At 50.1% G+C, this 243,294-nt stretch overlaps 4 protein-coding genes and 1 long non-coding RNA gene across 17 annotated transcripts; 2 read left to right on the top strand and 3 right to left on the bottom strand.

Moving 5' to 3' along the window:
• Positions 1 to 26,320: 26,320 nt before the first annotated feature.
• Positions 26,321 to 38,232, bottom strand: GFI1B (growth factor independent 1B transcriptional repressor). 3 transcript variants are annotated; one of them, XM_033426872.2, is made up of 7 exons: positions 38,115 to 38,232; positions 31,278 to 31,397; positions 30,564 to 30,704; positions 29,869 to 30,140; positions 29,159 to 29,296; positions 28,049 to 28,313; positions 26,321 to 27,013 (listed from the first exon to the last, which is right to left on the bottom strand). In XM_033426872.2, exons 2-7 carry the CDS (start codon positions 31,375 to 31,377, stop codon positions 26,835 to 26,837), a joined length of 1,095 nt encoding a protein of 364 aa, XP_033282763.1. In that variant the 5' UTR covers positions 31,378 to 31,397; positions 38,115 to 38,232; the 3' UTR covers positions 26,321 to 26,834. The 3 variants fall into 3 exon arrangements, with proteins under 3 accessions (XP_033282763.1, XP_004269111.1, XP_033282764.1); XM_004269063.4 differs by having other exon boundaries at positions 28,049 to 28,214; XM_033426873.2 differs by lacking the exon at positions 38,115 to 38,232 and adding an exon at positions 35,485 to 36,343.
• A 12,431-nt stretch (positions 38,233 to 50,663) lies between these two features.
• On the bottom strand, positions 50,664 to 55,440 carry LOC117201043 (uncharacterized). 2 transcript variants are annotated; one of them, XR_004482929.2, is made up of 2 exons: positions 52,906 to 55,440; positions 50,664 to 51,531 (listed from the first exon to the last, which is right to left on the bottom strand). It is a non-coding gene; the product is annotated as an uncharacterized LOC117201043 (long non-coding RNA). The 2 variants fall into 2 exon arrangements; XR_004482928.2 differs by having other exon boundaries at positions 54,697 to 55,440.
• Positions 55,441 to 55,733: 293 nt separating this feature from the next.
• Positions 55,734 to 104,627, top strand: TSC1 (TSC complex subunit 1). Of its 5 annotated transcripts, XM_033426874.2 has the most exons (23): positions 55,734 to 55,804; positions 64,939 to 65,001; positions 72,309 to 72,494; positions 73,945 to 74,048; positions 75,149 to 75,301; positions 77,239 to 77,383; positions 78,915 to 79,069; positions 79,458 to 79,531; positions 85,242 to 85,417; positions 86,034 to 86,149; positions 86,485 to 86,596; positions 86,908 to 87,026; positions 88,804 to 88,873; positions 89,282 to 89,386; positions 89,674 to 90,232; positions 91,312 to 91,355; positions 91,988 to 92,154; positions 92,951 to 93,133; positions 94,026 to 94,136; positions 95,254 to 95,376; positions 98,296 to 98,483; positions 98,565 to 98,726; positions 99,135 to 104,627. In XM_033426874.2, exons 3-23 carry the CDS (start codon positions 72,389 to 72,391, stop codon positions 99,673 to 99,675), a joined length of 3,513 nt encoding a protein of 1,170 aa, XP_033282765.1. In that variant the 5' UTR covers positions 55,734 to 55,804; positions 64,939 to 65,001; positions 72,309 to 72,388; the 3' UTR covers positions 99,676 to 104,627. The 5 variants fall into 5 exon arrangements, with proteins under 5 accessions (XP_033282765.1, XP_033282767.1, XP_033282768.1 ...); XM_033426876.2 differs by lacking the exon at positions 75,149 to 75,301; XM_033426877.2 differs by lacking the exons at positions 86,034 to 86,149; positions 86,485 to 86,596.
• Positions 104,621 to 112,399, bottom strand: SPACA9 (sperm acrosome associated 9). 4 transcript variants are annotated; one of them, XM_049710863.1, is made up of 4 exons: positions 110,929 to 111,067; positions 107,639 to 107,816; positions 106,516 to 106,663; positions 104,621 to 105,682 (listed from the first exon to the last, which is right to left on the bottom strand). In XM_049710863.1, the coding sequence occupies exons 2-4, from the start codon at positions 107,783 to 107,785 to the stop codon at positions 105,312 to 105,314; spliced, it is 666 nt and encodes a 221-aa protein (XP_049566820.1). In that variant the 5' UTR covers positions 107,786 to 107,816; positions 110,929 to 111,067; the 3' UTR covers positions 104,621 to 105,311. The 4 variants fall into 4 exon arrangements, with proteins under 4 accessions (XP_049566820.1, XP_049566819.1, XP_049566821.1 ...); XM_049710864.1 differs by lacking the exon at positions 107,639 to 107,816 and adding an exon at positions 112,275 to 112,399 and having other exon boundaries at positions 105,408 to 105,648; positions 110,929 to 111,121; XM_049710862.1 differs by lacking the exon at positions 110,929 to 111,067 and having other exon boundaries at positions 107,639 to 110,862.
• A 522-nt stretch (positions 112,400 to 112,921) lies between these two features.
• Positions 112,922 to 241,345, top strand: AK8 (adenylate kinase 8). Of its 3 annotated transcripts, XM_004269067.2 has the most exons (13): positions 112,927 to 113,104; positions 116,126 to 116,210; positions 122,787 to 122,836; positions 125,055 to 125,168; positions 134,830 to 134,898; positions 154,815 to 154,896; positions 155,398 to 155,469; positions 155,964 to 156,164; positions 159,610 to 159,741; positions 166,806 to 166,895; positions 187,856 to 187,997; positions 239,812 to 239,892; positions 241,013 to 241,345. In XM_004269067.2, the coding sequence occupies exons 1-13, from the start codon at positions 112,964 to 112,966 to the stop codon at positions 241,248 to 241,250; spliced, it is 1,497 nt and encodes a 498-aa protein (XP_004269115.1). In that variant the 5' UTR covers positions 112,927 to 112,963; the 3' UTR covers positions 241,251 to 241,345. The 3 variants fall into 3 exon arrangements, with proteins under 3 accessions (XP_033282769.2, XP_004269115.1, XP_033282770.1); XM_033426878.2 differs by lacking the exons at positions 122,787 to 122,836; positions 125,055 to 125,168 and having other exon boundaries at positions 112,922 to 113,104; positions 134,830 to 135,017; XM_033426879.2 differs by lacking the exons at positions 122,787 to 122,836; positions 125,055 to 125,168 and having other exon boundaries at positions 113,088 to 113,104.
• Positions 241,346 to 243,294: the final 1,949 nt, after the last annotated feature.

Here is a 243,294-nt window from a genome sequence, read left to right as displayed (position 1 = left end):
AATGACGGGAGGCAAAACTGTTAACAGCAGGCAGGTAGGTAGGTATGAGAAGAGAAAGAAGGGCAGGGGCCAGGTGGCAGGGGGTCCATGGGCAGACAAAGAAAAACAGGAACCTCCAGACTGACAGGAAACCACACATTCTGAGTGATAAGTGTCCTGGAAGCATACAAAGAAGGATGAGGAAAGGCGGGAATCTCTTGCGTCCAAATGTAACCTGTTGCTCATTATGCCCTCATTACAATAAAATTAGCCTCACAGAAGTACCCATCATGCATCGACCCCATGACAATTCTCATCTAAGCTAAATAAGGACAAAAATCCCTCCTACCCTCGGGAAGATGGAGCTGGGATGAAAATCAGGGAATACGAACCCCGAACTCCTCCTTCCCCAGTGAATATTCCGCCCCTTCCTTTGTATGCCCCTCATAACTGGCTTGCCAAAGAAACCCCGGGCAGCAGCTCTTCACGTGTCTGCTCGCTCTCCCTCTGAGACGGTATTCTTGCTTAAATAAATTCTTTTTTTTTTTTATATCTCAGCTTCTTTATTATCAATGCATGAAATGTCTTACCTGTAAATAAATATGAATTTCTTTTTCACATTCTCTTTTCATTTTTTTTTTAACATCTTTATTGGGGTATAATTGCTTTACAATGGTGTGTTAGTTTCTGCTTTATAACAAAGTGAATCAGTCATACATAAACATATGTTCCCATATGTCTTCCCTCTTGCGTCTCCCTCCCACCCTCCCTATCCCACCCTTAAATAAATTCTTAAATAAAGAATTAAATAAATTCACTTTACTTTCTTAACCTCCCTGCTTCGTCTCTGAATTCTTTCGCGATGAAAAAAGAACCTTAAATTCACCAGGAACAAAACTATAGGGAGTGAAGTAAGGGGGAGATGAAGGGTCAGAGGTCGACATAGGCCAGACCTAAAAAGGATGTACCTAACGGATGGGCTTTTTCTGAGTGTGATGGAGAGGCTTTGAAGTGTTTTATGCAGGGAGTGCCAGAATCTGATTTATGCATTTAAAAGACTCTATGTGGCTGTTGTGTAGAGAAGAGACCAGAAAAGGCAAAAGTGGATTCAGATAAACCAACAGAGAGGCTGCATAATACACGTAAGAGATGCTGCCTGGGGTCAGGGAAGTGGCAGTGAGGATGGAAAGAAGGGACTGGGAACTTCCCTGGTGGTCCAGCGGTTAAGACTCCGCACTCCCAATGCGGGGGGCCTGGGTTCGAGCCCTGGTTGGGGAAGTAGATCCTGCATGCATGCCACAACTAAAAAAAAAAAAAAAAAAAAGTTCCCGTACTCGGCAACTAAGATCCCGCATGCCACAACTAAGACCCGGTGCGGCCAAATAAATACTTTAAAAAAAAAAAAAAAAAGGAAAGAAGGGATTGGATTTGAGGATGTCATGGGATAAAAATCAGTAAGAGCAAACGTAGTAAGGTAGATAGCTAGTGGGAAGCAGCCGCAGCACAGGGATATTGGCTCGGTGCTTTGTGACAGCCTGGAGGGGTGGGATAGGGAGGGTGGGAGGGAGGGAGACGCAAGAGGGAAGAGATATGGGAACATATGTATATGTATAACTGATTCACTTTGTTATAAAGCAGAAACTAACACACCATTGTAAAGTAATTATACCCCAATAAAGATGTTAAAAAAAAAATCAGTAAGAGCAAGGGACCCCTTGGATATGGGTACCCCAAGTTTCCGAAGTGATTTCTGAATCGAGATTACCTCATTATTCTAGATGGATTTAAGAAGGCCAAATAAACGGCTGCAAAGACCACAAAATATATTTTTAAAAGAAAAGTGTGTAATCTGAGTGTGAGATATATGTCATCGGCTGGGAGCCCCGAGACTTTGAAAAGAAGGCCCCTCTGAGAGCACGTGGAGGACGGTCCAGAGGAGGCTGGACATGAAGGCTTAGCAGTCCCTGACCGGCCTTCTCCTGTGGGAACTTGCATATTCTACCATCAAAGAAGATTCTATGCTGTGAGGCCAGGATAATTCTCCAGGCTTTTCCATGCCTTGAGATGAAATGTCCTTTTAAACTTCTCATGTCCTGTGCTGTCATTCCATGCTCACCAAACAGTATTCTGGGTTGGTTTAATTTTCCAGAAAGGAGAATCTGAATAATAGATGTATATTTTTACCCCTGCCCACAATTGTAAATTAATAAATCGGTGTGTTTATATCATCCCCCTCTGAGTGTGGTACACATGAGTCAGTCCTGAGGGCTGTCACTGTCGGTAGAGTGACTGATGAAATATTGGATACACAGTTAAGTTAGATTGGATACATACATAATGTTGGCGACATACTTATAGTAATTATTTGGTCGTTATTTATCTGAAATTCCAACCTAGCTAGGTATATTTTTATTTGCTAAATATGACGCTCTTACCTCTGGGTATGGAAGGAATTGCGTTTCTGAACCTGCAAAGCTGATTCTAAACTACTCACAGCCTTAGGGTGTCCACTGAGGTCCTGACCAACCTCTAGCCCCCAATCCAATGATCCTTTTTAGTTTTGACTGCTCTAATCTGTTCTCCTTATGGAAGCAAGAGTGATCTCTCTAGGATGAAATCTCACTCTGGCTTTGTCTCCAGTGACTCCCCCACCCATTCCCCATCCCACCACTTGGCTGACCCCTCAGCATCCTTCAGGGTTCCATGTAGAGGTCACCTTGCGTGGAGAGTTTGGTGTCACCCTCTGAACCCCTGACATCCAAACTCATCCTGTCACACAATCTGCAGTGCTGTTTTATTTCTTTTTTATTTCTCTTCCACCAGAGCTGCAGTTTCCTGAGGGCAAAGACTTTGTCCTACCTGGGATCCAAGGTGGTGAGGTCAGAGACAGGAGTAGGACGGTGAGGCCGGGCTGGGAGGAAAGGGAGGCCAGGAAGGTTCAGGAACCCAGTTAAAGAAGCAGCTGGGACTTTCCCCAAACATCACAGCATTGGGAGCAGGTAACAATGACACTTAATATTTGCACACTGAGGGGGTCTTTCCCTGCCCGGTATCCGGGCATCCTTCCCCACCCTCGTCCTCCTGCAGTGGGAGTTTTCATCCCTTTGGACAGAAGGGCTTGGGGTCTCTGCAGCTCTCGCCACCTCCTGTGGTCTGGGTTGGGGTGGGGGCCAGGGGCGGCTGGGGCATGCCACTCCCACCCAGGAGAGATGCAGCCGCCAAAAGAGACCTGGGTGTTGGTGACCAGTGTTTGCTGCTCAGGAGAAGGTGGGGACCCCGGCACGAGACACTGAAGGGTGCGCCTTCCACTGCCCACTGTGGTGGCTAAGCTGCCCTTCCCTGGCTCAGAGACCCTCCGCCGAGACAGGCAGAGGCGCCGGCTCTCTCCTCTTGGGTCTCAGGCTGAATCTCGGCATCCGTCTAAGCCTTGCGGGAGCATCTCGAAGCTTTGAGTCTGGCCACCCCAAGTGGAGTTTCTGCCTTGCCCTCGGGGGGGACGGCCTGCTTCACCCACTGGTCCTCACTGGGGTGTCTGGAGACTGGCCCACATGGTTTGAAATGTTATGCCTGCTTCAATGTTTTATTTCACATGGCATGCGTGAGTGCTGGGGAGGAATGCGGGGGTAGGAGGTATTAGATATATAAAGCTCTCATCATCAAGGCGAAACAGGTTATTTCCATCTTGGGAGTGTAAGACAGGACTCAGTGTAGTCAAATACGAAGCCAAACGTTAGTTCCATTCATCAATCATTCAACAAAAACCTTCTGAGTCTCCGCCGTGCACCAGGCAGTAGGTCCCTCCGCAAGAAGGGAGACAGGTAATAAACACGTACGTAATTCTCACACCTGGCATGCTGTGTATTATATGTGCTAAGAAAAAAGGCAGCCTAAGGGGGTGTCGTGTGCTGAATGGGGGTCCCTAGGACACGCCCTCATCTTAATCCCTGAGATCTGCGAATGTGACCTTATTTGGAAAAAGGGTCTTTGCAGAGTGATTAAGCTATAAGGATTTTGAGATAATGGGATCTTCCTGGATTACCCAGCTGGGCCCTAAACCCAATGACAAACGTCCTTAGGAGAGAAAGGCAGAGGAGATTGGACACACAGAGAAGAGGAGGCCTTGTGATCACAGAGGCAGAGATTGAAGTCATGTGGTCACTAGTCAAGGGTTGCTGGCAGCCACCAGGTGCACTGGACAAGGCAGGAGGGACCCTCCCCTCCAGCCTTCAGAGGGAGCCCGGCCCTGCCGACACCTGGATTTCGGACTTCTGCCCTCCAGAGCTGTGGGAATATATTTCTCTTGGGTTTTAAGCCACCTAGCTTGTGGTCATTTATCACGGCAGCCACAGGAAACTCGTACAGGGGGACAGAGTCATTGGGTTTTAAAGCATTTTCAAGATTCATTTTTGAGTTGTGATACTTTCTGTCACGAGTGGGGCAGTTTTTCTGCTGTTGACTTTAAAAATATATATGCACAATGTGAGAGTTGCAAGTTAAGTTTTATTTGGGGCAAAATGAGGACTGCAGCCCGGGAGACAGCGTTTCAGATGGCTCTGAGAAACTGCTCCGAGGAGGCCAGGGGAAGGGCCGGGATATACTGGAGTTTTGCAACAAAGGGCAGGTAGTGGGGAACTGTCAAAGGATTATTGTTAATTAAAGAAAACCAGATACCTCAAGTTAAGGAAGTTAGCGCTTTTCTATATATGGGAAGATGCAAGAGTCTGGGCTCACTGAAATCATTCCTTGATTGACGTGCACCTTAGCTTTCTGGAGCCTGTGTTTTCACATCCTGAGTTTCCTCAGCGCTCACTGCACGGAGTGGCTGCAGTCTGACGGCTGCCAGATGGCAGGTATTCTTTTCAGCCCTGCGTTTCCTCAGGGCTCACCAGCTCACGTCGGAGGGCTGCCATCATTGGTGACTGTGACCTCCTTTGTTTATTGATATGGCAGGAAATATTCCATTTATAAATATTCCATTTATCACTGCTCTCTCGAGTTACTGGAAGTCATTCACTGCATGGCAGACCTCCCCGTCATCCCTCACCCCTTTCATGAAATCAGAGACCCCCCCTGTTCACTGCAACACTATTTACAATAGCCAGGACATGGATGCAACCTCAATGTCCATTGACAGATGAATGGATAAAGATGTGGTACAAATATACAATGGAATATTACTCAGCCATAAAAAAGAATGAAATAACGCCATTTGCAGTGACATGGATGGACCTAGAGATTATCATACTAAGTGAAGTAAGTCAGACAGAGAAGGACAAATATCATATGATATCACTTATATGCAGAATCTAAAAAAATGGCACAAATGAACTTATTTACAAAACAGAAATTAGAGTCACAGATGCAGAAAACAAACTTATGGCTACCAGGGGGGAACGTGGCGGAGAGATAAACTGGGAGATTGGGATTGACATATACACACTACTATATATGAAATAGATAACTAATAAGAACCTACTGTATAGCATTCTGAACTCTACTCAATACCCTGTAATGACCTGTATGGGAAAAGAATCTAAAAAAGAGTGGATATATGCAGATGTATAACTGATTCACTTTGCCGTACAGCAGAAACTAACACAACACTGTAAATCAACTATACTCCAATAAAAATTAATTTAAAAAAAGAGAGAGAGAGAGAAAGAGACCCCCATTCCCAGGCTGGAGGCTCTCTCTAAGGTGGCACAGAGTGGTGAATGCCCCATGCACGACCTAGGTGGTTGAATGGCAGGAAGAGGTGTTTCACAAAGGCTCGCTGGGCAACCTCCGTGTGCGGGACCCTGTGCCAGGCACTGATGACCAGCGGGGGAGACCGTGAGATGGGCAGAGACCACGTCTGATCAGCTGAGACAGACAGCAAGAAAGGAAGTAAATCAATATGTAATACAATACCACGCAATGAGACTGCAGGGGAGAAACAAAGTCCAGTTTATGTTGTCTTTTCCTGCAATGGGTCCTGCAGCGTGTTTCCCCAGCACACCCCACCCCACTCCACCAGACCCCAGAGAGTCACAAGGTGAGCTCTCCACCAGGTCTGCACAGGCTCAGATCCTCCCTGGGTATCTGGGGACCCCGGTTCGGGAGTGGTGGGTGCAGTGGCCGGCACCCTCGACATCTTCCTATCCTCTGTTCCCGCCCCTGGGCCGTCCCAGCGTCCCAGTCCCCGCTCCCTGATTGAGGACACATAGCTGTCCTATCTGCAGAGGTACCCCAGGGCGTTGGAAAGGGGCTGCTGGCTGATTGGTAAGGCCGAATCCCATGGAGCGGGGTGGGGAAGCAGCCTGACACCCCTCTAACCCACAACTCCCGCATCTGACTCCGGTCCAGGGTCTGAATACTGAATCCTGGAAGGCGAGCCCATTCTTTGTGTGTGTGTGTGTGTGGGGAATGGTACCTGGGATGGAGGGGGGTATTGATCCTCTATTAACCGAGGGTTTTGGAAAATGTTTCCTTTGGGCCCCAGAATCTGAATATTTCTTCCTGGGCCGCTGGGTTAGTCCATGGAGCACACAGTGAGGGTTTAACACTCCCCAGCCGGAACTGGGTTCTCACTGCACCCCTAGGACGGGACAGAAGGCGTAGTGTTCACTTTAGGCCACGAGGTGGCGACAGAGAGTCCACGTAGGCAAACACCGCCACCTGGTGGTCACGCTACGCCCATGACACCCTGGAAGAAAGGGCAAAGTGGTCGCAGAGGAAGGGAAACGGACCAGGGACCTCCTAAGAAGTCTGTGCTGGGGTCAGCAGCCAGCTCCCTCTCAAGTCCGACCGCGGGGGAGCGTGGCCACCCCTCTCCCCGGCTGCACAGGTACCAGCCCGCCCAGGCCCAGTCATCGTCTCACACAGCCCCGCCGCTGCGATGCAAATGATGGGAACGTGGAGGATGGGGTTTACATAGAGGTTTCCGTTTGCTTTTTACTTCCAAGTGGGACACACTGTTCCAGAGGACATTCGTCTTCCTAGTCAACTGGCTCCAAAGCAAAATTAAACTAAACATCTACAAGACTGAACGTCAAAGACTGTTCGTAAATAGAGTTTTTGTTGCCTAGTTAAATATTTTCAAAAATGTGAGAGGCAGAGGCAAATTTCCACGCAGCTAATAAAATTTACGCATCAGGCTTCCTCAGTTGCAGGTACCTTCCTTCAAGGCCCCTTGGCGTCGTGTTCACACGGGCAGATGTCTTTATAAAAAGGGAAAAGGTAAGATATTTTAACTGTCGTTGGTTAAGACTGCTGTCTCTTTCCATCTAACCTGCCCTCCTGTCACACTTCCCCTTGCGTTGGGAGGCATTGAAGTGGTCACCGGTATTTCTGGGAGGCTTGATTCGGGGAAGTCACATTGGGAGTACATTCCGTTTCGACTGAGTGGAATATATGTGCCTGATCTGTAGTCACTTTTGAGGGTGGGGTCTTAGAACAATAGAAATTTATTCTCCTACAGTTTAGGGGCTAGAAGTCCGAGATCAAGATATTGGCAGGGCCGGGCTTTCTCTGAAGCCTCTGGGGGAGAACCTGTTCCACGCCTTTCTTTCGGCTTCTGGAGCGGCCAGCAGTCTTTGACATTCCTTGGTTGTATTAGATACATCACTCCAGTCGCTGCCTGCATGGGCCCGGGGCTATCTTCCCTCTGTGTATCTGTATCTTCGAAGGATTCTCCCCTCTGTGTCTGTGTCTCTCTCCTCTTCTGTTTTTTTATTATATATATTATTTTATTGAAGTATAGTTGATATAAAATCTTATGTAAGTTACAGGTGTACAATATAGTGATTCACAATTTTTAAAGGTTATACTTCATTTATAGTTATTATAAAATATTGGCTATAGTCCCCATGTTGTACAATATATCCTTGTGGCTTTTTTTTTTTTTTTTTTGCGGTACGCGGGCCTCTCACTGTTGCGGCCTCTCCCGTTGTGGAGCACAGACTCAGCGGCCATGGCTCACGGGCCCAGCCGCTCCGCAGCACGTGGGATCCTCCCGGACCGGGGCACGAACCCGTGTCCCCTGCATCGGCAGGCGGACTCTCAACCTTACTTATTTTACATAGAGTAGTTTGTACTTCCTAATCCCGTACCTCTACGTTGCCCCTCCCTCTTTCCCTCTCCCCACTGGTAACCACTAGTTTGTTCTCTACATCTGTGAGTCTGCTTCTTTTTTGTTATATTCTTTAGTCTGATGGGGCTTTTTAGTTCCACATATAAGTGATATCATACAGTATTTGTCTTTCTCTGTCTGACGTATTTCACTTAGCACAATGCCCTCCAAATCCATCCATGTTGTTGCAAATGGCAAAATTTCATTCTTTTTTATGGCTGAGTAGTATTCCATTGTGTATATATATATATATATATATGTATATCTATATCTATATATATATATTTGTTTGTTGATGGACACTTAGTTTACTTCCATATCTTGGCAATTGTAAATAATGATTCTATGTACATTGGTGTGTATGTATCTTTTTGAATTAGTGTTCTTGTTTTTTTCAGATATATACCCAGGAGTGGAATTGTTGGGTCATAGTTCTGTTTTTAGTTTGAGAATGTAGTCACTTCTGTGATAGGTAAGTTATTGGTGGCCAACCCACGTAAGAATGGCTTCCAGAAATACCCTCTTACCGCCTTCTGTGACGGTTTGCTGGTGGTGTGATATGAAGGTCCACGGCCAAAGGCAGTATAGCAGCCAGAGCCAGAGGCCTGTCTATGGAAAATCCCTCCATCCTGCAGACGTGTAAAGCTGTAAGCAGAGGAATGTAAAATGGTGCAGCCACTGTGGAAGACAGTATGGCAGTTCCTCAAAAATTAAAAATAGGATGGCCATATGGTCCAGCAATTCCACTGCTGGGTACACATCCAACATAAGTAAAAGCAGGGTCTCAAAGACACATTTGTACACCCACGTTCATAGCAGCATTATTCACAATAGCCAAATGGCAGAAGCAACCCAAGTGTCCTTCAACAGATGAATGGATAAACAAATACAGTCCGTTCATACAATGGAATATGATTCAGCCTTAAAAAAGAAGAAAATTATGGGACTTCCCTGGTGGTGCAGTGGTTAAGAATCTGCCTGCCAATGCAGGGGACACGGCTTCAAGCCCTGGTCCAGGAAGATCCCACATGCCATGGAGCAGCTGAGCCCGTGCGCCACAGCTACTGAAGCCTACGTTCTAGAGCCCGTGAGCCACAACTACTGAGCCTGCGTGCCCCAACTACTGAAGCCCGCGTGCCTACAGCCTATGCTCTGCAACAAGAGAAGCCACCGCAATGAGCCCACGCACCGTGGCGAAGAGTAGCCCCCGCTCGCTGCAACTAGAGAAAGCCCGTGCTCAGCAATGTAGACCCAGTGCAGCCAAAAATAAATGAATTAATTAATTTTAAAGAAAGAAGAAGAAAATTCTGACGTATGCTACAACATGGATGAACCTTGAGGATATGCTGCTAAGTGAAATAAACCAGTCGCAAAAAGACAAATACTGTATAATCCCACTTATATGAGGGACCTAGAGAAATCAAATCCATAGAGACAAAAAGTAGAAGGTTGGTTGTCAGGGGCTGGGGAAGGGGGAATAGGGAGTTAGTGTTTAATGGATGTAGAGTTTCAGTTTGCAAGATGGAAAGGTTCCGGAGATGGATGGTGGTGATGGTTCCACGGGAACGTGAATGTACTTAAGACTATCAAACTATGCGCTAAAAAATGGTGAAGATGGTAAATTTTATGTTTTTTTCACCACAATTTTTGTAAAAAATTGTAAGCAGAAGATTCGGTTCTCATCAACAGTGAAAATGGAAGTTCTCTCCCATCAGGAATAGATGTGATAATGCAAAGTATAAAGGTATAAATGCAGCATACATTTTTGTTTTTGATGACGTTCACACAAAATAGGATTTATCAGAGCTCTGTGCAGGGCCCAGCTCTGTAGCAGCACCTCAGATAGCCGCACATCTGGGGGCAAAGTGGCATATTTCATGCTCCCTAAACATATTTGACCAAATCTTACCTCAGGATCCTCAATCATAGGTTATGAAGCTGAAAAAACAGTTCTTAACTAGCGGTAACAAAAGCCACTTTAAAAAAATAAATTTATTTATTTTATTATCTATTTTTTGGCTGCATTGGGTCTTCGTTGCTGCACGCGGGCTTTCTCTAGGTGCAGTGAATGGGGGCTACTCTTTGTTGCGGTGCGCGGGCTTCTCATCGCGGTGGCTTCTCTTTTTGCGGAGCACGGGCTCTAGGCACGCGTGCTTCAGTAGTTGTGGCACACAGGCTCAGTAGTTGTGGCTCACGGGCTCTAGAGCACAGGCTCAGTAGTTGTGGTGAACGGGCTTTGTTACTCTGCAGCACGTGGGATCTTCCTGGACCAGGGCTCGAACTCGTGTCCCCTGCATTGGCAGGCGGATTCTTAACCACTGCGCCACCAGGGAAGCCCCCAAAAGCTACATTTTGATCAACCATGCTAAAGAATTTCCATTCTCTCTGTAGAAAATATTACAACATCATTGTTGTAAGAGGAGGCAAGCAAAGAGTGTGGACCCAAAAAAATGTAGGGAAAAGGTACGTAAAGAGAGGTCCAACAGTTAATTCACATACATAGTTTTCTGGATTTTAAAATTTTTCTTTCTTTTTTTCTTCCTTTTAAATTTCTTTTTTACTTTTTTTCGGTTTGTTTTTGTTTTGTTTGTTTGTTTTGGGTTCTTTTTTATTTTTTTAAATATTTATCATTTGTTAGGATTTCTTCTCTCGTCCCACATAGCTATTTGCTTGGATACCTATTTTTTACTCTTAATTTTGTTTTCTTTGGCCTAAAGAACGACCCTAAGCTTGTGTAAGCATCAAGTCCCCCAAATCTTGGAACTGTCCGCAATTTTTTCATTGTTACGGTGGAGGCAATTGTCCTTCACAACTTTCTACATCCTAACTGAAATTGAAACTTCTCTTAGGGTCTTTTCAATGCCTGTAGCACCTATACCAAGGGTTATTTATTTATTTATTTATTTATTTGTTATTTTTGACTGTGTTGGGTCCTCGTTGCTGCACGCAGACTTTCTCTAGTTGTGGCGAGCGCGCGCTACTCTTCGTTGCGGTGCACAGGCTTCTCATTGCGGTGCCTTCTCTTGTTGTGGAGCACAGACTCTAGGCGCGCTGGCTTCAGTAGTTGTGGCGTGTGAGCTCAGTAGCTGTGGCTCGTGGGCTCTAGAGCACAGGCTCAGTAGTTGTGGTGCACGGGCTTAGTTGCTCCGTGGCATGTGGGATCTTCCCGGACCAGGGATCGAACCCATGTCCCCTGTGTCGACGGGCGGATTCTTAACCACTGCATCACCAGGGAAGCCCCCAAGGGTTATTTAGAAGTGTATTGCTTGATATCCCCAAACTGGGGAATTTAAAAATTGTCTTTTCTGTTATTGACTTCTAGCTTAATTCCACCATAGTCAGAGAACATATTTTGTATGATTTCACCCTTTTGAAATTTGGGGGGACTTGCTTTATGTTAGGATTCTGTGTTCCCACTACAGGGGGCACAGGTTCGATCCCTTGTCGGGAAACTAAGATCCCGCAAGCCATACAGTGCGGCCAAGAAAAAAAAAGTCAACTCTAAATGAATTGCCGACAAATGATAGCTTACTATACACTCCCTTCCATACCCGCCTTTTTCGCGTGACGATATGTCATGGAAATTAGTCCGTATCAGTTCACATGGTACTTCCTCATTTCTTTGAACAGATGCACAGTGTTCCACTATATGGTTGGACCATGATTTATTTAACCAGTCCTCTTTGAGGGATACTTAGGTTGTTTCCAACCTTTTGCAAATACAAGGTAGCAATGAATCACTGTTGTGTGTCACTTAACACATGGGCAGATATCTGTAAGATATTGTTGGCTCAAAGGGCATGTACATCTGTGATTTTGTCAGGAGGCACCAAAGGTCCTCCCATTGGGGCCACAACCCTATATGATCTCTCCTTCCCCACCCCCCACGAGGCCAGGCTGTGTGAGGGTCACAGGGACCTGTGGGGGCCTCAGGCCATCCTCCAGCCCTGACCGCCTTGGGCACCTCCACCTCCCCGTTTCCCCGGCTTCACCGCCTTCGCAGGGCTTGGTGCCAGCCTTGCCGCCCCGCAGAAGCCAGGGGGCGCTTCTCGCTCAATAAGCCTTGGTGCTCATTGCTGGGGTTGAGGGAGGCGGGGACGCCAAAACCTTTAACAGAGATTCTTGGGGTCCTGCTCCCCCAGACTCTCCAAACCACATCCATTTTGCCTCCTACCCCCCCGCCCCCAATTCCTAACCCTGCGGCTCCAGGGGCCCCCCCCCAGAGCCTCCGTGCTTTTGCCCCCGCCCTCCTCTTCTTCTCAGGGCGACCTCTGAGAACAGGTGTCCGTCTCCCACTTTGGAGAGGCCCCTGTACACGGCACACGTGGTGCCCACTACCCCGAACCCCCCACCCCCGCCCGATTGCTTGTGGTTGGTGGGGTCTCTTTGGCCCGTTTCCTGGCGCCTTTCACAGACAGACAGAGGGCGGCTAATGAATGAGATCGTCAGGGAGCGAAAGCGGAACCACGCCGGGAGTCCCGCGCGCTCCCGCCCTGCGCCGCCCCCTGCGGGCGCGGCCACCAGGGGGCGCCTTGCCCTCCCGACTCCGCAAGGATCCCGCCCGGGTCCCCGCGGGAAAGGGATGAACGACCCTAATAATTCAGCATTTCCGGCCTCAGGACTAGCCAGGGCTACCGCCCCACCTGACGCTTGGAAGAGGGGGAGGGAGATGGGGAGGGAGAAGAGGTGGGCGAGAAAGGGGGGGAGGAGGGAGTGGGGAGGAGGAGGGGGAGAAGAGGGAGGGGAAGAGGGAGGGAAGGGGCGCTGCGGTCCTGGATGCTACCGCCAGCGTTCCGGGCTCGACCCCTCGCGGTCTGCCCAACGCAGGGATGCCACCTCGGTACCCAGGACTAGAGGTGTGGGTGTCGGGAGGAGAGCGGGCCACGGAGCCGGGACTGAATCCCCGATCCTTGGGGCAGGGCTTACCTTCAGATTAAAAAGCCTTTGGGCAGAGGTCCCTTAAAATTCAGCCAAGCTATGGACAAGCCTACGCCTCAGTTTCCACGGTTGTAAAACAGGGATACACAGCGGCAGCTATTTACACGGGAAGTCCTCCGTGTGCATGCAGGGTCCCCTTTGGGATGGGTCTTCCAAGACGATCGGATCACATTGAGGGCTGGTCCTCCCGATGGGTAGTGGGGCTCTCTCCCTGCGGTAGGGTCTCACATCCGTTCTCTAATGGCCGGGAAGTCCATGCAGCTCAGGTAGGACTGACCGGGGCTTCCGGACCCCAAGTCACAGCCCGCCACCCCAGCCCTGGGACCTCACCATGCACCAGCTCCTTGGGGTGTGGGGGGGACAGGCCCATTATTTTGTTTGCCCATCCATTCACCCATCCATCCGTTGAAAAATATTTACTTGCTAGATGCAGGGGAAGCAGGGGAGACCTTCACGGGTTGTGTTCAGACAATGGCACAAATGGTTGTTTGATGACAATTATGATCAGTGTCAGAGGGGAGAATCACTGAGGGCGGTGAGAGTCTGTCCCGTGCGAAGCCAGGCCTCCTCGGAAGGTGCATGTGGGTTGAAACTAGAATGAACAAGGAATGAACCTGGTGAAGTATTGAGGGAACCAGCTTTCAGGCAGAGGGGACAGCTTTCTGGGAGACCCTCAGGCCAGCAAATCCCCTCTGGGAGGAAGAGGAGGACCCTGGGATTCTGGCACAGCTGCATTGTGGGTGCTCACTTGCTTGGTCCTGGAGGGAAGCGGCCTCTCCCCGAGCTCTCCCGCAGCCCCCAGGTCCCTTCCTGCTCCATTCAGAGCGTGCCTGGCCTGGCTGGCCTCGGTGGTGGAGGACGTTGCTGCCCGTCTCTTCACCTGCACCACGAGCTGTTTGCTGCTGGGCTCTGGTTCCAAAGGCTTTGTTCAACAAACACTAAGACTACACTCTACCCACTGGCTTTTTTTAAATTTTTTTTTTATGGTGCTAAAAGATACATGACATACCATTTTCCATTTCCACCATTTTTAGGTGCACAGTTCAGTGTATTAATTCCATTTGCATTGCTGTGCAACCGTCACCACCATCGATCCCCACAGCTCTTTTCATCTTGTAAAACTGCAACTCTGTCCTCATTAAACCCTCACTCCCATGCCGCCTCGCCCCCAGCCCCTGGCACCCACGATTCTACTTCCGTTTCTATGAATTTGACCATTCTAGGTCCCTCATAGAAATGAGATTTGTCCTTTTGTGTCTGTCTTGTTCCACGTAGCGTAAGGTCCGCACGGCTCATCCATGTTGCAGCATGTGTCAGAACTTCCTTCCTTTTTAAGGCTGAAAGGTACTCCACTGTATGGACAGATCACACTTTGTTTATCCACCGTCTCTCGATGGACACGGGCTGCTTGCGTTTTGGCTGCTGTGACCCCGCTGGCTTTCCTTGCTTCTTGTTCAGCACCTTGGGCCAAGCACACACCCCGTGAGCAGTTGATATTTTGCGAACTTGTGGCATGTAGGGATGGTAGACCCCTCGTGAACAGCTCTCTCCCTTTTGCATCTTGGGAAACTGAGGCCCAGAGGAAGAAGAGGACTCCCTCAAAGTCACAGCAAAGGCTTGAGGAGCTCCAAGTCGGCTCGGAGGACTTAAAGGGGCGTAAGGCCCTTGGACCCAAGCCTGTGCCTGGGGGTCCCCTCCAGTACCAGTTCCACTCCAGCCATCTCACCCTTTCCCGAGAAATGGCCTCAGAAAGCTGCCAGGTAGTCGGACCCTCGGCCCCGTGTGGCTGCCGAGCACGGTGTGGGCATTTGTCCCCAGGTCAGATGCTGACCTCTACCCCCAGCCTCGGAGACGGAGGTCAGAGCTGGGGTTGCTCCTGTCTGGCATGTGCACCTTCACTCCCCAGGACAGCCCTGCCACAGGTTTTGTGATCGCTTTTACAGACGGGCAGTTGGGCCCAAAATAGAGAAATGACTTGCCTAGGATGGCAGAGCCCCACACAAGCCCTAACTTCAAACCCATCATCGGTCCATCTGTCCAATCCCACTGGTAGAGGAAGCCAGTGGCCTCAGTCCCCCGCCCCCTCCCATGTCCAGAGGCCTCCTGAGAGGGAGTCAGAGACCCAGGGTGGGGCTCCAGGTCTGGCCCGACTTTGGCCTGGAAGCCTGGACTCCCGCTGGAGAGGTCTCCAGGGCTGACGTGGCTGAGGTGACCTCGGCCTCCCCCCGCCCTCCTCGGAGGATGCTCCCAGCCCTGCAGTGGCCCGCCGCTCCCTCCACCAGGCCTGCAGAGGACGGGCACCCTCACCTCCTCGTGTGGCTGGGCGTGCACGGAGCAGGGTCTGCAGGCCGGGCTGCAGAGGGCCACCCAGGGTGGAGGGCGTCCGTGGGTATCCTCCAACTGAACTTTCTGTGAAGGCCCCCACCCTTCTCTTTCTCCCTCCCCGGTGTGGTGGCACGGCAGCACCAAGTCCAGCTGCTGCTGTGGCGGGGTGCTTCCTCTTTGCCCGGCTAGCTCTGCGGTGGCCCTGGGCCCTCTGGCCACCCGACGGCATGCCTCCGCGACTTCCTCTAGGCCAGGCCTCCACATCCCACACCTGCGGCAGCCTTTGCCGCTTTAGAAACTTTATCTGCCAGAGGGGGCTTTGAGGGCGAGTGGGACCCTTATCTCCCCACCAGGGGCCTGTCCTACAGTTGGGGCTTTGTAATCTGACATTGTGATTTTTTTTTACCCTTGTTTTTCCCCCCAGGGAGGGAAGATTTGCTGAATCATCCAGGGGAGGTGGTTGGAGGGGGCCGTGGGGTGAGGCAGCTGGAGGGCCGTGATAAGTCTGAGGCTGGGCTGAGGGGCGCGGGGCGCCGGGCAGGGAGGAAACCCCGAGCTGCGACGGTTTCCAGCTGAGACTGTTAGCTTCTGCAGAGCTGCCCTGGGGGCGCTCGCTCAGCTCAGGGGCCTGAACCTTCCTCCCAGAGGAGGGCCGGCCACAGGTGGGCATCCTTGAGCCAGCAGGGACTGGCTGGCTGGGACCGTGAGAGCCGAGAGCAAGCCGTGGTGAATGTGGCTGGGCACCGGGAGTCCCAGGATGGCTCCTGTGACCCCTCTAGGTCACCCTCGTCTACACTTGGGCCTCTGTGGCCCCAACAGGGCACTGGCTGACGCCAAAGCCCCCAGCAGGTTGGGCATGGAGCTGGGAGCAGATGGAGACCTTATGTTTCCCCAGGGCCTTTGCACCTGCCATTCCTTGGCTTGGGGCAACCCTCTCCACTTTTTTTTTTTTTTTTTTTTTGCGGTACGCGGGCATCTCACTGTTGTGGCCTCTCCCGCTGCGGAGCACAGGCTCCGGACGCGCAGGCTCAGCGGCCATGGCTCACGCGCTCCGCAGCATGTGGGATCTTCCCGGACCGGGGCACGAACCCGTGTCCCCTGCATTGGCAGGCGGATTCTCAACCACTGCTCCACCAGGGAAGCCCCAACCCTCTCCACTTTTGACAGATCAAATTCTTTTCATCATGGGACTTCCCTGGCAGTCCAGTGGTTAAGACTCCTTGCTCCCAGTGCAGGGGGCAGGGGTTCGACCTCTGGCTGGGAAACTAAGATCCCACATGCCCTGTGGCCTAAAAAAAAAAAAAAAAAATTCTTTTCATCTTTCAGATGTCTGCTTCCTCCAGGAAGACTTCCCTGACCCAGTGTTGGGCTTGGTGACCTCTCAGCCTCCTAGAGTCCCCTAGATGTCCCCTTTTTGGGTCTTGCTTCATCAGGGCCCAGCCCTGAGTGGATGCCCAGGTTGTTGTACAGAACCTTGAGGTTATCTCCTCGGAAACACTGAGAGGAGCTGCCTTCTCTTGGGACTAAAATCCTGGGGCCTGCAAGGTGGGAAGGAATCCCCAGAGTGGATGGGCTGGCCCCTGGGCCACTCTCTGCTGCAGAGCGGACCCCCTGGCAGGGGGAGGTGGGCCCCACCTGGGCCCTGGATGCCACAGCCTCTGCCTCCTCGGCCCTCACGCTCCCTGCAGGCTGGCCTGACCTCTAGGAGCGGGTGTCCCAGCCTCTGCTAGAGTTGGTGATCTAGTGGAGACTGACGTCCCACCAGCTTTGCAGGGCAGGGCGTGGGCCACATACAGAGACAGGGTCGTGCTGGGTGCAGTGGGAGGCCCAGGGCAGAGGCTGGGCTGGACGAGCTGAAGGCTTCCCCAGAACGCTCTCTGCCCCCCTGATTTCTGATCCCCCCCGGAGTCCGGTGGGCAACCGCAGCCCCGGGGAAGAGGGGTGATTGACGCCCCTGAGTCAGTGGCCACATCCCCTGCTGCTCCCAAAAGGGGCTTCTGGGGCAGGAAGAGCTGGCCGCGGTTGTCGCTTCTCTCCCTTCCTGCTGCCCGACTGAGCCCAGAGATAAGTCCTCGCTGGGCTGAGGGAGGCTCGGGGGGTGCAGTTCTTCCCCAGAAATCATGTCAGGGTTCCTCACGTGGAGGAAAGAGCCTGAGGACCACGATAACCCCTTTATTTTTAAGAGATCCGAGAGGAAGTCCCAAATCACCCTTTGCAGAAATAGCTCTGAACGTCAGCCTGGCCCCAGCTGTCAGCAGGGACAGCCCACGAGTGTGGCCTGGGTCAGTTCATCACACAGTGGCCGGGAGGGTGCTGGACCCGGGGATCCAGCCCGGGGCCTGTGCTCCAAGGTCAGAGCCACTGGCTAAGATGACAACAACAGCCACGTTTATTTGTGCGTAATGTGGACAAAGGGCAGAGGCTCAGAGTCAAGGTGTTACCAGGCGCGAGCAGCAGAGGTCTAAGCTGCAGAAAGGGGTGTCAGTCACCCCTTTTCTATCTTCCCGAATTTCAAACCGTGCTCCATGTCTGGACGCTGGCCTGAAGCCACGTGTGCTGCCGGCCCATGAATATGCAAGCTCCAGTGTCTGTCTCCGACACTTGTCACCTGCGCCCTCCATTCCCTTGTTCAAGAGTCCACGAGGGGAAGGCGGGAAGGGATACATTAGGAGTATGGGATTAACAGATACACGTTGCTATGGATAAAATAGATAAACCACGCAGGCTTACCGCATCGCCAGGGAACTACGTTCAACATCGTGTAATAACCTATAAAGGAAAAGAATCTGAAAAATCCTATGTTTTTACAGCCGAATCACTTTGCTGTACATCTTTGCGGCTCGTAGATGTGGAGACCAGGTTTTAACTTACTTTTCTTTCATAAAATACTTTGTTTTCCTAAAAAAAAAAATTGTGTATACCTGAAACTAACACAATATTGTAAATCAACTATGCTTCAATAAAAGAGAGAGAGAGAAAGAGAGAGGAGATCTTAAAAGTTCTCGTCCCAAGAAAAAACATTTTTTACTCTGTGTGGTGACGGACGTTAATTTGACTTATTGGGGCGACCAGTTCACCATATACACAAACATCGAATCATTATGGGCTACACGTACAACGTACAGAATGTTATATGTCAACTCGATCTCAATATTAATTAATCCATTCATTAAAATGCAAAAGACTGCAGAAAAAAAAAAGAAAAGTCGACGAAAGGAAATCTTGAGACCTGGAGGGTGAGGGCCAAATCTTGAGATTTCTGAAGACCACGGGTTTCATCGTACAGATGAGAGAAACCGAAGACTAGAAGGAAGTGCCCGAAAGACTCCCGGCCAGGCAGGGGCCACAGCGACATCCCAGCCTCCCGACACCCCGTCTGGGATCTCTCCTTCCCCACCTCTCACAAGGCCGGCTCCAGGCTGAGGCCGCCCCAGTACCATGCACTGCGATCCCCACGCCGGCACCCTGCGCCCGTTCCTCCTGGCTTCGTGTGTTTTTCCTCTGTGTCCCCGCTCGGTGCCGTGAGCATGGGCACTGTGAGCTTCTCCCACTGCCCTCTCCTCAGCCACTTAGAAAGGAGCCTCGCTCACGGCAGGTGCTCGGTGAATAGGAGCTGATGGATGAGCGCTTTCCGACCCATTAGGGCAGGCTTTGCGCCTCTGGAAGGTCCTGGACCCGGGCTGTCATATGGGACTCTGGGGGACTCGGCTGTCGGCTCTGCAGACAGTGGCAGGCCTGGCCCTATGCCTGTGCCCCAGGATGGGCAGAGGCGTGGTGCTCCTGAGCTGGAAGGCCCAGCATTCCTGGCTCACCAGGGACGCTTGCCCTCTCTCCTTCTCTCCCTCTTAAAGTAAACCACCTTTCTTCCCCCAGGCACCCAACATTCCCACATTCTTATCATAGAAATCATGGAAAAGTCAGGAAAAGTCTAGAAAAGGGAATTGTAAAAATCCACCGTGATGCTGCCCCCCAAGATAGCCCTGCAGACCTGGGGATCTGCCCCTCCCTCGGATGGCCATCGCCGAGGACGGGGGCCTGGGGGCATGGGGCCAGCGCCACGTCTGCAGCGGCTGCCCCTGCAGAGCACAGGCTCTCTGTGCGGTAGCTCCAGCCCCGGGGCGCGGGGGCAGGGTCCCAGGCCTCAGCCTCTCACCCCTCCTCCTTCTGTCTTCCCGCTCCTGGCCTCCTCGTCTACACTCACTCTGAGACTCAGTTTCCTCATTCGTAAGGCAGGGATGACCACGACCCGACTCCCTGAGGGGCTGGTCCCTAATGTGAACGGAGACTGACTTTCACCCCGAGACCACAGGGGCTGCGAGAGGAAAGGCTGGAGTGGGAAAGAATGGTGGAGAGGTACCCTCCTATTCCCTTGTGCCTTTCGGGGCATGGAACTTTCCAGAAAAGGGGACTTTTTCTTTAAGCCTTGCTGAGGAGCAGGGCCGCATCAGGCCCGTTCTGTGGCCTGGAAGGCCGTGCCCAGGGAGACATGGAGGCTCCCACCCGCGCCTCTGTGGTACTGATTCCCAGCTGCCTCTGCCCGTGCGGCCGGGATGCCAAGGCCCCGCCAGGAACCTCAGAGGCCTCGTTTCCCTGGCTCTTGTCATTTGGGCGAAGTGGTTGGAAGGCTCCCTCCCTCTCTTTCTCTCTCATTCTCTCTCTCTGCTTCTCCCTTTCTCCCGCTCTCTGGCCCACCAGGCCCCTGATAACACTTGGAAAGTCCTATCGGCTTGGGAGCACCCTCCCGCCGAAGCCCGCTGGCCTGCTCCTCGCTGACGGTTGGCAGGCGGCACCGTCTGATAAACTTATCAGGCCAAACCTGGGCACGGGCCGCTCAGCACGAGCCTCTGTCTTAGATTTCCCTCCTCCTGCCTTCCTGCAGCCCCCTGGCCCCCGTCATTGGAACCCCAGGCCCTGCCCAATCCCAGCCGGACCCCAGGGAGGTGGGAGGGGACAGCCCTCCACAGAGACCAGGAGGAAGAGCTGGGGGTCCAGTGTCTGGCCCGCTGCTCCCAAGCCAGGGGCTCCACCTTAGGGGTCCCACCCCACCTGCCACGAAGGAGCCAGGGGCCCTGATGGGCTTACACATCCTTCTCAGAATTACTGGGGACCTCCTAGGTGCTGGGTCCTAAGCTGAGTGCTAGGACTGGCCGCAGTGTCTGCCGGGAGATGGCTCTCGGGTTTGGGGGTTGGGTTCAAGAGAGCCAGCCCTGATGAAGGAGAAAGGACACCGACCCGAGGAGCTGTGGAGGGCCAGCAGCTTGGAGGGAGGAGTGGGGAGGCAAACCTCAAAGCAGGGAAATAATATTTGAGCCGAAGGAGTCTTTTTGTAATGCCAGTGATAATGTTATCATGCATGCCCATGACGGAAAAACACAGCATACACGCTGAGAAGGAAGAAGCAAACACACAGCCCCCTCTGTGCAGCCCTTGTTGATACGCTTCTCTTTATCCTTGCAACCTTCCTTCTGGGTGTGTAATTAACAAAATGGAATCATATGGTGTATACTGATTTTAAACCACTTTTTCACTTAAGATATCATGAACAGCTTCCTATGTTGATGCATTTATTCTGCAAAATCTATTTTCTGTTCAATTTTTTTTTAGTAAAAGTACACACACACACACACAAATCCAAGTCTCTTTTATAGATAGCATTGAGGGTGAAATCAACCCTCTTTCCCAGCCCCCAGAAGCAACGGCTATCAATGGTTTGATGGACCTTCTTCGGGTTTGGTTCTCTAAGCATCTGCAAATGTACGTTGTGCTGTTTTTACAGAACCAGCACGCAATCGTGAAGCAAACGTTTCTCACTCCACACCAGCACCCAGGCTCCTTCTGGGTCAGTCCTTATAAAGCACACTGGATCCAGGGACTTCCCTGGTGGCACAGTGGTTAAGAATCCGCCTGCCAATGTAGGGGACACGGGTTCGAGGCCCGGTCTGGGAAGATCCCACATGCCGCGGAGCAACTAAGCCCGTGTGCCACAACTACTGAGCCCGCGTGCTGCAGCTACTGAAGCCCACGCGCCTAGAGCCCGTGTTCTGCAACAAGAGAAGCCACCGCAGTGAGAAGCCCACGCACCTCAACAAAGAGTAGCCCCTGCTCGCTGCGACTAGAGAAAGCCTGAGCACAGCAACGAAGACCCAATGCAGGCAAAAAAATAAATAAATAAAGCACACCAGCTCCTTTCAATGGCTGCTTGGATGACCATTGCCTGGGTGCACCATCGGTCACTTAGCCAATCTCCTCTCCTGGGAGGTTAGGACGGTTGCAATTTGTTTTTTCCATTTTCAACAGGCTTCAGAAGATGATCTTGTAGCTGATCTGTGGCCCATTCATGACTACTTTTCTTTCACACAAATTCCTAAGAGTGGAACGGAGGGTCAGTGGGGTGAACAAGTGTTGAAAAATCTATGCACTTGTGGGACTTCCCTGGTGGTCCAGGGGTTAAGACTCCTTGCTTCCAATGCAGGGGGCGCAGGTTCAATCCCTGGTCGGGGAACTAAGATCGCGCACGCTTCGCGGCCAAGAACAAAGAAAAGAAAAATCTATGCAGTTGAGCTGCGTTTCAAGGGTTCAGGGGAGGGGAGAGGGGATTTTAGAGGAGGGAACACCGTGGGCAAAGGGTGGGAAATGGCATCGGGAATTCCCTAAAGGTCTTTGGGGGAATAACAGGAAAGACTTGGCTTCCTGTCCAGAATCCCAGGGAAGTGGGATGGTGCGGCTGCGACGGTCTCCTGTGCATCCTCCCTCCATCCCGGGGGGCTCCCCTCTCTGACCTGCCTCAGCAGGGAGCCAGGAGGAGCTCAGGGCAGCTGGTGCCGCTATCATCCCCAATATACTGACTCAGAACCTGACTTGGAACCGCTTCCAGTCCCCAGTGCTCCCGCTGGGCTCCCCAGACCACACCGTGTGTCCACCATGGGTTGTCTTTCTGAAGCTCAGCTTCCTTGTCTCCTGGGTTCCTCCCTTGGTCCAAAACAATCAATGGCTCGGGTGCCTTGGGAAGATTCTTCTGGGTCCTGGGAAGATTCTTCTGGGTCTTGGGTCTCTCCTGCTGCCCCTGACCCGTGCCAGCCTCTGCCCCAAGGTGTGTGGCCCTCCCAGCTTTGGATGCTCCTGGCCGGCCCAGCTTCTTCATCATTCTCTGGTCGTGTCTCTTCTATCCCCTGTCCTCCACCCTCACCCTTTTATTCATCCTGCTCCTCCCCTATGGAGTAGCCTGTGCCAGCCTCAGGGGGAGCCCATCCAGGGCTGGGAAGGTTAGGTCATGGCCAGGGTCTGGACTCGATTCTGCAGGTGATGGACGGAGGCACACTTGGTGAACTTTCAGAACAAGTCCTATTCTTCTAGATGATCCAGAACCCTACATCCTTCCACTCCCCCCACTGCCCCAGCGCCCAGGCTCTGCCACCTCCATTCCCGCATCCATCCACGCCTTCCGGGCCAGTGCAGTCAGCTCTGGGCGGTCACGCTTGGGGACAGGCTGGGGTCAGCTCAGCCACCCGTGTGAACTCCTGGGCTGACCCTGGGAGGTGCCTTTCCATCCTTACCAGTGATTTCCTTGGAGGGCTGCCGGGCACCTCCCAGAATGTCCCTCAGGGGCTGGCAGGGCCCGGAGATGTTGCCTGAAGCTGACACCGCTGGCGGGACATTTCATCGGAAAATGAATTCCGGTGTTGGTTTCTGCGCCTTAAGGTGACTGCTTTGTTTTAATATTAAAATTCTGGTTTTGTTACTTCCCGTGGAGAATGTCGATCCTACGGGGTTGAGTCTCTGGCGCCACCCTGAAGCCTCACTTGCTCCGCCCACGCCCTCCCAGCCCTCAGCAGCGGCAGCCCCTCATCTCCCCGTGCAGCCTCAGAGGCCGCCACTGGCTCCGCGGTCCGTGTAAGTAGAGCCCCCTGGAGGTGTGCAGTCAACCCCACAGTTCTGGCGGAGAGGCCCCTAGGCTGGGCGGTCAGGAAACCTGGATTCTGTGTGACGTCACTGCCGACCGCCCATGTGACTGGGGCCACCGTTGCCCCCTCCCTGGGCCCGTGCCCTCGTGCAGCAAAGGGAAGCCACGGGCAGTCTTCACGGGGCTGGACGGGGCTGGACGGGGCCTCCCGGTTCACACGCTGTGACTCTGATGCTGGGAATCTCAGACGGGGGGTGGGGAGTGGAAGCGGAGTGAAGGCTGAGGACGGCTGACTGCACTCCCTCCACTCACAGACGGCAGCTGGGGGCCCCGCCGCACCCACTGAGTTGGGCCCCCGACCCCAGCATGATGAGCGCAGCCCTCGCGTCCCGCAGGAGACAGGATTTTGACGGGACCTCTGCTCCCACTGGCGGGAACGTTGCCGGTGGCTTGTGGCTGGTGCCAACCTGCAGGCCTTCTCCAGGGCCGCAGCTCTGCGTGCGCAGGGCAGCCCATCCTTCCTGTGACCGCCCTGCGGTTCCTGCAGCTGGCTGAAGGGTGGGCGTGGAGAAGGGACAGCAGCCCGGCTCTCCCCCTCCACGCGGTGCGGATTCTCCCCGGGGAAGCAGGTTTCGCCGCCCCCCCCATACCTGCCCACCTACTGGCCCCCTTTCTCTGTAATGTGTGTACAAATGGGGGTCCAGACCCCTTGCTCTGAGGCTGCAGGGCCCTCCCACCATTGTGGGCACTCAGTGGAGGAGTCGACACACTAAATCCCCAGCTCCCGACCTCAGCAGGTGAAGAAAGACACACTGTCCAGCTGCTCTTCCTTGACCCGCCCTGCTGCAGAAGTTAGCAAACAAGGAACATGCAAAGTAGCTCCTCTGTGCATGTGTGTGTGTGTGTGTGTGTGTGTGTGTGTGTGTGTGTGTCCGTCCTCTGGGAAGTTCAGGCTCACTCCGGGTTCAGAAGCCCGGGTGAGCCTGGCCCTGCTGTGTGGCTTTGGGCAAGTCCCTTCCCCTCTCTGGGCTACACGGTCCTCATGGGCAAGAGGAGGAGGGGGGAGCAGGTGTTCTCCAAGGCTCTGGTGGCTCTGGTGGGTTGGCTGCCAGAGGCTGTCTTCCTTTGACCTCAAGAGTGAGGCTTGCAGGACAGGATCTGAAAGCCTGCTGAGGAGACCAGACCACCCTCGTATGCAAATCCCGAACCTCCACCCCACCCTCTGCACACCTGACAGGTCTGTGTAGGGGAATTCTTGCTAAAGTAAACAGGAAGAGCCTTTGCAATGAACTACACCATGGGGTCCTGCCCAGCCATACCCAGAGCCTGGGAGTCAAGGGATTTACCATTCCTTAAAGAGCCTCAGAATCCTCTATTCACAGCGGAAGAGAGGAAACATCTGCAGGTGTCATTGGGAGGAAGGGTAGACAGAGACTCAAAGAAGAAGACTTGGATCAGATATCCTGATCCCAGCTCTGCACTTGCTTGCTGGGTGACCTTGGGCAAGACGGCCAACCTCCCTGAGCCTCAGTTGCCTGCTCTGTAAAATGGGGTAATGACAGCTCCTTTGCAGAGGGCTACGTGGGTTAGAGACAATGTATGGAAACCCTGAGCCCAGCTTGTTACCCGGAAGGGACTCATTCAGAAGTGTTCATTGTGGTGGGCCAGGGACAGGCTTAGTGCTGAAAGTTAGAGCCCAGAGGGAATTCCTTCTAGCAGAGCGGAAACTTACCCACAGATAACCGCCAGTCCAGGTTCAGTGCGTCCTGAGCTGTAAGCAAAGAGCCCGAAGAGCTCAGTTTAGAAGCAAGAGAAGACTTCTGGCTGGAATGACCAAGGGAGGCTTCCTGGAGGAGGTGGCATTTGAGCAGGCCTGTAGGATGGGCAGGATTTCAAGAGGGCACATTCATGGCCTACCAACACTAATCCTGTGTTAGGCCCTCCTCACTGCTGTATACTCGTGGCCTCAGGGGATCCTCCCAGCAACCCACAGGAAAGGATTGCTACGTTTACCACTTTACAGGGGAGGGGGCTCAGCCTGGAGTCACCCAGCTAGTGAGGGACAGCACCAGGCTTAACTTAATCACACCTGCAAAGTCCCTTCTGCCTTATAACATTCACAGGTTCCAGGGGTTAGGACGTGGATATCATCTTTGGGGGCCATTCTTCTGCCTACCACGGTGATTCCATTAAGGACCTTGAGATGGGAAGGTTACCCTGGATGAGCCAGGTGGGCCTGATGTGATCACCAGGGTCCTTGCAAGAGGGGGGCAGGAAGGTCAAAAGCAGAGGAAGGAGGTGGGCTGGTGGGAGGTCCAGGTGACACACTTTGAAGATGGAGGAAGGGGCCACAAGCTGAGGGATGCAGGCGGCCTCTAAAAGCTGGGGAAGATGAGGAAACAGAACCTCCCCTGGGGCCTCCAGAGGGAACCAGCCCTGCCGATACCTTGACTTTTAGCCCCATGAGACTCATTTTGGATTTCTGACCTCCACAACTGTAAAAGAATACCTGTGTGTGTGTGTGTGTGTGTGTGTGTGTGTGTGTGTGTGTGTGTGTGTTTAATGTTCTGGCTGTGCCCCTTGGCATGTGGGATCCTAGTGCCCCGACCAGGGATCAAACCCACGCCCCTTGCGTTGGAAGCACGGAGTCTGAGTAAGTGGACCCCAGGGAAGTCCCCCTTTGTGTTGTTCGAAGCCACCGAGTTTGCGGTGACCTGTTAGAGCAGCCACAGGAAGCTGCTACAGCCCCAGCTGCATCCACCTTGCCCTCGCCTGGGGTCTCGTCACGCGGGTCTCTCACGCCTCTGTTTCAGCACTTTATCAGTTTGGTCCCCCGATGTGTCTGTGAGCGACTCCGGAGCTTTCTATGCCTTTCAAGCCTTCCCACCATCCCTCCCCAGAGCCTCCGGCACTAGCTCGCACCCGGTACGCGTTTAAAAAATGGTGGCGATAGGTAAGTAAATCTGTGTCTTTTATTTACAGCTGTTGAGAGGAACAGGCTTTTGACAGCAGTAACTGCTGGTTTCCCCGTGGTCTGACCGCAGAACTAGAACCCCCGTGGCCTGATCGCCCGTCAGGAGTGGGGAACAGCCAGCACACTGGCTGAAGCAGAGGGGTTCTAGGTCTCCCACTGGGGCAGGAGACAGCTCTGACCACCCATGGCAGCCAGAAAGGGGCCTGCTGAAAACCGAGCTGACCAGATCCCGGTGAGCAGCAGGCAGGGGGAGGATTTCTCTGTGGGTCCCAGCTCTGGTCTGTTCTTGGCATCGCAGTGCACCTGGGGCTACTCTGGCCTCCTGGGCTCTGCCCCGGGGGGAAGGCACCAAGCCCTTAGACCTGTAGACAACATCAGCTCAGAAAAGATCCAGCTGCCACACTTTGCAGCAGGAGAATTGTTGGTCCAGAGAGGGAAAGTGACTTGCCCGAGGTCACACAGCAATTTCGTGAATCTCAAAACAAGCTTGACGAGTCCGGTCCAGTGCTGCCTCCAGGAGACTGGGGATCTGGGTGTGTGAGGCTGGCCTCCCTCCAGGTGACATGATCTTGGGGCAGGCCGGTCAGGAGCTGGGAGCGGGGACAGCCTCACTTGAGGTTGTGCTGGCTCTCGCGGTGCCGCCGCAGGTCCACTTTACGCTGGAAGCCTTTGGTGCACAGCTCACAGCTGAAGGGCTTGAAGCCCGTGTGCTTCCGGCTGTGAGTGATGAGGTTGGAGCTCTGGCTGAAAGCCTTCCCACACACCTGGCACTTGTGTGGCTTCTCACCTGCGGGGCGGCAAGGACAGGGTCAGGGCCGTTTGGACCAGACCTGCTGCCCCAATGCCCTGCAGTTGTTCTCTGGAATTTTATTATGTTTTATTGCACGTTCACTTTAGAAAATAATTAGAAAAGGGAGACAAGAAAAATACAACTCTGACCACCCAACCCCTCGGCCAATTGTACCCCAGTTTTAAGGCAGGGACTGGGTCCACCTTGTTTATCAATGAAGCCCAGCACCTGGTACAGGACCCTGCACAAAAGAGGCACTGGCTAACAGCTGAGGAATGAATGAATGGGGAATGAATGAATGAATGAATGGAGGGATGAATGAATGGTTGGAAGAATGAGTGAATGGATGACCGAATGGGGAAAGAATGAATGGGGAAATGGATAAATGAATGGCTGGAAGGACGAACGAAAAAGTGACCAAATGGGGGAATAAATGAATGGATGGAGGAATGAATGACTGAATGACAGAGTGGGGAATGAATGAATGGAGGAATGAAGGAATGGAGGAATGAATGAGGATGAATGAATGGTTGGAGGGATGATGAATGAGTGACCAAATGAGGAATGGGTGAATGAGTGGGGGACCAAAAGGGTGAGTAGCAGCATGACTGAATGAATGACCAAATGGGAAATGAATGAATGTGGGAATGAAGGAATGAATGGCTGGAGGAATGAGCGAATGAAGGAATGATGAACGAAGGAGAAATTCACCTGCTGGTCTCACTTCTACACACAGATTATCAGTGTCGACATTTTGCTATTTCCTTCCAGTACTTTTTCTACGCAGTAAGTAACACAGCGTACCCCGCCCTCCTGTTGGAGCGGGGTGGCCTCCCCTGTGTAACCTGACACCCCCATCCCTCCCCACCCGGGGCCTAAAGCCCGCACCTTTTAACAGTGAAAGGTTGGGTGCCCGCAGGCTCTGTCTGGGCCCTGGGGTGGGGGGCTTAGTGGGGGCGGGGTGGGGGGAGGGTCGGCGGACCCAGGCCGGGGAGGACCTCTGCTGGGGCAGAGCGCGGGCCGCGGCCTCACCGGTGTGGATGTAGGTATGCTTCTTCATGTCCGACTTCTGGTGGAAGCGTTTGCCGCAGAACTGGCAGGGGTAGGGCCGCGTGTCCGAGTGGATGAGCAGGTGGGTGGACAGGGTGGACGAGCGCTTGAAGGCCTTGCCGCACATCCGGCACTCGAAGCTGCGCCCCTGCCGGAGGAAACGAGGCCCCGGGGGGTCAGGCGCAGGTGGGGCCTCGCGACCCGGGACTGCCAGGCTGGGCGCGGGACTGGACCCGGCCGGGATCCCCTGAGGAACAGGACACTCCATTGGGGTGGCCTCGAGGATGGGGCCTGGAGGAGCAGGAACCAGGGACCCCCATTCCTGCCTCCTAGGAGGGGCCGAGGCCTGGCCCCTGAGTGGCCTCCTATTAGGGGATTTCCCCTTGTGGTTTGTTTAAGCGGCTGAATTATTGGGGCCCAATTCTGGCTTCTGCCTCTTACTCGCCACGTGACCTTTGGCAAGTCATTTAACCTCCCTGGGACTCAGTTTCCCCATCTGTACATTGGATCGTTATGGGTAGTGACCTCAAAGGATCGTCGGGAGGATTGGAGGTCGGGAACTGAGCTGGCAACTGGCACGTGGCACATTCTAACCATCTTTTCCTGCGTTTCCCACCTGAGCTTTTATATCTACCCAGGTGTTAGCAACTCAGGTCAGTGTCAGGTGCTTTCCCTGGAATGGGATTCTGAGGAAGGGATTTCGGCATCAGGTAGGGCTAAGTGGGATGAGATGAACATTTAAGCCTGATTTCAAGATTCTAAGAGTCAAGGGTCTCAGAGGTGAGAAACCTGTCCTGACCACCCAGGAGGTGGGGTCATTCCTCAGCATCCCAGACATCTCACTGCCCCCGAAATCCCACCTGAGCTCCTAGCCTCTTCCAACTGTACATGAAGCCAGCTTGGTCCATCAGGGACTCAAATGTGTTAAGGGCGGGTGACGGAGACCCAGATCAGGGCGGCAGATAATGAGGGCCCCCCGATCTGTCACCTTCAGGGGCACAGAGAGAGACCCACCGAAGCCCCCTAGGCTTCCTGGGGGGAGCACAGAGCAGGGGTGGGAAGTGAGGGTGCTGTGCTCAGCCAGCTGCCCACCTGGGAGTGGACGTGCGTGTGCTGCTCCAGGCTCACTGCATGGCCGAAGGTTTTGCCGCAGACGTTGCAGGCGAAGGGCCGGGTCCCACTGTGGGAGCGGCGGACGTGCACCTCGAGCCCATGTGGGGTGGAGAACACCTGCAGGAGGGGCAGAGCATGAGGCTCCGGGGGTGCAGAGAGGGAGAGGGCCGGGGTCCCACCTCTGCACCCAGCTAAGCCACAGGTGGGTGTACAGGAAAAGGAACACTGGATTGCCGATTCTGCTGCCATGTGCTGTGTGTCCTGGGAAGGTCCCTTTCCCTCTCTGCGGCTGGCTTTCCTGTCTATAGAATGGAGTCTGGGAGGGGGGATCTGGAAGGCCCCTCCTGGCCCTATCTGGAGGCTGAATGGCGGTTAAAAAGTGGGAGTTGGGCAGAGCCAGGTTTGAATGCTGGTTGTGATATCTACTTGCTGTGTGCTATTGGGCAAGTGACTCAACGTCTCTGAACCTTAGCCCTTCGTCCACCTCCCGGGGCTTAGCACAGGGATGAGCACATGGTCAGGGCTCAATGAATGGTGATGAGGGCAAATGTTGCGAGTCCTTGATCCCACCAGAGGACCCAAGAGTCACATCACAGGGGGCACCCAGCTCTGAACACTCGCAGCTGCCAGGGTGCTGGAGAGGCGATGCAAGCAGGACCCGAGAGCCCACCCGCATCCCGGCCACCCACCTTGCTGCACTTGATGCAGTGGTATGCGTCCAAGCCCGGAGAGTAGTGGAGGCTAAAGTCCAAGGGCGGCTCAGTGCTGGGCACCAGAGGGCTGCCATACAGGCTGACGGAGCGCTCCAGGAAGGCAGACTGCATGGTGGAGGGGGCCTGCTGGTAGCTGTGCCCGTAGGATGAAGCCAGGGCATCCCAGGAGAATCTGGGCTTGTAGAACGGGGGTGAGTCGGAGGATGGCGAGCCCTCATCCTGGGGTCGGGACGTCACAGCAGGCCCCTCTGTGGAGAGTGGGACATATACCTAGTGGTGACGTTAAAAGCAGGGCACCCACTCCCCGCCACCCTCCACTGTGACCTCATGCTGAGGCTTCGGTGTGTAGCCCCAATTATTTACTGGGGGGTGGTCTGGGTCCTCACTGTGGCTCCTTGACTTTTCAGTCCAGAAATGGGCCCCAAGCCCTGCAGAGTGCCCACCTCACCCCCTACGTGGGCCTGTCCAGCTGCTTCCTCTGCCCCACCACACAGAAGCTCTCATGTGGGAATGAACTCCCCGTCCTGGAGGGATTCAAGCAGAAGCCTGAGAGCCTGGACTGTCGATCCTCCCTGACTCCACAACTCCGAGGGGCCCCACTTCCACAGGCCCATCCATCCTCCGTTCCCCTTGCACCCGCTGGGGAGTGGCGGGGGTCCCCTGCTGGGTACCTGGGGCAGAGGCCATCCTGGTCATCAAGCTCTGGTCCAGCTCCAGCTCCGGCTCCCGTTTGAGGTCAGTCCAGTCCAGGCACTGGTTTGGGAACAGGGTGCTGAGGACAGGGTTGGTGCTCAGGACCTGGTCCCTGGCCACTGTGGGGAGACAAGACCGTCAGACTTCAGCTCTGGGAAGTCCGGAGGGACTGGGGGAAGGAGGGGCACGAGAGAGACCACTGCTGCCGCCCCTGGTTCTTCCCAGGATGGTGGGAGCAGCGTGGAGGCCAGGAGGAGACCCCTGCCCTCCCCCTCCCCCCTCCCCTCCCCCTCCCCTCCCCCTCCCCTCCCCTCCCCCTCCCCTCCCCCTCCCCTCCCCTCCCCTCCCTCCCCTCTCCCTTCCCCTCCCCCTCCCCCCTCCCCCCCACCGAGGAGAGCTCTCGGACCAGTCTCCATCTTTCTGAGCACCCACCCTCAGCCCTAGATCAGCCTTCTGATTACGAGTCACACGTCAGTTGCTGAGGACAGCGCCAATCAGGATGCTCTTATCACCCCCATGGGGTCAGAAGAGATAGGTGCATTTATTCATTCATTCAACCCACATTTACTGAACTCCTCCTGTTTCCAGACTTGGAAGAACGGCTACTTCCGGTGGGATGCTGCTGCACCCCCATCACATGGGCAGGGAGTCCTGGTGGGTACAGCAGAAGGCCAGCCCGGGCTGTGACTCACCAGGACCAAGGGCAGGAGGCCAGAGGAGCCCATCCTCCTGGGCACGAGGCTGGTGGTAGGTGTGAGCCTTCTTACTCTTCACCAGGAAGGAGCGTGGCATCGTCACCGGGTGCCCCACACCTATAGGGGGAGAAGACGAGAAAGTTTAGGAAGGACGAGAGGACGATACTCCTCTATATTTTAGGACCTCCTCCTAAAATCAAAATCCACTGTCCTGGTTTGAATACTGTCCCCCAAAGTTCACATCCACCCAGAATCTGTGAATGTGACCTTATTTGAAAATAGGGTCTTTGCAGATGTAATCAAGTTAAGGTGATGTCACCCTAGGTGCAGAGAAACCCTAAATCCAATGTGACAAGTGTCTTTATAAGAAGAAGGAAACTTGGACACACAGACACAGACACGTGCAGGAAGAAGGGCCACGTGGAGATGGGGGCAGAGATTTGGAGGGATGCAGCTTCAAGACAAGGATTGCTGGCAAACCAGAAGCTCGGAGACAAGCCTGAAACAGATGCTCCCTCAGAAACTCCAGAGGAGCTGACTTTGCCGACACCTTGAATTTGGATTTCTAGTCTCCAGAACCCTGAATGAATACATTCCTGTTGTGTCAAGCCACCCAGTTTATGTTTTTTTTTTTACAGCAGCTACAAAGCCTAGCGTCCCTCACTCCTCTCTTGCTGGAAAACCAATACACCCACTTCTAGAAAAGCCCAGGTCAGCCTGCCCCTGCTGCATGCCCTGAGTTACACTGGGAGCAGAGAAGGAAGGGCAGGGGTACCTCCATTTGTGAAACACTCTGCACCCTGCACCCAGAAAACTGCATCTGCATCCCGGTGGGGTCTGCATTCAGAGGCCGTGGAAAGTTGTGGTCTGAGCACAGGTTTTGGAGTCAGATGCTCACGGGTTAGAATCCCAGCTCACCCACTGTGCAATTTGGGGCAGACGCTTAACCTCTCTGGGCCTATTACCTTTTCTGTAAGATGATAATCCAGGTTGATGGTGCTGGTGAGTGCCTAGTACGTGCTCAGCGCCTATCAGAGAGGAACCTGGCAGGTGGGCTGCAACGAGGGGGGCCACCTCAATCGCAAATCCACGTTATTGTGCAAGTTGGGTGCTGACGTAGCCAGAGCGGGGCTGCACCTTGTCCACAGCTCCGGCCCAGAATCTGGCCCACAGAGAGGGAGGGGCTTTTCCTCTCTCCTCGGGGGTGGAGGACATGGTTGAGCTTCTATGTGGAGCTCGAGGCCTGAGAGGACCCCACTGGAGGCCTGAGGTCGTTTTGTGCACAGGGAGGAAGAGGCCAAGGTCCACCAACTCTAGGGACTGAGCACAGGGCAGCCCAGCCCAGGCCCATCACTGAACCCACGGGTCAGCGGGTCGGGGAGTGCAGAGCTGGACCAGCCTGACTACCCGGTACTCCTGGCTTCTGGTGCAGAGCCCTCTGGGGCAGAGAGCATATCCTGCCCGCTGCCCCAACCCCCCAAAATGTTTCACATCCCTGCGCCCAGCCAGGAGGCTCTCCTGAGGGCTCCCAGGAGACAGAGCATCTCCTGGTGGTCCTCTGTCCCCGCCATCCCCCACGCCACCCCCCAGGCAGAAGCTCAGAGGAAATATCCAGCCGATGCCGGTGCTGATGGCAGCTCAGCTGGGCCCATTCCCCAGGCCTCAGAGGAGGAGCCCCCCACTCCCGGGCCAGCCCAGGCACCAGGCAAGGCTGCAGGCGTGATAGGGCCAAGCGCGGGGAAACAGATCGCGGGAAAAAGCTCTGAACAACAGCGAGGGCCTGGTTGATAAGGCCGTGGCCAAGGAGCCGGCTGGGAGCAGGCAGATTAGAGAGGGAGCTTGGAGCTCTGCCTCGGGAGAGGCCCTGGGAGCCACCCCTTCCCCAAGGGGATGACCCAGAGCAGGCAGAAGAGGTACCCACACCCGTGCCCAGACCTGCCCGCCCCTCTGGGGGCAGCAGGAGTTTGGGCCATGCCGCTTTGCCAGGGGCCACCCCAGGCCCAGCCTTCCTGAATGGAGGCCTCAGTGTCCGGATCTGCTAAATGGCGATCTCAAACCAACTTCCTGGGACTGCTGGGGACAGAAGGGAACTTTATTTATTACAAACAATTGTGTAGAGGGCCCAGTGCAGTGCCTGGGCCGCTGGGGGGACGGAGGTGCTCAGCCCACAGAGGAGAGGCTTTGGGAGGGCAGGCTTGGGTCCTGTCTGCTCTGGTGGCATCCCCAGCGCCTGACCCAAAGCCGGCACGCTCTATGGATGGGGTCAAGCCCTGACCAGGAGCCGGGACATGCTCCAGGCCCCTCCCCCTGGGCCCTGAAATGAGGGCGTGGGACCTGATGGCCTCTGGGGTCCGGTCCAGCTGTCAGATTTTGACCACATGAGGCTCAGCCAGCCTGCTGTCCTCCCCAGGCTTGTGGGGCAGCTCTTATCTCCCAGGGACAGTGTTCTTCCTCATGCCTCCCCCTCTCCCCCCGCCCGGGGCTCCACACACTGCCCCTTCCTGCCCCCTTCTAACTCTTGGCTTCAGGAGCCCCCTGAAGAGGCCAGAGCCTGGGCAGAGCGAGAGGAGACCCTCACGTTCTGGGGGAGGGCCGTGGGGCTGGGTTCCCCTCGCCTTTTATTCTGGGAGGACCTCCGTAGCCATGATTTTTTAAAAACATAGTATTTTATTAGTCAATCAACTAGAACCAAAAGTAGGCTTTAAGCCGCTGAGCTAGAACACCAGGAAATACTTCCTGCAGCCTGGATCTGCAGAGCCTCAGCTCTGATAATCCTGGCTTGTGAGCTGTGTGGCTATTACCCCACTTTACAGAGGAGGAACTGAGGCTTAGAGACCGGCTCCCAATCCCAGGGCAGAGTGAGGCGGAGCTGGACTTGGTCATCTGCCTCCCAGGCCTCCGTGCTCTTGGCTGTCAGACCACGGGGTGGGCTCTTGTTCGGGGCGGTGGCCACTGAGCTGACAAGCTAAGGAGGAAACAAGGACAGCGCGTGAAGCTCCCCAGCGTGTACTGCGTCACTGAATCTGACACCCACCGGGGCAAGGGAAACAGTGATTGTCTTCCCGGGTCACGGGGGGAACCGGAGGCTGAGAGAGGCAAGTGGCTTGTCCAGGGCCTCACAGCAGAGCCAGACCCAGAGCCCCTGCTTGCTAGGACTTGACTCCTGGCCCCAAGCTCTGCCCATCTGCACCTGTGGTCCTTTCAACACCGGATGAAGACAGCCTGCCTGGAGAAGGGAGGAGAAGTCTCATTGGTGGGGCGAGATGGGGGACAAATCAAATTCCCCTGATCTTTGGACTCTTCCAGGATCCAGCAGGCCCCATCTAGGCTCGTGAGGAGTTTGGGGTGGAGAGGCAGGCGAGAGAACAGGCTTCTTTTAGGAAGCTTCAGTGATCCCTTTGGCTCAGAACCCAAGGAGACCCTAGAGGTCAGCTCATTGGAACCTGGCATGACAACACAATGGCTCTCTGGGGTTCAGAAGCACGTACACAGGGGAGCAAGGGGGTCCCAGGAAGGTGATTCTCGGGGCCCACTCTAGTGATCCCCCCGGGGCCCCCAATCTCTTCCCCTTCCCTCCCTAGAACATTCTCTCTGCTCAGCCTGGCAAAGTGACAGTGGCAAAGCCATGAAGCTCACCGAAGCCATCAAGCCAAATGCACCCAGAGAACTTCCTTTTGACCCCTGTGAGCTGAGTTAAAAAAAAAAAAAAAAAAGGAACCAATCACCTATACTGTAGTTAATTAACAACCACACGGTTTGATTCACACTAACCTGTCCTGAGAAAGAGCTACGAGCAGAGATTGTGTAAGAAGCCCAAGATTTCTTCATAACAGAGGCCTTGATGGTATCGGGCCTCCGGAAAGAGCCTCGCTGTTAATATCTCTTCAAAAACCCCCAATCCCAATAGAGGGTTCCCCGACCCTGAGTCAGAATCTCGGCCAGTACTTCTGAAGAGGGGCAGCCCCGCACCCTGACTTCCAGACGGAGCCAGAGCAGCAGGCCTGTGATTTCCGTGCAACGAGGCGCCTCCCGTGGGGCTGAATCGGATTCTGTGACCTTGAGCCTAACCACGTCAGCCGTCAACCTGGGGCTTGGTTTTCCTATCTCTCAGAAGGGACGGTTGGACTAAGAGATTTCTAAACTTCCCTTTTACTCTAAAATCCCATGCTGGGGTTCGTTGACTTTTAGCACGGGACCGACCTACCTTGACTAAGAAACTCATCACTCGGGTTCCCTTTTTGGGAGGATTGAGTAAGACACTCCGTTGTTTCTCAGAGTCTGCTACAGAGGACGCTTTGGACTTCCTTTATGCTTAAAGATGCGACTCAAGGGGAAACACAAACAAACAAACAAAAAATCACCCTTTCCATGTAGGAGTCAGGGGACGTGAGCCCAGGTCCTTTTTGGGGCCCCAGCAGAGCGCAGTCATTACTTTTATTCAAAATTTGGAAGGAGTTCTCAAATGTCTCTTCCTAAGTTCAGAGGATGCAATGTCAAAAAGAGGTGACTCCACCTCTGGGTATATAAAAGTATCGAAAGCAGGGACTTGAACAGATATTTGTACACCCAGGTTCATAGCAGTGTTATTCACAATAGCCAAAAGGTGGAAACAACCGATGTGTCCATTAATGGATGACTGCATAAACAAAATATAGTAGAGACATCACGATGGAATATTGTTCAGTCTTCAAAAGGAAAGTGATCCTGACACACGCTACAACACGGAGGAACAATGAGGTCATTATGCCTCTTGAAATTAAGCCAGACACCAAAGGATGAATACTGTAGGATTCTACCTATGTGAGTTACCTAGCGTAGCCCAATGCAGAGACAGAAAGTAGGATGGTGGGGGCCAGGGGCTGGGGGGATGGGAGGACTGGGGAGTTATTGCTTACTGGGGACAGAGTTTCAGTTTTTTGCAAAATGAAAGAAGTTCTATCAATGGATGGTGGTGACGGTAGCACAGCAATGTGAATGTGCTTAATGCCACTGAACTGGCCACTTAAAAAATGATTAAAATGGTCCATTTCATGTTATGTGTATTTTACCTCAATAAAAACAAAAAGGAGTGTAGAGCAACTATACGCCAATAAAAATTAATTTCAAAAACAAAAACAAAACAAAAAGGAGTGAACAAAACATTTCCTGAGCATCTCTGAATTAGAGCTAAAGCAGTTCCCATTGGTTTGAATTCCTGGAAACAAAGGAACAAAAACCACCCTCTAGACTGAGGAAGGGTAAAGTTTTCTGTTGTTTCTGAAAAGGGTTGAGAGGTTGTGTCACAGTGAAGCATCATACGTGATCATGTTAGTTTTCCCGGAGGGGGGGATATGGCCCCAAAGGCTTCGGGAGCCCTTGTACTCTCCGGTAGGACACCACCACCCAGTCTCCTGAAAGCCTTGAGAAAATGCTCTGCACTGGTTTTGAGTGACTCCATCAATCAAACCTAACCCAAGTGTAACTCCCTGGTGGTCCCCAAGAACTTTCTGCTGGGAAACTGACATACCAACCCACAAATCTTTTTTTTTTTTTTTTTTTGGCCGAGTGGCTTGCAGGATCTTAGCTCCCCGACAAGGGATCGAACCCGTGCCCCCTGCAATGGAAGCACATAGCCCTAACCACTGGATCACCAGGGAATTCCCTCCGATCCCGAAATCTGAGTTGGAAGAAACCTCACACACCTTCTTATCCAAAGAACCCCTTCTGCACCACCTCTGAGGACAAGAAACTTGCCCCTTCTCTAAGACTGAAGTCTTCTACCCGTTGCCCACTAAGAAATGTGCAGAGGAGTGAGCCCGTGTGGGCAGGTGCAGCTCAGCTGGCTCCCACCAGATCCACGTCCAGAGACCGAAAATTATTTTGCACCTCCCACCATAGTATCTCATGAAAGCTGCGGACTTTCTTCCCAGCAAAACGTACACAGGCACATACCCACGGTGATTCAGTGGACTGCCCCCCTTAACAAGCCCTACGTTAGAGCAAGCACCTCTCCCCAGACGCCCAGGCTCTAACTTGGCTTTTTCTTCAAAATTAGGTAGAAGCGGCTGAGGCACCACCTCCCCATCTCTTGTTCCTGGAGGCTGGGTGGGACGGTGCTGTGGAGATGTCAGTCCCCTGCTCCCCTTAGGAGGCTCTGCATGTGAAATGCCTCCCTCTCAAAGTGTCCCAGGAACTTTGGGGAAGGTCGCCTGGGATTGTGGGTGCTGAAGCTAAGACTTCCTTCAGAGCCCTCAATCCCACTCTGTTATTTCACGGCCAAAGAAAGGCTCAGAGTGCCCTGGGGACAGGGCCAGTCTGTCCCCGAAGATGGACACCAACTCGGGCACTTCCACCTGTGTCCTGCCTCGCCTGCCCAGGTCCCTGGGAGAGCTGGGGTGTGGGTATGACATCGTGCAGGTAGGTGATCTCCGTCAGCCTAAAATCAAATCTTCAAAGGGCGTTCATGGGACCTCCCTGGCGGTCCAGTGGTTAAGACTCCGCGCTTCCACTGCAGGGGGCACGGGTTCCATCCCTGGTCAGGGAACTAAGATCCCGCATGCCATACGGCCAAAAAACAAAAGCAAAAATAACAACAACAACGGGTATACATGCACAATTGGCGGAAGGTAATTCCTCCACAGGTACACGGGGGGCTCGCAGCATCTCAGAGGAGACGGTCTCCTTGCCACCTCTTCTCTGGGTTCAAGGACTAAAAGCCACCTCTCATAAAAGAGATTTTCCAGCCCACCTTAGTATTCCTAGGACTGCCAAAGGGACTAGGTAAACTGCTTGGAAACGATCTAAGTCGGATATGCAAATTTCAAAAGAAGAGGCAGGGGCGTTTTACTCACTCACCTGTCCGGAGCTCCTGGTCCACGATGGGAAGCTCGCTGCTCCCTATGGGGACGGTGCCACCCGGTCAATTTGTGACTCTCTGCTCAAGTAGATACTTCTCCTTTCCCCCCCCCTTCTCTCCGTGTGTGTGTGTGTGTGTGTGTGTGTGTGTGTGTGTGTGTGTGTGTGTGTGCCTCTTCTGTTTCCCTACCTGATTTTCAATCTGATTATTTGTGTCAAAATCTGGCGGTGAAGGAACAGCCAATAGAGAGCGCGCCAGAGCTCTGGGCTGTATTTGCTTATCAAAGGTTTCCAGGAGCCAAGACTCTCCATTCTCTTCTCTAACCTGCCACTCCTGGAGCAGCACGCACTCTCCGGAAATTTTTAATAACATGTGGATTTAAAAAGTAATGGCTAAATTATTAAATTTTAAAAATTGAAGTTAAAATAAAACATTTACTTATAAACCTGATTTTGTGTAGAGAACTCATAAGTTAGTCTCTTTCTTCCTTCCTCCCTTCCTTCTTTTTTTCTTTCTCTCTTTCTTCTTTCTTTCTCTCTTCTTTCTTTCTTTCTTTCTCTCTTTCTTTCCCTCTTTCCTCTCTCCCTCCCTCCTTCCTTTCTCCCTTTCCTTCTTCTCCTTCCTTCCCTCCCTCACTCCAGGAGCCCAGCACTCAGCATCCCCAGCCTGGAGCACTCCCTTACAAAGCCCTTGGCTTGTGCTGCTGCAAACTGCTTTTAGAGGGGCCCCTCTTGTCCTTGCAGAGGTCGCCGTTGAGAAAAAAGTCAAATCCACGCTTCCCCAGACTTGACGCTAGAGCGAGTGGGGAGCAGCAGGTGTGATATTGAACGTGGGTGATTCCCGCATGTGCGGGACCCTCAGCCGCTCAGGCCCACGGGCAGGCTGCTTTCGGGTCCCAAGGCCCGCGTGTGCTGCCATCTGGTGGCCGCTGTGGAGTACTGGGAGGGCCGGGCGATGGGGGCTGCCTCCAGGTGTCCGTCACCAGCGGGAAGGCTGGGATGGCCAGTCTCGGACATTTCAGCCCACTGGGCACAGAAGCCACCTCCTTCTTCCTCCTCTGCCCCTCAAGCCTCCCCCAGCTTACGGGATGGCTGATTTATTTCAGGAGGTTTTGCATATGAGAACTCACAAAATAGAGCAGTGTTAGGCTGATTTGCATATGCACTGCCAGCCCAGAGCTGGAGAGATTATGTTTCCCTCCTAAAGAAAACGAGTTTGGCAACAGGAAGCCCCGACATAACTGAAGTCCAAGGTCCGACATGGAGAGAAAGGCGGGGTTTCGGGCAGGGTCTCACTGCTGCTGGGCCAGGCCATCGAGGGAGCGCCAGCCTGTGGGTCACCCTGGTCTGTGCGGTGCTGGTACTCTCTGGACCACAGGCCAAACACAGGAGACGACTGGTCTCTCTTCTTGGTGGACAGAGAGATTAGTGGAAACTCCTGGAATATTCTTTGGATGCCGCAGTTTGCCCATAGTCAACTGGAACTCTTTGTCATTATGCAAAGAATTCAAGGACGTTCAGGAAAATAAAAAAATAATTAGAAAAATGATTATAGTAGAAATAAAAAGAAAAATAAAAATTAATTCAAGGACTTGTCCCTTAATTCACTTTGGTATACACACATGTCCACAGTTTGCTATTGTCAACCAGCAGGTCTTTTTTTCTTTTCACTGAATGTTATTTTGTTTCAGGACCTCCTAAATTCTCTTGTGGCTTTCATTAACATGTTTAATGATTTCACAGCTTTTCATGGCTTACCTTACCAATCACCTTCTCCATTCAGGGCATTTAGTTTGTGGGGTATTTTCTAGTGTAAGGCTGCTGTATCCGGCATGTACAGTTCAGCTGTTGTTCTAAGATGTAGTCCCACTTAGGGTCCTTCTCTTCCCCCTTGAGTAACCAACTCAGGGACTCTTTTCCTGGACCAGGATCCCAGCCTGCAAGTAAAGGCAGGCCTTCCCTGGAGCCACCTGGGAGCCCCTCTATGGGAGAGCACTGGCCAGGCCCCATGAGCACATCAGTTGAAGCCAGGAGGCCCCAGGCAGCCTCTCATAGGCTCTTGCAGACTGAGACCTCCCAGCCTCTGGATCCCTTCCAGGGCTGCCTGCAGAGCCAACACCACCCCTCTTGGTAGGCAGTCCTGGAAATTAAATGCCTTCATTTAGACTCTTCCAAGGGCTAGGTCACATCAGCATCCTTGTGCCCATTCATTCATTCATTCGAGTTCTGTTGGTACCTTTCACGTGCCAGGTCCCTCCTTCTTCCCCCTTCCCTCCTCCCAGCTCGGGCTGCCAGAACAAGACACCACATACTGGGTGACTTAAACAGCATTTATTTCTCACAGAGGCTGGGAAGTCCAAGGTCAAGTTGCCAGCAGATTGAGTCTCCGGTGAGGACAAGCTTCCAGGCTTGTAGACAGCCGCCATCTTGCTGAGGCCTCACATGGCAGAGAGAGGACAAGCTCTGGTTTCTCTTCCTCTTCTTAAGAGGACACTAATCCCCTCATGGGGGTCCCAACCTCATGACCTCATCTAAACCTATCTCCCATCCAAAGGCCCCACCTCCAAATACCATCACATTCATTCATCAACATATGAATTTTGGGGAGACACAGACATTTGGTCCATTACATTCCCTTAGCTAATACATGTTTACTGAGTACCTACTAGGTACCAGATGCTAGGGTTTCAAACAAGAACCAGACAGGAGCCCTAGTGAGCTTCTTCTTTGTCTAGCAGGTGGGACAGAATACCCAGACATTTACAATTTGGGCTAATAAGTGCTGTGATGTGAACGTGGTTTGCATGTAAACAAGGAGCTTGGGGCATCGGGAAATGGACCCAGACTTGGAGAGTTAGTGAAGGAAGTGGCATCTAAGTTGACGCCAGGCTGAGTTGGTTGGGAGAAGGAAAGTAGGGAAGGATGTGCAAAGGGCTGGAGGCCAGGACCTTCAGGGAAGTGACAGCAGCCAAGTTCAGTCTGAGTGGAGGGTGGCAACTGAAGGAAGGGGAGGGAAGGATAGGACACTCGAGAGATGAGCCTAGAGAGGAAAGAAGGAGCACGATCAGGAAGATTCCTGCCTGGCTTAGAACCTTTAATGAGAGGCTTCCTTGGTGGTGCAGTGGTTGGGAGTCCGCCTGCCAATGCTAGGGGACACGGGTTCGTGCCCCGGTCCGGGAAGATCCCACATGCCGCGGAGCGGCTAGGCCCATGAGCCATGGCCGCTGAGCCTGCGCGTCCAGAACCTGTGCTCTGCAACGGGAGAGGCTGCAACAGTGAGAGGCCCGCGTACCGCAAAAAAAAAAAAAAAACCTTTAAGGAGTTCCCTTTGCCCACAGGACAGAAATCTCAGCTTCAGAGATTAGCGCTCAGTGTTTTCATGGTGTCAGAACTCTTTCAAATGACAGAACTTTTTCAGATGCAACTTGCAGAAACCCGATTTAAACTTGTTTAAGAACAACAAGGGACTTCCCTGGTGGTCCAGTGGTTAAGAATCCGCCTTCCAGTGCAGGGGACGATCCCTGGGCAGGGAATTAAGATCCCACATGCTACGGGGCAATTAAGCCCACATGCCGCAACTACTGAGCCTGTGTGCTCTGGAGCCTGTGGGCCACAACTAGAGAGAAGCCCGCGTGCCGCAATGAAGAGCCCGTGCACCTCGATGAAAGATCCCGCATGCCACAACTAAGACCCAATGCAGCCAAAAAATAAATAATAAATAAATAAATAAATATTTAAAAAGAAAATGGTTCCCTGTGGTCAGGGGCCACACAGTTGTCAAAAAAAAAAAAAAAAGAACAAAACAATTACTTCATGTCACTGAAAAGAGTCTACTTCAGGTATGGCTGGATCCAGATGCTCACATGATATTGCCTGGATCTCATTCGTTCCAGCCTCAGGACATTTGCATTCGTTGTCCCCTCTGCTGGATGGCCCAACCCCAGATCTTTCCATGGCTGACCCCTTGTCATCCAGGTCTCAGCTGAAATGTCACCGCTGTAGCGAGACCTCCTTTGCCATTAACTAAAGCCTGACTTTCCCACCCCAGACACTTTCTGTTTCATCAGCCTTACTCTTCTTAGCATTCATAATTAACTGAAAATATCTTCTGGATTTATTTCCTCTTTATTTATTTATTTTTGGGGCCTCACTGCCCACAAGGAATGTGGGCACTACAAGAGCAGGGGTCTCATTTCCCTGGCTTACAGCTGAATCTCAGTGTATGGTAGATACTGATGATGTAGTTACAGAATGAATGGATCAATCAATCAATGCATGAATATCTCACTTTCCATCTCTCAGCTTTGCTTTATCCTGCGGCTGAGATCCTCAGCATTACCAGTTTGAGTCTATAAGCTTAGAAACTCCAGTGGAAAGAAAGCTGCTCTCTCAATAGTTTCAGTTAGAGGCCAGGGAGTGACTCTGATTGGCTCATCTCTGCACCATTCACTGTAGCGGGGAGAGGGATATGGGCCTCTCATTGGCCCGGGCTGGCCGACCTGCTAAAACCACGGGAGAGTGGAAAAAGGGTTTGGGCAAGGACACAGAATAAAGCCAGAAAAGTGTTTAGGGGTGTAGCTGCCACCTTCTAACCATCTTCTCATTGTCACCTGAATATGCTGTGTCCTTCCTGCTGGAGACTGTCGATTAAAAAAAAAAGCACAGCCTGAAAGCTGAGAATTATATTTTATTGGGGGCATTACTGAGGACTTAAGCCCAGGAGACAGCCTTGCAGGTAGCTCTGAGGGACTGTTCTAAAGAGGTAAGGGAGGAGCCAGGATATATAGGAGTTTTTGCAAAAACAAAACAAAACAAAACAAAACAAAAAGCAGGTAGTTGAACATCAAAAGATGATTGCTAATTAAAGAAAAACCGGGGAACTTCCCTGGCGATCCAGTGGTTAAGACTCCGCGCATCCACTGCAGAAGGCGTGGGTTTGCCCCTGGTCGGGGAAATAAGATCCCTCATGCCGCACAGCACAGCCAAAACACCCAGGCACCTCAAGTTAATGAATTTAGGGTTTTTCTATGAATGGGAAAATGCAAGAGTCTGGGCTTAATGAAATTATTCCTTTGATGTGCATCTTAACTATCTAGGGTCAGTATCCTGTTTTTCTCCATCCTGAATCCCCTGGGGTGCACCCTTGTGTGTGGTTGCAGTGGCTGAGGGCTTGGTGGTCACAACATCCTTTGTTTACTGATATGGCAGGTGAGTTCTTTATCCACCAGACCAAATTCCAACTCCTGCCTTTGCCCTTCCTGTTCCCCCTCCCTGGAATGTCCTTTTTCTTCAGTCTACTCCTCCAGGAAGCCTTCCAGACTTCCCACAATCTCTGGGTCACCTGTAGTATAAAGGATTTGGCCCACCACGACAACCCTTGGATTCTTGTCTCTGTCCATTGTCATGGGCACTCAGCTGCTTCTTAATAAGACCAGCAGCTATCTGAGGGGAAGGATCCTGTGGAATCCTGTCTCAGCAGACGACAGGCACAGACTGACCCCAGTAAGGCTGGCCTGTGCTGTGCTGGGTGTGCTGCAGGGTTCAGCCTCTGGTCCCAGCATCAGCTGGCATCGGCTCTGTGACCTTGGGTACATTTATGGCCTTGGCTTAGAATGGCCACAGAATGCAGCAAGCGGGAGCTGAGCTGAGCCCACCCGTCCTGGGGACGAGAGGATGGACCAGGTGGTTTTTGCCCTGGGGGTGAGCCCAACGGTGACCCTCCTACCACCACCACCAATCCTCCTCTGTCTCCTGGCGCCGGAAAGGCACCCATCGCGGTCCTGCTGCGACTCAGTCATTCAGGGAGACTGGGGAGCTCTGTCCAAGCCCAGGAGCTGCAGGCAGCTGAGGTGGAGGGAGCCCCGCCCTGCCTGCCCCTCGCGGACGGCACTCCGTGCGGGCCGACCCCACCTCCCAGGCGCCCGGGCTCCGCGGGAGGCAGCAATTCGCCACACGGTGGCGCTCCTGCCTACTTTTCCTTTAGCAAAAACCAGCCTGAAAACTCTATCCATCTATCTACCCATCCATCCATCCATCCATCATCCATTTATCTAATTACTGCTTAAATTACAAGAATGAAATACGATCAGAGTAGAAAGAAGAAAATAAAATATGCTCCTCCATCCTGACGTGTATCCTTTTAATTTCCCTCCCTCTCTCCCTGCCTCTTCCCCCCTCCCTTTCTCTCCCTCTCCTTCCTCTCCCCCTCTCTCCAGTCTCCCTCTCCCCACACATACATATGTGTGTATAATGTTTTCGATTCAAACAAATCTTTATTGGCCCTTTGCTCTTGGGTACCACACAGGCATTATCTCCCTCGGTCTGTGAGCTCAACCCTCCCATCCTCCTGCCTCCAGGAGTCTCGAGATGGGGACGGGCAGCTTCCTGGTGGAAGACCACGGCGTGAGGTTCTGGGGTGCCTTCACTTCACAAGATGGTTGGTTCGCCTAGAGGAGCACGACAGGAAAGAGGGGCTTCGAGAAATCAGGGAAGGCAGGGAAGCAGGGGGTACAAGAGAGGAGCCTTCAAGGGCCAGCGTTCCTGCTTGATGCCTCCCAGCATCCCCGGGAGGGGCATCAGACAGAGCGCTGGGACCCTGTCAAGTAGCTCATCTGCTCTTTCTATCCCACAGCGACTTCATGAAACCCTCTGGCAGGAGGCAGCCCTTCATAATGGAGACTGGTGTTTTATTGCCTCCCATCTAGATGATTCATATATGTTTTGTTTTGTTGTTGTTGTTGCTGTTTTTGCGGTACGTGGGCCTCTCACTGTTGTGGCCTCTCACTGTTGCGGCCTCTCCCGTTGCGGAGCACAGGCTCCGGACGCGCAGGCTCAGCGGCCGTGGCTCACGGGCCCAGCCGCTCCGCGGCATGTGGGATCTTCCCGGACCGGGGCACGAACCCGCGTCCCCTGCATCGGCAGGCGCACTCTCAACCACTGCGCCACCAGGGAATCCCTCATATATGTTTTATAAAACATAAATCCCCGGTGGCAGTTAACAGAGAGGATAACGTCGGATTCTCCAGAGTCACTTGGGGGCAATGGGTGCATCGTGCCTGTACTCAGACCTGGGCTTGCTCCTGGCCTTGACACACACCCGCTGCAGACCACAGGCAGACATTAGTCTCCCCGAGCCTCAGACTTGCCGCCTCTAAAACAGGGCTAAGATAAAGCTTCCCTTGGAGCTGTAGGTAGCAAATGAGATAATACATGCAAAACATTTTATAAATGCTAAAATGCTTTAAATGTGTAAGTTATCACATCTCACCAGAAATATTCAGCTGTGGAACTCTGCCCTCTCTTTCATGGGCTAGTCCAGAAGCCTTAGCTGCTGAGGGCAAACAAGCAAACAGGGCGCGTCAGCCTGATTCCTACCAGGTGGGCTGTGCTAATTTACATGGCAGGCTGGTTATTAATGAAACACACGGCATCTGGTTACTGCGCCATAAACTCCCGGTGACTTCCGCGCTTGTGTTCTCTGGATACTCACAGGAAGCCCTCGCGAGGCTGCAGGCACAGAGGAAGGAATGAGAGTCTCGTGAACATTCACCCATGCCAGAGAGGGTGCAGGGCCGTCACAAGCCTCGCCTCTTTTAGTCCCAGGTAGCATTTTGTCACTTGGAAGTATTGACCAAATGATGGGAAACCAAGCACCACCCCCCAGGTGCAGCTGGTACCACAGCCAAGTCCACACAGTGATAAGTGGGGGCATCTGCCTGACCGGCCAGGGCAAGGACCCCACCTCCTATTCCCCAGGGTTTCTCCAGCACCATGCCTGGCACATCCCAGGATCAGTGAGCTTGTGACGCATGGATGCTAGTTTGTATTCTTCCCAACAAGCACTGCGTGTGTGTGTGTGGGGGGGGCGGTTCATTAGCCAGCCTGAGGAGGGTGAAAATCCCCCAGTGGGTCCTCACCCCCTCGGTCAAGCCCCAGCAAGTAGCCCCAGGGAGTGGTGGCCTTGGTGCCTGCACAGTTTCAGCCATCAGAGGAGTTTTCTGTGGCTGTTGAGCGGGGAGAGGCCCTCTCTCCCCCGATATCCTACGTGGGTCAGGGGGCTTTGGGCCTGGGGCATGGCTTCAGTCTCCAGACCGAGGAAGCAAAGCCTCAAAGGAACCCATAAAGAAGTGAGAGCCGAGGAAAGACATTCAGGACGACATACACCTCTCTGCAGAGAACTCGAAATACAAACCCATCTGGGAAAGAGCAGTCTATCTCAAGGCTGATCAGCATTAGAAGTGACCTGCAGGGGGCGCTGCCTTCCAGCTTCTAGGATTTGCACTCAATTTACATTTATTTTGCCTGTACCTTCAGAGGTTTTCAAATTACCATTTTATCATTGTCCCCTGAAGGGTGAGCATTTTTCTCTTCCGGTTGTTTCTTATCTACCCAAGAGCATGTAGGGAGGTCTCCTTCTCTGAAGAAAAGAATGTAGAAGCTGGGGAGAGGGTGAGGACATAGCAGTCTTGTGACTACAGTTGGTACATCCTTGAAAGGTGGTCTGTCCACGCATTTCTGCAAGATGAGTGGTTTGCGGTTTAAAAGGACACATGTCATAAGCTCATTTGGAAAGCAGGAAAGAATCCTTTACAAATCACCCCACCCAGATCCAGCCATTCCTCTCCTGGGTGTGCACCTGAAGCATCGAAGTGGGGACTCAAAGAGATACCCGTATGCCCGTCTTCCCAGCAGCGGTATTCACAACAGCCAAGCGGGGGAGGCTACCCAGGGTCTATCGACAAATGAATAAGCGAACAAAATAGAGTATATCTGTGCAATGAATATTCAGCCTTAAAAAGGAAGCGAATTCTGACACGTGCTACAACACAGATGAACCTTGAAGACATTCTGTTAAGTACAATAAGCCAATCACAGAAAGATAAATACTTTATTCCACTTACACGAGGTATCTGGAGAAGTCAACATCACAGAGACAGAAAGTAGAATAGTGGCTGCTAGAAGCTGTGGGTGAGGGATGGGTTATTTAATAGGTACGGCGTTTCTGTTTCGCAAGATGAAAACGTCCTGGAGATGGATGGGGGTGATGGCTGCACAGCAATGGGAATGTGCTTAATGCCCCTGAACTGTACACTTAAACATGGTTAAGATGGCAAATGTTATGTGATGCGCAGTTTACCAAAGTTAAAAACAAACCGTCTGCCCAATCCTTCATTTTCACAGACACAGAGAGTGAGAGTGAAGCCCGGAGTATCTCACCATCTCGTGATGAGGATCTCAGATTTCCCTTCGCTGCGCAGTCCAATTATTATTTTCTGATCTTCACGTATTTTTGCAAGTTTTTATTATGAAAAATTTCCAAAAAGAAAGCAAGTGAAACATGTCTGATGAACACCTATATATCCCTCACTGTTATTCAACAAGTTATCATTTGCCAACTGTGCTTTACGTCTCTATATGCATATATATGTACATATAAATGTGTTTCGTTTTGATAAAACATTTTGAAGATGTATTGCAGACATCATGACACTTCACCCATAAATACTTGAGCATGTGTCTCCTAAAAACAGATATTCTTATATCATCATGTAACTGTCATTATCACACCTAAGAAAACTGTCAATAATTTCCTAGTATCATTGCATATTCATTTCAGACTCACATTTTTTTTCTTTTTTTGCAATCTCCCCCCATTTTCTCATAGAGTGGCTCTTTTAGAATCAGGATCATGCCAAGTTTCAAGCATTGCGTTTGCCTGTTTCTTTAGCCTCCTTTATGATAGAACAGCACCCCCTACCCCTTTCTTTTGACATTGATCCCTCCCCCCCAACCCCCGAACCCCCACCCCCTCAAAAGAGCTCAGGCCAGCCTGGTAGAAGGGTCTGCTTTCCGGATTTGTCTGATTGTTTCCTTGAGGTGCCGTCTAACCTGTTCCTCCATCCCATGTATACTGGACGTTAGGGCCAAGGCTTGATGCAGTTCAGCTGAGATGTCTTGGGCAAGGATATTTCTCAGGTGATGCTGTGTGCGCCACAGCATTGGCGGTACCTAATGTCAGGTTGTCCCACCTTAGTGATGCTAAGTTTGGTCACTGGGTTAAAGAGGTGACAGCCAGCTCTCTCCATCATAAAGGTGAGGTGAGAAGCAGGCTGTCGAGTAGGACTTTGTCGTCATGCAAGCATCCTGTTCCCCACAGCTTCTCCTAATGGGTTCAGCTTCCACCGCTGAATCAACTGTTTCATTGATGGTTGCAAAATGGTGATCCTTCTAATTCTATCACTCCTTCCACATTTATTAACTGCTTTGTTTTGTTTTTTCTGTAAAGATGAGCTTTCCCTCATTAACTGTGGATGAGCCAGAGTTCTTCCAAATATCAGGGTGTAAATGATTCATCTTTTCTTTTTAATTGCTGATTTCCATAATAAGGTGTTGGCATAATTGGATTTTTAAAATTTTCTCTCTCCTTTTCCCCCCTTAATTCTGAGTATCACTATGAACTCATGGATTTGTATTTTTTCAATGATTTACATTACATTCCAAAGATTCCTTTTTATGGTCAGGGTATTAGCTTCTGAGGGCTGCTTTAGCAAACGACCACAACTGGGTGGCTTATGCAGCAGAAGTGTATTCTCTCTCAGTTCTGGAGGCCGGAAGTCTGAAATCAATTACATCTCTTGTTCTGTGAACTGTTCATGTCTTTTGCCCTCTTTTTCTAGGAAATAAGTGAGTTTAAAAAAAGACGTTAAGGAATTCTCTCTACATTAGGAGGCTTATTTGTGAAATAAGTTGCAAATATTTTGTCTCAGCTTATTTGTTTTGTCTTTGCTTGTTTTCTTCTTGCCTTACAAAAGGAGTTTTGTTTTGTTTTGTTTTTTACTTTGTTTTGGAGGTCGTCTGATTCATCAGCCATTTCTTCTTTTGCTTCTGACTTTTCAGCCATTTTTGGAAAGGTTTCCTTCACTCTTTTTTTTTTTTTTAACGTTTCTATCGGAGTATAATTGCTTTACAATGGTGTGTTAGTTTCTGCTTTATAACAAAGTGAGTCAGTTATACATATACATCTATCCCCATATCTCTTCCCTCTTGCGTCTCCCTCCCTCCCACCCTCCCTATCCCACCCTTTCACTCTTGATTACAGAAAATTCACCTGTGTTGTTTTCTTCTAGCACTTTTATGGTTCCACTTTTGACACCTAAGAGCTCTGATCCCTTTGGAGTTTTTTCCTGATTACAGGGTGTGAAGTAGGGATCCAGATTTATCTTTTCCAAATAGTCCCTGCATATTCTTCAAGGGGGGCCCAGCTAAAATAAAACCCCTGGTTGTGAATGCTTCTGCTTTGGGGAAGGGGACGGTCTCATGATGGCCAGGAAACTCTTTTTTCTCTCTTTTTTTTTTTTTTTGCGGTACGCGGGCCTCTCACTGTTGTGGCCTCTCCTGTTGCGGAGCACAGGCTCCGGACACGCAGGCTCAGTGGCCATGGCTCACGGGCCCAGCCGCTCCGCGGCACGTGGGATCTTCCCGGACCAGGGCACGAACTCACGTTCCCTGCATCGGCAGACGGACTGTCAACCACTGCGCCACCAGGGAAGCCCCAGGAAACTCTTAAACATGGAGAACACTGCGTACTGTGGTCCTACACATCATACTGCAAGGGGTGTACAGAGATGTGCTTGGGGATTTGGGTGAGGAAGTGGCCTGCCAAGGAGACAGATAGCCCAGGATTTCAAAGTTACATTGGTAAGCATGAAAGTCAAGATTGAGCCTTTGTCAATATTCAACAGACAACTTCCGCCTCTTCTCTCCTCAACTCTCAAACCTTCAGAGGATCCTCCTTGCCTCCAGATACAGTTCAGGCTTATTTCCTTTTTTATTTCACATTTTTATTGGAGTATAATTGCTTTACAATGGTGTGTTAGTTTCTGCTGTATAACAAAGTGAATCAGCTATATGTATACATATATCCTCATATCTCCTCCCTCTCACGCCTCCCTCCCACCCTCCCTATCCCACCCCTCTAGGTGGTCACAGAGCACCGAGCTGATCTCCCTGTGCTATGCGGCTGCTTCCCACTAGCTGTCTATTTTACATTTGGTAGCGTATCTATATCCATCAGTCTTCGTTATTTTTTTCAGCTCGGGACCCTCCATGCCTTGCCTTTCTTATCTCCTGTTTCATGTATATCTTAAATCTGACAATTTATCAGCCAATGAGCCTTACGTGGTCTTACGTCCATGCCTTTATTCAAGCTGGGTCTTCCTCCTGAAAAGCCCACCTGCCTCAACACCATTTATCAGACTTCTGATTAAACTGGAAGCAAAGTTCAAACATCATCCCCACCAATAAGTTGCCCTCATCGTTCCAAGTGCAGCCACTTTGCAAAGTGGTTCTGGGCTGGACCTGACTCTGAGTCACACTGCGGTGGGTCCCCCTTCCATCTCATCTGCTGGACTCCATGCACCTTAAAAGCAGGTGTAGGGGATTGACAAGTGTTCTCTCCCCACCCCCAATTCACATCCACCGAGAACCTCAGAATGTGACCTTATTTGGAAATAGGGTCTTTGCAGATGTAATTCAGTTCAGATGAAGTCATACTGAATTGATGTGGGCCCTAAACCCAATGACTGGTGTTCTTTCTTTCTTTGTTTCTTTCTTTGCTGTGTCACGTGGCTTGTGGGATCTTAGTTCCCTGACCAGGGACTGACCCTGGGGCCGCGACAGTGAAACCGCCAAGTCCTAACCACTGAGCCACCAGGGAATTCCCCATGACTGGTGTTCTTATAAAAAGAGAGGACACGCAGTGACACATACAGAGAAGTGTGTCGCCTCTCTGCTGTCACCTCTTTAACCCAGTGACCAAATTTAGGCCATGTGAAAACACACAGGGAGAGAGACGGCCACGCACAGAGTGAAGCAGAGAGTAGAGGGACGCAGTTGCAAGCCAAGAACATCAAAGACGGCTGGCAACCCCCAGAAGGTAGGAGAGGGCACGGGACATTCCCCATCACAGACCCCAGAAGGGACCAGCCCGGCTGACCCTTTGATTGCAGACTTTTGGCGTCCAGAACTTAGAGAGAACGCACTTCTGTGGTTTAAAGCCACGCAGTCTGTGTACTTTGTCACAGCAGCCTGAGAACACTCACGCATCAGGGAACAGTAATGACGATACTCATAGGTGCCCACACTTTGGCATGCGCTCTGATAGGCATTTACATGAGTCTCTCACTGGACCGTCCTAGTGACGCTCTGAGTTGGGTATTTAAGGTTATTGGTGGCATCCCCACATCCAGGTATAGAAACTGAAGTTTGGTTACTCACCCAGGGCACACTGCCAAGTTGTAGAACCAGGATCCCAACTCAGCCTTACTCCCTCTGTCCTCCCCAGATGCTGGTTCGCGCACTGCACACCTGTGGCCGCCATGCCAACTGTCCTTTATGAGTAAGGGCTGGAAAAGGCATTCTTGAACAAAACCACAGAAACCCAAACTATAAGTCAAAAAAGGAGGAGTTGATTACATCAAAATTAATGTCTCTTTTCCAGCAAAGTACAATATAGTTAATAGGAAGATAACAGGTGGGGGAAGACACTTGAAATATCTATAGTCAGCGAAGGACACATTTCCGTGTGTTGCAATCCTGCAAAGCAACAAGGAAAAGATAGTAACTCCTGAGAGAAAAATGGTCAAAAGATAAGAACTGACCATTTATGGAGGATGAAACCCACAAGACTGACAAGAATATTAAAAAATGCTCCATCTCATTAAGAGAGAGGTAAGTTAAAACAAGAATGGGTCACTATAGCCCTATTATAATTTACAATTAAGAGTGTTGGCAGGGATGTGGGCATTTTTGTAGACTTCTAGTGAGACTGTAGCCTGGGGCAGCTGTCCTGGAGAACAGTTGGGTGGTGTTTCTTAAAAGTAAGTCTGTGTAAAAATTTTGGAGGTGATGGATATGTTTAGTACCTGGGCTGTGGTGATGGTACCACAGGTGCATGCCATGTCCAAAGTCATCAAGATATAACATTAATCTTTTGTGTATCAATTATACCCCTGTAAAGCTAATTTTTTTTTCTCTAAAAACAACAGAGTAAGTCCATGCATAGTCTATGATCCACCAGTTTTAGTCCTAGTTACGTATCCCAAAGAAATTCTCAGCTGGACGCGTACGGGAACAAGTAGTGAAGTTTATCACAGTGTTGTTTCTGGTGGCACTATGGGTGTTGCTCCCTGGGAGAGTGGAGAGCAGATCAGGGCAGATCCACATCATTGAATCATCGTCAGCAGTTAGAAGCTATTGGCTGCACATATACAGGGCAAGGAACATGAAGCTTCAAGACATAAAGTTGAGTGGGGAAAAAAGTAAGAAGCAGATCGCCATTTATGACATAATCCATTCAACTAAGTTAAAAATATATGCATATATTTATATACATATGTGTCCATTCGGACACAGTGCTAGACAGCAAGAGGACAATGACAGGACTGGAGAGGCCAGGGCTGCTGAGAGTCTCAGGGGCTACTGCCAGGAGCTTGGAGTCCACCCTCCAGTAAATGTGTGACCCCTGAAAGCAAGGGGCTGCCACACAGAAAGCTGAAGCAAGAGAACTACTCAAATGGATGAACTTATGACATAGAAAAGGACATATTTTTGACTAGTGGTGTCCTTCCAAAGGCCTTCAAATCTCATTGCATCTGGAAGGTCTTTTGTTTGTGAGGGACAGAAACCCAACTGAAACTAACATCAGCAGAAATAGTTTTTGCCTCATGGAACTCGGAGGACCAGGGTGAAGCTGGCATCAGGGACTCCGGAGTTTGAGGGGGTAGCAACCTACATTTCTCTTTCCATCTCCGTCTCTCTTTGTCTCTGTTTCTCTGTGTCTTTTCCATCTTTTGGCTGGACTCCTCACAGCGTTTGGTGTAGGTGAGGGAGAGGGGGAGGGTCACAGCTTTCTCATCCCAGTTTAGTGACCCCAGAGGAAAGACAACATCTCTTTCAGCATCCATGTATAAAGACTCAGGGAAGCACCCTGATTGGCCCAACTTGGGTCACATGTCCAACTGTACCAAGCCCTTTGGCTGGATGCCCAGGACCTTGGATTGGCTAGACCTGGTCCAGGTGCCTGTGGCCTGAGGGTGATGCTGTGGTTGTCCCCAGGAAGGGGAGGGGGAGCTGCTGCACAGATGAATGCCTCACACACATCAAGTGGGTGCCACCTGCCTCCAAGGGCTCACCCCTTCTGTCTTCTGTCACACTCATACAGGCTGGACATGATGGTTGGAGAAAGCCCGGTCAGGAAGCCCCTGCCATGGGGAGGCTCCAGGGTGGTACGTGGAAGGTAGTGGTCTGATTAACGTCTATTTAGCCAATGACAAAAATCAACTCCAGAAAAGCAGAAAATAGCAAGGCAGCCCCTGCGGAGTGGACGGAGACAGTGGCAGGGCTGCCTCTGCCTTTCTTCCCAGCTTCTTCTCACAGCCCCTGGTGGTCCATATTGAGAGAATTACCATTCTTCTTCCAGACACTGTATAAACAGTAACAGCGTGGTTATGGCCCCCTTGAGGTCCAGGAGCTGATGAGGCTCCTGTATCATTGCTCCCTTCCATGGAGGAGAGCATTCCAGCAGGATGAGATCACGGAGCCCAGGAAGATTGTGGGTGGGGAAGGGGGGCTCCTGGGCTGGAGCTCTGGAGCAGTGCCCATCCCCCGACTCCATCCCTTAACCTAACTCTCCCACTCACTGGTGGTCTCAGAATGTCCCTGAGTTCCTGCCATGGTGCTAACGCAAAGGCAGTAATCTGTTCCTGAACCCAGACCACCCCACCCCTTCTCCCCCAAACTTTCCATCTCTGGGCCCCGAGCCGACTATGTTGGGTAACTACACGGAAGTCAGCACTGGGTGGCCTGACTCCAGGCAGTGGCTGCATGCTGACTGTGAGTGCAGTTAACAAATTAACAAAACTAACATTTATTGACATAGGTTCTATGCTGGTTACATCTTAACGTCTCATTGAATCCACCCCATTAGGTAGGCATTATTATTACCCCTATGCTGCAGATGAGGAAACTAAGGCTCACCCAGTCCGCACGATGGCAGAAACCTGCCTTCACGCTCGTCTGTTTGAATCACGACCTCTTGGCTTCCCCCAGCTGCCTCCATGGTGTGTTAGGCTGGTGGAATTTCCAGGTCAATGCTCACCTCCCCCAGAAGCCAGAATGATTATACAGGATGTGCACGGCTCAAGGGTCCCCAGGAGGAGTGTGGGTGCGGGTAGGTGGGTAGAGGCCAAAATACAGCCCGGGCTCTGCTCACGTGGGCTATGGGCCCAGAAGGAGTGCCTTTTTTTTTTTAATTCTCACAAAGGCAACCCACGGACTAACAGTAGCCGACCCCCCTGGGCCTCTTGGAATTCTGACAGCACCCAACGTGCTAGCGACTCACACAGCAGGCCCCTTAAGCCATATGCCGCCTTGCCTCGTGACCCAACTAGTTCCCATGACCAAACGTGTTATTTCCATAACTCTCCCGGCCCGGCAGGCCCTTGCTTCTTTTAGTTCTTTTCTTTCCAAACTTTAGTTCTTTTCTTCCCAAACGCCTCTCCCATTCCTATTTCATGAAACCTACCTTTCTTTTAAAACCCGGCGGGATGCTCACTCTTTCAGAAAGCCTTTCAGACACCACAGCTCAACTGCGGCCTCTCTCAGGCTGCTTTGCACCAGTCACAGCGTCTGCTATCCCCTGCCTCTGATAAGGGCCATCATCCTTCAAGCATTCACTCGGCGCGGGTCGCCGTGCTAAACACTCTCCATACTTTTTCTCCCTGAATCCTCACTTCACTCCTGTTCTTATGCCCATTTCACAGAGGAAGAAACTGAGGCTCAAGGGCCTTCAAGACTTGCCCAGGTTTACACTGCTAGGAAGCAGCGGAGCAGGAACTGAACTGAGGGGTTCTGCTTTTAAAGCTGCCTGCTCTGATCAGGGTGGTTTTCCATAGACGTCGCGACCAGGTCTGAAACGCCAGCAATCTGAGGGTAGAAGCCACCGTGGGTCTCCGTAGGCCCAGAAGTGGGCTTCTGTAAATACTCCGCGAAGGAAAGAAGGCTGCCCTGGTGCAGCTTTTCTCTTTCCGCAGATGAGCTGCCACTCCTCCAAGGCTCCACAGCAGACCCTTCGCCCACAGGGGCCCTACGGGCTCTTCGGGAAACATGAACGCAGCTCTGCGGCCGGGCACACGGAGACCCTGGAAGGGGCACCCGGGTCTGCGAGCGGAGAAGGAACCTCCGGAAGGCGTGTGGCACTCCAACCACACCCAGCCGGGCCAACTTGTTTACGCCTCTTGCCCGGCCCGGCCCGGCCCGCCGCCCCGCCCCTCGCTCTCTCGCGTAGCTCCGCCCGCCGCGCCGGCCCTTCTTTTTGCCTCCTTCGCAGTCACAAGACCGCTCAGCGGCTCCCTTTCGGAATCCTTCCGCCCGTCCCCGCCCCCCTACCTTACAAACTCTCCTTGGTTCTTTCTCGACTGGTTAGCATCATCAGTAATGAGCAGAACTTCCCCTTCCTTCCAAAGGTGCTGCCGACCGCGGTCATCTGTCGTCGGGTTCGACGGGGTGGGGGGCGAGACCCTGCTGGGACTCTTTTTCGTGGCGGAGGCTGCAGCGGCCGCGGACATTTCACGACGGGGGGAGGTGCTGTACGTCCAAGATGGCGGCGCCCTGTAGGCTGGAGGAGCTGTGAGGTAAACAGCTGAGGAGGAGGAGACGGTGTGTGAGGATGAGGGTGTCGCCCCCTCCCTTTCATGGGGGCTTCTCAGGGCAGTCCTGGCACCATGGCCTCAGTCTGGGAAGCCCTGTGGGGCTGGGGCAAGGGGCTCTCTTGCCGGAGAAGGGACTCCGGGAAGGGGGGTTCGGAGAGCTTTCCCCTCCCTCTTATTACGCTCTATCTCCGGCGGGGCCCGGCCAGGCTGGCGGGTTTCTGGGGAGGAGAGGCGGCCCTGGCCGGCACGTCGCCCCTCTTCGGCGACGGAGGGGACGGCTGCACCCCCGCACCGCGGAGCCGAGGGCAGGGGTGAGGTGGGCCTGGTCGCCAGCCCCTCGCTGGGTGGGGTGACAGGTTCCCGCGGGGTGCGGAGAGCGGGGGAGAGACCCTCGGCTGGAGGGCGGTTGCGGGCGGTGGGGCTGGCCCCCGGGCTTGTTGAGAGGGGTCAGGGGTTGGGGGGGCGGGGGATGAATGGAGGCTGCCTGTGGGCATCGAGGACCCGCCTGGACTCGGTGTCTCCGCTGAAATTTGCATGACCGAGCGCGTCGCTCCGGGTGTGCTCGTGGGTATTTAATCGACGGTGAAAGACAGTTGCTTTCGAGTCAGCAGAGGTGATTCTTAAGAGACAGCTATTTGCAGAGCCACTCCTAGACGCTCATTCATTCATTTGAGGAACTGGAGGGTGAAGAGCCCGCAGTCAGAGAGCCCTTTGAGAATGAAAGCTGTTTCTTTGTGTTTCCTTTGCAAGAGTTTTGCTTCGTGTGCTTTGGATTTGGGGGTGTGGGGGGAGGCTTTGGAGGGGGCGCGGTCCTCTCAACAACAGCCGCTTGTTTATGGGGCACTCGCTGTGCAAGTGCTTTGCACTCATCCTCTCCTGTAGCTCTCGAGACAAAGGGGAAAGGCAGCCACTCTTAACGCCTCCATTTCTCAGATGAAGAAACTGAGGCCCCGAGAGATGAGGGTCCGTTGCCCAAGGTCACCCCTCTAGGATTATGTGAGCCAGGACTGGAACTGGGGTCTGACTGCCTCCCAGACTGTGCTCCTGTCTCTATTTGTACACCCATGACTCTCTCATTTATCTCTTATTTGATCAAAGCTGGCCCGTCATTCTAAGGAGGTGATTAGAATTAATCAGTTGGCCGAGGTCTGTGCATAAGTGCCTGTGTGTGTGTGTGTGTGTGTCTTTAATTTTGAGGAGGGACACCCTTGCTTATATACCTTAGCTTTTGTTGGGGGTGGCAGGGTTGTGCCTGTAAACATGTTAGTCTAAATTACGCCGGAAAGTATTTGATGTTTTCATAAAACTCACGCGTTTACTGCAGAAAGAAGTCGTGCTAAAATCCTTGCGGGGTTTTTTTTATAGAAAGCATGGAAATAGCCCTTCATTTTACATAGCATAAGCTGTAAAAGTACTAAAATAGAATAATACTCTTCTGAGGTCCATCGGTTTATAATTTGGGGATCAACTTGGAGTCGTCTGAATTCACACGTGCCGGCAAAGTGGAGCTGTAAATTTCGAGAAGCGTCATAAAACCAACCCTTGTGGGAGCCCTTGATTTACAGAGCAACCACCTGTGATTCTTAAGGTGCCCATTCCTGAGTAAACCTGGAACATGCACGTGTGAAAACTGATGTAGGGTCGAGTGGGGAAATGCACCTTTAACAGTCACGCATCGGGCCAATGAGGTGCCTCAGAAACACTGACAGATTCTTTGCTATTTCTCTGGGGAGTCACAGGTTCGCCCTCTAACCACCTGGTGTAAACGTAAGGGGTATTTATAGAGGGTGTCAATCCTCTTACCAAACTATATATCTTACCCAGACGCTCTTATGTCAAGTGCATAGAAGGGCGAACGATGTAAGCTTTCTTTGCTTCACGCATTTCCTGGTGTCATAAAGACTTTGGGATGTTCCTAATTGCCTAGCTAGACAGATTCCTAGGCAACTACATGCATTCTTACTTGTTTTCATGAAATTGGAGTGTCTCAAATCCTGTGACTCAGTTGTACTCTTCCTCACTGGTTTCTTGAGAGCAAAGATGTCCCATGCTGCTGCTGTCCGGGTGTAATAAAATGCCTTCTGTGCATACCTGTTTTCATTTGTGAGGTGAAACTGAACAGTCTTACTAGGACAAATCAAATACATGCCTGTCTATGGGATGTTTATAGAGTAATGAAATTACCGGAAACGAGAGATCTCTAACAGTAACGTCCATCAGAACCTTCATGCACAGGTATCTGGCCCCCTAGTAGGTAGATTTGCATGTTTGGTCTTTAAGTGTATTTTGGAAGAAGTCATAGGTGATTCTGATGTGCACCAGGGGTTGCGGACCAGTGGCTAAAGTAGCCACTTTGGCTATTTTTCTTTTAATTTATAATTTATTGCAGAGGCATTTCTTAAAATAGCTTCTAACCTCTGGTGTATATAGTGGTGGGTAAGTTTGGGACTCTGAATTACAGCTGACTTGATCGTACAGGTCTGTCTTCTTTCAGAGTTTGTTAAGGTACAGGTATGGTTCTTTTCCGGGTTTAGGGCCATGGTAGACTAAAGTTAACTTTTTCTGGAATTAACTGGATATTCTTGGCTGCAGATGAGCCAAATACAGCAATACGTCAACCATTTCAAGCTTTTCTAAAAGTCAGATAGCTCTCGACTTCTAACAAGCCACTAGGTTCTCCGAGCTTCAGTTTATTCATTTGCGAAATAAGAGACTTGGGTTGTGAGTGAGTTTTTCAAAGTCTGAATTTCTGAGATTTCTAGTCCTTCCGGGGCTTCAGTTAAAGATTCTACATTGATTGAACCAAAGTGTTAATGGCTTTATAATAACTGAGCAAATGGATGACCTTTAGCGCGACCTGTTTCTATCCTTTCCTTTATATCACATTTTTAAGAAGGTATTCCTTAAAAGTTCCTCATATTATAAATCTCTCTTCGAGAGATTAGTTTTATTTGTATTAGTTTTGTTTGTCATTTAAGTAGCTGCAAGCACGAAAGAAAAGTATACTCGATAGCATTTAAATCTCGAGCTTTTTGCTTTAAAAATACATATATATTTATAATTAGCATATACTCAAAAACTGAATTTTCCCCCCTCAGTGTTTAGTTTGCATGAAATACTGGTTTTTTCTATTGGACTGAAAAAGGTTTTAGACCAATTAAATTGGTTTGAAATTACCATCAGCAATTTTAGATTATTCTTTTTCTGATTTACTTATTAAGCGTGTAGTTCCTAGACATTAGTAATTTAATGTCTAGTGTCTATTTTTGGGAGGGGGAGAATTTAAAAAAATATGTATATATGAAACATATGTAATCCCAGGACCTTGCTAATTTCTTCTTGTCCATTCTCTTGTGCAGTTCTAACTTTTGTTCTATACAGGGAAGTAGCAAAAGGTTATAGAACACTTTTTAAGGTTGAGTGGATTCAGATTGTCATCTAATGAGTAAAGTGCCCTAAAAACCTAGCTTTGATACAGAGCAAGACATGGTAGTTACTGGCCTAGAATTCACAGGTCACTTTCTAGAGTAAAGATAATGGCAATAGAAGCCAAGAAGTGTTTGAGTAACAAGGGACAACTTTACCCTTTGGTCGGTGATAGAGGACACAATGGGCCATGGTAAGAAAAAACAGATGTGGTGGCCGTAATGTCTGCAGTTGTTAAGACCTGTGCTGCTCTGAGTAGTTCCACAGAGCACACGAGTACAGCAACAAACATGAAGTGTATCCATTTTAAGCTACAGGATGACTGTATCAGTGTTTCAAGTATAAGTTATTAAATGTAGACTTCTAAGGCTTATGTACCCATTTTGTTTAGTAGTAATATTGTTATAATAAAGTTTATATTTATTGGCACAGTGCCAAACAATGTGCTATGTTTTTTACATGCGTGATCCTGTTAGCTCTTCCCACAGCCTTAAGGGGAGGGAGAGAGAGATGAGCACGCTGAGACTTAAGGTCACTTATTTGGTGGCTGAGCTGGGATTTGAGCCCTGTTGGTTGACTCCAGAACACACACATTTAATCTTGCACTGTGATAAATTGTCTGAACTGCTGATCTCATAAACTAACTCAAAGGTCAATGGTTCTTAAGTTTTGGGGGGGCCTCCGTTACCCTCTGAGGATTTGTGGGAAGCTGTGGACCAAATATCGTTTTCTGTCCCATCAGCACCAAGAACAAAATTCATACAGATATGAAATTCTGGATATGGCTTCAGGAACTTCACAGACCCAGCCTAAAGCCCAGCTGATCATTCTAGATAGACTACTGCTCTTAAAAATGGACTTGGGCTTTAAAAAAGAAACAAACAACAAACAAAACAGTAGATAGGAAAGGCCCACGTCTTTTAAAGATGGACTATGTACTGTTTGTATTATAAATCATTTTCTTAAACTTTTATATTGAAAGGTTCTTTACGCTTCACTGGGAGATCAACCTTAGGTGCCACATTAAAAAAAAATTATAAGTGGAGAACTCAGGTGTGTAACTTGCTAAATGCTTGTCAAGCTTGGCATTCGGTCTGTGTGTACCTTTAGCACCTGGCAGAATTCCATTGGGCTTTTTTCCCCAGGGTTTATGCACTGTTTTTTTCCTTTAGAACCTCAAAAGTGTATATAAAATATATATAAAATATATATTTTTAATATTTCTTGCCTTCATCCTTCTTCCTAGACTAGTGGTTCTCAACCTCTTGTGGGCATCAGAATCGCCAGGAAGACCCACTCCCAGATTCAGAGGTCTCTGACCACCAAGGCTCAAGGCCCAAGAATTTGCATTTCTAGCAAATCCCCAGGTGATGCTGATGTTGCTGGTGTGAGGACCACATTTGAGAACCACATGTGTTAGTCCTAGACTATCAAACCCTGTGCCTTTATTCCCTAGGATATTTCTGTTTTAGTCTTGTGAACTTGAAACCTAAAGAAATCTTAACAGTTTTCCTCAGATTTCTTTTTTTTTCGGTACGTGGGCCTCTCACTGTTGTGGCCTCTCCCGTTGCGGAGCACAGGCTCTGGACGCGCAGGCTCAGCGGCCATGGCTCACGGGCCCAGCTGCTCCGCGGCACGTGGGATCCTCCCGGACCGGGGCACGAACCCGCGTCCCCTGCATCAGCAGGCGGACTCTCAACCACTGCGCCACCAGGGAAGCCCCTGTCAGATTTCTTTTAAGGGAAGCTCTGTTTTTGAAACATACATGATACTTGGTTTATTTTCTTGGTAAATAATTTTGTTCATGCTAATAGAAAGTTAAAACATAAGAAACATTATTTATAGAAGAGCTACACCTTACCAAAATCAAGCTCTGTCCCTGCAGGCAAGTTACTAGAGGATTTACCTCTGAAATAGGGTAGGTATACGCTTCAGCGAATTGTCCTTCCAGGTCCCTCATGGCAAAAGTTCTGAGTGGAGAATCTGGAGCTCCCCTGCCCCTGTTTATACAACCTTGAGAGAGACCACAACTGCTGAGACCATGTAAATCACACGTGACTACACATTTTGGCAGGTTTTGCTACCAGCTGTTTTACTTTCACACACTGAGTGGTATTTCCTACCCCTTTCTTTCCTTCTGTGCATTGGTAGGAAGAGTGAATTGGAGCTTGTAGCTTACCTTTTTTGGATGCATTTGTGCTGAAGGCAACTTTATTCACTTCATAGAATATTACTCTAAGAAATCACCTGAGCGTTGCTGAGCCAAACATAATTGTGTAGTAGTGTATTATTAATTTTAATAAATTTATTTGTTTATTTATTTTTGGCTGTGTTAGGTCTTCGTTGCTGTGCGTGGGCTTTCTCTAGTTGCTGCGAGCGGGGGCTACTCTTCGTTGTGGTGCATGGGCTTCTCATTGTGGTGGCTTCTCTTGTTGCAGAGCACGGGCTCTAGGCGTGTGGGCTTCAGTAGTTGTGGCACGTCGGCTCAGCAGTTGTGGCACACGGGCTTAGTTGCTCCACGGCATGTGGGATCTTCCCAGACCAGGACTCGGACCCATGTCCCCTGCGTTGGAAGGCGGATTCTTAACCACTGTGCCACGAGGGAAGCCCAGTAGTGTGTTACTGACATATTATTATTATCTGTATTATCTGTGTAATGTTTCTGTTCTACTTACACTGTACTTGATAATGAAATAGTCTATCTATGCCTGAACCTGTATCTGAATTGTCTTTGAACTTTTTTAGATAAAAACCTCAGTACAGAAAACAAGTTACAGTGAAGAGACATCTGCTTTCGTTTATACCTGTAGTTGTGTTTTTACATCATAGAAAAGTTGCACAAAATTATCTAGGCGATGTGATATGCAGTTACATATTTTATGTGATTTGGGGTTCTGAGGAGTCCTAGGGGATAGAAGGCCACACACAACACTGATTTTCCAAAAGTCTGAATATTCAGCTGATATTTTCAGATAAAATACTTCGTGAAGGCATTTAGGTACCTGCCAATAGTATTTCATAAAGGTATATTACAGCTCTCAGGTCTCTCATGCCTCGTAATGCATCTTGCCTAGGGCAGAGATGTGTGAAAAAATGTGTACAAGTCCTGCTAATGACATCTCTACATGGCTGTTGAGCTGGAGTTTGTGTGTACCCCACATATACACACCATCGCTCTGTAAACACCTACAGAATGAAATGAAGGTGAAATGTGAAAACAAGTTGACCTATGTTCCTTCTGCTTAATCTCAAAACACTAAAGCACAGAGCTGTCATCTTCCCCAGACCTACCCTTTATTTCTATTCAAAAAGACTTGTAGAAGTGCAATTACAGTTTCTGATGAGAATACAACTTTTGGGTCCAAGAGGAGGAGTCCGGATCTGAGGGCATGTTTCTTTTTTAATTTGGCTTTCGAAGATAAGAACATGGATTGGCCCTGTTATGCTCTGACAGGTGTTTCCATCTGTACCCCTCAAGGGTACACATTTTTGAAGAGGGTCTTCTCCGTTCCTCACTTCTGATCAGGAAGTTCACAGGTTGCATGATTTTACCTAGTAGTACCTCCATAGGGCAGGATTTAAATATAAATGAATAAGTAAACACTTAAAATATAAATAATGCCAGGTAGCCCCTGACTGGCCAACATTTATCACCATTACCATTTTTTAGCATAGCAATAAAGAAGGTAAGAAGTCTTAATGTCGAGCATTGGACAAAAACCATTCTGATTTCCTATGCCAGTTCCTTTATATAGGACAGTGATCCTGGCTAGGCAGCTATAAGATCTCATCTTGTATACATCCTAATTTTACCCTTGCCTTAGATATTCCTTTTCAGGTAAAAGATCCAACTGGGATTAATTGCAAGAGGAAGTCTACATGACTCAGTGGAGTAACAGCTGAAGTTAAGATTCTAAAGACTAGAGGCTCCAGTGTTTTAATTCTAGCTCTTGTGGTTGAGTGACTGTGGCTGGGCAAGCACCCCCTGTGTGAATGGTTTCGTTGGCCTTTTTGGAAAGCCAGCCCGCCTTCCAGCTCTGCACACACTTGCAGTATGCCACTGAGGACCACAGTTAACGGCGTTAGTGCCTAGAATGTGTTCTACAGGGAAGTATAATTACCGCGTCATCTGGAGCAAGAGGTTTTAATTGTTAGAGAGCTGCTCAACACACTAGTTCAACTTTGACCAGGACTGTATGTGGAACGTCTCGTTTCCTACCTCTTCCGTGTTCAGTGTAATTAGGCATATATAGTGTATGAGGTTCAGCTTTTCATATCTGTATTCAACCCCGGAATGGCTACCAAAGAAGCTGATGAAATCTTTGTTGACTTGAACGGGGTATATTTGCCCCTTGTGTGCCAGATGCTGCAATAGGCCCTGGGTCCCTGTCCCCATGGAGCTTACAATCTAGTGATCAGGCTGTACCTAAACGTAGTTTGAAGGGCCCACATTTTAAAAGCAAACTGGAATGTATTTACATATACTCATATTTAACAAGGATATTTAATATGAGGTAATTTAGGTAGAAAGCAGGGCAAAAAGGGAAAGAAAATAGAAATGATAGCTGTTCTCAAATATTTTATGCTTGTCATGTAGAAGGATTAGATTAAGGTTGTGTGGTTTCAAAGGCAGAATTCAACTTTGTACATTTATTTAAGAAATATTTTAACTCCTAATCGTTCAGTGAACAAGTCCCAGGCACTGTGGCAGCTGCAAGAGGCACAGTACTGGAGAGGCCCCTGTCTCTCCCGGGCTGGAACTGCTGTTCTGGTGAGGGGGACATACTCAGTGACTAATTACACTTGCTTAGTCGGTTGTGGTCCGTGACACCAAGAAATACAGACTGCTGAGAGTATGTGATGGGGCCTGACCTGGTCTGGTCCTGAGTGGAGGGAAGTGAAAGCTTCTCTGATGAAGCGCATGTTTAAGCTGAGGTTTTTCAGGGTGAAGACTGACCTTGGGAGGGGGCAGAGGTAGAGTCTCTTGGGCACAGGGACAACATGTACCTGGTCCTGAAGTGGGGACGTGTGTGGCTTGGCTGAGAGACTGTGCGGCTAGTGGGGCAGGGCCGTGGGGAGGGAGGGGGCGTGGTGGGTTTGAAGTGATGCGGACCCACCAAGTGCTTCGTGCCTGGCGCTGCTCTTCCTCTCGGACTCCTCGGGTGGTTTCTCTGTGCCACGTACCGTGCCGAGGGCTATGGGCGTTCCTCTCCTGGATTAGTGAGGCAGCCTGAGGAGGTAGACGCCACCGTTCTTCTCACTGTACAGTGACGTAATTTAAGGTTGGACATTAGAGACATAAGATAAATCACCCAAAGTTACACAGCTACTCAGTGGCAGAGCTTGGATTTCAACTCGGAGCTCTAATTCTGGAGCCCATCCTGCCCATGCATTTCCTGCCCATTCGTTTATAGCTCTAATAAAGACAGTTAACAAAAGGCAGAGTTTACAAGTTCAGCACAATATAAAGAATTTTCCAGCAACCAACTGTTCAGAAATGTAGACGGGGAGAGGCATGTGCACCCAGTGATTATAAGTGTTCATTCCAGCGGAAACCAGATGGCCACCTGTCAGGGATGTGCAGTAGGAAAGAGGTGGAAGCCAGTGAATCCTGAACTTCCTCTGATTGCTTCTGGGATCTCACTTCATTGTGAGATTGATATTGACGGATGCGTGTTTCTTCTCTTCAGTGACCATGAAAGACACCAGGTTGACAGCACTGGAAACTGAAGTACCAATTGTCCCCAGAACAGGTAAGGTGCAAACTCAATCCAGTGGTTGGGGGAAGGTGGAAGAGAATCATTTATCCTGTCTGTGGTTGTACTGGGGCAAAGATATTTCTTTGCGTTCAGGATTAACGTTGATGGTTTTAGCTACTTGCCAGGAACTAGACCTTCTGTGTCGTGAAGTAATTAGTCAAATTACCGGTAATTTTTTAACTGCTTATTCAGTGCCAGGCATGGTGTTAAGTGCATTCTGTGGTTATTTATTTTGTTCTTCACAGCCACACTTTTGGTGTGTGTATCTCCGTTTTACAGATGAGGAGTTGGGCTCTGAAATGTTACGTAATTTTCCTAAGGTTGTATAGTTAGTACCTGGTGTACCTGCGACTCAAATCGGTTCAATCTAGCAGCAGAATTTGGTTCTGACGCCTAGATAAAATTGAAGCCTGTGTGTCTGAGCAAGTCATTTAACTAGCACAGAGGTTCTCAACCCTGGCTGTGCCTTAACAATCCACACAGGCCTATAAAACAAGCCAGACGTCCTGTCTGGACCCCACCCCTTAACCTGCTCAGGATCGTGTGGACTCTCCAGGTGATTCTAATGTACGTCCTGGGCTGAGGACCCCTGAGCTAAGGAATTAGCATTTACATTGTAACGTGGCTTTATTTATTAATTGTCTTAATTAGTTTTTTGGGGATGAGTTGCATGCTATCGTGGTTTCTGGGAATTGGAGGATTCTCAGAGCCCTGGAATATATCCTTCCTAAATATTGAGGCTTTGGCATTTCTGTGGATACTAGTGTAGTCTGAGTGACCTGACTGATCCCTGAGCTCTAATTTTGAGTTTACTGGCAGGAGTGTGCAGTGCAACAGCTTTCCGTGTCTGCAGGAAGGGTGTAGGGGAGATAGGGAAGTGTTTGGTCTGCTGTCTTTATACACAGATGGCTAATGGGATTCATTTAATGCCTCACTGGTTGCTATTTGCTGTGTTCTGTCACTGTCTTCCTCACCTTACCTCCTAGGAATTGTGAAATAAGGTGGAGATTTTTGCCTTAAAGATTGGTGTCTGTTCGCAAACAGGGACTTAATACAGATTGTAGACTGTCTAACAAGAAGGTGGAAGTATTTTTCCCTCACGAGTAGGGGAAGCTTTCTAAGTTTAACTTTTTACTTTAAAATATTTTATGTGTACTTCACCCTGTCCTTTGTCGGAAATCTACTGCATATGAATTTGAACCCAGTGTCAGATGGTCATGATCAAATCATTGAGACCCAAGCAAACATCACACATCACAAATCTCAGATTTTTTTTTTAATTTTTATTCATTTATTTATTTATTTTTTGGCTGCATTAGGTCTTTGTTGCTGCGCACAGGCTCTCTCTAGTTGCGGCAAGCGGGGGCTTCTTCATTGCGGCGTGCAGGCTTCTCACTGCTGCGGCTTCTCTTGTTGCAGAGCATGGGCTCTAGGCGCGCGGGCTTCAGTAGCTGTGGCGCACGGGCTTAGTTGCTCCACGGCATGTGGGATCGTCCTGGACCAGGGATTGAACCCGTGTCCCCTGCATTGGCAGGCGGATTCTTAACCACTGCACCACCAGGGAAGTCCCACAAATCTCAGATTTTATTAAACATTTTTCAGTATTGCATTTGTATTCCGTTTTAGTAGTCAGATTGTTAAAATTTGAAATTTTAGCAAATTGGTCAGCTGTGTCAGCCGCTAGATTGCTCCTGGGTTAACACGTGTTTGATACCGGAAGGACATTTGTCTTCAGGTGCCGCGTTTAGTCCCATCACTAACCTTTTTAGACAAAGCAGAATGTAATTCGGGCGAGTTTCTGCTAAATTGTTTTCTGGAAGGAACCTGTACCTGGGATTCATAGCTTGGGCAAGCCTCAAGGATCCTTCATCTTCAGCTACTAAAAATTGTTGACAGTCTATACCAATCTTTTTTTTTTTTTTTTTTTTTTTGTGGTATGCGGGCCTCTCACTGTTGTGGCCTCTCCTGTTGCGGAGCACAGGCTCCGGACACGCAGACTCAGCGGCCATGGCTCACGGGCCCAGCCGCTCTGCGGCATGTGGGATCTTCCCGGACCGGGGCATGAACCCGTGTCCCCTGCAACGGCAGGCGGACACTTAACCACTGCGCCACCAGGGAAGCCCTATACCAATCATTTTGAAAAGCTTTTTGATTAAATTTTTAGCCTCTGTATACACACAACTACAAGAAATTGTCTTCTTAAAACAGTTTTGTAAAGTCTGTTTTGAAATTTTATTAGTGAGTACAAAATGTGTTTGAGTATTTCATTTTTTCTTGACATTGTTTTCTTCATACTCTATATATTCTTTGGGTTTTTTTTGTTTGTTTGTTTTGTTTTTTGTGGTACGCGGGCCTCTCCCGTTGCGGAGCACAGGCTCCGGACGCGCAGGCTCAGCGGCCATGGCTCACGGGCCCAGCTGCTCTGCGGCATGTGGGATCTTCCCGGACCGGGGCACGAACCCGTGTCCCCTGCATCGGCAGGCGGACTCTCAACCACTGCGCCACCTGGGAAGCCCCTCTATGTATTCTTTATGTTTGGCTTGAAGGTGATTTATCATGGATATTGTTGACTGTGATTTTGGGGTTTTTTCATGTCATAAAATTGAGGTGACAGGTTGGCATTTTATTTTTAATTCACCCTCACAAGATATGAGGTATTCCCAAATATGACTTTTTCTTGAAAGACTACAAATCAGGACTACAAATTAGGTGAAGTTCTTAAAGATTATTCTGTTCGTAATAAATGTTATAAAACAATTCTATAAAAGTTAGAATTAAAATATAGTTTAATTTCTGTTATTTAACCATGTGTTACTAAAATTTTTATAAACATTTGGCTCAAAGAATAATTACTGTTATTTGTAAAGCTATCTAGCGAATCTACCTTCTTAATACTCATAATATTAGTTAATATATTTAACTGTTTGAAAGTTCTTAATTGTTTTTGAACATAAAAATCACATCGTTAACTGAAGCTTTTATTTTTGTAATAATAAATGTATAAATAAGTATTGTATTGACAGAATTTCAACTTAATAAAACACAAAACTTAGATGTTACATCTAGAATGTTTTTACCTTTATTCAGATATTAATAGTACTTCTGTACGCATGCCTTGTCCGCATTACTGACATCATGTGGATTAGGTATGATGGTAACATTAACATATAGTTGTTGGTCACACATACACAGTCAGAGATGCCAGAAATGCTGCAGAAGTGGGCGATTGTTCAACTTTCAGTCCTAAAGACCAAGGCCGCAGCCAGATTTTGGCCAAGTATAGAGACTAAAATCGAACTTTGGTAAATCTCTATTTTCCAACCATAAATCTCAAATCTGGTTACCAGTGTAGAGTTTCAGTTTGGTTTATTCAAAGGTGGTGACTAAGAACCCCGCTGTTGCTTTAGATTGGGTGGTCGGGGAGGCCTCTCAGAGATGGTGTGACATTTTGAGCAGAGACTTGAAACAGCCACACGAGGATCTGGGAGAAGAGCAACAGCAAGTGCAGAGGCCTGAGCAAGAAGCTGTTTTCCTGAGTTTCAGGAGCCTGAGACTAGAGCAGAGAGACGAGGGGGTGGAGTGCTGTGAAACGGAGGCAGAGGGAGTGGGGACTTCACAACTGGCCCAATCTGGTGGAGCCTTGCAGCCCCTTGGGAGCTGGCGCTTATTAGCTCCATGGGAAGCAACTGGATGATTTTAAACAGGGGAGTGAAAGATTCTGATTTCCCTATTTCAGAGTCTTTTGTGGTTGTTTGGTGGCAGATAAGTTGTAGGGCGAGGGTAGTGAGGGAGCCTGCTGCTCCCTTGTCTCCAAGGGGGGATGATGGGGGCTTGGGCTGGGGTGACAACAAAAGGGATAAGTCAGTGGGTTTGCCAGCGGATTAGATGTGAGGGTACGAGTGGTGGAAGAGCACGGATGTCACCTAGACGTTTGCTAGAGACTGACGACCATGCCTTTTACTGAGGTCCAGGAGACTATCAGAGTGACAGGTCTTGGGGTGGGGGCGGGGCGGGCGTTGGAAGTCATGGCTCCCTAATGTAAATAGCATCATCGATAGCGCGGTACTGTGGCTTGTGGGCGCCAAAGATAATTTTTTTTTTTTTTTTTTTTGCGGTACGCGGGCCTCTCACTGTTGTGGCCTCTCCCGCTGCGGAGCACAGGCTCCGGACGCACAGGCTCAGCGACCATGGCTCACGGGCCCAGCCGCTCCGCGGCACGTGGGATCTTCCCAGACCGGGGCATGAACCGGTGTCCTCTGCATCGGCAGGCGGACTCCCAACCACTGCGCCACCAGGGAAGCCCCAAAGATAATATTAAGCTAAATGGAATGTTGCTTTGGCGTGTAGGGTACAGAAATGTATTAACTAAATATTGACTTTTGGCTTCTCCTGTCTATTTTCTATACTTGGTTACTTCCAAGATGCAAGAGAGACTTTCATGGCTGAAGTGGATGCTTCATGTGCCTGTGGTGCTAACCTCTCAAGGACTTTCCCCTTATCTTCTCTAGGCTGTAAAGTGTGTTTAACATGTGTGCAACTCACCCATTCCCACCACATCCAGGTGAAGCTGGTCCCTTCCCTCCTTTGTGTACTCACTAAATCATGTCCATTTCCTGCTCGTGTACATATAGTTCTTCATTGCACTTGCTAAGTCTGTCTTCCCTACTTAGCATCCTGCACTCAGTCCCTCAAGAAATATTTGAATAAGTTTAAAAGGGGAGATATTCCAATCATGGAACTAATTCCAAAAGCTTATGCTTGAACTCCCGTGAGGGCTTTTTAGAATGTCAAAAATCCTTGAACTTGAGGCACTTAAATGAAGAATCCCACACAAAGCCCATAATTTATATTTTTTCTGAGGTTTAAAAAATATGGTTAAAAGGTAGAATTTTAGAACTGGAGAGAAGAGCAACAAAAGCTTGTTGCCAAAAATAGATACTAATGTATGTTAGAATAAAACCTTATTTTTGCTTTCTGTAAAGCATCTGGAAAGAGTAGGCTCCAGAAATCAGACTTTTATACCTAAATTACATTTACAATCTGAAAAACGAGCTTGGTGACCCATGACGGTCAGCCCTGAGTATCGCCAAGGTGACTGGATGGGCGCCATCTTTGTTTAGATTTGAGCTCATGGCGCTCTGCTCTGGGCTGCCTGCATTTGGAGGGACAGCTCTGACATTACTGTCTTCTGAATATACAGAAGACAAACGCGGAGTCTCACTAGCCTGAGACTGGGTAAGTAGCAGTTTTATTGGAACAAAACGAAACTTAGGGGCAAATTACTTCTAAGCCTGAGAATCATTTGTGATTTACCTGAAGTAGAAATGAATGTGGAGGCTAGCTAGATAAATGTGCTATTCCAGTCATCTTGAAAGTGGTGGCCCAAAGATTTTTACCAGTATTCTTTCTGATAATGTGTGAGTACTACTCAGTGAGTGTTTATCTGTGCCGGGTGCTGTGCTAACTGTGTGATACACGTTGTGTCATTTAATCCTCTTGGTGAACAATAAACCCTGACAGGTTGGTATTATCTTCACTTGTAAATTTAATTTAATCCATCTCACAATAAGGTGAAATTTTATTGTTTTCAGCTTTGAACTTTTACAATAAAATCTTACCAGTTATGGTCTCACATTTCTGAGTCCTTTGAAATTGACTTCCTTTATGATTTACCTGTAAGATTTATATTTATGTAAATATAAATTTGTATTGTATTCCTACATCATACTTTCTACATCAGGATTTTCTATCAAAAATACATTTATACATTTTAATTGATTTTTGTGGCTAATGAATTTCTGATTCACCAAGAGCAAAATCAGTGAATATCACCAGGTTGTAATTAAACCAGAGCATAGATGATAGTAAGTTAATACTCGCCAGTTTCAGGGGTCATTGCTACTTTAAATTTGGCATCCTTGTAGGAGCTTAACTCTTTAGCGGAGTTTTTCCTTAGTGTGGTGTTTCTCAAGTGCGGCTTATTTATCACCCATATAAGAATTATTCTGGGGTGCTTATTAAAATGCATATTCCTAAGCCCACAATCCAGTTCTGGAATGGGCCCAGAAGTTAGATCCGAGGTGGTTTGGATACACACTGAAGCCTGAGAACTGCTACTTTAGCTTACCCAAGACAAGCAAATAGAAAATAAGAATATATTCTGATGTGACTGCAAGTGATGTATACAGTTGTTGGCCTGGGAGCTGAGGCATCTCAGTTCTGCTTTACTATGTGACCTTGGCAAAATTATTTATCCTTTTTGAGTATCCATATTCTCATCTGTAAAATAAGGATAATATCTGCTTACCTCACAGTTGCTGTGAGGATCAAAACCACAAGTTAGTTTAATGTCACAATTATGGGCTTAGTGCTTTGAGTGAAGCAGATTTCGGCTCAAATTTCAGTTCTCCCTGGCTTTGCCTTCTGCTAGCTTTCTGACCGTAAGCAAATGGGGTTGATCTTTGTTCCTCTCCCTGTAAAATGGGGACAAAAGAGCCAGTCATACTGTAGTTATATAAGGAGTGTATTTGATGATGTTTGTGAAAGGTGTGCAGTGCCTGTCTAATAAATGGTAGCTGTCTTTACTTGGTTTTGAAAATATAGCTTTAGGGACCATAGTGGGGAGAAATGAATAATTGTAAATGTGTATAGTGACACTGGAGAATGAGCTGCTTTTTCTCTATAAAGATAAGGTGACTGCTCCACTGCCATAAAGGACTGAGTTTTTGAAGGTGCAGGCTTCCCCCGTTCATGCCTACTTCCCTGTAACTAGCAGCATTTGAGTGTGTGGTAGATGTCTGGGGTGAGGCGCGTACACTAAAAATAGAGGAACCATCCCTGGTTCAAATGAGGTTTATGCACTTGTGACCTAACTGGCCATACTAACTTCTAGACTCTGATGGGGTTGTCAAGAAGAAGATAGCATGCTTTCAGCTCTCTTTCTGAAAATAGTTCATCTACTCTTTAGATCACTGATTTGAAACATAAACATAGTCTTAGCCAAAACCCAAGGTAGACTTAGAGTAGGAATAAAACTTAGATTTAGTCCCATTATTAAGTTGCTGTGATGATTCCAACTGGTATTGTTTTTTTTTTTAGGTTTCTCTCTGTTGCATTCCCTAGAACTCCTCTTCATAAATTTGTCAAGGACAGAATTATTTACACGCCCTAGCTTCTTTTATCAGCAAAGTTCTGGACAAACTTTTCACTGCTTCGAATATATGCTCAGTTTGTCTGGCAGGTAGTTTTTTGTGGGGAAAAATGGGGCCATTTTGTTACACCATTCCTCTTCTTCTTTTCAGTCTGGTAGTGGCACCAATGAAGAGCCTTCAAAGTCTTTAACACACATCCTGGACCCAGCACAGCGCATTCGTGTAAGATAATGGCCCAACAAGCAAATATTGGGGAGCTCCTCTCCATGTTGGATTCCCCCATGCTGAGTGTGCGTGATGATGTAACAGCTGTCTTTAAAGAGAACCTCAATTCTGGTAAGCAGAATCGAACCCTGGTTAGCTTATCTGCTAATCAGACGAGATTGACCTAGAGATGACTAGAATCCTACTGATAAATTTTGGTTTTCATCTTCTAAAGAGAGTCTTTAAAACCACCAAGGAAAAGCATACATCGGTGGATTCATTCTTCATTCTACATGTGTTTCAAGCTTTTAGTTATGGAAATACTCAAATATACACACAAACATAGAAGTAAGAGTCACATAATGAACTCCATATACCCAGCCTTTCCTGTTTCATCTTACCTCCCTGACTTCCCCCCACCCAGGTATTTTAAAGCAAATCCCAGGTATATCATTTCATCTGTAAATCACATGTAATTTTTAATATGAAACATGCTTAACCTCTCTTTTTATCAGAGAAATATAAATTTAAACAGTACCCTTTCCTCCTTACTGGGCTGGCAGGAATCAAATATTGGTCATAGAAATGGGCACTGTTAGCAGGTGAATACATGGGTGCTCTGCCCTTTTGGAGTATCTGTCATCAACTTAAAAGCGTGTGCCATTTGGCTTACAGACTTACAAGAATCTGTATTTCATTATAGCCTTGAATGAAATGTAGTGGAAACTTGGGAAAACCTAAGTATCCTTCAGCAGGTGAATGGTTAAATTAATTATGTAGAGCCGTGCAGTGGAGAACAAGGAGCTCAATAAAGAGAATGAAGTAAGTCATAGATGCTGTCATGGAAAGGTGTCTACAACACCTTGCTGAGTGGAAAAAACACACATACACAGACCATGGGTATATGGACACGGGGCCTAGGTGTGTGTGATTGTACAAGTGTGAAAAGTTTTGAAAGGACATGAACCAAACCCAAGGGTGTTTGTCTCTGGAGAGTGGGTTGGGAGGCAGGTGGTGAGGAAGATGTTCACTTGCATGTTATGTACTTTCATATAACTTGAATTGTTAACAATAGACATGAATTCTTTTTGTAATTAAAAAAGCAAGAAGAAAAGAAGATAGGGGACTTCCCTGGTGGTCCAGTGGTTAAGGATCCACCTTCCAGTGCAGGGGACGCGGGTTCGATCCCTGGTTGGGGAACTAAGATCCCACATGCCTCGGGGCAACTAAGCCTGTGCTCCGCAACTACTGAGCCTGCGCGCCACAACTAGAGAGCCCGTGCGCCACAGTGAAAGGTCCCACATGCCACAACTAAGACCCGATGCAGACAAATACATAAATAAATTAATATTAAAAAAAAAGAAGATAGTATTTCTTGTGCTCTTACGGCTATTTAGGCAAATAAACTTGGTATTATCCTATTGTTAAACCTAAATTCATTTAAGGAAGCAGAAATACAACACTTCATATAACTTTGGGTAGCATACAAAGAGACGTTTTCTGGATTTTGTGACAGGCAACTATTTGAGGTAAGTTTAGAAGTTAAAGGAAATTATTATAAACTGCCCTTTTCTTTCTTTAGACCGTGGTCCGATGCTTGTGAACACCTTGGTGGATTATTACCTGGAAACCAATTCTCAGCCTGTATTGCACATCCTGACTACCTTGCAAGAGCCACATGATAAGGTAACTGCTGGAACTGATGGTAGAGATTTGATACATTTTCTATGAGTGGTGTGACAGTGTCTGTGCAGCCCCAGTGCACAGTCTGTCCAGAGCTCACTCCTTCAACTTATGCGTGCCATTGATGATACTGCCCCCAGATTATAACTACATATAAAAACAATTGTCAGGACCTATGTTTCCTGAAAAGTTTTCAAAATACAACATATTCAAGAGGCTTTTAAGGCTCTTTCTGCTTAAAGAAATCCTGTAATCCTAAACTATAATTGTATAGTGACAGTTTGATCCATAAGGTACCCATCTTTAAACCCATGCTCTGAGTAGGATTTTCAGACTTTTAATCAATATGGCAGAATCTGTAAGTGTGGGCAACTAATGGGGCTAATTGACTAGTGCTGTTTCACAGCACCAGGCACTTGGAAGACTCCTTCATGTTTTGTTTTTATTTTTGTTGATGGTAAATAGCTAACAAAGCATTGCAATTACAGATTTTGGTACGTCTTGAGTTTGTATGTGTTAGTGATTTACTTTACTGGGATTTGAAGGCCTTGCCGTTGTCTGCCTTTTACAGTACATCTTGGGTGTTTTTTTTTTTTTTTTTAACTCTGGGCTGAATTTTAACTTCTACTACTACCTGATTTATATCTGGGGCCAAATCCACGTAGGCTGGGCTATGGGAGCAATAAGTAACTGCTTCCAGCAGGATCCCGTGAAGCTTCAACAACCTACCACAGGCTTATTATAACATTGGTTATTATAAGAAGTGGCCTATATGTATTACAGAAAGAGGGCCTATGAAGGAGTCTCCCCCCGGCTTATAGACCTGTATTGTGGGATCCTCTTTCAGAAGTTGCAAACTGGCTTCCCTCTCTCAGGCCAAAGGCAACAGTGTGTTGTTTGCTAGCATGGTTTTAAAAAATCTTGAATTTGATCTCTACCTGCATGAGCCTTTCTTTACCTCAAAGGGAAGACTTGAGAGACTGGGCTGTATCACTGCTGCCTCTCTGTGTGAACTTCATACATTCATATGTGCGTTTCCCTTGGTCCCTTGATTTTTCCCAGCTTTACTGAGATATATTTCTCTTGTTCTTGTGCATTTTCAGCACCTCTTGGACAAAATGAATGAATACGTGGGCAAAGCCACCTCTCGGTTATCCACCCTCTCGTTACTGGGCCACGTTGTGAGGCTGCAGCCGTCTTGGAAACATAAGCTCTCTCAAGCACCTCTTTTGCCTTCTTTACTAAAATGTCTCAAGGTACAGTGTTTGTAAGGATTTGAACGAAATAGCTTTGTGAATATAATTTCTGAAATTCTGAGTGCCTTAAAGCAAGCAAGCTAGATTTTAACTTTGAGAGTTTGAAAACTTCTGGACATTTGGTTTTTCTCGAATGTAACGTAGTCCAAAATTGGTACTTAGTAAGCTCTCAGTGCATCTCTGTGACTATTGCAATATGTTTGGTCCAAGCAAATGTGGTAACATTTCGGTCAGATCGGTTGACATTATGCTGTTGCAGCCCTTTTTGATTTCATCGTTGTCTAGCCTTTCCTCTGTTGAAAACATACTGGTTTGTCTTGAGGGAACCCCCATTTCTAAGTTCTCTTTTGGCTAATAGAAAAATGGCTGAAAGGCTCTTTCAGCTATTTAGGAGCATGTTCTGGTTGCAGCTGAGTTGCATTCTACGTTTTTGCACTAACCGTAGTGTGTTTTTCTACAGAGGGAGTCAAAACCTAAGTAGAACTTTGTGCTTTTAGTTTTGACCGTGGCTTGCTGAAATACTCAGCGTTATTTGCTTAGTCTGTTTTAGTTCCTGGACTTGTTTCCTATCTATAAAATAAGGAAATGTGGTTAATATGAACTATCTGTACCTCACAGAGATATGACATGAAAATATCCAGTAGTGTTTGTGCCAGAATGGCAGTGCCTTTGGAGTCATCTGACACAGCACGATGCAAATTGATTTTGTCTCTGCCAACAAGGGTAACAGTTTTAATCTCCCTAGAGGTGGATCTCAAGGAGTCATATTGGTAGGGTATCATAAAAATGTGCATTTAATGTTAAGGAAAAGCAGGAACAATTTTAACAATTTTTTTAAGTGAATGGATCGATGAGAATATAATCCTATTTTGAGGCACACTGTTTAGTTCAGATTGCAAAATACTTATCTTTTCCAAAAAGATAAACCTTGAAAATTACTTACGGACTGTTATTCAAACCTTCAGTAAGAATGTTTTGTTAACCAAAATTAGGATTAGTCCTTTTTATCCAAACTCATTATAGATTCTTGATTCTCCTACCAGTATTGTATGTTCTTCCTACTAGATATCCGCCACAACAAATGGCTTGGTGCTTGCTGTAAAAGCTAAATATATTTAAAACTTTATTTCCAGACTCGTAGATTCCTTTTTTAGTAGGAATAATGAATGTCTTAGCCTGCATGGTAGTCTTTTGATTAATATCTTGTTTCTTCAATCTGAATTCCAGTTACTTGGCAAACATTCATAATTTAATTATGGATCATGTGAGCTGCTGTAGCTAGTCTGAGTTGATTCATTATTCATTGGTTATTAAGTGTCTTCAATTAGTCTAAATTTATATGACTTGATATTTAAACTGTAGACATGGTCAGAGGTCACCATATCTTCTTTTATTTGCTGGTCTCTAAATATTGCTGTGAAGGTGAGCCATTAAGTAGACTTGTTAGTACTATACTAATTTCTTGTTAAATTATACTTCTGTTGTAATCCTTTGAAAATAGTGAACGACTTGTCAATGTATAAGGTTCTTTTTAATTGACTTTTAAAAAGTAAGTATTTTATGATTTGGTTGAATGAACAAGAATAGCAGCGTTCTTTTGTTCTGTTAAAAAGCAACTTCTTGTGCTTCCCTCCAAGGGCTAGAAATAGCACATCCTAAGTCTCTGGGTTTGGGTGTCCCCACGCCCCGCTCAGGCCCCTACCCCAGATGAGTTTGGTGCGTCAGCGTGGTCCCTGCAGACTTAGCATGGCCGGGCTGGTCCCCAGTGGCTTTTGGTGGCGTCTGTTTCAGTGTTGTGCCCCCACCCTTAGGGGTAGGAGGATGAGTCTGTGCTGGGCGTCTAACCTGTGACCCCTTGGTGTTAGAACCTCCAAGCGTGCGGATTCTAATGCTGCACCTGACAGGTGTTTCCTCTTTCTTGACCGTCCCTCCTGCAGGTGGACACCGACGCCATTGTCCTCACAACAGGGGCCTTAGTGTTGGTAACCGTGCTACCGATGATTCCACAGTCGGGGAAGCAGCACCTTCGTGATTTCTTTGATATTTTTGGCCGTCTTTCGTCATGGTGCCTGAAGAAACCAGGTAAAGATCTCCTTCTATACCTGTCATGCCCCACCAAGTGAGTGCTTTCATGATTGGTTAACAGATCATGTGCTGGAAGGGAAGGATTTGTAGCATTCTAAAGCTCAAATGGCTGGTTGTCACCAGCCAGATGAGGAAATACCTCAGGTACGTCCACCAGAGGCACAAATAAGAAGCATGACTGTTGGGACTTCACTGGTGGTCCAGTGGTTAAGACTCCATGCTTCCAGTGCAAGGGGTGCAGGTTCGATCCCTGGTCAGGGAACAAAGATCCCACATGCCATGTGGCACGGCCAACAAATTAAAAAAAAAAAAAAGAAGCAGCACGACTGTTGAGATACCTTCCTTATATTGTTGGCTTAGAAGGATTAGTTGTCAGAGAAACTGAGTGGTAGGTACAACTTCCTGATTTTCAATAAACTGAAAAACAACTTCAATCTGTGTCATAGCAGAATAGGACTAAGCTTGTGGTACATCTTTTGTCTTCCTCTGCTGGTCTATAGTGACAGAACACAAGCTTCAGATTCAGAGAACTTGTCCATCGTAAATGTGGAAGGAGCAGAGAGAATGCAGCACGTCCTAATTAGTGTTCTAGTTTCCAATACAGTGGGGTTTTGTTTCCATATCGACAGGTAGTACAGCTCTATCAAAATGATTCAGAAGCTATATAAACACGCAAAATTTGGAATCCTTTGGTCATCCCAGCATGAGATATTCGTGTTGAAAGAATGAAATGTGTCAGCCCTGGGAAATGGAATACTCTGGCTTCCTGTGCAGGATTAAGTGACAAGCCTGAGGCGCATGTGATGCCGGCTTGTCTCGTAGGCTTTTCCTGGGGATGTCCATTAATTTAGAGGAGCTTTATGTATACTGTGGACTTGGGGTTTTCCATAGGGTCTAGGTAACGCTAGATGAATTAAATTTTCTAATTCTCCCACTCTTAGCTCTTTAAGCTAATTTCTGGGTGGTAGTTTTTCACTCTATAGTTACAAATCTGCATAGCTAAGACTACAAACTGATTTTAAAACATTCTCACACATTCGTTCCACAAATATATGAACGCCTCTCACGCATCAAGCCCAGTGCGAGGCACTAAGGGTACAGAGGTGAGTGAGTCAGTGCTGTTCTCAAGAGACGTGTACTGAGGAGGGCCGTGGAGAAGTGTGATTACAGATTTCAGGGAGTACCGTTGTAAAGGCGGTTCAGTATTATGAGAATGTCTGGGGTCCTATTTTAGGGGTGACTGGAGAGGAGCGCAGAGATTAGATTGGTGTGAGCCTTTATGGGTCACTCTAAGTAGATAGGAGTTTATCCAGAGGCCATGGGGAGCCACTGATGGGTTTCAGACAGGGGTGTCTGGTGTGTTCAGATTTGGATTTTAGAAAACCGCTCTTACTTACTTAACTGTCTTTGGAGCAGGGTAGGAGCACACGTACACAGAGTCACGCTGGCAGCCCTGTTCTCATGTCTGTTTCACACACATCAGTCTTGTGTTCAGCTCGGTGACTCCTTTCAATGTTTTCTTTTTCAGGCCACGTAACGGAAATCTATCTCGTCCACCTCCATGCCAGCGTTTACGCTCTCTTCCATCGCCTGTATGGGATGTACCCTTGCAACTTTGTCTCCTTCCTACGTTCTCACTACAGTATGAAGGAGAACCTGGAGACTTTTGAAGAGGTGGTCAAGGTAAGTAGCAAAAACTCATTTATTTGCTACATAGCAACTGTGTAGATAGGCTGCATTTATAACTTTTGTATTAAATGATAGACAGGGAAATTTGAAAAGAAATTCAGCCTTCTCCCTGTGCTGCCCACTGCCCCCAGCCCTGGTAACCACTGATCTGTTTTTTGCCTTTATAGGACTTGCCTGTCCTGAACATTTCATTTATATGGAATGATATAATATGTGGTCTTTTGTTAATGGCTTCTTTCACTTAACATAATGTTTCGGGATTCATCCATGTTGTGGCATGTATCAGTACTTCATTCCTTTTTATTGTCAAATAATATTTCATTGTGTAGAAATACCATAGAAAGTTAAGCCTTTTATAACTTGTCAACCCAAACTCTTCCAGCCAATGATGGAGCATGTGCGAATTCACCCAGAATTAGTGACTGGATCCAAGGACCATGAACTGGACCCTCGAAGGTATAGAAACTGAACTAGTGACACAGAATTTTATAGGCTCACTTAAGAAATTGAAAATGTGACCTCGGAGATGTCCCTTCTGAGGTGTTGTTGGGGAAGCATGTTCTTCTGTTTATGGAATCATTCCATAAAAGTCCATATGGACTTTTACAGTAAAATAACTTTGTATGCGTGAGTCTAAAGCGTATTCCTCACAGACAGGATGGAGGAGGTTGCAGTGCAGGTACCCACGCCGCAGAACCCCAGAAAGGCTCGCAGCTCAGTGTGATTGTGCAAGGCGGGCGCTGAGGTGTGTGGTTGGAACCAAGTGCACTGTGGAGAGTCTGGACGTCGAGTGGCCGGGCTCCCCGGGTCCCTTTCTCTGTCCTGCTTAGCCAAGCGACTGCCATCCTCCACGGGGCTTGGCAGAAGTGCCCAGGTTCCTTCTCTGGGGAAGTGGAGCCTGCAAGGCTCCTGATTTGAGGACGCCAAGCATGATGGAGGGTGGAGCTGAGTCATGACTGGAAAGGGGGGACCAGGGTGAAATCCTACACACTGAGCTGTGAGAGGCTCAGCCCCTCCCCGCCGCTTCTCTCTGGCTGGCTGCCAGCCTCATGCTCCCCAGGCTGGGGATTGAAGCCTTCTGGGGGACAAGGGGTCCACGGGTATTGACATTGGAGGATCTCCCACTGGGAAAGGTGGCTCACGGCATGATCCCCCTTCAGCAAATTTCACTTCTCTACGAGCCCTCCTTCTGCCACACGAACCTCAGGTTAAAGCAACTTGCTGTGAGATATATGTAGAGAAACATAGCAAATGTGTAAGAAAAGTTTAGTAATAACACATGGATACTTGTGTAGCTACCACTTGGCTGCAAAAAATGGGACATTAACCTCCGCAATTGCAGCCATCTTTCTCCCTGTTCCATGTCTCACCTCAGAGGCACCTACTATTCTTGCTTTTATTTTAATCATTCTCTTTCTTTTCTTTATAGTTTGACCACATGTATCGTTTCATTTTGAAAAGCTAATTAGGAAGCAAAGTCTGGCCTTGGAAAAGGCCGTCTTGTCATCATGAGGTGAAGGTTCCCAGGAGGCGAGAGGAGGAACTGAGTGTCTGAGTCTTGGTTGGGTGTCCCCTTCCTTGAGAGTTTACAGGAGTCCCTTCCAGGGAAGTCGGTGGGCAAAGTCATGAACAAGTCCTGGGAAACATAAGGCTTCCCCTAGTCAGGGCATCTGGCGAGGCCAGATAGTGAGGGCCAGGGGCTGGATGTGCTGCCGAAATATGGCAGAGGGAGGGGACTGCTCTGTTTGTGCTCCTGAACTCACTGTGGCTGCTTCCAGGAATAGGTCAGAGCAGAATCATTCTGTGGGATGAAATGAATGTCCTCAGCTGATCCTGGCAGAGAAGGGAGAGTAGGAACTTCATTAGTGCATAACAAGACAAGCTCAGTACCAACAAGTTATTGTCACCTAGACACTCTGTCCCTCAGTTACAAAGAGGGTATGGTGGCAGCAGAAACCTTAGAGGTGGCCTGCAACACACTTGTCTCTTGGCATGTCTGTTCTGATCTGACCAGGTTGTCTTCTGTGCCTCGTACACAGCTATCATCTTGTTCTCCTGGGGCTTCTCTGTGCCTCTCTCCTGTGCAGCTTCTCCCATTTCCCGTATCTCATGCCTTCTTTTTTCGGTCACTCTTACATTCATGGAATATATCTTCTAGTAGCTTTTAGAGAAAGGATGTCATTTTCTATGTGGGTATAGATTTCTAGATTGGGAGTCATTCTCATTCAGCAATTTGAAGGCATTATTCCATTGCTGCCTTGCCTCCAATGCTGCTATTGAAATCAAAAGACATTTTGATTTCTGATCATCTGTGTTTACTGTCTTCTGGTTGTTCTTGTAATATTCTGAAATTTCCTAGTGATGTCCCTTGATATGAATGTGTTCTCATTGTCCAATCTGGAAGCTCCTATCTTTAAATTCTAGGAAATTTTCTTTAATTATTTGTGCTTGATTTCTTTTCCTTGACTGTCTCTGTCTTTCTTTCTGGAACTCTTAGTATTCTGCTTGGGACTTCCTGGAGCAGTTCTCTGCTTTTCTTTGCTCTCCTCTTCTCTTTAGGAAATATTCCTAAAGATTTCCTTGTCTTTAGCTCTTGATCTTTCTATTATAGTTCCATTTCTGCCACGTTTTCAGTACCTAAGAGCTCTTTTTAGTTCTCTGAATGCTCCTTTTTTATAGTAGCCTGTTTTTATTTCATGGATGGAGTCTCTCATGTCTTTGATAAGATTGATAGGCTTTTTTTTAAGGTTTTCTTTTCCCTACATAATCTGTTTCCTTTAAACTGCTCTTTTGTTATTCTTTTTAAAAATTTGAGGCTTTCTGCAGAGATTGGTTTATATCTGGGTGAGGAGACTAAAAAGCTTTGCTCACAGGGATGGGGCTTGTTCACTTGTAGGTCGATCTGAGCATCTGTTGGAGATGCTGATGTCAGTATTGGTTTCCATTTGAGCTGGTCGGACTTTTTCAGGAAAGGGTCTTCTGATGTCTAATCTGGCCAGGATTTGGCTACTCCTAGAGGGAAGAGGCTGCTTGGTGGGGAGAGGTTAGTAGTCTTGGCATTCAGAATGTACATGCTCACTTAATCCTCTTGTTTGAGTAGTACTCGTGCCCTCAGCCATTTCTGGAGTACCGCAGTCCCGATACTCTCTGTTTAACCTCCGCAGAGAATAATCTGGATTTCTGGTGAGAAAAGTGGGAGCGTAGAGTCAGAGTCTCAGGGCTCTAACTGCTCCTCGGTAGATTCTACCCTGTCTTACTGGTTTTGGCTGCCCTCACCTACCTGTCACTCATCTCCAGAAGTACAGGTGTACAGAAGTACTCGACGTATACCAATTCTTTAGCTTTTTAAGGGTTCCTCAGTATAAATCAGGTTGACGTTTAGCTTTGAAACATTGGCAGCTTAGGATTCTGCTTTCCTGGATTCACTGAGTCAGTCACCACTTGCCTATCTGCTTTCTAGTTTCAAAAACATGTGGTGCTGTTCTCTGTTTTCTCATTCTTCTCTTTCTTGTGGGTTTATATTTAAAAGGAAACAAATAAAGGAATCTTTACTCTAGGCTTGGTGCGGTTTGGGGAGAGTCTACAATTGGATGTGTATGTCCAATCTGTGTTAACTCGGAAGCCTCCTGGATCAACTTACAGAGCCTCCTTCACCTTGGATAGATGGGTCATCTGGCCTTTGAAGGAAGTTCTAACACCAAAGATAAGAGACCAATGTAAAGAGAAGAAAAAGGAGCTAGAAACAATGATAATACAGAGAGCAGAAGAAAACATCTACAGTAGCTACAGAGAGGAAGCATTTGTGCATAGATAAAGGTCAGGATGCCACAGAAGGGCACAGTCAGAGACTAAAGAAAGCACTGTTGAAAATGAAAAATGATAGCCAAAATGAACATTGCAGTAAAAGAATTGAAAGGTACAGTTGAGAATATCTCAGAAAGCAGAATCAAAGGCTAGAGATGAGTACAATGAAAGAAGAAATTTAAAATAATCAGTCCAGGAAGTCTAGTAAAGAAGTCTTTAAAGGGGAGGAGAAAACTTTGGTGGGGGAAGAAATTGTGAAAGAAATAACAGAAGAAAATTTCCAGTACAAGTACAAATGATACAAGAAAATACAAGAATTGAAGGACGTGAGTTTCCACATTGAAGGTGCTTATCTAGTTCCCAGCACAGTCAATGAAAAAGAATGCTACTAAGCCTCAATATTGTGAAATTTCAGTACACCAGGGATAAATCTTTCAGAGAGAAAAAACCAAAACTATAAAGATCAGAAATCAGAATGAGGTTAGCTTCTGAAACACCTTCAAAATTGAGAGAAAAAAGGTTATCAGCTTAGAATTCTATACCCAACCAAACTGCCTATCAAGTATGAGACATTTTTAGACATGCAAGGACTCAAATTTACCTCACATGTACCCTTCCTCAGTGAACCACTAGAGCATGTCTTCCACCAAAACGAGAGTAAAATCGAGGAAGACACAGAGTTCACGAAATGGAGGACCTGACTTAGGGTCTTGGTCAAGGGAAGTCTTGGTATAACACAGCAATGCTGAGAACAACCAGTGGGAGAGGGAGGGCTCCAGCAGGGAGCTCTTTAGGAGAGGGTGAATAATCCTGGTAGACTATTTGCATTTCATTATGAACAAATTATATTAGGCATTATTTCAGAACTGCTAGAGCCACATTAGGAAGGATTAGTAATAGACACATTAGAAGACTGAGGAAAAGGAGCAACAACATTCAAACTCCAGGAGAAACTAGATTGAGCAGCAAAGGAAATACTGTAGTATATTCTTTGGCTCAGCCATGAGTGGTGCTTACCTAGTCATTATAATGAATTGTTCAAAATCAATTTTGAAACAACAAAACAATGATACACTGTTTTGAGAGCACTGGGGAGAAGGGAAAAGGATATACGGAAGTGACCTAAATCCTCTCCTACCATAAGGACCTTAATAGTTGATGTCTTGGGACATCCCTAGTGGTGCAGTGGTTAAGAATCCACCTCCCAACACAGGGGACACGGGTTCGAGCCCTGGTCCGGAAAGATCCCACATGCTGCGGAGCAACTAAGCCCGTGTGCCACAACTACTGAGCCTGCTCTCTAGAGCCCGCGAGCCACAGCTGCTGAGCCCGCGTGCCACAACTACTGAAGCCTGCACGCCTAGAGCCCATGCTCCGCAACGAGAAGCCACCTCAATGAGCAGCCCTTGCACCGCAACGAAGAGTAACCCCAGCTCGCCACAACTAGAGAAAGCCTGCGTGCAGCAAGGAAGACCCAACACAGCCAAAAAATAAATTAATTAATTAATTTAAAAAAATAGTTGATGTCTAAAAATTCAGACATCAGGAAATTTGAAGCATAGAAATATGGAGGTAGGGTAACAATTCAGCTGGAAGCAGCTAAAATTGGAAGCTGCCCAAAAAGTTCCTTCATGCCCTTTGAGGGGTGTTCAGTCTCCTCTCTCACTCCTGGCAACCACTGATCTGCTGAAAGCATGCTTTTTCACGGTGGTGTAATAATTTTTCTTCTGTAGAATCTTCCTCTTTGTTTGGACCTTTCTTCTTTCTATTACAAGCTACGCTGAGTGTTGTCCATCTTGATGTGTGTCTATTTCCATAGGCTAAATTCTTAGAAGTGGAACTCTGGATCACATAACAGGACTCTTCAGACAATTCTTCAGATATCCTCATGGGCTTTCTCTCAGTTTGAGACTTGCTGCATTGTATTTCTGGTCTAGGGATGGATTAGAATCCTGAGGCTTTGATAGGAGACCTTAAGTCAGCCTCAGCTACCTGGCGGTTTCCAGGTCTCCCTCTTGTTTGATTACCTTTGTGCCAAAGGAGAGTTTCCCCTGGTGGCTGCTCTGTGTAGTTTGTGTTCTCTTCTGAGGCTATGCCTGGTCTTTTGTTGATGGAATTTTTGTTTCGGACTAGTTTCTGATAACTTGATATAACCATTTTAAATAGGGAGGGTATAGGTTTGTAAAATGAATGGCTAATTCTTTATATCATAGTGCTGATTAGTACTTGGGCTGGCGCGGTTCTGCCTGTTCTTTGCTAGCCATAGTTCAGTGGCTGGCACTGAGTTAGCACTCTTCAGTATTTGATGGTTTGAATAAATGGATTATAACGTGCACTTCTTGACTTTCGTTGCCTTTCACAGGTGGAAGAGATTAGAAACACATGATGTTGTCATAGAATGTGCCAAAATCTCTCTGGACCCTACAGAAGCCTCATATGAAGATGGCTATTCTGTGTCTCACCAAATCTCAGCCCGTTTTCCTCATCGTTCAGCCGATGTCACCGCCAGCTCTTATGTTGACACACAGAATAGCTATGGTAAAAAGTGACTTTGGTACTTATCTGCTTTACAACTTTGTCTCTAGAAAGCATTGTTTATTTTTGTTGAGTTTTTTTCCCTTTCCTAGAATAAGACTTAGGTCAGCTCCTAGGAACTGTTTCCCAAATATTTAAAATTTGAATTTGGCTCCATTTTCCCCTAAATTTAATTTACAGTCCCATGTCCTTGATCTCCTTCTTGATAGTATGTCAGCAGACTTGGGATGTGTCAACACTTAACAAAGAAAATGGATTAAAGGATTTGGCTTCTAGGCTCCAGCTCATAAAGGAATCTTAGATTTTTTCAGACACTTTTAGTGAGGCCCTCTGGGCTGTCACATTGACACAGTTTTGAATGAACCTGGACAATTCAGAACTGGATTCATGTAAAAGTCTAGGCTTATCTATAGGTAGCACCCAGCAAAGTTGTCATACAGGTTGTGCTTTTTCAAGTTATCCTAAAGCTTAACTAGACATCAAACCTTACTAAACTTTATTTCCAAAGGGTATTTAAAGAGGCTTTTAAATGATCAAATGGTCTCGAGGACCGTAATTCTTTATCAGGATAATCTGAAGCCACACGCTGACCCCCTGTGTTCTTTCCCTTCCATTGTAGGCAGTGCTACTTCTACCCCTCACTCCACTTCTCGGCTGATGTTGTTAAACACGCCAGGGCAGCTACCTCAGACTCTGAGTTCCCTGTCGACACGGCTGTTAACTGAGCCGCCACAAGTATGGTGTCAAATAGTGTGCCTGCTTTCTTCTCTGCTTGCTGGTGAAGCTGACCATTTGGGTCAAGATTTAGCCTATGGTTGGGAAAATCTCTCACTGCTCATTTCAGGAGTTAGTTTTTAAGGATGCATGACATTTGCAAGAAAAGTTACTGTTGCCACTTGGCTTTCTCTTGGAGTCTAGACTTACAAAATGCAATGTGTCTCTTGATAAGGCTTTAATAAGATGCCTTTTTCCAGTTGAAAGGCTAAGTTTAAGATCATTGATCGTGGACTTAAAACTCGGGAGGTGTAGCTATTCGTTCCTCATCGCTGACCTGCCTTATTAACTTCTAGGCTACTCTTTGGAGCCCATCTGTGGTTTGTGGGATGACCACTCCTCCAACTTCTCCTGGAAATGTCCCGCCTGATTTGTCACACCCTTACAGTAAAGTCTTTGGTACAGCGGGTATGTATGTCTTAGGTTAGATTTGACTGGTTGGTTGGGGCCGGCCTTTTATGATAAGGAACTATCTCTTAGATCTAATAGTGAGTTTGAGAGCCATTTGTAGTAGTAAACCTATTTTTGACAATACAAACCCCTGGAGCTTTCAGAACACATAAAGTGAATCTAAAAAAAAAAAAGACTGATCTAGATCCCCAGAAAGTTAACTCTAGCAGCTTTCTTTGCAGTAATAGTTAAGCGGAAACAAATTTGGCAGTTTTCCTAATTGTTTTACTTCCTCAAAGTGTGTATATTCTGCTCTTGTCTCTGAGCAGGTAGAAAAGGAACTCCTCTGGGAACCCCTGCAACCTCTCCTCCTCCAGCCCCACCCTGCCATTCGGATGACTACGTGCACACTTCACTCCCGCAGGCCATGGCCACAGCCCCCAAGAAGGTTTGCCTGGGCTCCTCTGCTGCCCTCCCCACCCCCCCGCCCGAGCACGGTGACGTGCTTCCAGCCTCACTTTGTGAAGCCTGTTATGCCAGATAGAAGTTTGACCTAAAATGTAATGGGTTTGAATCAGATCAATTCAAAATAGACTAACCCTATATGGCCTTTATTTTGTTGAGGTAGAAAAAATAGACTAACCAGCAGCTCTCAGAGTGTGATCTGCTCACTGCAGGGGTCTCAAAATGCTTTAAGGGCATCTGCCAGGTCAGAACTCCTTTCTTAGTAATACTAAGTGGTTATTCGCCCTTTTTACCACATTGGCACCTATACTCATGGCACAGAAACAATGGTGGGTAAAAGGGCTGCCCCTTAGTATAGATCACACTCTCCTAGTAGGCACTGCATTCCTCTTCCTCGATGTGTTCTTTCAGTTTAACAGAAGAAAAGAAACAACAACAAAACAAACCTTGAGTATTCCATAGAAAGAACGCATATGTTTAATATTGTTTTTGATGAAGTAGGAAATAGACATCAAGCACCTGAGTGCGTACCGGTGTGTGGTGGCCACCACAAGCACTTGTGCCGTTATTTGAGTTAAGAGCTGAACTAGTTGCTTTTTTTCATGGAGCAGCAGTTTTGTTTGAAAGAACAACTGGTGACAAACTATGGTTACTCATACCTGAGTGTCTGGCAGGCAGTTAGCTTCTTAGATGACAAACTGGGTCTGTCACTTCAAGATAAACAACTGACGGTATTTGTTGCCCGTGATAAAAAGGTGAAACTAGAATATTAAAAAACTGATATCTGGCACCAAGAGCTTAATAGTTTCCCCAAGTCTTTATGATGAGATTGAAAAGTCTTGGGAAGCTGGGTTAATAATTTGAGTTTTTGATATTGTATAATGAAATGTTGCCACACTTAGAAGATCTGCATAACTTGGTGACCCAGTATTCTACACGCCCAGTGTATATGTTATAGAATCACACGTAGGTAAAAGACGCATTTGGGGGACAAGGCAGACCAGTGGATCTCGACACAGTGTGAAGAGTGAATTGCCATGGTTTCAGATTCTGCACTGTAACTAACCTTGAAGAAACACCCCTTGTCAAGTTTTAGTGTAGTATCAAAGATGGCTATCCACAGTTATCTAAACAGTCTGTTTACTTTTTATAACTACTTATCTGTGGGCCCTAGAGTTTTCTTCATACACTTGAGCCAGAATAGCCTAGCAGCAGAGCAGAGGCAGATATAAGAACCCAGCTTTCTTCCCCTAAGCCAGATGTGAAAGGGATTGCAAAAATGTGAAGCAGCTTGACGCTTCTCACTAAACTTATTTTTATTTATCATAAAAATGTTATTTATGTTTACGTGTATTGGGTCGTTTTTTTCCGGCCGCGCCGCACATCTTGCGGGATCTTAGTTCCCTGACCAGGGATTGAACCTGCCCTCAGCAGTGGAAACCGGAGTCCTAGCCACTGGACCTCCAGGGAATTCCTGGGTTTGTTATTTTTAAGTGAATTAATAATTTTAAAATTCTGTTTTAGTTTGTAACATGATAACTATCAATAGGTATAACCACATAAACAAAGTCCTTGAGATTCTCAATCGTTATTAAGAATAGGAAGGCATCCTGAGACCAAACAGTTTGAGAACCATGGGGCTAAACTTTAAACTCCGCTACAATATGCTAAAATTGTAGGTGTTTAGGATATTTCTCTAATATTAGAGAACATGTACACAATTTTCTGCCTTGTGATATAAATGGTACCTGTCTTTTCAGGAAGAGAGAACAGATTCTGCAAGGCCCTGTCTACATAGACAGCACCATCTTCCGAATGACAGAGGATTAGGTAAAATCTCGGGTAACAGGAGACCTTGCTTGGTTCTTGACGGGCTATGTGTGGAGACAGGGACATTCTGGAGCACCGCAAATCACTGAAGCCCAGAGATAATGAAACATAATTAATTCGAAAAGCCAGCCTCATAACAACAGCCCCCAAAGCTCTTAAGTGCCTGTGTTTTGAGCTGGTCGAACTGTGGCTTTATCTGTTCTCTGAGATGTTAAGAACAGAGAGTTATATTTTCTGTGGGATTATTTTTTGGTGCCTTTAGTTAGATTATTGTCATATTTTGGCTTTCTGTGGTAGCTTTCTGTCTTCAGCAGAAGGAACCATAGTAGACCTATTCTGTTACAGTGGAAGCAGTTTTCACAGTGACGGGGGTGACCAGTGTGTTTCTTTGTCTTTGTTTCTCTTCAGAAGAGCTACCTGGGAGCAAAGGGTCTGTCACTCTCAGTGATCTTCCAGGGTTTTTAGGTGACCTGGCTTCTGAAGAAGACAGTATTGAAAAAGATAAAGAAGAAGGTAACACGTGCGGGACTCTGGCCTTGCGTGGGGTCGCTGCGAGCTGATAAAGCCCTCGTTGTGCCCTAGTACCAGGATTTAGCGCCAGCACACACAGGCTTGCTTGGTTTTTCTTCTCTTGGGGGAGGCGATGGGAGTTGTATTCTGAGTCCTGTGCCCAGTAAAGGGAGGCCACTGTTTATCTGTCCCTCTGGGGGGCCCAGGGCAGCATGCAACCCCACACTGCCTGACCTTACCCAGGTTGGCCTGTTGACTGTGCTGTCTCTTCTCTCCCTCCCTGCTCGCAGCGGCAATATCTAAAGAACTCTCTGAGATCACAACAGCCGACGCCGAGCCCCTAGCTCCTCGCGGAGGCTTTGACTCTCCCTTCTACCGGGACAGTCTCCCGGGCTGCCCGCGGAAGACCCACTCAGCCGTCTCCAGTGCCCAGGGCACCGGTGCGAACCCTGAGCCTCTGAACTCCGCCCTGGACAGGCTGGGGCCTGACACCCCAAAGCAAGCCTTTACCCCCATAGACCTGCCCTGCGGAGGCGCCGAGGAGAGCCCTGCCGGGGACAGAGAGCGCCAGGCCTCTCTGGAGAGCAGCATCCTCACTCCCAGCCCTTTTAAAATTCCACCTCAGAGGGGAGTGGGGTTTGGCGGTGGGCAACCTCCCCCATACGATCATCTTTTTGAGGTGGCACTGCCAAAGACTGCCCGTCATTTTGTCAGCAAGAAGACGGAGGGACTGCTAAAGAAAGCAAAAGGGAACACGGAGGAGGACTTCATGCCCTCTGCCTCCCCCATGGAAGTGCTGGACAGACTGATACAGCAAGGGGCAGACGCGCACAGCAAGGAGCTCAACAGGTGAGGCGCGGCAGCGCTGTTCTCTTTTCCTTTAAACGTTCCGTTTGATTATAAACTACAAGAAGCTGGTGGTTGGAAACAGGAATTATTCTTGTGCTCACCAGAGGCAGTTGGTTCGCTGTTTTGTCAGGCGTCCTTCTAGCCTGTTGCCTTTGACGTACATGAATGTGTGTATCCTCCACACAGGCGCGTTAAACTCAGGTAATTCCTTAGGTTACAGGCCATTTAAAAATGAGTCTTTTATATTGGGCTGTTTTGTGCCACTGTGCTGTGAAGCTCAAATGCTTTCATCTTTGCTCTCTGAAAATTTGAGGATGAGGTTATGGTGTTCAAATAATATAGAAATAGTGGTCACGAAGTCTCCTTCTCCAGCTGCAGATTTGTTGTTGTTTTGTTTTGGTAACATAGTCCATTAGATGGAAGGTAAACACCGTCAGCATTTCAATGCAAGTTCATGGCAGCCTGCCCCTGCTCACATGGGTTAAGAACCTGCCAGAGAGCACTGTTTTCACCCCTTCTTTATTACACTTTTAAAGGTGATCTAGAGAAAGAATAAGGGAATCACTAGTCCACAGTGATGCCATTTCTAAACAGGCTCTTGGGGAATGCTAGTTTTAATTTTTCTTCTGTAGAATAACCTAAGGTGGAATTTGACAGATAACTGTAATGTTTATGATCCCTTTTTGAATGAAGTTTAGTGTAATAGACTCGGGTAAATTACCTGCTTTTTCCTTAACCTTGGGTGACAGTAGCTTCTCAACAGAGAGGGTTGAAAACAGCTCTCAGTGTGTTTGATCACTCAGTTGCCTTGGAGAGCTGACCAAAGTTCAGAGGCTACAGTATGAGCTCCGAGTTAGGGCCTTTCCACTCTGGAAACTTGGTGGTGCTTAATGGGGGCCCCTTCCATCAGCTATAAGGCCCCTCCTCTTACCCCAGGTGGGCTTTGTGTTTGAAACTTTCTCATGCCTGTGCACTTGTGACCACAAGGAAGTGACTTAATGTTGCTGCAATTAAAAGTCCAGTTAAATTTTTCTAGGTAAGATCTGTAACTTTGTCACTCAAAAACTTTTTTTTCCTAGGTTGTCTTTACCCAGCAAGTCTGTCGACTGGACCCACTTCGGAGGTAAAGTTGTTACTTTAGCTCCAAATCCAGCCCATAGAGATCCTGCTTTGTTGCCTTTTCTGTCCTTGAAGGAGGTGCCCTATAGGAAACATCTCCCCTTCCCTACTGCTCCAGCTGGGTTATCTGCTTGGGTACAGAGTCTCTCACGTGTTGCAAAGTCAGCATTTCCTATTTTTGAAAAGTGGCAAGTACCACGTGCTTGAGAACAGAAGTGCAAAGAGGCAGGCCTCATGCCAGCCTTCCCTAGAAAAGATCCAAGTGAAGTGAGTGGTGCTGGGACAGTTCTTGAGCGATAACCTACCAAGAAGCAAGAAATGGAGTCATAGATAGATAGATAGATAGATAGATAGATGATAGATAGCAGATTTGTGGGGAAAAACACTTGGAGCTCTCAAAGAGCCATCCTACATTGTACCCCTGTGCGTTCCTTTAAAAGGAAGATGGGTAGTAGGTACTGCCCCTCCCCCTTCCCCATTGAGTGACTGTGGCTGGAAACCAGGTGGTCGTTTGCAAAGTGAGTGACTTTGTTTCTTCAAGAATCGTGTTTCTTAAGCTAACAAACCGCTGGCTGGGGCTTGACTGAATGCTGTGTAAAAGGCGTCTCTGCCACCCTCCCTCTGCTTTACAATCAGGCTCCGCTCCCTCAGATGAGACCCGCTCCCTCCGTAACCAGTTGCTTTTACTGCACAACCAGTTACTCTATGAGCGTTTTAAGAGGCAGCAGCACGCGCTTCGGAACAGGCGGCTCCTGCGCAAGGTGACCAGGGCAGCCGCTCTGGAGGAGCACAACGCTGCCATGGTGAGCACCTCGGGGCCCGGGCGGGGGTCGAGGCCAGAGCTCTCCATCCTGGCTCTGCCCGCTGGTGCGGCTTGGGGCAGGTCACTTCGTCTCTGAGGTTAATACGTGAACGGCCACATCCCTGAATTCCCTTGCAGCTCTTCTAATCCACGGGGACAAGTGATTTTTTTGTGTCTGTTGGTCTGTAATTGGCTATGATGATAACAGAGGCAAAGGTGATTTTGTTTCTCCAAATGTAAAACCGGCTCTCCTGAAGCAGTTTTATGGCAGAAACTTGGAGGGCAGTTAAGCCAGTCAGACCTGGAGAGTGACCTTGGCTCTAACACTCATTACCTTAGGAAAGTCATTTAGCCTCTGGAGGCCTCTGTTACCCATTCTGTAAAATGAGAATAATAATAGCAGCATCTACTTTCTAACTGTGGTGGTTAAAAAAACCGTGTCAGTAAGCATTTGCGCATTGCTGGTGCAAGGTAAGCGTTCAGTCAGTGTTCCTCACTTGAGCGACCTTGGCCAGTACCAGCACTTACTTCATTGCTGGTGCTTAGGACTTTTGAAAGTATCAGGAGCAAGTTGATCGCTGAGAAAAGTCCTTTAAGCAACTTTTGATCCATTTGCTAATGTGGAATTTGGAAACCCTTGCCCAAAAGCCAGGTTAGACAGCAGTGAGCTGTCAGATTCTGGGCCTGTGGTTAGCTCGTGCCTGTTCAGATGAAGTGTCTGCAGCATGCATTGAACTTGAGGGTCACTGCCCGTGCTGGAAGGCAGCTAAAATGATGGCCTCTTTGGTCTCTGCTAGAAAGACCAGTTGAAGTTACAAGAGAAGGACATCCAGATATGGAAGGTTAGTCTGCAGAAAGAACAAGCCAGATACAGTCAGCTTCAGGAGCAGCGAGACACGGTGGTCACCCAGCTCCACAGCCAGATCAGACAGCTTCAGCATGACCGGGAGGAGTTCTACAACCAGAGCCAGGAGTTACAGGTACGCGCTGCGGCGCCCGGCAGAGGCCGCCAGGAAAGGGCGGGAAGGCACCTGATTCAGCTCTGAAATCGTGGCACGTAGATTTCACGTCAGGTACATTTTATTTAGGGCAGAGGGTCCCCAGCTTTCTGGGTTCACGGTTCTGTCGGCATTTCATTAATTTTTTCCTGGTACTCCACAGCCAAAAGAAACATCTAACAGTTCTGCCTAGTAAGTAGATCCAGACAACTTAGGATTTAGGTCCTAATGACTTAGTAGCTGTTAGAAAATAATACACATACTTTTTTTTCAATTTTCAGTCTCATTTTTGAGTGACCATGGTCACTTACAAATGCGGTGTGTGTACCTGTTGGGCACTGCCGAGTCTCAGACCTTGGAATCAGATGAGACACTGACGCCCTCAATTCCTGTTTCACATTGGTTTTCTCATGGTGATGTTTATCACAGCAACCATGTACAAGCCCAGCTTTGCAAAGATAATACGTGTTCCACAGGCACGTAGAGCACCTGATAACTGAAACGCTGAGCTCCCTCTAGCTAGTAGTTCACATCATGACCAGTAGATGTCGCTGTGTTTCCCTCGAAATTTAAAACTAGCCCCACAGCGCCTCTGTGAGCCTGCTGTGTAGCCCCAGGGCTCTTTGGTGCACAGTTTGGGAACTGCAGATTTAATAAGCGCTTTTTTGTTTTTCCTTTTGATAATCAGTCAGAAACTCAGAAATTAACTATAACTTACTTTTTAAAGCTAAGTTAGTTTTAAGCCTGATGGCCCAAGAATAGTAGAGCAACAGAGGCACGAGGCTTTCCCGGTTCTCTGTGGGCCGATGGCCAGGTGCACCCGTGGCCTGGCCTGCTGGCACCCTGTAACTTCCTGGCACGTCTCCTTGGGCAGACGAAGCTGGAGGACTGCAGGAACATGATCGCGGAGCTGCGCATAGAGCTGAAGAAGGCCAACAGCAAGGTGTGCCACACCGAGCTGCTGCTCAGCCAGGTGTCTCAGAAGGTAAGAGGCGAGCAAGCTGGGCCATGCTCACACCACTGCTGATGTCCTTCCTCCAGACAGGACACGTGTAGTACTCGTGTGTCTGTGTCAGGGCTTCCCAACAGGGAGTGATTCTGCTCCCCTCCCCCCAGGGGACATTGGGCAATATCTGGAGACATTTTTGGCTGACGTTTTTTGTTTTGTTTTGTGTTTTATTTATTTTTGGCTGCATTAGGTCTTCATTGCTATGCGTGGGCCCCCTTTAGCTGCAGTGAGCTGGGGCTACTCTTCGCTGTGGTGCGCGGGCTTCTCATTGCGGTGGCTTCTCTTGTGGCAGAGCACGGGCTCTAGGCATGCGGGCTTCAGTAGTTGTGGCACGCAGACTCAGTAGTTGTGGCTCACAGGCCCTAGAGCGCAGGCTCAGTAGTTGTGGCACATGGGCTTAGTTGCTCTGCGGCATGTGGGATCTTCCTGGACCAGGGCTCAAACCCATGTCCCCTTCATTGGCCGGCGGATTCTTAACCACTGCACCACCACTGGTTGACGTTTTTGATGCTACTGACATTGAGTGGGAGGGGCCGAGGTGCTCCTAAACATCAGACAGTGCATGGACGGCCCTGCAGCAGGGAACTACCTAGCCTGAGCCCTGGTCTGTGTGTATCCTGGGAACTTGTTCTTAATACTTCGTTCACATAAATGTGAAGAGTTCGTTCAGGCTTTTGAGCTATGATCTTTCCCTCTTTGGAAGTCATTGCACTCATATGTAAATCACTTACTCAAGAACCTGTGGGTTTACTCCAGGGCTTTATCCCACTGGACCTAACGTCCCTGCTGTGGTGGTTGTGTACATACCCATCTCCTCGAGGTGCCCTGTGGGTGGCCAGTTTTGATGTGGAGCATTTGCTCCTCTTCCCCTTTGCATAGGGACAATTTTGAAGTACGTTTCTGTCCATTTTTGTTGCCCTTGTATCCCTTCCTCCCCACCAGCCGTTTTGGTGTGGCCTTTGAAACCATGGGGCTTGTTTACACTGACTCAGCCCTGAAATAGTGTGCTCCTAGCTGGTTCCCTGTTGAATGTCCATTTGCTAGCTTTGTGTCGTCAGATCTTTCACTTTGCTTGTTTCTGTGTTTTTGTTAGCTCTCAAATAGTGAGTCGGTCCAACAGCAGATGGAGTTCTTGAACAGGCAGCTGTTGGTTCTCGGGGAAGTCAACGAGCTGTATTTGGAACAACTGCAGAACAAGCATTCAGACACCACAAAGGTATGTGGGCTTGAGGAACCAGACCCTACCTGGGACGCTGTTAGGACCCAGGCAATATGTCTATGGCACAGCACAGAGAATGGCTTATGAATTGTTTCCTGAAAGATGGCGTGGCAGACCTAATGTCATTTCCACCTCTCCCTGGTCTGGCAACACAGGCACTTTTCAGCTGTCACACAAACTTGTTTCCCTTAGTTGGGTTGCTTTGAAATTAAATCAGTTATATGTGACAGCACATAATGGTAATTGGTACAGACTAGGTGATAAAAGTGTTTTTCTTCTTTTTTTTTCTTTTTCTTTCTTTTTTTTTTTTGGCCATACCGCGTGGCATACGGGATCTTAGTTCCCTGTCCAGGAATCAGACCTGTGCCCCCTGCAGTGGAAGCGTGGAGTCTTAACCACTGGACCACCAGGGAAGTCCCAAAAGTGTTTTCCTTCTCTTACCCATGCCCCCGTCTTTAAAGAGAGAGAGACAGGCTAACAGATAAAGAAAAAGGATGGGGAGCCAATTCTGTTTAGCATATAACTCTCTGGGCTGTGGGTTTATACTGCTAGAAATATTTTTTTTCTTCGTAATGTTGAATTTGATTTCAGCAGATGGTGGTTCAGGCCTGGCAACAAGGCCAGTGTCGGGATGATCTTACGTTAATTAGTGCCTTACCAGTGGTGTCGAGGCAGAAGTTTCATGTCACTTTATAAATAGCCTCGGGTAATGTTGGTGAATGAGTTGGGAATGGAATTTTAAGAATAAATGCTTAGATGCTTCCTGTCACTAACTTCTTCATCACACACAGGCTTTCTTTTTAGGATTTCTTGGGCTTTTGCTTTGTAAAGCTTTGTTTTCTTTTCCGTTGGCCAAATGTAGGGAGTAGTCTTAGAATCAGAGAGATGGAATTTTCATAATAGTTATTCTTATTTCTCAGCTTCTCTCAACTCTCAGATTCAGATTCCCTTTAGAAGGATGTTAAATGTGGAACTTTCTCTAGAAACCAGCTCTCATTAATTTTGGAAGTATAATGGCCTCAGAAAAAGAAAGAAGGGAAAAGAGACCTGAGGGACTAGAGAACCTCTGAAAAAGCTTACTTAAACACACTCCTAACTCTCCCGAGAGAAATGTGGATGGGTGCCACGGTGCTGTCTTTTGGTTGGAACACTTACCCCCTTGGGACCTCAAGCAAGCCACCTGACCTCTTTGGGCCTGGCTTCACAGTTCATAAAATGCGCATGGTGATACTGACTTGCAACCTTCAGCTGTAAGCAGCAACAAAAAAAGACTTCACCGGCTTAGCCATAAAGAGTTTCATTATATCTCTTGACAAGAAGTCCCGAGGCAGGTGAGTTCCAGGTTGGTCAAGTCAGCAGCTGAGGGACAGCAGCAAGGAGCCTCGTTCTTTCCCCTCTTCTGCACCACTCGACCTATCCTCTCAACCTTGTCTTTGGGCAGTCTGTGCTCCTGGTTGCAAAGTGTGTGCCACAGTTAACACTGTCACAGGTAGATGTCATGATGTCCCCTGGAGGAGGAGAGCATCGCCTCCTGCAGGTCTCTCTCATTAAGGAAACCTTTCCCAGGAACTCTCCACCAGACCTCCCACCCTTGTTATTGGCCACGATTATGTCATGTGTCCATCCCTAGCTAGCCATGGCTTTGAACCTGTGTTTGGACCTGGAGCTGGGCTTCCTCTTGTTCAGTCAAGTAGGGGACGAGGAATGGGTATCTGAGCGTCAGGTGGGGAATGGCTGGTAGGTACTGGGTGTAGCCCCTCTTACATGGCTGTGAGAGTTAGTGATAGTGCATAGATGTTCCTAGTTCAGTGCTTTGTTTGATTCTCCATAAGTACTTACTGTCGTTTCCGACAAGAGTTCAGTTTGTTTACCTAACCTATGCCGAAGCCTGGAGCCATCAGGCATAGCTGGAGCGGCCGCATTATCTGGTCCCAGTCCTGAGCTTAACTCGATCCCGTTCTGACCGAGGAAGCGTTGGGCTTGCTGGCCATCTTCAAGGTGGGGTGCCTTCAGGGAAGCTCATCTCCTTGCTCCGTATGGTTTATTATCTTTTTTAAAAAGACAAATGTATGGTAATTTCAAGTTTATGCATATTTTACCACAATAAAAAAGCCACACAACACAAACGTAGCATATACTTGTTAGAAGAGCATCCTTTCCACCTCTCTCTGAGCATAGCGCACACTTGCTGTTTCCATCGGTCAGCAGGCAGGTTGTCTTCCTGGCGTGATTGACAAACCTTGTCAGGGTACCTGGTCTGCAGATGTTCATTCCTGTTGCGTCTCTAGCTTTATCTTAGTTGGTATTAGGGGAGGGAGAAGAGTATAAAAGAAAACAAACAACCCATACTGCCACTGCGCCGGCCTACACCGCCACCACTCTGAACTGCACCTCCACTGCACTGAACTGCACCACCACTGTGCCGGCCCACGCCTCCACTGTGTTGAAATCATAACTGAATATTGGCGTGTTTTCAGAATGTGTGTGTTAACATAGTTGATCACACTATTCACGTGGCTTTATAATCTGCTTTTTTATCTTTTACTGATACAAATAATTTTAAAAATCTTATTAAATAGAAGATGTACTTTAATTTACTTTCTTGACGTTAGACTTCATAGTTTCTAGTTTTTTGCTCTTCTGAATATGCTGTGCTGATTATTTTTGTGCCCAAATGTCTATTCATGTTTCAAATGATTTCCTAAGGGATAGATTTCAGGGAAGGATTAGTAGGTACTTACTGCCAGCCTACTTTCCAGAAAGTTGTACTAGTTTCTATTTCCACTAGCAATATACTAATAAAGTACCTTCTCAGTGTTTGTTACATTGATGTTTCAAAGTGGATATGGCATGTTCATTTTTTAAAAGTACTAACTCCAATTCCTTTTTTGTTTGTTTGTTTTGTTTTGTTATCAGGAAGTAGAAATGATGAAAACTGCATATCGGAAAGAACTAGAAAAAAACAGAAGCCATGTTCTCCAGCAGAATCAGAGGCTGGATACTGCTCAAAAACGGATTTTGGAACTGGAATCTCATCTAGCCAAGAAAGACCACCTTCTTTTGGAACAGAAAAAATATTTAGAGGATGTCAAACTCCAGGCAAGGTAACTTTCAGGGGGAAAGGTTTTTGCTGTGATGTATTTAAGTAGAACTTCCCACATTCTGGGGTGGTCTGCATCTTTCAGAGGACAGCTGCAGGCCGCAGAGAGCAGGTATGAAGCTCAGAAGAGGATCACCCAAGTGTTTGAATTGGAGATCTTAGATTTATACGGCAGGTTGGAGAAGGATGGCCTCCTGAAAAAACTTGAAGAAGAAAAAACAGAAGCAGCCGAAGCGGCGGAAGAAAGGTAGGAGCAAAGAGTCGGCAGCCATGGCCTCATCGTGAGGCTGCCGCTGACAGAGCAGGGAGGCATCGCGTGGTGTTAGCAGCGGTCCCAGCCTGACAGGCGAGCCTGCAGCTCTCAGCTGCATCCCTCAGAGCACCCAGCCACCCTTCTGAGTTCCTTGTCCTGGGGCCCGAGGCACCTGATAATGGTCCTGGGAGGCGTTCCTGTTTAAGATCGCCATCTGATGTCCCTGGTTGTGGCTTAGGTTTCTCTTCATGAGCTCTCAACACGGGAGTCCTCTCTTCTAGAACACAGAGGGGGCCGGCAGAGTTCAGCGTCGGGGCGAGCGCGCGTCCGGGTAATTCCATGCTTCCCAAACACGGGCACTGCAACCACCGGCTCCCTTTCTCGTCCTCGGATTTCTTACAGGCTCGACTGTTGTCGTGACGGCTGCTCGGATTCTGTGACAGGGCACAACAATGAAGAGGCATCTGGCCCTAACGGGGAGACCAAGCCCCCCAGGCCCGGCGGCGCCCGGGGCGGTAGCGGAAGTAGAGGAGGCGGAGGCGGCAGCAGCAGCAGCAGCAGCAGCGGCGGCAGTGAGCTTTCTACCCCAGAGAAACCCCCAAACCCGAGGGTGGGCCCATGCAGCAGTCGGTGGGAGACTGCCGTGGGAGAGCCCACTACGGGCATCCCTATGACTGTCGGCTCACTTCCTAGTTCAAAAAGCTTCCTGGGCATGAAGGCTCGAGAGCTATTTCGTAATAAGAGTGAGAGCCAGTGCGATGAGGACAGCCTGACCAGCAGTAGCCTTTCTGAGACCCTAAAGACAGAGCTGGGCAAAGACTCGGGTGTGGAAGCCAAGCCACCCCTGAACCTAGACGGCCCGCAGCCACCTCCCCCAAAGCCAGACAGCGTGGGACAGCTCCGTATCATGGACTACAATGAGGCGCAGCACGAGCACAGCTAGGGACGGTGTCAATCAGTGTTAACTTGTGTATCGCCGGCCTGGAACGGGAGGCGCGAGTGCCCGTTTCAGAGCTTTCCTGTTTCCAGGCGTTGAGGGGCTATAGCTCCCGCAGAGGAAATGGGATGGGGGTCCTTTGACGGTTGACTGAATGCAGAACGGTTTTTGCATCTGGCATTGAAATGCCTCTTCGGTTTCCCTTCGGCCACCCTCTCTTTCATTTACCTGGCAGCGTGTACTAACCCGAGGGCCAGGGTGCGTTCCTCACTAGCTTTATTTTCTTCCTTTTCCCCCCAAATCGTTGTGTCCTTTGAACCTGTGCAATATGAGGCCAAATGTAATCCTGGAGTCTAACACACCACCCGCTCCTTTCCTGAAGCTCAGTTAGCTGGGCGGGCTCTCTGTGAGCCCAGGTCATTGTTGGCATCACAGGTAAGTCTGGTTTTGTCCCTTTCCAGGAGGATGTGACATGCAAAGTTGATCATCTTCACATGAGAGCTTTTACATGAGATGTTGTCACTGCTTTTGGTTCTAACATCCATCATCTAAAGCCGCAGATCCAGAAAAACGATGGTTTATTCTCTCTTAAGTTCTTTTGGCGGTTCTGATAAGCTTCCTAGAAAGTTCCATGTGAACAAAGGTCTGTTGTTGGAAAAGTCTGGAGCTGGCACTGTGGAGACCATGCTCCCCTTCGGGAACGCTCTGTCCCCCTGCCCCACTACCTCTTGCCTATGTGGCGTTTGCTTGAAAGCTGGTACTGTTCTGATTACAGGCTGGGGTGTGGGTGGTCAGGCGTGCTCTCTGCAGGAGGGAGGATGGTGGCTGGAGCAGCTCCCTGAAAAGGAAAGTGCGGGGATGAGGACCTGCCCCTGCAGGCGGGGCGGTGCTAGCTGTTTGCCTCTCTTCCCTGTCCCATGTGCCTCCTGTTTACGTCAGCTTCTCTGGGATGCTGCAGCAGAAAGGCTCTGAAGGTCCAAAGAGTTTCTTCAAAGTTTTACGACCATCGTGTCTCAGGCTGTGAGAGTTGCCTCGCTATAGTAGATTCTAGGCCACCAAAAAGGTAACAGCTTTTTCACACCAATGCTGACTTTCAGGGGCCGACCCTGCAGGGGGCTTGATGCTGCTGCCCTTGCACATGTTGGTCATGGCAGAGCATTAAAGCAGAGTCCTGGAGAGGGTTGACAGAGCTGGCTGCCTGGACCCAGTGGGCTGCCTGCACATGCTCGGGAGAGGTGACGCAAGTCAGAACATGGGTCGTGGCAGAGAATCTGAACTCAGCAGGTGCTCCTGAAGTGAATGCTAGAAGCCTAAGAATTGTTGCCTGGTGATCCAGCCGAGGCTGAGGCAGGGGGAGACTGGTAGGAAAGAGCCAGTGAACTTGGCTTTTTTCTTTCTCATCTTTCAGTTAAAAGTGTAGAAGGGTTCATCCATGAAGAGGGAAACGGCAAACTGAAATGGTACGAAACTTTAGTGCGTATGGAAGCTTCCAGCACATGAGGGTTAAAGTCTGTTTTTTAAAGTGTGGCAATAAATATTCTAGCCTCCTAAATAACCAAAGGGAGCTAGAGAATGAGGCTCCACGTCACCATGGCTGTACTGGCAGACCACCTCCTTGGGACAGGATTTCTGGGTGTGACTGATGGATCCCTGCTTGAGGAAGGGTGTGTGCCCGACTGCTCCAGCCCAGCGCGGGGCCAGCAATTGCCGCTGGATGCCTGATGTGGAGTATTAATGACACCATGGATGTTTAATTCAGCTTTTTCCAAAGGAAAGCTTAAAATCCAATACGTTCTGGTTTCCTATTACAGTTTTATTTAGAAAAGGAAAACGTGAACAAATCCAGGAAAAGAAAAGTTACAAGGTAACTATTAAAACTGTTTCTAAATGCTTATCCCCTCCCCAAGCCCAGGAGATCTGTGCCACAGAACAAAGGTACCAGGCACTTAAATCAAAGCCTTTACCCTAACTGCAAAAGCAAGGAGGCCAATGTAAAGAAAGGAGAACATTTTTTTAATGGACAGATTGTAAAAATACAGGGAAGAAGGAGGCAGCGTGGTAAAGTGGACTGGGGCCCCGGGCTGGAGGCCCTTGGCATACTCCTCCTGCCAGGGCATGCGTTTGCTCAGCTTCATAACCGTGGCCGACCCCAGCAGCTGCACGCAGCTTCCTCTGGGCTCTAGGAGGCCATGAATTTTATTCAGCCACGGCTGGGGGATGGAGGCCTGGAGTCATGCTGAAGTTACCCAGCCTGAACATTTAGGCTTCTATATTGCAGAGGACTTGAGTCAATAGTAAATCGATAGTAAAGTTTGGTTTGGTTTTGAAAATGATAGACTTGCCAAGAGTCAGCGGGTCAGTCGATTATGCTGCAGTGAGTATTTTTAAGGATGGAAAGGTGATAGTGGTAGAGGAACTCCCGAGAGAGAATTCAGGCCTGGGAACAGGCAGGGCAAAGGCAGTAGAACAGTCACATTCAAGGCAGAGCCTGTATTCACAGACGTTAGGGTTAACCTCCACCGGAGTCGCTTGGAGCAGGCTTGCCTCCGCTTCAGAGCTGTTTGGCCAAAAGTGTCCATAACCTGTTCCGCTCAGCACTTGACACTAACCAGGGTCAGCGTAGACCCTGAGAGAAGATTGGAGTCTGCTTCTTGGGAGTCTTGGGAGCGTGAACCCTTGTTTTAAAAGGGAGCACTGCAGCATCGTTGCGGAGGGCGGGAGGGGAGATGATAGCATGGTCTCCATAGAGAGAATGGGCTCCTGAATCTACTACAGGTAGGTAAGTACATGAATCTCTATCAGACAGAGCTTTCACGGATTTTAAAAGCTTTTGACAAGGTTCTGTCACAAGTCTATGAAATTTGTCACTGTGGAATTGGAAGAAATATCTGGTCATGAATAAGAAAACTAACTGAAATCCAAAGGTAGGAGATGAAGACCATTTCTTGGGTCAGAGGTTTCCTTGGAGATGAGTGCTGGGACCAACCATATAAGGTGGATGGGTAGATGTGACCTCCCTAGGCTTGTCAGCAGGGTTTTTCAGGAGGGAGAACTGCCCAACCTTTGGGAATAAGCTGCTGAAGGTTCCTATTAGGCTCTGTGAGTGGAGAGAGAAGTGATAGATAAGCTGCTTTGTGAGCCAGAATATATGTCATGTGTTTAGGTGGAAATAGTCCAAACTCTTCTTAAAAGGTAAACTGTTACAATCCAGGGAAGTGTCCTGGAAGCCACTGACAGTTGGAAAGATTAGCCCACCGTGCCACCATGGCCACAGAGGCCGGCTTCCCACTGGGCAAAACCAGGACAGTGGGAAACAAAACTCCAGACCTGGGCCGTCCCCATTTGCAACAGCACATGTAGTTTCCAGTGTTTTTGTTGAGAAAGATAAAACTCTAGTAGTTTTGTAAAGAGGATAAATAAGATGATCATGATGATGAGAGAGGGTCCGTGGAGACCACAGATGTTCAGACTCACGGTTAAGAGTAAAAAATTGGTGTTTCTGTGTAGAGAATATAACAAAAGTGCTATGACCAGTCAATGTGAATTTTCACCAAATACTAGAACATACCACTTGAAGCCAGAAAGAAATAACTGAAGAACAAGTGAAAGACAGTACTACGTGGAGATGCGGTTTTTCTAACCAAAAGCAGTAAGAGGTGTTAGAAAGTGTGGACAGGTCTAAGGAGGGTTTGGGCAGAGTGAAGACTCAGTCCAGAGCTGCTCTCGAGGTGGAGTGCCACCCACCTTGTGCGGATGCTCTGAGAGGCCGCCGTCTCCTCAGAGTGGCTCCGGGAGCAGCCCGAGCCCACCCAGAAGTGTGCGTCTCGCGTGGGGAAGAAAGCTGTCTTTCGTGGAATGACCCAAATCGGCACGTCTCACTCTGGGCATTTTCACTGTTCGAGGTACGTGCGTTAAAATTGACCAGCCACGAGTATGCGAAGATGTTTGCGTATCTGTTTACATCCAGAGTTCTCTGACATGTGCCCTTGCCCTCCCCCAGACCACAACAGAGGAATTGATTGCACTTGATTAAGCTTTTCTTTATAGATGAAAGAACACATTGAGGTTGGGGCCTGGCCCCCGGGCTGCTGCTGTGACCCTTGTCCCCACGTGGCTCATTTCCCCGTCCGTGACTCTGATGTGCCCGGGGGAGTGGTGTTTCCGTCTTCTCCACTCCGTCCTGCAGTCTGTATGTGCCGCCCTGAGAGAAGATGGTTGTAGCTACAAGGGGAACCTGCCTGCGATAGTCGAGCACCTGGGCCCACGACGGCTTCTGGCCTTGAAACGAGTTAACGAAGGCAGAGGAGCTTTCTCTCCCCCTTCCCGTCCCGGTGCCACAAAATTGTCCATCCTCGGGGATAAGTAGACTAGTTGAACCATTGGAGTAGACCTTTTAGAGGAGACCCTTCCCCCCCAGGCCAACCCCTCCTCCCTCTCCCCACCTTGATACAGTGTTTGGACAGGAGGGTACGGCGCTGCTCTTGGCGGCAGAAACTTTGGCTTATTGAAGAGGCAGCCAGGCATTTTGCACTAGGAAGAATCAGTGATCACTTTTCAGAAGACGTCTATGGACCATAAATACATTATGGAGGAACAGATTTTGCTAAGACATAATCTAGTTTTGTAACTCAATCATGGATCAACCATATGTGGCTGACTTGCAGTTTAAAGGGGTCCCATCACTGAAAAACAGATTTTTTTTGGCTGACTGCTTTTAGCTAAATTTAAGGAAGTCATCTCTTGTCAAAAGGTTTACACCTTCCCGTCTTGATCTTAAAAGCATGTCAAACAATCCACATCAGATGCCATAAATGCGAACTGCAAGAGGAAATGGTACAATCTTAGTGAATGGGAATTGGAATCAAAAGGGTTTGCTGTCCTTCTTAGAATGTTCTAAAATGTCAAGGCAGTTGCTTGTGTTTAACTGTGAACAAATAAAAATTTATTGTTTTGCACTACTTTGCTGTATTGACATGAAGTGACTCACGTTGGCCTCTGAGGGGCTTATAGGCAAAGTAGGAACTTGTCCAAAGATGGAAAGCCTCAGGGTCTGGATTGGTTGGTGACCTTGGGTGGCTGGAGCGGGTGCTGACAAGTGGAATCTGGCTTTAGTCCCTGTAAGATCCTTTTGTTCTGGCAAAGAGCCACAAATCCTACCTGTATCTGCCTCAAATTCACGCTCTTCCCACAAAGTGTCATGGTGGTGTGGGGGGAGGTGACTGGAGCCATCTCTACCAGCAGCTCTCAAAACCAGGTGGCGGGCCGGGTCTGCACAGCCATCCAGCCTTGCTTTTGGTGTGTGCTTGCCTTCCTGGGGGTTGGCCGGCACATCGGGTTTAATACAGCCCTTTTGGAGGAGCGCAGGTGGCACCGAAGTTGTCAAACGCTTACAGACCCTGAGCCTTGCCGATTGTGTCTTACGAGTGTGCTGAAGAGGGAGTGCAGCTCGCGTCCACCACCTTCCCTACGCCATCAGGTGTTTGGAGGAAGGAGGGAAACTACCTTCAAACGACTGCAAGATCCACCCTGGCCTTACTGGGAAAGGACCAGTGGTGAAGAGCTACGTCTGCAGTGTGGTTTTCCACTGCTCGCTTGCCCAGCTGCCCTGGAAATTGGTCAGCTCTGCCCATTTAACAGCGGGATCAGCTCCTTCGGGACAGGACATCGAGGTGGCAGTTGTAAGTTTTGTCTGGAAAATTCAGATGTTCTTGTCTGAGTAGGTCTCTAACTATACAAGGAGTTACTGGGCTGGCCTTCTGTGGGCCTTTGGCAGAAACCTCTTCACAGCAGACCCTCTTTGGAGCTGGGTGTGTTCTCCTCCACAGTGGTAGCGCTTTGCTAGTGGTTTTGCTCGTGGGGCTACTGCCCAGCATCTTCTGGGGTCTTAGGGTGAATGTCGTTTTCTTTAAGGGATAAATCCCAGGAAACCAGGCCAGGCAAAGAGGTGGCAGAACGCTTTTTATTCTTGACTGTCGCCTCCTAGGAAGCAAGAATACAGAAGCTAAGTCGCCCCCTGTGAAGAGGCAAAAACCAACAGTCAGACAGTACTTCTGGCAAGCTCGGAAGCCAGTGACGCATTTTACAATGTCTGGGCCTCAATTATGTTGTGAAAACCAGGTAACTGTCCTCGGACGGGAACCACAAAATCAATTCTTCCGGCTTCTCTCAGTCTCTCCCAAGTAAAGGAGAGGCAAGGTGGGTTCGTTCCCCTTTGGGCTTTGGTCCAGAGACCTGATCACACTGAGCAGTTCAGCATGCTGCCCTCAGCATCCCGGGAGGCGGGAGCAGCCCTGTCTTGCAGAGAGTGGCGTCTCGCCTATGGCTGCCGCTGCGGCGGGAAGGGAGCTGAGTGGCCTCCTCCAGCTGCACGGCTCAGCTGGGAAAGCTGGGCCTGGGCGGGACAGTCGGTGCCCTAGCCCTTTCCCGGCCTCCCCGGGACACCCTCTACAGGCAACACTAAGTGAGGGTCCTCTTCATCAGTACGGAGCCTGACGCTCAGAGGTGAGGAAAAGTTAGAAGTCACAGCACAAGAGGAAAAGAGGTTCTCAGTCATACGTGGGGCGGTCCCCTTGGGGGTTAATAAGTGGCAAAGACTGTGGGCACCAGTGAAAATGGATCAACTAGTGGAAACCAAGCTTAGTAGCAAAGTGCCCCACGGGACGGGATGGGACAGGATGGGATTGGGATCAAGCAGGTCACCAGCTGAGTTACAGTTTCCCACCAGCTGGTCTCCAGGGCGGTTTTGAACACTGTTTTGCCCCTATAGGTTTGAGGCTGTCTTGTGTCGGTTGCCCACTTGTCTTTTCTTAGCCGAGGCTGGGTACCTGTGGCCTGGGGCTCACTCACGTGCTGCAGCACTTTGCGGGGCGGCTTCTCCGAGTGGGCGACCCATTCTTTCATCATGTCTAGGACGATGGGGATGAGGCTGACCACGCCTCCACAGTGGTTCCTGGCCTCGTGACAGCTGAGGTAGTTCGCCATGTCGGGAGGCCACCTGCAGGGCGGCAAGAGGGGCCGGCTGAGCCCTGCCCCAGGGACTCCCGTGCCGCGGCCCAGACCTCGGGCAGGGGTTTCTAAAGCTGCCCCCGCTGCAGAACCCCCCTGGGAGGTTTTAGAGCTGTGCGCCCACCAGGCCAGGCTCTCGGTGCCAGACATGGTGGTTGAGCGGGTTTAGGGCCCAGGAGCCCCCAGGAGATCCTGGTGTGAAAGGCGTGGGTCACGAGCTGTGGAAGCCTGCTCTGATCACTCCCAAGTACACCGTTTAGCCCCTCTGACTCTTTTTACCCTAGTATCTAAACAGCTTCCTCCAGAATTTGGTAGTGTTGCGGATTCCCCAGGGCTCAGAATTAGGGAACCACGCTAGTGGTGCTGACGCCCATGGGACCGGGCTCCAGACATCCCACTTCTTCCTGGGCTTCTGGGAACAACTGGTCTGTGATCCCCTTCTCCTGGCCTGTCTGCAACGTCTGCAAATGTGACTAGCAATGTGCGTGACAGGTCGCAGTTTCTAAACCGCAGTGGAACCCAGTGGCTGGGACCGTGTGCATCTGTTCCCCATACATCCCTGTCCTGAGCCCAGGCCGACACCACCAGGTGCCGACAGAGTGGGTTCTGCTGATGATCTCATTAAATCCGCATAAGAGCCCTAGGAGGTGTGCGCTGCTCTTTATACATTTCCCAGATGAAATGTATAAAGAGAGATGAATCACTGGCCCGAAGTCACAGAGGTGGCGTGTGGTAGAGCCGGGACCTAAACCCTGGCCGGCTGAGTCTTGAGCCCACTTCTCAACCACTTTGCCATTCACTCACATATTTGGTGAGGGAACGAGTGAACGGCTCATTCCACCAGTTAGGATCTGAGCCTGATTCTGGCACACATGCACTGGCCCTCTCTGGGCCTTGGGTTTTTTTTCAGCGTTCAAGTGAGGGGATGAGGCCCGGCCCCACTCGTGAGCCCGCGAGCCTCCACCTGCCCGATGCTGGAGATGGGCCGGATCTTGTCGCTGGCATTCTCCCTGCAGTGCTCCAGGGCAGCAATGAAGGTGAACTGCTGCTGCTGGAAGAGCTGGTACTTCTGCTCCACACTTCGAAGGGATTCCTTCACCTCATTCATCATCCTGTCTGCTCATTCACAGGCGAGGAGGAGTCTGTGCAAGGAAGAGGAGAGTCGAGCTCCCAGGGCCAGACCCGCGGATCCAGCTCGGGGGTTGTGAGATGCCCACGGCCCCTCTCAGCAGCGCACAGGGCTCAGCAGCTCCCCACAACGCTGGGGAGCAGGGACTGTTTTCATCCCCATTTTGCAGAGAAGGAAACAAGGCCCTAGGAGGCTGTGCACTTGCTCAAGAACCCGGCAGGCTGTCCGCAACGGAGCCAAGCCCAACCCAAAGCCCTTTTACCCTCCAGGGGCACGTTCTTTGCCGTGAAACAAGACTTCCTTCCCTCAGCTGTAGACGTGAGTTTCTCTGGGCCTCAGTTGGCCGCTGGTGCCCCCTCCCTGCCTCCTGTGGAGTTTGCAGGGATGACCCTGGTTGGAAACATTGACGCTGCGGGGAGTACTGTCTCTTGGTGCCTCACAAACTGTCCCAGTGTCATCCAGGAGGTCCACGACGTGCCCAGAATCTCCTCTGAGCAGAGAAAGGCAGTGGCTTCTGCCCTCCATGACATCACAGTTTTGCTGGGCATGTGCAAAATGCTCCAGGTCACGGATTTATGGAACGTTTAGGCTGGAAGGAAGCTCAGTAGATCAACTCCCCTTAACTTCCGGGGGAAACTGAGGCCCAGGGGGTCACAGCAAGCTTGTGCCAGAGACACACTAGGTCCTGGGTTTCCTGGTGTCTAACCAGCATCCTTGAAGGTGCCACAGCCGGCTGTCCCTGCACCACAAGGCCCTGGCACACATGGAGCCCAGGCTTGGACATGCCCCGCGTCAGTCAGAGGAGGCTGCGCTGAGGTGGGGCCCCAGTGGGATGCTGCAAGTGGAAGGGGCCGGAACACTGGGGTGGGGGTGCGGAGAACACAGCCAGGCTTCCTGCCAGCTCCCAGCTGGAGAGGCGGCTTGTTTCTAATGGGTCTCCCTCAGCGTCCTCACACAGCAGGACCGGAATGAGGGAGTCTCTGTGGTAAGAGGAGACGGCATCAGGGGGATGAAAGGCGAACAGACCACCAGGTGGCCTCCACGACACGACAGGAGGGAGGGCTGGGGAGCTGGAGCTGGGAGCCGCAGTCCTGGGCTGGGAGCTAAACGCAGCCCCGCTGCCATAAAGGAGCCGCGCCAGGGAATTCCCTGGCGGTCTGAGCTTTCACCACTGAGGGCGCGGGTTCAATCCCTGGTCGGGGAGCTAAGGTCCCGCAAGCTGTGAGGCACGGCCGAAAAAAAAAAGGAACCATGCCAGGAGGGGGCCCGACAATCGTGCCCCACCCGCCCAGGTGGGTCTACTGCAAACTGAATGGAGCAGCTCTAGCGGCAGCGTCCTGAGGCCACCCCTGGGAGCCGTAGCCTGTGTTTGCCAACAGAGCAGCGCAGCTCCACTGGGGACAGGCCTGGTCCAGGGCCACGCAGGGCAGTGGCCTCCTTCTACTTAACCTCCGCCCCATTCAGCACAAGCTGAGAGGGGAGCCGGGCTGTGGGGACGCTGTGGGACCCGCTGTTTGTTGAACACGTGCCACAGCCAGCCAAGGCCCCCCAGCCCCATCCTGGAGGCAGAAATGAGTCGACCTGGGGTGCAGTGGTTTTCTGTTACCTCGCATGGAGGCAGGCTTACCAGGACCTGGCCTAGGGCAAGGAGAGCGAGGCCCACACCTTGCTGCAAAAGGTAAGCGGGTACCAGAAACACAGCAATCAAGACAGGTAAAAGCAGGCGTGATGTGCACCCTGAAAAGCCAAGGCTGCTGAGGGCTCGACCTCCTGGGGGAGGGGAGGTTTGAAAAGAAGGCCGGGGGCTTCCCTGGTGGCGCAGTGGTTAAGAATGCAGGGGACGCGGGTTCGAGCCCTGGTCCCGGAAGATCCCATATGCTGCGGAGCAACTGAGCCCGTGCGCCACAACTACTCTAGAGCCCGCGAACCACAACGACTGAGCCCACACGCCGCAACTACTGAGCCTGCGCGCCTAGAGCCCGTGCTCTGCAACAAGAGAAGCCACTGCGATGAGAAGTCCACGCACCGCAACGAACAGTAGCCCCCGGCTCGCCGCAACTAGAGAAAGCCCATGTGCAGCAACGAAGACCCAACGCAGACAAAAATAAATAAATACATAAGTAAATTTATAGAAAAGAAAAGAAGGCCGGCTTTGGAGAGGAGGAGGGCAGGGGGGCGGAGGGGTGGGACCCTGGGCAGAGGGTGGGAAGAGGGAATGTCGTGAGCAGGTGCGGGGGCGGTGGGCAGGGCGAGGCTGAGGGCCCACTGTCGGGCAGAGCTGTGGGAGCGAACACAGAAGCTTCTAGCCAAGGAGGTGCAGAGCACTCCAGGCGTTCATTCATTCGTTCATTCATTTATGCCGCAGTGCCTACCAGGTGCCAGACACCTGCAGGGTGCTGGGCTGGATACACAGCATTGAACAAAATAGACAAACTCCCTACCCTGGAGGGACTTTAAGAGTGGGAGGCAGACAATGAGGATAAATGAAGTGAACGGTCGTTTAGAGAAGGAGAAAAGCAAGCAGGGAAGCCAGATGGGAATGGCCAGAAGGGCTACACAGTCTGCAAGAGGGGCATTTGCAGGAGGTGGGTGGGTGCAGGGCAGGGTGAACTGGAGCTGAGATCCCAGATGGCTCGGCCCAATCCTCCTAATACCAGCTGGTTCGATGGGGCTCTGGGTAAACCCTGGACAGGCATCACCTCAGATCCTTGCTACAGCCCTTTCAGCGGGTACCACGATCACCCCCACATGACAGACGACAGATGACAGAGCCGAAGTCAGGCAGCTAGGACGGGAGCAAGCCAGCTCCCCCACTCAGTTCTGCCCGACTTTAGCCTGGGATCTTGGATACCTCCCTTCCTTCCCCCGCCCCCCAGCCCCCAGTGATGGCCCATTGAGAGAAACACGCCAGATACCAGATGGACTGTGGCTGGGGGTGGGGGGGGGAGTGGATACCAAGGGCCTGCACTACCTAGACCCTTGGGCCTCACTTCGCTCGAGTGAGACTGTTCTTTGTTCCCCATCGCAGAGCAACGAGGACTAGCGTTCAGGGGGCTGCCCTGTGTGCCCAGCTCCCTGCCACCCTCCTGGAACTGCCAAGTTCTCTAGGGATACAGCAGCCCTACCTTGACTGGTGGCCCCAAGAGCCCCTGAGAGCAAAACCGACTTGGTTCTTGATCCTATCGACTTGTGACATGCGCACCAGGAGTATTGTGAGAGGAGCTGTAATAAGCTATCCAAAGTGATCGTCCCTTGAACAAGAGTCACTGCAGCCAGATTAGTCTGGATGAAAGGCGCAGGGTGCAGGCACTTCTTGATCTGTGGGAGGAGGAAGGAAAAAACTGATTATCCGATAGGTTTTAGGCTTTAATTGATTTGTATTTTTTCAGGCTGCTAAAGAAGATTAAATCGTGGTATGAAAAGCGCCTAGGGCTTAAAATAAATGAGGAGGAAGGCAAGTCATTTCAGAAATGTCCAGGAAGCAAACTGAACCTCTCCAGTGCAAATTGCAGGCTTGGTGGTTGTGTTCTTTGTTCAGGGTGAGGCAGCTTCCTTTTCTTCCCCAGCTGTCTTTGCAGTTGAATTTGACAAGCCTACCAAAGTGTGTATGTGCTCTGAGAAGGCAGTTCTGAGAGGCAGTGAGCCTCTTCCCCTTGGAGGGCATGTCTCCAGGCTGGTAGCTGCTGGAAAAGGCTTTGGCTAAGAGTCAGGACGCGTAGTTCCAGCCTGGCTCTACCTTTAACAAGTGACCTTGGCCTAGAATTTCCCCCTTTCCAGGCCTCAGTTTATCCATCTGTAAAATGAGGGAGTTTGGATTAGAGGCTTTTCAAGGGCTCTTCTGATTCTAACGCTCCATGATCAACAGCTGATGAGGAAAGAGGTCCAGAAAAGGGAAATGGCTCAGCTAACAAATTTTTACCGTTCTGAGCCTCCAATTTCTCACCCGTAAAATGGGAATGAAGGTACCTATTTCTCAGGGTTGGCGCAAAGATTAAATGAGATATATTACTAATAGTAGCCCCTATGCATTGTGCACTTACTACACACCAGTTACTAATACTTCTGACATATTAGTTCATGGAAACCTTCCATAATCCCCACTTAATAGGGGAGGAAAGTGAGGCACAGAGCAGGCTGGCACAGCTAGTAAGGGCGGAGCCAGGATTTGAACTCTGGGCAATCTGTATTGACTATGCCATACTCCCGCTCCATAATGCTCACATTACGGTAGCTCCTCCTAAGAATAGCAACGGACAAGAGCTAGAGCTCCCGATTCAGTGCCGCGTCAGCTACCAGGCTGCCCACCGGGGATTAACACAATTCGCAGACCTCCTTCCCCCCTCCGCGTCCCACCCCAACTCTCTCTCTCAGGGCAGCGGCAGCAGCGGCGGCCCCCTCCATTCTCCACCCCCCTCACCCTCCAGTTTCCAAATCCAGGGCTTGTGTGGGCCCTCCCCGGGCCTGCTTTAACCTTGCTTGTCCTAGAGCGGCCTTCACTCACAGAGCGCCCTGAAGCTGGAGAGTCTCCGTGTGTGTCTGGGGCCCCGGAGGGGCGGGGAGGCCCTTCCCAGGGCTTGGGAGAAGGGGTGGGTGGGGTGGGAAGATCTGAGGTGAGAAGGGGCGGGGCCGTGGGCCAGACTGTTACCGCCGGTGCCATAGCAATGGGGTCACGGGGCAGCCCCGCCCCGCCCCGGGAGCAAGTGGCGGGGTCTCGGGGGCTCAGAAGGTGCAAGCTGGGCTGAGGGTTTCCGACGGGACCCTCGACCCTCCCGCCCCTCCTTTTTCAAGCACCCTGTCCCACATCTACTCAGCGTCTTCATTTTAAAGATGGGGAAACTGAAGCCCTGAGAGCATAGCCGGGGTGGCTCAAGGAGCTCCTAACTGGGGTCTCTCAGCACAGGGGGGCCCTATCAGGGCACACCTCTGACCCCAGAAGGCCACAGCTGGAGGAGACTTGAGGTGCCCCGCTGGGGGCGCGCAGAGGGGCGCGGACGAGGCCAGGGCAGGGAAGCACTTGCCCCAGGAGGCTGAGCGCGCCGGAGGACAAGCGGGTGCCCGGGCCAGGCTCCAGCCTCGCCGGTGGGCGGGCACGACGCGTGCTGATGACGCAACGGCGCGGCACCCCTGGCGACGACGGTCACCAGGGAGCGGCGCGCGCTGATGACACGAGGCCTTAGCGACAGCGGTCACCAGGGAGCGGACGCGTTATACGGCGATATGGACGCGACCACGGCCCCGCACCGCATACCCCCGGAAATGCCCCAGTATGGGGAGGCGAACCACGTCTTCGAGTTGATGCAGGTGACCTGGGCAGCCCTGCCCTGTCGCGACACCAGGCGGTGGCCGGGGAACCTTTTGCTGCGGTCCGGCTGCGCGCCGGCGACGCCGCATCAGGGAGGGGTCACGTCTGTTACCCAAGAGGACGCCCAAATTGGGTTGTTCGACTCCTGTGCCATCGTATCCCAAGGGACCGCTCGACCAAAAGATGCTCCCTGACCCTCCCTGGAGGGAGGAAAGGGGGCAGGCCATGCTGGCCATGATTTGGTCCTGGCCCCGCCCCAGTGAAGTCCATGATCTGGAAGAGGTCCCTTCCTTTTCTCAGTTCCCCCATCAGTGAGACGCCAGGTTGCAAGAGGTGGTTTCCAAGGGGCTCATCTGGTGCTGACAATTCCCAGGCCGTCTGCAGTGTTGGTTTCTGAGCTGGGGAGTGTCTGCGTTGAAGGTGGCCCTCTCCGTCCTCTGAGAGGGCCACCTCCTGGGACAGCAGCCCTGTGGTTTGGACAGCAGCATTTCATACCTGGCCCTTCCTCCTCAGGGCCAAGAGTTCAGGGCACCTCCCAAGCCCTCATCCTGAGTTCCTGACCTGACCTACCTACTCCCTGTGTGACCTTAGGCAAAGCCGTGCCCCTGCATGTGCTCCAGGTTTCCCTTCTGCATCTCGTGGAAGTAAAGGCTTTCAGGAGCCGGACTGGAGGAACTGTCAGCCACTCCGAGGTTCTGAGGGCCAAAGGGAAGCTGGAGCGTTTGTCTGCTCCTCCGGGTATACCCCGTCCCCAGAGGCACCTCCTTAGTGATGCCAGTGGCCATTTGAGCCTCTGACAGCTCTGAGAGAAGAACTCAGACTAAGAAACCTGAGTCTCCATCTCTCCAGCAAACACAGGCTTCCTTTGGAAAGTGTTAACTGATAGAGGGCACACGAGAGATTTCTAAAACTGAGTGGCCAATTAACTAAAGAAGATGGCTAGCTGAGTCCTAAGTCACCGGGTGGTGGGCAGGATGGGGCAACTCCTGGGAGCACTGTGCTGCGCTCTAGAGAATCTGGTGTATCTCATAGCAATTGTTGGAAGGAGCAGCCTGAGGAAGCTTTTGGTCCAGTAGTTCCAGTCCTTAGTCATTTGTGTGCTCCCTCCATGGTTTTTACCATTTCCATTTTCTGGCTTTTTTTTTTTTTTTTTTTTTTTTTTTGCTGTGCAGCGAGGCTGTGGGATCTTAGTTCCCTGACCAGGGATTGAACCTGGGCAACAGCAGTGAAAGCACTGAGTCCTAACCACCGGACTGCCAGGGAATTCCCAATGTTTTTATTTTAAAATAATTTTAGACCCACAGGAAGTTACAAAAATCGTACAGAGTTCTGGTGTACCCTTGATCCCGCTTCCCCTAGCAGTAACATCTAAGGTAGCTGTAGTACATTGTCAAAATCAGGAAATTGACATTGGTACAATACTATTAACTAGAGTACAGACCTTATTTGGATTTCATCCATTTTTACCAGCACTCATTTTTTGGGTATGAGTCTATGAAATATTATCACAGGTATAGATTCATATAACCAAAACCAGATTTCCATTTTAACTTAATCATTTCTTTAAATCAACCCACTTTAAAAATATTAACTAATTTCACCTCATCCTAAGCAATGTTCTTGAAATCATAGGTTTGACATACTGATTTTTAAAGTTACTCTTCAGAGTGTATTGCCATCAAGTTGAATTTTTTTTTTTTAAGTATAAACCAGATTATTTATTTATTTTATTATTTATTTATTTTTGGCTGCGTTGGGTCTTCGTTTCTGTGTGAGGGCTTTCTCCAGTTGCGGCGAGCGGGGGCTACTCTTCATCGCGGTGCGCGGGCCTCTCACTGTCACGGCCTCTCCCGTTAAGAAGCACAAGCTCAGTAGTTGTGGCTCACGGGCTTAGCTGCTCCGCGGCATCTGGGATCCTCCCAGACCAGGGCCTGAACCCGTGTCCCCTGCATTGGCAGGCAGACTCCCAACCACTGCGCCACCAGGGAAGCCCAACATACTGATTTTTCTAATGCACATTAGATATGCAACTGTGTCCGAGTGAAATTTAAAATATTCATCTGAGAACCATCTAAAATCATCTCACACCGTCTCACCAGTGATACATGACTAGGGATCTCGTCCAACTGTGCCTTTTAATGGGCAGGGAACCTGAGGCCCAGAGAAAGGAAGGGTGTTGATGGTGAGAAGCGGAGTGGGGCTAGGACTTCTCATGGTTCATGCTGTTTTTTACTGCCCTGCTCTCCCTCTGCCCACAAAGGGCTACAGCCCCTCCCTGCTTGTCCCTAGGGCATAAGGCTGCTCCTCAGTGCACCAGCCCGGCTGCCGTCAGCCACCTGGTTCATTTCTGAGCCTTTTGTTCTGGAACCGTGGAAGCTGCTTTCCCTTAGAGTTAAATAACCAGACAATCCCAGGACTCTTTTAGATATCTGTTCCACTCTGGAGGGACACAGGTAGCAGCGATGGCCACGTCCCCCAGCAGACGTCCGCGTGGGGCACCTACTGGGATTGTGCCGGGCACTGGCACAAGGGGGAGGCGATAAAGGGGATGCACGGGGGCTGCAGGGACATAGGACAGGATTGACCTAGTGAGTATCATCGGGAAGGTATGTTTCCATTGAGGCCTGAGGAAAAGTGTTCCAAGCTGAAGGAACAGCATTTGCTAGGGCTCTGAGGGGTGAACGGGTGCAGCGCGGGAGAGAAACCGAGAGGAGGCTGGTCTGGGAGTCACCAAGGAAGTGAGGGGCAAGGGCCCCGAGACTGCCTGCTCTGAGTCAGGCGCTCCATCCCTCCAGCTCCGCCTCCGTCCGGGTGCCTCCCCAGCAAAGCCCACACGGCCCCTCCCTCACACCTCTGCTCACAGGGACCCAAACAGATGCCAGCTAGGGTGGGGGGCAGGGGGGAGATCAGGCCCCGTAACTGGTGTCCACTGCGATACCAGGGTGCTGGGCCACCTGAGCCTGGGGCCTTGGGTGCTCATGCAGGTGCTAACCACCTGGGTGTCTGCCCTGTGCCCACAGAACATGCTGGAGCAGCTCCTGATCCAGCAGCCCAAGGACCCCATCACATTCATGATTGAGCATTTGCAACGAGACAATGATTACGGTGAGCACTGGAGTGGGCCTCCTCCCCCCTCCCCCTCTGTCTCCCTCCCCTCCCCTTCCTGGGAACCTCTGGGAACCACTCTGTCCTCCCCATGTCTAAAGGGAGGTCAGAACAGGGTGGGGAAAGGTTTTGCCAACTTGGGGAGGTGGTTAATTGAAAAATGCCTTAATTTCTTTTGGAGCACAACTCATACAAATTCTCCTGCCAAGTGATTAAAATGAAAACCTCAGAATGGCCCGCAGAATTAATTATTAATGCCTTGGCACGCCCCAGCTGATGTCGCCTGTTGGGTTTAAGCTCTGTGATCACTCCACTTGTCAGGTGTAAATGTGGTTTCTGGTCTACCCAGACAGGCAACACTCGGGTTTTCCTGATGGTCTTGTTGTCGGCGCCCGTTAATGAGTTCCAGAGCTCCCTAAACCTGGCCCAAGCGAGCGCAGGCCGACCAGACCCAAGGCCGGAGCCCCTGACAGGGAGGTGGGAGAGGAGGCGCTTCGGCCCACGTGGAGGCTCGTTGCCGTCCTGTGTGAGCTGTCAGGGAGGCCAGTGTCTCGGAGCTGTGATGTTTCTTTCACTGGAGCGTTAGCCGCTTTGAAGGGGCTACCAGCGCACCAGTGAAGTGAGGGCTTGGTGCAGTCGAGAGGGATGGAGGCCCGAGGTGCCCCGTGATGGGGTTCAGAGGCCTAAGATGAGAGGGGATGCTAAGTAGTTTAAAAAAGAAACGGGGAGAGAGGAGACTCCAAGCCTGCAGGTTGCCAGGGACACCTGGCCTCTTCCCCGTGGCCTGGGCAGGGTCAGGGCATCGGAGTGAGGGGCCGTTTCAGAGGCCTAAGCAGGGCGGTTCAGTGTGGTGCGAGAGCCCCAGGAGTGCCATTTTCTGAGCCTCCAGGGAGGCGTATTCAAGAACGGACGCTGAGTGTGAGCGCGTGTGCCCCAGGCGGAGACCGAGCTGGGGGGGTGACGGAGGTGGGGGCTGCAGTCTGCCCCGCGGAGAGTCTTCTAAGGGGCCTCCGTTCCCTGGTGCTCTGGTCGGGGCGGGAGGGAGGCTCATGTGCTCTGTGGGGTGAGAAGCCCCCTTGCTTCCTGGTGGTCCCTGCTCCGGACCCCAGCTTGCTGCCCTGGCCTCACCAAGTGGCGTCCGTTGGCCGGAGGAAGACGTTTCTGCAGCCCCCTGCCCCCCGGCTGTTCGCGGGGCCCGGTGTTGCTAAGTTCTGTTACTTGAGGGCTGCTGGGAGCACTTCTGCCCGTGTTCCCCTCTCGTACTGCCCCCTCCCAATCAATACAGCAAAGCAAAGTCAAAAGAAGTAAAAGTTGAAGGCCAGATAAAGGTAAAGTAACAGTGAAGTAAACTCAAAGTGAAGAGTGAAGCAAAAGCAGGGAAGTGCAGGGAAGTGCAGTTCGGGGAGGTGTCCCTTCCCGCCATCCCCCCCACCAGGGAGCCTCCAGCACATCTGTGCTCACATCTCCTAGTTAAGTGCGACGAAACGGCGAGAAATCATTGCTCTCTCTCGGCCTCAGTTTCCTCCTCTGTAAAATGGGCACGTCTGGTAACAGAGATGGAGGCGGCAAAGCTCCGGCCTCATCCATGGCAACTGGTCAGTGACACCGTGGGAAGGGATGACAAGGCCCTGATGCTGCCGCCGGGCTTCAGGTGGTGCCACGCAAGTGTCCACTTGTGAAAAAGCTTAATGAGGATTTTCTAAATGAAAACCACACTTGATAATAATACAACCATTTGAACCCTGAGTTGGGTTGTGGTGGCCCTTGCTACTTATGGTTTGAAAAATTCTGTTTAGGGGCGTGTGTGCCACGCTGTGTGTTCTACCACAGACCTGAAGGCTTCGTTAGTCTCCCTGCTAGAAATTCAAGAGCCTGAAATTTGAGGCACAGTCCATCTTTATGCTTTAATCTTGCTCCTCTGTGTGCAGAAATGATTTTCAGTGTCAAACTATCTACTTGACCAGAATTCTTAAGTTCAAATGTCATCTGATGCAGTGCAGTCGGCATCGGTGGGACCGTCCTCTCGGGTGCTGGCCTTGCAGCCACCTGTAAGAACCTGCTCCTCTGCCCTTTCCCACCTCCCTCCACCCTCCTCAGCACCCCTTTCCATTCTTGCCAGGGCCTCCTTTCCAAGGCTGCCCTCCACAGAGCCCTGCCTCCTTTCTCCACGTCACACCTGCTCTGTTGCTCTCCAGTAGGGGTGGAGAGTTCAGACCCTCCCCGTTCAGCTGGAGCTGGAGGGCCTCCTGGCTGTCCTCCCCCATGGCTGGAGTCCAGGCTTTTGGTCCAGGTGCTCTCTCAGGGAATCGAGTCACTGGATCCCAGTAACCACTGTTATGAGGGGTTGATTTGTTCCCAGAGCCCTCCATCCCCACTCCCAGGCCTTGGGCCGGCAGCTCTGAGGGGCGCTGGGACATCTTTGCCCCTTGGCTCAACCACTTAAATGAAGAGAGGGGCATCTCTGAGTTCCCCTTCCGTGCCCAGGCCTCCACCTGCAAGTGAAGAAAAATGTGGGAGAAAGAGGGGGGCCGGAGGAGGAGGGGAGAAGACCATGCTTCCGGAATTTCTCTAGGAGAGGGCGAAGGTGAAAAGAGTTTCACCCAACCCTCGTGGTTCTAGAAGAGCACAGGAGGCCTGGAGAGGTCCCCTGATGTCCAGCGAGCACTTCTGCAGCCCCGGGCTAGTGGGTTGGTCGGTCCTGCCTTCTCCCGGCCATGCAGTGGCCCGTGTTAACTGCAGCCGGGCGCTCAACCCTCTCCCTCCTGGATGTGGGCATCGGGTGCGTAGGGGTTCGCTGTGACGCACAGTGGCATGGCCAATGGCTAGTGTAGAGGGACAGAAGACTCTGGACTCTTGGCGGTGAGCGTGCATGTGAGGGAATGAGGGGAGCCGCCGGCACAGGGGCTGGCAGCCCCTTCGCTGCGAGAAAACCAGATTTAGTACAAAGTGAGCATTTACAGTAGCCCTGGGCAATATGAAAGAAGGCGATGGTGTGTATAATGGTATGTTTCGTTTTTTATCAAACGTTTGTCCAAGAAAGCTGTGTATTAGAGCTCCAATACCTAAGGGTTTTCTTGTGAATTTTAAATCATGCTCCTAGTTAAACCTCAAAAGGCTCTGTGGATGGAAAGGGTTTTTGATTTCCTTTGAAGTGGGTTGAAGAAGTTGATTACTCTTGGCAGTCAAGCAGCCTTTTATGACACTGTTTATAAATAATTACTCATGAGCAGGCCTGGAGTTTCAAGGTGTTAGATTTTAAGAAACTGAAATTAATCACATAAATGTGTGCAAGAAATTAGGTGGGGAGAAAGGCCGTGGATGTTCCCCTTTTAAAGCATTTTCATAGATGTGTACAATTTGGGTGCCACTTACAGAGCCAGGAAGGGGAGGGCTTCCCCAGCAGCCATGGAGCCTCATAACTTTTGTCAAAATGAACGTGCAACCTGGGAGTCAGCTCGTTCCCAAAATGCTCTTGTCAAGGTGCAGCCAGCCCCTTCTGCCCGGTCCCTCAGGCCCTGGGCCTTGTTGCGTCTGGCCCAAGTTCTAGGGAGCTTCAGCAGAGGCCTGGGGTTAGAGCCCTGCAGAGGCAGCAGGGCGTCGGGCACCTGAGCCAGACCCCCATCCTCCCCCCACCGCCCCACCGCCCTGTCTTTCTCTGGCTTCGGCAAGCAGGCGTTCTCCCCGCGGTCCGAGCGAGCTCTTTGCGTCAGCGCACCAGTCCCCTCCGCCCTCGACCTCCCTCCCTGCTGCCCTGATCCTGCCCCTCCCCGCCAGGCTTCCGTGGCATCCCAGCTCTGACCTCCCCTGACCAAGTGTTCCCCAAGCCACCTGGTTTCCAGGCTCATCCCATAAGCAGTGTTTTCCACTTGCTGTGGCTTCTCCCCTCAGGTTGCAGGGCCCCGGCAGGCCTTGCCCCAGGTTACAAGGCCAGAGCAGAGAATGGGCTGTGAAGTCCCGCCCTGGCTCCCACCCCCGCAGCCGAAAGTGCCTTGCCTGCCCTGGGCCTGTGCCCTGAGCTGGTCCACTCAGTGGAGCCCCGACTGTGGACACGGTCTGGGAGGTGCTGTCCCTGGCGGCCCTGCAGAGCCCGGCTCCCGGTGGCCGTGGCCGTGCGTGAGCGGCGTTCTGGACGCAGGCTGCAGTGTCAGGGGCCCAGTGTGTGCAGCAGTGTGTGCTGCTCCGCCCACACCCCTTGGTGGCCTCACGTGGGGCATTGTTCCTGGTGGGTGGCCCCGGGCCTGCCTCCCGCCTGGGCAGGATTCTCTGAGCCACGCTGGCCTTTGAATAAACCCCTCTCTACCCGACTCAGCCTCATCTGGTTCCTGCAGCTTGCAACCCAGAATGCCAGCTGGCAGAAGATGCCTTTGTGAGGAGGTAGTGATGGTGGAGACAAAGGTAACCAAACACTCAGTGGCCACAGAGAGGGTGGCAGCCGAGGAGGAGGCCACCAAAGGTCCTGCTGCGTGTGTGGCTCCTCGCAACGCCGGCTGCAGGAAAGGAGGAGGAGACTTGGTTGCTGCCCCCTGGGGACCTGCTCAGCTGCTCAGCAGGGCTCAGAACTCACCAAGACTGCAGCAGCCCCTTAATCAGGAGTGGGGTGAGGATCTCAGAAGAGGAAGCCAGTGGGGCTGGGGGGGTTGGGGTGAGGAGGACATTCCTGATGGGGAGGTGACGGGTGACAAGGTAGGGACATGGGAAGAACATCATCAGAACAGCGAGGAAGTCCAAGGTCAAGGGAGAGGATTGCTCGGGGCTCCTGGGCGACCTTCAGGGTCCCCAGCTAGGCGAGGCTGTTAGGGCGCCAGGACACATCCCAGCCTCCTGGTGAGGGTCAGGCCCCTCAACAAGGGTCCAAGGGGACTTAAAGGAACACAGAGCCCCTTGGCCAGAAGGACACTGGCAGCTGAGTCCACCCTGCTGAGGAGGCCCGGAGGATCCCTTGCCGAGCGTGACCTGGAGAGAAAGGGTATATGCAGGGTTTGCTGAGCTGGAGCCTGGCCGCGCCTCCTGGCAGCAGGCCAGGTGCTGCCCCAACGAGGGCCTTCCTGTCCCACAGCCCTGATTCACATCACCAGCCCCAGGAAAGGCTTTGGGCTTCCGAGAAGCAAGTTGCTTACATTTCACAGCAGTGGGGCCAGTGGACCAGAGTTAGAAACATGGACAGCGACAGCGTTTGCTCTGAGGCCGTCAGCTGGAGGCACACAGACATCAGGCAGCAGCAGAAAGCTGTGACGTGTGTCTGACATCCTTCGTGGGCTTGAGGAGAGGCAGTTCCTCGCGGAGACGGGGCAGAGGCCGGCCCTGCCTCTCAGGTCTGGCCTAACGCGATCACCTCGCGGACCCGGTGCGGGCCTCAGGCCACCTTGCTTTCCTCGGCGGCATCCAGCCCAGTGCGAGCTTGGATGAGGCGCTCGATGGGTGTTTGTGGAGTGAAGCAGTGAATTATTCTGAACTTGCCCTCTGTGTTTCCCCTGCAAATGAGAAGGTGCTGTGAACTGGGGCACAAGTCTGTTTAGACCCAAGCAGCCTGGCCAGGTGTAGGTCTGCTGATGATCATGAACTCGGGGGCAGACCCTCTAGTTCCTTCTCTGTGTCCACTCCCAAACCAGGAGGTCCTCCACCTGGATGAGGCTCCCTCTCGGAGGCCTGGCAGGAACGGGACCCGTGAGTTGCTGTGCACACCTGTTCATCCTTCCCCGTGGGCTGGGGCCAGGCTGACAGGCAGAGGCAGAGGCCTGGTTCCCCAACCTGGGTGCTGCACCCCTCGCTTCCCACAGCTGGGGTAGGGATGACATCATCAAGGTGGCACTCAGGGAGGAACCAGCGTGGGTTCACCTGTCCAGACACCACATTACGTTTCCTTCGTTTTGACCCAAGCACACGCCTTCCAGCACTTTTCTTAAGATGCTGGGTTTTTTGTTTTTCTTTTCCAATGGCCAGTACCTACTCGCTAGTCTGGTAGTGTCTTCGGGAATTCTGCAGGGTCGGGAGCCTTCCAGACCCAGGAGTATCACACCGAAGCCATTGGTTTCCATCCTCATAGAAATGCCCGTATTTGAAAACAAAGCCTTTTCTATCTGGGGTTTTATAAATCTGGCCCATACACTCCAGGCTTTTCCCCATTATTTCCCTCTGTAAAATGATGGGGAATACAATTTGCTAAATAAAAAGGCATAGATATTAAAAAAAAAAAAAAACCACTTTTGAAGGTCGATTTACATAAAATACAGCTTTATTTGAGAGCATGTCCCTGAGACAAAGTCCCTGTTTAAAATGCTTTATGGTGTTTGAAATCCCAATTTTTCTTCATATTTATTAGTTTGGCAAACAAGTTACCCTGTCCACATCCCCTTGGAGACAGAAAAATAAACCATCTCAGTGATCACTTACCTCTCTAAACACAGAGAGTATGTTCTGTGGTGGGAGCATCTCGGAGCCACTGGCTTACAAACGACCGCGTCACTCCCAGAAAATGAAATCTGGGGAGGAAAGAAATACATACACCCAGAGCTCTGCAGACGCGGGAGGTTGCTTTGTCATATTGAATGGTGACACTCAAATCTCTTTATTCCACAGTGCCGAAGATTGTAATATTAGGTCCACCCGCCTCGGGGAAAACAACTATAGTAAGTGTATCATATTAAGTGTGGTAATACGGGAGTATCTCATTTGTCCTGCAGAGACGGAATGAGACTGCACGTCTGCGAATTTTCAACATAACTGAGCTTTTCTTCATCTTTTCTCTCTCCTACTTCTTATCTTCTCATGACAAGAGGCAGTATGTGTTTGTAGTAGAAAACCTAGAAAATACAAAAAACAAAAGTAGAGTTCCCCAACCATCCAGAGATAAGCATTCTTTGAATGTGTGGGATATTCCTTCCAGGGTTTTCTCATGGCTACATGGCCACCATCCTGGCAAACCCTTGGTTCCATCCTTAGGATACATTTCTAGAAGGGGAAGCGCTGAGTCAAATGGCACACACATTGCAAAGACTTTTGGTGTGGAATCTTCAGATTCACTCATCAAATTTTGATTATGAAATGTTTTAACCAGTCAGAAAAACAGAGAAACTACACCAGAGATACTCACGTATCCCACTCCTGGATTTTACAGGTACTTATCATTTTGTCATATTTGCTTTGACGACTTTCTCTCCATTTCAAAGATAGTAGAACTTTAAAGATACGGCAAATACCTCACCCCACTTCCCTCACTCCTTTTTGTCTCTCCCTCCTTGGAGGCAACCCCTGTCGTGAAGCTGAAGCTTCATTCCATGTATGGTTTTAATCTTTCGGCTCCTTTTTTAAGTGCCAAAGCGTCTTCAGTTATGATCATCCGAGATGGAACTCTGTGTTTGCAAAAGCCTGGTTAGTGAGCATCAGGTAACATAAGTTAATGATAAACAAGAAGGTCCTACCGTAGAGCACAGGGAACTGTATTCAATATCCTGTAACAACCTATGATGGAAAAGAATCTGAAAAAGTATATATATATATCTTTGAGTCACTCTGCTATACACCAGAACCTAACACAACATTGTAAATCAACTATATACTTTACTTAAAAAAATAAACATTAACGAACTCTTCCTTGATCACTGTATCATCGCTGTCAGCTCTCCTCCTGGGCCCAGATGATGCGGCAGGTGGTTTCCCCCGACTAGCTGGCGCCTGGCTTTATTCTGAAAAGGAATCAAGATGTCTGGTCCTTACATAAAACCACGTGCATCTGCCCTGCTTTTGGAGTTAGGATAGCCAGCTCTTCTGTTTGTCTGTCACCTATCTGTCTGTCCATCCGTTCATCCATCCATCCGTCTATCTCTCTGTAGTTTTTCTGCCTCGTTCCTCAGGGTCAGGCTGTCAGCTTTCACTCCTGTCCGCAGTCCACCCTCCCGATCACCATTTCACTGTTAGAAACCAGGGGCTCCTGGACCTGGGGACCTGGCAGTCGCTGGCGCTAACTGGTGTTTCAGCTACAAGCCTTTGGGCGAATTCACTGTTCCCACCCCTGTCTGCTGTGTAGGGACACACAAATCTCATTTTACAGTAAGATGATACCTAGTGAAAGCCTAACGGGCTCTTTCCTGATCTTGTCGCTGACATTTCCCAGCACGAGGAACAGAAAGATGAGGGTTCATACCTGCCCTGGGGGACCTCTAGGGCCTTCTTTTTCTTTTTGGCCATGCCGTGAGGCTTGCGGGAGCTTAGTCCCCCGACCAGGGATTGAACCCCGGCCCCGGCAGTGAAAGCGCCGAGTCGTAACCACTGGACCGCCAGGGAATTCCCCCTCCGGGGCCTTTTGAATCATCCCGCTGCTGAAATGGTCATCAGTATAATCTTGGTGTTAAGAACATTTTGTTGCACGATTATACCTTCAAATGTGTTCTTCCCTGGTAGAGTATATATAGTGGCCATTGATGAACTAAACATTCACTTGGCGAGAATATGCCATCCCCCATTCTTTAAGAAAAAAGGAACATTGAGTATGGGTCGTGACCCCTATTAGGGCCTGTCCCCGTGTTTCCTGTTCCAAACCTTTCTTGAGTTAAGAACTCATGGTCCACAGAGCTTGAAGAGGCAGGCCCAGGGCAGTAAAGCATAGGTTTCCCAGGTCCATTTAGAGTCAATGGCTGGTTGAAGAAGAACTGGCAGGCAAGCAAAATTCCACGGCTGGGAGGGGTTTTATGGGTTTGTCTCCCTTGGTGGCCTCCTTCCAGCCAGAAATAATTATGCTTCCCTGTGACAGCCTTTTCTAGTAGCATATGGAAGGACCCGGGCATTGTAATGGTGTCCTCTTAATTATTCCTTTCACAAAAATGTTCTTTTCCTCTTTCCTTTCTTCAGGCAATGTGGCTTGGCAAACATCTGAATAGCAATCTCCTCAGCGTGGAGAGCTTGATAGCAAAAGAATATTCCTCTCTGGCTGCAAGTGCCAGGACGCATTATCAGAAGTTCCAGGTAGGATGGGTCCTGGGGAACAGGACGGGGTGAGAGCTCCCAAGGCTCCCCCATCACCTACCCCACTCTTTCCATTTCCTGGTGGATTAAGTGAGAGAAAATACTGGGGTAAAATGAAATATAGGAAGGATGTGACAGCAGGAAGGAGAGAATTCTTCAGTAGGGCACACAGGTCCCGGTGGGCACGGAGGTGAGGGGTTTGTGGTGGGAAAGAATCAGTAGCCGTGAGGATGCTGTTCTGTACCGATGGAGTGGCCCAGCCCTGCTCTTCTTAGGGTCAGCCCGATCAAGTGGGTGGGGGCAGGGCAGGGGTCTCCATCCCATAGGTGATGCGCCTGCTGGCCTGCACCAGGGCCTGCAGGCCTGAGCTGGCGGGGAGTTTAAAGGGCAGTGGTCCAGCTCTCCCCAGAGTGGAAAGACGCTGAGTGCTGCGGCTCAGGGGCACTTCTCTCCGCCCCTCAGGGTGGGCACCCTGTGGCATCCCAGGAGGATCAGGGGTCTGTTTCTAAAATCCCACCAACACTATATTTGAAAGACTTTTTTAAAAAATTTATTTTTGGCCGCGTTGGGTCTTTGTTGCTGCACACGGGCTTTCTCTAGTTGCGGCAAGCAGGGAGGGGCTACTCTTTGTTGTGGTGCGTGGGCTTCTCATTGCGGTGGCTTCTCTTGTTGTGGAGCACGGGCTCTAGGTGCGCGGGCTTCAATAGTTGCAGCACGTGGGCTCAGTAGTTGTGGCTCGTGGGCTCAAGAGTGCAGGCTCAGTAGTTGTGGCTCACAGGCTTAGTTGCTCTGCAGCATGTGGGATCTTCCCAGACCAGGGCTCGAACCTGTGTCCCCTGCATTGGCAGGCGGATTCTTAACCACTGCGCCACCAGGGAAGCCCGAAAGACATTTTTAAAAGGGAAATATAGGGCTTGATCATGTTGGTTCTCTTAAATGCAAATAGAAATTTCCAAATATCTTTGCAAAATCCCCTTTGGAGCATAAGCAGCTGCTTCAGTCCGTTCAGGCTGCTGTCACAGAGACTGGGTGGCTTGGAAGCAGAATGTCCCTCACAATGCTGGAGGCTGGGAAGTCCAAGGCCATGGCGCCTGCAGGCTCAGCGTTGGCCGACAGCCAACGCTCACGGTAGCCTCACGTGGCGAGAGGGCAGGGAGCTCTCTGGAGCCTCTTCTTAGGGCACCCAAAGGCCCCACCTCCCAATACCATCACCTTGAGGATTGCAACACATGAACTGGCGGGGGCACAGGCATTCAGCCCAGAGCAGCGGGGCTGCTGCTTCAGGTGTCCTGTGCTGACACGCAGGCTTTCTCTTGTTTGTGAGGGGAGACAGCTGAGAAGAGTAGGGATCCTGGTGTCTGCTGAGCGCTAAGTGTGCGCAGGCCTCCCCTCCTCGCCTCACGATTTTCCTGCAAGGTGTGCTGGTACCTGGTGAGGCTGAGTAAGTGCCCAGGGCCAGGGCAGGATTCAGGCCCCACCCGGGGCTGCCCAGGGCTCGGGCCGCCAGTCGGGGTGAGAGCCCTGGCTCTCCTGCCCGTCTCTGCAGAGGCCGCAGCCGAGAGCTGGTCGCCGCCCCTCTTGTGTTCATCTTCAGTCATCAGGCCGGGTCTTGACCGTGTGGCCGTGTGCTCACTGTTCCTCCAAGAACTCGGAAGGAAGCTTCCTGACCTCGTGGGCTGCCCATGAATGATGGCTGATGGGACAAGTAGCAGAGATGGCCAGCCCGTGGCTCCAAGTAGCAGAGATCGCCAGGGCTGCCCAGGGCAGAAAAGGGGATCGGAAGGGGGATGCAGTGACTCCTGGGCCCTGGATGGAGGAAGCACCCACCTCCTGGCTCTGTGGCCGGAAACTGGGCAGCACCCTGGCCGCCTCTGCCCCGTGCAGCTGCTTGTCTCTGTCTCCATTCTCCCTGTGGTTCTCCTTTCCTTTCGTCTTCTGCCTTCCACGGCCACTCATGACCACCACCCTCGTCCAGGTTCCCGTGTCTTCGGTTAACACCACCCACAGAGGCAGCTGCAAGGCCAAATTTCCAGGAAAGGGATTTGTGTGGGCTAGCTGGTCAGGTGGCCCCAGGGCCAGGCCAGCTCTGGTGAGGGGTGTGTACAGCAGGTGCATCAAGGCCATGGAGCGCGGCCATGGCCAGGAGGGCCCGGCAGGGTGCGGGCAGTTCCTGGAGATGAGGGTGTCACTTAGGCAAACTCCCAACCTCAAGATTGCCGATAGTAACAGTTTGAGGGAAGTGAAGGAAAACCTCCTTCAGCAAGGTCAGTGCCCACCCCCCGCCCCGCTACCCAAATGGTGAACCGGTTCGAACACCGCTTAACCCAGAGCACTTCCGGACCCCACATCACCTGGCCGGGACTCTCAGGGCAAGCAAGTGACACCCCTGCACTGCCCTGCCGTCTTGCAGGAGTCAGAGCGTGTGGTCAGAGTTTGGGGGATACCAGCTTTTGGGGTGGGAATACAGTTTTAGAAAGAAAGTGGGTCTCTCATTTCCTGCAGAAGATAAGCTTTTCAGGGTGGGAGAGGCAGGCTCATTTCTAGATAAAGATGCTTTTATTAGGGTTAGAAAATTCAACGGCGAGGAGGGCGTTTAAGGAAATTCCTCCTGGGTTTCATTACTCTAATTACCAGCATATTTCAGACTACATCGAAGTGCTTTCAAGGGTGTCTTGTTGGGGCTCTTTGGTTCGGAAGCCGGGTGGAGGGAAGATGAAAGGCCGAGGCGTCAGGACTGATCAAGGAGGGAAGTGCTCTGAGGAGTCGGGGCGGGTGCGTGGCCTTGCCGCAGACGCAGCCCGCCCAGCGAGGCCACTCATTAAGTGTTGTCTTTAGAGCATCTGCTGACCTGGAGGCTTCATAGCTCTTTCTGCAAGCAGCAATAACACCTTCAAATACATAATTTTCTCCTGCTAATCTTGGCTCTGCCCTCCTATACAGAATTCTCTTATGTAGCGGGTGTTAACCAAGACGCTTCCATCTTCGGAACTTCCAAATGGTTTCTGAAACACTTCCTCATCACCTCCTGTATGCCAAGCACCGTCCTGCGTGCCGTGCCGTGGGAGACCCAGAGATGAGTTCCTTCTCCTCGCCCCTGGGAACTTCTAGCCAGTGGGGGAGACCGAGGGTACCCAACTGAGGACGCAGGGCCAGAAAGCCCTCATGCAGTCAGTCGGTGGCTCGCTTGACTAATTCATTTACTGAGTGTCCTCTGAGCACCTGCTAAGCCCTAGACGTGGCTCTGGGTGGGGAAGAGCGTACAGGTTCCATGGGGAAAGGACATTTCTTTGCAGCAGGAGTTGGATGGAGCTGATTGCTCTAGAGTGTATTAGAGTTTTACTGAAAAAAAAAAAAGAAAGAAAAGGAAAGCTTTATTATTGAAATCCCTGCAGGAAGCATATGTATTTGCAAATTTAAAACTGCATAGTCCAGAGGTGCTCCACCTGAGCAGCACATTAGACTCACCTGGGCCCCCACCAGACTCTTTTAGTCTGAATCCCTGGAAGTGGGGGACCAGGCATCTGGATTTAAACACGCTCCCTAGGGAGTTCTCGTCTGGTCATCTGGGAGCCCAGCCCAGACACCATTCCCCCTTTCTCATGGCAGTTACTACTTTTACAGCACAGTTACAGCTAAATCAAGGTTTCTTTGTTGGCGTTAGAGCAGAACTGCCTGTGTTTGTTGAGTGAATAAGTGAGCCACACTCTAACAGCTGCTCAGACCAGAAGGAGCCAAAGCTGGCTTCTTCCCACCTTCAGTCCCGTTTAAAACTTAAGAACCTGGTGTAACATGACGTACCCAAGCGCCCAGTTGTCAGTCACCGTTCTTTAACGTCCAAATAATGGCGCTTGTGCCCTTATCCTGCCTCTGTCTACACAGAGAGGTGTAGTCCCCTGCAAGTATTTCTGAGGATTTCCGGGATTGCCCCGCAGTCCTGGCTTCCAAGTCCTCTGGGTTGTCTCCTTCCCTTCCGGCCATTCCATCTCCCACCTGGCTGCTCTCTGTCTTGGAGGCTGTGTTCAGACAGAGCCAGCAGGAGCCCGCACACTCTGTCCTTCCCTGTCCGACACCCAAGGCAGTGGTGCGGAATGGTCCTTTTTGGAAGGTTTGGGGCGGGGGGAGGATGGGGACAGCCCAGGATGGAGACAGAGAAACCCAAAGACCAGTCTCTGTAGCTCCTTTAAAGTTCGCTGGCCTTTCCCACTACCGGGTTTCCCTTCCCGGCCACCTCCCTCTGTGGGCCTGTCGGTGCCCCGTGGTGGGGGTCTCTGCTCTCCCTTCAAAGCCTCATCTCCTGTCCTCTCCCTCCTCTCACCTCCTGTCCCCGTTCCAGACTCTGCCTGGGCCCTGCCTCTCAGAACCAGGAGAGTCCGTGCCATGTAAACCTGCTCTGACAGCCCCGAGTAGCAGCAGAAACTTTGAAAGGAGAGTTGTGTTTAAAGGATTCTCGGATCAGTTCTTAAGTGAGCGCAAGTCCAAGTACGGGCCTTCCCTCCCCCACCAGCAGCCCCTCTAGGGAGGCCTCTCCCCTCCTGGCAGACCAGGAGTCTCAACTCTTCCCCTTTCTGCTTTGCTCCAGATGGAAGTTCATACAGTTGATCAACAACATGCCCACAACTCCTGAGCAAGTGTTACCCGAAGGTGACACAGTGACGTCAGGGGCCCTGAGGCTGGGGCCTAGTGATGGGACCCTGTGGGCTGCTGCCATCCTGTGGAGGAAGCCCAGGATGGAGAAGCTCAGTGAGATGCCCCAGGGGCCAGAGCCAGGGCTTGAGCCTCCAGGGGCTGCGTCTTTGGGGCAGGGGCGGCACCTTCGAGGTTCGCAGGCTAGCAGTTCCGCCCCGGGCTTGGGCACTGGGAGCTGGGAGGAGAAGAAAGGTCCAAACCGGGGCCAACGCAGCTGATTCTGCCCTTTACGGCAAGGAGGCAGGCTGGCGGTCGCGTTGCCACCGAGTGGGATGCCGGGGGGCCAGGGGCCTGCACCTGGGCTGGGCCTTCTAGGTGACCAGCAGGGGCTGCACTGGGCTCCATCCGTTTGTCCCTGACTGTCCCCCAAAAGCCAGGCTCTGGGGGCTGGGGTGGGAGAGCACAGCAGAGCTCGGGAAGGAGGGAGCCTGATTCTTGCAAAGACAGTTTGGCAGGACTCCGAGCAGCGGCCCCTGGGAAGCCCCCGCTGCTGACGTGACACATCAAAGCTGGCACCGAGACAGCACAGAGGCAGTGAGCGGCGGGGAGAGCACTCGCGAGGGGCCACGCTCAAAGTCGCCGGCCTATCCCCCGCCGTGGGGGGCGCCGCGCTCCACCCGGACCTGTTGCCTTTCAACCCGTGTTCTTTTTTTTTTTTTTTTTTTTTTTTTTTTGCGGTACGTGGGCCTCTCACTGCTGGGGCCCCTCCCGTTGCGGAGCACAGGCTCCGGACGCGCAGGCTCAGCGGCCATGGATCACGGGCCCAGCCGCTCCGCGGCATGTGGGATCTTCCCGGACTGGGGCACGAACCCGCGTCCCCTGCATCGGCAGGCGGACTCTCAACCACTGTGCCACCAGGGAAGCCCTCAACCCGTGTTCTTTGATTAGCTTGCACCCCCTTCGTCTCCCGCGTCCCAGAACCTGTTTGAATGCTGCTTCCCGAATGGGTGATGGCAGGGAAGGGAGAGGAATCTCAGGATGGAAACCAGCTGCACCTGGGGTCGGCGGGGGACACCAGGGGACAGGAAAGGATAGAAGACATGTGGAGGGGAGGGGCAGGGCTGCTCCCTGTTCCCCTTGGCAGCCTCGGGGGTGGGGTGGTTCCTGGGATCGTTGGGGCATATGGGCACCAGCAGGACACTCTCCCTCTCCAGCAACTTCTTCCACATGGGGTAGGGTCTTGGGTGCTGGAATTTGCTTAAGTCGGTGATGCTCCAGGTGTGGTCCCCCGACCAGCATCCTCAGCATCACCCGAAAACCTACTCAAAATGCAGATTCCCAGCCTAACCCGGACCTGCCGAGTCAGAAACCCTGGGGCGAGGCCAGTGATCTGTGAGTTAACAAGCTCTTCCGGGATGCACGTTCAAGTTGAGAACTACTGGCTTAAGCAGGAAATTGGCAGAGGGCAGATGTGAGGACACAGAGGTGTCTTAGGAGATACTGAAACCAGGGACCAGATGCCGGCTAGCCTCCCTCTTGTCTCTGGCCTACTCATTCATTCATTCTCTCTCCCCCGCTCACTCTTGTTCTTGACTTTTGCTGTCCACTTCTAGAAGCCATAGTGGCCCCATAACTTTCAAGGGGAGACATTACAAGTTCCCACCAGAGGCGCCCCCTCCCTTATCCTCTTGCTGTCTGCTCTTCCTCTTCCAATTCCACATCCTGGAAAAGCCATTCTGGGGCTGAGAGACCTGGTTTCTCTCTCCCCTTTTGTACTGGTTTTATTCCCTTATACTCCCCCCTGTGCCTGCAAAGTGGCTGCTGCAGCTCCAGCTGTTACATCCTCTCAGCTCCAGATCCAGTGGAAAGCAAGGTTCCTGCCCCTGATGATTGCACTCATGTCCTGGGCCTGACTCTCACTCGCTGGGACTGGGCCTTGGGCAGCCTCTGAAACAATCACAGTGGCCAGGAGTGGGATATGCTGATCAGCTTGGGCCAATCAGGGCCCTCCTCTGGATCTGATGGTGGGCTTGACCCCACAGAAACTGTAAAGGCTGAAGGACAAGACAGTGTGGCCTCAAAGGAACTTTGGGGGACTGTATATTACTGGAGGTGGGGTGTATGGATGCTGGGCAGAAAATAAAAGCAAACGCTGAAGTATTGTTACTCATTTCTACTGGTGTAGTGTGTGAGGTCTGAAGAGGGCAAGTCCCAAGGTCACCCAGCTGGCTGGAGCTGCAGCAGCCATTATGTAGGCAAGAGGTGGGAGTCTGAACCATGAATGGAGCCAGCCTTGGGCAGGGGTTGGGGGGATGAGCCCTAATGCTGAGGGTGAGTCTCTGCTCTACATAAAAACGTCTGTTCCAGGAATCCCCCACCCCCCAGCAATGGGCCTTAGCATTTGGAATTTATTTTGACTTCCCACATCTTTTATCAGAGGTGTGAGTGGGAGTTGGGAGAGATTTGGGCCCAGGCATCAGTGGCCCACTGGGCAGAGCTGCTTCCTCATCCAGATCCTTGCTGAGGAAGGAGGTGCAGGGCTTATTAAGGGGGCCTGAGGGTAACAATTTCCATAGCACCAAGCCCTTGCTGGGGGCCACGCACGTCCCAGGCATCACGTGTATTACCTCATTTAATCCTCATGGCAACTCTTTGAAGCACTTGGTCTTCGTCTCATTTACAGACGCGGAAAGTGAGGCTCAGAGCACCGAAGGCACTGTCTAGGGTCACTCAGCAGGTGACCAAGGTCCAAATCATGAGTGTCTGAGTCCCCGGCCAATCCAGTGGTCGCCCAAGGTGCTCCCTGGGAACATTCTTTCCCCACTCGGGCCATCCTTCTCCTGAAGCCGGAGAGAGCCTTCTGGATCACAGCTCACAGGCCTTCCACCTCCTCCCCCTCTAGCCCCCGGCCCTCCCTTGTGAGCCGGTTCCCGGGACACCCTTCACTGCCACCTCCACATGCCCAGGCCCAGCCTGCTCTTGTCGGGGAACCCATTCCAACGGCTCAAAGAGAAGACAGGTCAGGGTGCCGCCTGTAGAATCAAGGAGAACTCGAGCCCCCGTGGGGATTGGCCCCCTACCTCCCAGCCCTTCTCTGCACATCTGGTTCCCCACTCCCTCTCTCAGAATCGCTCTGTGTGCGAACTGACCAAAGCCGCTTCACTGCGCGCAGGTAAACATGGAGGGGGCCGAGTGCTGTCTATTCCCCTGACTCTCGCTCCCAGGACATAACGAGAGTGAGGTGTGGACGGGTTCTGCCACGTGCATGGACGCTTATTAAAACGCCATTTCTAAGTCAGCAGCCCCAGCGTTCCCACAGCCTGTCCCAGAGGCTCCATGATGTCCCAGCTCTCTCTCCCTTTAGGTGCTCCTTCATCACTCCAGGCAGACACGGCAGCATTCCCGAGGCAGGATCTGGTCACTCTGGACGCTGACTCTAAAATGAGAGGTCCAGACTTTTCTCCAGCATCACTGACATGTTGCCAGGCCCACCGCTTGCCCTAAGGATACTTCGGGAAATTAGGGAAAAGTGCTCGTTCCCCCGGGCCTACGTGTTCCCCCTTCAGGGTCCCCAGCTTGGCAAAAGGAGTGTAAGGTAGATTTCCCCTGCCCCTCACTGCACAGCTGGGTGCCTCTGGGCTCCCCTGCTGGGCCGTGGCCCTGAGGGCCCTCACCCTCACGTGGCAGAGGCCCTGCCCCCTCCTGGAGGCTGGTCAGCCCGGACATAGCTTGGGATGTGTGGCCCAGGGCTGGCCCAGGAGTCTCCCTTGGCCGAGTGTTGGGGAGTTTGGGGAGAAGCACCCGCTTTTAGTGACCGGAGGTCAAGGGGACACCTGGGAGTGGGTTTTCCAGGGGCATGGGCTCTGGGGCGTTTGAGGTTTTGTTAGAAAGAGCAGACCTGGTTGTGAAAAATGGGATGTCACTTCTGATCCGAGAGAGACAGCTAAGAAGAGAGGAAGCAGAAGGAAGGCCACTCTAGGTGTCACTCCGCGTCCCCCGCGACCGCTGCTTGTTTGTCCTTCCCAAACCTGGCCGGCCCGGGTTCAGGTCCTGCCTCTGCTCCTGCCTGGCTGTGTAGCCCAGGGAGGTGACCTAACCTCTCTGGCGCCCAGCTTCCCCATCCGTATAAAGGGGATGAAAATAGTACAGACTGCACAGAGCTGTAAACGTTGACTACTGTAGCCTGGCACCCAGCACACGCTCAGCAGAAACCACCAGCATTTTCAGTACTTACTGAGCGAATTAGGGAACGTGAAATTTCGTTAAGTCATCAGTCAGCAGGGGCTTCCTCCATCCCTGACGCTGTTTTGGTACAGGGGCAGAGGTGTGCTGGTCAATGTTTCACAACCAGCTCTTTGAGGGAAAAAGCCCTCCTTTGTAGCATTTGCCTATTTCCGTGGTACAAATGCCACAGAATACCAGGGCCTGCTTCAGGCTACCACCGTGAGGTCACGGAACGTGGGTTTGGGAAGAGATGTGCACCACCGGCTCCCTCTCGTACACCGTTGTCTGGGGGACAAAGCGAGTAAGACTCAGTCCCTTTCCTTCAGAAACTGTGAAACTTTCTGGGGAGACAGACATGTGAGCAGGCCCCTGGAAGGGCGTCTGGTTAGTGCAGTAACAGAGTTTGCCATCGAGGATTATGGCAGCCGCTGACCCAGCCCGGGAAGGGTCAGGGAGGGCTGCCTGGAGGCAGTGGCACTTGGGGCTGAGGCTCAGCGGGAACCTGGAGTCGCCCAGGTGGCGGTGGGGCAGAGCATTGGGGCGGGGGCTCAGGAGAAGCCAGAGCATGGAGGTGGGCGCGCATGCATGTTGGGGGGGTCATCAAAGAGGAGCCCAGGCTGGACGAGGGCAGGGCCGCAGGCTGGGCCTGGGCTTCATAGAGGCCACAGGGCCCTGGTCCGGGACCTGGAGAAGCTTCGCGTCCACAGGGCCGGGTCCTTGGTTCTTAGCGAGCCCGCTGGCCTGCCAGCTTGTGTCCCTTTGAGCCCCACACGGAAGGTCAGACTCTCATCCTGTGTCATCTTTCCTGTAGACGTTGCCCAACATGCTGCTCGTCAGACTGCTTCAGGAACGCCTGAGGGAAGAGGACTGCGTCAGGCGGGTGAGAAGCCCTGCGTGGAGCCAGCGGGGGCTCCGGGGAGAGGGGGCCTCCTTTACCAGATGAAGGAGACTGAGGGCCGTGTGTTTATGTCCCAGAGCAGAGATGACCTGCAGAGAAGGGTAAGAACCTAAACTCGGTGAAGGTCAGGCTGTACACGTGGATTTCACCTTGGATGGAGGAAAAATAACAAGGTGGCATCTGGGGAGCCCATCGGGATTCCTGTAGGAAAGAGCTGGCCCACCCCACGGGGTCACAGGAGAGCCTTTAATGGAAGGACAGCTGCAGAAGTGGGGAGGGAGACGCCCCGGACCTGGAGGGGCAGAGGGAGGATTGGGGGGCCCCCGAACTCTCCTTCCATCCTCTGACCTCTCGCCAGCGCTCTCTTCCGCCAGACCCCGTGAAGCCAGAGGGCAGGGGTCCGGGTGAGGCCGTCCGTGGAGGTCAGCCTCCTGGGGCGTGGACGGGGGTTGTGATATTGTGATTTATAAGAAGAAATGTGTATTTGGTCTTCGTCCAATTTATCAGTTGTTTGGGAATTTTTTAGTATTCCATGTTAATTTTTCCCTTGTGTGTTTTACTGTTATCTCTTTGTAGGTGTTTTTGTTTTTCTTTTTTTTAGTGGATGACCTAACAATTACAATATACAAACTTAGATTTCCACAGTCTACTTAGAGTCGGTATTTTACCATTTCAGGCAGAATGTGCAATATTGGTCTCTTTCCTGTCTTCTCTTTATGTTGTAGTTGTCTTATGTTTTCATCTATATGCATCAAAAATCTCATCGGGCAAATGTTATAATTTTCGGTCTCAAGCATCAAACATATTTTAAAAACTCGAGAGGAGAATAGTTTGCTATATTTATTCAGGTATTTACTATTGCTCTTGTTCCCCCTTCCTTCCTGATGTTCCAAGTGTCCCTTTCCGTCTGAAAAACTTTTGAGCAATTCTTCTAGGGTAGGTATGCCGGCAGTTAATTCTCTCGCTTTTCCTTCATCTGGGAATGTCTTTATTTTGCCTTCATTCCTGAAGGATAGTTTCTTCGGGATTCAGAATTCTAGACTGACAGTTTTTGCTTTCAGCACTTTGCAGAATGTTTCACTTTTAACACTGTGGTTTCTGGTGAAAACCCACAGTCATTCAAACTCATAAATAACGTGTCCTTTCTCTCTTCCCCTTTCAAGCTTGTTTTCTTTGTTTGTATTTTCAGAAGTTTATGATGCGTCTGGGCGTGAATTTTTGGGGATTTATTCTCTGCGGGGCTCCTTGAATTTATACGTTTATGTTTTTCTCCAAACTTGGGAAGCTTTCGGCCGTTGTTTCTTCAACGAAATTCCCACACCGTTCTCTTTCTTCTCCCCTCCGAGACTCCTCTGGCATGAAGGTCAGGCCATCCGGTGTTCTCTCGTGGGTCGCTGAAGCTCTGTTGTTTTGTTCTGTTTTGTTTTGTTCTATCCTTTTCCCTCTCTGTTGATGAGATTGATAATTTGTATTGAACTAGCTTCAGGCTTCTTAAATCTTTTCTCTCTCATCTCCAGGCTACTCTTGAGCCCGCCCAGCGAGTTTTTAATTTTGATTATTGTATTTTTCAGTTCTACAGATTCCATGTGGTTCTCCTTTCTGTCTTCTGTTTCTTTGCCGAGGATTTCTGTGTGTGCCTTTGTGTACAGGGAGCTTTGTCGTTGTCGTTGTTTCTGTAATAGCTGCTCCACTGTCTTGTCTGACAGTTCCAGCCCTTGAGTCACGTTGGTAGTGGTGTCTAATGTCCCATCCCATGTGAGCTGAAATTTCCTGGTTCTCCCTGTGCTAAGTAATTTTGTACCTGAACGTGCAAAATATTGCCCTGAGACTCTGGGTCTTGCTTGAATCCTACGGCGAATGTTGATATTTTCGTCTTAGCAGACAACTGATTCAGTTGGGCTCGGGTCGCAAGTTCTCACCACCTTCTCTGGGCTGTGGTTTCCACCTGAGTTCTGTTCGCAAGCCTTTGCAGTGCTGTGTGGTTCTCTACAGCTCTGTGCTGTGTGGGTGCCACTCGGGGGGGCCTGGGCAGCGGCTGTGCTGTAGGTCATTTCTCAGGAAGGCTGCAAGGCTGTCCGGGGTCAGCCCCATGCGTGCACACCTCGGGGGTGAGCCGGGAGTCCATAAACGACGTCATTTGGTTGCTTTCCCGCGCTCCCCTCTTTGCCGTCTTCTTGGTGACCTCCAGTTCCCTGGTGTCCCTCTATTTGATCTTTTGGCCAGAAAGCTGGGCCTTTATCTACCTGGCTCTGTCACAGGCTTCCTGTGACAATGCTTGTGACCAGGGCCAAGTGGCGGGAGGACAGTGAGAGGAAAAATTCACGGGACTTTGCTGCATTTTCTAGGGACTGGGGAGGAAGGGTCCCCTGCGCTGTAAGAGTTTCAGGCCCCCGCAGGCCCCCTTTGTCAGGCAGGATGGCCTCAAGGCAGGAGTGCAGAAAAATAGAAAAGAAAAAAAAACACAGGGAGATTTCCCCTGCTCTCTCGCGTGTTGGGAGTCCCATTTCTTTTTTAATTTTATTTATTTATTTATCTTTGGCTGTGTTGGGTCTTCGTTTCTGTGCAAGGGCTTTCTCTAGTTGCGGCTAGTGGGGGCCACTCTTCATCACAGTGCGCAGGCCTCTCACTGTTGCGGCCTCTCTTGTAGCGAGCACAGGCTCCAGACGTGCAGGCTCAGTAGTTGTGGCTCACGGGCCTAGTTGCTCCGCGGCATGTGGGATCCTCCCAGACCAGAGCTCGAACCCGTGTCCCCTGCATCGGCAGGCGGATTCTCAACCACGGCGCCACCAGGGAAGCCCGGGAGTCCCCTTTCTTACTTCTCGAGCCAGAAATAGGGGCTCCTGGCCCCGTCTCTGTCCCTGTTGCCCATCTCAGGTCTCAGGCTGCCTGGAGAGACCAGCTCGGGGACGCCGGCTTGCAGGGATCTTGAACCTTGATCTTCTTCCCCAGTTCACCTACTACTGTATTTATACTCTCTGAGTCCTCAGACGGCCGCCCTTTGCATTCTGTCCGTGCATCGTAGCTGCTTTCAGTGGGGGTGACAGGTTACAGTGGGCTTACTCTGTCTTGCCCAGAACCAGAACTCGTGTGCGCACGCACAGACACATACATACACTCTCTTGCTTAAAAATTGATTGAGGGGCCCACATCTGGAAGGATGCCTGGGCACCTTCCCAGGGCACTGGTGGAGGAGGAGCCGTTCTCACAGGCGTGCTCTGCATGGTCCTCGGCCGCGTGGGTCTAAATCACGAGAGAGCCTCAGGTAAGCTGCAGTCTGAGTTTCAAAGTCTGGTCTGAACAGCCTCATTTCCTCTGACTTCAAACTGTTCCCAGCGAGCTGATTGTCTCTTGCTGCCCAGGCCTAGGCAAGCGCCCAGAGCTCAGAGGCCAGTCTCATCAGGGGTAGACACATTCTTTTCTGTCCAGGCTAGATAGTAAATATTTTAGGCTTTGCAGACCGTACAGTCTTTGTCGCAATTTCTCAATTCTGATGTAATGTGAAAGCAGCCATACATGATATATAAACGAAAGGGCATGGTTTGTTCCAGTAAAACTTTATTTATAAAAACTGGCAGCAGGCTGTGGTTTGCTAACCCTTGTCCTAAATGATACTTTCACACGATGATAAAAACACTTCTACCCTTTCTCTTCAGTTCTAAATAAAAAACAGACCTCCACCTTCCAGCAATGTTAGGAGAAAGGCCACTTAACCACAGACTTTGGTTGTAACCAAGTTCCCTCCTAGTGACCCGGCTCCCAAGCCCCCCGGCTCGATTCCACCCACTCCAGTCAAGTGCCCGCTGTAGGCACGGCATTGTCCATCCTGCTGGGACCCTGCCCCCTGCCCCCACTCACCCTTCTCAATTCCCCACGAGCAGGGTGGTACCCTGGGCCCCAGGCTCACCACATGCAGTTGGAGACAGAGCCTCACGTGCCCAAAGCAAAGCCGACTGGGAGGCTCGTGATGGGGCCACAAACACAGGGTGAAGGGAACCCAGGCCCAGGGGAGTCGAGTTGTCACCGAAGCCTCTCGAGATGGGGGCGGGGCAGTCTGCGGAGAGGCTGTCTTGGGCAGAGGGGCCGGCAGGCAGACAAGGCAGGACTGGGAATATAGCTCCCCCGACCCCTACCGCCGCCTTAGTTCAACCAACCTCAGACCAACTCTTCCTAAAACTGACCCACCCATCCGTCACCCTCTTATCTGGGAAATGGTGAAAGAATCGTTAGTCAGGAGTGAAGGGGAGGGCAGAGCTCCCTAAGTGACTGGAAACGGGACGGGACTTTCTCGTACAAAACGCTCTTTGCCTTAATCCGTAATTGGTTATGAGTTGCCGAGTCTAATTCAACTCTGGCCTTGCGGATCCCCAGGCAGGAAGCGTTCGGGTCTGCCTTTCGTCTCTTTGCTCTTCAGAGCTGAGCTGTTTCTCCTCTTCACCAGCACTGCTTGTCACATGGTGGGTGTCACTCCTTTGGTATGAGTGCACCCAAGTCACCCAGACCGGAACCCCTCAGAGGGATGGGGGCTGTATTTTTTTTTTAATTAATTAATTAATTAATTTTTGGCTGCACTGGGTCTTCGTTGCTGCACGCAGGCCTTCTTTAGTTGGGTTGAGTGGGGGCTACTCTTCGTTGCAGCGCGCGGGCTTCTCACTGCAGTGGCTTCTCTTGTGTGGAGCACGGGCTCTAGGCGTGCAGGTTTAAGTAGTTGTGGCATGCAGGCTCAGTAGTTGTGGCTTGCGGGCTCTAGAGCGCAGGCTCAGTCGTTGTGGCGCACAGGCTTAGTTGCTCCGCGGCACGTGGGATCTTCCCGGACCGGGGCACGAACCCGCGTCCCCTGCATTGGCAGGCGGACTCTCAACCACTGCGCCACCAGGGAAGCCCTGATTGTCTATTTAAAAATTTTTTTAACCTCTGTAAGTCACTGAGTCATGGTTTCTGGGGAAAATAGGATGACTTTCTCTGTGATTTCAACTGGACATCCCAGATTTGCCCTCAGTAATCTAGAATAGTCTCTCAAACACACATTTAGCTTCCATAAGGCTTTCTTGAGCTTCTCTGAAAGCCCAGGCTGCACAGCTCACCTGCAGCACGTGGCATCCCAGGTCCTTGCCGACAGCTACCACCGTCCTCAAAATGGTCATAACGTTTATGAGCATTATTGATTAATTATATCAAAGTGATATCACTGTTAGTTACATCGTACTCTGTGACTGTACTGTGCATTACACTTAACACTGTCGGTGGAATTAATACTATTTGTATTAATAGTTGTCATATTCATTATCATCATCATTCCTATTCTGATGATGGTGGCAGATGTTGTCTGGAGTCCAAACAGAGGCTTGGGAGCCCCGGTCTGGCACTTGGTCCCCTACACCGCACTGAGAGTACCCCACGCAGAGAGGCGGTAATTATTATACTGTTGGTGGTGACCACTGATGGGCGGTTTAGGGCTGAGTGCCACATCAGCGATCTCATTTCCTTTGTACGACAGCGCAATAGAGCCTCGCGGCTGTCATCACCCCTGTTTTAGGGATGTAGCATCTTAAGACTCGCAGAGTCTTGCACAAACCCCACAGTCAGTCCCAGAACCAGGATACAAACATGGAGTCATGCTTTGGGCCACTCTGTACTTGTCTGACCATCACACGCTGTGTGTCGACAGCGAGTACTTCACTTCCCGGGACCTCTGTTTCTCTATCTGTAAAACACTGGACTCGGGCTCGAGCACTGGAGCTCCTTCTGGCCTGACATTCTGATTCTGATCGTGTCCAAGCCATTGTTACCTGCAGAGTAAAGAAATATCTTCTTTAATTTGTTTGAAAATTTCTCTGAGCTTCCAGGGACATCCAGTACCTTTTTCATCTCTTCCCGGTGGAGACAGGATTTCAAGAGTAAGAGATGAGGTCCTAATTATGTGCTCTGGTTGTTCAGAAACAAAACGACCCCTCATCCAAAATAAACAGGCTTTCTTGCTTTTAGGGAGAAAAATGGCACATATGCATATTCATTTATATGGTGATTATTATTATTTAACTTCGCAGGGACTAGAACTGGTAATTTAGAGCACAAAACGGAGGCAGGGAATAGTGTTCAGGGAAAAAGAATGCAATCATAACCCATCAGGATTCTGTAGTTAATGTTGCCTTTTTTCCTTTTCTTTCTTTTTTTTTTTTTTTGGTCTCATGCAATCTCTTTGAAGAATGTCTTTGAAGTGACCATCAAATACATTAGAGAAAGAGAAATTAGCACTTTGTATTGGAATTATCGAAAGCAGGTGGGCACTACGTTCAGGGACCAATTGGCTTTTCTTTAGGGGCAGCTGAGTTCTTGGAGTCCGGGAGTGGCCAGTTCTTGAGACCACATCTGTAGGGCAAAGGGAAGCTAAGAAGTAAGGCAGGGAGTTCAGGAAATGTGAGGGGAAAGGCTCAGTACCAAAGAGAATCTAAATCTCACCTTCACCATAGTCACCGTTTGCTCTCCATTTTTTTTGGATTACCAAGAATCCCTTTCCCTTCTTTGACACCTAATCCATCTCCCTGCAGCTACCGTGGTCTCTTTCTTCCTAATCCTGCCTTCATATCGCTGCCAGAGAGATTGCTTTAAAAAATGAACAAATTTATTTCTTGACTGCAGAACATTCATGGTTCAAAATTCAAAAGGTACCCAGGTCCCCCTCAAACTCTTGTCCCCCAGCCACTTGGTTCCCTTCCCTGGAACCAAGCTGACCTGGAGTCAGCTGCTGTTAACACTCCCTTGAAAGAACATCCTTCTGAAGAGTATTTGTTACACAGAGAAGCATCTGTCTTTTTTTTTTTTTTGCGGTACGTGGACCTCTCACTGTTGTGGCCTCTCGCGTTGAGGAGCACAGGCTCTGGACGCGCAGGCTCAGCAGCCATGGCTCACGGGCCCAGCCGCTCCGCAGCATGTGGGATCTTCCCGGACCGGGGCACGAACCCGTGTCCCCTGCATCGGCAGGTGGACTCTCAACCACTGCGCCACCAGGGAAGCCCTCATCAACTTTTTTTTTAAACGTTGTCTTGAGAACTATTCCTACCTGAAACCTTTTATGAAAGGGGAAACTGAGGTCCGAATGGAGGAAGGGACTTAGCCTAGGTCAGGGGACCAGCGGGCCAGGACAGGTGTGGACCTGCCACCACACCTGGCTGCCAGGCCCGGCTTCAGCCCGGGAACCCGGGACCCTGTGCCATCCCTTTGACAAAGGTATTTCTGCATCACCAGGACCAGGCCGATTAGAATGTCACAGACAGGGACCATCAGGCTAAGAGAGACAGAAGAGATGTTTCCATGTATGGCCAGCCACCTCGCCCAGCTGTGGGGAGGAAGCAGCTGTGCCCAACGATGATGGCTTGTCAGGCGCTGGGAGTTTCATCACCCGTGAAAAGTCAGAGGCCTCCACGGATGGCTCGTGTCTGCCTCTGCTGGCCTGTGCCATCCCTCGCACATCTGGGCTGGTGGGCGGCAGCAGGACCTGGTGGGGGAGCTGGGCGGGCCTCGGTGCGGCTCGGTGTGGGCGCCCAGGGATTGCAGGCAGGCCTCGAGGGCTCTGGGGTGCGCAGCACGTCATACAAGCACCGTGCCTGGCCCTGAGGCCCACTGGGCAGGGTTACCCCGCTTTCCCATGCGAAGTGAGCCGAGTGAGAGCAAACCAGGATCCCTAACAGGTGGGGGAAGCCTGCTGCCCCCATGGGCCTCCCTGTGTGTTAGGCAGGGGTCCTGTGCCCTCTGGGGTTGGCTCCTGACCCGCCAGCGAGCCCACAGCATGCTTCTGGAATCATTGCTCCAGTGAGCTCTGGAACATCCCGTACCTGCCTGGATGAGAGATGGCAGTCTTTTTTTTTTTTTTTTTTTTTTAATTTAATTTATCTGTTTGGCTGTGCCGGTCTTAGTTGCAGCGTGTGGGATCTTTAGTTGAAGCATGTGGGCTCTTAGTTGCGGCATGTGGGATCTTAGTTCCCTGATCAGGGATCACACCCAGGCCCTCTGCATTGGGAGCGTGGAGTCTTAACCACTGCGCCCCCAGGGAAGTCCCAGCAGTCTTTTAATTGTAGTGCCTGGAGGGAAAAACAATGAAATTTCAAAACTACCTGGAGCCTTCCCGGCCCTGGCTTCTGTCCATTGGCCTTGGCTTTTCTTTCCTTCTGTGAGCGTCCACTTGGGCTGGAGTTCACTGCTCCGGAGGTTAGGGCTGGTTCTCGCCAGGCGTGAGGCCAGAAGCCCCTGCAGGCTGAGCGGGGCCGTCGGCAGCGACCTTTAGTGTGACCTGGGCAGGGGTCGGCATTTTCGGCGCTCATGTGGTAGTCGGCACCCCCCTCGGTCGCGCTCTGTGTTGCAGCACCTCTCCTTTCTGTTTCCCAAACCAGGGTGCTTGGAGTCCCACCCACCCGAGCGGATAACACACCCTGATAACACAGATTCACCTGCTGCGTCTGCGTCCCCCGGGGCGGCCCGGCAGAGGCCTGCGGAGGGACGCTGCCCCGCCCGCGCTCAGGGTGCTGAGTTCTCACCACCCCCTCATCCCCAGCCGCTGGTCAGGAAGTCTTCCCAATGCCTCCACAAAAAGCAGAGGCGTGAACAACGGAACGTTTCCCCGGGGACCTGTGGTTACTTAGATGGGATGCAAGCAGGCCCCCCCTTCAGCGAGCTCAGAAAATATCAACCCAGCCCGTGACTCGTCAGGCCTGAGACTGTGGTGAAGGTCAGAACAAAAATCGTGTGATACCGTTTACGTGTGGAATCTAATGAAAAGTGATACAGAGGAACTTGTTTACACAACAGAGCCCGACTCACAGACTTCGAAATCAAACATGGCTGCCGCAGGGGAAACGTGGGGCGGGGGAGGGATAAGTTAGGAGATTGGGATCAACAGATACACACTACTATATATAAAATACATAACTAATAAGGATCTAGTGTACAGCACAGGGAACTCCACTCAATGTTCTGTAATAACCTATATGGGAAAAGAATCTGAAAAAGAATGGGTATATGTATATGTATAACTGATTCACCTTGCTTACACCTGAAACTAACACAACATTGTAAGTCAACTCTACTCCAATAAGAATTTAAAAAACAAAACACCGAAGAGGCCAGCACTAAGCCCAGCACAGGTGCTGGGCAGCAATGCGGGTCCGTTGAGGTAAAGGTACCAATAGTCGTTAACCAGCCTTGACTAGCACATGGTGCAAGTCACTGCCACGCTCGGAAGCACTTTCTGGTGAGATCCGCACAGCTGTCCTGCAAGGTTTTCAACAACCAAGACTTACAGGCACCTACTGTGTGACAGGGACCATTCTAGGTGTGTGAGGGACAAAACAGAACGAAGGAAACAGAGTGCCCGCCTTCACGGGCCTGTGGCTAGTGGTGCAGGTAGGCGTTTAGCACTGTGATTCTCCCACTTTACAGAAAAGGAGGCTGCAGTGCCGGACCCCCGCTGCTGACCCAAAGGAAGGATCCGTGTGTTGCCTGAAAAAAGAACTGCTCTTCCAGAAATCCAGCAAGTTCCGGTGTCTGGCACCACGCCATCTCCCTCCTTGAGCTGCAGAACGACATCACCAAAGGCAAAACTTTGACCACGCCCCCAGCTTGCTAAGTCAGGGAGAAGAAGGTCTCCGAGGCACCCTGGAAGGGGGTCGCTTCCCCGCCGCCCCCCGTGATCAGTGCATGTGTTTCCTTTACAGAAAATGCAAAGTGCGACTTTGCGTTCACAGGTCAACTTCTTTTTGATCTCATTTCATATCGTGGAGATGCTCCGTTACTTTATGATAAAGGAGATGTTGCTGGAGCACACTTCTGACAGTAGAACCGAGAGTCTAACATTTCCTTGGCAGATTTCTAGACTTTGTTTACTTTTTCCTGTCTGGTCCCAGATTGGCGCGTCCCTGCCCGTAAGGGGAGTGAGTGCTTTATAGTGGAAACGCTAACGGATCGCAGAAGCCCGATTCTGGTCTACAGAACCCCCCGCTGTTTGTTTTACTTCTCCTGGCGGCGTCACTGGGCTGGCATGAATTACCCAGCTCTCATCCTCTGACGGTGGGAACGCGGCATTTTCTTGCCGTTGTTCTGACACTCGCGGGTTTGTAGATGTCACTCGCGTCCTCTGAGGAGTGCGGGTTTATTGATCAACAGCTCTGCTGAGGCCCGGGGCTGTGTGTTCCTCTAACACAAATGCAGTCAGGATGGCTGGGCATCTGGAGGGGAGGTCTGAACTCCACTCGGAAAACTGAACGGCATGCGTCACAGCGAGGCAGGGCTCTGCGGGCCGGGCTGGACGCCGTGAGTACCCCCTTGTGGGTCCCTCGTTTGTGGGTGTTTCTGGACCCTGCGGTGTGGTCTCGGGCTTGTTCATGGCGTGTGTGGCCCACCTATCTGCTGGCTAAGCAGCAGGCACCCCGGGTGCTCTGCGGGCAGCTGGTGCCTGGGATGCCCTTAGGATCCTTCTAACTGCCGTCGGGGAGGGAAAAAAGATGGCTGGAATGCAGGACAGAGCCCGATGTTCGAGCCACTGTAAGTGGACTTCGGAGCAGCAGAGAGCGTTGGAGAGGCCCGGTGATGTTGGAGACCGCATTGGACTCAGAACCACCGACCACGTCACCCTTGGCAGGTTGAGGTCGGATCCAGGGCCCGGATCAGAGACCTGCCTCCCGAGAGCTGGAAACGCCCACCAGGAGGACGGAACAGAGGGGCATCCTCAATCGCCCATTCCCAGGCTCTCGGTGTGGCTTAGTTTTGCAGCTAGCTGTCAACTGTGAAAACATGGCGTGTGCCAGAGACCGGAGACGGTTGCAGCTGCCGTTCTCCAGCACCTGCAATTGGCCAGACCTTGAGCTGGCCCTGTACGCTCATCACTGCACCTAACCTTGAACACCAGGAAGTGTGGGCCCGTCAGCATTATCCCTACGGCAGATAAGGAGATCGTTAAACAGTTGGCATGTGGGGGTCTGGGGGTCCGCTTGTAGCTTAATACCGTCAGTCAGTGGGATTTGGAAGAATTGTGGAAACTAAAGTGGATGATTTTTAGCTATAATCTGTAACATATTAAGTACCCCCAATTTTAATTATAAACATACTACCTATAATATTAATTATAAATGAGAGTATTGGTTAGAATACCAGAGCAAACATATATATATTTTTTGGCGTGCCTTTTATTTGTTGAGACTGTGTGGAATTCACTAGTCTTTAGACTGATGAGTTCTCATTCTCTGAACACGTCATCGATCCTCTCACGTTGCGCTTTCCACAGCTGGTCAGGTCGGGTTTTCCTGGAGCAACACTGTGGTGTCTGGTCTCTGGCAGCAGGAGAACACAGGCCTGAGCTGAGATGAGCTCAGGAAGATGTGGAAAGTGGTCCAGGCCTCCGGGTGGGTTGAGAGTGAATGTCCCCAAGGAACTGAGCCCGCAGGGGAAGGCTGTTTTGACTGGGAGAGAGGGAATGAAAATGGGGTGTGTTTCTGAAGGAAATGACCCAGACACGCCAGGGGCAGCCAGACAGAGGGAAAGTGACCAGTGGTGACCAGCACCCACCGACGGAGGGGATGGAGGGACAGCTGTTCCTGGTGAAGGTGAGGCCCAGAGCGTCCCCCAGACTCCTGCCCACCTTTTGGGGCCTGAAACGGCAGCCTTGTAAAGTCAGCCACTTGGAGATGCAGCCTCTTTCAGTCCTGTGGAAATGCAAATGCCCTTGCACTGCAGACGGTTCTTAGGAGAGAGAAAGGCACCCGCGTCTGCGAGGCGCCTGCTTTGGGTCAGGAGCTTTGTCCTCACACGTGTCATCAATAATCTTGTGTGATCATTGCAGGGATTTTCTCTTAGGTGGGTCTGACTGCCCCCATCTTACAGGCTAAGACTCAAGGCTTAGGTAATCGATGGTCACAAGGCTCCAGGGTTGGAGCCCAGTTGTGGACCCAGCCACAACTCTGCCCATGGCCAGTGCTTTCCCTGCACCAGGGCCCAGGTGGACAGGTGTGGCGGTCCCAGGATAAAGGGGGAGAGGGCACCAGCTTGAGGAGGAGGCGTGAAGCTACAGGCTGGCTGCTTGGCTGCGAGCCGTGCGAGGATCAGTGGATTTGGAATGGAGAGAGAGGAATGAGGCCTGAGAAACCATCGGGTCAGTGAACTCGGGCCACTGCAACCTCTGAGAATGAGGCCAGGAGCTCTGGGCTGACGTGTGCACCCAGCTCAGACCCAGCACTTGACCTTCAGTGTGTACTTCGGAATTCCCTGGGAGAAGAGTCATTACAGGTGTTGATCAGACCCAGGTAACTCGTCAGCAGCCCCCAAGGTCTGCCCCCACTGCCTACGGGGGTTTCCCCCTTCTTTTCATGATTTCGAGAGCTGGCAGAATTTCACAGGAGAATCAGGCTGCATGATTGCAAGTAAATTATCATGTTTTAATGTGCAAAGACCCTTAGAGGCAGGGCAGTCCCTCGTCCTGGTTGATGCCTATTTTCCCTGCATAATTATGAGTAGCTGTTCACTCTTAAAATGTCTTTGTTAGACCATAAATGTCTTTGCTAGAAGTTGCCTGGTCCAATCCTCTCGTTTTACAGATGAAGTTCAGTGCCTTGCACAAGTCAAATGGCCAATTAGGAAAGAGTCCTAAGTAACAGAGTTGGGTCAGCCGGATTGGGGGGGGTAGTTAGTTACATGAACCAGTGACTGACCACCCCCAGGTGCTATCTATTGGACAAGCCCCCAGACCCAGGGCTTCTGAACTTTTCAACATGAAAGAACAGTGTACCACACACAGTGGTGGAGAAATACGGCAATGAGTTGATAAACGGATGGGTGCATGAACGAATGAATGCACCCCAGGTCTTCCTGTGGAAATGCCCACCCCACTGTAAAAGCATGGTTGTTGTTTCCCGTCTGCTGGACCCAGGCTGGCGCCCCAGGTGGCTCCTGGGCAGGCATTGGAAAACGGATGAGCACGCTGGAGTGAGCGTGCGCTAGCCCACGACTCGCTAGACTCCCTCACTTTTACCGAAATGTGTTTTTCCCAAGTCCTCGTTGATTAGAAAGCTTTCCTCAGTTCACATCTGGGATGCCACTTACTGCTCTTTCCAAGAGATTGCCTTTTTTTTTTTTTTTTTGTGGCCGTACCGCGCAGCACGTTGGATCTTAGTTCCCCATCCAGGGATTGAACCCGTGCCCCCTGCATCGGCAGTGCAGAGTCGTAACCACTGGACCACCAGGGAAGTCCTGAGATTGCCTTTTGAAATGAATTCTTTATATTAAGTTCTGCAGTCTTTTTTTTTTTAAGATTTTTTTTTTTTGGATGTGGACCGTTTTTAAAGTCTTTATTGAATTCGTTGCAATATTGCTTCTGCTTTATGTTTTGGTTTTTTGGCCCTGAGGCATGTGGGATCTTAGCTCCCTGACCGGGGATTGAACCTGCACCCCCTGCATTGGAAGGTGAAGTCTTAACCACTGGACCGCCAGGGAAGTCCCCAAGTTCTACAGTCTTAAGTGGGGTTCCTTCCTGACAGGAGGTAGAGGAAAAGAACAGAGTTCACCTTGCTCAAAAGTATAATAATGATAAAACCAGTTCACATGGACTGGGCCGTTTCCCCATCGCCAGGCACTGTGCTTGTTTTGTTGTTGTTTATGTGTTTGTTTGTTTATGGTCCTCATTTAATCGTCCCAGCAGCTGTGGGGTAGATTGCTGTTAGTGTCCCCGTTTTGCAGAGAAGGAGAACGAGGCCCCAAGGGACTGAGTCCCTGGTTGAAAGTCCCACGGCTGGCAGTGGCACAGGCTGGTTCCCAAGCCCCTGCTCTGCACCAGCATATGATAAACTGACACCCTAACAGACTAATCGTCTTTCTGAAGAGATGGGTCCACACCACAGACATCCTCTGCAGTGTTTGAAAGGAATGGACCCATTAACTGGACGTTGTTGGATTATCCACTTCTTGTGCTTTCAACCAGAGGCCACTGTGTCTGAACCTGGGAACTAGACAGTGATGCCGTGAAGCATGTTATCTCTGCGGTGGGTCATCTCGGCATCGCCCAGCCTTGGAGCTGGGGTGGGACTGGTCTGCTGGGGATGGAACAGTGTGTTTTTCTGACTGTATCTTCCTCTGCAGAGTGGCCCCACAGACATTTTATATGAATTTGACTTTAAAACATTTTCTTAGCTATTTGGAACGAATAAAAAGCCTCTTAGACATTCACGTTTGTGCTTTACCAAATTTTAACACCCTGGAGATCAGTGGCTTCTAACCTGCAGACCTAGGAGTACGGATTTTCCCACATTCACCTTTGTATAGAAAAACGTCAGGCCTGTGTCCACCGATTTGCTAGCAAGGGTGGAACTTGGCACTGTCGGTTGTTCAGAAACATCTCTCCTGCCCGTCTCAGCCTGTCTGGGCACGTGCGTTTTTGGGCTGCGCACAGGAAACGGCCAGGCCAAGCCTCGGTGGGGCGGCAGAGCCAGTGTGCTGGCGAGTTACAGGAGTGTCTCACCCTGCTGCAGCGCGTGCTTGAACGTGGTCAGGAATGCCGGCAGCTGCTGCCTATTGTTTGAGATGAAACTTCAAAGTAAAACTTCCCGCTAGTCACCTTTCAGATGAGTTGCATGTGGAAGGCGTCCGAAGATGCCATGGCAGGCTAAGATTGTCATGTTTCTGTATAAACCAAAGGAACCAGTACTGGGGCAATTTGATGTCAACATTTTTTTGTATTCATCGAAATTGTTCTCACCGATTGTCTTGAAACATATCAATTTCCCAAACTTGATCTTTTAATATGCATTTCTTTTCTGGCTGATAAAAATCTCCCGGTTTTTCCTCTTTTATATGTTGGGAAACCGTATAACGTTTCATCAGAAAAAAGCGAGGGAGGTGGTGGCCCATGATGCCTCTTGCGGTGTGTCTCCTCGTTCACACTCTGAGCTGAGTGCGTCTGATCGAGTCCAAACCTTCAGCCTCAGTCGGCCTCCTTGGGACGGTGAGGAATCAGCCTTCGGCTCCGGGGAGCGCCTGGGATGGAGGCTCCAGAGGCTGCGGTTGGAGCCGGAAGCTGGATCAGGGCGTCCTAGGGAGAACCCAGGGAAGCACCCCGCTCTGGTCTTTGAGGAGAGGGGAGGAGACAAGGGGCACCGCATCAAACAGGCGGGGGGCCCAGAGGGCAAGAGTCCTGCAGTGGGAAGTTGCTAACTGCGCTTTAATAACAGTCAGAAGGGCAGAAGAGGCCAGTGTTCACACAGGGCGGGCCGCCCACTCGGCATCCGGCAGCGCTCTGCCGGGCCTCGCCACGTTCCCTAGGCTGGCTGGCTGCTTTTCTTCCCCGTTTTTTCATCTGTGACATCTGCTCGGTGCTTGTCCCTCCTGTGATACCGTACCCCTCGCAGCTGTGCAGACCTCCAGCTCTGTGCCGGTGCAGGGAGTGCCCTGAGCATACGGCCTTTTTGATGTGTGATAAAACAGAAGCGAGCCACAGGGGTACGGTGAGCGAAGGCATCAGAATATCAATTAACCTGCTCTGAACAAAGCTGCAGCTCCAGAGTGGAACAGACATTTCACTGAAGTGTCAGGAAGATGGATGATGTATTCTAATTAGGGACTGACTGCTCTCTCCGCATCCAGCCATTCCTGGAAGTCAGAACCGCGACCCTCGCGATGCACCTCACCAACGTCCCATCCCGGCATGGGATGCTACTGACTGATCGGTGACTCCTTGCTTTGCCAGAATTTGCAGCCATTAGCTTGCTCTCAACCAGAAGTGCTGTTTCGCCTTGAAAGTGTGGTCCATTTTGCCACTGGGCAGTTGCATATAACCTCTATAAAGTCAAGAGCTCTGGGAAGGAAGATCTTTGGCAGGCGCTAAGCCTGGGGCTCCCATCTCGAGGATGCTCCAGGACCCACACTCCGTGACGCAGAGGCCGTGGTCACTGTGCCCTTCCTTCCCAAGCGGACTGATGCGGGGATGAAGGGTCTCCACAGCTGCACCGGTGGGGTGGGGTTGCTGCCCTAAGAGGTCCTCCAGGGCCCTCGTTTCTTTGCACCTGGGTGATGGTGCCGTCTCCCTGAGTCTGAAGGAGTAACCCAGAGAGCAGGTGGCCTGGGATTCGCTTCGAGCGCGCCCCACCCACCTTCTCTTCTCCTTCCTTAAATTTCACATCCAAACCAGAATGAGGCACCAATGAGGCCAGTTAATTAGGGAGATGTTCCTCATTTTGCTGCACTTTTCCTGTGTAATTGGAAGGCCCACTTTCTCCAGTCGGCGAGAGCTGTTCCCCTGAATACTTCTAAAAACTTTGGACCACATACCGATACCAGCTGCAAATTTATGGGCAAGATTATAATGATTGCTCAGTAATGCAATATTAAAAGCGGAGGCCTTTCTCAGTGCTGAGTGAAGGCGGGGCTCCAACCTTCTTTCAGCTTCAAAAAGGGATTCGAAACAGAATTACCAGCCCTTGTCCTAGAAGAAGCAGTCAGGGGGCTCCGACTCCCTCCCCTCCAAATAAGGAAAAAATAAAGGGGTCTGAATGAAGCCAAGGTTCAGAACATTTGGGTTCAGCTTCCAGAACTGTAAGTGGGGAAGCTCTCAGACCCTGTGCTTCCTGATTCCTGGAGGGGTGCGCACATCTGTAGGTGTCTGCTCTTTGTAAGAGCTGCAGCCAGCGCTTGGCTGCCTATAACAAGGACTTGAGGGAGCAAAAGGCTGTTAAAAATTTTTTTTGCAGTTTTGCTTCATTAGTTCTAGAATCCAGGGGCTCCGTAGCTGCGCATTCTCCTGCATAATTTAAGGAATTAATGAAAGCATGCCTGATTTTTCCAATACTCTTTACTCTGTAAATTTGTTTAGCTTTTTTTTTTAACTGTCAGTTGAGGCTGTTGGAACCTAAATATTTTAATATTGAAGAAATGTGCTCTCCCCCCGTTTTTTTTTTTTAAAAAGAAAGACATTCCTTGCCCTCAACCACACGGTGTTCTGTACATCAGGTGTTACGAGTTATGGGTGACCTTGGGTCTCAGTTCACCCTATCAGTCCATCCTCTGACCTTACGGCAGGCAAGTTCTTATAATGACTGAGAGCAGGGGGCCCCTTTTGGGAGCCCGCATCAGAAACCTGGGCTTCTACTTGGGGCTGTCTGACCCCGCCTCACCGCAGAATGGAGACCTGAGGGGGACACGTAGTTTTTCGAGGCAGGAGCCCGCTGTGTCCCCCTTTGCCTGGCAAAGTAATAAAGCTATCCTTTTCTACTGCAGCCAAAAAAAAAAAAAAAAAAGAATGGAGACCTGAGACAATTTGCAGCTTTATTTCACTCTTGCAAAGCTCACTTTATCTACTTTATCTGACCATCAGGTTGAAGGCGTTAGTGTATGTGTGTATAACTCTAGGCTCATAGGATTTGAAAGGACTTTAGAAATTGTTGCATGGGAATATTGCTGAGGTACATTAAAAAGAAAACAGCGTAAGCAAATGGGAAGATCATGGTTTTTGGGTTTTTTTGTGGTCTTCTTTGGCCGCACAGCTTGTGGGATCTTAGTTCTGAGACCAGGGATCAAACCCGGGTCCCCGGCAGGGAGAGCGCCAAGTCCTAACCACTGGACAGCCAGGATATTCCCAGGAAGGTAATGTGTTGACTTGATATTGTAAAAATGTCCATCCTCCATAAATTACTCTGTACATTTAATGTCATTCCCAACCTTGTAGAATTTATATTTTGGAACTTGACAAAATAGTTTTCTGCCTACTTGGAGGAACCAAGTTTTGGAAAAAATAAAAAGAAGGAGGAGCATCTCCTATTAGATAGAACAATAAACTACAAAACAGCGATAATTCAGATGGTGTGAGGATGGCGCAAGAGTCTACAGGCAGAAAGATGTCAGAGCCAACATCATATCAGCATGTAGCTGTGACTAAAAGGTGACATTCAGAGGGAAGGGGACAGGCTATTTCATAGATGACCGTGGGACAGTTGGAGATCCACAAAGAAACAGATGAGATCAAGGCTCACATCATTTTCAAAATAAAATGTGGCTCTTTTAAATATTTCAGGGTAAAGAGTAAACCGTTAAGAGAACTCAGCTTAAATGCAAGTGAACGCGTATCAGCTTTGGCAGTGGCAAGGGCCTTTTTATACATCCACACAACACCAGAATCCAAAGAGGAAAGCGCTGATTGATTTGGCCAAAAACTTGTGTGTCAGAAACAACACCATACACAAAAGACAAACTGTGGAAAATGTTGGCAACATCATTTTTCTCAGAGTCTGTGGTAGCAGTTGCCAAAATGCGTTGATATTCTTAATATGTAAAGAGCTCCTGTAAACAAATGAGGACCAAACCCCAAGGGCAGAGTGAATAGACGGCATGAATGGACATTTTGGAAAAGAAAAAAATTCAAATAGCCAATACACATATGGAAAAAATGTTGAACCTCCTTAGTGATCAGAGAGATGTAAATTAAAGCAGCTACCGTGTACTCTAGTTTGCTGGACAGATTTTCCCCCAGGATAAAGCCTGACATTGACAAAGATGCAGGGAAGCAGGTGATCTGCCATTGGATTCAGAAACTGGTGGGCAATTTTGAAACTGTGATGAGGCAAAAGGTGTCAAAAGTTATAAAAGAAGGTATCAACTTTCAGAACTTTATCATGAGGATATTCTGTGTACCTCAAGATGTACATATAGCACTTTTTAAACGATAGTTTTTGTTTGTTCTTCGGCCGCAGGCTGCGCAGCAGGTAGGATCTTAGTTCTCCCACCAGGGATCGATCCCGCACCCCCTGCAGTGGAAGCACGGGGTCTTAACCCCTGGACCACCAGGGAAGTCCCTAAATAATAGTTTTTGTTTTTTTTATAATGGAATGAAACTGAATGAGCAGCAGCATGCGATTCATTAGCATTTGGCAGGTCAATTCATGCGATGCCTGGCAGCTACGAAAACTCCCAGGAGAGGAGCATCCTGTGACATGGGAAATATGCATGAAACGTTCTCACTGTGTGAAAAGAACAGACTACAAAGTAGTATGTGCAGTGTGACTTTTCTCCACCACCCCCACACACACCGTGCCCCCCACCCCACCCCCCGCCAGCCAGGAGAATAGATATCTCTATGTGAAGCCTGGAAGGAGATACACCTAAGTGTTAACAGTGGCTAGTTTGGGTCGGTGGTGTTACCAGTGACAAGCATTATTATTTCAGCTCTTTAGTGTTCCCACAGAGTGTACAACAATCATATGTGACTCTCACAATTGGACTTAAAGGGTTAATGAAAATAAATCTTCTAAACCAGCTCCCCAGCCGATCCAAGAAGACGCCTGAGGGATTTCAGCCCTATAACGAGTTCACGTAGGAACAGAAACTTGAACTCGGGCCCCTTAATGCTGTGTTCGGGACTTGTTCTTAAGAAAAGTGGGTTTTTGTTTTGCCCTTGGTGGTTCCTTTTCTCTCACATCTGAGAAACTCCCTTTAGGAAATAATCCGAAATGTGGAAAGAGCTGTAGCACAGAGATGTTCTTATGGTGTTCTTGGTAACGGTGCGAACGCGCAGCAGGTGAAGCGTTTGGTCGTGGGGCACGGCTCAGCGCGTGAGGCAGCTCACTCGGTGGAATGTTATATGGCCAGCGAGGAGGTGGGCCGACAGGAAAAATACGGTGGTGGTTATAACGCGGGATGGAAGAAATCAGGACAGAAAATACGTATGGTGTGACTATCATTTTAAACGTAAGATTCAGAAGGGGATGTGATATTATGAGAGGAGTTGTTAAGTGAGGTGAGGCGGCTGTCAGGAACGTTTATTTTCTCTGACCTTAAAAGTTCCAGTCTTTCTATAAAGGTATGATGTTCCTTTTATAATAGTTCCAAAAACATCTGGAAAAGTAAACATAGGTGAGCACCTTTCCACATTCTTTGCCTAGGGCTGGATTCTGGATGGCATCCCTGAAACTCGGGAGCAGGCCCTGTTGATCCAGACCCTCGGCGTCTCCCCCAGACATGTCAGTGAGTAGCCCCACCGCGCCTGGAGAGCCCTCCCCCCAGACCTGCAGACCCCGCGAGTGAGCGCTCCACTCTGCGTCAGCGGCGCCCCGGTGCCCAGGCACCACCCACGAAGGGGGTTTGATGGGCCAACAGGAAAAAGGAGGACAGCACAGTCGAATTTTCCACGGAGCTAAATGCATTCGGGGCTTGTTCTGAGAAACGTGAGGTTTTGCTCTGACCCTGGTGATTCCTTGTTTCAGGAATCTCACATCTGAGAAACTCTCTTTAGGAAATAATCCCCAAATGTGGCAAAAGCGTCCTGCACAAATATGTCACTGAAGCCTGTCCTCGGGCGAAGTGTTCAGGCGTGGGCTTCCTCTGTCCTGAGATTACGTGTTTGTGTTCTGACCTCTCTTTTAAGGCATTGCTGGGGATGGGAGATGGTGGTTGCTCTAATGCCTTTTACAGCAGCAGGTCGGCTGCCCACCACGCCTGGTTTTGCTTCTTTCCTTCTCTACCCAGTCGTGCTGAGCGCTCCAGACACGGTCCTGATTGAGAGAAATTTGGGGAAGAGAATCGACCCTCAGACAGGAGGTACGGCTGTCTCCACCTTCCCCCAACCACCCCGTGGGGTCTCACAGGGAATCCTAGTAACAGCCCTGCCCACCCCTCACTGAGCACTTACTCTCAGGCTTGGGCAGCAGACAGACCCGGGTTTGTGGTCCCTGCCCCTTTCTAGCTGTGTGACATGGGACAAGTCGCCCAGTGTCTCTGAGGCTCAGTTTTCTCACCTGGACTTGAGGATGGAAACGCTGAGCCCTGCCTTGTGATCTGCTCACTGTGAGGATGACATGAGAGCCTGGGGGTGGGAGCCTGGCACAGAGGAAGCGCTCCGAAAGTCACGGCCACCCTTCCCCTCGCGCTGAGCATCATCGCCACTTTGTTGTCGTTAATAGCGACGGGGGGGTGGGCCCGGAGCCAAAGCCGAGCACGGTGCTGCCGGGGTGGGCGGGCGAGCGCCCCTGGGACCCGCAGGCTCTGCCCCCAGGTCGGGCGGGCAACTCTAAACGTGTCCCTCTCTCTGGTAGAGATTTATCACACCACCTTCGACTGGCCCCCCGAGTCCGAAATCCAGAACCGACTGATAGTGCCAGCAGGCATCTCGGAAGGGGAGACGGCGCGGAGGCTGCTGGAGTATCACAGGAACATCATCAGGATCCTCCCCTCGTACCCCAAAATCGTGAAGGCCATCACTGCCGACCAGCCGTGCGTGGACGTCTTCTACCAGGGTAAATCCAGGTGGACCCTCGGCCCCTCTCATCCTGGTGTCACTTCTTCTGGCAGTGATGCCAGTGTCCGGTGTCCAGTGTCCGGGGTGTGCCTGGGAGCCCGGGAGTCAAGTCACGGAAGGCCCAAGGTCCCTGCCCAGAAACAAGTCTGGGGTCCCTGGGAGCGTCGTCCTCTGAGACCCTGGGCTAATATTCTATAGCCCGCATGGTCAGCGGACTTGACAGTGACGGGGGGGCGGGGGCGAGGAGAGGTGAGGGCCGGGGTGGGAGGGACATGCAGCAAGAAGTCTTGCCCTGAGGATGAAGGAAGAGGAAGAGAAAATTTATAAATATTCAAACAAACAAACGTACAAACCAAACCCACCAGCGCCACAAAACCCAAAAAACCACAACACAACTCAGATGTCCTGAGCCCACTGAGGGCAGGGATAGGCAGTTGCATGCCGGCCACGGCCCTGCCGTTGGGAACAGTAACAGATGTTCAGAAATGGGCTGAAAGAGGCCTGTTTGGGGGTCAGGGGTGTGACCATTGAGTCCCGAGGCTTTGGAGCCAGGTGACCTCAGCCCCACCACACGTCAGCTCTGCAGTCTGCGGCAACTCTCTTAACCCCTCTGAGCCTCAGTTTTGTCATCCCCAAAATGGGAACAGAAATCCTTCCTTCCTCACGGACTTAGGTGAGGGCTCCATGAGATCCTGCAGTGCAGGTATCTGCAGCCCTGAGCCCAGTAGCTGGTGCAGAGAACGGCTCAGTAAACATCGGACGTTGCTATCATCAGGATTCAACATCCGGTCCCGAAAGACAAGGAAAGTTAGAAGAGTTCTCCCCCAAAGCAGCTGCATTTATCATTTTTATTTTTTAAAATTTATTATTTTCTTTTATTTATTTCATTTTATTTTTATTTTTGGCCACGCTGTGTGGCTTCTGGGGGTCTTAGTTCCCCCACCAGGGATCGAACCCGGGCCCTTGGCAGTGAAAGCGTGGAGTCCTAACCGCTGGACCGCCAGGGAATTCCCTCATTTTTTAAAAGTCTTGCCGAGCTTCAGTTGTCTCCACAAGCAGTTATCCCCTTCTGTGCGATGCCGGTGCCTGACACAATGAAAATAGCTCCGCAGGGACTTTAAGACACTTGATGGTTTACGATGCCCTTTTTTGGTATATTCTCTCAGATCTCTTCAAGAGAAGTTTACTTTTGGTGGGGAGGTTGTTCTGAGCTCCCCGGAGCGGCCCTCCCACCGGCCCCCACCTGCTGGTGGCCTTGTTGTCTGAGCGGCTTCGCTTTACCGAGAGCGAGAGCCGGAGCCGGCACAGCCTCGCTCTCCGAAGGGGGTCGGTATACGAGGGGGCATGTCTGGAGAGTGATGCTACTTTGAAAAATGCCAGGCTTATGGATGCCTTATAAATTTCCAGCGATTTCGCATCTCGGAAGAGTCTTTAGTAGCAAACACTGCGCTCCGAAGATAAACAACCACAACATTTATCTTATGCCATGATTCTGAGTTTACAGATTAATTACTTCCAAACTACTTAATTAAATTTAAAAGTTCATACGATCGTTCATAAAGAATTCATGCCTGAAATTGTAAATAAAAATGTGAGTGTCTGAATATTAATTATTATTAATTAATAATGCAGAGAGAGAAATTGAAAATTGGAATGCAAAATTCTCTCTGTGTTGTTTTTTTTAATATCTCTGCTGTGCATCCAGCAACCACATATTTTTCAAAAGAATAATTAGCTGTTGAGACCGTCTGGGGGATCATTACTTCTAATTAACTTGGTTATTTACTGTAAATTAAGCATCATTTGTAAGCAGGCTGCTTTGCCTGTAGTATTCGTGCTCTTCAGATGGGCTGGATCCTGGAAGGTCTGAGGATAAAGACAGCCTTGCTGTCTTTATCTTTATCTCTTCCTCCGGGTTCGTCTCGCTGATGGAAAGTGTTACCCGTGGCAGTGGGCTTGGGACAGTTGCCCCAGCCCTGCCAGCTGTCTGTAAAGTCGGGACAAGGAAAGCACATCCCTCGTGGGACCGTGCACGGATCAGATAAGGTAAGGCCGGTAGAGTTTAGCTTAGCAGCAGTTGCATCCCTGCCGTGAAGATGCTGGTTATCATCTTGACCTTGAAGACAGGTAACTTACCTGCACCTTTAGTTCTAAAGCAGAGGGGAATCGTAGCATCTCTAATGTCCCTTCCAATGAAAACATCCTACAAAGATTTGAGAGTTCAAAATTTGCCCAGTGAATATATGTCATTGGTTCTCAATGTTGCCCTCTCGCCACAGCGGGACACGTGGCAACGTCTGGAGACGTTTGTGGCTGTCACAGCTAGGGAGCGTGACAGCACCTGGTGGGCAGAGGCCGGGGAGGTGCCCCGACGTCAAGCACAAGGTTGGAAGACCCTGCACACCTGTCGCGGATTTCGAGGTGGTGCCTGGGGACACCTTCCTGTCTTCGGATGGATTCCATCCTGGGCGAGGGGCCAACATGCTGACTTCAGGCAGCCCGGCACCTGCGCAGGATGGTCCGGGGACCCGGGCAGGAGGCGGGGCCGGGGAGGGAGACCCCCTTTGGATGCAAGGGGGACTGAGGAGGAGGTACCCCCGCCCTCTGCCTCAGCGGGCGGGCCGCTCCCCTCACCCAGGTGCCGAGTGGCTGCCCTTCAACAGCCTCCTCAGCCCACTCGTGCCCCCTCCTCTGCCCTCCACTCTCAAGGGAGGTGACCTGGTTTGATGTTCAGTAGCTTTGGGCATCCAGTGCGCCCCACGGTGCATGCGCCTCAGCCCTGTCTCCCTACTTCTTTGTTCCTCAGCTGCCAGGGGCACCCTGGGCCAGGGCGACATCTGCCCACTCCCGGGACCCATTTGATCACTGCCTCTTTGGAGACTTGCAATAAAGTTGGTGTCACTGGAGCGCGGCTGCAAATTATTCTCCACCAATTCCGAAGGCCTTTAGAAGTCCCCAAGTACGAGGCCCCCGCGTGGCCTGTCGTGTTTATCAAAGCCCGTGTCTGACTCTAGGAGGTCGGCCTGGTCCCGGGGCTTCAGGGTGAGGCTCAGCCCGGATTCAATTTGGAAACACCCTAACCCAGTATTCAGTGTGTGTTCTGTGTCCTGGGACCAGCCCCCAACCACACGGCCAGCCGTCCTTTGACCAGGAGGGCAGCACGGCCCCTGTGCTGTGTCAGAGGGATCCAGGGCAGTGCTCTGCTCGGAGGGTGGCTTCTGTGCCTCTCCTTGTCCCCTCCCGCCTTGGTGCCCCGGCCTGAAGGGTAATTCCTTCCCCGCAGCTTCACCCTGTGGTTACCCGGCAGATTCACAGAGGGTTTCCACGGAGCTGTAAAAGAGAGAAATAATTACTGCCGTTAAAAGAGCCCAGGCAGAGGTGTCGTAAGCTGGTTCCCTTTCTTTAGGACCCTGGTTTATTATCCTCACATCCTCTCGTTCCAGCTCTGACCTATGTCCAAACCATCCATCGATCTAACGCCCCGTTCACCCCGAGGGTGCTGCTGTGCGGGCCCGTGGGCAGCGGGAAAAGTCTGCAGGCCGCCCTCCTGGCCCAGAAATACGGCCTCGTCAACGGTGAGTGCCCCGGCGGCCACCCGGCTTCTAGAGCCTCCCCTGCTTCCTGCCCTCCCAGACCTCCCCGTGTTACGGGAGCGGCGAGGAGATCGGCATCACTCTCTTTCTTGCTCTCTGCTGCGAACAATTTTCATTTAATCCATCTTTGCAGGGATAAGGTTTTTGCCTCCCAAAGAATATGGCCATAAAAACATTAACCAATAAAAACACGCCCGCAGCCCAAAGAGCTGGAACGTTTTCTGGTCATCATTTTTTACGTCCTTTGGCGCAGTGATTTTTCTGTGCTCTGCCCCTGCAGTCTCCCCAGAAGCCGGAGTTCTTGCATAATGTGGACCTGCTGTTCATTTATTTTCTCCGGTCTTGTTTGGTTCCCCAAACCCAGGTCAGTGTGTTTACAGGCAAACAGTTTCTGAACCGGAGGAAGACTTCTAGCTCAGCACAGTTTCAATAAATATTTTACCAGGAAGAGAGAAAATATTGAAATTAGTCCTCCAGGTCTTTCCTGGGGTGGTCCCAGATGGTCTTGGATGCCAGCGTGGTTTCAGGAGGATAAAGGGCTGGAAGGGAGGCTGTAGCAGACACACAGCACTGGAGGGAGTTAAAGGCACTGACCCCCTCCCACTTCGGTGCTCCAAAAGCCTCAGTAACCTCTATTTAAGCAGGAGACATGAGAGCTGCACCCCCAAATACAGAAACATGCATGTATGTGCCCGCAAATGATATATATACACCATACAGATATACATGTGTACTGACAGGCACAGATATATACATGTCACCCCGGAAAGATCAAGTTTCGAATAAAAATGCTTTTCAATTAGGTCTCCTCCAGCTTAAGATTCCAAAGCCACTGAGATTCCCAGCCAGGAATCAATGACAAATATCATACCCATAGATTGAAGGTGGAGAACTGAGCAATTATTCTGACTAGTATGGAAAAAAACCACTAATAGTTGTATTAGTATTTTAGTAAAAATGCTAAATAGTAGTATTCTGATTTAATTAGTATGGAAAACTCACCTGGCTACTTTATGATAAAAAATACTTTGCTTGTATCAACGGGTTTTTTTTAATGGAATTATTCAAATAATTCCTTCTCCTTCCGAGTTTTCCTCTTAAGAGTATTATAAGAATAAAATTCCAGCTGTGGTTAGGGATGACTTTGTAAAGAATGGGCCACAGTCTACTTGTGGCCACACCCACATTTATTTACGCGCCTGCACTTATTGTTACGTGAAGACATATGAAGAGTTACAGTGAGAAGAGCCTTAATGGCAGAGGGAGGGTCTGAAAAACACAACAGTGATACCTTAATATAGTGCACAGCTTAATTTAAATAATTGTCACTGTGCCGAAGTTTGTTTATGCAGACACTCCCATTCAAGAAAAGTATTTTTAAATTTAAATTGTTTTCAGCACACCAATCATAAAGAAATGAAATTACCTGCCTAGATTTTTCCAAAAATGAAAATAGAAAAGCTCACCATCGTTTTTGCTTTTGTAGCAGAAGAGCCATTTTGGGCCTCTTTTCAATAACTGAGCAATTGGAGACTGGCTCAGAAAGTTGACATTTCTCAAAGGTGTTCTTGAGAAATACAAGACATCATGAGATTTCCGTAAACCTGTTTAGGGGACCTGTGGTCTGCAGAGGCAAGCACTGAGCTGTCCTTTGGGGTCTCTCTGCAGAGGCCTGTCTGCACCCAAAGCTCCAGGAGCTGCCCGCCCAGCCCCCCTACAGCCCGGCCCCCCTGGCCATCCCCTGCCTTGGGTCTTATCTCCACATTTATGAACCTCTCGGTCGTGGGAATACATCTCCAAACAAATAACCAGCATTCACTCCAACAAGGTTTATTGAAAGGCTCCTGTCTATAATTGGCGAGTATATAAACAGGTACAACCTTTTGAAAGATAAAGGCCACTACTGATTACCAGGCTAACTGTGCAAACCCTTTGGTCCAGTGATTTCACGCTCAGGACTTTATTCTGCTGAAACACTCCCCACAGTATTCAACAAGAGATGTGAAGGATGCAGAATGAAAAATAAAGGCAACCCCAAACTCTGTTCGCGAGGGGGTTAGTTAAAGTAAGCTCTGGGCAGCTATTAAAAAGAAACCTGTAAAGTGACTCGATGTCCGTGAGGTATTGTTATGTTGGGGCGGGGTGGAAAGCAAGTCACTCAACAGTGTTCAGGGAATGGTCTCTTTTTTTTTTTGTAATTTATTTTTGGCTGCATTGGGTCTTCGTTGCTGCACACGGGCTTTCTCTAGTTGCGGCGAGCGGGGGCTACTCTTTGTTGCAGTGAGCGGGCTTCTCATTGCGGTGGCTTCTCTTGCTGCGGAGCACGGACTCTAGGCGCGCGGGCTTCAGTAGTTGTGGCTCGCGGGCTCAGAAGCTGTGGCTCGCGGGCTCTAGAGCGCAGGCTCAGTGGTTGTGGTGCACGGGCTTAGTTGCTGCACGGCCCGTGGGATCTTCCCAGACCAGGGATCGAACCCGTGTCCCCTGCATTGGCAGGCAGATTGTAATCCACTGTGCCATCAGGGAAGCCCGAATGATCTCATTTTTGTTCAAAAAAATGTGTTAATCTATGTTCAAGAAAACAGCTGAAGGACCAAACTGGTTATCTCTGTAGAAACACGTATTACACAATTCTGACTTTTTTTTTTTCCCTGCACCGAGCATGAATTTTCTGACAAGGAACAACCATGGAGCATTTTATTAAAATACTATTAATTTTACTCACTGAGTGCTTGCTATATGCAGTGCATGTTATTTGGTACACAGATAGGGAACATGTAGAAAGAAGAAGAGAGGCCCTTCAGGATGGAGGTGGGCCCTGCTGGGGGAAGGAATGAGGTGGGGCGGGGCTCCTCCCAACACTGTCCCAGGTCATGTGTGTCTAAAGCCTTAGTACTTGGAACCTCTAGGAAGAGCAGACTGTTAACAGTACTGTCTTCATAGGATCTTGCAGAATGAGGTGGCTATAGACAGGAGTTTTAAACCATTCTTTCCTAATATAAACATTACCGTTACACACTTTTCTCCAAACACTTCTTTAGCTGCATCTCCCCAAATTTTAATGTGTTGTGTTTTATCATTCAGTTCAGAATATTTTCTAATCTCCTTTGTGGTTTCTTTTTTGACCCATGTATTATTTAGAAGTGTATTGCTTACTTCCCAAATATTTGGAAATTTTCCAGATTTTTTTTCTTTGTTTCTTTAATTCTATTTTGGTCGAAGAACATACCCTATATGATTTCAATCCTTTGAAATGTATTGATACTTTTTATGGACGAGCATATGCTCTCTATTGGTGAATTCCATGTGCACTTGAAGAGAATATGTATTCTGCTTTTGTTGAATATTGTGCTCTAAGAATGTCAATGAGGATAAGATGTTTGATGGTGTTGTTCACTTCTTCTGCGTCCTTAATGATTTCTCTCTACTTGTTATTTCAGTAACTGAGAGAGGTGCGTTAAAATCTCCAACTCTTTAACTGTGGATTTCTCTATTTCCCTGCCAGTCTTTGCTTCGTGTAATTTGAAGCTATGTTAAGTGGGTATACACTAAGGATTGTTATCTCTTCCTGATGAAATCATCCTTTTATCATTAGGAAATGCTCCTCTACCTCTCCAGTAAATTCTCAAAGTCTACTTTGTCTGATAAGTATATACTCTATTCTTTTTTTTTTAACTATGTGTCTTATATTCTAAATATGTGTCTTGAATACAACATATAATTGCTTTAAAAAAAAATTCAGCCTGACGTTTTCTGCCTTTTAATTGTTTAGTCCATTTCCATTTAAAGTAATTTTTTATATGGTTGGTTTCAAGTCTACCATTCTGGGTTTTTTATCTTCTACTTGTGTTATCTGTTCTTTGTTCCTCCTTTCCTGCCAACTTTTGGATTGATCAAGTATTTTTTCAGTAATCCATTTTATTTCCTCTGTTGCCTTTTTTGGCTATATCTCTTTGCTTTATTTTCTTTGTGGTTGCTCTAGGGGTTAACTGTTATCCATTACTTATCACAGTCTATCTTGAATTAATATTATACCTCTTCATGTATAACACAAGAACCTGACAGCAGTGTATTTCCCTTCACCTTGCTCTAGTTCTTTGTGTAACTGTAGTCATACATTTCATTTCTACATATGTTATGAACCCTACAGTACATTGTAATTATTTTTGCTTTAAACAGTCATTTTTTTAAGTCAACATATGGGGGGAAAGAGCTTTTATATATACTCAATATCAACACTTTTCACTCCTTTGTTTAGATCTAAGATCCATCTGATATCATTTTCTTTCAACCTAAAGAACTTCCTTTAACATTTCTTGTAGTGCAAGTCTGCTGGTGAAATTCAGCTTTCATCTGTCTGAAAATGTCTTTATTTCACCTTCATTATTGAAGGATGTTTTTGCTGCTTATAGAAATCTGTGTTGACAGGGTCCCCCCCCACCTTAACACTTTCAAGATGTCATTTCGTTGTTGCATTGATGCATTCCGTTGCATTGCTTCTGATGAGAACTCAGAGATTATTTTTATTTTTTTCTCCTATATATAAAACATCTTACTCCCACCCATAACTGCTTCTAATATTTTCTGTTTAGTTTTCAGAAATTTAACGATGATGTACCAAAGTGTGATTTACTTTGTGTTTGTTTTGCTTGGGCATCAGAATCTTGGATCTGTGGGTTGATATTTTTTCTCAAATTTTGAAATTCTCCTCCCATTATTTTCTCAGATATTCTCTCTCTCTCTCCCCCTCCCCCCCCCCCCCCCCCCCCGCTTTCTGGAACTCCAGGTACATGTATGTCAAACTGTTTGCTATTATCCTCCAACTCCCTGAGGTTTTATTCCTTTTCTTTATTTCCGGTCCCCTCCCCACCTTCTCTTTGCTTCAGTTGGAATGCTTTCTAGTGCCTCTTTTCATGTCTTCAGATTCACTGATGGCAGCCCATCCAGTGATGTTTTCCATTTAAGATATTCTGGAAATTCCATCTGGTTCTTTTTTATAGTTTCCATTTCTCTGCTGAGATTCCCCATCTTTTCATTCATTTTAATCATCTTTTAAAGTTTAAACATTTTCATAATAGACATTTTCTAGTTCTTATGTGCAGATTCTGATATCTGTGTGATCTCTGGATCTGATTCTATGGCCTGTTTTCTCTCCTTGTAGGGGCCACACTTTCCTGGTGGTATTTTCCTCTCCAGTAGTTTTTTATTATATGCTGGACATTGTGGTTCTCACATTCCTGAGAGTCTGGATTGTGTGATCCTGCTTTGAGAATATCGCCTGAAAAAGAATTGAGTTCTAACAGGCGGTTAAGTAACTGGAGGACCAACCTGACCCCACTGAGGCTTATTTTTAGTCTTTGTTACTATGGGATTAGGGTGGGATTCCCCTAGGGCTCGTGTATCCCTACACCTGAAGCGTGGCCTTCCTGGAGTCTCAGCTGCATGTCTGGGGTGTTGAGCGAGATCTCTCACTCTGGCTGGCAGATGCCACTCAGTTCCCAGCTTCCCATAGCTTTTGTCTCCCAGGCCCTGTGGAGCCTCCCCTGCACACGTGCAGTTTTGCATTGACTAGTGACTCAATTAAACCCTCATGCAGATTCCGGAACCCCTCCTGCCCCACTCCCCCCTCCATTATTCTGTCCCACATGGTCCAGCTGCCTCAGGGCCCCAAACTCCAATCCTTGTTTCCTGCTGCTGTGTTTGGGTTCTGCTCCTCCCGAGCCATGGTTTGGAAAGTGCCCACAGGTCGAAATCCAGGGCGAGTGAGGGTCTCACTCTGTGTGTATCCCGTCTCTCAAGGATCACAGCCCGTGCCTGTCTTGTCCAGTGCCTGAAAAGAGTTGCCTCTTATATTTTGTTAAGTTTTATGGCTTTGTATGACAGAAGGTGAATATGATACCTGCACCTCCCTCCTGTCCTGAACTGGAAGCTAAGCCTAGGTTTGATGTCACACGCACCTGGGTGTGAATCCCAGCTCTGCCACTTACTGGCTCCGTGACCTAGAACAGTATGTACAGCGTCTTCAGTTCTCAGTTTCCTTATCTACAAAGCAACAGTTTGTTGTGAGGACTGGACAATACAAAGCAAGCCCAGCATAGTGCTTGGCGTAACTAGAGGTCTCAGTAGCTGACAGCCTTTATTAGTCCTTACATTTCCCTTAGTGAGCGAAGCTGCCAGCCACTCTGGATACGATCACCGCCATCACACAGTGAATTAACATGTCATTACGGAAGAATACGTCTTTGGTGGTGGTCACTGTCTTAAACATTCACTTTATGCAGTTAATTTTAGGATTGGTTTTGGTTTCTTTAAGGCAGGAAGTAAAGTCCTTAGCTTTAAAGTTAAGAAAAGTAAGCCTGTGCAATTACCAACTCGTGAAAACATGGCTGGACCCTTCTGGCTTTGGCTGTTACGGTTTTCATCGCCAAGGAGAGGGCAGCTGTGTTAATTCCTTCCACACTAGTTAACTGACACGCCCTGTGTGTTGGCCCCGGCTGGGGTCTAGAGACACAGTGGTGCTTGTGACAGGAAGGCACCTGTGTGTCCCTTTGTGATAGAAGCTGATGATGTCTGTGGAGCCGTCATCCCAGGGGGCTATGGAAACAAGAAGCGTCCCCACCCTCCCCTGCGTGATAACAGCGTGAACATAGATGTCACGCAGGTCCACGCGGTTCTCCACCAGAACGTTCACTCTCAACACCCTCCGGGGCTGGGGCCAGCAATCCTGGGTGTCGCCGAGGCCCTGCGGGGCCTTCTCTGGTGGTGACATTCCTTGTTATGTCTTCTCCACACCGTCCATTTTTAATATGTTCTTTGCCAAATGCATTCTTTTTCATTCCGCATCTTCCTCCTTGGCTTCTTTTTTATTCCTTTTTGATACTTACTTTCACTTGGACACACACCCACACTCAGAAAAACACTTTTATATTTTTTTTCAGTGACCTTTTTTTTTTCCCCGCAGCAGGCAGCACTGGGAGGGGTTCTTTTTTTTCTCATTCTTCCTTCTATTTAAAATTTAACGGGCTTCCTTCTGTTCCTCTCTCCTCTAGTCTGCTGTGGGCAACTGCTCAAAGAGGCCATGGCAGACAAGTCCAAGTACGGCGAGATGATCCAGCCCTTTTTCGAAAAGGAGACCGCAGGTAGGCCACACTTGCCGTGACTGCCACGACCTTCTAGGCTCTGAAGAGAGAGTCCTCTGTGTGAGGCTTGCTGGGCACGCGGGGGCCCAAACTGGGGAAAAGAACCAGGGAATGGAAATTGGGCTTTCCAGCAGGCAAAGGCTCTGGTTTTGTTCCCTGGTTGGTCCCTTTGGCTTCCAAGTGAGGGGGAGGGGTCTGTGGACATGATGCATTTCACTGGTGGTGTGGAATGTTCCTGTTTCTCAAGAATGCTTGCTTTCCATAACTGATAACGCTTAAAACTGGGAGCAGGGGGGACTTCCCTGGTGGCGCAGTGGTTAAGAATCCACCTGCCAACTAAGGGGACACGGGTTCGAGCCCTGGTCCGGGAAGATCCCACATACCACTGAGCGACTAAGCCTGTGCGCCACAACTACTGAGCCTGCGCTCTAGAGCCCGCGAGCCACAACTACTGAGCCCGCGTGCCTAGAGCCCGTGCTCCACAACGAAGAGTAGCCCCCAGCTGCCGCCACTAGAGAAAGTCCGCATGCAGCAACGAAGACCCAACGCAGCCAAAAATAAATAAATAAAATAAATTTATAAAACAAAACAAAAAAAAACCTGGGAGCCGGGAGAGGCCATAGTGCTGCCCACCTCATTAATAGGTGTACAGAAAAATACCATCGGGCAAGATTCCAATTTAATCAGCAGTCAGAAGCTAGAAGGTTCAGAGAGCTTTGCAGATAGGGAAGACTGACCAGCCATTGGTCCTCAGGGGAGGCTGGACCAGATCATCTTTCCAGACCCCTCTGTGACCTATGCTCTGAAAGCATCCCCCAGATCTGACCCCCAGGAAGGGCACCACTGAGACCACTCTCTCCAGTCTCCTGAGTCCACAAAGGAGCCACAGAGCAGGGACCGAGGTACTGAGGACCTCAGAGCCAGTTCACGTCTGGGCTCATCCCCGGGCAGTGCGTTTCCCACACCCACCTCTTCCACGCTTATGTAAAGGGCTGTAGCTCCTCTGTGCAATCAGTACAGGCTCGTTATCACGTCTGATATGGACAGGTACTTGCTGTGAAGAAAACTGACCCAGAGAGGAGGGGCCGTTGTGATGGGCAGTGCGCGTGTTGTGAGGATGCCCTCCCCTTCTCCTACTGTTTTCCGGATAGAGTAAGCTGTGACTGGGAGGCGTGGGACAGGCCGCTTGCTCCTGACCTCAGCCCAAAGAGCCCCCCAGGAAGGATGTCCCGCCCTGGCCCTCCCAAGGCCTTCCTTGAGGTGTTCTAGTCTCCAGGGTGAAGTTCAGGTGAGGCAGCATGGGATCCCTCAGGCACAGGGATCTGCGTGGTGAGACATGATGATCTCGGCAGGCGAGTCTGTTCACTCCTGAGTCACCGGGGTGGTGAATAGGATCATGTGTGAACAGGAGCCCTGGGCGCCAGGGAAAACCAGTGCCAGCTCTGGTGCTTCCCTGTCCGGTTCAGATCCCGCTGCCCTCCACCCCGGCCACGTAGCCCAGGCCTCCCAGTGGCGAGATGGAGACAGAAACCCCGGGTTGCAGGGTTGCCGTGAGGACAGGCTGGGGTGTGTGCACCCAGGGGTGGGAGCAGCAAGCAGGGACGGGGGCCTGGCACCCCCTCAAGCACACTTGCCCTCCAGTGAGGCCAGCTTCCCCTTTACTGGGGCAGGGGGGTGGGGAGGTGATGAGCACCCCAAAGAACATTTGTTGCATAAATGAGTGAATAGGATAACAAGTTAATAGATTTATGTCATTGTAAACGTTGCTGTGTAGTATTCCATTGCACAGACTGGAGGGTAATCTGTTTAATTCTCCACGAGAAAGCATTTTGTGGTTCAGAAAGAGAGACGATGACCAAGCAGATGAGGCACTGCTGACAGTGGGTAAATCTCTGACAAGGGGAGGCAGAAATTCCTTGACTCTTCTTGCAACTTTCCCGTACTTTTGAATTTTTTTCAACATAAAAAGTTACGGAAAGTGAATATTCAGGTGGTTTCCAAATCTGCACTCCTTCAACAATACTATGAAGCATCCTCTTGTACCGGCATAGGTTTGCAGACACCCCTAAGTATCTTAGGATGAACTGATGCCTGGGACTCATGAGCGGGTATGACTCGTGACACTGAAGTAAGGTATCCCCCTCCCAGCCGTGCACGGAACGCTCGAGTCCTCCACGGCTTTGCCATCTCTGGGTATTGCCAGGTTATTTGTTTTCTATCGTGGCTGAAACAAACTTAGTGGTTTAAAACAACACAGATTTATTATCTTACAGTCCTGGAGGTCAGGAGTCCTAAAATCACGTGTTGGCAGGACTGCACTCCTTCCTGAGGAATCCCTTGGGGAGAATCTGTTTCCTTTGCTTTTTCCAGCTTCTAGAGGCCCCTTTCTCCGTCTTCAAAGTCAGTAGTACAGCATCTTCCAATCTCTCTGTCTCTCTGACCCCTGAAAATAAACCCAAGGAGCCTTTTCACTGGTGGGCAAGAGGCAGAGATGTTTAGGGGGTTTGTTTTGTTTTTTTCTCTTTTTTTTGGTGTATACCTAGGAGACGGTGCAAAATTCCCAATTTCCTATAAAGTGAGCGAGACCCTGGTAGCTTCGATCTTCAACGCTTTGAGCTAATTTTTCCCTCTGCGACCTTCTCTTTACTGAGACAATGTAGCTCTATACTTTTGTACTTCCTACAGAATGAAAGACACAACCACCACCAATATCATATCTTCCTAACAGAAGCAATAAATTCTGTCATTTCACTAATCCCGATCTCACAGGGATAACAAAGAATGCATTTACATTCATCACCACTAACAGGGGCTCATTAGTGGGCTGTGGAAACGCTGCCGGGAGAACCAAAGTGCTCGGCTGGTAGGACGAGCTCGGGAACCACCCGGGTCTGGCCGCCCGCATCACCACCAGCGGAAACAGGACCAAAACTTAAATGATTCTCCACTGAAGTCGGGTCTGAAAACGAGGCCAGACTGAACCCGGAAGCTCTGCGTGGCCACCTCTCATGACAGCGGCTGACAGCTTCTGGAAGCCAGCATCGCTGGCATCTGGCATTGGGGTCTCAGGTGCAGGTGCAGATCTGGGGGTGGGAATAAACCACATCACACCTGAGTTCTGAACCCAGTAGGAGACAGACCCAGGGTCTGCTGGGAGCATCGGATGGAGAATGTGGCCGGGATCTGAGGGCACAGCTGGGCTTCCTAACATGACCCCCGCCCCCCAAGTCCAGGCCTGGGGACAAGCCAGTTGGGATGCAAGGGTGACACCTTACAATAAACGGCCACACCCCGACAGTGAGGATGGGGAGAACAGCCCAGGCTCCCCAGGAAGAGCCCCGAGTAGGGGCTTAAGTGGGAAGGGAATCCCTCTACACCAGGGGCGAGGGCCTGCCAGCTGGAGGGACAAGGCCCGTCGGATGAGTGGTTCTCCTTTCCAGGCAAGAGTGAGGCGGGGTGGAGGCAGCACATCCTCCCAGCACTGCCCTGGATCAGAAGTTTCCTCCCGAATCCTCATGAGCAGCGAGGCATGGCCCCGAACGCTTTCAGCCCGTTGACAGGATTTTCTGGGAGGAGGAGACACGGCTGCCTCTCCGCCTTGTGGGACCATCGAGGCGACGCAGATTTCCCTTCACAGAACCCTGGGCGTGTGTCGGACATCTCTGCTGGGTGTCAGCAGCATTCCTGGGAAGCCCCTGCCAGTGGTTTGCACGTGAAATCCAGAAGGTTCCAGAAATCCTACAAGGTTCAGGGAGCTCATCTAAAGGGGCAGAGATTCTCATAAGGACATAGCGGCCTCACCCCCCAGGGGCAGAGCCCCAGCACCTCGGAGCTGGTGGATGTCACTGCCGGAACATCCTGCCCTGCAGTCAACCTAGTGTAGAAACCGCCCCCCTCATCCCCCCCCCGGCTGAAGGCAGGCAGTGCCTTTCCGGGGGCTGGACTTCCTCCACTGGGGACTCTGCCCCGAGCTCCTGGCCGCTGGCTGACTCGGCCTCACCCGCTGCCCATCTCTCTCTCTCCACGTGCCTCGGAGCTGCAAGCCCTAGCGACGGGCAGCAGGGTTATCACTGCATCCCGGCCACCCTCAAGGTCCCTGCCGCCACCAGCAGCTCCGAGAAGAGATCCAGATGCCGTCTTCCCCCCAGGGAGCCACTTCCTCTTCTTTCCCCCCTGCGGGGCCTCATGATGTGATGTCCCAGCTGTGAACTCTGCAGGCTCAGTTACGTTCTTTTTTGTCCTCACAGGTGCTGCCAACACCTCCTCCTTTCAAATCAGCAGCAAAATTAATAACTGTTGCTTTCCCATCTTTCCACCTGTACTGGGCTAAGGACTCCAGGGCCCCGGCTTAGCTCGTCCTAAGTCTCTTGATCCTGGGCTTTTGGCGGCCTCTCTGGGTGCTGTGGGGAGATGCTTATTCCGAGCTCCGGATTTTGAGATACGTAGGTCTGACCTCCTAAACTCGTTCCGACTTGAGCTGCACTCCGTGCAGCGCTCCCAGCGTGGCCACACACACCCCCCCTCACCCCGGCAGCCACGGAGCGGGGCCCGCCCATGACCCGCAGGGCCAGGCCGCGTGTCATGCAGGCTTGACGGCCTGGGAGCTCCCGTCGCTTTTATGTGGGTGCAGAACATGTAAAAACTCTTCTGGGCCTTTGGAAGAATAACTTCTCAGCTGCTCGTATGCCATTTAAAGTCCCACGGTCGGTGCTGGTGAGCGCTATGGCCAGTGCGCACTAGGGCCACGTGTGCAGTTGTTCTTGTTTTCTCCCCCAAATCGGGCAAAGGGGCAGCTAGAGCTCAGTTCTGTGCTTCAATCACCGGTGAGTCACAGTGGCCACCACCTGCAAATGATGTGCCCTGAGCCTTCTCTGGGCTTCATTCCTACCAAAGGGCCTTCTGGAAGGTGACATTCCTTAACCCTCAGCACGCGGAGCTTCCCGAGGAAGGGGGCCCCTGTCTTTGCCCATCGGAATGTCTCATTTCCCAAGTTTCACTTAGTACGAAAACCAGCCCTTCTCATGGGCCTCAACTCACCCCATCAGAAAGAAGTCTGCGTTGCTTTATTTTTAGTCCTTCTCCTGGGAATTTCGGCCATAACTTACGGTCCCGTGGCTGTTGGCAGTAGGTGTAACCTCTTTCCAGATTGCTGGGTCTAATTAGTGGTGCACCACCGTCTCTTTGGTTCAGCAGGGCTGCCTTCTACCCGGGCTCTGGGCCTTGTTTTCATTCTCGAACATTGCTTGTGCTTCCTCCGGAGCCCGGTGACCCAGGGGAGATATTAAAACAGCCAAAGGCATATTTTGTCCTCGTTGGTTTAAGTCTTTGCTCTAAGTGTGTGAGATGCTTGTCTAGATCCGTCCCCACTGCGCTCCGAACGTGCTGGGATTGTCAGGTTGGGGGACCGCTGGCGAGGGCGTGTCCCCGGGGTGGGGTTTTCAGGTTAGACCCTAGCTTTTCCCATCTCCTGTCTCTCCAGGAGCCTTGGAAGGGAGAACTGTGCACCCCAGCACCTGCCAACCTGGCTCACTGGCCAAGTTACAGGGAGCTCCTAAGTCACTTTACCTCTGTAACCAGCCCCTGCCAGCACTCCAACAGCTAGAGTGATTCAATTAAAAAAGGCCCAAACTCCTTGGTGCACATGCCACACATATACTGACTTTCAGCTGAGAAAACAGCTATTTAATTGGCGTAATAACTTTCCCCTGAAAGCGCAAGTCCTGGTGTGTAGAAAAGGTAACGCGGAAGACAGATCATTACCAAGTGTTACCTGTGCCCCCTCCCGTATACCCCGTGTCTCTGAAATATTTCTATCTGGAGAAGGTCCCTCATGGCCTAATAGAACCTGAGAAGAGGTGGGAGATTTGAGGGAGATTCCAGACTCTAATTTGCACCCTTTCTGGTAATGAGACCTCACCACAGCCAACGCAGCCATCGGAGCACAGACAAGCCAAACCAGCCCCAAATTGGCATGATTATGAGCGTTTTCGAGAGCCTTCCACGAGTCCACATCCCAGGAGGCATGGATCAGAGCTCAGCCGAGTGCTGCCCTTTTTTTTTTTAGGGGGAATTAATATTCTCATCACTAAATGCACACCAAAGATTCGACAATACATCCGCTTTTCTCCTTTGTTAAAACCTTGCAAAGAGTTGCTGAGTTGAAAGACAAAGTAAATCTTCCCATCCGAGGAGGTAAGCGGAACGCTATTTCTTGTTTTTTGACAGTGCGGCCTTGGTGAGCCGCAAGCTGTCTTACTGCAGAGGGGAGACCCCGAGGGACCCCAGCCCGTTTCCAGCAAGTCTTTGCATGTGGTGTGTTTGTACCAGCTGAAGACAGCGCATGACTCTCTAAATAATTTACCAGTTGATTAATAGACTCACAGGGGTATAATTAGAAGAGGGAGAGACAGTGGGTACAGTAACCGGTACAGTGCTTGGGGGAACAGGAGCCTTTATTTTTTTAAAGAAACTTTCTAGGGTGCTGGGCGTTTGAAGATAACTTGGGAAGAGCTCAGTGCCTCTTCTCTTTTGAAGTGGAAATAGGACAGTTTGAATCCATCGAGTTTAATTTTTCACAAGCTTTAGGGGCCCCGCAGTGCAACTCCCTTTTTATTATTGAAAAAACTCTACATTTTTCTTTCATTTTTCCGCACACGCGCGCGCACGCGCGCGCGCACGCACTCCAAGCAGTGAGTAATAAACACATTAATTTACTCTTCTATCCAGCGTGTATTTTACGCACTGCACCTCCCGCGCATGTGTCCCCACACGTCCCCTTGGTGCCCCCACCCAGAGCCCCACTGTCGGGCCGCCTGTCGGTTGATGAATGGACACCCCTGTAATTTATGCATTTTGAAGGCACCCGCACCTCGCGGTCTGACAATGCTTTTGAAGTAGCTCCTTTTTTCCAGTCAAACTTTTGACTTTTCCGCTGGGACTACTACAAAGGTTTCCTTCTGGAAACTAGGTAGGAGTCTTCCTGCTGAGACGGCCCAGCAGAAGCAGTGGGTCTCAAAGTCGGGGTGCGTCGTGAGGGCCACAGGCCCGTAATGAGGACAGCCGTAGAAAGCTTCATCAACAGGTTTGCGCCCCTAGGGGGACCAGCTCTTAGTCTGTAAAAACTAGACTTTGATTTGCAAAAGCATCATTATTAAAATGATGCTTTGCTGGGGCATCAGCCCAAAGTCTGTGGCCAAAAGGTTGCAAAGCTGTTTGTTCAGTGGCCAGAGCAGCGGGGAAACTGAGGCAGCGAGGGGCTCTCAGTTCACTTGTGCATCTGGTCAATGAAACGTCTCTCTCCCCCCAAGAGTGGGGCCTGTCTACTGTTGCCGTGTCACCAAAGAGGGGCAGCTCAGCTGTTTTTGTTGGGCTGAATGTTCATCGGGGGCTTGCTGTGTGTCAGGCGTGCAGATCACAAAACAGAAGGGGAGCCCAGAGGTGCAGGGTGTCCTTCTCACTCCGACCAAAGCTTCTGGAAGCATTTCCCCTCCACGGGCAGCCCTGGTGGTTTCCGAGCCACTCAGCTGTGAAATCGTCTTCGACAGGCCAGGCCCCAAGGCCCAGCCTTCCCCTCCAGCTAGGAGGTCTCCCTGCGCAACCGTCTGGCCAGCCCCTCACGACCCCCTCCAGGCAGGTGCAGCTCGAAGCCCCTTCCCCTCTCAGAATGCCCCGGAGGGGGAGCTGACACCGGCTTTCTCCTCGGGCTGTGAGTGAGGCCTGAGGTGTGGAGGGGAGGCTGCCCTCGGTGACCTTCTCTGGCCCCTACACGTCGGACAGTCGCCACGTCGCGTCCCTGGAGACCTGACGGGGTTTGTCAGCTAGAAGGCAGTGCTGCAGCTTCCCCATGGGGAACGTGGCACAGCTGTGATCGGCCGGGGAGGGGAGTGCGGGGGCCATGCCCTCCAGCTTTGCCCTGAGCGAGAAGTGGGCTCGGGGTAGAACGAAGGGAGGGGGGGTTGGGGCAGAGCAACGCAGGAAGCGGGAGGTGAGGGAGAGTACAGAGCATATAGGGAAGTGCCTGTGCCCTTCCCTCCCGCCCCTCCTCCCTGGGGCCTGCTCTGGGACCCAGTGGAGGGGGCGGGGAGAGACACCTCCCTCTTCGTCACCTCTCACCTCAGACCTCCATTTACCCGAGCTGTGACCTTGGCTGCTAGAACTCTGATCTCACCACCCTCTCTCCACTGGGTCACGGTTAGGTTACCGGGAGGTAAGAAAGACCTCGTCTGGGACCCCTCCCAGCACCTCCCGCTGCATGCTTCTGCTTCTGCTTCTGCTCTGCTCTGTCTGCCCCCCAGTCCCCATGGCCAACGTGGCTCATACCGGGAGTTCAGCTACTGTTCGTGGGTGAACGAACGATTTCACAGCTGAGCGCCCAGCACATGCCCTGGGGCAGTGTGGGGCGGCAAGAGCAGGCAGGCACGCCCTGTGGCGTCGGGGGCCCAGAAGCTCCCCTCTGCTGCCTGCATTTCTGTGTAGGTGAGACCCCGTTTGTCTCAAAGGAACAGAGGGAGAACAGGCGATAGAAGGCAGCAGGCAGCCTGACGGGTTTCTAGACAGGTGGCCAGCGACGGTCACTCCTCGACAGTCAGGGGAGCGGCTGCAGGTTTGGGCTGTGCAATCACCACTTGATTCCAGCTCGGTTTCTGCCACTGCCCGGCTGCGTGACCTTGGGCAAGTCACCCGACCGCTCAGAACTACGGTTTCCTCATCTGCAAGGGGGAGCTTTTCACAGTATCAGAGTCATGGCTTGTTAGGTATCTAAATGAGAACGTGTCTGTAAAATGTTTAGCACCGTGCATGGCACACGATAGGCCACTTACTGCATACTTACTAGTATGATTATTAATAGTTACGGTATTTTCATGGTCGTAATTGTAGGAGAACTCACGGTAGTAGCAGCAAGATTGTTCGGTAGACGGATGTTTCAAATGTGGATTTTCTGGGTATCGTATTCTCTTCCTGTGACTAATGTCAGCTTTGGGTGCCTGGTCCCTATATGGTCACCAGGAACTGGCAGAAGCCCAGTCTGCTCCATGTCTGGGGCTCAGTTATCTGTTGCAGCCACCCTGCAATGGGACAGCATAAAAGGACCTCTGTTTCATTATGCTCCTCATTTCGTGCACTAGGATTTCAGGCAGGGTGTGGAAGGGACGGCTCCACCCCGCACTGCCTTGGGCCTTACTTGGCATGGCTTGAACAGCTAGAGGCAACTGGGCTGGCTCCTCTGGGGCCCTACATGTTGTTCTCGGTTCTGGTGTCAACCTGGTTCCTTGGTTCTTCTCCCTATTGCATCTGCTGGGGCAGGATTCTTCATCCCCATCTCCCTATTGCATCTTCTGGGGCCTGGAGCGAGATGCTTGGACCATATGGGGCTGGTCAGACCTCTCTCTGTACAGCCTCTCCACACGGCTAGCTTGGGCTTCCTCCCAGCATGGCGGCCTCGGGTTGATCAGCCCCCCTTATGTGGTCCTAGCTTCCCCCAGAACAAGCATCCCAAGGAGGCCCGGGGCGGCAGTGGTGGATGGGGTGGTGGATGGGGTAAGCTATGTCTTCTGCTGAGCCAGCCCCAGAAGTCCCAGAATGAACTTCCATCAAGCTAGTCAATAAGACTAGCCCAGATTCAAGGCGGGGGTGGGGGGGGCTAGAGTCCCCTCTCAGCGGTAGGAGTGCCCACCTCTAATCTGCCACCCTAGGGAAAGCTTGCATTGAACGTTCTGGTTTGGTTCAGGGTTGGCTGCATCCCATGACTCGGTGAGGCTGAACCCAGATGGCCTCATGGGTCCTCAGAGCTGGGGGTGGCCTGACTTCAGACGTGCCACGTAGGGGCTTTCAGGGAGCTCAGAGAACTGAGAGTCCAGTTCTCTTTTAAAGAGGAAGAAACCCCAGCTGGGAGGTAAAGTCACTCACCCAAGGGCACGCTGCAAACGAAATGCAGAATGGAGGGCAGAATTCATGCTGTTTCTTCCCCTGAAAGGCAGGCAGAGAGCAGAGGTGGAGCAGGTGGCCTCAGAGCCTGATGGCCTGGGTTTAATTCTGGGCTCCACCACCTATTAGTGTGTGGCCTTGGGCAAGTTACTTCCTCTCTCTGTGCCTCAGTTTCCTAATCCGTAAAATGGGGTTGTTATGAAGATTACATGAATCAATACTTGTGTCAGAGAAAATTCATGCTCAGAACAGAGCTGAGCTCATAGTAAGCACTGGCACACATGCTTGTTAAGTAAATATGCCGTCGCGTCTTTTTGACCCCAGAATACGGGGCTTATGGTTGTTTCCTGGTTTCCCAGTAGTCGCTGATTTTCTCCTCACAGGTCATGTGGGCAACGGCATTCTCTCTGCCCTTGAGATGTGGGCGGAAGTAACTGGTTCTGAGCCCCGACTTCGTTAAAATGGAAGGAAAACCGTGCCCCTTAAACCCTTTGATCCGCAGTGTACCGTTAATGTTAATACTCTGCACTTTACAACAGTCTGGTCCACATCTGGACGGCTGGCCTCTTCTCACTTTCCACTGAAAGATGTAAAGCTGCGTTTTAAGATTAACTAATTACCAAATCGTTATCCACAGTGTGTCTAAGTGAGCATTTTTATTAAGTCTTATTAATTTGCTAAGTGAAGCCCCATTTATTTACAGAAGAATGGTTTTGTTTTTGAATTTTAGTTTATCCTTTATACAGAAGGTTCTTATTAGTTCTCTATTTTATACATATTAGTGTATATATGTCAATTCCAATCTCCCAGTTCATCCCACCACCACCACCCCACCCCAGAAGAATGTTTTTAAATGGTCTTTTTTTTCTCATCTAAAACCTCATTAGCAAGAGAAGCCCGGGGGCCCACTGCTGGAGAGCCGCCTCTCAGCTGTGAACGGGTCAGCAGTGTTGGCACCTCAATCTTAACTTTGCTTTTGGCCCCGGTAGACGTGGCAGAGAGGGGAGTGATAGAAAGCGGGCAGCCGCTCACCGAGGGATGAGGAGCACAGACCAGCCTCCTGGTTGGTCAGAGTCCCAGGCCTAATGTACTCTTCTGGACTTGGAAAAAAAGCCAATATTAAAAAATTGTTGTCAACTCTAAGAAGAAAACTTCTTGTTGAAACCCATTTGCTAATTGTGGCAGGAAATAAAACTTTTATTTTATTTATTTATTTTTAAAAAATCTCTTGGGCTTCCCTGGTGGCGCAGTGGTTGGGAGTCCACCTGCCGATGCAGGGGACACGGGTTCGTGCCCCGGTCCGGGAAGATCCCACATGCCACGGAGCGGCTGGGCCCATGAGCCATGGCCGCTGAGCCTGCGCATCCGGAGCCTGTACTCCGCAACGGGAGAGGCCACAACAGTGAGAGGCCCGCGTACCGCCAAAAGAAAAAAAAAAATCTGTTTATTTATTTATTTGGCCGCACCGGGTCTTAGTTGCAGCATTTGGGATCTAGTTCCCCGACCAGGGATCAAACCTAGGCCCCCTGCATTGGGAGTGTGGAGTCTTAACCACTGGACCACCAGGGAAGTCCCAAAAACTTTTAAATTATTTTTTAAAAATCGTTATTTCCTGGCACCATTGTCTGCCAAGCAGATTTAAATGTTGTTGTTAAGTAATAGAGATATTAGGATACAGACTTTTGGAACCTGAAGAAGTCTTAAAAGACATCCGTTCCATCTTGTGCCTGGGAAACACTGGCTGGCCAAGGCAGGCACTTGGCCGGGGGAAGTGACTTGAGTTTTCGAAGGAGGCAAGCTCTCCCAGGGGCTTGCTCCCCCCAAAGAATTGTGGAGTACAACCAATTCGAACAAGCTGGTTTCTCCTTGTCATCTGCTGTACGAGTTTTAGAAATGTTCTGTTTATCATTTTAAGTGCTCACTTGGGGCGCAGGATCCATGGTTGACCAGCAGGTGGCAGTAAATAATAAACAAAGAGCGTCGCTAATGGAAAGCCTGGCCCGAGGTCCTGGCACTGTGGCGCTGCAGGTCCTTCTAAGACACTCCTGATTCCTGGTTACAGCAGAGAGGAGGGCTTGCAGGCCTCAGCTGCCAGGAATCAGTGTCATCCGAAGGGTAACGGTCTCCCAGAAATGGTGGAGTTTAGCTTTCACTGAATTACAGTGATAGTAAGTCGGGGCCCGGAAGAGCCCAACCCAGATCCTGGGTCAAGCCCCCAGCAATGTGGGGAAGAGACAGATGTGTGGGGGGAATGGGAGCCCCATTTCTTTGGAGCATCAGTATGCATGAGATGGAAATGAAAAGCAGAAACGAAAGCAACCCCTCTTTCTCCTCCGCAGCTGGGTTCCTTTCCAAGACTCTCCCACTGGGCCTGATCAGGAGGGGGCGGGGTCCGGGGCTGCGCCAGGATGTTGGGAAGTGGGGGGAAATGCTGAGTCTCTCACAACCCCCGACAGATGCCAAGTGTCCCCTTTACTTGCTTTCAAATGGGGCCTTGAAGAGGGAAAGACGTTGCAGGGGCAGTTACAGGCTGCGTGTGTGTGTGTGTGTGTATGTGTGTGTGTGTGTGTGTATGTGTGTATGTGTGTGTGCGTCCACGTGTGTGTGTGTCCATGTGTGTGTGTGTGTGTGTAGGGGAGGGGGTAAGCGCGTGCACTGTATTGTGTGTAGAAGGGTGTGGGGTGTAGAGCGTGTGTGTTGCGCAAGGGGGGATAGCGTATATAGGGTGCAGGTATGTGTGTAGCAGGTGTGTAACATGCGTGTCCTGTAGGGGTGTGTAGGGGTATTATAGGTGAGTGCCTGGGTGTGTGTAGTGTGTCGGTGGGTTTCTGAGTGTGTGTGTCGGGAGTGTGTAGGGTGTGTGGTGAGGTCCTCAGCGTTTTCTGATCTGCCCGGGGGTGGTGGGAGGGTTAAATGGCTTGTCCTGGGTGTGTCAATCAACCTTGGGTCTTTTTACCTTGAAGCACCGGCTGAGGGAGCTCTTTCCTTTTCTCCACTTTCCGTCCTAGCCGTTCAGGGCCAGCGCCAGCAACCTCGGTGCCCCTCGGGCCCCTCCCCCAGCAGCCGAGCCCCGGGTCAGGGATGCAGAGGCTTGGACCACAGGCGGCAGGAAGGGGTCGGGGGAAGGGCTCCGAGAGAGTCCCTTCTGCCTTCGGCTCTGGTTTCCACAGGACAAATCATGAGCTGGCTTAGCTGTTCTCTCGGGGCCCTCGCTAACGAATGCCACTGGCATTCTGAGCTGGACTTGACTGAGGATGTTACAACTGCAGCCTGGGAAGAAGAGTCCTGTCCAGTCACCTCATGGTGGCCTGACTCAGGGGGGTACTTTCTTCCGTCTGAGCCGTAGGATTGATATGCAGGCAGGGGCTTTGACCTGGGGCCCAGGCCTTTGAACAGGAACGCCTCCCCTTCAAGACCAAGGTTGGGCCGGGTGTCCCGGGTGGGGTTGGTGGGGGACCTGGGAACCTCTCGCCTGTGACCGAGGCTCCCCGTCCACCCCCCGAGCACAGCCGGCCGGCAGGGAATACGTGGATTGAGATTTTAATAACCTCGAGGTCAACGTGAGGACTGCCATCTTTTATGGAAGATTTGCAGAAAAAAAAAAACAAAAACACCCGAAACCATGTGATGTGGCCTTTATGAAATAATGGGATATTCATATCTTGCACTTTGCTAAATTTAGGGTTGACAGGACATTCCGGAGAGGTAGCCCTTGGCAGTAGCTTATACGCAGGGTAAGATGTTAACTGTCAAGCCCAGAAATCAAGCCTGAGGCACCTGACTCAGTGGAGAAAGACTTGAGACTACACTGAAAATCTCTCTCTCTGAGAGGGGGATGAAGGGCGATGGACAGCGTTATCAAGGGGACTTTCAACTTCCAGCAGAACACGGCGGCCGAGATCTGCTCTGAAAAGGCTGCATTTTTGCTGAACCGGCTGGTCAGACCATGTGGGGTTGGAAAAGTGAGCGGATGGCCTACAGGGGGAAAAAAGGCGGCAGCCAAACGAAGGCACAGAGCGGAAAACCTGATACAGGAGTTGCAGGGGTTCGGCCGGGAAATGCACTTAAGGCAGGGTCTTCCCGCCTTACCCTTCACCCCTGGGCCCGCACGCCGTGTCTGTGTCCGGAAGGGCCCCCGAGGCGGTATCCAGAGGGGTCTGTCATTTGTTTTCGCCGCCAGCAGTGTCTCCCAGCCTCCAATGGGGGAGCACAGCCCGTCCCTGCGAGGGGACCCCTGGTGTTGCCCAGAGCTGTCCGTGCTGGAGGGGGAGGGGACCAGCGAACCTCCGTGGCCTCGCAGCCTCTGTCTCCCAGGCCCCAGGAGCCCCAGTTACCAACGTTCAACCTGGACTGAGACACAGAGAGGGTAACGGCCTGGTGTGCGGGGCTCAGCAGCTTCCCCGGGATTGCCCAGGAAGGCAGATCCGTGCAGATGCCAGGCTCCCAGGCAGTGCTTCCAGGGCCCAGAGCGGAGTGACAGAAGGGCTAGGGCTCCGCCCAGCCCTCAGGTCCCCCCAAAGTGGAGCCGCTTCTGGGGTGCAAGGACAGACCTCCAGGGAGATTTCATCCTTTGTCGTTTTGCAGTGGTCTCTCACAGTGGTCATTTCAACCTCCTTTAGGCCTTTCAATTGTTTCCTTTAAACAAAAAACCCACTTTGTTAATGGAGGCCTTTAAATGTATGCAAAAAGCAGAGAGAATAGAATAAGGAACATGAAGGGACCCATAACCAGTATGAGGAGCCCATGTGAGCTCATGGTCACCCCCGGTGCATGTGGAATCTGCCAGGAAGATCCCCCCTCTCCATCAGGAGTATTTTGAAACAAATCCCAGACGTCAACACGTCTTCTGTTGACTGCATATTTAATTCATGGGTGGGCTGTGGCATGGATGAAGGGAACCCTGGGGGAAGGGCTGTTTCCCGTTGCCACAGGACTTGACTCAGAGCTCAAGAGAACAGTCCAGGTTTGGGGGAATTGGTACTATGCATTCATTCATTCATTCATTCTAAGTGTGTTTATTACGCCATGTGCGGGACACAATGCCGAATGTGCGGGTGTAGCAACGAGACACCTTGACGGGGTCCCTGCTTTCTCCAGAGGGGGGTGAGGGTGGGAATGCAGGCATTAAACAAATACTGCACCAGTAATGATTGATTCACAATTGTGGTACGGCCCTCTGAGGAGAAGGGCTAATCTGAGGGCCTGAAGAGAGGGGCTTGTTTTGGTTTTGGCTCGAAGCTGGAGTCCGTGTGAGTATCCATCTTCTTCCCCAGCCCTCCAGAAATGTGACCTTGCACTCCTCCAAAGCGCTCAGCACTGCCACGCCTCCCATGTCCTCAGGCCTTTCCAGCCAGGATGTGTTGACTTGTGTTATTGTCTCTCTCAACTCCAGGACCCTGAGCCCCCAAGGGACCGTCTGTCACTCATGGGGCATCAGTGGGGCCCTCCTCTCTCCCCCGTGCGTGTGTAGATATGTGCATGTGTATATGTATGTCAATATGCATTTAAATTAGACCGTATTATACAAGCCGTTTACTTCCTTTTTTCCCATTTGATATTCTGTTCTAGGCCTCCTTCCGAGTCAACATAAATATGAGTTTTTAGAGCTTACCTAATATCACATTGCATAGATGTGCATCCTTTATTTAAGCTGTCCTCTACTGACGGACATTTAAAATCGTTTCCGATTGTCACTATTATAAACAGCACTGAAATGGACATCTTTATGTGCACATCTTTGGTCGTATGTGCTGTTGTATCTTAGGTGTAAATTCTTAGGAACGTGATTGCTGGGCTAAAAGGCATGTACATTTTAACTCTTGATGCCAGTTGGGAAGTTCCCTCTAGAAATCTTTGCCAACTTAATAGGGAAAAAGACCCACCCCAAACCAAAAAGTCTCTTTGTGTTTTTATCTGGTCAGATTTCTTGACCTTAAGTCAGATTTCTTCCAGGCTGAGAAACTGGCTTGGGTGGGTCACTCGAGGCAGGCACAATCTTTTTGGGACTTGGTTTCTCAACTTTGAAATGAGGGGGGTGGTCAAAGGGATGAACTACCAGGTCTTTCCCTCTCTGAATCGCCAAGGCTCCGAGCTGCACGAGCAGCCCACTGTTGCCCCTAGAAGCTCAGTGGCTCAGACATCCCTCCTGGAGTGCAGCTTGGTTTCCAAACAGCACTGACTTTTTTTTTTTTTTTTTTTTGCGGTACGCAGGCCTCTCACTGTTGTGGCCTCTCCCGTTGCGGAGCACAGGCTCCGGATGCGCAGGCTCAGCGGCCATGGCTCACGGGCCCAGCCGCTCTGCGGCATGTGGGATCTTCCCAGACCGGGGCACGAACCCATGTCCCCTGCATCGGCAGGCGGACTCTCAACCACTGCGCCACCAGGGAAGCCCTGACTATTGAAGAAAACAAATTATTGGCCCAATGCCATTCTCACCACCAAACAACTGAGGCCTTAATGGGCCTGGGGTATCACTGGTCAGCAAAGTAATTACCCAATGACCTCCTCTCCCAAGGGCAAGCCCGTTTCTCCTAAAGCCAGATTCAAGCTCAGATGTTGGACTTCATGTTTGTAATTTAAAGGTCCCATTTTCTTGCCAGTAGCTTCATTGTAGCCATCTGATGGGAATCTGGGTAAACTTTTAGGAGGAATTAAAACTATACGCACACAGGGACTTCCCTGGTGGCACAGTGGTTAAGAATCCGCCTGCTAATGCAGGGGACACGGGTTCGAGCCCTCGTCAGGGAAGATCCCACATGCTGCAGACCACCTAAGCCGGTGCACCACAGCTACTGAGCCTGCGTGCGGCAACTACTGAAGCCCACGCGCCTAGAGCCCGTGCTCGGCAGCAAGAGACTCCACCGCAATGAGAAGCCCGCGCACCGCAACGAAGAGTAGCCCCCGCTCGCCGCAACTAGAGAAAGCCCGCGCGCAGCGAGGACCTACCCCTTAAGAAGAGCTTTCATCTGGCAGCTCCCACAAGTTGTCTCCAGGCCCCATAAGAGCCAGTGAGGCAGGTGTCCCAGAGGAGGACTCTGAGGGTCAGGGAGGTCCCACGGCCGGACCACTGGGCTCTCCGCTCACACTTGCTCAAAGAAAGGAACCCAGGGGAGCTAAGAGTTGAGTTTTTCTGGGTTTTATTCTAAGGAACTCTCATAGAAGCAGCAGTATTTACATATCTTCCTGCAGCCCCCAACTTAGAGCTCAGTCCACCCACCTTCCCCGTCTGCTGACGCAGAGACTGGGACTGGGATAGGGGTGCAGAGAGCTCTTTCTGCCACAGCCGGCCTCTCTCTAACGGGGTGTCGCTGGAGGCTTGTGGCGCCCCTCAGCTGCTCAGGGTGCCCAAGGACTTGAGGGCACTGTGCCTGTGGGGTCAGCAAAAGATGGTTTCTTTCCTTTTATTTATGATTATTTTTTTTATTTTTGGCTGCGCCACACGGCTTGCAAGCTCTTAGTTCCCCAACCAGGGATTGAACCTGGGCCACCGCAGTGAAAGCACCGTGTCCTAACCACTGGACGACCAGGGAATTCCTTTTTTTAAAAAAATTTTTTTGGTTTCCTTTTGGAAATTTAGAAAGCTGGAACTGTTCACAGCTGGTTTGCACTCAGGGGTCCTCAGCCCAAGCTCTTTGCAGACTTTATAGGAGGTAAGGTGTTCTTCACTAGCCACATCCATGGGACCTGGGGACCCCAGCTGGGGACTCCACTGGCTGATTCCACAAAATAAGCAGTCCTTGTGCAAACGTGGCAAAGCGCGCGTTCCGGGACGTCCTAGCTCAGGATCCTGAGGTCAACCCCCACGTGTTCATTCAATAGATATGCACCAAGGGCCAGCGCATGGGCATTCCCAAGATGGCCTGGGGGTGGCCACATCCCCTTCCTTCCTGAAGACCTGGCAGGGCCTCCCCACCCACACTCCCCGGAGATCACTCTGCTCCAGCCACACTGGCCCTTTCTCCATGCCTTCCACGCGCCAAGGTCATTCCAGCCTCAGGGCCTTTGCCAGTGCCACCCCGAACATCCTCCCCAGATCTCACGAGGCTGGACTCACCGTCCAGATCTCGGCCGGTTGTGACCTCAGAGACCATCCTGGACCCGGTCAAAGCAGCAGCATCCCATCGTTTGGTTTGCTTTCTTCATAGTGTTTATGACTCTCTGAAATGGGTATTTATCCATGTATTGTCTGTCTCGCTGGCTACAACGTCAACCTCAAGAGGGCAGGGCCCTTGGCTTCTTGTGTGCTGTGTGTGTGGCAGCGTCAAGCCCTTGTCCCTGGACTCAGCACAGATGCTTCGTAACGCTCCAGTGGACGGATCCCTGCGATAGGCTTGCTTTTGTGTTAGTTACTACTTCACTGAGGATATCTGTACATATTTAGGGGTAGACCTGGGTTGGAAAGCTCTATGGCAGATTCTTAACACACATTGTCTTTAATCTGTATTTCTCTTGACAGAAAACATGAGGTTTCTGGATCAGAGAAAAGACCCCTTATTTATTCACACAGTAGCCTTAGTGCTGGCTCCCCGCACCCTGACTCCTCACAGGGGCCGCCGGTGGGAGCCGGTGCGCCCTGCATGCGCGGGGAGGGGGGCACGGGGTGGACAAGCCGAAGCTGTGACAGCTGCCCCTGTCCTCCCCGCCGCTGCCCTGAATGTAAACAGCCCCTGGGGAGTGGAGGCAGGGGGATCAGTATGTTTACTACCCCTGGAATACGAACAAAGGACTCAGGACAGAGGTCCCTAAGTCTCTCCCTCTTTTTTTTTTTTTTTTTTTTGCGGTACGCGGGCCTCTCGCTGTTGTGGCCTCTCCCGTTGCGGAGCACAGGCCCCGGACGCGCAGGCTCAGCGGCCATGGCTCACGGGCCCAGCCGCTCTGCGGCATGTGGGATCTTCCCGGACCGGGACACGAACCCGTGTCCCCTGCATCGGCAGGCAGACTCTCAACCACTGTGCCACCAAGGAAGCCCTAAGTCTCTCCATCTTTAACTGCCCAGGCTTGTTTGAAGTCAACCATCCTTTATCCCAGGCGCCAACTCAGCACACCGTGACCTTGACCTTGGGGAAAACATGAGCATATTCATGAAACATTGTTTCCTGACATACATCTCCCAAACTGGAAAGTACCAGCCCCCATCTCTGAGTGCCATCTCCCACATGCCTGGAGCTGTGCGTCGTGTTGATCCTGTGGTGAGAGGTCCCGGCATCCTCTTTGGCAGTTGAGGAAACTGAGACTGGGAGAGCCTGCCTGACCAAGTGGAGGTCGGTTGGCACCTACAGGCAGGGCTGAGACCAGCCCCCGCATTCGTGTGTGCCTGCAGCCCAGCTCCTTCCCTTCCTCTCTTCTTCTGAGCTCCCCAAAGCCTGGTCGAGTTGGTTTTAACATCTTTCTTTAGTTGCAGTGCAGCTTTGAAAAGGGCAGGCTCCTGTCTATTTCCTCCATGCTTCCTATCTGCCGGGCACTGTGTTAATCACGGAAGAGCGAGGTGGGCATGGTCCTTTGTCCTCGTGAGAGGCAGCGTTACACAAAGAATTAGCCAGAGAGTTAATAACAGGGGTGGCAAGTGAAGATGAAGAAGCACAGGTGCTAACAGCGACGGGCCGTCCAGGGAGCGGACACTCCTCTGGGGCCTGGCCCCAGGCAAGGCATGAGGGAAGGATGCTCTGGATGGAGGGACCGGCACATTCAAGGGGAGGCGAAGAGCTGGGGGAGATTCACAGGGAGGGGAGGCAGGACTTGGGTCCTGCAGGGCCCTGTTGACCACGGGGAAGGGTACTGCTCTTATCCCCAGAGCATTGGGGAGCCATGGCAGGTTTGAGCAGGGAAGGGATGGGATTAGCTGTATCAACTTCTCACTGATCTGTCTCAGCCAGATCTTCTCATTAGAGCAAAATCCCTTGCCTGCTCTTTCCTAAGGACTGGGGAAGAAAGGCCGAAAGATAGAAGAAAGAACAGAATCAGGGAAATGCAAATGACTTAGATGAGGTTTATGGTTCTTGGCCACAGGGCAGTAACCAGGCACGTCACAGCCATGGAGGAAAGCAGTAATTTTTCTGAATCTCTCACTGCCACGTTCACCTGGCTGTCAGCTGGGGGCCTTTGGCATGTGCGTTAGGGCCACTTGGCTGACTCACGGAGGGAACGGGGCATCTCCAGAAAGGCTGCTGAGCCGCCTGTCACTGCAGCTCCAGGAAACCAGCTCGTTGGTGGGGGGGGGGGGGGGGGGGGCCCACATTCATAGCAAACAATGGTAATATTTACCAAGTATCTCTGGAAAAATGAATGCAAAGTGCAGGAAATGCAGTGCAAATTGCTAGAACGCAGTACACTAGCAACATAGGCCTTTTAATGAATCTGAGAAGAGAGGTATAAATTTCAGGAAAATGTCAATTGCAGTAATGTAAACAAGAGGCTTCTCAACATCTCCTTCTCTGTGAGACTCCATTTCAGTCTCTGGTTATAACTAAAGCTGTGATTCTTGAGAGAGATTTGATTCTGAACATCAAGGAGGTGAGAACTGGGGCAAGGGGAAAAGAAGGGGGTCGCTTGTGTATCGTGAATTAGCAGAGAGCCTCGGGGGCACCACTGCCATCCCACTGGAGGAAAACCAGACCTTCCACTGGGGATTGGTATGCTTCTGTGAAAAGTCTTTTTGCTGCAAAAACTGGATCCCTGCGGTTGCAGGGGGATCGGGGAGGGATGCCCACATATCACTGGAGGGCTGGGAGCTACCCTGGTGGCCGATGGGCATATATCCTGTCAAAGTCAGGGAAAACTCAAGCTCGTCAAGGTCACCCAGTGCTTTTTTCCCTTCTTGGGTGGCCATGTTCTTCCCATTGCTAGGACCTCGGAGGGTCCTGGGAAACGGGCGCCCACAGCCCTGTCCACCTAAAACGGCCTCTTCACCTGTTCAAATCAGGGTCAAATAAAGTTAGGAAGGCCGTGGGCCATGGCCGCGGAGGCTCCCTCACCTTCCTGTTGGGTCAGGAGAGGTGGCCAGGGCGGCAGAGTGACCAGCTGTCTTCCTCTCTCTGCAGTCCCCAGCTACGTCATCATGAAGGTGCTGAAGCAGCGCCTGGACCAGCAGGACTGCGTTGAGAGAGGGTGGGTGCTGCACGACTTCCCGCGAGACAGGGACCAGGCGTGCTTGATGGACAGCATGGGCTACAAGCCCAACAGGTGAGCAGTCCGCTTCCGGCGGGGCCTCGGCCCTGGCCACGCCGCCTCCCAGGAAGGTCCCCACCCCCAGGCACTGTCTGTCCAGATCCGGCTGACTGCTGGCAGCTTGCCGGAGCCTCACCACGTTCTGGAAGGGGAGTCTCTCTTAGTCATTCCCATTCCCACCCACTCGTCCCTTTTACGCTGGGAGCTGGGAGTCTAGCTTGGGTTCAGATGCTGGCTCTGCCACTCGCCTTGCTGGACCTGAGCGTCTCACCTGTGAATGGACAATACGCATCAACCAGTCTGGCCTTCCTCATGGGATTGTGGTGCCGAGCGATCCATTTTTCCTTCTACTGTTTTCACAACTTCCTTTTTTACATTTGGTTCTTTGATGCGTCTGATATTTATTTTGATGTGGGTATGCAGTACAAATCTCTTTTTTTTTCCCCCTCAAATGTTGAATATTGTTGAATACTCTGTCCTTCTCCCACTCACTTGAACTTGAGGGCACCCCGCCACGGTAGATATTGTGGAAATAAACAAAGACCTCCTAAATCACCCGCCACAGTAGATATTGTGGAAATAAACAAAGACCTCCTAAATGAAAAAAGCAAAGGCTGTTTAGTCAGAGCTTGCTGTATATAGCAAGGGAGCTGGCCGGATCTCAAAGGCAGGCAGAGGGGAGGGAGAGCCTTCTACTGGGAAAGGTAAGGCTTCAGGGCTTCCCTGAGCGAGGCTGTGGGCCCGGGGAAGCTGGGGGCGACCAGCTGGAAGCAGGGTGTCCTATGTGCTTGGTTAGGGGAACATATTCAGCTTTCTCTCATTTGGTTCTAAATTGGAAATGGTGGCAAAATTAGGGAAGCTGTTAGTGACTGATCAAGTCCTGGCTGTTGGGGGCTGATTGCTGCAGATGGTGGTTGGGTCCTGGGCTGGTGGCTGCAGGGGATGGGTATTTATATATGGTCTGAACACCGTCTGCTCGTAAATACAGTCTCTCAGTACGCTTGGTTGTACTTCTAAACTTTCTATTGTTTCCCACAAGTCTGTTTCTGCAGTCGTACCACACTGTTTAACTACTTTAGTTTTATCATGTATTTCAAGTCAGTGCAGGACAAAGCCCTTTCATTACTCTTCTTTATTGTCTATTTTATACGTTTGTTATTCCAAATGAGTACTATGATAATTTGATCCTGAACTGCCATTGACTTTTAAAAAATATTTATTTATTTATTTATTTTAGCTGCGCCGGGTCTTAGTTGCGGCACGTGGGATCTTCGTTTCAGCATGTAAACTCGTAGTTGCGGCATGCACACGGGATCTAGCTCCCCGAGCAGGGATCGAACCCGGGCCCCCTGCATGGAGAGCGAGAAGTCTTACCCACTGGACCACCAGGGAAGTCCCTGCCATTGACATTTTAACTAGAATTGCAGTAGGTTTCTCACTTGGTCTGTTGCAGTCTATGGCCCTGTCCTCTCTTTGCCCCTCCGTGAAATGACCGACACTTTATGGGGCCCATGCTTTTCATTTTAAGTGCATTTCTAGGTATTATATTACCTGTTGTTCTTCTTGTTGGTGTTGTGATAAGAGGGTGTTTTCACCCATTTTATTTTCTAACTGGATTTCTCAGGAGTATAAGAAAGATATTGATTTTTCTTATTTGCTTTATACTCTAGCTTCCTTACTAGAACTTTCTTACTGCTTCTGATAGTTTTTCAGTTGATTCCCTTGGGCTTTTCAGGGTGGTGATCATGTCACATCTACAAATATTTATCCTTTTGCCTCTTCCTTTCCAATATTTATATTTATCATTTTACTCTTTGGTCTAATTACATTGGGCAGTACTTCCAGAACTGAGTCATGATGGACAGGTTTTTTTTTTTTTTCCCTGACCTGAAGGACTGTCCTGCATTCTACCACTAAGGCACTACTGTCATTTAAGGTATATACAGTTTTTATCAAGTTAAAGAAGTATAGCTCTTAGAATTTAAAATATCTGGAGTTGATGCTGAATATTATTCGAAGGCCTTTTTAGCATCTTCTAAGACAAATGTGGGTTTTTTTCCCCCTTTTTGATGTATGAATATAATGAATTATGTTAGCAGGTTTTCCAATAATAACTCAGCCTTTCATTCCTAGAATGACTGCCACTTGGTCTTGGTGTGTTATTCTTTCAATATATTGCTTGTGGCAGGTACAGTTTTGATTCCCCATCAAAAGTGAGCAGTCCCCCTCCCTGCCATGTCATGCCAGTGAATGTTATATTACATGGCAAAAGGAACTTTGCAGGTGTAATTAAGGTAACTGATCAGTTGGCTTTAAAGTAGGGAGGTCATCCTGGGCCACCTTGATCTTTAGTGCAGTTAGGCCTGTACCAGACTTCTGACCTACAGAACAGTAGTATAATAAGTTTGAACTTTTTAAATCAACTAAATTTGTGGTAATTTGCTATAGTAGCAGTGGGAAACTAATATACCGTTGGATGGTATTGGCTATATTTTATTTAGATTTTTTGCATTAATATGCATATATAATATGGGTCTGAATTTTTCCTTTTTTTTTTTTTTGTCCTTTGTCAGGCTTATAATATCAAGGATGTGATCATTTCATAGGTTTTCATTCTTCCTCCGTATCTGGAATAGTTTTTAAAACACTAACTGTTCCTTGGAGCTGACCCTTTGGGGGAGAGGTAGCTTATTAATGATTTGATTTTGTGTTTCCTGTAGTTTTTGCTTTATATGTTTTGGTGCCATGTTATTTAGTTCATAAAGGTTTTTGTGAGCTGTGTGTTCATTGTGCAGTGCCATCTTGATGAAAGCGACTGTCTGTGACAGGACCGTTACTTGTCTCCTCCAACATGAATTTTCCCTTTCCTCCTCAGTAACGAAACATCAGTTTTCAGTAGAGCGCGTTGGTGGCTGAAATGAAAGACCCCATTTTCCAGCCTCCTTTACAGCTCTGTAGAACCACAGGACTAAGTTCTGGACAATCAGATATAAGCACAAAGTTGTGAGTGTAATTTCCGGAAAACCTGCTTTCAGAGAGCTAACTCAGCTGGAAGGAGGTCTTTTATGTCCTTTTTGTCTGTTTTCCCTTTCTCTTCTCATTTTGTTTTTCCTGATGTTAATAATCACCTTGTTTCTTCGCTTGCCTGGTTTCCTTTGTATCTATTTGCTACTTATTCCTACAGCTTATAATAGTCCCTCAGAACAATAGTCCACAAAGTCCATCATATTACGTAAACTGTGAGTTCCAGGTTTTTATTTACTCCCGTTCCTTTCTTGTTTGGACTGCTTTTTCTGTAGGCTTACTGCAGGGCTGTTCCAGGACTTTTCTGCACTGTGATTAGAGGGCTTCCCTTGGCCTGTCTTCTGAGTTGGAGTCCCTGTTTCCTGAATCACACATCTTCCTCTTTCTCACATGCTCTCTTGTTTTAGTGTAGCATACCTTCCAGTTGCTTCTCAAGTTAAAAAGATGGTTTGATGAGAGTAGGCTGTTACACCCTCATCACGTGTGCTCCAGACTGAAGAAGTTCACACTGAAATTTCATTTATTTCTTTTGTCTGGGTCTCATTTACTCCATCGGGCCAAAAATTAATGTGAAAACCCATGTCCTTCAGTTCTGGGAAATTCTCTTGAATTATTTTGTTGATTTCTCTCTCTCTCTTTTTTTTTTTCTGTTCTCCCTGGAACCCGCTATCTGGGTGTTAGATCTCCTGGACTGGCCTTGTAAATTAAAAAAAAAATTTCTCTCTTCTATCCTATATCTTTTGTTGTTTTTGTGTTTGTGTATGTGTGTGGTTTGCCTTTGTTTTGTTTTGCCCTACTTTCTAGGAGGTTTCCTCAACTTTCTCTTTCAACCCTTTTACTGAATTTCTAACTTCTGCTGCAGTTTTTACTTTTATAACATTCAAGAGGTCTTTTTTTGTCATCTGAATATTACTTTTATAGCTTCTTGATCTTATTTCATGGATTTTTTTTTTTATCTCTTGAAGATGTTAATGGCAAGCTTGTTTTTGCAGGAGGGTAATGAGGAGAGGTTTTTTCCCCTCCTGCATAGTCTGTTCCTACTGAGTTTTTGTTTGTCTTGGTCTCATTGTTTCTCAGTAGAAAGATGTTGCGTTACCCTTGGTTGTTTGCTCACATGTAAGAACGGGAAACTAAAAAACTATTTGGGAGCTCTGAGGGCATAGATGGAGCTGATAGAATTTGTCTTCAGTGTAGGATGAACGATTTGGGCCTTTTGTGCAGAATCCTCCCACCAACTCAACATCTTTAAGTCTTTTCCTCTGGAAATGTCAGATTCCTCACAGAGGACTCACCCAATCTCCTGCTGGAGGGTAAAGGTCTGGGGTCCGAGGGAGAAGCAGGACAGTGGAGACTGGGAGAAGGTGGGCAGAGGTCTCACACACTGCACGCCATATGCATATTTTTTTTTTAACCTAATTCCCCTAATTTTGGTACAGACTCAACTGTGCTCAGCACTCTTCAAGTCCAAGGAGCCTGTATTATATCCTCTCTAGAGAATAAACCTCCCATTTCTACCGAAGCGGAGGAGGACTGATTCACTCAGCTGGGTGGAGTGAGGAGGGCATCTGGGGCTTAGTCTCTCCTTAAGCAAGTTCAACCAATCGTCCTTATTTTAGCCACCCAGTTTCCGAGTGGACTGTTACAGGTGCTGCTTACGGCTCAAAAGCCAGTAAAGAGGCACGTTTGGTGGAAAGGAAAGTTTGCTTTATTTCCAATGCTGGCAACCCAAGGCGGGAGGGGGGGGACTCCTGTCCAAAGGCTGACATCCCCCTACTGACAGTCAGGGGACAAGAGCTTTTGTAGATGGAGGGAGGGCGCTACATGTAGCAATAGCACAGCCAGCTCTGACACTCACCTTGAAACTGGTCCTGCGGTGGTCCGACCAGCGTCATCTTGACTGTTTTAGGTACAGTTAGTCTTCAGTTCCAGGGTCGGTTTGTTCCCATTTCCTTGAGGCCAGTTCTCAGAATTGTGGCAGCTTATGTCATGGCTACAGCCTGGTCATCATGTAGTTAGCTTCTTCCACCTGGTGGGGGTTCATTATCTAGGAGACAGTTCACAGGATACGGCTCAGAATATTATCCATAGCCCCTGAGGAGGAACTAAAGGTCCTTAACTCTGCGTAATGACTAAACTATGATTATTTGTTTGACTGTTTTCTTTGCCTCTGCGTTTTCTCTGATTAAACTTATTCGTTGGCTAAAGTTTTTCCACAGACAAAAGGCAGGCGGAGGACATGGGAGGAGGGACCACAGGGCCCTGCTCCGTTTCAGCACCTCCGCCTGAGCCTTTTGCGGATCTGCTGGTGAGGACTCCGGGTTTGTTCTCAGCTTTTCCTGCTGCTGACTCGGGATCTGGCTTTTGCTGACGTCTCCGTTGCTTGTTGTCACAGGTCCAGCTGCCTTCCAGCCTCAAAAACCCTTGTTTAGTTGCCTTCCCTTCCGCTGTTCTCCCTGTCGTCGCTGTAGGTTCTCAGAATCCCTTTCCCGTCAATCTTCTGTCGGGTTTGGGGAGGAAACAGAATGTGACGCGTGTTTCAACGCGCCATTTCTACCCGGAACTCAACCCTTGATTGCTTTGTTGCGTTTGCGTGTCTCTTAGCTTCAACTCCTTTGCTTCCTTTATTTCAAGTTGTCACGTAGGGCAGAATGAAATTGGGTTTAACATTTTTTATTCAACCTGCTTGTCTTTTCCTTTGAACAGTTGAATTTATCCCACTTATTTTTTACTTTCATCACTTTATTTTATGCTTCATCATGGTTTCCTTTGTTTTCCATCTTTTTTTAATGGCCTGCGTTTTCCTTTTTTTTTTTATTTTATAAATTTATTTATTTATTTTTGTTTTTGGCTGCGTTGGGTCTTCGTTGCTGAGCGCAGGCTTTCTCTAGTTGTGGTGAGCAGGGGCTACTCTTCATTGTGGCGCGCGGGCTTCTCATTGCAGTGGCTTCTCTTGCTGCAGAGCACGGGCTTCAGGCGCATGGGCTTCAGTAGTTGTGGCTCGCGGGCTCAGTAGCTGTGGCGCATGGGCTTAGTCACTCCGCGGCATGTGGGATCTTCCCGGACCAGGGCTCGAACCCATGTCCCCTGCATTGGCAGGCGGATTCTTAACCACTGCGCCACCAGGGAAGCCCCTTCTTTTATTATTGCTATTGTTGGCTTCGCTCCTCTCCCCCCAGGTTGGTTTCGAAGATAATCTGTTTCTAGTTCTACTACTCTTGTCAAGGTGGTTTGATTAAACTTGTATTTCTCAATTTGTCAGTTCTGAAATGAAACAGAATATTTTGACTCTGTCAGTGAAAGATGAAAGAAAAAATACTCCCGTATGTACCACCTCCTCATTCCCCTCCCCCATCCACTCTCCATTTCTGGCAGGCTGGGGCTGGGGGTGGGGAGGGACAGACACATTCTGAAATTTTTTGGCCTCAGTCTATTATACACAGATTATTATTTTTAAGATCGCTAAGCTTTTCTTTCTAGAAATATAACAATTACATTCTGTTTTTAGCTGTATTACTGTACTTGTGAAGTTTTCATTCTCTCTTCAACTGGATTCAGATTCCAACGCCAGCTGTTTACATGATTCAACCTCTCCATTTATCAGTTTTGATTCATTGTTCATTTGAATGGATTATGTCTTTGAGTCATTTTCAGCAAGGGTTCAGACATGCTAAACTTCCTAAGTGCTTGCACATGTGAGAATGTCCTTCTGTTAGCTTCATCTGTCAACAGCATCTAGCAAGGTAAAAAATTCTCTCATCACATTTCTTACCCCTGAGCATCCTGTACCGTTTCTATACTGTGCTCTGACCCCTGTGGGCTTGCAGTAATGTCTGAGGCCAGTGAGATTTTTTTCCATTATAGGTAATGTGCTTCTTATGTCTGGATGCTCTGTCTCCCAGTTCATTTACATTCACTAGGCCATGCCTCAGTCTTGGTTCTCTTTATTACTTTCCTCTGGAATATTATGAATCCTTTCCATTTCCATTATTTCAGGAGAATTTTCTTCCAGTTCATATATTAATATTTTTCTGGTTCGTTCACTTGTTCTTATTCAGGAAGACCAATTACGTCCATGCTGGATATTTATTATCTGTTTCCATAATTACAATTTCTTTCTAGCAGCTTTTATCTTTTCCTTTTCTTTTCTGTTTTTTTTTCTTTTTTCTTTTTTTTTTTTTGCAGTACATGGGCCTCTCACTGTTGTGGCCTCTCCCGTTGCGGAGCACAGGCTCTGGATGCGCAGGCTCAGTGGCCATGGCTCACGGGCCCAGCCGCTCCGCGGCATGCGGGATCCTCCCGGCCCGGGGCACGAACCCGCGTCCCCTGCATCGGCAGGCGGACTCTCAACCACTGCGCCACCAGGGAAGCCCTTTTCTGTATTATTTTTCACATCTGTCCTTCATGATAACTTTATTTTTTATCATATTTATTTCTTGTTGCTTCTAATTTATTTTTCTTTTCTATAATGCTTTTATGTTTCCCTTAGTTTTTTCCCTTAACGTTATCAGTTTTCTTTCATCTCCTTTTAAATTTTATCTCATCCTCTTTTCTTTGATTTCTTGTATTACAGAGTCTGTTCTCTCTAAATTATTTTGAGCACATTGATAAGGTTTTATCTAAAATGTTCGGCTGTTTCCTAGAGTACTTCTTCTTCCAAAGGGTATTCATTGTCTATGTCTCTCTCTTTCCCTCTCTCTCTCTCTCTCTTTTAACTTTTAGGACCCGTATTTGGCAATGTCTATACCTGAGTCCCAAGGTGGGTTTATTTTGCAAATCACTTGTCCTTGAATAGCTCTGTGGTTTGTCTAAGAATAGCATGAGTTGGTTTTAGAAAATAGACAGAAAATTCGTTTTCTCTGACTGTTGTAACAAATTACCACAAACTCAGTGGCTTAAACAGTGCACATTTATTGTCTTACAATTCTGTAAGGCTAACATCAATACATCAGACAGGCTGCGTTCCTTTCTGGAGGCTCTAGGAAGAGTACACTTCCTCACTTTTTCAAATTCTAGAGATTGCCCCCAGTCCTTGGAGCACTGCCCCCTTCCTCTGTGTTCAAAGACAGCAGTGTTGCAACACTTGGTCTTCTTCTGTGGCCATATCTCCCTCTGACCAGAGCTGGGAACAGTTCTCAGATTTTAAGGACTCGTGTAATTGGATTGGGTCCACCCAGATAATCTTACCTATCAACGTCCTTAATGTAATCTCATGTGCAGATCCCCTTTTCCATGTAAAGTAACATATTCACAGATTCTGGGGGTTAGGAGGTGGACCTCTAGGTGGGGGGCATTATTCTGTCCCTCACGGTTGGATTCTCCTCAATTCTGTCTTAATCATATCCTTGGAGTTGGGTCCGGAGAGCTTCCTCCTAGAAGACTGAAAGGTCTGTTTAGTTCTAGGGCAGCAGGGACCCAGCAGGCAGCCTGAGCATCCTGTCTTTCCACCTGTGTTGACCGGGAATTTCCAGGGGACCACAGTGCTATGAGGCGAAGTTTCCACCCTCTGTTTGCTGGGGATGGAACACACTTTGGTGTCAATAATTAGCTTCTGAGTAAACTCATCTACCTGAAGATGAAAGGCATCAGGGAAAATGCAAAAACAGTCACTTAAAAGAAGACTGGGGGCGGGTCATTGACAAGACATAGGGAGGGAACCTAGTGCTCATTTTTCTGAACCCCGAGGGGAAGAACGCCCGTTTTATTTACCAACCCTGTGCACCATGCCAGGACTGCACGACCAACGGGGAGGACACGGTGTTTATTAAAAGCACCGCAGGGAAGATTATTCAAGAACCTCTTTGATTTAGGGCAGGCTTGCAAGGAAATACTTCTCCGTTCACCACGAAGTAAAAAGCAGTTTCTAAAGACTTAGTAAATAATGCCAATTTAATTTATTTGACCCTAAGGCAGAGGACAAGCAGAGAAATAAAAAAGATATTTGTTTACAACATAGATTTAATTCTATGCCACTGTTCAGTCATCCTTCTGTATTTCTCTCCCATCACTGAGGGTGTATTTTCTCCTCCTCTTTGTCACCTCTGACCAATCCATTTCCTCCACCTTAGCTTGCTATTAAGTATTTTTTTATGATTAATTCAAAAAGTAATTTTAGCCATGAACCTTCAAGTCCAGATATAGGCTAAGGAAGAGAGAAACATTCTAAAATGAACCCACCTAGCACTGGGATGAGTATCAGGGCTGTAATTCTGGTTCGGTTGTGATGCCAATTATAAAGCAGTCTAGCTGTGGTGCTGCAGTTTTTGACACCAGGAGGAAATCTTGACAGAATTATAGCCTAGAAATCAATCTGGGAATACGATACAGAAATCTATAATTCAGATATGAAAACAGTCTACAAAGGCTCTTTTTGTTTTTAGGAGGATTCAATGAAATTAGATTAAAATAAATTTACATATCTATCAATTTTACTACTAAAATATATTCATACTAGTAAATAGAGTTATTGGGGAAGGGTAAGCTACTCTGTATTGGACACAGAAATAGACCCCTCTGGCTTATCAGGGAGCAAAGTTATTGTCTCCTTGTCAAATACGAGTCTCTTCTTAGAGCTAATAAATGGATAGTGTTCAAATGCCACGTTTTGTTTCACTTCTAGCTCATAAACCCATGGCACATAATACTAAATTATGTTCCGCTGAGCAGAATCCAACTCCTGGTTCCAGCATCCCACACTGAGGGAAACAAACCAAGTAATTGATGTGTCACAAAGAAGGAGAAAAAGTTATTTGAGAGCAAATGAAATGGGCTATAAAGTTTGTTAAAATGTAATAATAATAATAGTAAAAAAAAAAAAATAGAAGAAGAAGAAAGAAGAAAGAAACAAAGAAAGAAGTATCTAAGGCTCCATCCAGAAACCTGCCCTCTGCCTGGCTATAAAATAATTCATTTCATGCTGCAAGTTTGTAGCACGGTATTTCCTTTTAAAATTAATGTTTACTATGGAGAGGGAGTATAGGATTCTGATTGATGTCGGGAAGTTTGCAGTGTATCAGACAGACTGGTGGATTTTTGTTTGTTTTTTTTTTCCTTTGCATCCTGCCTCACCTTGATGCTGTGCGGAGGGGGCGGAGCGGGCCATGCCTTGAACCTCTTCCCCCGGCCCCTGGGCTGTACTGCTGCAGGCCCAGCGGGCAAGGTCCGGGTCACGTCCAACTGCAAGGTCCCAGGTCAGAGCTGCTGCTGCGTCTCTCAGAAATCCCCAGAAAGAGGGTAAAAGAGGGGACCCTCGCTGAGTCAGTGGCAATAGAATTGAGCAGAATGGTAGCAGAGATTTTATTATTGCTGTTTTCTTTAGTATTTCTCTCTTTCTCTACTCCATTGGACTAAATTTGGGGCTATGAAGAAATCACCCAAGGAAGGTATTTTCGATTAGCTTGTTGTGTCCCAGGTTGTTTTGTGCAAACTGGCAACTGCTGTATAGGTTCCTTTTCGAGTGCGGTGGGTTTTAATTTTTTATTCTTTCTTTTTTTTTTTTTTTTTTTTTTGCGGTACACGGGCCTGTCACTGTTGTGGCCTCTCCCGTTGCGGAGCACAGGCTCCGGACGCGCAGGCTCAGTGGCCATGGCTCACGGGCCCAGTCACTCCGCGGCATGTGGGATCTTCCCGGACCGGGGCACAAACACATGTCCCCTGCATCGGCAGGCGGACTCTCAACCACTGTGTCACCAGGGAAGCCCCTGTTTATTGTTATTTCTTAAACTAGACAGCTGTGTGTCCCACATAACTGTGGGAGCCCAGAGGGGTTCGGTTGTCCCTGGGAAAGCAGTGACAGGTCTCCTCTCATTGCACTTGGATCCCAGTTGGTGCTGGGTGTCTTGTTGGCTTTTGCTAAAAGCATAGCCCTTTCCCCCAGGGAACCAGAGAGCAGAGCTGCCAAAGGGACCCAGGCTGGCTGATGTGAACTCCCAGCCTGGAGGAGCTGGGACTCCCACACCCAAGCGGAGCCTGCCCGGTGCAAGCCTGGCCCCTCAGACACATGGGTCTGAAAGCTTTCATATTTCCTGGGCCAGACCCTTGAAACAAGCCTCTGCTTAGTGGTCGGAGGCGGCCCAGAATGTTCAGACCAGGCGGCTGCTGCTGGATCCCTTGCTCTCCTCCTCTCCCCTCTGCATCTTCGCATCCAGTTTCTGACTCTGCTCTGCAGGGGTCCTGCCTTGTTCGTCCCTGAGGACACTTCTCCCCTTCCCGGTCCTGCCCCCTCATCTTGGACCCTCATCATCACCCTGACAACAGGAATGATGATAGTGATATCTGGTGTCTACTGAGTGCCAATTGTGTGCCTGCTTTGCGTCTCCTTTAATCCATTCAGTAGCCCCATAAAGTAGGTTGGTTCAGTAAAAGGCATGTGGGCTCAGAGGAGCCGTGTCCCTTGCCCCAGGCCACATGGAGGAGACCAACCGGGACCCCAGCTCTTTGCTCTGAACGGCTCCATTGTGCCCTTTCTGCAATGCGATGAGCGTCTATCCCTGCCCCCTGGCTTGCTGGCTTGAAAAAAACTACAATTAGCCTCAGTTTTCCTGTCTGTCAAATGGAGCAATAACCTCTACCCTTTTAACCTGACAGCACCAGTGCTCTGGAGAGTAAGTGGAATATGTGTGAGTGTGATTTATAATTGGCAGGTGCCGTGGATGCAGGGGGCTCTATGAGCTGGCTCTGAATATCCCTCCCACAGCTCTTTCTGGGAGGACAGACTCTCATTCAAAGTGTAGGATATCGTTTTCTCTCCTGTTGTCACAAAATAAATTACACACTCCATGCCCTAAATAGGTGAGCTACTGATTTGCCTACACTTTAAGAAGCATGGAAACATGCAAACATTTATTATGATTGTTACCCATGTGCTTTTGAATTCCTATTACACAAAAAGAGGCTAAAATGGGGCTTCCCTGGTGGTGCAGTGGTTGAGAGTCCACCTGCCGATGCAGGGGACACGGGTTCGTGCCCCGGTCCGGGAGGATCCCACATGCCGCGGAGCGGCTGGGCCCGTGAGCCATGGCCGCTGAGCCTGCGCGTCCGTAGCCTGTGCTCCGCAACGGGAGAGGCCACGGCAGTGAGAGGCCCGCGTACCGCAAAAAAAAAAAAAAAAAGAGGCTAAAATGGTAAATACTGTTATACTCTGAAGGACGACCGTCAGAGAGTAATTGCTGTATCTACTCTGTGGGCTGGTACAAATAACTCATTTCTACTCAAAATATTTTCCGTCTAGTCACAATCTGCTTGCTTTTCTTACCTACAGAAGACATTTTAAAGACGCCCGTTGGTTGGAATTGGGGAAGGTAGCTCCTCATTCACCAGGCGGCATGTGGGATGAGAGAGTGGCCCTGAAATAGACAAAGACAAAAATCACCCTTTTGTCTGGAAGGGCCCCGTGGTTCCAGGCAAACTGGAAAATTGTGATCAGAGCGTTTAACAATGTTGATACATTATTCTGCTGAATGCTGGTTTGATTTCTTGGGTTCAGCTATGTTAAATGTAAACAATGGAAAATCATGGTATGTTATGAAAGTAAAAACTGAACTGGTATATAGTTAATATGCCAGAGCTCTCTAATTTAACTTAAAAGCTTATTATTTTTTAGTTGCACATGACACTGTTCTGGAGGACAACACAGCGAAACCCTCAGAGAATGGCTTCACCATTTCTGACGTGTGCCCAAGTGAAAAGGTTGTTATAATCTCTCAAGAGAGCAGCAGTCGGACCAAAGAAAAATTAAAATGCGCAACGAGAGGGTTTCTCGCCTCTCCTCTCTCTCTTTCTCTCTCTCTCTTTTTTATTATCACTTGGTCCTTCCAGGAAGCTCTCATATTTCTGCAGCTGATCCTTATGTGGATTAGGGATGATAAACAGCCCATTAATGGAGGCCTGAACTAGGAAATGGAGCTGGAATCAGCGGCAAAATTCAGTGGCTGACTGAGGTTAATAACTCCATTACTCCAGCCCTGTGCCGAGCCGCCCAACGAGTGGGATGTTAGCCTCATCTTACTCCTCATTAATTGAGCTAATAGAACCCGGCTGACCCTGCCTTGCTGCCACCATCCGAGAGTTTACCAGACATGGGCTGGAATACATATCATGGACTGCGTGCTCCAAGGAGCCTTTTGTTTTTGGAAGAAAGATCTTCCCTAAACATCGGTGAGCCGGAAGGCCCCTCCTAACAGCAGAGTCGCTGTGCACCTGTCCACAGCAGGGTCCCCAACCACTCGGATTCTGTCGCACAAGCGATGGTGTCCATTGGCCCCTCTGGGCAGATGTCCACTTGGGTTCGAGGGCTTTGGAGGAAGTAGCCATTGTCTCAACAAAATGGGGTCAAGGGTAAAAAAGAAAGTGTGCATGTGATGGAGGTGGGAGTGGGGGCAGCTCCAGGCCTTGTCTCTTCTGGTTCTTTCTTTCTTTCATCATTCAGCAGCTGTCTCTTTTTCATCTGTCTTTCCCCTTCTTGATAGTTCGACACGCGTTTCTGACAATCTTGCTTTGCGGCTCGCTGGTAAGCGGTCCGGGGGCTCTGCGTAACCTTTCTAAGCCTCGGTTTCCTTATCCGTCAAATGGGGTGATAACCCAGCCCTTCTTACCTCACCTTTGCTGAATTCATGTACGTATTTGCTGGGAAAATGCATATGGGTGGGACTAGGAATTAGAAAATGCTCCGTACAGCCAAGATGATGATGTCAACAGATACATATTGAAACCTGCATTTCCTGCAGCCAGTTATTATCCTCTCTGCGCTCCAGTTTCCTCAACTGAGGACCAGGGACCATGGCATTGGGGACGTCAGGTCGGGGGTAGGAGGCGGTGATGTGGAAGCACTCTGCACAGAGCCTGGCGTATGGACGAGGGCCTCTGGGTGTGGGAGCCGCATTTATTCCTAAAACATTGGGAGCTCTGGGCCTGTGCGTGGAGACCAGAGCTTCTGCAAAGCAAGGTCAGACCAGTTCCTCACCAAGGAACTGTGGCCCGGGCTGGCCTCTCGGCTGCTCGGAGCACACTGCTCCCCTCTGGGTGGAGGAAGGTACTTCCTTGTTCACCTGCGATGGGCGGGGCAGAAGATGATCCTGCAGATACACAAAGACAAAACTGCACTTTTGTCAGAGAAGCCAAGGAGCCAGACAAACAGGGAAATCGGAATGCTAGAACAGTCTCGCAGATCGTGTGGCGGCCGTGAAAAAGCGTGCATCACCGGTCCCCTGTTGTCCTGTAAGATTTAGAGGTTCCTTTTTTTTTTTTCTTTTTTTTGGCCATGCCACATGGCTTGTAGGATCTTAGTTCCCCGACCAGGGATCGAACTCGGGCTCCGGCAGTGAAAGCGCCGAGTCCTAACCACTGGACCGCCAGGGAATTCCCTAAAGATTCTTTTGATGGCAGGACACAACCAAATGACGCTCAGAGAGGTGTAAGGCAGAACTCTGTTACTTACAGTTCCAAACGAGAGGTGGCTGCCACATGGGGCCGTGCGGGGGCTTCACCCTGGGGACAGGGTGACCGCAGCTGAGCCGTGGAAGGCATGTTCTGTCTGGCAGGAGGGCAGTTAGCTAGGTTTTGCAGGCTTTTGCTGGATTGGCTAATTTAAATAATTTCAGGGGCTCCGGGGCCTGGGGGCTGTCCCTGGCTGGAGTGTAGGAGTCCCGGAAGGGGAGTGCTTGGAGTGGGGCTTGGCAAACTGCCCAAGAAGGGAACTTGAGGGTTGTGAGCTGTGACTTGAAAACTGGGTCGATACAGCACTTGTGAAATGCCGTATCACACCTGTCCTTCTTGGGATGGACTTTGCCCACCTGTCCTCATTCTGTATGCTTCACCTTTCCACGGTCGAGGCATAATTTTGGAGACAGACTTGAAGAGATTAAAACTCAGCCCAAGGGTCTTCCGTCCCGGCAACACTTGCATCTCTCCAGCGTCTCTGAAATCTCTGCCATCACCTGCTCCGGCGTCCCGTTCGGGTAAACTGCCTTGTCCTCGCTTTCGCCTACTCCCCCCAAGACGTAGGCCATCTTCCCAGGCCACCAGCTCAGTTTCCACTACACTCGTTACACAGCTGCTTAGCACATTGTGAAAGCACGCAGCAACTGTCCCGGCTCTGAGAGTGCGTGTTGCGCTTCCTTGTAGCAAAAATAAATACTAGCTGGTGATGGGAATTTGGCAGCCACCCGGGAGGTTGGAGGGGATGCAGGCGGTGGTTCTCAGAGCCGGTGGCTGGGTCACAGGGCCTGGAGTTAGGAAAGGAGGTGCACCCTGGGCCTCCAGCTCAAGACTGTGGCCAGTGGTGGAGTCGGGGCCCCCGGGGCTGGAGCATTTTAATCCTTCGGTAAATAAGGACTGAAGTAGAAAAAGGGAAGTTCTCCCATTATTTTCCCGCCTAGGGACTGTTGACATTTTACCACTTTATTTCCAATGTTTGTGTAAGAAAAAGTCTGGTGAGGATGATTCTGAGCAAATGTGGAAGGTCGGCACCGCTTTTTTTCGAGGGTTAAAAGTTAGTTTATGACAGTCTGTTACTAAGGTTTGTCGTCTGTCTGGAAGAGCATAAGAGCAATTACTTTTGAAGCAGGGACATCAAAAATGTACATTACCTTTGAACTCTTTGCCTGCAGCCTCTAGCATCTTGCAGAGTATAAAATATAAAAGTACAGTGAATTCTCAGAAAGAGAGCGAGCGCAGACGACCACAGGCTTAGCTCTGCTGTCCCCAGCAGGCAGTGTGCGTGGTGTGCTGGTGGCAGGAAACTTCAGGGCAGCTGGCAGTCCGGGGGCGTAAGAGGCAGCCTGTGCTGGGTGATGGAGGGCCGGGGAGTTTAGTCTTTAGGAAGAAACAGGGCACACATGTAACAAGGGATTTGCGTGGTATTTTCTTAGTAACTTTGTTAGTTAAAGACTGACGCTAACCGTCTTGCTGTAGTATATTGAAACTCAGTGTATTTGTTTATTTATTTATTTTGGTTGTGTTGGGTCTTCGTTGCTGCGCGCAGGGGCCACCCCTCGCTGTGGTGCACAGGCCTCTGCAGTGGCCTCTCCTGCTGCGGAGCACAGGCTCTAGGTGCGCGAGCTTCAGTAGTTGTGGCGCACGGGCTTAGTTGCTCCGCGGCATGTGGGATCTTCCCGGACCAGGGCTCGAACCCGTGTCCCCTGCATCGGCAGGCAGACTCTCAATCAACCACTGCGCCACCAAGGGAGCCCCTAACTCAGTGTATTTATTAACCATGAAAATTTTTTTTTTCCTAAGAACTTTCTGAGAGCCCAGTTCTGCCTGGCCGGCTCTCCTGCTGTCTCTAAGAGGTCTAGGGAGGGGTCCAGAGTGAGTTTGCCACACTCTACTTGAGCACACTTTCTCCCCAAATGACACCATGTAAATGTGTCATTTGGGGAGGAAGTGACAACTTTTCTCAGTTTCCTAGTTTAGCGTCTGATTACCTACACAGTCAGAAAATTTCTCTCCTGCCCGGCTCTCCCTTTTCCCCCCATCAAGGTTGACTATTCTTCACTGACAAAGCACATCTCAATTTCTGTTTCCCCTGTGGATTCGAAGCTCTTATTAGGGGTGCAACGGGTTTTATCCAACCAGTAACAGTTGGGCCTAAGTCGGTGGTGACTGAGACATCAGGGGAGATAAACACACCTTCCCTGCTATCAGACATCTAAAGCAATCTCCAGGCCCCGGTGGAGAGTGACAGGTGACCTTTCGCAGAATGGAGCCCCGGGTAGTTGGCATTTGAGTCCAGCTCTGATGAAGATGCCCCCATTTTTGGCAGGCGCAACTCTAGACCGTTGACTTAAATTCATTTCCCAGAGAAAGACAAGAGGACGGAGGCCGAGATGACCTGGAGGAATCATATTTGTTTCCTTTACCCATAGGAGACTTTGGGGGGCATCAGAGTGTACTTCAATTTTCCATCTTCCTTGGAGGCATAAATAAAGTGCTGAACTGTTGAACCCCGCTCGTGCTTTAAAAGCTTGGGCCTCTGCCAGATTCACGTGGCAGGTGTCTAAAAGCTTGAAGCTCTCCTCCCTAAATATCACAGAAATTATTTAATAATAATAAAAAAAGACTTTCAAGAAGGTCTCCCACAAATTGAAGTTCAGCCTTACTTCTTCTGAGACTATAGAACCCTGGGCCTTGCCTCCTTGTTGGCTTTGAGGTGTCTGCAGATTCCAGACCCCACCCAACACCCGCCCCTTCCCCCAGGGGCAAGTGGGTCGGAACCCCCATGTGGCTGTTGGGGTCCTTCCTTTCTCTCTGGGCCTCTGTCTCATGAAGCGTAGGTTCTAGATCCTAGGAAAGGACTCCATGCATTGGGAAGAAACCCATCCGGCCTGGAACTCCCACTCTCAGAGTAGGAAGTGGGGTGGGCATCAGGAGAGGAGGGCTTCCCTCTTTCCCACCCATCCCTCCCCTTCCTGCCCCCGCACCTGAGCACACCTGCCTACTTCCTGCTTGCTAAACACCGAGTGTTCGCTCCTAATGTGTCTTCCTTCAGAGCACCTTGGGTTTTTGTCCAAATCTTATCTTTCCTACAAGGCTTAGCTCAAACTCCACCACCTCCAGGAAGCCTTCCCTGATGCTTCTCCTTGCTCTGCACCTTCACGGCACTTTACACGTTGTCCTGCGGATGGGAAGCAGCTTAACAGGACAGTGGTTAAGCAAGAGGCCCCAGAAACCTGGCTTTGCCTCATATAGGCTGTGTGAGGCTGGGCAGGGTTTTTTTTTTATCATCTCTGAACTTCAGCCTCCACCTGTGCAAGACGGGGATGATTTTGTTCAGATAAGCACCAAATATTTACAGAGCATCTGTTACACGCAGGTACTGCTTGACTTCTGGGAAAACAAAAGGAAACAAAACCGAAAATACTTGCTGTCACATGGCTTACATTCCTGCTGGCGTGAGAAAGGCTATATACAACCAACAGAGGCATCCTATGTTGGGTCCCGTGGAGAGCAGTAAAACAGAGTAAAGGGGAGAAGGGAAGGTGGGCAGGAAGGTGGAGAGGGATGGGCGGGGTAGCACATCGCTTGGAAGGTGGTCAGGGATGGCCTTTCTGTTACGAGCACATGTGAGCAGAGGTTTAAACAAATCCTGGGATGGTCTGTGGTAGAGCAGTTCGGGCAGGGGAACAGCAAGTGCAAAGGCCCTGGGGTGAGAATGTGCTTGGCAAGTTCAGGGGGCATCATGGAGGCTGTTGTCAATGGAGTGGCGACGTTGTGGGGGGGGTGGTGAGTCAGAGGTAGACAGGCCTCCTGGAGGACTTGGGCTTTTCCTCTGAGTCCGGTGGGAGCCACTGGGGGTGGGGAGTGATGAGCAGTTGAGTGGTGATACTTATGTTTTAAAAGGATTACTCGGAGTCCTGGGTGGAGAATGGTCTGTAGGCATGAGGACAAGGGCAGAAGCAAGGAGGCCAGGAAGGGGGCAGTTGGCATCACCCAGGTGAGAGATCCTGGTGGCCTGGCCCAGGGTAGTAGCCATGCAAGTGGCAAGATGTACTTGGGCTCTGACTACATTTTGAAGGCAGAACAGACATGGTCGATATGGACAACTCCAGTTTTTGCTGGAGCAAACGGGAGGAATGGGCTGGCCATCTACTGACCAGGGGTGTGGAAGGAGCAGGTTTGGGGGAAGGGACCACCAGTTCCATTTTGGACATGGTAAGAGTGAGATACCTATTAGGAAATCTGAACAGGTTTCCCAGGGCTGCTATACCGCAGACTTTGTGGCTTAAAACATGGAAATTCATTTCCTCCCAGTTCTGGAGGCTGGAAGTCCAAGATCAAGATGCTGGCAAGACTGGTTTCTTCTGAGGCGTCTCTCCCTGGCTTTCAGACACCCACCCTCTTCCTGCCTCTTCATGTGTTCTCTTCTCTGTGTACAAGTGTCTCTTTGTGTGTCCAGATTTCCCCCTCTTCTAGGACACCATTCAGATTGGGTTAGGGCCCACCCTGACAACTTCATTTAACTTAACCACCTCTTTATTTTTATTTATTTATTTATATTTATTTTTGGCTGCCTTGGGTCTTCGCTGCTGCGCGCGGGCTTTCTCTAGTTGCGGCGAGCGGGGGCTACTCTTCGTTGCGGTGCGCGGGTTTCTCACTGCGGTGTCTTCTCTAGTTGTGGAACACGGGCTCTAGGCACGCGGGCTTCAGTAGTTGTGGCACGTGGGCTTCAGTAGTTGTGGCTCGCGGGCTCTAGAGCGCAGGCTCAGTAGTTGTGGCGCACGGGCTTAGTTGCTGCGCGGCATGTGGCATCTTCCCGGACCAGGGCTGGAACCCATTGGCAGGCGGATTCTTAACCACTGTGCCACCAGGGAGGCCCACGCTCTCTTGTTTTGCTTTTAAATGCCGTGTGTATTCTTTTTCTCCACCCGGCACACCTGCTGTCCTTCCCCATGTCCCCCTTCCCTTCCCTCGCCTGATCCCCGGCGGATTAGGATGCTGGGTTGGGACGGCCTGGAATGTGGCCGCCCTTGTACCTGGTGGAGGTTCCACAAGAGCTTCCACCTTGTGTTTGCTTTAACCAGAGGCCCCTCTTCGTGTGGAGCTCTGGGAGCGTCCCCCGTTCTCCTCTCAACAATAATTAGCCTTGTAAGACTAATGGACGAAATCGTGTCTAATTACCCTGTTGAAGGCCCAATTACGCGATTAACATTCGAGGGCTATAAGCTAATGATGAGAAGAGCCTCTCATTTGCATAGCATTAAGTTAATTGAGCTGCAAGCCGAGGGGTGGACGGGGTAGTGATAGCAGGATCCTCTTTCTGGAAGGACACTAATGACCAGAGAGGACGATTCACCTGACAGCTTTATTAATTAACAACGGTCTGATTACCTAGCAGGAGTGGCAAGTGGCAGTGGGCAGAAGGCCTCGGCTTTGTGAGAAATGGGAGATGGGAGCCCTGTCTGCTGATTTTTCTTCCCAGCACTTGGCTGTGTTAGAGGCGAGCTCACCATCACCTTGAAGAACCATTTTAGAAAATTTTCCCTTTAAAATCGAGCTCGAACCCTTCTGTTACGCACTTCCTTGCACGCTGACTTCACTCATTCCGTCATTCATTCATTCCACTCGCATTTACTGAGTGCCTCTGGCCTGCGAGGCTGGAGTCCCCGCCCTTGGGAGTGTCCCCGTAGAGGGTTCCCTTGGGCTAAAGACCCCCAGCTTCCCCCAGAGGTTTGGGATTCCGCCCTGAGTCAACCTTGCACTTGACGAATGTCAGCAGAGAATTTCAGACTTTGAAGAATCCTTAAGGATCGTCAGTTCAAATCTCTTACCCCCTAAAACTGGGGGCTCAGGGAGGCTGGAGCTCAAGGCCACTTGGCAGGGAGTGGTGGCAGTGGGATGGGGTCAGGTGCTCCTGGCTCTGCCCTACGCCCCCTGCCCACAGGACTGTCCTGCCTTTTCAGCACCTCCGTCAACCCCTCTGCACTGTGTTTTGAGTATTTAGTGTTGTCTCCTGGGAAACTTGCTGAAGCCCCTCCCTCTCCACTCACAGCCTTGTCTGCTTCTCCTCGATGAGGGCAGAGACTGTATCATGCTCACCTTTGATAAATAGATGATTGAACCAAGTAGGGAACTGTTCAAGTGGCGTGGCTGGGACTAAAACCCAAATTGCTTTCCAATGAATTTGTTTAAAAATAAAATAAAATAAAATCATGTGTATGTCCTTTTGTAACTTGCTTTTGTACTTAATAAAATATTTTGGACATCTTTCTCTATCCTTACGTAAAGTTATAACTCATTAACTGCTTGCATAGTATTACACTGCAAACTATTACATAGTAATAGTTTATGAACAGGATTACATAGTCCAGATGTATTATAATGTCTTTAAATGCCCTCTGTTGGCAGGCATTTAAGTTATTTACAGTTGTTTTCTTTTTTCTATTACAAACAATGCAGCAACAATGGTGCACACACACATATTTATGCATTTGTTATGGTCAGTGGAAAGACAAGTTGTAAAAGAACATATACAGCATGATACCAAAAACAAGCAAAACTAAGCCATGTGATACACCACAACCAAGTTGGATTCATCCCAGGGTCACAAGGATGGTTCAACATACGCAAATCAATCAACGTGATACACCACATCAACAAAAGAAAAGACAAAAACCACATGACCATCTCAATGGATGCAGAAAAGCATTTGATAAAATTCAACATCCAATCGTGATAAAAACTCTTACCAAAGTGGGTAAAAGCTATTTATGACAAACCCACCACTAATATAATACTCAACATGAAAGCCTTCCTGCTAAAATCTGGAACAAGACAAGGATGCCCACTCTCACCACTTCTGTTCAACAGAGTATTGGAAGTCTTAGCCATAGCAATCTGACAAGAAAAAGAAATAAAAACGTATCCAAATTGGAAGGAAAGAGATAAAATTGTCATTATATGCAAATGACATGATACTATATATAAGTAGTGTGTTGTTTAAGTGTTCATACACATTTTTCAAAATTCATGATGGTGGTTCTCCTGGGGTGTGTGTGCAGACAGAGGGATGGGATGGGTTAGGAGCATCCAGAGTGTGTCAGTATTGGAGGGATGCATTTCTTAAGGGACCGTATCCAGCAGAATAGAAATTATTCTAGTAAGGGATTCTTTGTCTTATTCACCAATTTATCTCAAGCTCCTAAAATAATAATACCTGGCACATAGTAGGTGCTCCATAAAGAGTTGTGGCCTGGGGCTGCCCTGGTGGCGCAGTGGTTGAGAGTCCGCCTGCCGATGCAGGGGACACGGGTTCGTGCCCCGGTCCGGGAAGATCCCACATGCCGTGGAGTGGCTGGGCCCGTGAGCCATGGCCGCTGAGCCTGCGCGTCCGGAGCCTGTGCTCCGCAACGGGAGGGGCCACAGCAGTAAGAGGCCCGTGTACCGCAAAAAAAAAAAAATAGAGTTGTGGCCTGAATGATTATATGCTACATAACTTATTTTTATGTATCAAAATATGTCATAATAAGAAATGGGGAAAATATTTTCTTCTCATCCTTCCCCATAAGCAACAACTCTTCATAGTTTCTAGGGTATTCTTCCAGAAAATTTCTCTGCATCAATAAGGAGATTATAAATATATGCATTTATTTTATATAGATGGAGACATACTGCACACACTGCTTACTTTCTCTTTTCTCTTGGTAGCATATCTGGACATATTTCCATGTAGCACATTAGCTCTGCCTCATCCTTTTTAATAGCCACATAGTGTTCCAGCCTTAGACTAGGCAGTAAGCAATTTGACCACGTCCCTACTGAAGAGCATTTAGACTGTGTTCCTTCTTTCATTTTGCAAACACTGCTACAGTTGATGTCCTGTAGTGTGGTTCTGCATATTCATGGGACTATCTTTACAGATTAAAATCCTAAGAAGTGGAGTTGCTGGATTGTAATTTTTATTTTCAGTGGGTGCTACCGAAGTGCCCGAGAGCTCCGGACTCTACTGGTGGAGATAAAGCACTGTGTGACCAAAGGAGGTGTGTGTGTGGAAACCGCTAGACCATCCAAGGAACAAAGGCTTCATGTAGGTTTGGGGATACCACGCTGCAGGACTCCAGAGGACACCTAGGCAGCAAAGTGGGTCCCTGGAACCACCCAGGTTTGTGACACAGTTCGGCTGAATCAGCACGCAAATGCTCAAGCTGTGGAAATGTTTGACCACAGGAAACTTAAGTTTTAGGGAGCATATTTTTTTCTTAGGCTCGATGATGGATTTAAAAGACGCCTAAATGTTTTCTTTCAAGAATGGTTGTATTGCTCACGGCAGTTCCTCTTTGATTTACTTAGAGTATTTAAGTAATGACAATTATTCCAATTTTTAATGCTTTGAGCCTCTAGCCACAGCTAAAACATGACAGGCTTATGAACGTAAAGGCCAATCGTGAAAGAAAGTGGTTCTCGTGAGAGCCGTGCTGCCTCTCCAAGAAACCTCAGTGCCTCTGTCTGCATGGGCGCCGACTCGCCACTGGCATGGCATCCAGGCATCCAGCCTTCAGGAAGACAAGGCCCTGGAAACTCTGCTCTTCGTTCAGGCTGCCTGTCTTGGTGCCGGTGGCAGAAACATGCCAGGCTCGTCCGTCCTTTGTGAGAACAGTTGTGCACCTCGGAAGAGCATGGACGTAGAGCTCCACCTGGAAGCAGGCGCGCTCGGCTCCCCTGGGGGCGGACCTCTGGCTGGCGTTGCCATGACATCTTCTAGAAGCCGTAGGTTTAGTGTTAAAGACATGAGCTTTGGACTCAAAGACCCGAGGGTTTTTTTTGCTTGTTTTTTGTTTTTTAATTTTATTTATTTATTTATTTTTGGCTGTGTTGGGTCTTCGTTTCCATGCGAGGGCTTTCTCTAGTTGTGGTGAGCGGGGGCCACTCTTCATCGCGGTGCGCGGGCCTCTCACTGTCGCGGCCTCTCTTGTTGCGGAGCACAGGCTCCAGACGCGCAGGCTCAGTAGTTGTGGCTCACGGGCCTAGTTGCTCCGCGGCATGTGGGATCTTCCCAGACCAGGGCTCGAACCCGTGTCCCCTGCATTGGCAGGCAGATTCACAACCACTGTGCCACCAGGGAAGCCCTGTTTTTTTTTTTAGTTGAAGTATAGTTGATTTACAAAGTTGTGTTAATTTCTGCTGTACAGCATAGTGACTCAGTTATACATATACATATATATATTCTTTTTTATATTCCTTTCCATTATGGTTTATCCCAGGATATTGTATATAGTTCCCTGTGTTATACAGTACGACCTTGTTGTTTATCCATTCTACATGTACTAGTTTGCATCTATTAACCCCAAACTCTCAGTCCATCCCTCCCTTGTGCCCCCGTCCTTGGCAACCACAAGTCTGTTCTCTATGTCTGTGAGTCTGTTTCGTAAATAGGTTCATTTGGGCCATATTTTAGATTCCACATATGTTATATCATATGGTATTTGTCTTTCTCTTTATGACTTACTTCACTTAGTATGATAATCTCTAGTTCCGTCCATGTTGCTGCAAATGGCACGATTTCATTCTTTTTTATGGCTGAGTAGTATTCCATTGTAGATGTATACCACATCTTCTTTATCCATTCATCTGTCAATGGGCATTTAGACTGTTTTCATGTCTTGGCTATTGTGAATAGTGCTGCTATAAACATTGGGTTGCATGTATCTTTTCAAATTAGAGTTTTGTCCAGATATATGCCCAGGAGTAGGATTGCTGGATCATATGGTAATTCTATTTTTAGTTTTCTGAGGAACCTCCGTACTGTTTCCCATAGTGGCTGCACCAATTTACATTCCCACCAACAGTGTAGGCGGGGTCCCTTTTCTCCACACCCTCTCCAGCATTTGTTATTTGTAGACTTTTAAATGATGGCCATTCTGACCGGTGTCAGGTGGTACCTCATTGTAGTTTTGATTTGCATTTCTCTAATGATTAGTGACGTTTAGCATCTTTTCATGTGCCTCTCGGCAATCTGTCTTCTTTGGAGAAATGTGTATTTAGGTCCTCTGACCATTTTCAGTTGGGTTGTTTGTTTTTTTGTCATTGAGTTGTATGAGCTGTTTGTACATTTTGGAAATTAAGCCCTTGTCGGTCTCATCGTTTGCAAATATTTTCTCCCGTTCCGTAGGCTGAAAGACTTGAGTTTGAATTGGTGTTAGTGGACAAACAAGTAGTGAGCACGTGCTGTGTGCTGGGACAGTGAACAGATCAGACGAACCAGCTTACCCTCTAGGTGGGAGTGGAATTTTCAAAGTGGAATTAATAGCCCGCATGGTGTAAAGGCGCTGTTAGGTTCAACGAGGTGGCTTCTACTGAATGTGAATAATAAACTGTAGCAGTTAGCACTTCTGTGCCAGCTTGGTGAGCTGTTGTTCCTTCCATGTTTCAGAAAGAGAACTGGATTAGCCAACAGGCCCCCAGGCAGGCTCCTCAGAGGAAGGTACAGCCTTTCTTTCTGTCTCATCTGTCTTTTTCATTTGCTGTGAGATGCCGGCCCTCCTGTGCCAGAGATGAGTGGGTTGGGGGCGGCCTGGTTGGTAGAACGAGGGTGGGAGAGTGTCCTCCGGAGATTTGCCTTTTGCTCTCAAATCCTCCACGTGTCAGTGAGCCGTGGAAACTTCTCTGCTGCTGCTGGCGGTAGGCACCAAGTCCCCCATTTGCTTCCGGATTGAAACATCAGTCACTTCAGCTGCCCCTGGACAGATGCTTTCAGTTGTCATCTGCCGGGCGCCCATGACAACTGCTGCAGCGTAATAGAGACAAATGTAGCGCCAAACTGGGATTTGATGGATTCGAAATTATGTCTTTAATTCACAGTTGGTATAGAGTGCTCGTAAAATCTTGATCATGATAGAGAGGCTAATAAGCATTTGAGAACATAAGTATTTGGGGAGGAAATGGCTTTGTGGAACAGTTAGTTGTGGAGTACTTAGAAGAACAGAGAAAATCAGCTGGCAGAACTCTCTAGATACCGATCCGGTGAGCTGTATACGTAGGGTTGGTAACGATCGTGAGTGCGCCGTTTTATGGCTGTGCAGACATTAATTTGACGAGCACAGCCACAAGGGCGGCACTGCCTCACACCAAGCCTCGAGCTGTGTGCTCTTCAGCTACCTGAATCGAGGGGCAGAGGTACAGCTGGCTGGGGGTACCAGCCAGTACACAGCGCCGCGTTAGCCAGAAGGTCAGCCAGGTGTGTACCTGTGCAGGGCAAGACCTGCCTTGAAGCCCTGACCTGCTGTGGTCCCTGAGGCTGGGTAGAGCAGCCGTGTGGCAGTCACGTCCACACTGCCCAGGTTCAAATCCTGCTTTGCCATTTACTGGCCGTGGACCTCGGGCAGGTCACTCCCCTCCTCTATAAAGTGGGCGTGATATAATGGCACCTGACCCCTGGGCTGGTGAGAAATCAATCAGGTGATGCATGTCCATGCATAGGAGAGCACATTTTCAGCTCCAAAGCGTGAGATAATTGGGAATTCCCTGGCGGTCCAGTGGTTAGGGCTCCAAGCTCTCGCTGCCAAGGGCCCAGGATGGACTGATTCCTGGTCGGGGAACTAAGATCCCACAAGCCGTGAGGCGCGGCAGAAAAAAAAGAGTGAGATAATGATAATCCAGTGAACTCGGACTTGTCTGGAAAGATGCCAGCAGGGGTGCCAGCGGTTCTGGCGGGAGGGTGGTTCAAGTGTGATTTGTGTTTTGGAGCGTGGCCCCCGGGGTGCCCTCCCCTTGCCAGGGCACCCTTGCCCTGTGGGGTGAGACGTGGGTCTGTGGTTGGTGGGCAGGTGGGTCAGAAGGAATTTGTTACCAAGAACAGTGAAAGTTTAAAAATACGCGAATGGGGCTTCCCTGGTGGCGCAGTGGTTGAGAGTCCGCCTGCCGATGCAGGGGACACGGGTTCGTGCCCCGGTCCGGGAAGATCCCACATGCCGCGGTGCGGCTGGGCCCGTGAGCCATGGCCACTGAGCCTGCGCGTCCGGAGCCTGTGCTCCGCAACAGGAGAGGCCACAACAGTGAGAGGCCCGCGTACCGCAAAAAAAATAAATAAATAATAATAATAATAAAAATACGCCAATGATTTACTTAATGTTCTTATAGGTTTCAGGCCCCGCCCCCCACGCCCCGCCCTGCTTCCCCTCCGTGCCCAGCATCCCTGTGCCCGAGTGAGCGTCGTCCTTCCTCTGGACGCTGCAGAAGAAGGCCAGAGGGTTTGAAACTGAAGCTTTTTCTCTGTAGAACCTGGGGCTCCTTTTGGGAGGGTAATTCTCTCTACCTATAAAGAGTGAGCTGCTGCTTTGGGATTTCCTATGAGAGGAAAACAAAGGGAAACGGAATTGAAATGGACAAGAGTCTGGACAAAAAGAACTGTTGTGTCTGTAAAGGTGATGATAAGAGAAAGAAAGCAAAGCAGGCTGAGGGATAAATCTCTTCCCTTGGAAATCTTTGAGAATTAGCGATGGTCACTGGTCCGAGGCAATTCTGCCTGCAGAACTGGAAGGCTTCTGGGGTTCTCTTTGATTCTGGGGTGCTATACTGCACCGCTACTGGGGCTGCACTTCTGGAGCTCATGGGCATGGATCTCAGCAAATAGGAAGGTCATTTATTCATTCTGCAAACTTAGGATTAGCCCTATGATGAGTGTTGCGTGCACACAGTGCAGGCTCTGGGGATGCAAAATGGGTGAGACGCGGTCCCCTCCCCCCGGAAGTCTGCCTTTCAGAAGGGGATTCGAGGGTGCTCAACCCATAGCAGTGTCTCCTGGGGGTGTTTCCTGGGGTGTAGGGTAGGGCACTCGACCCTGGGAAGACACCCTCAACAGGAAAACGATTGAGGGGGTGCCAAGGACGCGTGACCTTCCAGGTCCCCGACACACGGAAAATACGAAACCCTGTTAAGTATTTCAGACGAGCAAGTTATAATCCAAATATCCCAGCCCGACAGAGCGCCCCCTGCTGTCAGCTGGAAGAAGGGAAGATGCTGATAGAGATATCAGCAAAGCACGGCTAATCGGGTCAGCGGTCATGTTTGGGCCGCAAGGCCTTCTTCTGTAAGTGGTTGGGGAAAAGTGGAATCAGAAGGGAAGAAGTCAGCTGGCTTTGCGAGGCAGGCACGGCTGGGCAGGAAGAGTCAGGGCAGCTGCCTTTGGCTGAGGTGTCCCTGCGTGGAACGGCCGGCCGCAGGACGAGCCAGCAGCCACAGAGAGCGCAGTGGCAGGAGTTATGGGAGCCCCAAACACCACCTGGCCGGATGGAGACGTGCTGTTAAAAGGCGGAGGCGCTCCTGACACCCGCCACGTCCACTCAGGTAGGCCCGGGAGCTTGGGGCTGTTCCCTCACTTGCGTCCTTAGCCATCTTCTAGGAAAACGTAATCATCCGGAGCGATCGGTGACGCAGCGACAGTGTTACAGGCTGGGGTCACCTTGGGCTCCCCCCGCCCCCCGCCCAACAGCAAGCTGCTTTGCTCCATCATCACCCCATTCATCTCTGCAGTCCTGCTCAAAGTTAATGAAACGCAAATAGCCATTTCTGTCCTGAACCAGGATGCGCCTGTGTGCGTGCCTGAGGCCGAGGCACTTCAGAAACATCAGAGCAATCTGCTCGGCGTCTCCCCTCCGCGACCTCGCACGTCCCCGTCTTCTGGGAGCCGTGGCGCAGAGATTCTGGCCGTCGGCATCCTTGTCTCTTCCCTCCCCGGAGTTTGTGCTGCGCTGAGTGGATTCTCAAGGTCGGCCTGCAGCTTGAGGGAGAGGCCCCGTGGAGTGACACCGAAGGGCCGGCCCCTTCTGAGCTGCACTAACTGAGGCCAGTTATTTCTCCTCCAGGCCCCTTTTCTGCATCGAAGAATGGAGGTGATAATAGTTCTTAATTCAGAGCTGGCAGGACATCTTTGTGCTTGCCACCTGCCGACCCACTGTCACCGTAGTGCCACTGCAGGAGGCTGCAGGGATGGGCCGTGAGAGCATTTATCTCCTGTGGTCGCCAGGGCCCCGCCACGTGTTCCATCCCCACAGGCGGGGGAAGGGGGGCCACCTCAGGGGGATGACCTCCAGTCCCCCACAAGGAAACTAGTATGTCCTAGAGCTAAGCGGGCCCTTCCCTACCAAGGATAGGGAAGGACTCTCACCTGGGGGAGAGTCCAGGACGGCATCAGCCCCCTCCCCCCATGAGCTCCCACCCATCGTCTAAGCAGCACGAGACTCTGCAGACGGTCCCATGCATCACTTCTAACCAGGCCACTGCCCCAAGCCCTTCCCCGATAGATATTCCAGGGCCCCGCCCTTGGGGCCAGGCCTACCCCCTCCGGTGGGCGTCTTGGCAATGGAGGGGCAAGATGAAGAGGCCCAGGACGTGAACGCTCGTTGAAGGGTGACTTTGGTGGTGACCTTGCCTCTCTGAACGTTTGACCCGTCGTCACTGAAAGAGGCCAAGAGTAAGACTGGCTCCTCTCCCGTGGGAATGCCGTGTGATTCCCTGGGCAGAGCGCTCGACTCAGAGCCCAGTTGGGCAGCTGCCTTTCCTACTAATAAGGAAAGCACCCACGCGTTGATCTGTCCGTTCCATGTGTGTTTATTATGGGCTGATCTTTGCCAGGCCCTGTCCCAGACCCTGGGGCTACAGCAGTGAACAAAACATTCATTCCCATGGGCAGAGACACACACCACACAAACAAGCAAAGGGGAAATGTGTGCCAGGACAGAGTGCCCCGGGGGGAGGTGCCCTGCCGAGTGTGGCGGAGAAGGGCGACGTGGCAGGTTCTAAGGGGAAGGCGCCTCTGAGGAGGGGCTGTTTAAGCCAAGACTTGAATGAAAAGGAGCCAGCGGTGGGGAGAGGGAAGGAAGAGCCATGCAGGCAGGTTCCAGGGCAGCTCATCTTGGGGTGGGGGTGGGGGTAGCGGGGAGGCTGCAAAACCTAAGGATGAGCCTGAGACCCAGCCCTTCATAAGCCGGGGCAAGGCCAGGGGAGGCCCCTGGGAGCTGTGGGTCGCCTGGGGGTATTGTCTGTATATTTCAAACATTTTATTACACAGGGAATCCATTTGTTTGTAGAACAGCTAGAAAATGTAGCTAAGTAAGAATATTTCCAATACCCAGAGACAATCATTGTTACCATTTTGATATAGCATGCATATTCTGACATTTTCAGGGATATGCTACAAAAACAGGGTTTTAACTACATACATTGTAGCCCATCCTTTTCTTGCACTTAATGTGTCGTGAATCCCTGTTCACAAACACTCTCCCGGCCCCTGTGTTAGTGGCCGCACGGCTCTCCTTTGAGAGCGGCTGTGCCCTAACACAGACACAGGATTATTGCAGGGAGATGCCCTTGGGGTAGATGACTCCAGAGCCCGTAGGCTTCTGGGCTCGAATAATAGATACAATTCCTAGGCAACTATCGAAACCCAGAAGTTTTAAGTTGCAGACCTGTGTCCGCAGCCAAGGATGTGGAAAAGCTTTAACTGGAGACTCAGGTTTCACCTCATAGGTAGGTTCACTTAAGAAGTTTAACCCAGGAGTGTAACCAGATAAACAGTTTAACCCTGGGTTTCTCCTCAGTAGGCGATCAGGGGCGTCTTCTCCTGGCACTGCCAGTGCCAAACCTCGGGGCTGTGCTTTGAGCGAGGCCTCCCAGGACAGGCGTCCTGCATCCCCCACATCGAAGTTTCCTCCGGTTTCGATCAATGAAGTTCCGGGTTCAGCTTCTACCCAACTTCCATTAGTCACGGTCTCTGGATGCACCCGGAAGTTGGGTGCAGATTCAGGAGGGGACGGGGCCCCAGGGAGCCCCTCTCGGAGGCTGCCCACGGGGGAAGGTCTGAGTTGCGCTGGAATTCTCCAGGTGGAGTCTATTTGGCTTTGTAGAATCTGAGCCTGTCTTTCTAGCCCACAAGTATGAGCTTCCTGTCATATTTTAGACATTTGAGAAGAAAGAGAAAGTACCTTTCCTGGAATGGAAGCTCAGAGGGGATCTCCTAGAGTTGGAACATTCTGGGAAGTCCTTTGAATTGTGTCGGGAATGCCGTGGAGGTGTGTCTCCCATAGGGTCTCTGCGGCCTCTGCTTTGGAAAAATGCGTGGACGAAGTGAAGCTGGTGGAGGCCCGACAGAGGAGAGGCTAGTTCAAGGGGACACGGGGGGTGGGTGAGGCCTGGCCCACCCCCAGAGGCTTGTGCACGGCGGAAACTCAGTAAAGGTGAGCTGAGTGTGAATCCAGCATGCAGAGGAAGGTAGGGGAAGTAGATGGTGGAGGAGATAAGAGGAGACACATGCAGGCACCGAGCCCTATCCACCCTGCGTGGTGGCCTTTGTAGCCATGTCCCTATGGCTTGTGGCTGTGGCTACCCTCCCCCTGATTCTTCCAGCCGCCCTCAGCTCCAGCCCACCCTTCAAAGGACGAGATTCTATTTTTGTTTTTTAATAAATTTATTTATTTATTTATTCTTGGCTGCCTTGGGTCTTCGTTGCTGTGCACGGACTTTCTCTAGTTGCGGCGAGCGGGGGCTACTCTTCGTTGCGGTGCAAAGGCTTCTCATCGCGGTGGCTTCTCTTATTGCAGAGCACAGGCTCTAGGCTCACGGGCTTCAGTAGTTGTGGCTCGCAGTCTCAGTAGTTGTGGCGCACGGGCTTAGTTGCTCAGCGGCATGTGGGATCTTCCCGGACCAGGGCTCGAACCCGTGTCCCCTGCATTGGCAGGCGGATTCTTAACCACTGCGCCACCAGGGAAGTCCCAGGGCGAGATTCTTGAGGACAACATAGTTGAGTCAACAAACGTTTGTTGAGCACCTACTGTGTGCTGCGCCCAGTTCTAGGAGCTGACAGTAGGGCAGAGAACAACCCAGACACATCTGTGCCTACAGAGAGTAAACACAAACAGATGCATCTGTGATGTCTCCCAGGGAGGGGGGCTTTGAGGGGAACAAAGCAGGAGCCGTGAGACGCCGGGACCCTGCTCACCCCTGGGGCCCGGGGAGAGACGTCTCAGCGGAGCTCTGGATCAACGAAAGGGGTGGCCCCGTGGCCACTGGGAGTCCGAGGGCCAGGGGCCACCTGTGCGGAGGGTGTGCTCCTGGCAGCAAGGAGGCCGTGTGGCCGGGGAGTCAGGAGCCGGGGCAGTGGAGGGGCTGGGGGTCTGTGAGCAGCCAACACCCAGGAGCTGAGCTGAGCACGTGCACACGTTCAGTCGGTTCCTCCTGAAACAAATCATCTAAAGGAACTGAGAGCCTAGCCACGGAGCTGGTACAGCTATGGGCTCTTGAATCAGATGGACCTGGTCAGAGCCTGGCTCTGCCCTTGACTGGCTTCATGGCCTTGGCAAGTTCCCTTCTGTGGAGCCTCCATTTTCTCATCTGTAAAATGGGGCTGGTTTCAGAACGACTTCGACCTCAAAAGCACGATGCTGAGTGACAGGAGCCAGTCACAGAAGGTCACGCCCTATGTGAGATCACTTATACCAAATGTCCAGAACAGGCAAGCCCACAGAGACAGAAAGCAGAATACAGGTCTCCTTTGAATACAGGTAGTGAAAATGCTCTGGAGGGTGATGGAGTGTGTTGCCTCGTCTATGAAATGGGGAGGTGGTGTCCGCACGTCCTCAGCATGATGCCAGGCACGGGACATCTGAGGAGCCAGAGCTGTTTACGAGGTGCTCTGCGCAAGAGCATCCGGAGGGGCACTGTGGCCCAATGGTTACAGCTCAGCCTGGGGTGTCCGACTAACCTGAACTCAAAAAGTCTGCTGTTGGGACTTCCCTGGTGGCGCAGTGGTTAAGAATCCGCCTGCCAATGCAGGGGATGCGGGTTCAAGCCCTGGTCCAGGAAGATCCCACATGCCGCGGAGCAACTAGGCCCGTGCGCCACAACTACTGAGCCTGTGCTCTAGAGCCCGTGAGCCACAACTACTGAGCCCATGCGCCTAGAGCCTATGCTCTGCAACAAGAGAAGCCACTGCAGTGAGAAGCCCACACATGACAACGAAGAGTAGCCCCTGCTCGCTGCAACTAGAGAAAGCCCACGCGTGGCAGCAAAGACCCAACACAGCCAAAAATAAATAAATAAAATAAATAAATTTATTTAAAAAAAAAAAGTCTGCTGTTAATGAGGATGTGACCTTGGGAGTTTCACTCACTGCTTGGAGCCCCAGTTTCCACACCCGTCAAATGGGGCATACTAGTTGTACCTCCCTGGTACAGGGAGAGATTCCATGACATAACATTATACAGTAAGTCCCCTACATACGAACCTTCAAGTTGCGAACTTTCAAAGATGTGAACGTCAGGCGTGAGTGAAATTGCAGCTCGCCCTCCGTCTCCTATTGCTGACGATCCTTCAGCTCTACCATCTCCCACCTCTTCTCCCTCCTCTGGTCAGTAACTCTCTTTGCCTGTTCACTCGATGCCACTCCTGTATCCCAGCTGTTATACTGTACTACTGTACTTTTCAAGGTACTGTACTGTAAGATTAAAAATGTCTTTATTTTTTGTGTTTGCTTTTTATCTATTATTTGTGTGACAAGTATTATAAACCTATTACAGTACAGTACTATCTAGCCGATTGTGTTAGTTGGGTGCCTAGGCTAACTTTGTTGGACTTACAAACTCTCGGAACGGAACTCGTTCGTGTGTAGGGGACTTGCTGTATCTGTAGCATGCTTAGCCCGTAACAAACACTGTCAACATTAGCTGATTAACAACAGCCATTGCATTGGAAAATTATTCACTTAAGACATTAGGGTGTGCTTCGCCCGCCTTGCCTGCACCACGTTTGCCAAATACCTTGTGCATCTCATCTCTGTGTTGGTTGCCAACTGGTCTTTTCATACTACATGTTTTAATCTTTTAATAGCAGAACCAAACCCAAGTGCCAAGAGCAGGAAATCTTTGTTCGTATGTAGACGAGAACACCTTGGAAGCTTTGTGAGGACAGGACCGTGTCTGGCTCGTTCACCGCTAGGTCCGTGGTACCTGGGACAGGGGGTGACTAGCACACAGGAGGGACTGGGTCAATATTTGTTTAACGAATGAACATAAGTTGATTCTCCTAACGCAGAGGCATTGGTTTGCACTGAGCTATTTTCTCACCTGGCCCCTCTTACACCTGGGCACGTGGGAGATTAGGTGAGCAGTGTGGTCTACACACAGATTCATCTCACTGTGGCTCTCGGTGGCCACCATCTGTGGTGTCCTGTCTCCAGTCTGCCCGCTCTTGTGAAATGAAGTGCTGACTCCATGATGATGTCAGGGTGTCAGGCTGGTGCCTGGACCCATGAAACTATAACTCTGTACATTGTGGGCACAAGAGAACCTGGTCCACTCATATGCGTTCGCACCATCATGCTGGTCCTTAGCTTAAAATCAATAATTTCCCTTTTTAAAAATTAGCTTTTTCTTGTTATTGTATAATTAGCGTTTTTCCTAATTGTAGAAATAATACATTCTCATTGTAAAAAAAAAAAAAGCAGATATATATAAAGCAAAAAGTCCCCTTTTGCCCCACTCCCTCCCCCCAAAATAAACATTATGGCTAGCTTAGTGTACATCCTTCTAGATTTAATTCTCTTGTTAAACAGGCTCATATAATATATGTTATTATATAACTTTTTGTTTTAAATTTAAGAGTGTGTCTTGGCCTCTTCGCCAATGTCAACACAAGTATTTGCTTGGAAGAAATTCCTGAACCAAGATGGTCGGTTGCCCTGTGCCTCAGCTTCCCCGTTTGTGCACTGAGAATACTACTGTTTACCTCGCAAGATGATATAAGGTCATGTTTGCAAAATAGGTAGGACAGTTGGTTGCCCATGGTAAGCACTTGATGAATGATACTTTCGTTTTCTTTTAAACCAGAATGCTTAAATCCACCTGCACTACCCATTGCTCTTTAAGTGTAGGTTGCAAGGAGATAATTTAGGCCGAGTTAACTTACTTTCTGTTAGCTTGCCATTGGCTCTTCCTCCATCCTTGAAGTGGCAGCCGTTTGGGTGCTCTTCTTACCTGTGGTCCCTCGCTTCCTGCAGCCTTTCCACCTGGATCTAGTCAAAGAGACACCCCGTGCTTGTAAGAGGAGGGTCTGCTGACTCCTTGGGCCTTCTGATAGACCAGCAGTCACTTCACTGGACAGCGGAGCATTCATGTGCAACTGGGGGGTGGAGGCCGACCCTGACCACGATGTGCCTTGCGGAGGAGAAAAGTGGTGAGATGGGCCTCCCTCCTTGCATAAGTTAGAATCTCTAATATCACACGATAATAATATTGGCTGAAATGACGTGGGCGGTTATTACTTGCCGGACCCAACCCTAAGTGTGAGTCTCTTCTACCCCATCCCCATCATGGAGCCAGAGAGCCTGAGGCTTGCCCAGGGTCACAAAGCTCTCCAGTGCGGATGTGGAGAAAGCATGTGAGCGTTGATCTGAGAGTGCAGCTCTGGCCTCTGGCCAGGCTCTCCTCCCAGCTCTGGGTGCCAAAAGTGGAAGCAGAAGAAATTCTTTCTCAGGCATCCACCGGGGGATTGAAGATATGAACCCCAGGGTTTCTAAATCATTTATTTTAGGGGTGTGTGTGTCACGTGCGCACGTGTGTTTAGCGCCCGTGAAATCCAGACTTAGAAGCCAGGGGAGAGAGCGGAGCCATTTCAGAGGCCGGCCAGTTGGCCAGGCTACTGAGAGCGGCAGACCCTTGAGGCAGAGCTCTGATGGTCTGGGGTGCATTGGGGGGCACTCGCCCAGGCCTCGAAGAGTGAACCGGGATGGTGGGCATGAAGGTGGCGCCTCTCAGAACCAGGCACCCGCTGGGCCACGTTCTCCCTGCCCTTCAGGCCCAGAGCCGTGGACTCGAGTTCTCTCTTCCGGAGCAGCAGAATAGGCTTCCTCTTCTCTGCGATTTCCTTCCAAGCACACGGCAGCGTGCTGATGGCAGAGCTTCACGATGGGTCCAAGTTTGCCCCTAACTGCGAATAATGAAACCCTGAGCAGCTACCTTGTGCCGACGGACAAAGTCGGGCCTGGAGGAAACCCTTAGCTCAGGATGCGTCCCTGGTGAACTGCCCTGGGGGACACTGGGCCCTCTGGGTGACCCAAGGGACCCCTGAACTCTGGACGTGGGCGTGCTGGGAACAATACAGCGGCTGTGGACTTCCCCTGCCCCCTCCCCCACAGAAAAGGGGGTCAGGGCCCTGGTGTGGCCACTGTCCTGAAGCCAGCATCGGAATTGTCAGTAAAAGCAAAGGCGATCCTACGCTGAGCCCTTTTAATCACCTAATGGCAGGAGACACCCGATGCCCCGGCTCGGGTTTCCAGCCTCCGTCGCAGCCCGGCCGCTGTAACTACAGCCAAGTTTGGCCGGGCTTCTCCATATTACAGCCGCGACACGGACGCACACAATTGAAGTATTTGAGAACGATGAAATATGCATGGCTATCAGTGACAGCCCCATAAAGCGCGGCAATTAGCCGCGTAATCCGAGAGAGAGGGAGCCGGCCCTCGCAGCCCGTGGCTCCCCATTAGTTAAATGCATTTTGTACGTCCTCATCCCATCAAATCAACTAACACTTCCTTTAATTGGTTCATGAATTATACAGCCGCCCCGCATTATAATTTAATCGCCTGTAAACATTCATAGGGCCCCGCTGTAAAGCGGGTCGCGCTCATTAATTCGTTAATTTCAGCAGATGGAAGGGGAGCTCGGATGCGCGGTGGCAGAACAGAGCGCCTTGGGCAATGGAAGAAGGAAAAAAAGGTGGGGGGCCGTTTAGGTTTTTTAAGGGCTGTCAGAAACTCAATCTGTGAGCTGTCAGCAGCCCGGACCCGTCCCCACCCCCTCCACTCCACTGGCTGCTTCGGGAAGTGACTGGCGGATTCATCCGAAGGCTTGTCAACCGTCTTTAAACATCAAGCCAGCGGGTAAACCGAGCCCAATGTAAATTAATTCTTGTCTTACGGCCCCCCCTTTCTCTGTCCCCATGAATATTTCATGGCGGGCAGCATAAATATTAATTCTAATAGCTCTGCACAGTGGTTATTATTTCTGTTTTATGACAAATATTCATAAAATATTCAGGACCCTTTTTTAGAACATTTACACACTTGATTGTGAATTTCCCGTTTCCTGGGGACACTGTAAACATATTGGGGTTCTCTTGATGGACTTTTCCCCCTTAATTAATACCACTGGTTATTAATATTTAATCAGATTTAGGTTTTTCGAGAAGTAAAACCTATTAGGTGGGAGGGCCGAAGGGCATTTTCCCCCTTCAGTCTGTGAAATGGGAGAGTCTGTTTCTCTTTGACACCTGGGTGATCTGACAAAGGATGACCTCCCTGCCTTTTTATCTTGAAAACAATATCTTTTCTGCATGTGTCTGTTCTCCTCTTACTTTTTAACCGAAGCTCTGGCAGCAGCCCAACTTGCTGTAATGAAATTCTTTGGAAGATGTCACACTGCAATATTTATGCAAGGTTTTAACATAATTTTGGAGTAATTAAAGTGTGGGTTTAACAAACACAGTGGTGGAATCCTTAGGCAAGACAGCTGCGACTGGGGATGAAGGATCTTTTGGAATCCACATTATTGATCTTTAACCCTGAGAGGCAGCTGTGCACGGCATCCCCAGGGAGACAAACTGAGGCGGGAGTCCCAGCGGCTGGGGAGCCATCCGTCAGGTGATGGAGGACACAGATGAGGTGGTGACTTTGGCCCGAAGGAGTCTGAGGTGGGGTTCAGTGACCCTTGAGGTTGGGGTGCATGGACAGTGTGGACCTCACCCCACTCGCTCCCCTCCTAAACTGCTTCAGGGTCGGTCCCTTTCCCACTTTCTGATTCTCACCAGAGACTTCAGGGATGTTCCAACAGCTGCAGGGAACAAGTGATGTTATTTTACACGTAGGAAGGTAGTGAAAGAGCGACCTAAGGCAGCTGGACCTGGAGCCCAGCCTGGAGGCAGCACTTAACCTCTTGGGAGCCTGAGTTTTTCCACCCTTGAGATGGGCAGGATCACAGGACCTTACTTGGATTAAATGGCGCAACACACATGTGTAATATGCTTATTAGTGCAGGTGCCTGGCACGTAGCACGTATAGAAAGGTTTGCAATGAAGGTGATGATGGTGATGGAGGAGATTAATGAGCGGCAAAGGGTTAAAAATTGAAGCCAAGAAGTAAAATGCTTTTCGCTAGAGAGGTTCATGGAGGAAATCTCCAGCTGTGGAAAGGGTTAAAGCAAAAGCTTCTCTGCAGCACCTTATTAAAAAAAATAGAGAGTGGAAAAGTCAAGAGTGGAGATTCGGATGGTGGCCGGGACATGCTTATGTAACTCTTCACCAGGACAGGTCTTCATGTGCCATTTGTCACTGAGGGAGACTGGCTCTGGGAAAGGAAACCTCGAAATGAATTCCCCTCCCCCTCCCTCGGCTTCCCTTTTCCGGGGAGCGGCAACGAGGTGAGTGCACTTGTTTCCCAGGCGGTCCAAGGGTCCAGGTTTTGCGCACCCTGCTCTCTGGTCCCTGAAGCGAATTCCTGCTCCTGGAGCAGCGCCTGGGATGTGCGCCCGGTAGCAGGGCGGCTGAGAGGAAAGCACATGGTGGAGGCCCCCTTGCCAGAGCGTCTGCCCATCTCCTGCCCCACAGCCCTTCCAGCTGATCTGCTTAAAGTGGAGGAAGGTGGCTCCGACTCCAGCTGACTCTGCAGCTCAGCCCAGAGAGCTAAAGCGGAGCCACACATTTGGGATTTGAGGTTTGGGGTTTGCGCTGAGCAGTGGACGCCAAGACCTCCCTCCCTCTCCCCTTCCTCCCTCCCTCCCCCCTCCCTCCCTCTCCCCTTCCTTCTTCCCTCCCCGCCTCCCTCCCTCCTTCTTTCCTTCCTCCATCTTTCAGCAGATTCATGATGGTGTGCTGTGCTCAGCTGCACGGACACTGGAGCCGGCTGCCTGCGTTTGCATCCTGGCTCCACCACTGTGTTAGGCAAAGTTCTCCAGAGAAATAGAACCAATGGGTGTGTATTATATGTAGAGAAAGATTCATCGTAAGGAATTGGCTCATGTGGTTATGGAGACTGACAAGCTGCAAGATCTGTGGGGTGAGTCCGAAAGCAGGAGCCCCAGGAAGGGCCAAAAGGCAGGAAGGCTGAAGTGGGGTCCAGTGAGCCCTGAGGATGGGGTACATGAGCTTGTCGATCCCACCTCCACCCCACTAGATCTGAAGGTAGGAGAAAGCCAATGTCCCAATTCAAAAGCAAGCAGACAGGAGAAATTCTCTCTTACTCGGGAGAGGGTCAGCCTTTTTGTTCTATTTAGACCTTCAACTGATTGCATGAGGCCCACCCACATTAGGGAGGGCAATCTGCTTCATTCATTCCACTAATTAATTTTGTTAATTTATTTTATTGAAGTATAGTTGATTTAAAATATTGTATTAATTTCTTCTGTATCCCACTAATTTAAATGTTAATCTCATCCAAAAATACTCTCACAGATACACCCAGAATAATGTTTGTCCAAATATCTGGGTACCCTATGGCCTATTCAAGTTGACATACAAAATTAACCATCATGGCCACTTTCTAGCCGGGGCACTACGGCAGGTTGAATCTCTCTGTCCCTCAGTTTTCTCACATGCTATAATGGACATAATAATAATCCCCTTGTAAGGTCACAATGAGGAGTTATGACCTAAGGTAGGTCAAGTCTTAGAAGACTGCCTGCCATGTAGGCCCCATAGATATTCTGTCTTATCATCACACACTAAGCAATTTGTATGGATTTTCATATTTAATCCTTAAAATAACTTTGCAAGGTACTTTTTTTTTTTTTTTAATCCTCACGTATGGAGACTTGGAGGGTAAAAATGGCTGGTCCCACAGTGGGCCAGAAGGTGGCGCTGGAATTTGAACCCAGGTCTTTCTGACCTCAGAACCCATGTCCAAGCCAGTCCCCTCTTCTCCACTGCCACACGAATGCACTGGTCCCTGCCTCACAGCTGATAGCCTGGTGGAGGATGGGCATGCAAACAGGAAGCTGTGTTCACATAAATGGGACCGCATACTTTAAGGCTCCTGGTGCCTTTCAGGGCACATGTCACAGGTTGGGTTCTCCTGGAAGCAGAGGCTGAGACAGTCATGGGGTGGAAAAGGCTTTGTGAGCAGGTAAGAGCTGAGCCAGGAAAAGGGATGAAGCAGGATGGGGCAGGGGGAGCCATGGGATCAGGAGGCAGGCTGACCCAGACTCCACCGGCCCAGCAGGGACCTCCTGAGGGAGGGCTGTGTGGGGCAGAAGTGGCCAGGCCCTGGTACCCGTCCGTGCTCATTCACTGGCCAAGGGCCACCCCAGAAGAATGTGACCTTGCTCAAAAGCTTGGGTTAAAAGGTCCATCAGTCGGTGCATGAATAAACAAAATCTGGTCTATCCATACCCTGGGACACCATTTGGCCATAAAAGGGAAGGAAGTTCTGATACATGCCACAATGGGGATGAACCTTCAAAACATTAGGCTAAATAAAGGATGCCCGGCACGTAGGGCCAAGTGGATATTCTATGTTGTTATTATGCATTAAGCACTTTATATGCATTATTATGTTTAACTTTTAAAATGACTTTGTGAGGTCCTCTTTTTTTTTTCCTTAATTTTCCTAAACGGAGACTTGGAGGGCCACGCATTGTGTGATTCCATTTGTATGACGTGTCCAGATGAGGCAGATCCACAGAGACAGAAAGCAGACTGGCAGTTGCCAGGGGCTGGGAGCTGGGGGGTGGGGACAGCCTTCTCAGGGGTACAGGGTTTCCTTTGGAGGTGATGAGGATCTCCCAAACTTATATCGCGTTGATGGTTGCACACGCTGTAAATACGCTAAAAAGAACTGCACTGTATACTTTTAGGGGGGTGAATTATATCTCAGTAGCTATGTTTAAAAACAAAAAAAAAGAACATAGGGTTCAAGTCCCTGGAAGATATTTACAGCTGGAGGCTGTCAGCTGACCCTGCCCCTTACAGCTGAGACACAAATTCTTTCTTGAAGCGGTGGATCCGACGGAGCGTCCACCTGTCGGCCAGACCACGGGGCACTGACAGAATGTTCACCAGCCCAGTCGTCCTTTCGGGACTGAACTGGTGTCCACGCCGGCATGCGTCACGGTTGGCCAGCGTTGATCTGTGTTCCCACTGTCAGGAGGGACCCCAAGGCAGCCAGGTGCTGGTGTGGCTGCAGGTGCTTGAGCGCAAGATAGAAGGTGCAGCGTGGCTTCTGGCCAGTGCACAGGGAAGACGGGTTTCCAGGAACACACAGGAACTTCTCACACAGAAGAAGACCAGCTGGGTGGTGAGCCAGGCCCCCTCAAACACAGACACGGAGCTGAAGGACGACCAAGGGAAAGGCAGTGATGAGTGTAGGTGCCCAGTGGCCCCTGAGAGCCGTTTTGGCCCCGCCCAGGTGATTGCCCTGCACTGATGGCTGACTTGCTGACCTTGTGTGGGCACGAGAGATGCGGGGAGAGGGCAGTGTTGCCAGAGTTCGGACACCGGGCCTGCCTGGACCCGGGGAAAGCCAGAATTTTTAGAGTCCTCCTGTGTCCAGTCTGAGAGCCACTGGTATAGCTGGCGCCCCGAGTTGGCAGAGACTGGCTAGTCCTGGAGTGTAGCTCTAGCTTGCTTTCCACTTGTCCACTGTCATTTTTTTTGCCTTAAGCTCATCTGCCTTTCTCTTTGGGAAAAGTTTGCAGAACTTTCTGACTTCCAATGATGTGCATTTCATGATCGTCTAGGAAGTGTCTGGGTGGCCGTGTGCAGAGGAATTATTCTCTTTCTTCCCAGTGGTGATGGAGGCAGAAATGTTTCAAGGACTCTCAGATGGAGACGGATTATGCAGGAATTTGAACCTGGGGTCATTCTCCTTACACCGGACTGGGGCACTTTGCACAGCGCGTGCTGAACCGCCAGGCGTGCTCGTTAATTTCCCAGTTAATGACAGTCGTGGAGACTGTTCTTCCTGCCCCTGGAGAGATTTTAGAGGTGGGCCGTGTAGATTTGCCACTATCAATTATGCACAGTTTTAAACAAGAAATGGCCAGTGGGAGCCTTGTTTTCTGAAGGAGCGGGGAGCCGGCGGGGAGGGGACCCTGCAGCGGCTACCTGAGGGCAGGAGGCATGCTGCACAGGGGTTTAAAATGAGGTTGAGACGTTTGGCCTTTTCTTTTCAAATTGTACTCTTGTCAGAGTAAAAAAGATACATAGTAAAAAATTTAAAACTGTGGCCGGGGACTTTTCCGGTCTCCAGGGAGGCCTTGCATCCAAACCCTGTCCAGCATCGCATTCTGTGCCGGGAATCAGCCTGCACCTGTGGCTGGGTGGACCCGGGGGCCGATCCCAGAGAGCTGACGGGGCCGTCCCTGTGAGATGGAATAGGGCCTTGCCTGGCATCACAGCTGGTTCCCTCACGTGCTAATCCACTCATTCGCTGCACGTTTATTCAGCCCTCCCCACATCCCCGCACGAAGGTTGCAGCACAGACAAGGCAGCCCAGCCCCTGTCCTCAGACAGCTCCTCCCACGGTGTACTCAGAGGTGTGGAGCCTTCTGCAGCTGACCCAGTTCTTATTTTTTGTTTTTTTGATAGTCTGTGCATAATTCACTTGTTCCCTCGAACCACTCTCTCCCAAGTCCTACCATCCTCAGCTCCATTCATCTTTCATTCCCATTAGAGTCCTCTAACAGCTTGCCCATCCCTCACTGCCGTCCCCAAATGCAGTCACCTCTAGACACGATGCGGCCTCTCCCTGCCCTTGGACTAGGCGGAGACCTTGTCCTGACGCGTCCATAACAATGGTTACTCCTGCTTTGTGCTATCCAACGGCCCCACTTGTTGCAGTCATGTGAGGACTATTTTGCAATAGCTTTGATGTTGCCTCACCTCTCTGATGTGTCGGGGCACACGTTTTAAAGGTGAGCAGACCATTCTACTGTACAGTGTCACTTTGCCTTCTTTCTTGGTGGCTCTCCTTTCTCTCTGTTTCCTCGCTTCAGTGGCAGTCATGGCAAAGTTCCCCTTTGAGAGAAGACCCCTTGATTATATCAAAGCTTGAGAGCCACTGCTGCCTACGCTCCAGCCCCGAAAAAGGGCTCCGCGTGGCAGAGGCCGAGTCTTGGTTTAAAGCGTGGGTAATTCCGCTGCCTTCCTTCCGGGCTTTGAAGGAACTGGGGAAGGAGGAGTCGTTTGAGCCTTTTTCAGGAAACTGTTTTCCTGGACCAGACTTTCCCAATTTGAATATCAAATTTGGAAACACAAGGTACTAAGGGATCTATTTGTGCGTCCTCCTTTATGTCATTAGTTGTGCGTGTAATTCACATTTGTATGTACTCTGGTTGCAAATCCTTTATCAGGTATAGACTTCATAGTTATTTTCTCCCAGTCTATGGCATCTCTTTCATTTTCTTAAGGTCTTCTGAAGAGCAGAAGTCTTTAATTTTTAGATTTCTAATGAAATCTAATTTATCAATTTAAAAATCTATGTGTCATGATTTTGGTGTCATATGTAGGAACTCTTTAACCCAAAGTCACAGAGATTTTCTTCCAGAAGTTTAATTGTTTCAGGTTTCTATTTAGGTTCGTGATCCATTTTGATTTAAATTTTGTGTATGGTGTGAGGTATGGGTCAAGATTATTATTATTATTATCATTATTTGCATATGGACGTCTAATTATTCCAGCAACACTGGGTGAAAAAACCATCTTTCTCCATTGAATTGTGTTGGTAGCTTTGTTGAAAAGCGATTGGTCATATTTGTATGAGTCAACTTCCAGACTCTTTAATCCATTGTGTCTAGCCTTTCACTAACACTCATACTGTCTTGACTACTGTGGCTTTGTAGTAAGCCTTGAAATCAATTTGCTCCGCTTTTTCAACGTGTTTTAGTGATTCTAATTCTTTTCCAGAAAAACGCTCCATATAAATTTGAGAATTAACTTGTGTGGAATTTTCAAAACACTTTCTTGTAATTTTGATTAGAATTGCATTGAATCTGCAGATCTAGTAGGATTGACATTTTAACACTATTGAGTCTCTGAGTCCATGAACATGGTATAGCTCCCCATATGTATTTAAGTCTTTGGTTTCTTTCACCAGTGTTTTGTAATTTTCATCAACAGATCTTATACATATTTTGTTAGCTTTATACCTAAGTATTTCATTTTTATATTATAGTAAATGGTACTTTAAAATTTCCGTTTCCAGTTGTTTATTGCTAGTGTCTTGAAAAGTTGGTTTATATTTTGTTTATTGGTTTTGTAGTCTGTGAATTCACTAAACGTACTTATTAGTTATAGTGACCTTTTTGATGATTCTTTGGGGCTTTGAATTAGATGATCGTGTCATCTGCAAATAACATAGTTTTATTTCTTCCCTTTCCATTTGTATGCTTGCTATTTCCTTTTCTCGATATATTGCACTATCCAGGACTTCCAGTAAGATGTTGAATAGGAGTTGTGAAAATGGACGTCCTTGCTGTGTTCCCAATCTTAAGGGGAAAGCATTCAGTCTTTTATTTATTATTTTTCAAATTATTTATTTATTTATTTATTTATTTTGGCTGTGTTGGGTCTTTGTTTCTATGCGTGGGTTTTCTCTAGTTGCAGCGAGTGGGGGCCACTCTTCATCGTGGTGCGCGGGCCTCTCACTGTCGCGACCTCTCTTGTTGTGGAGCACGAGCTCCAGATGCGCAGGCTCAGTAGTTGTGGCTCACGGGCCTAGTTGCTCCGCGGCATGTGGGATCTTCCCAGACCAGGGCTCAAACCCCTGTCAAACCCGTGGATTCTCAACCACTGCGCCACCAGAGAAACCCAGCATTCAGTCTTGATGTTAGCTGTAGTTTTTTGGTAAATACCTTTTATTAGACTGAGGAGGAAGTTACCTTCTATTTCTAGTTTGCTTAGAATATTTATCAGGAATTGATATAAAATTGTGTTAAATGCTTTCCTACATCTATTGAGATGATTATACAGTTTTCTTCTTTAGTCTAATAATATGGTTATATTGATTGATTTTCAAATATCGAGTCAGATTTTCATTACTAGGTTAAACCCCATTTATTGTAATGTATTATTCTTTTTATGTATTGCTGGGTTCAATTTGCTAATATGTTATTGAGTATTTTTGCATCTGTATTCATGAGGGATATTGGTCTATAGTTTTCTTGTAGTGTCCTTGTCTGGTTTTTGGTATCAGGGAAAGGCAGCCTAATTAATTAAGTTCTATTCTTTCCTTTTCTATTTTCTGAGTATGTATAGCATTGGCCTTATAATTAGTATGGAATTAGTACCATTATAGGTTCATATTTTCTGGTCCATCCATTTATTTGTATACATATGCATATTAAGAACCTCATTAAATTGTAAACTTATTCAAGGCTAGAAATCCACCCCTCCTCCTACCTTCATCATAATGTCTATTAACCACACCGTTGTGCTTATTTTTTATTGTGAGAAAATATGCATAACATAAAATTTAATATTTTAACCTTTTTTTTTGGCCATGCATACAGCATGTAAACTCTTAGTTCCCCGATCAGGGATCGAACCCATGCACCCCTGCAGTGGAAGCCTGGAGTCTTAACCACTGAACCATCAGGGGAGTCCCCTATTTTAAGTACCTTTAAGTGTACAGTTCAGTGGTACTAAGTACATTCTCCTTGTGCAACTGTCACCACCATGCATCTCCAGCACTTTTCCATCTTCCCAAACTGAAACTCCATCTCCACTAAACAACAACTCCAAATTTCCCCTCCCCCCAGCCCCTGGCTCCCACCATTCTTTTTGTTTTTTGGCCGAGCTGCTTGGCTTTGCGGGATCTTAGTTTCCTCACCAGGGATCGTACCCGGGTCCCCTGCAGTGAAAGCGCTGAGTCCTAACCACTGGACCATCAGGAAATTCCCCCACCATTCTGCTTTCTGCCTTTATGAATTTGACTAATCTAGGTACCTCATATAAATGCCATTATATAATACTTACCCTTCTGTGTCTGATTATTTCACTTAGTGTAATGTCTTCAAGGTTCATCCACGTTGTAGCAGGTGTCAGGATTTCATTCCTTTCTAAGGCTGAATGATATTCCATTGTGAGTGTATGTCACGTTTTGTTTATCCAGTCATCCATTGTTGGACGTTTGGGTTATTTCTGCCTTTTGGCTGTTGTGAATAGTGCTGCCGTGAACTTGGGTGTGCAAATGTCTGCTCCAATTTCTGCTTTCCCTTATGGGGGCATATATCAGAGGTGGAATAGCTGGATCACTTGTTGAACCATCTTACATTCCCACCAGCAATGCACAAGTGTTCCACTTTCTCCACAATCTCACCCGCCAACACTTGTTATTTGCTGTTTTTTAAAGTATTTATTTATTTGGCTGCGCCGGGTCTTAGTTTGCGGCACGCGGGACCTTCGTTGGCGCGTGCGGGATCTAGTTCCCTGACCAGGGATCGAACCCAGGCCCCCTGCCTCGGGAGCACGGTGTCTTAACCACTGGACCACCCAGGGAAGTCCCTTTGCTGTTTTTTTGATAATAACCACCCTGCTGTGTGTGACGTGGTATCTCATTGTAGTTACATCATGGTGCTTTGTATGGAGTTTTGCACGGAGTAGAGACTTATTGGTTGAGATCAAGAGGCTAATAAGGGCAGACCCCTGCCTCTGGACAGAACGGGACATCATATTTATTTAAAGCCAGTTCTTAGATGTCATATCTCTCAATTTATCAAATCTATCCATGGGTCCAGAGAAAATTCTATCCCTCTGTCCCCAGTGAGTTTAGCTCCGGAGCAGGGGGTAAGCTTCAAGGCCTTTGAGGAAGAGGCTTCCTTTGCTCCCCAGACAGAGCCCCAGGCAGTATGATCAGAGGGGTCATAATGGGGGCGGGTCAGGAGATCCCCGCTGTCATTCACTGTCTGTCATCAGTGCCCTGGGTGACAGTGTGTGAGCCCTCGCCTCTCTGGGACTCAGTTTCCCCATCTTGTACACGGAGCGATTGAATCAGAGCAGTGGTTCTCAAAGTTGGCTGCATACAACAATCACTTGGGGAGCTTTTAAAAATCTCCACTCCCAGGCCTCCCCTTGGGCCAATTATAGCAGAATCCCTACGGGTGGGGCCCAGGCCTCAGTATTCTCAAAGCTCCCCTTCCGGTTCCAAGGTTTGGCCAAGGTGAGACCTGGGATAACAGCCATGCTTCCCATACCTGCCTGAGCAGGAGGATCACCTGAGCTGCTGACTTACAAATACAGGTCTCGCAGCCCCTCCCGTGGAGGTTTCGTCTTGGTAGCTCTGGGAGGGCTGCCTGGAATGTTTTGTTTTGTTTTGTTTTTTAATAACTATTTTTTGAAGAATAGACGATTTACAATCGTGTGTTAGTCTCAGGTCGGAATCTGTGTTTTAGACAAGCCCTCCAGATGGTCCCCAACACCAGGCAGATCTGGGAGACACGGGATCAGAGCGGCACTTCTGCAGCCTCGATGTGCACACACATCCCTCTAGACTCTGATTCAGTGGGTGGGTGGTGGGGCTGGTACTTTTGCTGCTGGTCCAGGAGCGAGGAGTGAGGGATTAGAGGTACCTTCCAGCTCCCTCCTGAGGCAGCCACCAGCCTGAAATTCTGCAAACCCCAAGGCAGGCGTAGCTCCCTGCCCCGGTGAACCCAAGCACATATGCCAGGGGTGTCTCTGCCCGGTGCGCCCTGCTTTGAATATTCTTTGCTTTCACATTCTGTCTTTCCTAGCTGTTATTGTAAATGATACCCAAAACCGGCAGGTGGGGCACGCACAGGGCAGCAGAGCCGAGTGGGCTCCCCGCTCTCCCCGCCACCTGGCTGTGGCACCAGGTCGCCGTGAGCCTGGCTAATCAGAAGCTTCCAGCGTGGAAGCACAGCTCCTCCCCAGCGAGGCTTTTCCCAGCGACGTGTTTCAAGTACCAATTTGGTGTCCTTTGCGCTTCTGATCTCGCCAGCCTTTCACAAGCCATTCCCTTGAATGACGACAAGCGATCTTGATATGCTGGGTTAAAAATCTTTCAACGGGGGCTCCTTTGTTTATGAAGTAGCATCCATTATCACGGATTTCCAAACTGGCTCCCTTTCTACTGGCGTCGGCATCCGGAGCGGCACCGTCAGCCGCCAGCTGCGGTGACAGCCACGTTTTGGTGTTGCTGTTGGGCTTCTCAAGTTCTGGGGGTGCGGGGGGGGGGCAGGCATGTTTGGAGTGTAAGAGATGAAAGCACATTGAAACATCTGTGCTCCGGTGTTCAGACGCTCCTGATCTCGCATGTTTTATTTGGGGGCTGTTATTTCGAGGCACGTGGGGAATGGAGATCGTTGTCGAGAATGCGCGCGGGGGAAGAGGTGGGTTTTCATGGCTCCCGCCCACACCCCAGGCTGTGCTCACTTCGTGGAAGGGAGGCTGCAGCTTTCATCAGCTACCAGCGAGGGGCTTCTTGGCAACTGGGCAGAAGTGAACCTCAGCAAACGGTGTGGGCAGAAAGAGAGAACGAGAAGAAAGTCAGTGGGAGACGCTAGTCTTTTTTAAAATTTTTGGCTGCGTTGGGTCTTCGTTGCTGCACAACGGCTTTCTCTAGTTGCGGCCAGCGGGGGCTTCTCATTGCAGTGGCCTCTCTTGTTGCAGAGCACGGGCTGTAGGCGCGCGGGCTTCAGTAGCTGTGGCTCGCAGGCTTCAGAGCGCAGGCTCAGTAGTTGTGGCGCACGGGCTTAGTTGCTCCACGGCATGTGGGATCTTCCCGGCCCAGGGCTTGAACCCATGTCCCCTGCATTGGCAGGCGGATTCTTAACCACTGCGCCACCAGGGAAGCCCGGGAGATGCTGGTCTTGAAGGAGAGCATTTGGCTCATGTTTGACTCTTTTTTTTTTTTTTAATTTACACATTTTCCAGAAGCAGGTGTGGAGAGACTAGATGTAGTAGATGGCCTTTGGATAACCATTGCAGGAAACCCAGCTCAAACTGGTTTATGCAAAAGAGATTTATGTATTCATGTCGGGGAAACATTGAGGGGCGTTTGGCTTCAGGTACAGCTTGGTCCAGGGCCCCAAACAGTGTCTCTCACCATCTCTCTGCTCTCTCGGGGTGGGCTTTATTCTCAGGTAGGCTGTCTCTGGGTGCAGGCCCCAGGCAACCCCAGGCTCCCGTGCCAACAGCTTAGCAGCCCCAGAAAAAGTGAAGCTCCTTTCTCTCTGGCAAGCCTTGGGGCAGCCTCTCATTGGCCTGGCTTCGATCAGTCTGCACCCTGACCCAACTTCTGTGGCCAGGAGGAGCTGGCACTCAAATTGGCCACACCTGGGCCTCCCTCATGCCCAGCCCCACAGCCCGGGGATGAGATAACTCCAAACAAGTCATAGGGATAAGTGGGCATCGGGGTGGCTCCCCAGAGGGGCTCAGGAAAATCGCCAGGAAGCAGTGTGAAGACAGAGTGCGGCATCTGGGGCGGCCCAGCTCTGCCACCTCCTCACGTCGGCTGTGGCCACATCCTTCATTGCCCTGTGAAACTCAGACCGGTGACACCTAACCCTTTTTAAGAACCAGGACCCTTTTGAGAATCTGTTGTGAAACATGGATCTATCCCTTCCCAAAAATCACACGTACTCCATAGTTTGTGTGTAATTTCCAGGGGTCACAGGACCTTCAAGAGTGCCTGGCCCAGGTGTTCTCCAAGGCAGCGGATTCCAGGCACTGGGTGGTGGGGAGGGGGGAATACTGGGCGCCCTCCAATGTCTGCTGAATCAGCATTTCTGGGCCAGGGTGTTGGCATGCAGCAGAGTCACCGTCTCCCAAGGGGCTTCTGATGCACCTGTTCCCCGGGAATTAGGGAAATGCTGACCCCTTCCAACCCCGGTATTTAGCATCATTCTCAACTCTACCAGTTGGTTGAGTTCTTTGGCTGGGATGGAGGAAAGTCGGTCAGGAGGCAGAGAGAGTATTTAAATAGAGCACTAGAATGGTGTGCCACCTGTTCACTTATTCCTTCCTTTCCTGAGTGCTTCCCGGGTGTCAGGACACTGGCTGGGGGCTGGTCATGGCTCTGGCCCTAGGGGTGGCACCTGGGCCCAAGAGGCTGGACCAGGGCCCATGGGGACCAATGTGCCACTGGACCCACTAAAGCTTGGCCTCTTGGCGGCCTGATCAACACACCTGGTGAATTCCTGGGATGCCGGTGAAGGCTTCTTGTTCACTAACTTAGGAGGAGACAGAGGATCCGCCCTGAAAAGACTCCCACCCAACTGTGAAGGCGGGAAATCGCCGAGTACGTTTCTCTTACACTTAGAGGTGCTTTTCGCCTGAATTTACTTACTCGGAAGTGACATGAACAAGGTGTTGGGTGCACAGTGAGGCTGTCACCGCTACCGCTGTCACGGATGTCGTCCCCAGTGGAAGTTGCATCGGTCATGGGACGCTGATGTCCGAGATGACAACTCTGTTAAATGTCCTGTCTCAGTCCCATACGATGGGCTGGTAAACACAGGGCCTCACTGCAGAGCCTGGCACACGACAGGCAGTCAATAAACATAGGCATGAATTAATTAGAGTAATGAATAAACAGTAAGTGAGCCATAGAATATTCCAGAACTTATTTTTTAAAAACAAACTGAGGGCTTCCCTGGTGGCGCAGTGGTTGAGAGTCCGCCTGCCGATGCAGGGGACGCGGGTTCGTGCCCCGGTCCGGGAAGATCCCATATGCTGCGGAGCGGCTGGGCCCATGAGCCATGGCCGCTGAGCCTGCACGTCCGGAGCCTGTGCTCCGCAACGGGAGAGGCCACAACAGTGAGAGGCCCGCGTACCAAAAAAAAAAAAACAAAACAAACAAACTGAGATGGTTTGATGCCAGAAGACAGGCCCTGGATTAGATCTGTGGGGAAGAGCTAGAACACTTGGTCCTTCACCCCGACCCGCTTCCCCCAGCCGGACCCCAGCCAGAGCGCTGGCACCTCCCACCGGTTCCATTTGCCTCCCGACTGACACGGGGCGGTAATGCTTTGCGGTAGGGCCTGTCCTACACAGAGTGAGATGCTGAGCAGTACCCCTGGCCTCCACCCACTAGATGCCAGTAGCACTCCCCCCGCCCCCCGTTGTGACAGCCACAAACATGTTGCCAAATAGCTTCTCAGGGCAACATCGGCCCTGATTGAGAGCCTCTCTCCTCAGGTTTTATATAAAGAAAGGCTTCCCAAGGACAGATATCGTATTGTATCTCTTGTATGTGGAATCTAAAAAAAATGGTACAAATGAACTTATTTACAAAACAGAAATAGAGTCACAGATGTAGGAAACAAACTGATGGTTACCAAGGGGGGAAGGAGAGGTGGGATGAATTGGGAGATTGGGACTGACATGTACACACTACTCTATATAAAATAAATAATTAATAAGGACCTACTGCATAGCACAGGGAACCCTTCTCAATACTCTGTAATGACCTATATGGGAAAAGAATCTAAAAAAGAATAGATATATGTATAACGGATTGATTTTGCTGCACAGCAGAAAGTAACACAACACTGTAAATCAACTATACTCCAATAAAAGTTTTAAAAGGAGGGCTTCCCTGGTGGCGCAGTGGTTGAGAGTCCGCCTGCCAATGCAGGGGACGCGGGTTCGTGCCCCGGTCTGGGAGGATCCCACGTGCTGCAGAGCAGCTGGGCCCGTGAGCCATGGCCGCTGAGCCTGCGCGTCCGGAGCCTGTGCTCCGCAACAGGAGAGGCCGCAACAGTGAGAGGCCCGCGTACTGCAAAAAATAAAAATAAAAAAGTAAAAAGAAAGAGAGACTTCCACCGCCAAAGAGGGAAGGGATTAAACCATTTGAACTAGGGGTTCAGGAGATGGATTCTCAGGCAGGCCCAGTCGGAGTCCTGAGTTATCAGAAGTGAGAGCTGTGTCTTTTCTGCTGGGACTGTTGATTTTGAGGGTCCTGCTCCCTTGGGTCCAGGACTCTTCTGTGAAAGAGAAAGTGAGGAAGCCCTGCACTAAGCTTGTCACATGCTTCTTTTCCTTACATCTTCAACACCAGCAACTATCACTACACCCATTTTGCTGGTGAGGAAACTGAGTCTGACAGGGTTTGTGTTAGTGGCCCAAGGTCGCCTAGCAGGTCCATGGTGGAGGTGAGATTCTAACCCAAGTCTGTGTGACTCCAGAGAACACGCTGTCCTGCCACAAGGATGGCGCATCTGCTCCCCGAAGCTCACCTGAGTGATTGCCCCCCCCCCATAGAGTCTCCCCTACCCCCGGAAGTGATGGGCGCTGGGCACCGTCCCTGAATCAGGGTGCGGAGAGCTTCCTCGGCAGGGAGGCCGCGCCTGCAGCTGACCATGGTGCTTGTTCTTCCTCGTAGGGTGTTTTTCCTGAATGTGCCATTCGATTCCATCATTGAGCGGCTGACCCTGAGAAGAACCGACCCTGTCACAGGAGAAAGGTTTGTGCCAGGCTCCACGCCCCGCCAGGGACCCCCTCTCCCCATGTAGCTGACCGATGTTTCCAGGGATGACGCCAGTGACGACTGACAGAAGACTCTAGAAAGGGGGTTCCCCCAGCTATAGCTCCTCTGCGCTTCCTGTCGGCCCCTCTTTTCCTGGAAGAGCAGCAAGAAAATTAATGTCCGGGGCTCCACAGCAGTTGTTGAAATGTTCGCCGGCTCTGTCCTGGGCTCAGCGGGTGAAATGGCGCTCCAGGCCTCTGCTGTGACCACAGTACATCCCAGATGTGGTTGCTGTTCAGACGCGGCCCCTCGGGAACCAGTTCACCTTCGAGCCCTCCCACAGCTACGGGGGTAAATCCTGAGTTCTATTCCACATCTGACCAAGTACAATCACCGTGTTAGTGCTGAAATCCAATGTATAGTCTCTGCGATTGCAAAGAGGTAGACGCTTCCATCTTCCCAGTAATCAAGGCCCTGTTTCTCGGTCACCAGACCACGTTTCTCAGTAGGGAGTGAGGAGGGGCTCGAAGGAAATACCAGGATTTTCCTGAACTATAGGTCTGATCTGTCGCCTTGCTGCTGGGGGACATCCTTTCACTGACCTGTGTCAAGTACCATGACCTTCACGCGGCCATGCCCCTGGGGTCGCTCCAGCAGTGACGGTGGTACTTCCCGTCATCTCTGCTCACACTTGGTGTTATAATGTCCCATCCCCCATTGGACTCCATAAAGCCAGAGGCAACTGCCTTGCCTGCCACTGCGTCGTCAATAGCAAACGTGTGCCAGGCGTCCACGGCAGCGGATAAATATCGTTTGGAATGAAGAAGAGAAGAAAGAAGGAAGGAAGGGAATGAAAGAAAGAGGCATTCGGTCCTCGGTATATTACTATGTTCTGTCCTATTACTGATCTGCATTTTTCTCTCCTGGGCAGGGCCTGGGCTTTGGGTCTGTCTGCGGCTCCCGGACCCAGCTGAGGGTGTGCACACAGCTGGTGCAGAGTAAATGTTTGGTGGCGGCGGTGATGGTGACCAGCTTGCTCGGCCGTAGGACAGAGGGCCCCTTTCTGCCCTGTCCTCTGAGCTGGACCAGGGGTCACCTGCTTCCCCTCCTCTCGCAGGTACCACCTCATGTACAAGCCACCTCCGACCATGGAAATCCAGGCCCGCCTCCTGCAGAGCCCAAAGGATTCTGAAGAGCAGATCAGGCTCAGAATGGAGCAGTTCTACAGGAATTCCGCTGAGCTGCAGGAGTTCTATGGGCAGGCCATCACCCTCAACGGGGACCAGGACCCGTACACGGTCTTTGAATACATAGAGAGTGGGATCATTAATCCCCTGCCCAAGAAAGTTCCCTGATGGCTTAAGAGCAAAGGAACATCCCCCAGGGGAACAAAGTGAATCCTTCTCCCCCGACCTTCTGGAAACTCAGCCAATAAAGAGTGCGGAGTGCAGTCTCGTGTGTCCTGACGGTGAGGCGGCCGGAAGGTTGCCTCGTTTGGGGGTCTGGGAGCACAGGACAGGCAAAGTCCCGGAGAGCAGTCAAGCAGAGCGCTGCGGACCGGGTCAGACCTGGGATGCGTCGTGGCTCCAGCATCAATGTGCTGTGCACCCCGGGGTTGTCACCCGATCCTCGGAGCCCCTCGTTTCTCACAACTAAAACGGGGTAATAACAGTCCCTGCCTCACGGGGCTGCTTTGGGACTAAACGGGATGATGGTGGTGAAGCGCTCAGCACGGAGCCTGGCACATGCTGTGCTCTCAGGAAATGCAGTTTACCGAAGCCGCTGTCTCTAGAGCAGCCTGTCCTGTAGAACTCTCTGGAATGAGGGCCATGCTCTCTGACCGTCCAACACGGCACGAGCTGCAGGTGGCTGCTGAGCACGGGGAACATGGCCACTGCAACTGAGATGTTTTTAAAATTGTCCAAAAAAAAAAATTGTCCTTAATGTTCACGAATTTAAATGTAAATGGGGACTTCCCTGGTGGTCCAGTGGTTAAGACTCCGCGCTTCCAATGCAGGGGGCCTGGGTTCGAGCCCTGCCTGGGGAACTAAGGTCCCACATGCCAAGCAGTGCGGCCAAAAAAAAAAAATTAAAATTAAATACTTCCTTGGTAATGGAAATTGACCTGTGGGAAAAGTAAATTTGCTTAAAAAAAAAAAAAAATAATGTAGGGACTTCCCTGGTGGCGCAGTGGTTAAGAATCCGCCTAAGAATGCAGGGGACACAGGTTCAAGCCCTGGTCTGGGAAGATCCCACATGCCACAGAGCTACTAAGCCCGTGCGCCACAACTACTAAGCCTGTGCTCTAGAGCCCACGAGCCACAACTACTGAGCCCGCACGCCTAGAGCCCGTGCTCCACAACAAGAGAAGCCACCGCAATGAGAAGCCCGCTCACTGCAACGAAGACCCAACGCAGCCAAAAAAATAAAATAAAATAAATAAGTTTATATAAAAGAAAAAAATGTAAATGGCCACATGTGGTGAGTGGTTGCCATGTCAGGGCAGCTCTAGACACACTTAGCTGTTTCCTGAGACCTGCTGGAGCCCCTCGGAAGGCCTGCCTTCACCTCCCACCGAAATAGCCCCTCTGGGTTCCCCAGAGCCCACAGGACCAGGAGGAGATCCTGGAGGGACAGGACAGTGACATCTTAGGCTGACAGAGCTCTTGATCCTCTTTCATGAGCCCCCTCCCCGCACCCAGTTATTTTTTTTGACCTCATTAGAAGGATACTTGGGTGATTCCCTCCATCGACAGAAGAGGGCACTAAAGCCGCAGAGGGTAAGTGACTTGCCTGAGGTCACCCGGGTCCGTGGCACACCTGAACCCGGTGTTCTGGTGCTCTCTGCCCGCGGGCCTCAGCAGGCCAGGCCAGCCGGGGCCCAGGACTCCAGCCCCCGGGCTCTGGGCAGCTCGGGGACTCTACGCCTAATGGCTAAAGCCCCTTCCAGCCTGGAGCAGCCCAGAGTCCCTCCAGCAAAGATCTGACCCTGGCGCTGGCCACGGTAGCCAGTGACGTGCCAGCCGGCAGCTGGGGTCCTTGGAGCCAGGCCTCCAGGCCTGCCCTCCTGCCTCTGCCCCGTCACCTCAGACCGAGCCCTGGGCCTGCCCTAGCACCTCCCGGGGCTGGGCCCTCTCTCCAGAGGCAGCATCCGGCCTCTGCGCCTCCCCCTGCCTCGTGGCTCTGCCGCCGACTCTCTCTCTCCTCACGCTGCGCAGGCACCGGGTGCCACCTCCTGAAACTCCATCAGGGCCTCCCCTGCCCAGGCCCCACTTCCCCCCAACCCCTACAGGGAAAACAGCAACTACCCTGAAAGTCCCCTGACGATGGGCTCCTGCACATTAAGCCTTCTCAGGGCCCTGGGAGGCCCCGGGAGAAGTCCCAGGTACAGACCACAGG

The sequence above is a fragment of the Orcinus orca genome, chromosome 6 (genome assembly GCF_937001465.1).
Source record: "Orcinus orca chromosome 6, mOrcOrc1.1, whole genome shotgun sequence".
NCBI lineage: Eukaryota > Metazoa > Chordata > Mammalia > Artiodactyla > Delphinidae > Orcinus > Orcinus orca.
This window is presented reverse-complemented; position numbering and strand designations above follow the sequence as displayed.

What these genes read in the sequence shown, in the direction of transcription:
- GFI1B (XM_033426872.2), bottom strand. Translation starts at nt 31,377, where the DNA reads ATGCCACGCTCCTTCCTGGTGAAGAGTAAGAAGGCTCACACCTACCAC. An exon ending in ACTGCATCAAGTGCAGCAAG is followed by an intron (nt 29,297 to 29,868) that starts GTGGGTGGCCGG and finishes CCCCTCCTGCAG; the next exon opens with GTGTTCTCCACCCCACATGG. An exon ending in GCATACCTACATCCACACCG is followed by an intron (nt 27,014 to 28,048) that starts GTGAGGCCGCGG and finishes GCCGCCCCGCAG; the next exon opens with GTGAGAAGCCACACAAGTGC.
- SPACA9 (XM_049710863.1), bottom strand. Translation starts at nt 107,785, where the DNA reads ATGATGAATGAGGTGAAGGAATCCCTTCGAAGTGTGGAGCAGAAGTAC. An exon ending in CCATCTCCAGCATCGGGCAG is followed by an intron (nt 106,664 to 107,638) that starts GTGGAGGCTCGC and finishes GCCGCCCTGCAG; the next exon opens with GTGGCCTCCCGACATGGCGA. An exon ending in CCCGCAAAGTGCTGCAGCAC is followed by an intron (nt 105,683 to 106,515) that starts GTGAGTGAGCCC and finishes GCCTCTTCACAG; the next exon opens with GGGGCGACTTAGCTTCTGTA.
- TSC1 (XM_033426874.2), top strand. Translation starts at nt 72,389, where the DNA reads ATGGCCCAACAAGCAAATATTGGGGAGCTCCTCTCCATGTTGGATTCC. An exon ending in TAAAGAGAACCTCAATTCTG is followed by an intron (nt 72,495 to 73,944) that starts GTAAGCAGAATC and finishes TTCTTTCTTTAG; the next exon opens with ACCGTGGTCCGATGCTTGTG. An exon ending in AGGAGCACAACGCTGCCATG is followed by an intron (nt 92,155 to 92,950) that starts GTGAGCACCTCG and finishes GGTCTCTGCTAG; the next exon opens with AAAGACCAGTTGAAGTTACA.
- AK8 (XM_004269067.2), top strand. Translation starts at nt 112,964, where the DNA reads ATGACACGAGGCCTTAGCGACAGCGGTCACCAGGGAGCGGACGCGTTA. An exon ending in CGTCTCCCCCAGACATGTCA is followed by an intron (nt 154,897 to 155,397) that starts GTGAGTAGCCCC and finishes TTCTCTACCCAG; the next exon opens with TCGTGCTGAGCGCTCCAGAC. An exon ending in GAAATACGGCCTCGTCAACG is followed by an intron (nt 159,742 to 166,805) that starts GTGAGTGCCCCG and finishes TCTCTCCTCTAG; the next exon opens with TCTGCTGTGGGCAACTGCTC.